This window comes from Calonectris borealis, chromosome 8 (genome assembly GCF_964195595.1).
Source record: "Calonectris borealis chromosome 8, bCalBor7.hap1.2, whole genome shotgun sequence".
NCBI classification, from domain to species: domain Eukaryota; kingdom Metazoa; phylum Chordata; class Aves; order Procellariiformes; family Procellariidae; genus Calonectris; species Calonectris borealis.
Genome location: NC_134319.1, coordinates 22,083,426 through 22,371,783, shown reverse-complemented (window position 1 = coordinate 22,371,783; position 288,358 = coordinate 22,083,426). Strand labels below are relative to the sequence as shown.

At 38.2% G+C, this 288,358-nt stretch overlaps 7 protein-coding genes and 1 long non-coding RNA gene across 30 annotated transcripts; 4 read left to right on the top strand and 4 right to left on the bottom strand.

Annotated features, from left to right (window-relative positions):
* Positions 1 to 75,784: 75,784 nt before the first annotated feature.
* On the bottom strand, positions 75,785 to 80,160 carry S1PR1 (sphingosine-1-phosphate receptor 1). Its single transcript, XM_075156447.1, has 2 exons — positions 79,877 to 80,160; positions 75,785 to 78,589 (listed from the first exon to the last, which is right to left on the bottom strand). The coding sequence occupies exon 2, from the start codon at positions 78,455 to 78,457 to the stop codon at positions 77,318 to 77,320; it is 1,140 nt and encodes a 379-aa protein (XP_075012548.1). The 5' UTR covers positions 78,458 to 78,589; positions 79,877 to 80,160; the 3' UTR covers positions 75,785 to 77,317.
* Positions 80,161 to 83,539: 3,379 nt separating this feature from the next.
* LOC142085003 (putative oxidoreductase ZK1290.5) lies at positions 83,540 to 135,594 on the bottom strand. Of its 6 annotated transcripts, XM_075156438.1 has the most exons (9): positions 135,465 to 135,589; positions 134,804 to 134,965; positions 119,311 to 119,559; positions 111,749 to 111,850; positions 98,503 to 98,594; positions 92,889 to 93,071; positions 92,297 to 92,356; positions 90,012 to 90,113; positions 83,540 to 83,836 (listed from the first exon to the last, which is right to left on the bottom strand). In XM_075156438.1, the coding sequence occupies exons 1-8, from the start codon at positions 135,547 to 135,549 to the stop codon at positions 90,018 to 90,020; spliced, it is 1,029 nt and encodes a 342-aa protein (XP_075012539.1). In that variant the 5' UTR covers positions 135,550 to 135,589; the 3' UTR covers positions 83,540 to 83,836; positions 90,012 to 90,017. The 6 variants fall into 6 exon arrangements, with proteins under 6 accessions (XP_075012539.1, XP_075012544.1, XP_075012538.1 ...); XM_075156443.1 differs by lacking the exon at positions 92,889 to 93,071 and having other exon boundaries at positions 135,465 to 135,592; XM_075156437.1 differs by lacking the exon at positions 90,012 to 90,113 and having other exon boundaries at positions 135,465 to 135,591.
* A 13-nt stretch (positions 135,595 to 135,607) lies between these two features.
* On the top strand, positions 135,608 to 158,870 carry DPH5 (diphthamide biosynthesis 5). 3 transcript variants are annotated; one of them, XM_075156444.1, is made up of 8 exons: positions 135,608 to 135,681; positions 135,829 to 136,014; positions 139,254 to 139,378; positions 142,713 to 142,821; positions 152,723 to 152,843; positions 154,795 to 154,834; positions 155,909 to 156,012; positions 156,935 to 158,870. In XM_075156444.1, the coding sequence occupies exons 2-8, from the start codon at positions 135,880 to 135,882 to the stop codon at positions 157,156 to 157,158; spliced, it is 858 nt and encodes a 285-aa protein (XP_075012545.1). In that variant the 5' UTR covers positions 135,608 to 135,681; positions 135,829 to 135,879; the 3' UTR covers positions 157,159 to 158,870. The 3 variants fall into 3 exon arrangements, with proteins under 3 accessions (XP_075012545.1, XP_075012546.1, XP_075012547.1); XM_075156445.1 differs by having other exon boundaries at positions 135,646 to 135,715; XM_075156446.1 differs by lacking the exon at positions 135,608 to 135,681 and adding an exon at positions 135,705 to 135,748.
* On the bottom strand, positions 158,027 to 192,010 carry SLC30A7 (solute carrier family 30 member 7). 5 transcript variants are annotated; one of them, XM_075156436.1, is made up of 11 exons: positions 191,812 to 192,010; positions 191,531 to 191,632; positions 185,411 to 185,524; positions 183,889 to 183,976; positions 182,114 to 182,240; positions 181,025 to 181,180; positions 179,420 to 179,470; positions 177,120 to 177,255; positions 167,071 to 167,161; positions 165,956 to 166,105; positions 158,027 to 163,122 (listed from the first exon to the last, which is right to left on the bottom strand). In XM_075156436.1, the coding sequence occupies exons 1-11, from the start codon at positions 191,889 to 191,891 to the stop codon at positions 163,075 to 163,077; spliced, it is 1,143 nt and encodes a 380-aa protein (XP_075012537.1). In that variant the 5' UTR covers positions 191,892 to 192,010; the 3' UTR covers positions 158,027 to 163,074. The 5 variants fall into 5 exon arrangements, with proteins under 5 accessions (XP_075012537.1, XP_075012533.1, XP_075012534.1 ...); XM_075156432.1 differs by having other exon boundaries at positions 185,411 to 185,519; positions 191,812 to 192,007; XM_075156433.1 differs by lacking the exon at positions 191,812 to 192,010 and adding an exon at positions 186,655 to 186,834 and having other exon boundaries at positions 185,411 to 186,545; positions 191,531 to 191,619.
* Positions 192,011 to 192,065: 55 nt separating this feature from the next.
* Positions 192,066 to 200,995, top strand: EXTL2 (exostosin like glycosyltransferase 2). 12 transcript variants are annotated; one of them, XM_075156422.1, is made up of 8 exons: positions 192,681 to 192,717; positions 193,884 to 193,939; positions 194,380 to 194,449; positions 195,328 to 195,411; positions 195,735 to 196,162; positions 196,722 to 196,823; positions 197,581 to 197,651; positions 198,253 to 200,995. In XM_075156422.1, exons 4-8 carry the CDS (start codon positions 195,347 to 195,349, stop codon positions 198,742 to 198,744), a joined length of 1,158 nt encoding a protein of 385 aa, XP_075012523.1. In that variant the 5' UTR covers positions 192,681 to 192,717; positions 193,884 to 193,939; positions 194,380 to 194,449; positions 195,328 to 195,346; the 3' UTR covers positions 198,745 to 200,995. The 12 variants fall into 12 exon arrangements, 11 of the variants coding, with proteins under 11 accessions (XP_075012524.1, XP_075012528.1, XP_075012531.1 ...); XM_075156423.1 differs by lacking the exon at positions 193,884 to 193,939 and having other exon boundaries at positions 192,066 to 192,717; XM_075156421.1 differs by lacking the exons at positions 193,884 to 193,939; positions 195,328 to 195,411 and adding an exon at positions 193,159 to 193,221 and having other exon boundaries at positions 192,699 to 192,717.
* LOC142085005 (uncharacterized) lies at positions 193,938 to 205,539 on the bottom strand. The gene is made up of 3 exons (XR_012674520.1): positions 205,167 to 205,539; positions 202,946 to 203,002; positions 193,938 to 194,403 (listed from the first exon to the last, which is right to left on the bottom strand). It is a non-coding gene; the product is annotated as an uncharacterized LOC142085005 (long non-coding RNA).
* Positions 203,385 to 272,867, top strand: CDC14A (cell division cycle 14A). Its single transcript, XM_075156419.1, is given in 17 exon segments — positions 203,385 to 205,059; positions 205,642 to 205,732; positions 216,666 to 216,741; positions 224,673 to 224,765; positions 232,711 to 232,790; positions 242,687 to 242,753; positions 244,965 to 245,027; positions 248,305 to 248,392; positions 250,240 to 250,470; positions 252,843 to 252,981; positions 255,307 to 255,463; positions 257,864 to 257,979; positions 258,555 to 258,602; positions 260,236 to 260,364; positions 261,328 to 261,588; positions 261,590 to 261,650; positions 271,057 to 272,867. Coding segments are annotated over 17 exon segments (1,836 nt in total). The 5' UTR covers positions 203,385 to 204,953; the 3' UTR covers positions 271,087 to 272,867.
* Positions 272,868 to 274,732: 1,865 nt separating this feature from the next.
* Positions 274,733 to 277,143, top strand: GPR88 (G protein-coupled receptor 88). The gene has a single exon (XM_075157062.1). It carries the CDS (start codon positions 276,058 to 276,060, stop codon positions 277,141 to 277,143), a length of 1,086 nt encoding a protein of 361 aa, XP_075013163.1. The 5' UTR covers positions 274,733 to 276,057.
* The last annotated feature ends 11,215 nt before the right edge of the window (positions 277,144 to 288,358 follow it).

Genomic DNA, 288,358 nt, shown 5'->3' with positions numbered 1-288,358 from the left:
ACATGTTTATGACCTTTGAAATCCATCTTCCCAATTTATTTCAATGCTCGCTCAATCATTCCCTGAAGCTTGTGGATGTCTTTGCATCAGCTTTAACAGGAATTCAGCTAAGTCCAAATGCAAAAAAGCTAGACAAGGCTAAGAATCTCACAGTAAAACATTCGTCTAGCAAATGGAAAGTAAAGGAATTTTTTTTTGTAATAACATATTGATGTTGGTGAAAATTCCAAGGAAAACTATTCTCTCTGATGAGAGAGATGCATTCTGTCATTGCAAAGAGCTGCAGGAGATAAAGTCCCTGATCAGCCTGAGTCAAACTGTAGATTTTACCCTGCATTCCCCCCAAATCCCAAGTGAATGTTCTTTTTCAATAGACTGTCATTATTGCAGAACACTTTTGTCCTGTGAAAGTTTTAAATTCTTGGTTCATGCAGCAGCACTGTGGTATCACGTTGATATTAGAGTTACTTCTACAAGGCTTGTTTCTGACCAGTCACAATAAAAATATTACAGAATCACAGACTTATTGGAAATGAAGTCAAGAAGCAGAGTTAAAATTTATTGCTAAAATCAAATGGGTTGTTTTATATTACTTTTCTTAAGGTGGCATAAAGAAGGTTGACATGGCAAAATCATCTACATCACCTTCAATAATACTCCACAGATCCACATACTCAGATATGAATTTTCTTCTTTTATATCTTACTTTCTAAGCATACAATCATACTAATATATTAAAATAATAATTCTTGCCTAGCCACTATCATTAAATTTATATAATCACTTATTGTTGCAGTTTCTATAACATACCAATGATATTGCCATAACTGGAAGACACTGGTAGTAAGGAGTTAGCACAGCTTTGTGCCTCTCTATGTGTGTGTATGCACGCGTGTCTTCTAGTGGATCACTTGTTTTTAGAGTGAACTCTTAGTGACCTGGGAACTGAAACGCAGGACTAGCTCGTGCTCACAAAATATCAGTTAACCACAGCCTGAGTGACATCTAAGAAAAACAGATGTTGTAACAGTGGCCCCAAAAAATACAGACAGAAAATTACAACAGGGACCTTGAAATAGCAAGCACATGATAATAACAGACCACAGAACTACCAAAACAAATCACAAAAGATGGATTTACAGTCACTATATGCAAGTTTGGGAGCTGGGTAAAACCTGTTTTAAGAGTAACAAAGAACAAATATCCAGCATATGTAAAACAACATAAATAACAGATCTTGGGTATAATGTCACATTATGAATTGATGGAGGAAAAGCAAGAGAGCAGACTGTGTTAGCAACCATACAAAAATGACCTGAAGAAGCAGCAAAACAGTGGAGGAATAAACCATCATCCTATTACCCTCAGCGAAGGGCTCAGGGTGCTGACAACTCATTGCAAAACCACCTCTCCTCTTCCTTTCAAGGAAAATTAGCTCATGAAATTTAGGAGCCAAAGCAGCATGGGAATAAAGGGTAATGCCAAAAATGAGGAGAGATGACAGAAAGTTTGCGCATATCTATTTATATTATCATCACAAGCGAGCTGTAATAACTAGTAATTTGGATATTAAGTGTTAGTATTGTGACTGGACTAATAATAATTCTTCGATTAGATGGTTAACACTGTACTTATGTTAACAATAAAGTCTTGGCTTCAAGGACATTTCTTCAGTCTGCACAAAATGGAGATGATATTTAGTCTGGTATCCTGCCTTTGAAGGCTGGCTGTTAAATCAGGATGTGACTTTATTATCCCATTACCATGGTTATATTCTTACTACAACTTAACTTTGTTAGGATTGATTTTGCTCAGTAATGAAGTGCAAACAACTGAAGCATTCCACCTCAGCAAAAGTTGCCTGCCTATTTTTCTTTCCTGCAGACTAGAACATTTCTACTTTTCTGGATGACAAAGTAGTTTCTCCTCACCCCACCCCTTGTTATTACACACACACACACAAAATGCAACTCATTTATATCAAACTTCTCACAACTACATTTTCCTTGATCATTTTCTGTCAAGTTAAAATATCTCTTTATCATCAACATGCAGATTAACATACATTTTCAAGTCTAAAAGGTTTAAAGGACAGGAAAGCTATTTTTGCATCTCATGCTACAAACATAATCAAGAAATGCCATGTTCCTCCAATGCAGTACTCCAATTAAATTGCTCTGCTGCCTCTGAGAAGAAACAACTACAGAATTAACATTTCAGCTAAGTTACACTTTATTTTTGATGCTAGACAACACTTTGTCACTTTTGATTTGTTCTGGAGCACCTCAGCTGAGCTGTTGCAACAGAGCTTCAAAGAACACAAAGAATGATTTAAAGACAATGCCTCTACTACTTTCACCTCTCACCACTGTAAGCTGACTTAAGAATGATATAGCATCTCCACTTTAAGAGAGTATTTTGAACAGAATTGAGCCCAAGCTGACCCACACTGAAACTAAACCATAAGGAAGGACTGACTCAGAGAGCAGGGGGAGGAAGGAGAATTTTGGAAAAAAATTCATTCTTCTCCTCCTCCTGTTTCTGTTAGCATTTTTAATTACACTGTCCACAAAGAAATCCCACCTCCATTTCACATCTTGTGTCTTTTTTTAATCCACAATATATAATGGGAAAAAATTAGGTCATATAAAAAACAGCCATAAGTATCCTGCGTCATCCTTCCTATGCTACTTGTGCTGCACAATACACTGAATGCATGCACTAGTAGTTCAGGAATACAAGCCCTTTTGTGGCTTATCACTTAATTGGCAATTATAATTCTATAATTAACTACAGAAAAAAAGCCTCTGGCAAAAAGCAGCTGGGCAATTCAAACATGAGATATAAAATTACTCCTAAACCCAGCCAACAGACAGCTTATCTGCACATACATAAACAAACCCCACTAGAGAGTTAGTACTGTCAATTAGTGTGCCCACTCAAGCCTCTAGCCATCAAGGGGCCACACCAGTTCAAAAGTGACAGGAAGTGGTTGCAGAGCAGCCATCAATCTGATACCGGACAGGACTGATTGTCAGCCATTCCTCAAAAAAAGGGAAAAGGCTGAAAAATCCTGACTCACCTTGTTGCTGTAAACACCCTGATATAATCTCCTAGCTGACAATCACTTATAGCAGTAGTGGTGCAATAAATGAGCTCATGAAAATGTCGCTTACGATAAGGTGTCAGCAAGCCAAAAAAGCCAAGCCTGACTGGCATCCATCCTGCTGCACTTGACTAAATCCTTCCATCACACTGCAATATTAATTATAGGAACAACATGCATCTGCACACCTATTCTTTTTAAGAGTAGCAGATGGGCCAAAACAGTGAGCGACAGAAAATAAAATCTAATGAGATTCACCTCATCTTCCTTTTCTGATGTTCAACACTTTTTCACGCTATCTCCTCACCTTCTAAACCCACCATTAAATTACCACTCTAGCTAGATGATAGCACAGTGGATCTTGCCATGTGCTACAGATATCTTCACACAACATAACTGAGCCCAATCAGACTCTTATCAGGCCATTCAAAAAGCATTTAACATGAGATTGCTTAAGTAATGAAATTCTTTCTTAGGCATTTGTTTTACAATATTTGTAATTGTACACACTGAAGAGCTAATTCAGCGGTGCCTCAGAGAGACTCCAGCTACTGCAGCTAGCTCCAGAAAGACACCAACACTTAAATACCAATTCCCACCTTCTTAAAAGATAAATTAAGTAAATCACACAGCTCCTTCTCTAGAGAGCAGTTTGTGTTATTTGTGACCTCAAGTGTTTCACTTCGTAATTTTTAAACCAAGGACTATATACAAACAAACAACTCAAAGGGTAATATATACAATTGTGAAACAGCAATAAAGATAGATTGCTACAAAGATTTTGCTTACGAGTTTTGCTTACGAGTTTTACATTCCTACTTTGCATAACATTAAACAAGAAAGGTCCAAGTTCCAGCTCAGCAAAAACATAGTATGGGTCTTATAAAATTTATTACTTTCCTGTTTTCTCAATTAAACAGAAAATAATAAACTTTGATTTTGGTCACATATCATTCATTACTGAATGAACCTTTGCTTCAGACATTTCCAAGGAAAGGAAGAGAAATGAGGAGAGGATACATGGTGGTATCAGAGCTCTGCCTTCTCCCTTCATTGACCTAAGTCAGTTTGCATCTAAAGTACAGACCTGCTCAGGGAGCAGGTCAAGCTATCCAGTGGTATGAGCTGGGAGCCCATACCTTCAAATTTTGACATCACTGCTTGATGCATAAATAACTTGTCACTGGACTGGAATCCAAGCATCTCCTAAATTAGTACCCCTGCTAAAGGCTCCAGGGTCATTCTGCCCTCTCGCGCTATTTCTCAAATACTAGAAAAAGTAGAAGCATCTCCAAAAACATTCTGGGGCTTAGAATTCTTATAATTAGCATAAACAGTCTAAAACCCTTCAAAAATTAAAGCATCTGTGTCTCCCTCATCTGGACACAGCAGCTGCCCACAGGAGTACAGTAAGACAGGCTGCAGCACCTCCAGCAGCTCTTTGGCTTCCTCCTTGAGCAGTGTGTCTAAAATTACTCATGTAATTTATCTCCACTTGCAAACAGTTTCAAGATTAAATTCACCAAAACATGCAGTTTCTGTTACCATGGCCAAAACCATATTTTGTCCAATATTATTTAAATCTTCTATGTCTTTCAAATACTAATTCTGAAGCTGCTAAAATAAGATTTCTTGTTCTCATAAATACACTGTAACATGCTGAAAATTTAGGTTTTTCATGGCTAGGAGTTTATTGATTTATACAGCTGAAATTCAGTGTTAATTTTTCTTCATCTTTTTCTTTTCAAATGCCTTTACTCTGTATGATGAACTTTTAAATATTTTGCAGGATTCTGCCTGCTCAGTTTTATATTGCTGGCACATGGATGCATGGAGTTAAGTGGAAGACACAACAGGGGTTACCAGAGACCTCAATAGAAGTAATAAGCAATGATACAAACAAAAATGTCCCACATACACAGCTTCAAAGCAGGTAAGCAACAGTAACTGGCTCCATCCAGACCAAAATTAAGTACTTTTCCTAAGACCAAGCCTGCAGAGTGAAAAATCTTGGAAAACATGGGAGATTTGGATAAGCTGAGAGAGGTTTCCGGGGTTTGTCAATGCGAAACTAATATGCTGCGAAGACTCAAAAGACAAGTGACTTAATGTAACTTGACTGTCCATTGCAGTAAGTTTCTATTAAGTCAGATATTGAATAAAGCAGACCGAACTCTATGAACTGAAGATAATGTTCAAGTTTCCATTTACTGACTATTGTGGATCAGAAACATTTAGCTGAAATTAGAGTGATGGAAGCAAGTGGACATTTTAGTCAAAACATCAAAGCATCTTAAAAAAAATCAATTTTTAAAATTAATTTCATTTTGGAAGAAAATTAAAATTGACCTTTTCAACAGTGTTAGGCACCCATTTAGAAACTACCTGTATAGCTGCTGTATAAAAATATTTCCCTAAGCTTACAAAGAAAATAATTGATTTCAAATATTCTGAAAATGCAAGCTTTGGATGCTTCTAAAAGATTTTTAAAACTTTTTAATCAGAAATTTTTAATGTGTGTTGATTTTGTTTTCTTTTAGAATGTAAAACATGTCAAAAACAATATCTACTTCCTACCCAGCTCTAAGATTTTCCCTGGATTTAGTCCTTCTCATAGCATTCATCACCTTGCAGTCTCCTCACATGCCACTCCACTGATCAGCTAGGTTAAAGAAAATGTACTCTTCCACATTCTCAAAAGCCCAAAATACCACCTGTATAATCTCACCAGCTCCCAAAAGGCAAAAGAGTTGTGTGGGACTGCCAGTAAATTCCAGGGGAAAATTCCAGCTTACTGCAGTGGGAACAACTCTTGTGTACAACTGAAGAAATCAGGTATTTCTTGTAAAGGACAGCATATCATATCTAACAACAAAATGTTGGGGTTTGTGTTTTGGTTTTGGGGGGGGTGGGGTTTGGAGGGGGGGGCAGGGGGAGGGAGATGTTTGGGGTTTTTTTTAATCCATAGCAACTTGGTAAAACCTGCCATCTCCCCAACAGCATCCAAAGATTTGCATCCCTTAAAAAATTTCCAACGCAGCTTACCTAGGTGTGTTTGAAGTTCACATAAATCGCTGTCCCTCTCTGTGTAATACAGTCCAAATTCTGTTCCGTGTTAGGTTAGCACACACACAACAATGCATTCATTTCACCAGTGCCCTGCCAGAATCACACAGGTATAACAGAGAGGAGCTTGGCTCCATCTAAATAGGTTTCTTTATTGTCCTTTTTACAGTATTCAAGTTTATGAAGAGAATATTCAGTCCTGCTTCACTGTGATGACCTTAATGGCATAACTCATCTCTTATAATTCAGTTTTACTCTTTACATTCAGACTGGCTGCTGTATTCAAAGACTGAAATGGATTCATTTGTTTTGACATGTGAAGATGCAGAGTGCACCTTTCAATCCATCGCTCAGGAGGATGCATTACTGATGGCAGGAGAGGTCGCTGAGGCAGCCGCCTCTCTGGTAACAGAAAAAGCAGCATCTGGAGTTAACTGAGCTAAGGCACTGTTATTTTCTCATCCCATAATATAAAACCAGATCGTATCAGCTCACAGTGCCAACAAACTCATTTTGTGTCCTTCTGAATACTCTGCAAAATAATGATATGTTCCTCAAAACTGGATAATTTAGTAGGTCCATCTGAGAACTTGGGCACTTACCATTTAAGCCTGCTAGCTAAACAAGGGCTAGACCACAGGAAGCCTCAAGGAGAGAAATAACATGCAAGTCTCATCCAGCTGATGCCCTCCATTTGCCATCTCTGGGAATTATCCTCAGCTGGAGTCGAGCAAGATATAAATACCAAGCACAACTGGAAGAAGAGAGTCTTACACTGAGGAAGACTCAGCTTTCTTTTCCCTATTAGGGGAATCACAGAAATGCTTGAAAATTGGGAGAGCCCTTGGTGAAGCACCATACATGCCTGTTCTCATGCTGCTTCTTAAGTACCAGGTGTGGCCATTGTCAGGGACACAACAACAGATTTGAGGAAACCTTGGTCTGACCCAGTACTGCCACACTCATGCCCCTATTTCTCACAAGAGCAATTTGAGCAAATGAGAGCAGGCATACTCCCTCATCTTGAATGTCTTCGACTTCACATATTAACAGTTTTTACTATTTGGTCACGGGGAAGTTTCAAAGAAAGGTAGGTAAGAGAGGGGATTTTATTATCTAGCTCTAGTAGTCTGGAGTAGAGAAGAGACCTGGATTTCAGTTCCCATTTCAGTGACTACTTAAAACTACTGTGAGAGAGACAGTCTTCCCTGAGCACTAACTGAGGATTTATTTGTGACATGATGCCTTAGATATTATCCAGAGTGTCAGGATATCCAGATGGGACTAGGGAAGGATGACTGTATAGAAATTAAGTGACCATTTCCTTGCGCTTTATTTCTACTTAACCCACCTCAAATGCAGGGATTCTACTGGTTAGCTGCAGAGAAAGGAAGGGTTCCCACTGCTCTCAGTGTATAATTAGACTTTTAAGAGGAGTTGAAAAGGGAGGATTTTTTTTTCCTCCAAGGCACTGGCAATCAATCATGGCAGGAAAGGTGAGTATATCTACAGAAAGACTGTAAGAACTTCTGGTACTACTAGTACATTAAATTCTCTGATACCTGCCCAACCCTGGTTACATGCTTAGGACCAATTGCTTGATTTACATTTGGAAGCAGCAAGATTGCCCTTCTCTAACATTCATAACCATCTCCTTAAGATGCCAATAAATACACTATCTATATTGTTTAATATTCTGCACAGTAATGATATCTTTCTCAATAATAAATAAATTAACCTGATTAAAACAAATGCACTGCTAAGTAATAAGTTAGGCTCTTTGGTTAGGTATTTCTTGTATTTTATGTTTATTCCTTTTCATGATAATAGCTAAGTAACAGACCCAAAGCACACTATCTTAAATTGAACTGAAGTAAGACTTCAACACTTCTTTTTGTTTAAGTATTAAAAAAAAAATAGAACTGGTTCAATTTGAAAGGTTTTGTTCAAATAAAGCCAGAATTTTTTTGTTTCATTTTAAGAGTGATTTACCACCCTTTGAACCTTCTGTCATTTTTGCATACATAAATAAAAAAAATGAGTAAGACTTGAATATCGAAAATGCTTCAAGCATGCCAAAGTGAAAGGGCTTACTTTAATTCCCCTCCTTTTTTCCAGCCAAAAGATTTTATTTTTTTTTTAACTTCTATTTAATTCATAAAAAATCACCTCAAATCACATCTCGAATTTTCTTTCTCTAGGTGAAGGACTACACTTGTAACTATAAAAATCTCTTCTAGTTTAACGTTTGGTTCTTCTTTTCATCATAGGATGCAGAACTTTTCCACCAAGCACAGGAGACCAGAAGCTACAACAAATCACTTCAAGCAGTCTGAAATATGTATTCTTGAAGTGATTTATTTGGGGGGGGGAACAAACCACACAAAAACCACACCACACAAAAAAAACACACCACCAAAAAAAAACACAAAACAACCAAAAAACCAAACCAAACCAAACCCCCAGGGGAATAAGGTTTTTTGAGAAGCAAAGTAAATATTATTACCCCCTTCACTTCAGGAAGTTTTAGACTATGCTCATGTAGAGTTCAGTCACACCATACAATGCCTTCAAAGGAACTCCACCCATGGTTGCCACCTTCTGTTGATATGATTTCCTGGACATCACTTTTCTCACAACAGCATCACTCTGCAGCAGCCTTTCCTTCACCATGTGACATATAGCAGATGCTAAACGTGTCTTATCCACATCTTATCCACCATTTCCCCCCTAAATTTGATGGGAGAAAAGGAAGCATGTTCCTTCGTCTTTTAGACCTCACCTTTAACTCTGGAAGATACTCATACTTCTTCCAGGACAAGTGTGGTTCGAACACACTTGAACTCTAGCCAAGGACAGGTGTAGGCTCATTTTATGGCATGAGCTAAATAGCACATTCACACTGACAGACACACTGATAAGACTTTTAGGAAAGCTCCAGACAAAAGGGACAGAAATCCCACCTCCTTTTTCTGAAGTCCAACTGCAATTAGGCAAGAGGGACCTTCTCAGCTCTCTGCATCTGCAAGGCAGTTTGTCTCACCTTGCAGTCTCCTTCAATTTAAGACAAAAGGAGTTTGTGCGGATACTCAAAAATTAGTGACATTGCAGGACACCTCAAACACAAAAGTCCCCTTCACTTCAATGGAAGACCAGATGCCTTAGGTAGAGAAAGGCAGAAACAGAAAATGATCCTCTACACTCACAGGTGTCAGTTTTTGTCAGTAGCATCCAAGATTTAGATTTTTGTATTTGAGCTCGTAGGTAAATTAATAACCAATTCAGTTAGTAAACCTAGGTTTTCAGGTTCTATTTTGCTTATTTCAGAAAGTATTTACTTCCTCCCTTCAGAGCAAGGTAACAGGGGACAACAGGATGCATTTAGGTCTTGATTTAACCACCAATGTCATATAACTAAACAAAGGCTCAATGTTTACCTCAGTGCACAAGGGCTTGACTCGCATATAACTTTGCTTTCTCTTCCAGCGCTTTCCTCACATCTATGGAAAAGGAAGCTCTGCTCCCATTCTGCCCAGTAACCTCTTCCTTTTTCACCACCTAGTAGTTCACAAAATGAAGTGTAATGACTACCACCTCAGCAGCAACCTGCAAGAGGCACCGAAACAAATCAAGTGCAGCAGTGCTCACTGGTTAACAGCTGTAATGAATTAAATTGCCTATCCCACTTTAATTCATTATGCCTGCCATGAAAAAAACTTAGATGTAAAATGAGCTATTCAAAAACACATTCTGCATTTCTATTAATCTAACAGAGTGAATTGTTTTCTGTACCATAAAGCTAACAGCCCTTGTCTGCACAATACTGCATCACAGCACAAAGCTATAGCACCTGCCCAGTGACAAGCTACAAAGAGGCAAAGTAGAGATCAAGAAGATGTCACCTTCTAAGGCTGACTTAGAAGCTACCAGTCTGTGAAAAATGTGTTTCATTTGTTTAGATGCCTTCATGTACCTGCCACACCTGTGTCATTTAGTTCCTAAACGAATCCAGTATCCTCTCAGTTTCAGCAATAGAAATTATTCTTCACTTTTGCAGCATTCGAATTTCACACTGTTGCTCACTGCCACCTGCTGGAGTTTGGGGAATTTTATAGTGGAAAAAAAGAAACAACAGTGGGCACTGCAGTGGGGTTTTGTGCATGCTTTTATTTACCAGATCCACCAACATTATGTCTTGCTACTGTTACAAAAGTAGAACTATTTTCAGGCATGTTTTACCATTCAACTTTTATGTAAAAGCTTTGACCTTTCTTGCCCCAAGAATATCATTACCTGCAGAAGCTGGATGAAGGTAATAGAAGGCAGAACATGGTAATTTTAACCATACTTTAGTTGTGACCAGGTGTTCATAAATATAAAGGGAGAGGCAAAAATAACAAAAGGTAATTTAACATAAGTTCCATTTTCCGAGATAAGCAGCAAAATCTAACTCTACTTTTAATATAGCTGTGTATTTAGGGAATCTAAGGAAAGCTGCTTTTTATTATTTTGTCTAAGTCTAGTTTAGAGAATGCAGTATGTAACAAGCTCAGTTCCTGAGCTTAAACTGATTTACAGAAGTTAAATGTTTAATCATGCGGCAACTGCGAAGAGAAAGATACCTAGAGATTTAACGATCAACACAAGAAACAGGACATTACTTGCCTGGTATCATCTAAATACTCCCACAAGTAGGAAAGTAAATTAGACCAGGAAAAGACCGTCCACATCTTAGAAGCAGTATAGCTACCTCAGTGTGGCATTCTGTCTAGGCTGTTTAACCCTCTTGCCAACTCTGGTATCCAAAAAACACTACTAGCAGACCCCAAGGGTCATGAAACTCCAACTATTTAGAACTGTCACAGCTTTCTTGGGAGATTTGAGGAACTGTTTCAGCTTCCCTGACTTTTCCCTTGCTGAACAGAGTGTTATTTGGAGGTACGTGTTAACATTTTCCAGTACTTCGAGCATTTTTTTTAAGATACTGTAGAAACAGTCTTACTATGCATAATAAGGGATTGTTTCAGAATCAAATTACAAATAGATGCTTAGCACTGTAAAGTTACTGCAGCAGTGAAGTGCAAGCCTTCTGCATTACCTGCTTAGTCATGTATGGTTCAGCACATGGATGTTTTCCACATTGTGGATGCTCAAAATAGCCCGAATGAGATGGGTAAGATCTGACAGCCAAAAATTCATCCAGTCAAAAAAGTCTTACCAGCTTATGAGGAAGGCCTAGGCCTCAATACTTCAAAGAGATTTGGATTGTGCACATATCTATGCTTATTGACTTTACAGCCTTATCACACTGTCAGGATGCAGCTGAGACAAGGAAAGGGCCTTTATTGCCTGGCAGCATGTCAAAACCTCAGCCACAGTCTTGCATGTCAAATCAGATTGACATACAGCTATTTTAGCAAGTAGCCCAGGAATACACTAAGAATTTAGAGCCTGGCCCCAAAACATTTGCATCCAGAGCTGCCTGTGAGTTTATGCATATTAAACTGTTGGAGGTCATGTCTTATACTTTTCCCTTTCTTAGCTTTTCATTCTTCTCTCCCTATCTTACTACACTATCTTCTCTGAAAGCTGCCAAAGCCTATAGCAGCATGGGTACAAAACTTGGCTTTCCCCCCTAGCTGTTTTGTTTCATTCCTTCAAATACCCTGACCAGCACTCACCATTGCAGAGTGCTCATTGAAACATGAGGGAGTTCAGGAGTTTCTACTAACCATTCAATAGCACTTAGCTCTAGTCCTCTTTTCCTGCTGTCTGCGAGGAGGAAAGCAGCATTTGTCCTTACTATAACAGAGAAACTGAGGTACCATGAGGTGAAGTATTTTGCTCCTGTTATAGAGCAGAGCAGCAGCAGGACAACAGCTTTCTAAACACCAGTCATTTCCACTGCAGCACACCGTTTCCAACAAAGATAATACTTCTTTAGAATAATACACATCTTATAGCAGTGTCCAGGAGCCATGACCAAACACCCATTGCTGTAGATGTTGCTACACAGATCAGAGACTGACCTATATCTGCTTCCAGGAGATTCCCACAACATACATCTATTTCTTAGAGCTAACTGCCATTCCACTGCAAGGCAGCAGACACATTACAAAGTCTGCTTTTATTCCAGTATATAGTAAATCCACAGTTTCATGGATTTCCAAAACTGTGACCTTGTGACCTCAAAAATGTTTTCTAGAACCTAAAAATCACTAGAGTAAGTGGAAACGGAAAGCTGAACCTCTCTACTGCCTGTCCCTCTAAATTGTTAGCACATGTACAGCAAAGTGACAGCAACACAACTGAAATGACAGGTGATAAATAATGAATAAAAAAGTTAATAAATGTATTTTTAAGTTAACTGTGTATTGCTGTGACAGGGCCCAGAGATCAATGGAGAATAGCCTTGTGGTGCCCAGAACTATACAAACATGAAATAAAGTGACAGCTACAGGCCTGACGAGCTCATGGGCTAAATAAAAAGCTTACAGGGTTAAAGAGATTCTTTCCATCAACTTCAGTAAGCTTTCAGCTGGGCTGTAGGGCACCTGTGATGAGACAGCCACTATAGTCTCCCTGACCATGCACTCCAGTAGCTTCCTATGCTTCCACCCTTAAAGATGGGAACAGAACAGAGCCAACTAAGCATTTTAAACCCTATTTGTAGAGGCATTCAGACACTTGAAGAAACAAAAAAATGCCTGGATCCAAGTTTGTAAAAAGTATTTGGGTGCACAAGCCCCAGTGAAAGAAATAAACCAGTCCCATAGAAGCTTCAATACCCAAATACCTTTAAAAACTGGAATCTCAGTTAAAAAAAAAACCACACAAAAAAAACACAAAAAACACACCACCAAAAAAAACCTTTCCCTGAGAGTACAGTAGTTGATGAAGCTGTCAGCATTGCCAAATAAAAGCTCTTCCTTAGCTGCTTAAGAATGGGAAGGGGTACAGTTCTCACAATAACTCACTTTCCTTTTGAAAGCATTGAGAACTAACACCTATCATCACACTACAGCTCTTCCCTTCTCTTAGCATTGAGAACTAACACCTATCATCACACTTCAGCTTCTACTGAAATGCAGAAGATCCTATGCCAAAGTTAGTGACTTTTTTCCCACACCATGAAGCCCAGTTAAAGATCTAACTTTCATCCCAGTGAATGTCTTAAAAGCATAAACAAAAAATGACAGATTTTTTTCTTTGATATTTTCAGAGAAAGCAGGAATGCTTGCTGGCTAATAAACCAAAGGACTACACACACTGTACTGAAGACTTTCACTAGTAGGATTTCAAACTATAGAAGGCAAAGTTGGTAAATCAATTTTTGTTGTACAAACTTCTTTTTGAACCCTGATTCTTTTCCCCCTGTTCAATTAATAGCATTGCTTTCAGGAGAGGATTTGGGTGTGGGGGTTTTTCCCCTCCAAAAAAAGTACAACTTGTAATTTATTCCATTTTGAAAAACAAATCAGGCATTCTGTGGGTCACATAAATGTAATCCAGCATTTCCAGGATCTATTCTTCTGCACCTTTGATGTGTGGACATACTGCTATCAATGGCAGTTATGTTTGTCTCACTCTTTAAGGGTTAGAGGTTTATACCCTGTGAAGAAACTGTAGCATTACATTCAATTTGAATAACATCAAGCATGAAGATGCAATAAGTGACGTTTTCCATGAGAAAACAATTCTTCTAGAAGATATTATGCTCATGTTATGAATATAACATGAAATTCACAAAGTCATTGTTTGCATGTGCTGCATGACTATTATAAATGCATATGTGTAGAAGGTTAACCAGAACTGGGAGCAGATATTTAAATCTACGAAGCTTGACAGCTTCTTCCACATTAGTAAGCTGCCTCTGTCTTCACAGTACACACCTCTCCCACCCTTGGAACAACATCCCACTTCCTTTAAGTAGCACTGGTGCAGGGGGGAGGTATCTGGGGAAACTGAAGGAAGAAATATCTCCCAGCTGAGATCCTCACTTTCATTCTCCCAGTTGTTTTGCTTATTTATTTTGCACATCAGAAGCCCAGCTCTCTTAAGACCCTGTTCACTGCTCTCCCCAACAATATCTCAGAACCAAAAATCCCTAGTAGACTGCAGCTTTCTCTCCTGCCACATCCCAGCCAGGTTTTCTGACAGCCCACTGCCCCGATAATTCCTCTGCAGTATCCCCAGCTGCACCAGAGCAACTGAGTGTATTGTAGGTACTGACTGGAATACAAATATCTTGTGCCATTACCACTGTAAACGCATTATAAGATGCGCCCACCCAGAATAAGGGTGACAAGAATATTTAATGAAACCCTGAAAAAAAAAATCCTTAGAGGTATTATATGATTTCTATCTTATTTTATGAACAAGAAGCTGGTACAGACCCAGGCATGCTCTTAAGTATTATTAAGTATTGACTATTATAAAACAAAAACTAAAAACCTCTCAGTAATCATAGCATGGTAGCAATCTGCTTCAGCTGTTACTCTCACTAAAAATAATTTAATGTCATGTCAGATACTGATATATCTGATTGTGTGCAAAACTGCGAATACAATTAAAACCCTAGCACTGGGTTCAGTGGGAATTCATTTTTCTAAGTGCAAATGTAAATGTACACAGGTAAGGAGAGCAAGAATACAAAAACCTCTCCCACACAGGCTAAAAGTGTGTGTAAATGAGTGCCTAAAGAGGTTTACCAGCTTTTATTTCTTTCTTATAGCTGTTAGACTTGTAGAAAGCAGTCACTCATTCTTTACTTCTTGCTGTCTGTAAGCATTTGCAGTCTGGCCAAAAAGAATAGATTGTGCAGTGACTGTGAGCATATGTTTAATAAACACCACCAAAAGCTTACATTGAGGAAACATTGAAGTTTAGAATCCATAGCAAAAGTGCAGAAACACTAAATTAAAACTATTGCTCCATTTCAACTACAAAGTCTGACTACCATTACCTGCAGGTCACACTTAATAGTCCTGGTCCTGCGACCTTCGTTTACACCGGTAACCCTTTTTCTTGGGAAATGTCCCCTTGGACTTGGTGCTGAAGTCTTTATTCAGATAAAACTCCCACTGAGCTCACCTGAATACATGGATTTTCCCACAGGAAAAGAGCATTCCTTAGCATTAGAATTATAGCATATGGTTCAATATTTGTAAAAATACCTGAAGTTTAAATTAAGGATGGGACTGAAAACATGCACTTAGACTCCTTTGCTTTACATAGCATATGTTGTATGCCCTAAACAACAGCTGAAGTACTTTACTTTCATTATAACTGCTTATATTAAACCTGAGCTTCCAGGCTCCAGTTGAAATCATGGCTAATAAAATAAGCTGTATATCTGAGAAGTTTTCAATAAACAAAGGAATGAGGAAGGAAATAATATCATGCACATTTTACAGATGAGAAACTGAAGCTTGGAATAATTACAACTCCCCAAGTGTACTGTAGAGCTCACCACTAACACCAGATCCCTTGAGCCTTCGAGCAAGGCTTTAAATCCAAAGAAATCTTTAGTTTCCCCTATTTCCCTCATTTAACAAATTTGCTTATTCACTTGTAATTAGATCTGGCAAAAAAAAAATTACTGGCTAGTGAAGTGAGAGGGTAACCCTAATACTCTCAAATTAAAATAGTGCAGGGAAGTTTCCATCTCTGTACTCCCAGAGAGGCGTAAAATGCACTTCTGCTCCGTCAGTGTACACTGATTAAGAACATAAGAATGGCCTCTGTAGGTCAGAATAGAAATTAATTTAGTCATATCTCCTCTACAACAGTAGCCAACAACACATATCCAGAAAAAGCATAAAAATGGAGTAAATGTGCAGTGATACTTCCCCTGAATACTCTCTCAACTTCCAACAATCCGTGGTTCTGGGACTTCAATGCTGACTATCTTGCAATACACAGCTTTAACTGTGTTGAGTGGTGACACCGATTATGCGACATGGAAAAATTAGACTCTAAACTCATTGCAACTTCAAAAAGACATCAATCCAACTCTGAGGCAGTAGCAGAATATTTCCATTTTTGCCTTGCATAGCTTGCTTTTTACATGTTTACTTTATATATTAGTATGGAAATCCAAAGCTAAAAGGTCCTATTAGTACTGAAAGGCATTACCACCAAGTTGTGTAGCTGTTTTGGAAAGTGTATGTTTATATACTATTAAAGATGTGGCACAAATATTTAGTATAGGGAATAGACAACTTTCTAGCTATAAATATAAATGAAAATAAATGCTGTGAGTACTCTACTAGCTCAGTAGAAATGCAAGGTATGGCTAGTGTTTACAGGGAAACTGAAGTTTGAACTGAAGTTCAAGACAGCAAGGAATGGAAAGGAGATCTAATGGCAAGAGAAAGGAGGAAGTGTGACAAGAAGGACAACAGGATGAAACCTCCAAGAATGAGTCATGGAATTTCGGCATAAAAAGACAACATGCAGTAATATGTAATTAAGCATAACTTTTGGCCATGATAACTGAATAACTAAACATTATGTGATATTCTTTAATCCCATTATATATTGACTGGGTTATTGTATATTAATTCAGAAACACAAACTTTGCATGACAGATCATAATAAGATATGACTCCATAATTCAGAAAGATAAACTCCAAACAACTGCAGGTAAGAATTGCAAATTATATTATTATATTAGAAGCATCCTCCAATCTTATCTAAATAATTGCTAGAATTGAGAGACTGATGGTTAATCCTGTAGGTCATTCCATAAAGCTCTACATCAAACCACCAGAGAGACAAGTGAGACAAATATTTTTTCTGAGGAAACCTATATTTGAATTCTGCTTTGAATTGTTAATAATATTTTTGCAGCATAAATAACATAGTAAATGATGATTCTCCAGAACAACTCTTTATGCTCTTCCAAATCTCCCCAAACAGCCATTTGCCATGATACCCATCTAAAACCTGAACAACACACAGGCAACTGTTGCGCTCTGATCCTCCCGATGCTGACCGCTCTCATCTCATTGTTCTGTTTTCCCACATCTGCTGTACCCACCTGCTGCCTGTTTATACACAGATTATAAAGTCTTTGGGACAGGGATCACATCTTTGTTCTATATTTGTACAACATCTGCCACCTAGTAACTGACTACAAACTGAATTACTTCTCACTGAAGGAAAAAAAATATGCAGACAGACATTATTGTCTAAAGAGAAGTGAGATTTGTTTCCTACTTTTTCTTTTATGGTCAGACACATTCTATAAAAACATTTTTCAAGTAGATTCATTAATTAGTTCATTTTCCCAGCCACCATGAGGCAGTTGAGAAGGCCATTGTTCCACATGCTAAGAAATAAGACTCCCCAAATTACTGTAATTATTTTCCACTGCAACTCTTAGAATTCAAAGAGCTTGTAATGAAAAATAGCATGAACTGGAGTACCATTTTAACATGAAAATGATTCTTGCAGCAAAGTGAGATGAATATTGGCTGGAGTGTCAAAATTCATCATGCATCATGAATTAGAAAAAAAACCAAAAAGACATATCTTTGCACTTGGCACTCCTGAAAATAAAACAGATTTCAAGTATTTGATATTGGACGCTCAGAAATTAAAGCGCCCAAACTGCTTTGACACTAAATTCTTATAAAATTACCTATATTTACAGGGAACATAGGATGGAATTATTTTATTGTCAGTGTATTATTCTCCATCCTATTCAAGTACATGCCATCCAGAACAAGCCGGTCAAATCTGGTATTTGGATTTGACCACAGTAATTGAAGCCAAATTATGCCTGCCTCTGTAACAATCTCCCATGCTCACAGATCCTCTACTGCTGCTCCACTTTGCATTTTTACTTTGGTATTGACAGATTTTCCAGAAAGTCCCCAATAGGATGATGAGAATATTACTTATGAGTATATTATATTACATATACCCTTACAGTCTTTGCCTTTGACAATGTGCAAGATACACTTATGTACCAAGGTAACAAATGAAGGATAGTTGCATATGTATGTCAAAGCATTTCATCTATATAATTCCAGGTTTAGGCTGCATGCTGTTTTTACTACAAGTAGATTCTTCATGTACATATATAACTTCTATTTCTGTGTAATCTCCTACTCTCTATTTACTTTATCAGTGACTATAAAATACTATACAGCACCGATGTGCCATTTTTCAAGTCTGCCTTTCAAAACTTGTTATTTTACATTAGAACATAGCGAGTGAAGGACTAGAAAAAGTCATGATACAGAAATGAAGTGAGAGTCACCTCTGTGTCCCTGCTTCAGCATATTGCTGATTTTCCCCACAGATCTCTCAGTGCTATAATACCTTTGTGCCATGTTCCTTTCTCCACTTTATTTCTAGAGAAGTTCTTCTGATATGTTTTTTGACCTGAGAAAAAACTACCTTGTCTGAGAGTGGAGATGGGGCCTGCTTAGGCTGATATAGGATTACTAGGAAAGCAGTACACAGTGACCATAAAACAAATGGTGAATCAAGATAACTTTCATTGCTTCAATTAGTGTTACATGTTTCATGAGACGCATACTCAGCTCCTTTTCTTCAGCTATATAAAATTAAAAAACTTTACTTAGAACCTCTCACCATTAACCACAGAGCATCAGTGTAAGCTTTTCACATTGTATTTAGTCTATCTTTTCTTGTTTTATTGATTATCTGCGTAAGCTGAGACAATGAAGAAAGTGAAAGAAGTTACTAAACAAACATTACGTTGTCCTCAACATGCCTGCCTTGGCAATCATACCCAAAAAGGTCATCATACTCCCAAACATCATCCTTGATGAAGTCTGAGTTAGTAGTTCCATTCTTCCAAGGCAACTATCATCAATATTTCTTAAAATACTTGCATATACCAGAAAAGAAACAGCTTAGCAAGAGATAAGCACACATTTGATATACTGCCTGTAATGAAACAGTTTTTTCCTTCACCTTTGTCTTCCTTGGTGCACCAGTAACGACTACATTTAACTTCACAAGCCCTTCTAAACAAGTGTGCCCTGAGTATCAGACCAGCTACTTCAGACTAGAAAAGATAGACATATTTCCCTATACAAAATATATTGCCAGACATTCCCTTTCTTTTATATTTCAGGGAACCCAGACTCTGGGGATCTCAGCTGAAGTAGTATGTCAGAGGAAAGGAAGAGACCATACCTTTTTGGCTTAAAGCGCCCTGGTACAGCAACAACGCATTTTCAACGTTGTTTGGATCTTCTAACAGGCACTACTAAATCAGACCTACCAAGTCCAGTCTTTATCATAAAGACTTATAAGGATGCCTTTGAAGAGGCTTATTCCTTCAGAAGGCACCAAATGGATTGAGTTCCCATTGAAAGTTCCTAAGCAATCGTACACTTTCATCACAGACTGGTATTCCCCAAACTACATCTTACCTGCCTCGCATTAAGGTATAGCTATATATTTTTTTTTTTAAAAAAAAGGTCACTCCGCAGCTAGATGCATTTCTCTTTATAGCAAAGAGCAAAGCTGAAGTGATTTCATACCCAATACAGACAGAATGACACAGTACCATGGGGGATACATTTTCCTGGGGGGGTTGGTATCAACACACATCTCCACACCCGTAAGTTTGGTAGTTAATGCCTTAACTGTGATGGATCCCAGCACTTTATGTCATACAAATTTGCAATGACCCCATAAAATTACTTTCCATCCATCTAAAGTTTCAGTGGCAAGAAATATTTCTGACATATAACCAAGGGCCTGGCAGCAAGTCTAATAATATAGTGCTAGGTTTAAAATGCTGCAGTTATCAGTCAGTCACACTACAGATCAGGTCATGCATAGCAAAGAGCTACTTTATTAGCTTGATGGAATATGCAGCATGTATGAAATGACAGAATGCAGCTACAGAGTAAAAGCCAAAGCTGATGCAAAATACGCCATCATGGCCCAGATAATGTGTGCCATTCACAATAACACTAGACACCCATTCTAACCAGTGCATGTTAGTTAACAGTAAATGCTTGAGAGTTGACAGTTAGGAAGCCATCCAGGCTCAAAACCTAATTTTGTCTTCTTTCTTGGGGTGAAAAGAGGAAATGGAACTAGGAGGAAATTAATACACTTTCCTGCAAGCTGCAAAGCATAATAGACACATAATATAAATAAAGATGAACTTTTCTAAGACTATTTTTCACACTAAATTAGTAAGCGTACTAGTGATTTGCTCCCCACTGCACTCCCTAGGTTTTCTTGTCCTTTTCCAAAACAGACTGAAGTACTCTTCCTGACATCACCAGCCAAGTAGCAGGTCTTTCATTATTCAAAAAGGCATAAAACAGTCATTAAGAAAGTGAAAGGAATGCAGCCTATTTAGGGATGTAATAGAGAATGACTAGAAGCAAGGGGCCTCCTTTACTAACAAGCAATGAACAACTGCAATTCATTGTTGTTAGGCTACTTTGTGCAAACCAGATAGCTTATTAAAATGCATTGTATACAATGATAAGCATTTATTGAGGTGCTCTGCCTCTATAGACAGTTCTGGGACTTACTATGTCTTCCTGGCACTTTGCTATAGATTTCTATTAATCCTGCTACAAAAACTGCTGAGAAGATTGTAAATGTTAGATGCCGGGAGGTTTTTGTCACAATTCCCTCTGGTTTGTTGCAAGAAAAACGAAGAAGAGTTCTCAAATAGCTGCACAAGTTCCACCAAAAAAAAAAAAAATATCAATAAAACTTGAAGTTCTGTCTCACTTGATTATACTGGATCTAACAATGCCAAGTTTGTGATTCCTTATGTGCGACCTAAATGGTGGACATCTTTGACTATCATGGTACTACCAAGATATCAAGGAAATATTAAAAAAACATGCTCTTCTGTCTTCAGGATACCCTACATTCAAAGGTATCCATACTACAAATTCATTTTCCTCTTGCTTAATTTAAAATATTATTTCAAGTTCTGATGTGATACAGAAGTTTTTTCATCAGTAGCAATACAAGATGATAATTTTTGTACCCTGCTCCTCCCTGCATCAGCACACCTGAATCACTAGGCTCAGTGTATATATAAATAAAAAGACTGCAGAGGTATGGAGATAGGAAGCAATCTTCCAAGACAAAACTGGGGTCATCACAGAAGTGATGTTAACTGTAATCAGGAAATGCATCAGTGCCAAGGGTAGAATCATATAACATTATCTGCAGCATTTGATGAATTTTTTTCTTCTTCTCTGGCAGACAAAATTATCTAAATAATAGATCTGATGCACTGTGACTCTCAATGCTTTATCATTGTATTTGGAGAAGAGACACCATTTATAATTGAGGAACACACCAGAGTGAAATAACTACAATTTGCAAGCACTAGCTGCTTCTCTAAAACCTTCAGTAAAAGAAAGTTCTACTACATTGTTGCCAGAAATTATACAGATGAATACTGGTAACAAATGATACAAATGATTATTGATATTTTAAACTAAAATTATCCGTTATATTTTCTTCACTAGAGGCACACTTTAAAATGTTCTGTGTAAAAAGTGTATTATGGGATGAGTCAACATGTTAATATAGATGTTCCGTATCATGTTAGGTCTTCTAACAAATTCGTACAAGCAACTTTATTTTTAATTTGGCTCTTTTGTGGCCAATGTGCTTGCATATCTGAAAACACAGCTGCAAATAGTAACATGGAGATCTGTGAAGATCTACAAAAGCACTATAATTACTTCCAAGCAACCCTAAGGATGGTCTTTAAATACTTGTATTTGTTGTGACATATTAATGGTGCACAGATCTCATATCACCACACATTCAGAGTGCATACAGCACACACACAACTTCAATACAATTTGTAAATGTGGAACTCAAAGTGATTCAACAGCAGGAGCTGGTTATACACAGCAATGCCACCAAGTTAGGAGCCAATTTCCAGCCTTGTTTCTTTCCACATTGCCTTGAAATTGATTGCAACTACTACTACTTTTTATATTCTTGTGAACAAGTCACTCAGCCCTCAAATTTTAATCATTTTCTGTCTGTTGGCAGTTTCATAAGCCTTCTCTTCACAGGCCCCAACTCTTCGTTTCCCTCACCACTCATTACAGCACCCTGAAATCTGTGTTGCTCAATTCTTTTCTCAGCCTCTTGCTGTCCTCTCAGAGATGCCAGCTTCAGACAGTCTCATTGAACACTCTGCTCTGACTCAATTGCACTAACCGATGATTTGTCATACAAGTGACCGCACCAGAGCTCTCAAGGGAGTACTCACTGTTGAGTACTCAACTCAACAATATCAGGACATATGAAGCTAGAAATAAATTACCACATCCTTGGCCTTAGGGTTAAATTTGATACTCATTCTGCTACAGCAGCAATTACTCTGTCTGATAACTTCAGCTCAGTCTTCTGCTTGCACAGGAAGGCTGAATCTAACAGAAGTAGGGCTGTCAAAAAGAGTAAATTAATTTACTGATTGGGGGAGGGGGAAATAAGCACAGATCCTAGAGGTAAGGACTTCTTTCTCCTGCTTTTATTTGACTGGCATATCTTTATACCACCTTTGCAGTTCACAGGCCTAGAACTGGCTCCACACACACACAGTCCCAGGGCAGCTTAGAACACTATAGACTATAGCTTGCTTTGTGCAATTGTGGAAACCAGTTCCATGGGGCTGTCAGAGCAGCTGAATGCTGTCATTATCAAGTGCTGCCTGAGCCACATACCCACCTTCTCAGGAACCAGTGCCACAAAGAAACAGCATGGAGCTCTTAGAAGATTCTTCACTGCCACGGAGACTCTTCATGCAGAAAGCTGCATTAGAAACTATGGCCTTATCTATAAATACCCAGTAGAAGAGTAAAAAAGTATTTATATTTAATAGGCAAGACCAATATTTTCAAACGCAGGCTGTAAAGCTAGGCATCTCCATTTGCACTGAGGACTTGAAACAAACAGCTTAAATTTCTGAAGTGCTGAGAACCATCTGCTCTTACTGGCCTCAGTAGTTTTTGAAAAGTAAACTGTTTAATTAGATGCTTTGGCATGAACCCGACTGGCTAACTTTTGACCCTAGAAGTTTAAAAAAAAAAAATCTCTAGAGTGGAATGATCTCACCTAAAGAAAATGTTGCTTCCACTCACAATTTGGCCTTCTCCATGTCCTTCATTCAGCCCTGGAATAACTATAAAATCTCAACTGTTCTTTTTTTCCCCTCTCATTCTAAAATATAAATAATAGAAGTTTACATATTAAAATGACAAATAAAAGTTTTTCCCTCCAGGCAGGAAGCAGCTCCAAAATATGAAATTTTACAGTGCTTCTTACTAGAACTATCTGCATCATGGACTGAAATATGTGCAACTAAAATAATACCTCAGACTATCATGTTTTGCCAGGCACATCTGTACCCCAAAATGAAGGGCAATGCAGAGATATCTAAACTAGCAGAAGCACTAGTTGGGACATATATATTGTGCGGTGAAGCATCATGAAGCCTCATACTACTCTAATGCACCCAGGCTAAGCTCTGCCATGAATCCATGTTTACTGGCTTTGATACTGTCTCATTCTGTTATAGCCACACTGATTATATTATGCTTTGTTGCAGTGAATACATGCCTTTGATTCTCCTGGAGGGAATTAGCTCAGACTTGCAAAGAAACTAGTAAAATAAGAATGAAATTTTAAATGTCAGAAAAGAGACTAGTTTTAAACACACAGTGAAGTATTGTTCTCAATGTATAATTTTGAAGAAGCTTGAGCTCTGATTTGGAGCTGCTACCTGGAAAGGTCAGAGCCTGAACTATTGGCTATATACAGCACCTTTTTAATTCTATTTACTAAACATATGAAGCCCTAATCCCCACCAACACCTCTATGAGCTGCCTCAACAGAAACAGTCAATAAGGTGACAAAGATGTCTGTAAATCTATGAGCTTAATAAAATGCATTTAAATGGTCTCATATGATAAGCTGTCTCTATACTACAAACCAGTAAGCTCTGAGGTACATCCCTCATTTCCTATCATTCTTCAGCTCAAATGCTTGGGTTCCTTTCCAAAGGAAAGGAGTGTTGACTGGGAGATGTGACACTGTCTGACAGGAGTTAGGATGTGACATGAGAAATGAGACAGAGCAGGGCACAGGACAGTGTCCAACACAGATACAGCCATTCTATTACTTGGCTGTGTATAAGTCAAAATCTCCCCCAGTTGGCAGGTTTCAGTCAAGAGATGAGATCAATACCAATGTGGATGAAGATAAAGATGCAAAAGAGTATTTTAAAGAAGTTTTGATAATGTCAATAGGTATTTATTTTAACTCAAAATAACTTTAGTCACTCATGGGTTCTTAGAAAGAAAGCATATTATAGAACGAAATAAAAATTTATTCAAGCATAAAGCTAATGTAATGAGTCATGCCAGTATACCTAGCTTTTAAATAACATTATTTACCAGTAGATCACAAAGTGATTAACAAGTGGAAAAATATCCTTTTTTATTTTTTTTTACACTTGAGAACACTGAGTCTCAAACAGGCATAATGTATCCTTACCTTTGGATACATTACAAACACACAATAGAGCTCGGAATGAGACCAGATTTCCCATGTCCACATCCAGAGCTCTTACAACAGACCTGCTCTTTAGGAAAGTAAGTATCATTAACAGGAATATTCCCTTCTAGGTGAAATATTAAAAATCTTCTAGAAGAAAATGAGTTATAGTGTTAATCCTAAATATAAAGAAAAAAACAACACACAAAAAAAAAGCATGGCTTGCAAATGCAAGGAGAGAAATTCAAAAACACTTTGAGGCTTAATTTACAGAGAAGATGGATTTTTTAAAAAGTTAATGAGGGGTGGGATTCCTCCAAAGAGTAGTCTACCAGTCTCCTAGAACTCCTCAGTTCCAAGGAAGAATCCAGGTTTAAGATTATACAATGCCCTGTCCATAGAAAATTCATGTGTCTAAATAGCTTTAAGTTCTTTGGTACCATGTGCACTCTTACTGAATTTGTGTCACCCTTGTGATCCTCAATCTATTGCTCTCAGGGATGCTTTGCTGCAGTTCTCTTCAGTAGGGAATACCAGAGAGCCCCCAGCTTAGTCTTGTTTCCATGCCCTTCCAAGCACGGCATCTCCTTAGTTTTTCCAAGGGAAAAACAGCATAAAGCAATTTTATTGCAGAGTTGGGTCTATTTCCTTTTTTGAAAGCAGGTTTTTTTGTTGGGGTGTTGTTGTTTGTTTGTTTTTTTAAACCTTTCTGGTCAGCTACTTACTCCAAAGGCTCATGTTTAGTGAAGTACAAGATTACAGACATGCAGTTTCAAGATCCGTACTCCCTAAACCTGCAGCAAGAGGTACACTCTGGACTGGAAAACACCTCACTGATATCGTTGCTATGGCAAAGCTTAATATGAGTTTAGAAGCTGGGCGTGCAGCCAAGAATAAAATCGGGAGGGCTGACACATGACTTTTTCCCCTTTGTTCTTTTCATACAATTTGCTTTCTGCAGCTCTTCTCAAGAGCACAAGAAATGTTTCAGCTTCAATTACCTCCACAGGAGCTTCATTTTTTCCCCCCCTTTTCTTTTTTTGCTCTAAGACAACAGTCAGACTGTGACTTGGATTTTTTTTTTCTTTGATTCCCAATGAATTACATTTGTGTTCACAGTAAATAATTCCTACAAAGATTGTTATCACCTCTGTGTTGATTTCCTTTTTATTAAAAGAAACTAGGTGGGAAGTTGGGAACATAAACCTAATGGCTTCCTTTCAACTCCAGTTTAACTTGATAGCCAACAAGGATGATATTTTCTGAAAAAAGCTACCAGTTTATCATAAAAAGCAGATTTTTTTTGTTCATCATTGTAAAAAGAGCTTACAAAACCCATCTCTTACTGTATTACTGCTTATGTCCCATCATCTTCAGCCAGTATTGGGCAAGGTTGGTACAATCTGATTCTATAATCGCATCCAGTTAACTTTAACATAAACTGTATCATCAAATTCAAATATCTTTTTAAATATAAGAGACCATTGCTTGTAGAAAATATTGTTGTAAACCTATACTGACGTATTTTAATATAGAATAGCATAGTGGAATACAAACCCAGTACAGGTTTATATATATACTTCAAATAGGGAAGGCAAAAGAAAATATAAAAGGACATTAAATTATCTTTGAAATTCCTTGACAAGTCTAGGAGACCTTATTTCCTACAGCTCCGCAAGCTTTGGTATTGTTGAAATTGCAGGGTTAAGCTGGTTTTATGCACTGTGTTAACAAAGCACCATGAGACCACTGCAACAAGTGTGTCACATCCTGGAAACTGTCCTAGCTACAGAAATTAAGTGTAATTAATACTATTTACTCAAGAAATTAGATGCTGAAGAGACAGTTTATCTGCACATCTATAGGAACATGACTCTGAAGGAATTAGACACAATACTATCCAAAATGACAGAAGGAAAATAATACTAAGGAGGAACTGAGTAAAATGGGAATCACAGGGTCCAGGGACAACCAGCCTCCTCCAGGTGCCAGAGGCTTTGACTCTGAAATCATGACAAGGAGATGGACACCAAGTTCTTCACTCTGTACCATACTCTCACAGGGAGGTACATCACCAACAATCTTTGAATGGGCTTGTTGAAGTATAAAGTTCAAAATACAAGGTACCAACAACCCCTACATGACCACCAGTGCAACACACTGATTTTTAGCAAATGAAGTGCTGGCCTTCCTCAGTCTGCCCAACACCCACAAGGAGACCTCAGGATGCCCGGATAAAACATGTGAGTTCAGCATCATACAGATGGGAAGACCAGGGGGGGTGCATGGAAATCTCTTCTTACGCAGGAGCCTACAGCCTCCAAGACATCTGATCCATCAGATTGTGAGCTTGGTCAAGGCCATCACTCTAAAGCTGTATTCTGGCAGGCACAAGGAGAGTACATGACCACTGCCAGCACAGTTATAGAGCAGCCCTGGTCTACAGGTAGGGACAAAAGCTGTATTCCTTCACTGCTGCTGAACACTTGACACAGTCCTGCTGTGCTGTCTGCTCTGTGTGCTACAGCTGAGGCCAGGTTCCTCTTCCACCTTGTAGCCCCAGTGCATCCCAGCAGAGGTCTAGCAGTCACTTGAGCACAGGCTGCAGAATTTTACACCTTCTGCGCATCTGAGTCCTGTTGACATTATGTCACAATTCAAGAAAGCTTCCCTACCTCAGATACCAATGATGCTCAAAGTTAAACACCTCTAAAGTCAAAGCCTCAGTCTGCTACACAAAATGCAAACTGAACTTAGTGCCTGGCAACTATAACCTGATGACACATCTTTATTATTCAAAAACAAGCAATTCCAGAAATTCCATTCTTTCAAAGATAATGAGGTTTCCATTTTGTTCAGATTCCAAAATGAAATTTAAAGCATCCTTTACAGCAATGAAATTTTGTCTCCCAATTGATTTTAAGAAATCCATTACAAAAGGAATAACTTTGTGGCAAAAAGGAGAGGTTTGAGCTGTTCCACTGTATTCTGTGCCCTCACAGTAATTAGTTGTGAGCCTAGACTTCAAAACTCTTCCATAAAAAGAAGTCTATCAGACACGCCCCTTACCAGGATTTGTAGCAAACAAGTAAACCCTTTGAGAAGCATCCTAAAACTCTGAAATACTTTAAACTCATACTCTGAACAAAATAAGATCAGGAGGAAGAAAAGTAATCAGCAGGCTAGTGGACAGTAAAACTTCTAAAGCAGTTGTAAGGTGGACAATCCTTTGAAACAATGAGAGCTATCAATGGTATAATTTAGGAGGATATGAAATAGAAACATGAGATACTTACTCATGAACTTTAGCTTATACACAGTCACTACCCTTAGTTACAAAGACAGCCATTTTCCCTGTCACATGAAAGTAACTAACCACTCACCAGCAAACGCACCTGTAAGGTTGCTATAAATGAGGCAGGCATTTCTGACTAGATCCGTAGCACTTCAAGATTTAATAATATTTTAATAGGAATGGTAACAGTGCTCTGCTGAAATGACTGAATGTGGACTGCTTTGAAAAAAGCACCATATAATCTGATGGCTTTATGAACATAATGAAAACACCACATAGCAGTACGGTTTACAATTGCTGCAATCCATTTAGCTATCTGCCCAGCAAAAGGTCAATGTAATTAACAGTGCAAAGACATGTGATGGAAAAGTACAGACACAGACTTCACAGAAAAAAGAGGATCTAAATCAAGAAAATAAATACTTTGATTCCAGAGATAGTGCCATTAATTTCTTCCTGAAAGACAGATCTATTTCCGTAATAAAATCCTGTAGCAAAAGGTTGTTATGACCCTTTAACAGTTGTTTTAGCCATATTAAAAACACCGAGGATGTCAAGCTTTAAGACCTAGTTCTGGGACATTAGACCATATTAAGAAGCTTACAGTCACACACAGAAAACTACATTTGATCAGACACTAAAACCCATTCAAGAAGCAACTCTAAAAAAATCAACTCTTCCACCCTTTCAGCCCCTTTTCTAGGTTGCCAACTCGAAAACATCACTTGTATTTTTAATATACGATTACACTGCATAGAATTAGGAAAGCACAAAGAACGTGATCACAAGAAATGCTGGAAAAATAAACAGCATTTAAATGATACATTTCTAACAAAATGGATTAGGAATGGCTAGAGGCCAAGAAAAGATAATTGTTTGGGTTAGAAACTCACATAGCCGAAACTGCAAGGAAAGGTCAGAGGTTTCCAAACTGGCAGTGGTCTATGGAGAGCTGCTCAGACTCATGGTGTCAATTCCTCAGCTTTTGCTATCTGCAGTAAATTCCTGCTCCCAAATATCTGACAGGCATTCTGCCTTGGACAGATCTTAAGTAAGGTGCATTTATAGGAAACCTGCATCTGGCCTCCTGCACATGGCTCTCAAGCACAGCACACCACATCAAGTGCAGTAGCACTTAAGGACTGCTACTGGTTTGAAAATCCCAACATTACCACTGTGTATATGCTGGAAGCATCCAAACTGTTAGGGCCCCAGACATCTAGAAACTCTAAGCAAAGCTATGCCATCTTTAAAATTTACCAAGGTAGAAAAAGCAGTCACATCCAGGAAAACCCAGGTGTACGGCAGCCCTAAGTTAAATGAAAATGCATATACTAGATTATATTTCCATATTAGCAGTTACCAAAGGGAGGTTTCCTGGGATCTGTTAAGCTTAAATCTCATGGTATTAAAACAATATGGGAGCATACAACTTGCAGCCACACAATGTTCAGCACAGGCACTACTCTCTGATTTGCACTGCTGGGCACGGCAAGAGCCCACACCCTCAGGACGAAGTGGTGTCACCAACCCAGCAAGCTGCTTAAGGCACAGCAGAGAAGGCTCAGAAGTGAAGCTTGCTCCTTTTTTGTCCTTTGGAAGGATTGCATCTCTCACAAATCCAGGAAGGCAGCAGCTTGAGTGAGAACAATTCTGAAGCTTCTGATAAGTATGTGAGGGAGCAAGTTCCAGCCAAAGAAAAAGTTCAGACTGCTGACTGATTACAAGAACTAATACCCAGTAGAGTTTTTCTTAAAAAAATACTAAAGCTATTGAAAAGATTAGGCTGTCTAAATTTAATCCTTACTTGGTAGAAATCTATATAGCTTCACTGAACTCAACGCAAGTACACTGATTTTTCTCTGGCTGAAGATCTAAATGCAACTTGGACACAAGCAGGCAAGTTCTGTGAAATTTCATAGAAATTAGGCACACAGACTTCTAGAGAAATTCATCTACAAACCCTTAAAGATGGAGAATGACTAAGAATCTCTACAGAACATTTTTGATATATCCTCAGGCAGAAACAGTCTTCTCAAATGCCCTACTGTTATGTTACAAAAGAAAAAAAAAACTATAAAGTCAGGCCTGCTTCATAAAGATGTTTTAGCAACCCCATGAGGCAAGTAGAAATAACCTATATTCCACAGGGCTGGATCTGTAAACTCTACTTTGCTACCTACATGAGAAAAATGAGAACTCAAAATGCATCTAGGTGACTAAATGCAACCTTCTCACATAAGTGTGCAGTTGGTATTTAGATCTATTTAATATGTAGCAAACAATGAAAAATTATGAATTTATGATAACGGATCCTATCCCTCTTCTGCTTCCAACTAACAGTTGTACAACTGTTGTGGTTTAACACGGCAGGCAGCTAAACACCACACAGCCGTTCGCATGCTCCCCCGCAGTGGGATAGGGGAGAGAATCAGAAAAAAGGTAAAACTCGTGGGTTGAGATAAAGACAATTTAATAGGACAGAAAAGGAAGGGAAAATAAAAATAATGATAAAAGAATATACAAAACAAGTGATGCACAGTGCAATTTCTCACCACCTGCTGACCGATGCCCAGTCAGTTCCCAAGCAGTGGCCCCACCCCCCTAGCCAACCTCCCCAATTTTTGTTCAGCATGACATCATATGGTATGGAATATCCCTTTGGCCAGTTTGGGTCAGCTGTCCTGGCTGTGCCCCCTCCCAGCTTCTCGTGCACCTTCAGCCTCCTCACTGGCAGGGCCGTATGAGAAACTGAAAACTCCTTGATTTAGTGTAAACACTGCTCATCAACAACTAAAACATCAGTGTGTTATCAACATTATTTTCATCCTAAATCCAAAACACAGTACTATACCAGCTACTGGGAAGAAAATTAATTCTATCCCAGCCAAAACCAGGACAACAACTCAGCTTTACCCCATTATTAACGAAGAAAGGCATAACAGTTCTCTTAAACTGCTCACTTTCACACCAGTGGAAAGTAATGGAAATACGTTCTTTACCCAAACAGAACCGCATAGACTGTATCAACAGGTTTTGTTTCTAAAAAACTTTATGAAATAGCATAAATTATAGTTTAGGGACTGCATGTGTCAACTAGTTATTTGAATACCTGTTACTAACAGATGCTCTATGACAAGTAAAGTTTTTAAGAGGTCTTAGGAAAGCAGAAAAAAACAGAACAAAAATTTTCTCAATGCAGAAATCACAATTTTCATTAAGCAATGGGGGAATCTTTTTCTAACACTACTTATCACGGTTTTAAAGAATATTACCACAGGAAATATATTTAAGCCTATCTAGCTTAGCATCCTAGTGTCTACCAACTACTGCTCCCTATTTCTTTATAGGACCCTACTCTACAACACTCCAATTTGCAATCCTACCACCTACTAAGAAGGTTTCCTGACTTCAGACATTGAAAACAGGATTCAGTTTTCTAAATACAGGCACATAGCATCATTTTGGACAACCAAAGTCATCTCAGACACATACAGTTATTTTTGCATAGCATGTTATACTACCCACTCAGTGCAGCATGCCCTGGAACTCAGGGCAGAGTCTCTGATAAATGTAATTTATCACTATTTTTCTGCTTTTTGGTACAAAGCTATCAATAAGTGAAAGGACTCTGAACCATGCAGAAAGCTGCCATTACCAAATGTGTAATAATCACTTTTACAATCCACTTCAGATTTCACAGGAAAGATCTACCCCATTGTCAGATCTAACCTGCCTTATCTGAGACTTTGATCTAAGCCGTGGCGAAAACTGAACTACAGCCACAGTTGAAGCACAGGTACAAAAATTTCAAGGATTCTATAGGTTAAATTCTTATTGAGTGAAAAATATATGGGTCTCCATATCCTGCAACTGTTAATGATGATGGGATATCTGCCAGCTGCCATAATCAAGGAAACAGTAACTCAACTAGTTAAAATACCACAGTAAAAGAATATGAGGAACAGAAATGGTATTCCTAAAGCATATTTAACTTCAGGTAGCATCTCTGTAGTTGACAAATAGACATCCATTTCAAAGGTAACCATCAAATTATAATTTTCTCACTTAGTGGATTTATGTGATTTAACATCGTGCAATCATTTTCTCATTAAGACTTAAATATACAGTACTCAAACAAGTGATTGCTGTGTTTAAACCATAATTGAGCATTTCTTTCCTGGTGCTCCTGGCTCAGATACCCAGAGCATGTAATGGTTTGCTTTTAAAAGTCAGCATGCTGTAGGTATCAGCCACCCTCAAATTACTTCACACATCCAGCTCTTGTAGGAAACAGCTACCCACTAGGGCCCTGGCCAAGGAGTAAGCCATTAAGCCAGTCCGCTTTTCTACAACTTCCTTAACTGCAAGCCAAGCAATCCCACTGCAGATATCCCATCTAAGCCTTTTAAAACCTTTACACCTTCTTTTTTTCTCTCAGGGTTCTGGTTTATCAGATGACCCTACAGCAGTGACAATTGCCCAGGTGTACACATCCTAAGCTGAGGACTTGGTCACTGCCAAGTCACCTTGCAGCATTCCTCAGGGCAGCTGGAAACATATGCACACACTCCCACAGCTGAAGAAAGAAACTGTGATTGTCGAAGCCTGCTGACCAGGTTAGCAACAACTGTTTTGGAATTAGCTAACACCAGACAGGTAACAAGTGACTTCATTTACTTAAAAAAAAAGATTATGAATTCCATTTTAAGAAAGAAAAATGTTTCATCTTGCAGGACACAGTAAGCATTGGAAAATTGTATTTACAAAGGTGATCGAATCCCTTTACATGGGAGATTCTGAGAGCATCTTAGGTGAACAAATATCAGAGATAGTCTAGAACAGGATTTCTTCATTTACAGCCCACAGGCCCCATGATTTGCAAAGCAATTTAGTCTGCTAGCATATCAAGCTCTAGGACTAAACAGCTCTAAACACCACCTTCCCCCTCAACCCCAAAATTGCCCTGCTCAGAAGTCACGTAATAGTGTAGCTTTCAACGAAAAGTAGCAGAAAAGTAACATCCAGATCTCTTTAATGTATTCTTATTTTTCCTTTAGTAGTAAAGCATGACAAGCACATGCTGGATCACGCCACTTGTGAAAACAGGAACACTCCCTAAATTTTACAGAGCTTTCAAGCATACAAGAGTATTTCTAGCACAACATGAACCAAGTTTGAGATATGACATAAAATGAAGATGCTTTTAGGAATACCATTTCTGTTCCTCATATTCCATGAATTCAGAGGAAATGATGACACATATATCCAGCCATAGTTTCAAATTATGACATTGCAAAATTAACTTCTGGTGTTTTGCCAAACAATAAACCTTTAATACATTTCATCAAAATGGTGGATATTCACCTATTAGAACTATCATAGGAGTTTTGAGGTGGGGGAGGACAGGACAACACAGAACCACACCACTGTGAAAAGCAGAAGTTTCAAATACTGAGGCACTGAAAACTAGTAACCACATTTAGAAGTCCAATACTATACTACTTAGCTGACCAATCACACTTAATGAAAAAACTACTGAGGCAGGCACGCTGAGTTCCTGCACAAACAGCAGTCTAAAAGTTACCTGTTAAAAAGATCTATTCAGTAGTGAGCACTGTGTTACAAGAGAATTTACACAAGCTGGGACTGATTGGCAAATGGTATATTAACTAAAAATGCTTTCTTAATTAATATTCATAAAATAATTTGAACAGCTCTATTCTCTATTAAATAACAACCCTTATAATGAAAAGCTTTTTACCCTTCATTCACAGCAAAATGAGATACAGTATTTCAGTGCTGTTCTCAATAGGTAGTTATTGCTACTGCACTGAATAGATGACATACACTTTTGCATTTAGAGAAAAGCTATTATGGACAAATTATTGAGAGACCTCTTGACATGAGTAACTAAGAATACAGACACACTCATTGGCTTCCCATTTGCTTCCCGTTTATTTTTGACCTGTTCAGTATTTGTGAAAATACCCTAAAACTTTCAATAAGACTTCCCAAATTGTTCAAGGATTTCGCATTCTGTTCTATATAATTTTATTTTACTCAATTCTTCATATCCTTTAATTAAAAGGTATGGCTTTGCAGTGCAAGAAAAGCTTATCCTTGGGGTCACAGAAACAACCTACTTAGCAAACATGTTATGGGAAGTGTTATGTTAGGTTATGAGAAATGTCAGCAAAAATGCTAAATGAGCATTGTGAACAGCATGTAATGGGTGCTGGAAACAGGAAAGTTCCATGTGGGTTTTTTTCACGAAATTATTTTAGTGACAAAAATTCTCTGTTGTTGAAAATGAACAGCTAAGAAGTCAATAGTCACACTGTCAAAGCAGCACAAATCCTCTAGCTTATGGTATTACTATGGCCTTGGAAACAGCCAACCCACAGTTGAGAGCAGCTACCCAATGACTCTGCAATACACAAATGGATAAGCTATTGTTATTCGTTCTTGTCTGAACTTACTTGAGGCACTGCTAATTTTTTTTGGAGTTTAGAAAGACAACTCTCTATACAAGGGACTTGTTTCTTCACAACTTCCCACAGAAATCAGTGTCCTACATAAAGGTTTCATAGAAGAGATTTCTTTTTTTTTTTAAATATTTCACAAGCAATGTCTCCCTACAAAATGCTTCCTTCTCCTTGTGCAAACGGTTCAAACAAGCATAATATCCTCTCTGAGAAAGAGGAAAACAGAAAACCTGCATGCCCTTCCTCCTTTACAACATATGCAAGCACCAATACAATCCCTCTTGAGTCTACTTCAATGACAGCAGCATACATCAAAGCCACATCAAAAAGACAAAATACCTCTCTCCTACGAATTGTGTAGTACACATTCTGCATGCTGTGCCCAATTGTAGAAACACATAAAAACAAGGGTCACTTTCTAGCATCACAGCTGACTTAGCTGTGATTCAAAGAGCTTACTGAGGTCAAAGGGGGAAGAGAGTTTGCATAAATCTCAATGTAATTCCACTGAATTATGCGTGAATGCGATTCTTCAGGCAGATTAGCTGCCACAATATTTTCTCTCAAACTACTCTCAGAGTATACTAAATTCTCTGCTTATAAAATTACCACAGACTATCAGCTATGGTGGTTTAGACCCACATCTACCACCACATAGTACTCCACATCCTACTACAACTAACTTCAGTATGTATGTACCTCTAGGCTGGCTGCCGCTCCATAGTCATGTTGACACAGGCAGGAGAAATCCATTTGCAATTGCTCGTACCCACAGTCATCATCACAACACTGCAGAACTCTCATGGTCAATTGGAGTCAGGCTGAAACACGGCCTTCCTTACCCTGTGGAATTAAAAAGAGAAGCCTTTCAGAAAAATATCAACACAAGGACATATACCAAGCTACTGCTAATGGAGTGGCTGAAAGGGGTCACAGAAAGGAGGTCCTGCAGATCAAAGAACTGAAGGACACTTGCAAGACAGCCAAGAACAAATCAAAACAAGACAGACTTCTGGCAGCGATGAAGGTACTTGTCAATATTACAGAGCACAGATAGAATCCTCTCCCAGCTGAGGCATGGTACATAGGTCACTGAGGACACAGACTCCCAAATTGATGGGGGGGTGGGAAGGAAGATCTCAACTACTACTCCAGTTCTCAGATGAACAGAAGAGCCAGAGGCAGTCTAAACTCTAGGAAACATTTTGTTGAGAGAGGTTCCACTGCACATTGGGGCACAGGGGGGAGCATTTCATAGCATGCATCCTACCACAGTATGGAGCACAGGCCACAGCACTTCATCCCAGCATTTTAGCAAGTTTATTTCATAGCATTTTAACACGATATTTCAGGTTGCACAACATATGAACAGGCAGGAAAGATTCTTTTGGGAGAATGTGATATAGCAGTGATTTGCATTCACATGAGAATTCACAAAAGCAGAGAGGTTATCAGCGTGGCAGGAGCAAGAGGCTGAGAACACTTATCCTCTCCTGTTCAAAGCATTTCTTGCAGAACTGTATTTTACCATATTTGCCAAAGACATAAAATGGAATTTTAAGAAATAATGTTTTATAATGGTGGTAACATTACAAGGCAGAACTGCCCTGCCATTTGCTCTAGATAACTATGATTTTCCAGACCTCGGGGGAACTAGTCTGGCAAATTATTTCATTGTATCTTTTTGTGCTCTTTTTTGACATCTAAACAAACATCCTTCCAGCTTCCTGGGCACAAAAAAAAAAGGTAATAAGTCTTTCAAAATATAGATACCTACACTATTATCAACCCTATTAACACAAACTACTGAGTCCTTCCTACCCTTGCTCTCCCACTTAACAAGCCCCCCCCCAGCCCTGCTACCCATCTCAATGCCAGACTGAACAGCCACTCACAAGCATATGCATGCACGCCATATGAAGACACAAGGGGTAAATTTTATTTCAAATACAAGTTATAAGAGAAGAGATATTAAAAAACAAACTCTCCAGTCTCAACACTGGGAAAAGTCCATGAGGATGGTAGTTCAAATAAAAGAATTTTTTTTTTTTTCCTAATTTGCAATGGAAATTGGAAAGAGTAACAACCATCTGCTACTTTCAGTTCTCTTGTGGACCCTGTATGAATGATGCAATATTTTGCCTTCCAGAGCTTCAAAAACTGTGCAGGGATCTGCAGGGGAAGCTGAGAGGCGGAGGGAAGAAATGAGACTGAAGATGGCCCCAAAGTCTGAGGGCCAGACAGCTCAGCAAGGCAGAGTCCTTGGACCTGCCAAGAAGGCAGTGAAGTGACTCAGCAGGACCCCACGCAGCCACACAGCAATCAGCCTCACTGCTCAACAGCTCACTGCAGAGCGCCTTACCCTGAGCCAGGACTCAGTGGAAAATAACAGCAAGAAGGAGCTCGTGAACAAAAAGACCACTTGGCTTGAGACCATGCTCCAGGCAGAGGGACTCTGCTTCTCCAAGAACAGCACCCTGCGGCCCCCCAGCACTGGAAGCAGCTGGCCCCAGCAAGTTTCTGCCTCCTGCAAGCCTGAGCCCATAACACTGCTCAGAGCACCTCTGGTGCCTGAAGCCACACATTGGTGCCTACTGCCACAGCTGCCCTAGATTCTCTGCAGAAGGCCAAGCTGAAAGCCAGTTACACAGTGGCAACTTCAAGACCAAATGTAAACGCATCTTTTTTTTTCCAAGCACCAGCATATTCCTGAACTGTGTAACTAAATGTGAACCTTTTACTATTTATTTCCAACTTCTATCATTTTGACTGTTGTCGACTGGACTTAAACATTTGCACTTTTATGCCAAAGCTTTCACAAAAGTTGTAATAATTCCATTCAATAAAACTAAAGAACAAATAGTAATAACTTTAGTGTATTTGTGTAGATGCATATATATATATACACACACACACATCTGTACTTGTGAAAAGGTGCAAATGTTTGATTCAAGTTCCACAAAAATCAAACTTCCCAAAATGGGGCTGGAGTAATCAAACACAAAACAAACATGGAAATTCATTAAGACATATTTACAGATCATTCCATAACATCATCCCTGACATTTCATTAACTATTTCTGATATTTGGTGGAAACATTAAAGAGGAAAAATACTCAAAGTAATATTTATTAAAACTTTATTTAAGACAACACTAAACAAATAAGCTGTTTTTACTGAAATATTTCATGAAGTTCATGAAAAAGTCCATTAAGAACTCACTAGATTACCTCCCTACTATCTTTGCAACTTTAATAATATTTTATTACAATATAAATGTAGTATAAATAAATTGAAGTCAAAAGTCTAATAAACTCACACACAAGCTTTTCACGCAGAAAATAGCTCACCAAAATTTTCACCAAACGTGAAAATATAGTTTTCATAGGTAGCAAACATTTATGGTTTCATAAGAATACTCAAGAAATATTATTCCCCAATACTTCTATGAAACATTCCTGATGTTTTCATTAAATAACTTCATAAAGCATTAAAAAATACATACCATAGCCAAAACTCCAGAAGTCAGTAAAATTGGCTCCTGTGCTCATGGCAACTGTCCTCAGTCACTATAGTTTTGACAAGGCTGTCTCAGCATCTCCTTACAGTCCCCTAGCCTCTCCGGACCTTAGTCCCCTAATTCTTGTCACAGGCCAAAACCATCCTTCCCCAAGGTCCCAACACACACTATTATGCTGCAGCGGCTCAGATACTCACACGTTTTCTTTCTATGATCGAAATCGGCAGCAAGCAATTAAGAGTAGTGATGGATTAGATGATCAGAGTCTCCCAGAATAACACAGGCCACGACCAACTCTCATACCCACGGTGGCCAGGACCATAAATAAGATTGTGCTGGACCCTGGCATCATGAGCCTTCCTTAACAAAGAAATGGGCCTTTGATCAAGGAGGACTTTCCTTTTAGTGCTCAAAAGCTGGAGCTTCGTTGACTGTCACAATGCAACAGGGAATAGCTTGCTAAATCCCAAATAGCTCCCAACATTTACAAGCCAACAACCCGCGTGAGCGGCTGGGCTCCCACATGACACTAACTATGAGTCAGCCAGCCATCGCAGCCATGGGCTGAGGCAGGTCTCAGTGTGGGGGCATTCCCCTGCTCCAAACACCTCCGGAGTGAGTTGTCAGACATCTTGTACCAAGTGTCTGTGGCAAGGTGCTGGCAGTGGCCTCTGTGAGAAGAGTCCGGGGCTGCCCCATGCCAGGCACAGCCAGTTCCACAACAGCCCCAAAGCAGGGCACAGCTGAGCCCATCAGCCAAGCTGATGGTGCCTCTGTGAAAAACATTTAAGAAAGGGCAAAACACTGCCTGGCAGCGAGGCAAGAAGTGTGAGAAAAAGCCCTGCAATCACCAAGGTCAGAGAACAAGGGAAGGAGAAGGTGCTCCAGGCACTGGAGCAGGTATTCCCTTGCAGCCCGTGGAGGATCCTATGCTGGAGCAGGTGGAAATGCCCTGAAGGAAACTGCAGTCCATAGAGATCCCACACAGGAGCAGGAAGAGTGAGAAGGAAGGAACAGCAGAGAGGAGCTGGACTGACTGACTGTAACCCCCTATCCCCCCCATCACTCAGTGTGTTGTTTTAATTTCCTGTATTTCTCACAATCTGAATCTACTTTAATTGGCAATAAATTAATATTCCCCAAATTGAATCTGTTTTTCCTAATTATGGTAATTGGTAAATGATCTGGTCTTTATCTCAACTTACAAGCTTTTTCATCCTACTTTCTCACCTTGTCCTGTTGAGAAGGAGGAGTGAGTGAGCAGCTGGGTGGGCATTTGGCTGCAGTCCAAGGTCAACCCATCACACATCTCTAGCAAACTGTCTTGATGATCTGACGTTCTGCAACCACTACCGGTGGTTCTGCAGAGCTAAACATTTGCTGAAAAATCCTCCAATGCTATGGGATGCTTGTTTAATGAATCCAGATACAATACCATGACAAGGAGGACAATTGGATAACACTGTCTCTCCCCCCACCTCAACCTCCTGTTGTAGTGGGACAACTGCCAGGGTTGCTGCAAAAATTATTGTGTGATGCTTGCAAAGGGATTGCTTTGCAAAGCCATAGCCATCTCTCAGTGGAATTTCAAGTACACATCCGCAAGCCTCTGTATTTGCCTGTATTTGCCTCAGCCAGTCTTGCATCGCATTGTTCCAGTCACGCTGAAAGCCGGACCAGTGAGTCAATGAAAAAGACAGAGCTAGTGCTCAGGGGATAACGAAGGAGGAATCGTATGAATTTATGAGATTCCAGCATATGCAAATACAACAGCTTACAGGTGGCTTTTACTGGATATGGGGGGAATAGCATAACCCACAAAGATCAGGAGAAGGGTAAGACACCATGGGATGCCAATGAAAAATACCAAGCACTTAATACAGAAAGCCTTACTATCCGAAAAGAAATACTGACTGTAGTAAGGCTGGGGTTTGTTTGTTTGTTTCTGGCCACGTGTATTCTCATCTGTCTGCACAAGCCACAAGAATGCAGTATGAAACAGGCTGCCAAGTTCCAGCAGCTTTAGAAGTCCACACTTCTCTTTCCTCATGCACAGACAATGGATAGAGCTGCACTCAAGGTGCTGAGCCAAATTTAGTGCATCACAGGGGCAGCTCTGGCTGAAATGACTTATGAAATTAGAATGTTATTTAAGCCAACAAAACAAGGATTCTTAAAAAATTAAAAATTGAATTTAAAAATGTATCCGTAGCTCTAACTTCAAACGTATCTAGAATCAGTGTGTTGGAAGTGGACCTCAAGAAATAATCAACTATATATACATCATTCCTGACAAATACCTGTCTAATCCAGTCTAAAAAAACCTTCAGGAAAGAAGCTCCACCACCTTTTCCCGGGTGATAAGTTTCCTCTCTGCTTGGAGAGAAATGGTGCTCTGGACAGAAGTCAGAGCCAATTAAAAAATGATAAAACAAGACAGACAGTGAACACATGTAAATACTCATTGTACAAATAAAGGCAGGCAGTTATTATAGAGTGATCACTGAAAAGCCCTCACACAGGGGGAATTATCCTGACACAAAGATGCTTTACTAGTCAGTGCAACTAAGCCTTGAACCCGAATTATACTTGCACTTGTTCCTGTGGTATTTATTCATAATCTGCACACTGACCCTTTCCTAAACTTTAATCTTTCCTTGAAAGTACTAGTAAGTCTTATTCAACCCACTTATCTTCACCTCAGCCATGGGCAAAGACAGCTTGCTTGCTTCACTTGATGTCATTTGCATTTATCTTTGCATTCCCACCGACCCTCAAGAGAGGCTCATGAGGCAGCCCCTGGCAAATTGCTCAATCTTTCCTCTTCCCTAATCCAACATTTTAAAGGTTCCCTTTGATTTTAGCTGCAAGTCTAGCACAACTAAACCTCACCAGACTAGCAGAAACTACAAAAATAAATCACAAGTTTTTTCATTGCTTCATTGTCCTCAAGGACCCTCGGCATTTTCTGGAGTGCATCTTCTCATAGCCACTCTTTCAGCTCTAGTTAGTTTTTAGTTCCAGCCCTGTTCAGTATAAGCCTGAATTCTGGGAGGAAGTCACATGGGTAAACATAAGTACACTTGTTAAAAAAAATTAAATATTTACACACACACAACTCACTCCATTCTTTAGTCACAAATAATATGTCTTTCCTGACTAAATTAACACATCTTTCAACATCTTTATAATAAACCAAATTAAAGCCCTGCACCCAAATATCTTCTGATTTTATAGCCAAATCATATTTCTGTTGTAGATGCTTTGCTTAGGTAAAGTTGTCTTAAATTTAGTTTGCACTACAGTTATGAAGTCATGCAGTGGTATTTTTTTCTTATGCTTCTCTACGTATTAAACAAAGGAGACTAGATAGATAAAGCTATATTTCAGCCTCTACTGATTTGATGTGTATTTGGATACATTGTTATTTTTAGCTATACAGTGTCATGAGCAATAAGTATTCTGAAAATCAAATTAGAAACAGATACTAGGTTTAGGAGAAACTAGAAGAAACTTTTTGCTCCAATATGACAAATAAAATACCCTAAATCCAACATAGCTACCAATCTGGCATAAGCTTTAAAACGATTAGATTTATAGAACTTTTTTACTGCTAAAATTTTTAGGTTTAAAATGCAGACATAGCAGAAAATTTTCTTTCTCATTGATATCCTGCAGCTGTCTTTTGCAACTTACACATGCTAAATGCTTCTTTGTGCTCCTGAATTAAAAAGAAAGCAAGAACTATTTTCCTGAGGTCTTGATTTCCAATAAATGTGTTTTTATATGCATATGAACTAGTTAAGTAGTGGGAGATACTAGGTCTACAGACATAAAGGTGTGAGCCCAAACTAGCTGGAGGGAGGAACTAGGGGTTACTGGTTACTACCTGGGTTAGCAGGGCCCATCCCACAGTACCTGACAATGAGAGCAGGGCAGCTCTGGAGACGGCAGCCAGCTTTAATCGTAACCTCCATCCATCAGGTAAATTCATGGTGATGAGGCAGGTCTGAGGCCAGGCATGGTAGTCAATCCACAGGTCAGGATCAGACACAGTCTAGAGATTGCCAGACAGACCCATAGTGACAGGACAGCTCTCTCACCAAGCCAGGAAGCCCATGTATGGGCCAGGGTCCACATCAGCAGGGTCCATAGACAGGGACAAGCATAGCTGCGGCTAAGCTGGAGACAAGCACCCCTCATGCATTGCTCAAAAAGAGACTGGTGGCCCAGAGCTGAGCTTAAATAGTGCTCCTGGCCCATGGGTGGTGCTGGAAGGCCCCAGGTGAGGCTCATCAGGGCCATTAACACCTATCAGTGCCTCAGGGCACCTGACAGGAGGTTCCTTGAAATTAGTGGGATGCTGCCTTGTGGAAGCTTACTGAAGAAGCACATCTCTCACCCTGAAAAACTACAGCCAGTGAGGAATAAATCTTAATCTGTTTCCAGTACTCCTATTCATCATGGTATCATTAAAAGAAATCAGAAAACTAATCTTTGGTGAAAATGGGGCAAATGAAGTTGCTTATATCTCTCAGTCTGCCTAAATCCTTTCTCCATGACAATTTAGTAGCTCTGTTAATATTTAGGATTTTTTTTTTCCCCTCAGTATTTGTGTGGAAAGAATTTTGCTCAAAGGACAGCACAGCTCTCAGTAAAAAGGAAAAGTAAAATGAATTGGCTCTTTCCAACAGGACGGGTTTCCATTGAACATATTCTACACCACTACTCAATATGTTGTACAAATTAGACAGGTAATTTTCTTATCTACAAGACATTCAAAATGCAGCTAAGTTTGTGCTCATGTATAAATGGAAAAAAGAAAATAAACCTGCAAGTCATCTCAACCCAAGAAGAATCAATCCCTTCCAGAATCAATTAGGTCTCTGCAAAGGCAATTGCTTTACAGCAACCAGAAAACCAATACAACTCAGAGAAAGTTCCTATTGGCAGATATCTCTAATAAACACACCTCTCATATATGTTCAGATGGCTGAGGTTGTTTATACTATCTTCCATCCAAGCAATTTCTCCATTACTGTGTTTTTCCTTGTAGTTGTTGGGTTTGGCTATCAGCAGAGTTTATCTTCAACTGGTTTAAATCTAAAAAATAAAAAAATATTAAAAAAAGACAAATGTAACATGGCCACTATTCAACACATAGTGATTCCTGACCTGTTTCTAGCAAAGCACACATTTGTAACAGCGACCCAAGCTATCTCACTGGGGCCAGAGAATAAAGGTCACCTTCTTATTAAAAGTGCTGCATGTTTTCTGAACCCTGCTGTTGGAGCCATTTGGAGAGACTACAAATGGTGAGCTACCACAGCAAAGAAGAAAGGAGGAATAATTTCAAAACGTAGTCCAAAACTCTCTTAGCACGAAAAGCCTATCCTTAATCCCTTGCATAATTTAATTCAATTTGAGCATAACATAGTCTGGCCTTTCAAAATACCTTTTAAAATTAATTTTCTTCCTGTTTCCTACTTTTTCATCTCCACAGCAGACAAACTTTGAACATTAGGAGGGAGCAGTCTAACCTATACAAGCATTACCACCACTCAATATTTTAAATCTGTAGAGTCTGGAGCAATTAACTCAGAGTAACAGTTTATTTCAGTGTTTTAGAAATGACACAGTGTGCAGACAGTTTCACAGCTCATCAGTTTCAGAACATTTTATAAACAAGTGCTTGTAATTTAAGATCAATTATGATCTAACTCATGTATGAGTTTCTAATGAAGTCAAATGATGAAATAATCATTTAAAAGATATTTTTAATTCCCAGTAGTAAATCTAAACACTATAACACGTTTCTAACAGTTCTTCTTTCTTTAGGGCTTTTGGCTTATTACTGAAGGCAGATTTTTATTTATCTGCAAAATACCGTTGTGTCTGAATGTGGTGTGTCACAAATGGAAGAAAGTTTGTTTTGGTTGGATGTTTAAATCAGTTTGTTTTCTGCAAATTTATAGTATTTGGTGAACATATTTTAAAATTCTGCATAGCCCTTTTTAATAGACAGCACACTTCTGATTTAAACCAGCATTTATTTCTTTTTTAATTTCACACATATTATTGGCCAGTTGTATTTTAGCCTGACCGTACTCATATCTTGAGTTAGCACAAAGCAACCAAATTGTCTGCATGCAAAATTCAGTGCAACGTTGTCCTAGTTTTAACACAGCTGGAGGACAGATATAACAAATGACTCAGGGATATTCTGAGCAATGGTAAACAGAAGGTAACTGCTAGTGCATGAACAATGCCATTACTTCCCTGTTCCCCTATAATTTGATTTAAAAATTAAAATTGGATAATTACTATATGACTCTTTTGTCAATGTCAGAATTAAAAGTGTTAAGACAATAGCAGGCATTTCTCCAAAACCATGCTAGGACTACTTTTTTCTTGTCAGTTTATGTTCAAAACAACTGTATGCTCCTGGAGTTTACGAATATCTTCTGGAGGCAGTCAACAGTGCTTGTTGACATGGACAAAGGGCCCACAAAAGCTATGTCTGTATCTTTTAGAGCATTCCCTGCAAAGTGGTGATCCCGTTTAACAACCACACATGAAGAGATGTTGAGCCTCTGCTACAAATGGGTTCCTCAACAATGCAGACCTGTGATATGGCTTAAACAGCCACATCTGTTGCAGGGATTAAAATCACCTTGCAGCAGCAGTTACACAACATTTTGGCTGTGAAATGCTGAGTAACGTCAAGAGAAAGCCTCTGAGATGTTGAAAAATGGAGTGGCGGTGCTTGGGAGGTAGCAGGGTTTGAGATGCTTAGTGCGTGCTAATTTAGTAACGTTGATACAAGCTTCAGAAACGAGTTCTGGCCATATCCCCTTTCCATTCCCTAAGGAAAGTTCAGTTGGAACCCTTAACTTGCACATTAGAGTAGACAAGCCAAGACTGTCGAAGATCTTTGTGTGACCTTCTAGCGTGTCAAGTAGAAGAAAAGAATAGATGTAAAGAAAATAGGAAAAGGCTAAAAATCAACTGTTAAATGACGCAATGTAAATTAAAATTAAAAAAAAACATTTGAGGGCCATGGATAAAAATGGGAGCCTTTGCCCCTTAGGCTTGTGTCTCCAGACTAACATAACAGAATTAGTGAAGAAAAGTTATAAGGAAAAGATGTGCTAATAAGCATAGCCCTACAAGAATTATGAACAATGAAATTTCACATATAATTTATCTAGTTTCAAGTTTCCCTACAAATCCCAAGTGTGGAGGATTTCCCTGGGATATTATCTAGGGTTCACAAACTTTTCAAGAAACTGGAGGAGCCATTCCAATGGACTATTACTTCAGTCCTGTGGAACGAACTAGCTACGTATACTTCTTCACCTTTTAAAAAGATGCCCTTACAAACTGGGCATTCTTTCTGCTATTTACCTCTTTGCTGCTGCCAGTGTCATAAAAAGTGAGGGTTGGCAACATGGAAGAGAACAGGAGAACAGCAGCTTTGGTTCATTTGTCTTCATCACTTTTTTCTATCTGTAGAAAGGGTTGCTATGCTAGTGTGTAAGCATAACAGATTAGATTTTTGACAAAATGCAATCTCATGGAAAGAGAAGCTTAAAATTCAATTACAGTTAAAGTTTAGCTTGCTTTCAGAACCCCTGAAGTTTACATCATTCCTAAACAATGCCTCTAAAAGCACTTGATGTCTCCATGTGTCTTTCTGTTCTCGTCAAAACTTAAACCCAAGGCAGGAAGAAAGAAGACTTTGCTCCAAAGTTCCACACAGTAAAAGAGCACCTAAAATTATGTATGAGTCTTTTGTTCTTTATGTAGCCAGTGCAAATCCAAAATGATTCTGTTTCCTAAGAATAACCGAGATTGACACTGTGCTGTGGTCAGAAAGAGACCAGCCCATCAACCAAAAGAGAAAGCAGTGGTTTACACAACCACGGAAATTTTCACTTTATTGAGTATTCTTCATCCATATTTCTAAAGAATCAGTTCTCTGTTTATCTGTATCACTGCACACTTTATAGGCCTTTACCATTGGACACCAGGCCCCCATCAGCTATTCTTGCTGTCGATGCAATTCTGTCTCAAAGGACTCATGCAAACAGGAAAACAAGGACTTTGCTATGAAGACGACCTTACCATCTGAATGATGCAGCTGAAGAGCTTTATACCTAATGACAGGATCTGCTAAGCCCTGATGAGCTCTGAGTATAGGAAGTCCTCAGGTTGCAAAACCCACTTGCCACATACTGCAAAAGAACTAGGGGAAGTTGACATATTTCACTTGCAAAATAATACTCATGCAATAGTAAGGCAAGACAGAATAAGTTTCAGAATTCATCCAATAATTTTGTTGCAGAGCTTGGGAGTAGTATTCTAAGAGTAAAATTCCTGGAGACAGGAATGAGACATGAGACAGGGACTAACAGAGACTTCTATCATAATGAAATCACAGCTTTTTTCCTGGGTGAGTGCTTTGGGGAACAGATGCTTATGGTGTTTCTAACCTGCCTGCAGACTGATGGCTGACCTCCACATGGGGCTAATGTAGAGGAGGTAATGGCTACTGCTCATTATAAAAACATGCTTTTGGTCTGGGTCATATTTACCTAAATGCCACAAACCCCACAATAACGAAAGTCACACCACCTCCTGCAGCACTGTGGGTTCAGTGCCCTCAAGGGACAGCCTTATATTTCAAACAGAGCTTTTGTCTCAAATTTAATTATGGGCACAGGACTAAATATACCATGGGGGCATATACTGAGGATGTACAGCTCAGTGACTCTCCATCAGGCTTACAGTGCAGCTAAGGCTTGCTTTAATCTGTGTCATATGACAGCAGGCTCCAAGGGACCACGTACCATTCAAGCACAGACAGACTGAATGAGTGGGCTACAGACTTCTCTGTGCCCTTCCTCATCTCTCTGATCATGAGTTGAACTGCAAACTCCAAAGGCATTCCCAGAATACAGCAGTGACTTCAATAGACTGGCTCAAATCCTAACCTGTGAGTTCAGATCTGACTGGGTCATTATTCATTTATTAAGTAAGAAAGAGTATGTCAAAAGTGTTAGTGGGTGCTGAAGCAGGTGCTGTTACTTATTAACACTACCTGTGGCAAAAACCGCAACAAGATCCACTAGCCAAATCTCAGGCAGGTGTTGCTGTGGCAGACCTCCCCACAGACACTGGCTGAATATTTAAGTGTCATGCACTGGTCACTAGCAGGAAATATTTTTTTAAAGGAAAGTTGCATTACTTTCATATAAAACAACAACTCACATTTTCTCTAGCTGCTAGTAATTTTGATTAGGAAAAAACAGACGACCCTTTTACTGCTTGCATAATTAAAGAATCACACTATTCTTCCTGTGGTTTTTCTTGCTTATGATTTTCCATTGTAATCCATTAAGTGTTACAGTATTAGCAGGGATTTAACACACCAGATTTAATCAACAGTACTTCTCAGCATTTGTGCTCTGAGAACTGTACATTAAATAGTGTTTTCAGTGAATTATCTGACCTTTCCCTCTCAAGTCTGCACTGCCTAATTCCAACTTTCCTTGTTTTGGTATAAAATATTAGCAAGGTCAAACCCTGCCACAGCACTTGCAAATTTCCTCAAGAGGCTCACAGAAATGGCTTATCTGCTTGTACGAACCATGACTGCAAATATGTTCCGATTATCTACATATTTTGTATTCATGACGTTTACAGTTCTAGCTTGCAGCCAGGAAAACTGCATTGATTTTTTGTAAGTCTCTGAGCAGAAGGCAAATAAAAAATATAATATGCTTAATACCACACACAGTTCTTTAAACTCCTGCTACGTTTCCCCGGACAATTCCTTTTCCATCAATCTTCCTGTCCTGGAATATCTCCCTGAAATTTGCTGACATGGCAGCAAAGGACATCTTCTGGTTGACATCTTTTAAAATTAATTCTATTAAAGAACATTTGTTTCTTCTCTTGTACCTAAAAGCAACTGGACTTAATTCCTGGGCCAGAGAGAAACAAAAAACATGAATAAATGGTCTTCATCTTCAACACATCATTATTTTGCAACACAATAGGTAGGTTTATCTAACTGTAACCTTAAAGTCCAAACATTGAGCCCAGCTCTCATGTCACAGTCATCGGACTAGTAGGAGCTGACCAAATGCATTGTTATTGACAAACAATACATTCCTCCACTTCAATCGATACCGGCTTGAATTGATACAGTAGAGCTTCATGGAGTGTGCATTATAGATCTATTTCCACAAAAACATAGGAAAAAATGCAGCCTAAAAAATGAGCCACAAATAGCTCAGCAGTTACAATCATAGAATCATAGAATCATTAAGGTTGGAAAAGACCTCTAAGATCTTCAAGTCCAACCGTCAACCCAACACCACCACGCCCACTAAACCATGTCCCTAAGTACCTCATCTACGACTTTTAAATACTTCCAGGGATGGTGACTCAACCACTTCCCTGGGCAGCCTGTTCCAAGGCTTGACCACTCTTTCAGTAAAGAAATTTTTCCTAATGTCCAATCTAAACCTCCCTTGGCGCAACTTGAGGCCATTTCCTCTTGTCCTAGGGCATTCAAACAAGCCATGGAATACCTCCAAGTGTCCATCCCATTCTGGAGCAATATACGTAAGGTCTGTAACATTGCCGGTTTGCTCCTGGAGTTTGAGCATGACTGAAGTCTGTGGAAACACTTCCAGTACTACCAACGGATCTGGACCAGTCTTCAAGAGTGCAACCAACCACCACTAGCATCCCCAGCACGCAAAAATGTGGTTTGTCCCCTTCTCTGAAAATTAGCTGAGAGGCAGAGATAAAAAAGCAGACTCCAGTCTCACTGGCTGGTGCTTTACTCACTGCACCTTATGTCTGTGTTCCCCTACCTCACCTGCCCTCCGCATCCCCGGCCTATGACCGCATGCTCCTCTCCAGGCCTTTCATCAGGAAACCAGCAAAATGGAATTGGAGGTTTTGAATGTTTTCCTTCTTATACTATGATTCAACTTCTCTCATCTCATTTCCAGGTAGTTCAATTTTGGCTGGGCAAAGGTTTTTCAAACATAAAGTCTACTACAGGAGCCTGTAACACTATTTTTCTTCCTAAAAAACTGCATATCCAGTTTCATCTAGGAGAATATTCATCTACTTTGATTATGAATACTGAAATCCCCATCCTTCTCCGTTATTTTGTGTCTTCATTTCATATTCTAGCTCTAAATACCTGACCTGAATTTCAGTAGGATGCTAGCATGACTCTGGGGCTCCCTGAGGAACGAGGGGGTATTTCAACCCTGGCCCATCACTACTTCTGGAATATTAATATTTTTTGCTGTGTGTATTCCAGTCCATTTGATAATTATATCCACCATTATGAGGTGCAAAATCCAGGACATAATGCAGAGTACAGTTGGCACATTTGCACTTCAGAAAATACTATATATACTAGAGTCAAACTCACACCCTGCTGGAATTTTAACAGCTTTTCCTCATTTTGTCCCTCCATGACTTACGTCAGTGAAGTAATAATGCTTTAATAAAAGAGAGTGCTTGTTTAAAAGACAGTAAAGGAAAGCTGTTTTCTTGATTTAGTTTACAATTTGGAAGGGCTTCAATAAATACAGTACACCAAGTGCTGAAGCAAAATAGATTAAAAAAGAGGCCTTCTTTCCATAAAACACGGAATGACATTTACAGATGTATGTCCACAGCACACAGTACTAACAACTGGGTAAGGACAACAGTCTGTTTAGCATCATCTTCAATACAATTTGTTCCCTTTGAAGCTTAAAATCTCAATAGACGATGCAGAAGAAATGATTGTCTCCTGCTGCCAACCATTAGTATTTCAGCCCAGTCAGGCAGCAAAAGATTTTTCTAAAGCTGTAACAACAGGTGGGTGAGAAGTGTGTTTGTCCTGGATGCAGAGTGAAAAATGAAGCTAAATGTAGCCATGTTCACTGACTGCTGCCGTTGCCACCAGAGAAGGGAAGCTGCAAGCTGCCTGTCTTTTCTCCTCTAAACAGTTACAAGGAGCCTGGCATCTAGAAAGAGTCCACAATGGGCTACCACTCTTGCAGATCCATGAACTGGATTTAGGGGAGGCACCTGAAGGGCAGCAAGCCCACACTATCAGCACACAGCAGCACTGCTGCCTATCCCCCTGCCAGCTGGTGCAAGGGACAGCCAGGAATTCCCCACAAGCTGCTGTGGGGTATTCAGAGCAGACACAGCCAGAGAAGATGCTGAGAAACAGGCTCGAGGGATAACCAAAAATGCCAAATTTTGAAAGATGAGGGAGAAAGAAATAGTGAGGATCAAGGGTAGCAAAGAAGGCATTGGAAGGATAAAACAACCTGGAACTTGACCATTACAAAAAAACAGTTGTTAAAAGCAGTGAAGTGCAAATTTGGTGAAGTGAGACTGCAAAAGAAATGTTCAGTGGAGATTCAGGAAGAACAGAGGAATGGGCTGTATAAAGCATTCCCAGAAATGTGGAAGCAAAAGCATGGGAAGACATGAGAAAAATGTGAAAATTTGTTCCTAGTCTGAAGTAATTTCTTTTAGTAAGATATGTAAGTGATAGTGATATGTAAGCCTTTTGAATGCTGATAGAAAGGACATAATCAAACAGGTTTTTTCTTTAAGAAAAACTCCCTTTTGCACTACAGCTTCCTTGCAACTCAGTGGGAAGCATTTGAACAAGACAAACCAACATACATAAGTCACTTCTGAGCAGAGCAAATGAACTCACAGTTCCTTATGCACTGGGTAGATTGCTCTTTGTACCTGAGCTACCTAACCTGAAGCTCATTCGGGCATCTCCATGCTGCACTGCAGCCAGTTTGTTACTATAGCATTAGCATAACCAAAGTCTGAGAAATATGAGCCTTTACAGGTACCTGAATACCTTCAAAACCGGAAGGGTTGCCATCTTCCCACTAATTTGTTGTACAGGCTACTGTACTTCATAGAACTGATTTGGGGGAGATGAAAAAGCTATTTGTTGTCATAGAAACAGTAGGACTGTGCTACTGTGCAGGCTGATATGTGAGGATATTATTGTTTGGCCTTTTTCCAGGCAACCAGATTGAGAAATGCTAAAAAGCTTTAAAAAAAGCCCCTGAAATTTTGCCAAACAATCCGATCTGCAATTTCCACAAACACATTCAAATATTTAACATTTGTTGTGAATAAATTTGAAAAGCCCCAGGTATGGGAAACACTGTTGAAAAAAAAAAAATTCTTGACCCCAAAAAACAAACAAGCAATGGACATCTTGTAAGGCTACAGAAAATGTCCAAAAATCCATAATCAGTTATGAAGATGCAATTAAAACAACAGCCAATTGTCTTCAGTTCCCACCACTTAGCTGAGGCTAATATTTTAAAAGCCTATAGTTAGCACAGTAATTACGGTTAATACCGCAAAAGCAGATATCCCGAGGGCTTAACAGCTGCCAAAGAGCACCACTAACTGAGAGGAAGGTAAGGTGTTTATGGCTTTTCCTTTACCTTATGTTCTTTGTAACTGGAGAATAACAGTGTCAGTAAATCATTAAACAGAATGCGTAGTAGTGACCAAACCTCCTAACACTCCAGGTAAACAGCTGTGTTCCCCTAATAGCTCCAGAGGAAGACAGGTTTACACCCGAGTTACAGTTCATAGGCCACAGAAATATAGGGCAATTGGAAATGTTTTAGGTCTCTCATTTACTTTGGACAAAAGAAGTTTTCTTTTACCAGAACACCTTTTTGTTTTTCCTCCCCTTATAATTTTTCCTAAAATATCTTCATCCTCCACTTGCAGAGCAGTATTTCTTGGTTATGACAGAGTGGAAAGATAATTCTGAAGGTATTATTAATTCATAGAAAAGGTGGATTTTTTAACTATTTGATTTGGCAAAAGAGTGAGTATGACTAGGACAGATTATGCAAAAGTTTAGCTGTATGCTGGGCACAGGTGGGGGGAAAAAAAGCACTTTAGAGTATAAAGGTGACCTCTTAATCCATCTGCATTGAAATTTCCCATTCTTATCACAACAGTCCAATTTTCTCTCCATCTGTTCCAAATAGTTCAAAACCCTGTCCCATTTAGCATAGAAATCACCCCTCCCTTGCTGGAAGCCAGACAAAATGATCCAAACAGCCTTACATGTCTTGTGTGAAGAAAAAAAAATAGCCCTGTGGCTTGCAAACAGCCTGTCTCTGTCATGCAGGCATGACAACATCTGACATCTATGAGTTAACGTCCAACTGTTCTATTGCCCCATAAAAATATTACCTGTTTTTCTTACTGAAGGAATCTGCTTCTATTACAGAATACATCTTACTCTTCTCCCGTCTCCACAGAAACAGTTAGAATGCTTTAGGAATTGTAAACATGCAATTATTCAACTTTCAGCTCTCTCAGGCTATGAAACTAGACAGACGTGACACTAAACTGAGCCATGAGGAAAGTAAAGCAAAACTGCTGGAGGAGCGGTTCGGGTGGGAATGCTTTTCTTATATTTAATGTCTAATTTCTCCTTGGACAACAGCCTAGGGCTGCAGCCAGCCAAATGGCCTCCTCCTATGCCAGATCCAGCATCCATCCTCTGTTCCAGCTTCCTTTTGCGGGTTTAGGCCCTTCATATTCAAATTAATTGCCAGCTCCAGGAGCAAGCTAATGCGATGCAGGAGGGCATAAACCTTTGGGAAAAGAATAGTATGTGAAAGACAAAATTGTCAGTAAAGGGCTAGTAATTTACACTGTAGCTGTTTTTGTATTATGTGTATAATTACATGAAACAGAACAGCAGGATGAATTAAAAAAAAAGCTGCCATTTTCTAGATTCTCCTTACTTCATTGATTATTCAGACTAATGCCACTTGTTAGAGCTCAACAAAAGGGGAACTGAGAAGCCCACGGTGATACTATTTCTGACCTAACCATACATACAATCACACAGTGATGTTTAGCCTACACTCCCCTTCAACAGCAATCCTGTGTGACCACCGGCTGTGGAAAACCCAGCCCAAGCCCTTTTCCTTTCCCTCCATATGCTGAATAAGTACTTTTTAAAGACAAAGACAAAGGGAGTTTGATTAGATATGCCACTTTTTTCCAAGAGAGGAGAAGTCATGACCTTCAAAGCCCACGAGTTTGGGCTACATACTTGATCAGCAAAATAACCCACTTGTTGTCAAAGCTTCTGATTATCCAAGCAGAGTAGCGTTGGATGCTCTGCTGCATCTATAGTTATTCATTGACTGAGTTCTTCACTGGACTGCACCTAGACAGAGATGTCTGTCACTGGAATTCGTGGACATTATGATGATAAATAGTGACATCTTCATGCAGACAAACATGGCAAAGTCCAGTTGGTTTTGGAATTATCCATCATTTACCAATATTATAACAACCGCTATTAACTGACGTGACACACTTTTACTTTGCAGAAAGTCACAGAATTATGTTAATGTGATAAAATATAGTGTGATCTGGAGTCCCTAGACAACACTTGGAGATGTGGAAAGCAGTGAAAATACAACTGTATTACATCTAGACATTTAAAGAGCTGCAGGTCAAGTATCTTTCTTCTTTTTGTGATATACTTATCTTTGTTACCTAAAATCTAACAGGAAATTCAGGTCTATTGCAAATACACAAAATAATCACATGGGCATTCTTATACTGACTTAGGTCCCAGAAATGACAGGACACATCCACTTCAGGTCATACAAAGCAAACCACAATGACAAAGTAAAAATCACAGTGCTCAGATTGTATGCATTTGTGCCACACCTGAATATGAGAAAATGGCAAACTTGCTTAGGTGAACACTTCTTCAGAATATTTTCTCAAACCTAAAAGCAAATTCTGGAAGGTTGCACGGTCTTCTCATTAGATGACAGGAAAAGGAAGGTGGTCTGTATACAAAAGACAAGGAGCCAAACTGAGACGTAAGCAGCAGGTATCACTGGGCTGAAGTGAACCTACGTAATTTCCCTGCATGACAATTGCAGGCTTGTAGCTACAAATTTTTCTTCTGTCATGTCCGGAAGAGGGTCTTTCCCTGGCTGGGGAATCAGTTTTCTGCAGGAAGCAAATTAATTTCATTGCAAGAGTGATATCCTCCCACTCTCCCAGAAGCCACAGAATCTATGTTGAAAGACACCAGGGTCTGTTTATGGTCAGTCTGGTGAGATATTGAAAAGACAGGTCAGACAAATTGCTTAAAACTAACCAAACTGAAATTATCAGATCCAGAGATTTTTAAGATTTTGCTTCAGGAAAGATGTAATGGGTGTCCAAGGGAGAAGCATATGCTGTGCCTGGGTCACGTGATGAGGGCTGCAGTACCTGCCGGAAGAAATCTTGCAAGAAACTTGCAGATAACCAGAATCTGCAGCTAAGGAAAAATAAAGAGTAAATCTTGCACAACAGAGAACACTGACAGTAGATATAATTTCTGCTTCCCCTTATGTATCATTTATATAATGCTAGAAAATTACAGTACTAACCAAAGAGGGAACAACTGGAAAGAAAACAGCTGATGTCATGGCTTAATATGTCAAGAGAGTAAGGTTAAAAAAAGGATGATGCTAAAGCATCAACTGAAGAGCTGATGTTGCAATTTTTTTGGCTCTTGTTTGACTTTGCTTTTATATGAAAAGTTTGTTTTGATTTTATTTCTTCTTCTTTTTACAGATTCATAATCTATTGCTGCAATATATAAAACTTGCTGCTCATATTTTTACAGTGGAACTTTCCTTTACAAATATTACTGAGGTTGGAAAAGGTGTATTTATCCGCCCTCTGCTGGAAACACACAGCAAAAATACAGCACAGTCAGCACGGTCTTACCTGCACAGTGCGAAAATGGTTCCCCTTCACATACAGAGGACCAACTTCATCATGGATTCAGCAGTTACACACGGGCTGGATTTTGTTTAACCTACCTAGTCAAAATAAGTTTTGTCTTATTTGTCCAGTATTGACTTCACTCTACTATATAAATGCTGGGGTCCAATCTACTACCACTTGAACTGCAGTAAATAAAAAGTATCTCTGTGGAAATCAAGGTAATTATACTATTACAAAACCATCTAAATGAAAGCTGAATTATACTGTTAGAAAAGTACCTGGTAAAATATGGATTGCCACATTCACAGATAGAGGCACTTTACATATACTATGTCTATGTTTGTGGAAATACAGTACTGATCCAAGCGGATGAAGTCCTAAGTCACCTGAACTTAAAAAAAAAAAAGAATATGTTGCCAGCAATCTGATTATTATTCATCAAAATTTTTTTAAAACCTTTCTGCAGACACTGTGTGTGTCTGAGCTCAACCAGCTTGCTCACAAGAGTTTGTCACGTACACGTTACAGGATCATTAGGAATGACTGATTAATTTAAAGATGAAGTGAAGATCACAAGAAGAGAGAGGTCTCAACAAAACCACATTCAGAAAGGAACTGACGCTACTAATCAAAACCAGGGGTAGACAGGCCTATGCTATACCAGCCACCCCTAGGACAGCGAGGAAGCAAAGGACCTGCCAAAAAACACTAAACACATCCAGCCCCATTACCACATTTACCATTCTTCTGAAGTCATTCCTCCCCACAATCAACATTACCAGAAAATGTTATTTTTCCTTAAGCATTTTCTTCTATTTTCTTCACTTCCATCAGCTGCTTTAGCTTTCTTTTTTTTCCTTCCTTTTTCTTTTTTTCTTCCTTTTTCTTTTTTCTTCTTTTTTCTTTTCTTTTTTCTTTTTTCTTTTTTCTTTTTTCTTTTTTTTTCTTCTTTCTTTTTTCTTTTTTTTCTTCTTTTTTCTTTTTTCTTCTTTTTTCTTTTTTTCTTCTTTTTTCTTTTTTTTCTTCTTTTCTTTTTTTTCCTTTTTTTTCCTTTTTTTTTTCCTTTTTTTTTGTTTTTTTTGAGGGAAGACGCATACAGGGATTCAAGCATGAGTGAAACATGCATTTTTCCAGCAGTTCTGCAACAACTTATTAGTGATGGCAGTCACAAGACAGAAGATTTTCTTGCAGTACTACTACTATATCACAGGTCCAGCTGTGATACCTGTTAGACCATCATCCTAACCCAGAATTCTAGCTAACATACAGGAAAAAGCATGGTTAGTTAAAACTGACAGAAACAACCCACTCATTAGCATGCAGATTGTATTCTAAAAATCACACTGCTTCTTTTGCCTGCTCTGCATTTAGCTCATCTCCTCCTGTAAGTTGATTCAGACCAGCCGAACCTCAAAGAGACCAGATGTTTTTCCAAAGACAACCTTTAGCATTATAAGGCATATATGCAGCATTGCTCTTTGTGCTTCACTATGTATGCACTTTACATTAATTCAGTTAGTCCATACGTGGCAGCAGATCTTCCGCATTCAGAGGTCTTATATTATCATAATGAAAGATGCAAAAATACTGCACTGGCCATCATGCAGCACCTTTTCTGGGCTTGGTTTGGCTTCACCTAGTGAAAGGCTTCACCCTTTATGTTTTTTTCTTACTGATGGTAAATGACATCATATTCAAAACTGACACAACTGTCTCCTAATTTTATTGCTTTACATGATGCTTTGATCCTGCTAGTCTCATATCTGTAAAAGAATTTCTTTTTTAAATTGCTTTCCTCAAAAAAACATTTCACCCCTCGTGGAGGCTCTGACTGAATTGCATCCTATGGGCTCCACATTCGTAATAAAATTTACACTAGAGAAACATAGGATGGTAAAGCCATTTAAATAAAACATTAGCCTGTCCTTTTCTACCTTTCATGCTGTTATTGTAAATTAATTTTTAATCAGTTCCTACCCCAGATACATTCCTCCTTTAAACATACACTTATCATGTACTGTTAAAAGCATTTCTAAAAGGGCAATTTAAATGAAGTGCCAAAGCTGCTCCTTAGAAGCCCTCTAATTCACATTTATCTCTGGTATCAGCTTCAACCACGATGCTCTTCCTTTTTACAAGTTTCTAGATGTGTATTCAAGCTGGGCTTTGGATTACAATCCATTTCTGCCTTCTGGGCTTGCTAAAGAGATTCTGTATTATACAGGAGGCTTTCAAAGCTGCAAAGAGCAGTTAGGAATCCATCTACCACATGTATTTTAGAAAGTTCCTCCTAACATTGTATTTGTTTTAACACATATAAGTATAAAAAAAAAAAAACCAGCTAGCTACACTGCTATAAAGTTTGGTCCTGTTCTGTATGACTGAAGCTTTATGTTACAGAAAAGGAGAGGATGAGGTCCACGATTCATAATACATAAATGAAAAATGACAAAATATGCAGCCAACACTGCTTAGCAATTGTCTTTTCATTGTAAACTCTCCTGTTGTTTCTCATTTGTCAAACTTTAAGCATTCTGCCTTCATTTACCACAGGGCTGTCTGCATCAGACTAAGGTTTTTTGGGGGGGAAAGAAGAAAAAAAAAAAAAAAAAGAAAAAACACAAACAAACAAATTCAAAATCACCTGTTTCTCATCACTGCAAATTTATCACTTTCACTGGGAAGTTCTAATATGTCTACATTTGAAGTGGGTCCAGCTGAGAAGTATACTTTTGTAATGCTTTGTCACGACCAAAATCTGATTAAATCCTCCCAGAATCTTAATCAATGCCAGTTCAGTAAAAATTTAATGGACTTGGGGAACTGAATTATCTGAGGAGTCTCTCCTACTAAGCACGTTCCAGCACTTCATACCAGGCAATGAAACCATAAACACACCCGCCTACAGACAAGGCTGCAACACCCAGGGTGGGAATTCCCAGGAGTCACTCGTCAAAGTCAGGGGTCCCTGTGGTGCAAGGGGTACTCTGGGCTTTCTGACTTCTTGAACGTTTGGCTTTACAACTTTAACATTACACGCAGGTAGCCTCTATTATGTAATTGCACAATACATGATAGCAGTATAAGACGCATGAAGACATACATGCATTTCGCAAAAGCATTCCATATTATCACTACTTTCACTACTAGATCAACTTCCTGTGTAAAGCTTTAAAACCTTGCCATAAAAATGAACACTAACAAAATTAAACATTTCAGATTAACAACAGTTTTAGAGCAGCAAAACCCCCTACTGAATCTTTTGATACTGCAGGCTGTATGATACACAAATCAGCAGCACACGTGCGTGTCTGTCTGCGCACGTTAATGCTACAGACACACACCAATTCTGCACAGAAGGAACACTGCACACAAGTGACACATCCTGCAGCAGATCTCCTCACCTTTGGGGAGTTTTTTCCCCCCTTTTAGTCAGTGTAAATGTATTAACCATCAGGATGCAATGCAATGCAAACCCCATCTTTTTCTCTGCAGCCAGGCAGGACATGACTGATGGGTGAGGCTCAGCAAAAGATTTGGGGTCTAGTGGGGATTTATTCCATCAGGACAGTGCTGTGAAATACTTGCTAAGACTGTTTATTATAGCAGTACATTTCTAAGCTATTGCCAAGGATGTCTGGACCAATCAAATTATATAAATAAATCGCAACAGACGTCCAACCTATGACTTGACAATTTTGGACCAAAGTGAGCATATGAGGTTTACAGGCTGATTTCGTCCAGCAGGGGAAGGAAGGAAAATTTTCTTTTAAGTAATAGTGTCTGAGGTAGAGGTCATACCCTCCCAATTCATGATCAGCTGACGAAAACTGATGGCACAGCATACCACCAAGCATCATTAATCCCAGCCAGTTACTTATCTCCAGTGTATGCCTTGTACTTTAACCGTTACTGCTATTCTAAAAGGAAAATTAAATAAAACCCAGAGGGATATGGATTTTTGTAATGGCTTATACAGCTTCAGTTGACACAAGCTCTGTGCAGGATATTTCTAGAGACTTAACATCTTACAGACAAACCCATAGATGATAGGGATGGATGATATCTGCTAAGCCATCTGTTCCATTTCATTGCCAAGGCAAAACTATTCCTACTGCATATTTATTTGACTTTTACATTAGTTTTAAATACTCCAGCGGGTGGAGCTTCCACTATTCCCCTGGGGAGGTTGGACTCACTACAGAATACTTTTCACTGGCAAGATATTTTTCCTGGTGTTCAGCTTAAACTTCCCCTTTTTAATTTCACCCTATGACCTTCATCACCCTCTATTTGTGCATGTGCAAGTTTCCATGTTTCAGCACACAGGGAAGAGAAGCTGTACACATCAAGGACTGTTATGTAAATAGGTTTTAAAAGAGTAAAGAGTGCATACACAGAGGGTCTCAGAGAAAATAGCATCCACTCTCCTCCTAGACAATGGCAGGACAGTGAAGTCTTATGTTTCTCAGGTACAGGCTATAATTATTGCAGCGTTACCTAAAATTTCTAGTAGGAGGGGACAGACAACAGTTTCAGGACACCAACTGTTTTTTTCATCCGTATGAAAGCAGCAGCAGCAGCAACTTGTTTCTAGGCCAGAAGCTCTGCAGAGGCACAGTAGGCAACGTATCTCCAGTTCTCCTCTGTGGAGGATGGAGCCAGAGAGGCTGCAGAGACAGAGGAGAGCTGGATGCAGTCTCCCCAGTCATCAGCCAACCTTGACTTAGCACAGACTAACAACTGACCCAGAATCACACTTCCCACCTGATGCTCAGACAGGTTCAGAATCACACAGCAAGCCCAGCATAACTGCTAGTCTGTGTAAAACTCTCAGGCTAGCATTTTAGTGTACCCTTTTGTTTTCAATTATTATATGTCAATATTCCTTGAATTTGGAGTGCTAGTAGAAGGATACTGTGTACATGATTTTGTACTGCTGTATATCTGCACTGACTACATTTTGCTCTCCTCAAAACTGATTAAGATCTGATGTCTTTAATGCTTTCCTTCACTGTTTGCCGTTAGCATCTTTCTCTATGCATAGGTTGTTCTCCAATGTAAAAGACTGTTCTGTAATTAGGTTAACAGCAAGGGTTTTTTGCACTTAATCAGCCTCCTACACCCTTACTAATTTGGAGATTAGGTTAATTGAAGTTAATCGAAGTTTAATCCATTACAAAATTCAATGTCTATTTTTGCCCTGGTTTTAGTAAGAGTATAAGAACCCTTCTATGTAGTTAAATCTCATTGCACTTGTATATCTAAGTAACTTGCAAATTTAAAAGCAACTTGTTCATAATTGATCACTTTTCTACATAGCTTAAGGTTGGGTTTTTTGTGGGGTTTTTTTTCCAGCAGATGAAGCTGACAAATCTAATTTCAGGCAATTTCACTACAAATTGCCGCTTTCACTACTTCTCGCTCCAATGGGAAAATTACTTGTTTTCAGGGAAGACAGTGGCCCATAGCAATACTGAGAAATATCATTAGCAGAGGTATAAAGTTGATATATATGTTTTTAACAGTTTACTACTGTATTTAGGTACCATACACAGAGTCTTCATAAAAATCCTAGGAATCTGGGACAGTTATTGTCTCCGATGAGATTCCATAAGATTCAGTGGCATATTCTGACTAATCTAGAAATAGATTTGCAGTCACAGCCCCACAGGTCATTTATAAAAACTATTGTCTCAACTTTTCTATTGCCTTTACAAACAAAAAACTGGTAACAGCATCCTCACTTCTGTTCACATCTCCCTCTTTTCCTGACTAGTTCAGAATAGTCAGAATAACAGAAATGTTAAATACTGTAAGTCCAAGAACAGAAGTCTGAAAGCTTCCCCTATAAAGAATGGCATTTTATGACCTATCAACTATTTTAAATCCTTTCACTGTATACATTTGATTTTGTATCACACTGCTTTCTTTACCAAAATATCACACGGGACCAAATCATTGCGCTACAGAATTCTTTGCCCATAGCATTAATAGTACTCGATTACATGAATCAGGAGAAGGAAAAGTTTAAAACTCCCGTGTCCAACAATTAGGTTAGCAAGTACCCACCTATGACAGTGAAATAGCGCAGTTCAAGGCCGCTCCGGGTGCTGCCGCTCCCAGCCGAGCCGCAGCCGTTAGGTGGCGGTCGCGTCCCGCCGGCGGGGAAGCCCGCGGAGCCCGGAGCGGGCGCGTCCTCAGGCTGAACTTCCACCGCTTTGTAACAGGTCTGGAAGTCTGTTTAAAGACAAAGGGATCACCGCTGTCTCGCTCATATATAGCTGGAAGCTGGCAAGGTATACTGGGAAGTATCCTGAAATACTTCTGCTCCCGCACGGTTCCCTTCACTCCAGCATCCGACTGGTCCAACAGCGCAGCGGGGCCTCTGCCCTGGCTCTGTGGGGTCAGTGATGCGCGGCTGGAAGTCAAGCTTTCTCTCTTCTCCCTGTCACTGCTGTCACAGTGAGAGTTTGTTTGAGACACTATGACCAAAGCACCTAAGATCTGTAAGTGATATTAACTTGGAAGTGAACTAATTCTCCTAGAGCAGCTGGCGGCTCACGGCCTAGACAGGTGCAGTCTTCGCTGGGTAAAAAACTGGCTGGACGGCCGGGCCCAGAGAGTTGTGGTGAACAGAGTTAAATCCAGCTGGCAGCCGGTCACGAGCGGTGTTCCCCAGGGCTCAGTACTGGGGCCGGTCCTGTTCAAGATCTTTATCAATGATCTGGACGAGGGGATCGAGTGCTCCCTCAGTAAGTTTGCAGATGACACCAAGTTGGGCGGGAGCGTTGATCTGCTTGAGGGTAGGAAGGCTCTGCAGAGGGACCTGGACAGGCTGGATCGATGGGCTGAGGTCAACTGTATGAGGTTCAACAAGGCTCAGTGCCAGGTCCTGCACTTCGCCCACAACAACCCCATGCAACGCTACAGGCTTGGGGAAGAGCGGCTGGAAAGCTGCCCAGAGGAAAAGGACCTGGGGGTGCTGGTTGACAGCCAGCTGAACATGAGCCGGCAGTGTGCCCAGGTGGCCAAGAAGGCCAATGGCATCCTGGCCTGTATCAGAAATAGTGTGGCCAGCAGGAATAGGGAGGTGATCGTGCCCCTGTACTCGGCACTGGTGAGGCTGCACCTCGAATATTGTGTTCAGTTTTGGGCCCCTCGCTACAAGAAGGACACTGAGTTGCTGGAGCATGTCCAGAGAAGGGCAACGAAGCTGGTGAAGGGCCTGGAGCACAAGTCTTATAAGGAGCGGCTGAGGGAACTGGGGCTGTTTAGTCTGGAGAAGAGGAGGCTGAGGGGAGACCTTATCGCGCTCTACAACTACCTGAAAGGAGGTTGTAGCGAGGTGGGTGTTGGTCTCTTCTCCCACGTAACTAGCGATAGGACAAGAGGAAATGGCCTCAAGTTGCGCCAAGTGAGGTTTAGACTGGATATTAGGAAAAATTTCTTTACTGAAAGAGTGGTCTGGCCTTGGAACAGGCTGCCCAGGGAAGTGGTTGAGTCACCATCCCTGGAAGTATTTAAAAGACGTGTAGATGAGGCACTTAGGGACATGGTGTAGTGGGTATGGTGGTGTTGGGTTGATGGTTGGACTCGATGATCTTAGAGGTCTTTTCCAACCTTGATGATTCTGTGATTCTATGATTCTAATTAATCCAGTAACCACTTGTTACCTGATTACATATTACCTAGTCACAGGCTCAATAATTACCTGTTCTTTTTGTCTGGGTGTATAAATTGGCCAGTTGGTATCTAAGTAAGGTCAAACTAAACACTGCATCTAGACAGAACTTGGGATGTGTGGGAGCATAAACCAGGGATGCAACAGAGATGGGACAAGGACCACTGACAACTGTTTCAGGCCCATGGAAAAATGAACTTTTGGGGTAGGACCATTTTCCCCTCTCCAGGGTGGCAATGCACTTCCCTTTTATTTTTCCCCCAAATCAATGCTGTAAGCATCCCCTCCTGGCAGCTCTCTTCTGCCATACAAAGCAAGTACTTTTTAATGGAAAATGAGAAGCAGAACAGACTAGAAGAAGTAGAGGGGTGAGCGCAGGCAGGTGGTGAAGGTGGGAGGAACAGGAAGGTCCTGAAGCAGTAGGGTTTTCCAGGGCTGTCACTATTGCTGAATCCTGGAGCCCTCTCCCTAACCTGGTCGCTGCGGGGACACTGAGATGTCAGGGAGGCTGTCACAAAGACGAGGGTAGCTGAAATGATTGCGTTGGGCAGGCACAGAGCACATCCATAGGAAAACACATTCCGTTGCCCTCAGCAGTCAGAGGAATGTGGTTTTAAATTAGACTTTGGGGCATAAAACAATGAAGACAGGAAAAGTTCCTGTTTGCTAAGTTGCCATAAGCTGAGCTGATGGAACAAATCCTCTGCTATCTTTACAGGTGACAGGCTGCAAGCAAAGTACCAAAGAGAGACGATTCACTTACACTAGCTTATACAGAATTTTCTAAGTTTTTACTAGCAAGTACCAAGAAGAACCAGACAACCCTTTAAGACAGCATCTGTATATGAATCCAAATGCAGTCAGGAACATTTCTTCTGCTTTTATTAGAAAACCATCCCCACTAAGTAATCAGTATTTCTCAGTCATCTGAACTGGCACTTATAACAGCTATTGATAAGCTGATGAAAAAGTCTGCAACATTTGGAACAATCCTGTATACTCTCATCACTATTGTTTGTTAAAAGGGGTCATACTCATTAATTTTTGAAGACAGTTCTAAAACTAGTAACATACTGTCTTCACATAGACATTGTTATTTGGTGTGCACAATGCTATCTGTTCAAAGCTGTAAGATTTTTCAGTTTATTCTTAGTTTATATGCATGCTTACATACAAATATTATCCAATTAAAGAGAGTCCAGAGGGGAAAAATAAAAATCACTGGAGGTCTAGAAAAAAATATCTTTGAGGAATGATTAATTGGGATCAGTTGGTCTAAAGACTAGGAGAATGAGGTGGCAGCCTGCCAGATTTTAAATACATAAAAATTTTCCGCAAATGCAAATGGAAGACTAACCTCTGTAGGCAGACTAGATGGAGTAAGAAGTGATGGACTTGAATTGCAGAAAGAGAATTTTAGGGATTTTAGTTGCAAGGATAGCAAAGTGCTAGGATGGATGGCCTGAAGAACTTGCAAGTCTTCAGCCACAAAGCTCTTTACAAACAAAATAAAAATGTTTCTAGGATGACCTCGCATACTCATTATGATTGAAGGTACAACAATATATTAGATTACTTTTCTGTCATCTTTTCTCTTACATGATTTTATGCAACACTAAGATTTTTATGATATTGCAAGTTTCATAAAATAGAAGTTTGTAGATCATGTTGGCTGATCCCTAATGGAATACACAGCAGGGTTTCCCCTATGTCCAGTCATGCTGGGAACCCCACGGGAACACTCATTTCTCATGGACTTTTGCCATTTCTCCTTCCACGCCTGGCAGAATCAAGAAAGGCAGAGGCAGGTTCCAAAAAATTGAAAGAAAAATAGTACCCAAGTTCCAGGATTCACCTATGTTTAAGAATGAGCAAAAACTCAACAGACTCAGAAGTGGTTCATCTTCCCCAAAAATCTGAGTTTCAAAGATGCTAGCACATTCTTGGAGATTAAAGAAAACTAAAATGTAATTAGATGGATATTCCTATCATTCACATGTGTGAAAACTTGCGACAGAAAAATTCCGTCTGGCACGGAAAGAGGGTGCAGATGCCCTTGACCCACAGGAAAGCCTTCAACTTCATCTCCTAAACTGCTATTAGGTTAAGCGTTTAATCTCTTACAAGGTGTGAGTTGTGAGCACCCTGGACTCAGGTTTATTTTTTTTTTTTAAAGTACATGGAAGGAACAGCACATCATAACACTGATCACCCAGACCTTATTGAAAACCATGACTTCATATGCAAAATACAATAATTTGTCTATTAAAAAAAAAATTCTGTAATTCTGCAGAGAAGTGCACTCTAGTTGTGCGGATAACATGGGAAGTTTACCTCAGAGCCTGTCCTGACCAAGCACCTCCCTCTTCTGATCTCCTGTAACTTTCAGCTCTCCAGCAGCGCCCCCGCCCCCCAACCCCCCATTCTTCTGGTTATGATTTTGTAAGCACAGTTGCCGGGGTTAAACCACGACACTGAGTTAGTAGAGACTGAGTTACCTCAGGACTTAATTGTTAAGTACTAGGACTTTCAGAGAAAGAAGCGCACCATTTGCAGTGCATGTTCTGTATCATAAATTAGGGAAAATGTTATTTCACAGAATACCTCTATGGCTATGACGTGAATTCCATTTCATGGAGAGAAACACCCTCACAGCCGCCATTCACTCATCTTGCACTATTCTGGATTCTCAAGAATGAGTGAACAAAACAGTTTATTTTCTGCTGATGCAGACTTTCTGGGTTTGCTCACATAAACATTCAACCGTGCCCGGCAGGGTGGGGCTGAATTTTGGTTTTTCTAAACATCTCATATTGTCATTCTGAAACTCACAGGCGTGATCAACTTTGCAGGATTTCCCTTTCATGCTGGGAGCAACAACTGAGCCTGCATGCAAGGAGCAACACAGGAAAAATTAAGAAGTGCAACAATCATTCATTTTTCACCACAGTTCCAACACCACTCCCATGCAAACTGATGGTAAATCTTTCATTGACAGCAAGAGTTCAAGGTCTGGCCCAGAGCCAGCCTCAATATATTAAGCTGTGACCACTGAGAGGGTCACATGCAGGTCTGGTATAAGTGGGCTGAACATTTAACAACTTTGATAGAATTTCCACCACCTTTTGCCAGGACAAATTTGATCTGAGCGTAGGATCTGCATTAAATGAGTATTGTCCCTGGACAACTCTTGCAGTCTCTTTTCTGCCTTTATGATGCTTTCCATTCATAGTCTCATTGCTAATTAACTGTTGTAAAACAAAAACTAAGCAAACGTACTCAGTCAGCAGGATCCTGTGACAGACCACGCAACAATAATAATGGGGAATGATTTTTTAAGCATGACCTGCTTAAAAAAACCAAACAAACCAAAACAACAAAATAAAACAAGACACTTAAGAAAAGCAAGACAACAAGCATGAATTTTCATCCTTCTCCAGAGAAGACAAGTAAACAGTGTAATTTCAGCTTCCCAGCAGTTTACATATAAAAGCTCTCTTTTGAAATACAGACAGCAACCACAAACGGAACTGTAGTAATGTGTCTGCAATCAAAACAGTTTTGGGTGCATCTGCATGCCTGGGGGCAGATAAATTAGAGTATCTAGAGCTGACAGGATGCAAGACAGATCAAGTCCAGACACCAGCTAGCCATGTTAGCCCTGCTGAAACTAGTACACCACACAAATATGGTACATTAGCTTAGGCTGCCTTGTGGTTACCCAGCTACACAGCTTTCAGGCTCCGATGACCAGGTCAAAGCACAGAGGAGATGTGTCTGCACTTGACATACCTTCCATGTGAAAGGTAAATTAAAATCAAACACAAACCTCCAGAAACATGTAGCTACAAATGGAAACAAGAAGGGCAGCCTGTTCTTCTGGTCTCCTTGCTTTTCATCTCACTTATTCTTACAAACTTAACCTTTGCGAATTCATAGGACATTGTCGCAGTGTTTTAAAGATTGCTAGGATCAAGGCAGACGCAAGTCCAAGCCTTCTTCCTAAATCTACACTCATTTAACTCAAATGCAAACGCACACACAGCCATTCAGAACGAGGAGTCAAAGGCAAATGACTGACAGTGTTTACATTCTCCTCTCATGTATCATCAGCGACAGAAACTGCTGTACCTCAACCACAACTAGTCAAACAGGCCAGACATTTCTTTGTAATGGATACAGCAGTAACATACAACCTGCGTGAGTGTGTCTTGAACCCCTGAGTATCATTCTACAACATGGGAAATCTGTTCATGAACCCCTTATGAATTCTGTTTGTGCCCACCTCTGTTAGACCAGGGCTTGTCTGAGTCCTCCACTACCTCCACCTCACCTTTATCCAAAATTCCAAGTCTAACAGCAGGGCTAACAGCAGAGTATTAACAACCTTTAAGGGCTGTCAGTTTAAACAGAGTATTTCCAGGCCAGCATGCCATGTGCGAAAGAGGGTCACAGTCACAGACCAAAGCCAGCTCAGCTGCCAACTACCCTGGGATAGAACCGAGCAGAAACTTAAGACATGTTTGTTTCTGCCTTCATGTAAGGAGTTCATCTTTTGACATCCTTTCCACTCCTACAGCACAACAAATTGTAGGGATTACAGTGCTACCTGAATCTGCAGGTTTTGCAAGCTTTTTAAATTCAATGCAAAGTATGTATCAGACATAAAATGTCATAGGCTTCATTCATTATGTCATCAAAACTCTGAACGTGCTAAAGCCATCATTGCACTACCTCCAAAACCCAGGCAGACATGGACCTGCTTAATGTATCCAGGCAATGCTCATAGGTGACAAGCTTTTTTCAGTTCCCTGGCTCTGAATAGGAGGTCTCATGCATGCAATTATATCAGTGAAAATCCTACTTCTGATTTGTGGGAACTCCTCCACTTTCAGTTTCATTAAAATATTGCCAGATTATGATCACAATGAGGAAACTCAGTTAAGGCATTGTAGTTGATTGATGGATGGGGGGAGAACTCATGCTGGTGGTTAGACTGCCATTATTTTGTGGTTAATATTGTTTCTTTTCTGACTCATTGTATTATAACAATGACATTCATTTAGAAGGGAAGGAGAAGTTTTATTAGGTTGATTTCGCATAACAGAAAAGAGTAGAGGCCACACACAAGGCTAAGGCTGCAAGTGACACATATCAAAATGCCTTTCAACACAGCTAAAAATGCTTTGCTGTTTGTTCCACTTTGCTCTGAAGACATGTGTGGTTCAGAGCCATATTAACCTCATTTCATGCAGGGACACAGTCAAACAGGACAAAAAGCATGACCTCTAGGAATACTTATGCTTTCTCCAGTGTACCTGAGAGGATTAGTTTATTTGCAGTCCCTTCTATCCCTGCAAATAAACACTTTGATGAAATGAACAAGTCCCAAGGAAACTTCTTCAAGAAGAAAGATCAAAACTCTGGTTATTTTATCAACAAAGTATCTGCATAAATGCACACAAGATCAACAAAGGCCGGTGTGAAGGCTGCTTGATAACCTGTGTGAGAAAGCTGGGTCCTCTGCCTGAATAAGCATTAATCTGCATCATAATTCCTAAGGTGTCAAGCTGGGGTGGTACCGGCCTGTTCTGTGCCTTGTGTCTTTAATAGCCTGTTCTGGAAATGCTGCCCATAGCTGGATCACAGACAATACTCAGGTAAGTTTGGAGGACTACAGTAAAGGCACGACTGAAGTAAGCACTTTGTCCATGATCTGTGCCGCAGCTTTTGCACTTATGCTCAGTGGATTTTGTAATTAAGCTCCAGCTACCAAGACTTTGTTAGTTTGGGCTTTAATTTCACATAGCATCATCTACTCTCATCGCACTTCAGCAGGGGAAGTATCTTGCAGCCACACATACTTACACAAGCACACAAACACACCACAACTACTGTAGGTCTACGCCATTCCCACACAAACACCACAGTCCCCCATACTGTGAGGGGAGAAATCAAGCTAGACCCAAGGTCCTCCTTCCTCTTGGACACGACACCCAAGGGACACTGCCCTGCCTCACCCAGCTTCCCTGTGCTGGGCCTCAGCCCTACCAGCTCCTCCTCCTCACCACCTCAGGGCCGCAGGTTTCCCCGCTGACTGCCCTGCACCTCAGGCGGGGGCTTTCTCAGTTCCCGCCTCCCTCCCGGCAGCGCGCGTGCTGAGCTACACCCAGAGCACGGCAGGCCTGGGGGCTCCTGCGGGCAGGCCCTCGGCCGTACTGCCTCGTACAGCCGGCTGCAGAGCCAGTGCTGCTTCAGCGAAGTGAAAATAAAAATCGAGATTTCAACAAAAATCCTTTCCTAAACAATGCAAGACCTGCAATGCACTTCGCGGGGGGGGGGACACCAAAAAAAAAAAAAAACCAACCAACCTTCTGGTTGCTTGCACATTGCCTCAAAAGCTCACCCAGGGTTGGTTGGTTGTACTGAGAGAAGCTGCCAGGTGGCTGGAGGTGTCCGGGGGCGGGAGGGGACACACCTTGCTGCCACCTGAGGAGCAGCGGGGTCGGTCGGGCCCGCAGCTTCTCCCGAGGACACGCCTGTCCTCTCAAGCCCGCCGGTTTCCTCACCGCGCTTTAAAGGCTGTGTCTGCTTTAAGGTGGGTGATTTGGTGCTCCTGGTGAAATAGTCAGCAGTAAATAGAAGTGTTTAAGTATTTCCCAACAAAAATACTGACTCTGTGAAGGCCTGACCTGCTTTAGAGCTGCTGCGCTTTAATTCTCACCTTTAAGGTTCAGGCTTAACACCCGTTAACCCAGCATTCATGGAGGCTGAGCGGCATTTCACGCCTTCTGAGATGCTGGTTTAACCTTTCATGAGCTGCGAACACCGGCGGGGGGCTGTGAGGCGAAGGGCAGGGGCTGCGGTGGCCCACCGCTCGGCGGGCGGGCAGGCAGGCAGCGGCACCCGCCCCCGCTTCTACTGCAGGACCTTTAAACTTCCCTCCCCGTTACAGCACACGCTTTTTATTCACTTACTTATTACCAAGAGAAAAGTATGTTTCAGTTGGGTTTGGGGTGTTTTTTTGCCTTTTTTGTTGGTTTGGGGTTCTTTTTGTTGTTGTTTCCCCGCTGCCGCGCCCGGTGAGCTCGGGGCTCCCCTCTCCGCTCGCCCGCCCCGGCTGCAGGGGCAGCCCTTCGCCCGGCCAGCTCGGCCCCGGCAGCAAACCTAGACAGAACACGGCGGGAGGGAAGCGGAGGGGAAGGGAAACGCGGCGCAGGAAGCGCCGGGCCGCGCCGGCAGGAAAACCTGGGGGAGCGCAGGGACAGCACACAGGAAGGGGGCCGGGGGCGAGGGCGACGGAGCGGTTTCAGTGGCCTAAAAAAGGGCCTGGGGAGGAAAAGAGGGTGGTTTTCCCCTCAGAATAAGCAGTTCGGAGCCACTACTGATCTTTCTGATGGCTGAGAGCCGTCGTTCCCCGAAGGAGGAGTGTCGCGGGTGAGGGGCGCCGAGAGCCCCGCTCTCCCCCGTGCCCCCCGCAGCCGGCAAACGCCCGTCCACCGCCATTTTGTTTCGAGGTGGGACTTCGGGTGCCGTAGGAAAGATCTCATGTTCAAATACATGAGTCGTGCTTCTTAAAAGAAATAAGAAGAAAAAAACACCTTAATTATATTCTAAAATACTCAGGTACTTTGAGTGTTCAAACATTAAAATTGAGGTAAATCCTAATCTGAAATACGTCACATGTTTTAACTGGTTCTGGTTTTTAGAGGCAGAGACTGCTTTTTGTCTGGAGCTTTAAAAAGATTTCTTTCTGTATCACCCAGCACACTTCCATAGCCTAGCTGCTAGGCTGCGTATTGTGTTTCCCCATTCTCGGCTCTCTGGTGGGAAAAGGCTTTGCTCACTGAGCCTTTTATGTGAGTTCATCCTATTAAAGCGCCTTGCTTTGTTGTGCTCTGAACCCTCCTCAATGCCTCTGCATTTTTGAGCAAGTTTAGTGAAAAGCAAAACTTCACCCTGTATCATTAAAGAGTCCTGACTAGAGCCACTTCCACTGATGAACCATTTCAAGTTAAAAGATTGAGTATTCCTTCACTATCACCTCAATTGTGCAGACAAGTTCCTAACACCTATGTTATTTATGAGAAAAATAAAATATAACCACTTTCACATGGGAAATGGACAGCCTCTGAGATGGAAGTTAATCTCAAAGATTTCCTCAAGCAACATTTGCAATATGACATGTAAAAACAGTAAGAGAGCTGATAGAATGCAAAATGTATTGAAATTCTAAGACCAGAAAAAAAAAAGAAAAAGTTGTTAACACTTTTTGGAACAGAGTTGTAGGCTGCTCTGAAGTAACATCTCTGTGCCAACATAAAGGATTTGTTCAAAAGATGTATTGATCAAATATCCCTGATCAGAGAGAGAAATTACACATCAGCTACAAGCAATTTCTTATCTTGCACTTAAACCAGCAGTAGAAGTGGGAGTTACGATGGAAATAAAAAACATCTAAAAGTGCCTGGTGTTTGGGAAACGGCTCACATGTATTCCTTGTGCAACAGGCATCTGAATGGTCACCAGATTAGAAGAAATCGTTAGACCATAGTTGTGTCTTCCCTGAAAGCAAGAAAGATAATAATGCAGACTTTGGTGAGTTGTTTTTCAATAATAGCACCTCTTCAGAGTGTGTTTTTCAGCCAAGATCACGATCCTTCTTCCAACCACAAGGATAGAGTTGCACATATTACTAGAATTTTTTTTTTTCTCCCACCTTACAGTAACTGTAAGCAGCATCCAGCTCATCAAAGCACAAGGAAATATTGCAAGTAGCTGGGCAATAAATGACCTGGCAGACCATCCCCCATATTCAAAATGCCACAGATACCAAGTCTTTGAATAGCACCACAAAATTCAAAATATTCACTTGTAAACATCCTTGTGTATATATTATATATATATCTTTGTGGGAAGGTGAGAATTCATGAGACCTTGCCCAGAGTTGCTCAGGAAGGAATTGCAGATCTAAGGATAGAGTTCACAAGTGAAAATCCTCAGCTATGTGTCTGTATTACCAGAGAGGATTCCTTCCCTTCATATCAAGTGGAAAATATCAGACTGTAGTCCAACCCCCTCACCAGCCCCAAATGGTCCCTGAAACCTGTTCTCCTGTACACTCTCAATCAGAATCTTGTGCCAAATCCAATTTTCACATCATGAAAATTGTTATTGCACTTTCCCTGTAACCATATAAATTCTCTCTCTATTGCTTATAGCAATTCACGTCCCCACCTTCACATTGTACAACTGTAGGTGCTCGATGTGGGCAAGAATTAGTCTGAGACAGTATTCCAGCAATTTATACTTGGCAGTATCCTGCTAAGTCAAGAAGTCTTGGCTTATGCCAAGCGTATCTCTGCTTAAGGGGGCAAAACTACCTTTAGCAGACAGCTCAGGTCAGCACCAGAAAGTGTTGGCTGTCAGCTATGATTCAAACCACAGATTTTTCCCAGGTAGTGATACAGTTTTCATCGATGATTTCATGGACCCTAGCAGATAATTTTAATCCAGTATTTATTCAGTGATTTCTCTCTAGCCTGTGTTTTCCAAATGTTCATTAGTTATCAAAAATTACGCAGTCGGTATTTTGAGCCCGCTTTTAGCTGAGAAGGGTGATTCCAAATAAACACTGCGAATGCTACATACCTATGTTAATATTTAATGTGGCTTTGGTCACAAGCATTTCCGATGAGCCGTTTTGATGTATAGTTATTGTACCATGTATTTAAAAATGGATCTTCTCCAAGCAATCATTCACATAAGCTCAAAATAAATATTGGCCTTTGTATCAGGTTTCATTATGCGACTACTAAACCAGGCTTGGTGGAAGGTTCACAGAGGGTTGACGGAGCTTTGTCAGCTCTGCTTTATTAGGTCTTTTCCATTCTGGAGCATTCCTGGGTGTGGCTGATGGGATTTCCTGCCTTTTTGTCCCATGAAGGTAGTACAGAGGGTCCGAGTGCAAGGAAATACTTCCTACTTCCTAATGGTATAAGATTTTTTGGTAGGGTAAGAGATCTGGCCATGCAGAGCTTTGCTTGGGGGGTTCTGTTTGGAAGCTGCTGCTCTCAGAATTTGTGGATGAGCAGGGGAGACACAGGGAATGCGTCACCCTGTTCCTGCAGGGGAGAGGGTCCTTAACATTGTAATTCTCTCCAGGGGATCACATAAGTCTACACTAATCATGTTCCCAACTTCCCCAAAAAACGAATTTTTTTTTTTTTAATATCTTAATTTATGTTAGATTCTTGAGTTTCAGATCTCTCTAGACACTTCTTATTTCAGCAGAAAACTTGTACTGGAACAAGTTAGCTGTACCACATGTTCTGATATCTAGCTCCTGTGTGCAGAGTGAATTTGATTACTGTTAATTATCATAGAAAATCCTGTGCATACAGTAATAATTGAACAGAGATTTCTTGACCTGATGCGATTCTTGCAGACTGTGTGAAAAGACATGAGGTTCTATCAGAATAAATTAGATGATAGAGAATGAGCAAACTCTTTCCATCTGTAAATGCAAAGATGGGATTAGAAAAGTTTGTGAAAGCAGATTATAGGAACTGAATTTAGATGGATTTTGTGTGTTTGTTTGTTTCTTAAATCCTTGAATGTTCAGTTATATTTGGATCATTTCATTTTCCAAGAAAAACAGTATGGGGAATTATTAAAATACAATAGGTGTTTTCCTGGGGAATTTTAGAACCCTATAAATGACAAAACCTGTCCTTGGGAATTTCCAGCATTTCAGAGCTGAGTAGGTTACATAGCTCTGGTCTACATATCCACATTTTTGGATGCTTTGTCAATCTGACCCTTTTTATAACATCTGATAATGCCTCAGCCCATACAAAACGCAATCGGTATTGAGATCTTCCAGGCTAAATTAGGAATCGGGAAACATTATAGTTGGGCAATCCCTATATTTCTTAGTTGACAGAGTAAAAAAAGGATGGATAACAGTATTTTTATGTTTTTATGTCCCCTAGTTTTGGACCTGGCTGCCTGCATTGTACAGCAAGCCCAAGGTTTGTTCTTGCTGAGCTGTCTGTAGGGCATTCTGGCTGCTGCCCCTCTGTTGCCCAATATATACCCTGCTATACCTGGGTCTCACACAGGCATACCTAGTCAGGGAGTTGCCAGGGGAGCAACACAGATTTTATGATCATTTTCCATCCCTGTTCTGTTCCTTAGACTGGAAGAACAGCTAGGAAAAAGAATATAAATCAAAGAGCCGGGTTACTCCGGATAATTCAGGCTATTTTTTTTCATGTAGACATTTGGTATAATGCACCTTTTCAGTTCTGAGTTCATTTTCTCTGCCCGTTTGTCACACGGCCAACAACAGGACAAAGCTGCACACCCTTTCGGTGCGTACAGAAGGCAGTCTGGGGCCTAGGAAGGATGCTTTCTACATTGCACACTTCAAAACTGTACACTACACATCTGGCCTAACCTGCTGGTGTATGGTAATGCATGCCCATGGCCAAGGAGCTGCAGAGCTCCCCCATAGGAAGTGAAGAGCAGTACAAATGGCCTATCTTTTATTTTTTCCACAGCAGGAACCCTTACTTTTATTATTGTTATTATTTTATTACAGTTATTGTTCCCTGTATGAATCTTGTCTACATGCAGATGTGGCCTGTCTATGGAGGAAACAGATTTCAGTCATCTTGATCAAGAGCATAGGAAATGCTTCCCATGGCCCAGTGCCACACTCTGATGTTTGCATTTCTTTTACTGCGTGAATTACATAGGGCTTTGAGTTCCCTACTAAAACTGGGCTCCCATCACAGAGTCACCTCCAGAGGGGGAAACAGTCATTTTCCACAAAAGCCCGCAGCGCAATTAGACGAGATAGATAAGCGAGGGATATAGAAACAAAGGCAAAGCAAAGGGAAGTGACTCACCTGTGGGCTATCAGCTATGAATACGCAAAGGCCAGTGGTAGTCAGGAGGGGCCAGTGACACAGCCATGCCATGACATAGCTTATCCCTTGTCACAGGATCTCAGACCCATGTGGGACAAACAACCTTAATGCCTGTAAGGCTTCAGGAGGGGAAGGGCCCTCGTCCTTTGAATAAAAACACCCCTACTAATTCAGACGTCCCCGCACATTGCCTTGTCCCCGTACGTTGCCTTTATGCCTCACTGGTAGCACGTTGAGGGCTTAACTTGGACTTTCACGGTTTATATACTTCTGGTGCTCTGCACAGAAGTGACTTTATCCCTGGGACAATGCAGCGCTTTCCCTCATGACTGTCAGCACCCGGCGTAAACCATCCCTGCCCAAATGAAAGCCTGAGCCAAGGGAGACTTTATCTTGTGCGCAAATACAGATTTGACATTTTTTCCAGCCCTGCTCAGGTCACTAATTAAAAGCCTAGGAAGTGAGCACACATGAAATCATTCCTTCCGTACAGGCAGACAGATGGAGAGAAATTCCAGCCTGTTTCCACTCTTTTGTCTTCAGGGCATTTTTGGAATTTCCTTCAGGAAGTGAGGTTATGACCCAGAGCCTTCCTCGGTGAGTAGGCTCTCGTTTCCCACAGTAAACCTTGCACAGCGATGACATACAGTACGAGAAGGTGAGGTTTATCTTCACACTCCAACTGCATCCTGTATGAGCTCCATGAAACTTAAAAGTAATACCGAGAGGCAATGGCCGCAAGAAAGGAAATGGAAGTCAAGCCTTTGGAAGAAGAAACACAGTACCTATTCAACTATGCTGCCATGGTCTTTGCTGGTGGACCCAATGGAGCTGCAGCAGTTACATAGCTGAGGCCACCATTCTACGTTTCATAACCTTCCTTGATGTTTGCAATAAGCTAAGAATTAAACTTACGAATTATGTTAGTGATATAAGTGAATTATTTCACTTATTCTACTCTAGGCAGTCATGGTAAAACTGGCAGGCATCTGCTTTTTCTTCCATTTGTACTTCATTAGCTGTTGGAGAAAAATCATTACTGTAGAGATTCTTTTAATGGCATTTCATCGATACAGCATGTGCTGATGAAAAATTGTATTCTAGCATTCATTTTGTATATTACATGATCCTGTAAGTGGCATTACGCATCTTATGTCCCTGCAGAACTGGCTTAATCCCAGCATGTACTGAAATCAAGGAATTCTTTCACTGACTTCCGTCAACAAGAAACCACACCTGGCATGAAACCCCCACAATAGTACAAAACTACTAGTAATCTGATAACAGAATCTTTAAAAAAATCAGTTTATTAATGTTTAGACGTCAATAAAGCTATGTGCAAATTGAACAATAAAAGTCAGAAACATTTTAAATACTATTTTTTAAACCAGAAAAAAAATATCAGTTTAATTGCACTGGAAATTTTACTACAAAGGCAATAAATTTTCTTTACAAAATACCACTTCTAGGAATTGCCAATAACTGTAAATCAGTCAATTGCTCTCAGCTATCCCAGATATACCACTTTTGTTATAGTAATACTCTAGGTGCATGAACACTCCTGCATCTCATTAACTTATTTACATTGTACACATTCAACCCCATTAGCGCAGGTTAGAAAAATAGAGGAGTAAAAATGATGCTGTAAAACAAATACATTCAATTTAATAACAGGTACTTCTTCCATGAACTGATGAAATACAGACATGTTTGCTGAAATTATAAACATTAATAAAATGTGCCAAAATGTATTGCATTTTGTTATGGAAGTGCATTTGTCTATAGTCATTTCACTTCAACTTTCCTTTATTTTTCTGAAACTCAAGGTATTTTCAGATTTTCCGACCGATCTTTACCTTTGGAAAGACTATGAACCTGACACTGAGATGCCCCTTTAGTTTTTAACTCTTCTTATTTAGGCAAAAATCCTGCTGTTGTCAATAGCATCTTATACTATTACATTTACCTTCAGTCATCTTAAAGAGAAATGACCTTTAGTTCTACCTTGCATTTGTCATGATAATGCAGTTTATTTAATGCTATAGAATAACAAGGCAATTAATGTATGGGGCCAAATGCTGCTCTGAGCTACTCCATAAAATCTGACGCAGTCAACAGAATTGTACAGGTGAAAGTAACTGCAGAGTCTGGCTCACAGTCTTCAAATGTAACATGGACTGACAGCAAAAATTCACAGCTATGATCTTGCTAAATAAAACCCCAACAGCTTTGGACTCTGCAAATAAAACCTTATGACAACTAAAAACTCTGGAAAGTGATGCCAGATTATGGTTGTATGTGGTCTAAGTTATATTTGTGTGATATCTTTCCTTGTTATATGCTAAACAAACGCTTCTGACCAACTATACCAGAGCCACCACTAAACTCAGTACAGAAAGATCTTTGTGTCAGTGGTTTGCTGCAAGTAAAGCAGAAATAACTTCACATTCTTCTCACAGGGGGGAAAAAAAAAGATTCATTCCCCCTCTCCCTCCTCCCCCTCTCTCTTTCTCTCACACACACCAGGCATCATTTCACCAAGGCATCAGTCTTTCAGAGTTACTAAGGAGATTTCAGGATATGAATACGCCCGACAATCCTGAGCTGCCTCAGTGCAAAGACAAAACATGCTCCAGGGAAAAAGATTTTCAAGCCAGAACAGTCTGTCCCATTTCTTGAACTCCAGCCTCGCAAGTGCACTGTTTGCCTCATTAGAACTAATGCTACTTGCTCACTTAGCCCAACACTGCTGCCGTGAGCAGGAGGCATCTCAGCTCCCCGATTTCAGAGGAAGGCTCTGAAATATACCCCCATGGTTACTCCTAAGAAGATGAGGTAACATTGCCCGAAGACATGATGGTTTCAGGATGATCGCCTTCCTCCTTCTGTGGGTGGGAGGAGTTGTCAGACTTACTCCGGCTGAACTCCATCCCTCCGATGATCGGCCTCTTGAATTTGGTCCCGGAATCTGCCGGGGGACACTTGCAGCAGCACAGAATCTTGATGAAAGCTCTCCGCATCTCTTTGTTTGTCAAGGTGTAGATGATAGGGTTCGTGGCTGAATTGAGCACGGCCAGTACTAAGAAATATTCTGCTTTATAGAGGATTGAGCAGGTCTTCACTTTACACCCCACATCCAGTAAAAGCAGGATGAACAAGGGAGCCCAGCAGGCAATGAAGGCACTCAGGACTATGATCACTGTCTTGAGCAAGGCTAGTGACTTTTCTGAGCTCCTACTAGCTTTGGTAACGTTTTTCCGAAATGTCAGCCTGCGGCTCCTAGTCCTCACCATGGAGTAGATCCTGCAGTAAAGGACAACAATAGATAGCAAAAGGCCAGTGAAAACGGTGGTGCAAAAGAGAATATAGTGCTTGTGGTAGAGAGGCAGCACGGTGGAGCAGTTGGACAAGAGGCTGATGCAGTTCCAGCCCATGATTGGGAGTCCACCGAGTATCACGGAGATAACCCAGCAAGCACTGATCAGCAAGAAGGAGCGGAAGCTGTTGCTGCCATTGTGGAGTTTCATCTTCAACATGGTGATGTATCTCTCGATGGCAATGGCCAACAAGCTGAACACAGAAGCTGACAAGGCAACAAACATGCTGCCTTCTCTTACAAACCACTGGGAGGGGGTGAGGCTATAGGTTTTGTGTCCAGATAGCAGGAGGTTGGCAGTGTAAGCCACACCAGCCAGCAAGTCTGAAAGAGCCAAGTTCCCAATGAAATAGTACATGGGTCTGTGAAACTTCTTGGTTTTCCAGATGGTGAGCAAGACGAAAATGTTCTCTAAGATTATAAAGCAGCAAATGATGATAAAAACCACCGACGTCACTTTTATTCCACTGTCCACATTCTCATTTAGCTTTCCCGTGTAATTATAATGCTCTTTGATGACATAGTTGACATCAGTGTTGGCGAGGTTGCTGACGACCTTCAGCGGGGTGGTGGTGCCGGAGCTCATGGTGCCCAGCTGGGCGCCGCTTCCCCAGCAGCCACCGGACGGTGACGCCGCGCGCAAACCCGGTGGCTGCCCCGCAGCTCCTTGGCCCCGCAGCCTGCCCGGCACTGCTGCACAGCCTCAGAAACAGCAGCCCTGAGAACAAGAAGCGTAATGCCCAGAGTTAAAAGAACGAAGGCAAACAATGTAACAAATGATAAACGGTTTAAGATAATCTGCTAGTTTAACTGTATATCAGAGTCACAAATGTATTCACACAGGAATCAGTTTCATTCAACTGTTAAAATACATTTAAAAGATGGTTAGGCATATTCAATAGGTAAAGCTAGTAAGACAAAAAAAGTTCTGTCATGCAGAGTTGAACAGGTAAATTGGAGTCGGCAAAGACTGTGTTACTGGACTCCTTTCAACGCGAAAGATCTCAAAGCTCCCCAGCAATAAGTTCTAGTGTATCTTTTTCTTCAGTAGGAAACACGCCTTGTAATACAACAGCAGAGATTTAGAAAGGGAAAGGGCTTGATCTGATTTAACTGCAAATGCATGAAAGCCTGCACAGGAGACCTGTATTCTCCTCCATTAATAAAGTCTGAATATGCTTTGGGAGGGGGCAGTTATGCAATTTACTGATGCCATCTCGAACAGTGGTGAATTCACTGATGTATATAAGCAAGAAATCATCTCAAAGCTATAAACAGGAAAGGGGTGCCCTTACTAAATAAGAGTAAGAACATGCTTTACAAAAACCTGGAGCAAGAAAAAGTTTAGAAAATCAAGAAAAATGTGTAAATAAGCTAGATAGCAAGCCCATTCCGTGGGTCTGAAACAAAGAATGGCAAAAAAAAATACATTACGTTTGAAAAACTAGCACTGCAAGCCTTTGAAATGGGCATGATTAAGGAATGCAGATATGGAGGAAACTCCCTTTACGTATAAACATTTTCTAGTGGACATTTAAAGAGAATTAAAGACATGAAATCACGCAAGGAAAGAAGAACAGGTGGAGTTGTTAAATTACAGCCTAAGCGGGGCAAAGCAGGAGGTGCGAGGCCAGTGGGATCCCCGCTCTGCTCCCGGGCTCCAGCCCGCACCGCTGCTGTCCCGTACTGCTCCTGCTCCGCTGCGGTCTCTAGCGCGCACCGCTCCTGTCCCGGTCTGCTGCTCGCACCGCTCCTGCACGGCTCCGGTCCCGCACCGCCTCCGCCGGACGCGGCACCAAGCCGGGCACGGGGGTCCCGGGCAGCCCCCTCGCCTCTTTTGTTTTGGGACCTGCGGGGGGACGCGCCGAGAGGCGAGCCACGGCACTGGTACTTCGCGGCGGCCCCCGGCTCCGCAGGGGCGGCCCCGCGGTGCGGTGCGTGCGCGGGGTGCGGTGCGGTGCGCGGGGTGCGGTGCGGTGCGCGGCCGCGCCTCCCCGAGCCTTACCTCGCTCAAGCGCGGCGCGGAGGCCCCATCGGCCCTGCGCATCTTGCGTGCCCGCGGAGCAACTCCAGCGGCCGGGCCGCGGGCTCGGTGGTTTTAATGTTTCTGCAGCTGCTGCTCTCCACCCCGTTTCCGATTATTCCCTCCTAACTCCTCCCTGCTGGCGGCCACGGGGCGGCTCGTGTGAGGGACCTGCACGCCCAGCCCAGCCCAGCCCGGGCGCTCGCAGCGCCCCGCCGGCGGCCGGGGCATCCTGGCCGGCCCGGCCCGCCGGGAAGGCAGCAGCCGCGGGCGCTGCTGTCCCGGGGCTTTTATAGACCCCACAGGCCTGGGGAAGAAAGAGGGGCCGAAGCGGAAAGCCCAGGAGGGCGTGAGGCGGGGAGCTCCCCCGCGGCACCCACCTCGCCCTGCCCCGCCGCGGGAGGCGGGGAGGGGGACGCCCCGGCCGGACTCCAGCCGTCTCTGCCCTGGACGCCGCCGCCTCCCACTGCCGGCACGCCGCTGGCCCCGCGGGAAGGCGGCCCTCGCCTCCCCCCAGGGAAGGAGGCCGCTCGCCCGGGGAAGCAGGTGTCGGCGGGGCCCGGCCGGCTCCGACCCTGGCCCCTGCGCCTCCGGGGGTGCTGGTGAGCATAGAATCATAGAATCATACAGGTTGGAAAAGACCTCTAAGATCATCTCCCCCCCATCTTTCTTACCCCTCTGAGTAAAGGCCAAAGGAAGCATCCTCTATGCCACCTCAGTCCTCGCTCTTGGGGGACATCATAAATAATGCTTAAGGAATACCTGGAAGAGGCTCTTCCTTTTTCCCACTTTACCAAGCTGGGGCCGTGCAGAGGTGTGTTTTTGTCCTGGCAGGCCCGGTGGCTGCCAGTGGCTGCCGGTGGCTGCCGGAGCAATGGTGCAGGCTGCCACCGCACTTGTGGCCTGTACCTCACCAGCGGCTCCCCCAGCCAGAGCATGCACCAGCCCCACGGGGCAAGGCAGAAGTCAGCACTGGCCCACGGCCAATGGGGGACTCGCTTCATGCCACTGTCAAACACAACCCTGTGCTGGTGTTTCCACATCCAAAAAAGTCTTTGAATGTTCAGAGGATGCTGTAAGATACCTACATGTTTGAAAATATGAAGAGAAGTTTTAAATTCATTTTTTAAAACAAAATTGGTAATGACAACTACTTACAATGGTAACAGCGCTATTATATAGAGACTGAGAACGAAGTGAGTTTAGGTTTTATAATTCCTTCTCTCTTTACACTTCTAAAAGAAAAACCACCTCAGCGTATGTGATCTGTTGGTAATCTACTGTTGCGCTTACTGCAGAAATTTTCCTCTTCCTTCCTTTCTCTGTTCTCTTTCACTCCACTTCAAATTGAAATGCAAAAGAATATATTAGGTCTTTTAGTTCATAGCATCACACCCATCAATTAGCAGTAGCAGTTGTTGTGGGGAAGCAGCTTTCCTCTGAAAGACAGTAAGAGTAACTCTACCCTCAGGAAGAGAGTCCCTCTCTTATTTATGCTAATAGTCATGCTTCAATTGCTCCACGCCTCTCCCAGAATGACTCAGATAAATTACACTGGCAAACAGACATTTACTCTTCCACCACAAAGCTAGAAACTTGAAAAGATGTTCGGCCTCCTGAGAGCCTGGAGGAAAATACAGCCGTTAAATTACAACTGTCAGAAAAGGCATGTAAGATAAATCACGCTTGAGGTTGACATATGCATCCCCTGCAACTGCCTGACATACCCTAGATATGTCGAGCTTTCCCCCTTATTTAGCTCATTTATAGAAAATACTAAATAAAAGTGCATTTTCCTCTAGGAAATAATTCTCACATAATTTTAAGCAGGAGGAACATATTAAGTGAACATGCTTTAATTAAAGGATAGAATGACTCAGGGTTTCAGCAGTCAGAGGTACAGGCTTTCATGTTTAGGTTATTGGTTAACCAACTGAGAGGGCTCCAACTCGGAGATGTGACATCCAACAGATTATTTGTCAGAGGCTGTGTAAAATACCTGAGCAATTTCAGTACCACTCCAAACACTTGGGTATTTGTATCACAAAAACCATCATTAAAACTAGATGACCACGCACATTTATAGCCCTCTTGACATCTCAGCAGAGAGGAAACAAATACAGCTTCATTCTTCTCAGGCAAATGAAGCCAGATCAGCTGGATTTGCACGGAAGGCTGTCTAAAACCTCAGAGATGATAGGTTACTGTGGGTCCGCTGCACAGGTTGTGGCCTGCTCACAAGGGCTGAAACACGGAGGGAAATTCAGGTTGTCCAGCCAACTCTACCAAGAGTACGCTGGTAAGTGTTTAGAGAGACAATTTACACCAGGGTTATACTCCATCCCCACCAACAGAACAAGAACTCTTTTCTTAGTACCTCCCCAGCTGCGAGGTCCAGCGTTAAGGAAGCTTGTACTTCTGTGAAATACACCACAGAAATCCAGGGCGTATATAGCTCCTTTGAGAACTCGACTCTGGAATTGCCTACAGTCAGAAAAAGGAGAAAGGACAATGCAATATTCATGCACCATTTCAGAAATAACCAGAGCGCAGGTCTCAGTCAAATGCCAGCGGGAGGGCTGCACACATCATGACACCAAACTGATACGTAACAGCCGCTTGACCTGGGTAAACTGTTTAAAAAAAATGTTTCTGCAACATGTCTACAAGCATAGAGGCAGACACTTTTGTTCACAGGGATACTGAATATGTGTATGCTCTTAGATACTTGATTTTTTAGGATGAGCACAAACTCCACAAAAAACAAAAAAAAACCAAAAAAACCCCCACAACTGCCTGTGACAACCAAAGTTCTTCTGGAATTTCCTATAAGAACTTAGTGTGATGGGGATTTCAGAAACCTGGGTAGTCACAGGGCAATTTCCTTGCAGGAAAATGCTTTGATCTTGCCAGAAAAGAAGTTGCAGGCTGGGGTACTCCCAAAGCCTGCATACTAATAGATCGGTGCTAGCACTGCTGGACAACTCACGATTGCATCAGAGGAGTGTCTGAACATTATCCATCTTGAAAAGATACAGAAAATCCCTGCAAGACAGACTAGCAAAGGATTTTTGTCCAACACATTACTCTTCTGCACCTTCAAATATCTTTATCTGTATAAACAAAAGGTACTTTTATTCATCCTGACACAACTTAGGCCACAAACCAGAGCCATTCCTCCCTGATGTGCTAGGTCAAGACAGGAGATCCTTGAAACAGTACCAACAGAACAGGTTTGCTCACCAAGAAAGTACAGGAGTGGCCTGCAGAGTCCCCCAAAATTCTCACAACTAGAAGAAATGTAAAAAACAGCGTAAAAAGTCAGATTCAGATTTCTGCTGCAATCCCGGAACAAATATTCCATATTTTGAATAATTTTTCAAGATTTACATGCATTGAGGCATGGTCCTATCTGTGCCTTTAAGCAACTAATACTTTTCAAAATCTGTAAGGGAAAAAAACCAAATTAATTTTTTCAAATGGGTTAAAATGACATCTTAAATGAAGTACATGCAGGCAGAAGAAACAATTACAATATTGTGAGATAGCTCAACCCGTACTGGAAGAATATGCCAGAAAGTTCTGAGAAAGCAGAGAGAATGCTGAAAGTAAGCATTTCTGTATCTGTAAGAAAGCAACAAAGAGTAAACTAAATTATTTTATTATTTTGTTAACGCAACAGTAAATACAAGCCATTGACATTGATTTTTGATTATTGATTAATATCTACTAGGTACTCTCAGAGTACCCAAGAGAACAATTTAGATTTATTGTTCAGTTTAAAATGAATTAATGTTCCAGTTGCGTCACTTTTGCAGTATAGAACAATCTGGTTTTAAATTATCCTTTCCACAGTGGATAGGTTAGATGAATTAATTTTCTGTTGATATTCATGGTGTTCAAAAATTCAATATCTTCTTCCCTCAGATTAAAATCAAAAACCTGGTTTGGAGGAAAAAAAAAAAGAAAAGTGATGAGAACATTGCAAAGACTAAAGCACACATATTTGTTTAGTATTAGCATTCTGTAATTTAGGTGGTCTGTTTTTATTTTAAGTTCTTGATATTGATAAATTTAATATTAACTAAATGGCCTTTTTTGTTTTAAAAGGCTATTGTAAAAAGTTTGCTATATTCATTTTTGTGAGAATTTGTACTTTATTTTTAGATCGCTAAGCTGAACATAACATTAGGAAAAGTTTAACTCCAAGTGGAAAGAATCAAAGTAGTTGACAAAGTGACATGCAATAGTTTTACTGGATATCATTGCGCCCAAAACCATAACACACTTTAATATATCTAATCATGATATATGTTTTTTTCATATGTATTAAAATACAGCAGAAGTTCTACAGTAATGAAACTGTATAATGCAGCATTAGAAAACTTTTTGAAGGTTTTTGAAGGTTTTTTATTCCAGTGATACGGATCAGTCAACTAAAGTCCTACTGTACGTTTTCTGCTAAGGTAAACTAAAGACATTAATGGACATGATAATTGAACTTAACACGCTAGTCTGAAGAAACAGAAGTCTTAGATGGAAAATCCGCAATTATTTGGCAGATTACAGATACTACTTCTCTGTAATATCGGGAGGGGGGGGAAGCAGTAAAATAACCATTTCCTGAAAAAAATACCAAAACAAAACCACCTGTGATAATTTTTCAGATTAATCAGCAATACTTGTATCTGGTTTATAAGGCATTCATGATAATCATGCAAAAATCTCACAAGTCATGGGATATAAAATAGCTGGTTGCTGTTTCATTAATATAAAGAGTCCATTAAATGTATTTTTTTCAACATCAGGAAAGTGAATTTATACCACAGTATATGTATGACCTTGACAGCTATGCTTTGGATTAATCTTCCACCACCTTTATACTGCACCTAAAGCAAGGTGATTTACTGTAAATTCATCTTGGCAACATTATACTTATGGATATTCAGTGGGATGAATCCAGGTCATGAAGAACCATTACGGAAGAATGAATTCATAGAAAAAAGAAAAACAGAACAAAACAACCCAACAATCTCTGCTCCCCTTGTTACCAGGAAACCGTGAAAGTAATTGTACACCACCACCCCCTCCCTTCAAATTCCACAGCCAAGTTATGAACTTTATATAGTTCATTATACTGGAATTTTGAGGCCTCATCTAGAAAGTCCTGGAAATCTATTTTGCTGGAGAAAAAAAATAGAGCAATCATTAATAGGATGATAATACTGCTAACATACTCTTGTATTTCCTATCAGTAGTTCAGCTACAAGGATGGTTCTTAAAGGGCACTGGCTAGCAAAGCCACTGTTAAGATCATAAATATTCCTCTTGGGCACAGTGATTGAGATCTGGTACAATGGATCTGTCCAAAGTTGCTTAGAGAAGCACATCCCATAATGTTGGCCATGCCTACAATGGTTTAGAGAGTGGTATGTGTTATATCACTGGGAAGTAGTATGGGCGTCATTGATTTCGATTCATTTCAGGCTTTGTGCTCCTCTTTTTTTTTTTTTTTTTTTTTTCTTTTTGTTTTTCCCCCTCCAATGGGTAGTGGCAAGTTTTGGAGATAGTTCTGATGCTCTGGTCCCTTAGAAATCATGACTATTCTATAATGTCCTGGCAGTTGTAATTAGTCCTATGCGGATAAGCAGCCATTCATAAAGACAAATAGTAAGGCTGCATCATTTATATCATGAATATAACACAGGCTCACTACAAGGCAGTGCAAATACTTGACGTTTTCTTTCAGAAGTGCAGACATCTTAATGGAGGTTGCAAAAAGTGCCAAAAGATTAAGTACAGAAAAAGACTCCTGGCACAGCAACATGAAAAATTGCCAGAAGGTTGGCTTATCTGGTATTTTTACCCAATGCACTATAGTCAGAGATGAGCTTCAAAGCTCTGGAAGGGATGTGGCCATGTGGAAAGAGTTAACAGCTTGGATTCAATTAGTGTCAGCAAGAGCTATTCCACCTTTGTCCCCATTTTCAAAAACATGGGGTTAACGTCAGCTTTCCTGTCAGAACAATTCAGCACTGCTATTTTAAAAAGAAAATCAGCTGGTGTTAACCAGAGTGCAAAAAGAAGGGTGAATATTATGCAGTCTGCTTGGCTTAGTGGATTTGTGAACTTAGTATTATAGTTTCTTTATTACACATGCTAGTCAGAAAAATAATGTCTTGAAAGTTATGTTGGGGGTCAGGTGTGGTAGAAACACTTCTGCAGCCTGATTAAAAAAAATTTCCTGAAGTATGCACTTTACAAAACCATTTCCATTATTTTCCAATTAAACATTCTTAGATGCCTTCATCTCCAGTAATATAAAAGATGAAATTCAGAAATAGGCAAGAAAAAGGAGAGAGGGAGCCACTCAGAGTCAGACAGGAAGCTACTTGGCTGCAGAGAAAATGGCTTCACCCTTTCCACTGCCTTTCAGTTTATTTTTTTGCTTTCCTTATTTGTTTCAGGTGAGTTCTCTTCCATTAAGTCACAGTGCTCCTGCAAAGGCAGCTGATTGCACTTAGTGAGATAACACTGATACATTGTATCTTATTTTAAATAATGGTTTATCTCAACTAGAAAGGAGTGCCCCAGTCAGTCACTACCACAAATGACCTACATAATATGGATGAAAAAGCGCCTTCAATTTTCAGGTGTATTCCCTGTTCCTATTGGCAAGATGATGGGTTACACTGATAAAATGGATGCATTGCTGTATCTTAAAAATGGTCATTGTAGAAATGTGAAAAAGTTTTCTCTCTAGAGAAAGCTTGTCTTATAGAAATACGGATGAGAAGATGAATTTCAGCCCTGAGGAAGAATATGCATATAATTCCAATAATCCTCTTGAGGGATGAATTCTGAGTTTAAAAAAAAAAAAAAAAAACACCAACATAAAAAAAGAGCACCTCCAGGCTAACTGACCAAAGAAGAAATAAAAAATGGAGGTAAACTTCCTGATTTTGTATATTCAGCACTTTTATATCCTTTTGGTCTTCTAAGATCTGCTTCTATTACAGAACATCACTTCTCACTGCTACCCCTACATCTCACTACTGTTCACTTTCCAATTTCTTATTAGTTGTCTTATTTCTTTATACTATGGCCAAAGTTGTCAGTACTTTAGAAATGTTCATTTAGATGAGGTGATGTGGACTTATTCTTCAGCAGCCTTTGCTTAAAAAGAAAACTATCTACCACATCTGTAATGTCAATTTATTTGCAGAGAGGAGCATAAAATATTAATCCACTGAGTGTGTCTTTTCCTCTGCAACCTGATCAAAAGTAAAAGAGGATTTGCTCAATGATTCTAAATTAACTAACATAGTATAAAACTTGTGAATGCCATATTCAAAGGAAGAGGCTCCAGTGATACATCCCAAGCACACAGGAGATAACAGGGTTCAAGTCTTTTGGGGCAATTACAGCTTCTAGCAGAAAACAATGGCTATTAGTGATGGCACAATGTGCACAACTGCACACCACACTGGGGAGAAAGATAGCATGAGTCAGCTGAGTCCTGGCACTTAAAAAGGTTATATTGGCTCAAATTACACTCGACTTTGTACATAGTTAAAATTAAAATCTTCCATAGTTCTAAAGCCACTACCTGGTAGCAAAGGAATTGCTAAGAAAGATTAAAAAAAAAAAACCCAACCGAAAAACAACAAACACCAGAAAAAAAGTCCTGAACCAACAATAATTAAGTCTGAAGGTAGTTAGGAAAGTAAGTTTCAGATTAAAAATGTAACTTGCCACTGTATCTGCTCCTTAAGAAGAATGCTTTTTTAGTAATACTATTTTTATCTGATTATTCCTTTCATTACTCATTGTACTGCTTAGATACCATGATCTAGATCACAGAAAATGGTGGCTTGACTTCCTAGCAAACGCAGATGCAGACACAAAAACCACTGTAAAATCTCTTTGACAGAGGGAACAATGAAATACGTGAATGAATTAGGAAGCCATACTCACTGTAGCCTAAAGTCATCTATGTGGGGGATTAGCAAGAAAATCTGGTTTAGTTCTGTTGAGCTCAGAACAGGGAGGTAATCAGTCAGAAATGAGTGCAGAAAAAACAGAGCTGTACTGACTAACATGGGACTTTTAGCCACGTAACAAGTCCTAACTGATACTGTTCTGGTAATACTGAAGCTAGAATTTGCTAGCATACATAGAGATTTGGTTCACTTTGTATGCATCATTTGTATTGGAAATAGTATGTTGGTGTGATGTCTGTTTCTTTAGAGAAAAATAGAGGTAAAACTCCAACTTCTTTTTTGTAGTTTCTGAGAAAGTTTTCACTGCCAAAAATTGAGTGAATACTAGGCACATGATTCACTTCTAGTCCTCGTTTTATGAATTCAGATACACTGTGAAGCAAAGAGTCCCTCAACAGCATAGTAACAGGTTTTTTTCATATTGCTAAGGTATTATTTTATAAAATGACTTTTCAAAAGCAGAATTAGCTGGTGACCACTGGTAGAAAGGTTTATTTCTGGGCAATCTTTCCAATTTTCACTTAATCATTGCCATCATTTTCTGCAAAAGCTAAAAAAAGCCTAAAAATTACCTTAATTTTATAAATAAGCCTTATTTTTTGGAACTATTGAACCCCTTATCACAACAAGTAAGCCAGGTACATAGCTGTTCTGAGACACCTAACGTGGCATTCCCAGATACTCAAGCACCCCAAACTGCAGGCCACACTTGAAACTCTAGAAAATAACCTTACTGTGGAGATTGTGTATCTTTCTTAGAACAGTACATTCTACAGGTATTAGTGAGCACAGCATTTCATACAATATCTTGTATTTTAAAATAATAAATAATGTATTAATGATTCCAGAGGCAAATCTAGACAAATTTTTGTGGAAATGTTTACCAGGCAAAACCAGCCAATTATTCTGAGGAGCTGTTATCAAAAAGGTAAGTTTGTCTGTATTTTAGCCAAGCTGTATAGAAGCTCTACTTTGAGGACAAACAATGCAGGCTAGAATATATGATTGCTTTAAGTCACTTCTTGATAAAAAACTAAGGAGCTTTGTTTCACGATATGACTAAAGCAGAACAGCACTGGGAAAACTGCCTCAGGAAGTCCACACACAATATAAATCATAGTCAGATTTTCCATACCTTTCTAGACACAGGAACTCCTAAAATATCAAACCAATTTGAGTAGAAGTTAAATACTCAGCCGATAAAAGAATCTGCAGACATACTTCTCAAAACAGATCTGTAAACTACATATATCTATATCTACATCTATCTCTCTATATACATACATATTTTATAAGAAAATCTGAGGAACAGTATAGTATCTTAGTGAGATTTCCTGGACAAATCCAAAATGAAAGCTAAACTAATTCTCACTAAAAGCAACACAAAACTCACCAGAATTTCCAGTAAGAGAAAAAGATCAGTAATAACAAAGATGCCTCTCAACTCTTAGCCATGCAGATAGTTTATTTGTACATGGACTTCTCTGGAAAGATTTCTACTTTGTTGTATCTACAGGCTAGTAAATAATATGCATAGAACTCTCTGGGTCAATGCCATTACTATGCAATAATATGCATAAAACTTTTTTTGGTGATGCTCAGATATTGCTTATTACAGTGAGATTATATTTCTGATGGAGATTTGCAGTATATCGTATAGTATAAATACTGTAATAATAATGGTATTAACATTTTTTTTACCTTTTTCTTCTTCATACATTGTATGCCTCTAACAAAGTACTTGAAAAATTATTTCGTACTTAACACCTGTCTTGTACACTAGTAGGTAACATTTTTTCTTACATTTTTAAAGAAGGGATATCTCCTTACGCTCTTTGATTAAATGGCCTGACGCAGGGTCAATGGCATAAACAGGAGGCTTTGCATGGGCTTCGATGAACTACGGATCAGGATTTGAGATGGAAATGCAAGATCTCTCTACAAAAGTGCTAGCCTCAAAAATATCTTTTGTCTGTTATCAATATTATGGATTTTAGATCAATTATCGTTAATAGCAGACATTAATCTTACGATTATATTCTTATTGTAACCTTCCCTAAATTTAAATTATATGGTGTGACTCACTGATCACTGACAAAGGAAAAAGCTCAAACCTTCATTCACACAATAAGGCTTGGGTCCCAGGAAACATGTCTCCCATCATGCATTCCATTCAGAATTTCAACGTCATCTTCTGCTATTGCAAAATCAAACACCTATGGGAATGCATATATAGTTAACATCATGAACGTAGAAAGAATCAGGAGTGTTTCTGTTACACAAACTGACCAAGATTCATTTAAATGTGAGGCAGAATTTTTCTATGTTTTTTCTTCTGGAAATTCTTCTTATATTTTGTCATAGACCAATATTCCATTAAGCTGACAGGGTCCACTGCATCCTTTGCTCCTTTTGTGACTCATTTGTATTTGCAGACTCTGTTGAGATGGTTTTGTAGCACTCTGGCCCCTGGCAAGGTCGAAGACAACGGTAGTATCAAAACTGTTTTTGACAGCACTCTATGTGGTCACTGCCAGAGGTATATGTATACCCTGACTGCAATCCCTCCGGAAACCTGAGCTCAGCATTTCAGTTGTATCCCAATGTTCGGTTTAGAACTTTAGCCAAAGAGAATTATCAGAAGGTATCAGGGCATTCACAAAGCTAGGAAACCAAAGGCTATATCTATCTTTTCTATGTGTACTTAGGCAAAATACTCATGGATCAGCTAATACAGAAACAGGCACAGTGCTATAGTGCCTCAGTACTAACTCAAACTTGAAAGCAGCCACCTGTCTTCATGCATAGCTACCGACTTCTTCTGTGGTGAGACCTACACCATGAACATCGGTGTCAGTGTTTTCCTAGCAGGTGTCTTATTCAGTCATTATCACTTCAGAACTGAAGTTGCTTTAAGCTGGTCTGTTGTCTTTGCCAGAGCTCCTCAATAAAAAGATCCTGTGGAGCCTGAACTGCTGCCAAATGAGCTCCTCCCATCCTGCATTATCGCGCAATCACTGTCTGCTGGAATAACCCTTGTAGTCAAACCCCAGTGCACAAGCTTTTTAAACCTAAACCAGGGATCACTCACAGAACCAGAAAAACTATATATTATATTACATACTAAGGGCTTAATGAGGTGCATGCTTTCACCAACTTGACTAGAGGTGGTAGAGATTCAGGCCAACACACTGGCATGGGGGAAAGAGAAAAAGGGAAGATGTGCTAAACAACATCCGATAACTGTGCCAGTTCTCCCCTCCTCCTCTCCATCTTAAGTGTTTTAAGTTTTGCTGCAATGCGTTCCCTCAGCTGTGTGAAATGAATTGGTGGGGCCATAGAGTAAAGTCTGTAAAAACCACAATTAATCTGGATTTAAAATATCATTGGGGAAAATAAAATAAAATAAAAACAATAAGGAAGGATTTTTAACCTGGTTTTGTTTTCTGATCTGGTTCACAATACAGTACCACAAACAGCTGTGCTTGTACCACAGAAGGCAGTGTGCATATCAGAATAAATACTCAAGGCAGGAGCTATATAAACAGGCATAGCCACCAGGAGAAATCCTCATTACATGTACGTTGATTTACACCTACACACACACACACGCAGACAGAGTGATTTAACTACCAGACAGAAGTTTTCTATCTTCTTGCAAAGTTTCTTCCTGATTTGCCAAACATTTCATACCCCTATGATATTTTTGGAAGTAACAAGGTGGTTGTAGTTTCCCCTCCCCTCCCTCAAAGAAAGCACACTTTCAGATTAGAGAAATGGAGAGAAAAATGAAGTAATGAATTAAAAACATTTGGTATGAAAAGGAAATAAAAAAAGGGTGGGGGAATCATGCTGCCAACCCTCATTCATTCCCTTCTTTTCTTTGTTCATCCCGTTAATGCTGGGACTTTCTCTGCAAGTCGAGTAGAAGGAAGAAGGTAGGGGAAGAGTCAGCTCTGGCAGGACCATGATTTCCTTAGAAGGTATCTGGGATATCCCCAAGAAAGTTCTACAGCTTTCATACAGTGTTATGCATAGCATACAAATTCCTTCCGTTTGATCTATGTGCCTATCACAAAGAGGACTTAAGCATAACCAGACTAGGATGTTCTACAGTCAGCCAGTAATAAATAAAAATATTAATAATAAAAATCAACTATGAAAGGTCTTTCTATGGATATCTTTTTTATACACAGTGATCTAGATCTCCAGTTGATTTCTGACATTTATGAATTATGGTTTTCTACTATACTGTAGTAATTTTATGGTACTATAATTTGCCAGTTTTAACTGAGTTGCCCCAATGTAAAACTGGTATAGGAAAATGGGCAGGCAAACCAAAGTATTAAAAACAGTAATTTGAATGTTAGTCAGACTTGAGTGCATAACCAAATCTTACCTTGCAGTTTTCCTGTATCCTTTCTGCTTTTGTGGACTTTGGAATAGTGACAATCCCGTTCTGAAAAACATAATGCTTCTGATCATTAAAATTTACATAGTTTCAAAGAAAATAATCTCTCTTCAAAACATTTCAAGACATTCCTCATGTGTTCTGAGGTTTTAATTTAATTTTTCAGAGGACACTGACATTTCTATATGCTATTTTTAATTGTAGTTATATACACTGCATTAAATTTCAATACAGATTACGTGGTTCAACTTAATACACTATTTCACTGCTTAGTACTTTGTGTTGAGTGAGAGAAATGGAATGATGCCCCATACTGCTTGAAACATTTAGTTTGAAAACATCTCTTTTATTGGTGGTTCTTTTTATTCTCTACAATCAGATTATTCGCACATTTAAAATACTGCCATGCTTTCTGTACTACATTCCAAATTTCCAGTACAGCACAGTTAGTTCAAGCAATATCAACATACTGAAGGCAAAAATACTTTCTGTATAAATTCTGGTTGGATGCACAAAACCTGAACTATTTGCATTTTTTTCCTGAGAGAGGAGACATGTTTTTATTACCACCTTCCATTACCTGTATACTCCAGCGTATGCAAATCTGTGCTGGAGTTCTGCCATATTTCTTTGCCAGCTGAATGACACTAGGATGAATAAGTGCTTCACCTTTGGCTAAAGGACAGTAGCCTTCAAAAACAATATCTCTGCTCCTACAATAATCGACCAGCTCCTGAGGTCTTTGGAAAGGGTGGTATTCAACCTTAGATAAATAGAGATAAATTTTTAGTAAAAACCTTGAGAGTACATTTAGTAGAAAACATCATTGATAAATGAAAATATTTTTTCTCTCTTGTTTTAAAAGTACAACACGAGTGAAATCACTGCTTCTGGGACACAGATGTAAGTTATCAGCTTTAGAAGACATGTGAAGGATATTAATCCACAAGCATTTTGCCATTAATTGGCACAATAGTTTACTATGTATTTTATGCTCCCCCCAGAAGTAAGATGCATGGAGCAGTTGTCTGCCCTACCTGCAGTTGGACTTGCACTCTTGTTCTGCTCCATGTTTGAGAAATATATGCAAATGCATAGTGGAAGTCAGTATCAGGTCATTTTTATTGGTGATTTGAGGCTACCTTCTCTTCTCCAAATCCACTTCCTCTCCTGTTTCTTTACTAATGATCTTTGAGTTGCACAGGCAAGGGGCGGGGCTGGGCAGGGACTGCGTTTGCAAGAGACCAACCAGAACAATTTGCTTAGGATGAGGGCCTGACCTCGGAAGCAAAGCCTGTTGGCATGGATTGTACATGGAAAATCCTGTATTCTGTGTGTGATGTCACCAACAGCTTATGCAGGGAAGCAATCACACTGTGGAATGAAGTGTGAAGGAGACCCTTTGTAGGAAGGAAGATCACAAATTGCCAAGAACCAGTTAAAAGAGGAAAAGTAACTAGCTACAAAGACATAGTTTTTGGAAGCAAAAGGAAACAGAAGTTATTGGAAAGTAAGGATCTCAGAAGAGCCATGTATTCTGGCATGCAGCAAAAGCCAAAAGAGAACCTCTGTAATATTCCTTACTATGTTACTGAAATAAGTATTTCAGAGTTTATACATTGTAAGAAGCATGCCTTCCTCTGCATTCAGATGAAAATGGGTAGTCTTTTCTTTTATAAAATACATAATCGTGTGATGTATTTTTGTGACTGGCCGTCACCATTGTTCCAGTGATCTAACGCTTGCGCATTTTGAAGAAAAATACTCTTCTGAACAATTACCTCAACACGTGGAATCTGGAAAATTTCTTCTGCCACAAAGAGGACAAATGAACATTTCCTGTTTCTCATCTTTAGTACATGTTGTCTTTTCAGACAACAATAGTCGGGAACAATAGGCTGGCAGTCATTCAATATGCTCTAAGAAAAAACTGCCCCTCGAAGGCTGGGCTGAGTCAGCCTAAAGCTGCTATGATCTAAATTACTAGGTGGACTCGGGAACAAGGTTCAAGCAGCAGACACATCCATGTCTTCAACCTTTGATGTTTCTTGACCTTTGAGTAGCCTTTGTATTTCATGTTTGTATGTGTAAGACCAGTGTTTAGGTCATACGGTTATTCACTTGTTTGCACCTGAGCTGACTAGAAAATATTCTCATTGTTTTTATGCAAAACTATGAGGGGAAAAAAGAAAGAGCAAGCACTCGATTATTACAATAGTAATAAGCAATTTTAGTAGATGTTCTTTACACTAAGTGTAATACATAACATAGCCTAGAAAATATTAAATAAAGAATGATGTATTTAGGATCAAATGCTGAAAAATCTGCAGTACCCCTAGGGCATCAGGTGACTTATTCAGCATTTATTACTAATATAACTGCAAGCACAATTTACCTGCTGGTCTAATAAGATTTCTAGGCAGCACAGTTCCAGGTTACACCAGAAATATTTAAAGCAAGAACAGCATGCTGAGATGTCACCTCTCTGCTTCACAAGCAGAATACACAGCAACAACTACTTCCCACCTGGGAAGATTATACTTTGTGCCTTTCACTGAATCAAGAGACTCCCAAATTTTGTGAAATGAATTTTGGCACATGCAGTTGTGTGTTGGTAGCAGCAAGTATTTTTCTTCTTAAATAGATTGCTAAAATAATCAAATGCATAAAATAAAATAAGCACTTTTGAATTTATTTTTCTTGTGAAAAATTTCTGGAAGGTTCTAGCAGCATCTAAATGCAAGGCACTAGCATCCTGAGCTAGAAGAGGCATAGGGTGAGTGGCCAGCATGTACTTCCCCTCAAAATAATAATTCCTACTTCCTGGCTTGCTCCACCCTTGCTATTTTAGTCACCAAACTTTTCTCAGGCGAGGGCTGTCCATCATATGGTGGTAGAGGAAGATCTTGATCTTTTCTGGCACTCTATCCCGAGTGATTTGTGTGTAAAAACTGGCATTTGTTTAATAGAACAGTTTGCAGTTCACATTACAGAACTCTTCACAGCTGCTACTTGGTCAGCCACAGGGGAACTCTAAGTAAGCGCTGTTTTTTATGACAGTCATAGCACAATGGGGAAAAGTTAAGCCTAATAACAAGCCTGACACATGGACCTATAAAGTCATACCTCAGATGACGGTATACAAAAGCCTTACTCTTTCCACCCCGCTATGGGTTCTTTTCACCTGCTAAAGCTTTCCTGCATCTGGACTCCAGTCAGTCTCTCAATGGGAAAGCACAGTCTTACAATTATTTCTCTTTATAAAACTGAAATATAAGCCCAGAAATGTTTTCTCTATAAATGAACAGCTCAGGTGAGTTTATGTACAAAGGGGTTGTTTCCTAATGCCTCAAAATACTAAAATACATTTCTACCTTGTACAAATTTACATAACAGAGCTCAATATTAATGGCAATATTAACGGCAATATTAACAACATTACTAAATCTGTCTGAGGTCATTACACAGTAATTTGCACTTCTGTAAAAGTAGAAAAAATATTGACAAGCATTCCCACATGCAATTAGGAGAGGAACGGTTTATATTTTGTTTCAGTGTATCACTTTATTAAATGAAACATATACATTAATTAAATTCTTATAAAATGTAATTTTTTTCCCTAATGAGTGACAGGCGTAAGAGTCTTCAAAGAGACTTCAAAGACTTCCTTGAGTGTAAATCCAAACTTACTACTGCCAAGTCAATTACACACTCTGGAATACAAACCTGTAACTTCTAGGTTGTAGGTTTCATTCTACATGATGCTAGAGTAAAATATTTATAATAATTTTACACGGTGTTTAACAGCATTTTTAATAGCAGACTGTAACTTTAAAAGGTGCTTACTTACTACTAAATACATTAACACTACTATATTCTTGAAAAGACAGGCCTTTCCTACTTCTTTAAAAGCCATGATGATATTGTTTTTTCCAGGAACCAAGAATAAAGACAATACTTACAACTTGGTTTGTAAAATAGAAGCACTGCTTACTACCTGGTTTGCAAAGGCTATAAAAGTCTAACGGAGAACCTCCTTTCTCCCGCCTTCCTACTTCTTCCTCTTCACAGAAAAAAACCTTTCAATTTTAACATCATAAGAACTGTTGGAATTGTAAGAACACTCTAAATTCTTCATGCAAATTTAACACAGCTAAGAGGGAAGTGATTTTCCTTCACTTGTTTCTTAAATATTTAGACTTTGTATACAATTATTATTTGCAAATGTTTTGTATTAGAAATAAGTTCATTGAAAGAGTATGCTATTTTATGCATAAATATAGCAAAGATCTTTTGTATTATAAGTGAAATAAGAATTCAGTATAGCACTTCCATTCCCAATTTAAATGTAGGAATTCATTAGTTATTTGATAATGCTTAAGTAATCTCACCATCAGACTCAGCAACTCTCCAACACTATGCAAGAAACAGAATAAATACTCTTTTGAGGATAACCTGAACTATGGTTTATAAGATTCCTGTAACTCTAAAAAGTGTAAATTGATGCTATAACAAAACTGTTCAAAGCGGAGCAGTTTGCAGTGGCATGGATATTTCATTGTTGGTTTTTTGTTTTCAATTTGGAAAAATGCTGTGCATCACCTTAAAGAAATTACTATCAGAATACAGCAGGGGTATTTTAATAGCAGACTGTAACTTTAAAAGGTGCTTACTTACTACTAAATACATTAACACTACTATATTCTTGAAAAGACAGGCCTTTCCTACTTCTTTAAAAGCCATGATGATATTGTTTTTTCCAGGAACCAAGAATAAAGGCAATACTTACAACTTGGTTTGTAAAATAGAAGCACTGCTTCTATTGCAGAAGCACTGCACAAAATACCCTCCCACCCCCCAATATCACTATGGTCTCAACTTTTTGTCTCCTCTTTTTCAGCCACGGAAAAGAGATGCTGTCAAATAGTATCAAGAAACAACTTTTCTCCATTAACACTACTGACACAGTAAGACTGGTAACATTTTGACATTGTGGGTAAGAGGAAATTTCAAAACAAATCCAAGATTACATTTTTTTTCCTTGCAGTGATTTAGTAGGACACTGAAAGGCTATTCTCATTTAACAGACAGTAACAACTTATGCCAAACTCCAGTAAAACTTTGAAGATGTCTATTTCTGAAAAGGAGACACAATTGAACCTTGGCAAACTCACCGATTCTTAAACAGTCATCAACCTGTCCATCTTAAGACATATTTTAATGGTTTGTTTTGAATAATTGAATTTAAATATTTTATGTGGTTTTACTTTAATTTAACATTACTTATAATTGTCCTTTAGTAACCTTTAGTCTAGTGGTCAGCAAAAATCAGAGATTTTAGGTTCTGACAGTCACATTCTCAGCTCCTTTTTGTGGCTGTTTATGACATTAAACCATAAACAGTTGCCAGAAATCCTCACCACCTGTACAAAGGGGAAAAGCATGCGCCTGCGCTTCATCCATTCCAGTTCCCAGTTTTAGCATAAGCACACTGTCACTGGCAGGAGGTGGTAGGAATGGGAGCATGAACTTCCAGCACAGCTGTGGGCAGAAAACTGCAACAAGGGAATAGTTGTCAGTGTCCTGGAAGTCTGCTGGTATGTAGGTGGCCATTTTTTTATCTGCCTAGGGCAGCAAAAAAATTTTGCCAGGGCTCTTGCAGCACCTTCCTAAATGAGAAGTTCACTGAATTTAATGTGATCTTGAAATATGAATATGAAATAAGGGGGGAGTAATGGAAACAGCACCCTTGCATGGATATGTAATCACCTAAGGCTTTTCAGTGTTGCTATAATTCAGGAATTATACATAGTATTTGAACACAGGCTCTCCAAAACCTTGTTCACTCTGGAGATGCTAAATGTTGAGGGCTCCTTGAATTTTATTTCTAAAATGTTTTATCATCAAAAACTGGCACATGGACCATTTGTTTGTGCCTTAAAACCACCCACAAACAAATAGCCTGGGAGAAACTGGGGAAAAGAAAGGAGGAAGGACTTCCCCCCCTCCCTCACTTCAGGCCATCTTCCTGAATGGTTTTCAATATGTATATAGAAATGAAAGAGAAGAAATTGGATGATGAAGGCTAGTTTGGGTGTAGTCTTTCAGGCATAGGGGTGGGGAGGAGATTATTAACAAAAAAAACCAAAGCAAAAGCCTAAACCCAGATAGTTTAAATATATTTATCCACTCACCTGATTAACATGTGGAGTAATCACACAGTCTTCCTTTAGTTGCTCAAGATGACTGATAAGAAAGTTGCTTACACCAATTGATCTACACAAACCTAATGAGAAACAGAACAAGAAAAAGTTTTGGGAAAATCCTAACTATTTAGGAGGATGATTTGAAAAACATCACTTTCAAGAAACAAAATGATTTTATGCGTCACTTCTGTATAGCAAAATACTGCAAAGAAACACAGAAAAACAGCACCAAAATCTAGTTTGACAGTATTATCTGAAAACATGGTTCCGTCACAGTCACACTAGGAAATCATTTTATAATCTAAACACACTGGAAACTCCCCAGTGTATAAAAACTCCAAGCTAAATTCTGGGAAAGGCTACTGTAGTATAAGCAAAGAACAATTGGACTCCACCAGAATGAAAAGAAGGAAATGGTGTTCTGAGTTGCTTGCCAAAACTAAAGAAAAGTGGAACATTTGCTGAAGACTAATAAGGTGTGAGCAATACAGCACAAGGACACGAAGCCCAAATGAACTATGTAGCACTGCTTATGTTTCTATTAGATCATTACGAGATGTTATGTAAAACTCAGTATAAAAACTTCAATTAAGTGACCAGTATCTAACAAGAACCAAGAACCTTAAAAATGTAGCTAGATTTCTCAGCTCCTGTTGACATGCAAATAAAGTTAAATGGCACATAGGTGATATGAAGGTTATTTTTTTAAATAAGCCTTAAGTGTGTATGCATGTGTATAAATTAAGTGCTGACAGTCCTGAAATCAGATGTCTTCCTTCAAGCCTCAGATATGATAAAGCACAACTCCCAATATTGGCCTGCCACCACACCTCAACCCTGACTCATCTTTGATAGTTTCGTCCTCATTCTGTGCTAAACACAGTTAATAGGGAAACCAACTGTGGTCAGGCTAATAGTGGTCTCCTTAGGCTGTGGATTCTGTGGACTATGAATCAGACTCTTTTCTTCAGTATGTGAACTTTGTCTTGATTGACTTCATCTGCATTTCAATCTGTAATTCTGCAGATGGAAAGTCTGTCTCATGGTGTCTGAACACAGAAATCTAATCGCTGTTGTTAATCCGGTATTTGTGCTCGCCAATTCTATATAATGTAGATGCATGTGCTTATCTATATACATGCATACAAATATCTATACCAAAAAGGAAAGGAATTAAACCAAAAGTTATACTGTTATTTTTTCAGGGGAAAAAAAAACAAGTCATTGGGCAATTTCAGCCATTTGATGTCAAAGGAATGATTTCTGGACTGAAATTGCCCTCATTCCACAGTTAGAATCGCCACTTTCTTGAGGTCAGCAGGAAACTATGTGGAGCTGCCTTGATTTGAAGTTAGAATACAGATACATAAAAAGCACTTATTAATGCAACTGAGAGATGTGAATACATTAAAAGGAAGAATTTCCTTTGAAGCAAAAGCTAACGAAAATGTTGGAGAAAAATGTACTAACCAAGTACTTATTCCTAAAATGCATGTGTTTTATGTATTAAAAAAATAACTCACAAGTAAACTATAAACTGGCATATAAAAATATGAGCTATAAGATTACAAAGTATCTTGAATTTGCAGGTTAGATTTACCTGGACAAAACAAAGTAATTAAATTTTTCTAGTCTTCTATGAAATTCTGTAAGTGAAGTTACAGTTTATTGCTAATTATTATAAACAGATTGCTAAAGCCCTGAAAAAAAAAAAATCAGTTTTGCATTAGAAAAGCCACTAACCATATAAATATACGCAATTTGACTGCTATGTTGCTGTTTTAGCAGCACAAGCAGGTAAGCTGCACAGCAGCAAAACCTGCACACATAATATCACTTTTTATTGTGGTTTCTTTTGTAGAATACAAAAAGTAGAAAAAAATACATTAGCAACTAAAATGCTAGACAGCTTTCCCTTACAGAAATTATCATTATTGAAGATGTATAACATAATTAGGTTATAACCTGCACTATAACAATTTGCATAATTTCTATGTAATCTGCCAGAAGGACCAAAACCTGAGCTTTTGACTTCTATTGACAGACAACCCTGGAGTGTCAACACTAATAAATCATTGTGCCAAAGAAGTCAGAAAAACACTTGCAGTTTTAACACAATGGTGAACCAAAATATTATACTCTATTGTTGAAAGCTAAGGAGTTACAAAAAACATGCTGTTATTGCCCTTGAAGAATAAAGCTTTCATTTCAGGCTGAAATAAACCAAAACTCAATCACAGACATGAAAGATGAAAGGGCTTATTAAACTTGTCCATTTCCACAGAAAGCTTCCAGTTTTTCTCCCCCCTACAGTATACTAAGATGTTTTGCTTCTAGCATACTTCTCATAGGAGACTTTGAAGTCTGTTCTACAGTCTCATTGCATTCACTGATAGGAAGTTTTTTGCTAGATTTCCTATCAAGAAATTTCAGGTCAGTTATGTTTTGTCTTAAAAGTCATCTGAATCGCTCCTACTAAAATCAGTATTATGGCATTCCTGTGTTTAGAGTGATGTTGCACAGAGAAAGCTATTCAAATTTGCCAAGAAAGTAAACATTTTCCCAGACATCAGAGAAACAATAATTAGAATTTCAATGTTTTTGTGGAACTACCATTTTCTTAAGGAAATACCTTAATTCCCTTAAAAAGGGAATAGAATTAAAACATTTCATTTTCATTAAATCCACATATTTAGTTTTGGTAAAGTTAGAACCCTTTGTTTCAACTCCATTGCTTTGTTTTTAGTTATAGTCTAATACCTGAAAGTTGAAGTGTTTTGACTTTTGTATTAAATTACAATATAAAGTGCCATAAATATGAAAACAATTGTACAGCCTGACTGTATTAAAAGTCTTATTTCAATGCATGGTGGAATTCAAAACACTGGAATTTCCTGAAAAATAGAGTGTTTAAATTTCAACAAACAATCGATGGATTCTACTCTAGAGAATTGCTTCCATCTGCTTGCTGGAAGATTAACACACTTGCTCCGCATTGTCCAGATCTGGGGAAGACTGCCTTAAAGCAGGAGATTATACAGAACTATTTCCAAATTTACATCTGCTGGATTAATTCCTAAGAATGAAGAGTTAGAAAATGACGGACAAGAAAATGAAGGTCTGGTTAGCTCCTGGGCCTTATCTGACAGACCAACACTTGTGACTATGTATATCAAACAAGATCCATGTAATGATCACATCAACAGTAGAAATAAAAAAATTACATATTGAGAAACTTGCGTAAAAGGGTCCTGACTCATTGCCTTGAAACAACGGGGAGGTGGGGGGGCACACTTCCTTATATTTCCTCTCTCACGGAGCTCCGACAGAGGTAGTTTGTGCCATGGGTCTCAAAACCACCAGAATGCTCTTGAAAAGGGGGGGGGGAAAGCTTTTTTTTTTTTTTTTTTTAAATTTAATACCTGTTTAGTGTGCTTAAAAATCCCATTTCAGACAATTCAGGCACAATTCATGTCTTAGCTGTTGTCATAGCAGGTGGTTTTAAAGTCTATACTTGGTTTTAGCTTAACCAATTTAACTAGTCCTCTGAAATAAAAGTTTGCAATGTGCTAGCTGCAATCCCTCTAGAAAGTACACTTTTAAAATATACACTTATACTGCCTTATTTACAAAGTCACAGAGCTTTGACTCAGGGAGAAAAAGCACCCTCCTTATCTGCTTGAGGAAATGAGTGGTTTGGCCCCTATGAAGCAGATTTTGAGAACGTGCCAGATGCAATAACCAAAGAGTTTGCAATTCCCCATTAGCTCCCAAAGCTTATTGAGGCTTTGCCCTACTCCTTGTGACTCTGAGTTCATAAGCTTGAAGAAAAACCTGGCAATGATACTTCTTTTATGGATGCTAAAAATTGACTGACCACAATGGTGGAACATAAATTTTCATCCAGCTTTGAAAAACTATCAAGAAACTCTGCAAGACACGTTAGAAAACATATTGGCAAAATAATGGTTAATCATAATGGGAAAAAAATCAGTATACTTTCTATTCTACACAAAAAAATCCCGGCCTCCACCACATCGGTAATTTCACCACACTGTATTACTCCCGGCTGCTGTGAAGCAATGCATCATGCTAATGGACTGGTTCGCAATGTAGTTGCATATTAAGCTTAAAGCATTTTTTAATGGCAACCCAGAGAGTGATTGGGTATTTTTTCTTTCGTTTATACCAAATTATACAAAGTTTGATGGGCACTGCTAGCTTTGCAACAAAAAAGCATAAATATACTGTCTTGGCACCACAACATTGTTTTAGTACAATAGTAACCCTTATCTTTCTCTAGCACTACTATAGACTTTTATCAAACTTCCAAATACTCTCTGGAATATTAAATGTACAAATTTCAGATCAAAAAAGTTTTTTAAGTGACAAAACTGGATACTGGATTTGTGGAGCCCATTTTCCTCCCCCTCCCTGCCGCTCTACATGAGTCAGAGCAAGGGAGAATTCCCACGTCCAGTGAACAGTGCCCATTCTGTTATATCTTCTATTCAAGCCACAGAATAAAAACACAAATGGATCCACTTTTCACAAGAGGTCAACTGCAGTAACTGTATCTTTATTAAAGGAGGTTACACAGGTTGGAAAGGTCCACATTCTGTGATATGCACACTAAGAACTTCTCTGTGGGTAAATGGTATTACTCATAGAAACAACACAAGATTGGATTTCAGCACAGCTTGCTAAATCAAAGCTGTAGGCTGAGTGTGCCCCACAAGCAGACTGCAAGCCAAAGCCTTAATAAATAAAACAGATGACTCTCAGCCAGAACCAATAAGGAATTAAGTTCTAAATCTATGAAGTAACACTTGTTCCCATTTCACAGTCTAAAAAACATAGACACCAAAAGGCTAAGTGTCCTGTCTAAAACACGCAAGACGACTGTGGCACAATTGAAAACACTAAAATCATGCTTTCTCCCCCGAAGGATTTCTTTTTATCCTATTACGACAGTATAAGTGCTTATCTGCCTTAAAATTACTTTCCTGCTACTACAATTCCATGATCATTACTCCTGCTACAAATCACCTATGAACCATGATAAACTGTGAGGAAAAGAGAGGAGGCATGAGTAGAAGTCAAATTGTCAACTTCTGTGACTAAAAACTCATTATAAACATTTAGTTTACACAACTGTTAAATGGCTAACTAAATAGCATAATGCAGCAATACTAGCTTAATGTATTCTGTCTCTTTGACCCTGGCTGCTCATTCTCACTACTTCAACGCAACACTATCTCAGTTATGTTGACATATTTTTTTTTCCTCGAGTTGACATTACAAACCAGATCAGATTAAAAAAAATCCACCAAAAAGACTGTTTGGTTGTTTTCAAAACTGAATCAATTCCCTTGTACTCTTATGGATTTTCCTTTCTCTTATGCCAGTTTTAAGCATGTAGAATCATATTGTGAACAGAACACAGGTTTAAAAAAAGGCTGAAAATACATTTTTATATCTAGAACATTCTGCAACTGCTCACAAACAGTTGGGCAATCAAAAGTGCAAGAGCAACATGGTACAGAATCAATCCCACTATACCTTAAGTCAATATTGCCACCACACGCTATGTTGTGAAAATGTGACCAAAATTATCAGCAACTCAGCTAAGTGCTTAAAGGCTATTAGAATATGTACCCTTAAAACTAGCACTTTGAAAGTATTATGGAGAGCACATAGTTAGATTCTAAATAGTTTGTCCCACCTGTAACTATGATGGCACAGTTTCCTGAACCAGGATACTTTTTGGACTTCTGTATCAGGGATAATGATTCCCAACTGGTTGAATAACAGCAACTTGACTGATGTCAATAAAGCAATACTGATTTACAATAGCTAAGAATCTAGGGCTTAAATTCAACATATGCAAAACAGAGAAATGATACCTTTTCCCCAAATCACGTACATTATTTATTGAGACAAAAAGTTATTTTGGACAAGGACTTTCCTTTGAAATGTATTTCAGCATTGCCTTCCTCCCAAGAGTTCTTGTGTTCACACTGGGACCTCTAGGCACTTCTGTGTGGGTACACAAATGTGTACATTTGCTTTAAGCAAGCTAAGCGAAAAGATTTATCTAAATTTTTGACAAAAAGGATTCACTTGCTAGTAGAAAAAACACAAACCATACACTGCGATAAATCATGAAACGAAGTCTGAGGGCTTATTTTTACACTTAGAATTACCCACGAAGTCCTTAAAATTTAAAAAAAAAAAAAAAGAGCAAAACATAACAAATGAGGATAGACATTCATGCAAGTTTAGATTTGTTCCCACTTTTACATCTACACCAAAATGGCTTATTCTATGACAATTTCTTACTCTTAAATAAGATACTGCACATTATAAGGACTTCTTTATAATCTTTAACATAAATATGTGTAGTAATTTTTTTTTTTGCATACGTCTTCAATTGCTGTCTTATCTGATCAACAGGGTGTGGTGCAACCAACATCCTCACCAACTGCAACCACCTTCAACCCATAAAAACACATCTCTGAACTGTGTTTCTGATCATAACAAGCCCATGAGACATCTTCATCTGTACAGAGAGAATACTATAGATGATGTGAAAAAGATGTGTTGCTAGGAAAATTCGTTACTTGGTTTTACTAATTAAAACTCAGTGCAACTTACATACACACATTCACATATGACTTCCACCAACATAAACACTCTTGAGACAAACATTTTGTGGAGCTGTAATACAAATATTTGTGAATTGTTAGCTGTTCATCATTTGACAATATAAGCATAGATTTAAAGTAATTTTTCAGTAGCATAAAAGCAGAATATGTAATCTAGGAAATGATGTACTAGAAATTTGTGCCACTTACACAGAAACTGTATTTGGTTTACTGAACCCTCACTCATACTTTTAAGAACTCATAGAAAATGGAGGAAGAAAAGATGATGATTGAACTGGTCTATGCCCAAAGATGAAAAGGAGAAGAATATTGTTAAGGTTGATTAGATTTCTTCTCTCGCTTGGAATTAGGCAAAACATAAGTTTTTTCCGAGAACATAGTGACATGGCTTCAATTACTGGGCTAAACAATTTCTGTTACTTTATGGGATTCTCTTCAAACCATACACAAAGACTGTTAAACTAACATTAACGGAATAATTGTATTTATCTTGAAGAGCATTTCTCTATGTTTAACAAAATCATATGTTAACACATTAAGGAATTTCTGATGCAAGTATGAATATTTCATGTAAGCATAAGCTGCACTGCTTACACTAAAAAGATAAGCAAAAAATTTTACTTTTAGTAAAATGGCACCGAGTCCCAGTGGGATCTGAATCCAGAATAACCACCACGTTGCTACTCTTGCCAACTTCAGGCAAAAGCTGGCTGGAGGCCCTCATTCTTCCCAGCATTTTTAGATGTAGGGACAAATAATCATGTGCATGTGTGTACGAAAAGCCTGCCAAGATGATGGGCTAGCCACAATGCCAAAATCAAGGTCATTAAAGACACTGCATATGGAAAGGGTCATTTTGCTAGGAACAGCCCAATTACCAGTGAGCATATATAATGACTATTCATGATGTCAAAGCAGCTTGCCACACTGCTTTCATCTGCCAGCAGACAAATGCCTATACAAGAATGTTGCAGCTGTCAAGGGAATATTTGACTCAATGTATGTATCTTGGAATGGGTTCTGTAGGCAGTCTGGCCTCTGTCCTGAGGTATTGGAGAGGATAATTCCACAAAATGACAATGTACGAGACCACAAAAACTCAAACCGTAGCCTTGATATTACAAGAATCCTAGTTGATTTCAGCTGTTACAACAGAAAGAACCAGTTATTATACATAAATGTCTCACTGACCAAAATTAAGAATTTTTTTCCCTTTTCCCTCAGCACTGTTTATCCCATAACTCTTTAAAAGAAAACATGTATGCAGGCTGTTGAACAAAGACACACGTCTAGAATTCTCTGCCTCTCAGCTCTGCAGTACAGACAGAGACTTCTTTACTCTGACTGCGACCTTAAGACAGATGCACATACACCAATGGAGTCACCTGGCTCCTGTGAAATAGCTCCGGTCAAACTGTAGCAGATTAACAACTCACAGAAGATAATAACAAACAAACAAAAAGCTAAACTACATTTTCAGGCATAACAGTACTTAAAGAAACTCATTCTTGAAACTGTAAGGTTGTCCTCAGCTAGTAGAAATTAGTTTAACAATAAGGTCTTTCCTGCCATGAATAAAGAGCTATCAGCTTGGTCTAACAGAAGTCACCTAGCATTTTTAAATGGGAGTTTTTAGTGCAGGTAGTGCCTTTATTCTATACTGTCAGGTACAAACCACAATTCTAAAAAGAGTAAAGAAAATAATAATTATCCTCCCCCATTCATTTGTTCCCAGTTCTCAACATAAAGAAGCTGCAATGACTGATAGCGGAAATTGCTGCAGTTCCTCAGGAGCTTTTCCACTACAAAATCTTCTGATCACTTGGGCTGACTACCAAGACCAGGTGATCCCCAAACTACCATATGAGATGGCACAATTCCCTCTGGAAGCAAGGCCGGGCCTAAATGCCTGCAAATCCCAGGGTCTGAAGACTTATGGAAGACAACAGACTCCAAGACAAAATAGAAATCTCTGCACTGAATCCTTTCTTAACTGGCATGTGAATATCTCATGAATCAAGCAGTGTTATAATTCACTAATATTACAAATAAGCATTCTAATATACTTTCTGTGCGATTTGGGGAAACGTACATACAATTTATAAGTTTTGGTTCATGTTCTGGAATGATGCAATTGCTATAGGTTTGTATACCACTGTAAATATGTATTTACCTTTGTTGACCAGGACCGTATGACATTTTTCCCTGGAAAGATATTTAGGGAAACCAAATATTTAGGGAATTTAGGGAAACCCGCAAATTTAATGACTGGACTCTGGCTATACAACAGGAATACTAAAAAAAGCAAACTAAAAGTATAACTTTGTCTTGTTTGTAGGGAAGATAGGGAAGAGAGGATAGAGGGTAAAAAGATAAAAATTTCAGGTTGAAGAGGGAAAGATGCTGGTAGGACTTTTAATGGATTTTAAGAAACATACTGAAGGATTAAGCCAGGAGAAAACGAAGGATGAGCATGTTTAGCCAAAGACTCTGTAGTTCAACAACAAACCAGAAAGACACAGGACCATGTTCCACACACAACCCAGAGGGATTAAAACGCCTGAAGTGGGAAAAATTTTCGGGGTGTGTTATTTTAACATAGATAATACATTTATTATCTCATACTGTTACAGTAAAGGACAAAAGTGGCTTCAGAATCCCTATGAGTGTTTTCGGGCATGCTCTCATATCTATCATGGTCTCCCTCATGAAAAATCTCAAGAAAAATGCCCAGGATTCTGGGAAATTGTTTTTAACCTGAAGTGAGATCTTGAGATAGCTGCTCAGTTGCATTAGCAGTTGAACAGTGGATTCAAGTACAAGGGTGAGAGTGCTAAAATATGAAACCTTCTTTCAGGTGTGTTCCTGAGACCCCAGCCTTGGGGCAGTAACCAGCTTCTGTTTAGTTTCCAAAAATATAAAGCACATTGGATCCAAGGGGTGCAGCCCAAAACTTCAGTATGGTAAGCATCAACTGGAGAGGGTAACGAGATCTCTAACAAATACTACTCAGATTCTCATTTTAAATTGTTCATGTTTCCAGTTCAAATCATATCAGGACAAGAGATTCTTTTGAAAAATGTTAAACTCAAATTCCTTTTGATGAAATACAAAACTAGTATACTGGTAAGCCACAGTGGGGATTTTTCAGTGACATCACCTGAATCTATTCTTTTCTATTTAGAAGAATATTCTGATGTTACAGCTCAACTCCAAACCTTCATTAAGAGTATATATAGGAAGCACTACTAAGCAGTCAAGAATTAAGAAACAGTAAATTTAAGGATGCCCACACATCTCCATGAATGCACATCTACCAGTTTACACACCAATTTTATTGGCACATGCTGCATTCAAATAACAATAAACCTGCTATTTCTTCTACAGCCAGAGGTACTCAGGAGTTTACTAAAATTAGACTCATTACAATCTGAGGGGTTTTGTTTAACTTTTTATGCAAGTTTTCTACTCCCTAAAATATTTATTTTAATAATTTTGACAAATAATTCAGATTATTTTTAAACCTGTCACACAGAGTTTCTATTATCTGGGGGCAGAGTCTCATAAATTAGTGCATGCTGACCTGGACAGGGGCACAGACCCAGAACCTCTGGTCTCTCCTCAGTTAGCTGGGTAAGAAGATACTTCAGGTCAGAAGCCCCGCAAGTTGTGCTACTGCAGCCCTGTGTCTCAGCTGCTATGTGCTGGCTCTCAGATGAACCTGGTTGAATCTATCTTTGTAGACATGAACTAAAAAAAATTCTCTCAAACTTATGAATGTAGACACAGTTGGGATTTTTCTTGTGTCAACTTGTGACCGATCTAAAACTTAACATAATCTTAAAAAAATCTGCATTAAAGACTTTTACAGTCTTGGGTACTAACAGTTTATTTTCCCTCCTCCTAGGTCAATCGGTAACAACAATAAAAAAGACTATTAATAATTTATATTATTTTAAAATGTTGCTTGCCCCAGGTAAGTGGAATTTTGCAGAATAAATATTAACCTGGCTTTAAATTGAAGTTGAAAGAATGAGATTTTCAAATATCTGCACTCAAACAATCTGTGAATACAGAGAAGTGATTAAAGAAAATCTTGTTAACTTCAGCCAGACCAAAGACTTAAGTCAATATTGAGATCTTTTAACCATTTCATAAGTCTCCTGCAGATAGATATGCATAATTAGTCCCATAACACAAACCAATTTTTTTTCTACAGAGAACAGCATTTATTGTCACTGCACTTTCAGACACACTTCAATGTGGACGCAGCTAGTTGCTAAATCCACTAGCAAACTGAATAATTTCAGTATTTGCTTTGTAAATTGACTGCAGAAGCATATTATTGGTTTAAATGGTCAATCCTTAACTGTGAAGCTTTTAGTTTCTACTTTTTTTTTTTTTCAGAATAAATATTTCCTAAAAAAAAAAAAAAAAAGTAACATGATTACAAACAGGAGCCAATGACTACCTGAACCAATGTCAAGTTCAAGGAGGACAAAGAACTCACCTGTTCAAGTATAGAACTTACAGTTTTTCCTCAAATAAATGAAGATTTTTTTTTTTCCCTCAAGTAAGGATTTTGAACAAATTCTATATTCAATTCATACCAAGGCTAACATGTTGCTCACATAACACATAGCAAGTCACATAAAGATATGCAGCAAGTGTTTAATCTTCAGTGGAAAGTCTAGTGGTTAACCACGCAAACAAATTATTTAACATTTTCCTCGGAAATCATTGCATTTCCATGTCCAGAGTGGTTAACATTTGCGTGTCATTTCAGTAACACATACTTATGGTCAGGACATCCAGTGTCTGTATCCCCTAAAGCAAAAATGGGGAGGTTAATGTTCTAAGGCACTTGATTCAACCAGAATAATAGATTTTCCTGCCCCTGTCGATGATCTAACTGAGGTAATTTAGACAACCAGAGCTGGAAAACTTACGCGCAGCTAAATGAATCGTGAGTCTACAGAATGCTTAAATTCAGAAAAAGACTGAGGGTAGCAACATGCAAATCGACAAAACTGTTGAAGAAATGCAATTGCAGGAAAAATAAATATAACATGAGATATCTGTAAAGAGGTATCACGCATAGGAACAGAAGTAATTTTTCCTCTGCCTATGAGGCCAGCAATGGTATTTCCAGTGTCTTACTGGAAGACCACTGAATAGCTCACAGTCTTTCCCATTAGGAAGACATATATAAAGAAAAAGTTGTATAAGACAGGAAAGATCACAAACACACATGTAAAAGCTGAAAAAAGCCAATAGGATAGCAATAATAACAGAAGGTGAAAATACAACCTGTTTGCAGTAAATTAGGATGGCATATTTAGGCACAAATGACATGCACCAACTTAAATACTCATCAGAAAAAAAACTTCTCAATGGAAGACGAACTACCTTGTCGAATAATCCATCTTTGGACTTAAAAGTCATTGATGCTTTAAAATATTACGTCGGTATAGTATTTCTTTAAAAACTGAATGTTGTAATCCCTTACATGGCAGAAAACACTTTTTGCAACTTCCCTTATGCTTAATATAAAAAGCAAGAACAAAAGATGTATCAAAGATAATTTACTTCTGTGTCTCCAGAGGCAGACCAAAAGTAACTGAAGGGTTGAATTGTAAGACAACACATTTATTTATTGCTCTGGTAGCAGCACACAGCTTGTAATTGCCTTTGTACAACTCTCCTGCTACAATCACTATTTCAGCAACTGTGGGTTAGCGGATAGAATACTTAATCCAAGAAGTTTTCTCTCTGTCCGTGGAACTTCTCTGAAGCTGTAAACAGGGTGGTCCACATTGCCCAAGAACTGCATGACAGGATCTTCTCTTACAACACTATTTCTAATAATACTGCATACTTCAGGAGCAAAATCCTCCTCTTAAATTTACATGATAAATTATGATTGGGAGAGTCTACTCTTTCTATTGCTATGAACGTAAACTGAAGTTTGCAGTGCACCAAAAATCAAATTGACAGTTATCAGAACTTGAGAGAATAGCTCCCCTCTTTGAATTTTTTTTTTCCAAAAGTTAGTACCAAAGAATCTGCAGTTGAATATTTGTTCCTCATCTAGCCATTTTGTTTTGTTGACCTTTTCTAAAACACAAATGGATCTATAAAGTACCACAAGATATGATAAATTGGAAAATGGCATCAAACAATTAAAAAAAAAAATCTAAAGGAAGTAAAATTTAGCATGATTTATACTTAAAGCAGAGGCTACTACAAAGACGTTCTATAGTGGCATATACATTTCAATGTAATCTGTAGATTTCCTCAAGAAAGTATGCACACCATCATTAATCTCACCAGCAGAATTTGGCAATGTATTATTTACAAGCAACACACAGTTCTCTTATTTAACTTACGAAAGTGCTAATGCTGCAATTTCCAAGGAGATTCACATAACACACACACACAAATCCCACTGAAATATGAGCATCCAGTTCAAATTAAGTTTTTGAACATCTCTCACTATGAATTCCCCAAATCCCAAAATGCACTATAATTCCTTCTGCCAAGATAGGTTTTCATTATTGTATCACCTTTCTCATAGAGCTCCTCCATTGCTGTCCAGGTTTCAGCTCGGACCTCTCGATTACTTTTACCCGGAACATGTGCATCAGGCCAGTGTATTAAATAAAGATCTAAAAGAAACAGAACCAGACTACTCATTAAAGTGTCCAGAAAATATATACATCAAACCATGTGAAACAGCATTTTCCCTCCATAATGGTCCCTAACATATTATCATAAAAATAGTTACAATTACTACTTCATGATCATTACTGTATACTTCCATTTAGTTTTAATAAACAAAATCTACAACATTTCATTAACAACTAAAGGTAGCAGAAGTTGCACATGTGTCACAGGTTTAGGTCACTGCAATCAGAATTTCATGGTCACATAAGCACTTAACTTTCAACACGTAACAAGCCCCATTTAAATCAAAGGGATTTTGGTCACTGGAATTAAGACTGGACTACTGCTGAAGTGCTACAAGTCTTCAAGTTTATGGAAGATAAGTATGTTTGGCAGTTCTATAGATATTTTATACAACCTCAGCAGTGGGTCTATTTTTTTCCCTTCTAAAGAATACTTCCATTTATGAATTTCTGTTTGGAAATTACAGCACATACTTTCATGCAGTTTTTTTGCCATAATTTTGTGGCAGCATTTGTGATTTTTTTTTTCAGCATTTTTAAAAATATTATTTTAAGGGAACAAAATTATGCTTTACTATATTGAAAATGTAGTAAATTTCAAACACAATTAAGATTTAGTGCTGATGAAATTATCCAAGCAGCTACTGAAACTGGCTGTCTCAGGGAAGTATTTTTTTTGTGTTGTCTCCATGCAAGAAAAGACTATCCTTCTACTGAAAAAGGAAGGATTCCAACATAAATTAAAAATGAGAAATTTACATGTATTGGACTCAGAGTTCCAAATCAGATTACCTAAATTTCAAAAGCGATAGGATCTGTAACTCCTTTATAAGTTTGTAGACACTGCTACATTCTGAAGGAGAAACTTAGGAGATACTTTGAAAACAATCACATTTCTACTTAGATCCTAACTGCAGATTAAACAAGTCTGTAGGCATCCCAGTCAAAGAGGTTGGTCTTTGCCACATACATTAGTCTCACACAAAACAGGAAAAGGAAATAAATGCATGACTGAGAGGTGCATCATTGTCTTTGTGCTTTATAATATTCCTTTTTTGGCAGTTCAAATATAGAGTTAAGAAATAAAAAACTAGACTCGTTTGCAATGAGCAGAGTTTTTTGTTCTGAATGCATCACACCATTCATTTACAGCACCTCTGTGAAAACACAGATCCTCTGCCACATTTTTTTTATTCACATTTAAGGACTGCACTAATGATTACTATGCCACTGGGCTAGTATATTAGCTTTCCACCGCTATAAATACAAATTCAACCTTGATTTAAGAGGAAAAGGTAACATGAAATTCAATATAATACACCAGTTCCCATTTGGGCACATCATTGCAACACTGTTAAAGAGAGTATTTTGCTTACACTAAGAATCTAATTAGAACAGTACAGAATTTTCTACAGTAAGATACATTACAGATGTATCGAGAAAAAAATCATTTTGGGTGTATTACAAAAATAATGAGCTAAATTTGCACTTTCTGGTATCAATAACCCATTAGACTTTTAAACACAATTGCTCAGACAAGCAATTATCACTTACATATAATGATTTTCAGCATCTGGATTATGTCACCTTTAAAGAGAAAGTTGCTTGTTCTTTGCCCTTATATACATAAAATCCACTCCCAATTTAGAGAAGAGTGAAAAAACCCACATGCAGTCTTGTTCATCACTGATCTGTGAATAATTACTTCTTCTCTAATTGCTCTGAAGAAAGAAGTTGTATTTATTAAGAATAAATACCAATTTCTGTGACATTTAAGTGAAAACTAATATTGGGATATTGATTAAAGCATTTGGTAAGGTTATGTTCAAAACTCAGGAAAACTCTAATTCTGTTGCCAATAAAGTCTCTTTTAAAATTTCCACAAATATTAGATGCAATCCCAAGGATTAGCATTAGGAATTGCTAATATCAAGTGTTCACTTTGAGCCAAAATTATACATGCCATTGGCGGTACTTACTGCATAGAGACTGCCATGTTTTAACCTAAATTTTTGTGCTTGGATAAAGCAAATGTTATATATAAGTAGGTGTAAGTTACTGGTCTCTGATGCCTACCTCATGTAAAAATGGAAGAATTACATATCTTTAATTGCTGCTTGTTATGTTCTCCAAATCAGACTAATAAGAACTGCTTAACTATGCAGAAACATGTCGTATAGCACCAACAAAAAATAATCATTAACTTCAGCAGAATTTCACCAAAAGCTACTTTTCCAAAAGTCTGAATATTCAGTTAGACATCACAGTTTGCAGATGTTCACAGAAATAGCTACACCATGGATTTCCACATACAAAGATGCTTTGTACTCAGCCCAAGAAATTGAAGCACTCTCAGAAGAATGACTTTTAACAGATTTGATAACGGAAAGATCTCTGGCCTTGGATATTTAAAAAACACAGTATATCACCATTCCCTGTATTAGCATCTAAGACCTCTTCAATGCAAACACGATTAGCTGTTGGTCCTTTATTTTAGAAAGGTGATGTTATCGGGTCTGTGATGTCCGTATCATCCTATTATGTTTATTTTAATTTAGGCTTTTGTTGAAATAAAAATTACTTCACAGTTAGAAATGTATGCATTTAGGGCTAGAAAGCATCTACTGGACCAGAAAGTGCAGTTCTCCTCACTGCAAGAAGTGCTTGCAAAAGATGTGGGGCAAAGGTACCTTATATCACAGATAGAATAGAACGGTCTTTCTGCCAGTCATGCACAAACCACCCCGTCACAGCTAGAAGCGGAAGGAATACAATGTACCTTGCAATGAGCAATAGAGCAGCCACGCTATTTAAATAAACTAAGCACAGTTTATTTTAAATTAGGATCTGCTTTCTTCTACTGCATCTGTTAGAAAACTTTCCATAATACCTGTAGGCCAATAAAAACAGTAAGTGCCTCACAAACGAAGGTCTACGATTTCATCTTCATTTGTACACATTCACACCTACACCCACACACTTTCTTTTGCTTAAAATATTTCCCCTCCTGGGGGATTACACGAACACAAACACTCTTATTTTCATTTTGGAAGCAAGAAATTAGTTTTAAATTATTTATCAAAATAGCTTAAGATTCCAGTAATCAAGAAACGTGTAACTTTATCACTGGAGGTTTTTAAGAAGAGACTACATTTTTATCTGTTGAGAATGATGTGGCTGTGCCTTGTAGTGTGGGATAGATTAATCAATACTTTGAAATGTCTTCCAACCATTATTTTTTTTTAAATAATCTTAACTCAAAATAAAAAACCCCAATGATTCACAGTATCAGGATGCACTTGAGAAAGAAGAGAAATACCCAAACGTTCATAATCAAATTTTGTATTTACCAGCTTTTTACAGCATCCTTTACAGATAATCGTGAGGGCCTGGAGTTCATTCAAATGTCAAAACACAGTACTGCAGGAAAACTAAAATTAACACGTGAACTGCTTTCACACAGACATTTAAAATAGAGTGGCTTATTACTTCTTAGTTGTTGCAGCACCTACAATCAACACAGTTCCTCTTAACTCAAAATACAGGGACATTTTACACATTCAAAAGCCAACAGCATGTTGTCATGGAAATAAAAGTTGCAATTCTATTCAAATTCCTAATACTAAAAAAAGGTCAAAACTCACTATAACAAACCTAGTTTTGAAGAACAAGCCCTGGCTCATAACAAACCTAAAAGCAAAAGTATATTTTTTCAATGTTTAGCACAGTTATCTTAATGCAATGATTGTATTTTCTCTGCTTTTCTCAATCATCACTGCATTTAGTATGTACATGATGTATTTTTCTCTCCTGCCCAATTTTTGGTTTTGTTTTTTATTGTATTGGAACAAGAATCAACGTGAAGCAACCTCCAAAGTGTTCTGAATTCATACACAATCTGAACTGGGTGTATTATCATCATTCATGCGATTCATCTACTAACTGAATATGCTGATAGAACAGTGGTCCAACTCCAGCTGGGGATTTGTGATAGGTTAAATTTGCCTGAACGTGACAGACTTGGAACAGTCAAAAGGAAAATAAAATTGTTTATAAATTCGGTAACCCACAAATCACATTCAAGTAGAAGTTACTTCGGAGGTTTGATCCAAATCCCAAGGAATGTATTGTGCTACTGCCAAACCTGTAAGATTTGCTGCCGTTTCATATTGGTTTACTGTGACTGCTAGTTGAGGACCACATTTAGAAAATGCAAGGAGCAGAATATCTGTTACAACCACAAATAATACAAATTTCCAGCTTCTCATGGATATATAATCTACTGATTCAAATAAAAATCCTGGAACACTGCTCTCCTAATACCCTTTGCCTGAAAAGCATTTATCGAAAAGGTTTCATAACAGTATTTTACATGGAACACTTTTTCTCTTAAAAAGCTGCAACTGCTTTCAGCAGTTCATCTGTTTCAACATCTGGCATTCTATATACTGCTAATGCATAGATTTATCACTTCCCGTTAGATTATTTCCCTAGTCTCTAATTGAGTCTGCATGGATGGACTGTGTAGCCCATAAGGATCCACCTTGGAACAAAGAGCTTAGCTGCACATTTAGCTGCCACAGCTCCTACAGCTTTTTCTTTTTGTAGTCTTCTGAACGACTAACTTTCCCTCCAACATAAAGGTCTAACTTCACACATATATTATTTAGGATCTTTCAATTTCCTATATGAACCCTGTATCTTACGGAAATGCTGCGATCCACCACATATTCGGTTAATGTCATATAATGAAATCAGGAAATTCTGATTTAGGTACATTTCATGTACCTTTATTTCACATTCCTATTTCACAGAAAAACTGTCAGCTTTAACACATGCTTGTAACTAAAGAATTTACTTTCTTATATAAGCTCGGACACAAATTGCCCTGTTATTACCAGATCTTTTCTTGTCATGGATTTCATGTCCTCTCTATGGTATAGACTGGGCAGCAGAAAAGGGACATAAAATGCAGGTATGAATGAAAACAGAGCTAAGATATCTAAGCGTAGTTCTACAAGCTTATAACTATATTTTCAAACCAACCTGCTGCATTCCAGTTACTTTTGTTAGACTTGTGATAATTTCCATCAAAAAGCTCTTACTCTAAGCATTCTTGAAACACTTGAAACAGTCCATGTTTCAAGACATTGCCACTTTTTGCTTAAAAATCCTTCCAATAGCACCTTCCAGCTGGGTGCTTTCAGATAGTGGGTATAAGACTCCCTAAAGCATGATGCTTTCTATGAACCCCATGAAATGCACCATGTATCATATGTCCTCTACTTCACCAGCATATATAGCACTGAACATAGAACTCAGCCTTATCTCTTTCACACGAGTGCAGATCATACCATGTTTAACAAAAATGGTCTGTGGAGTTGATCCAACAGAGATTAAACTCAAGCAGCCAAAACGGTTACTCCATTTGCCATCCCATCCTTCTTGCAGAGGTCACTATCCTCATTGACAGATCAGTGAATTGCATGTGAAGTATTTCCTAAGCCACCACCGTTTACAAATCGTCAAGTTAAAGCAAACTGAAGGCAGCATTGATTTAGGTCACTAAGTCAGACTAAGTGGTGGTTCAGGAAGAGCTTTTTCAGACATCTCCACGTCAGTGGAAGAACGGTGAGGAAGCAGGGAAGACAGGTGAGGGTATTTAAAAAAAAAAAAAAAAAGGGACACAGGCAAAATCTGATATGGAGGCAAACTGCACAGGTGGTTGTAATACTCCTTAATTTGTCTTACTAATATGAGCGAAAGAAGTCTCAGAGCTGAATGTATCTGACAAACTAAAGTTCTGTTTATGCCAATCCAAGGATTCACTCACATGGTGACAGTACTTGTGCATTTTTTGCTCTCAGATATTTTTTCCCTTGTTTCATGTATTTCTGCTTAGCAGCAATATGTAAACTGAGTATTTGTGTGAGCACCTACTTGAATCAGTCTACTACCTGAGAAAATAAAAGCAAATTACAATACTGAAAGGAATCACCGAAAATGATTTCCTGGAAGCGAGTCAAGTTTTCTTCTCATCGATATTCAGCACCAGTGCCATAGCAAGCAGAAGAAAAAAGAAAGCAAACACAAAACATAACAAGCAGAAAGCAGAGAGGAGGAAACGTTATTTCTTAAGTTAAAGGAGAAAGTCAGGGCTTGAAACTTTGTTTATGAAAGTCTCCTTGCAGTGACCTGTATTTGCATAGGATAGACAAAAAGATTTTAATTCACTTTGCATTATTCTGTACCTGTGCAGGAAGTTAAGGGATACATTTCCATAAAGAATGGAGCCAAAGATGTTCATATAAATATCTCAGTCTTTAACAGATACAGGTTTTTTTTCCCTTCATCTTGCAATGTACCCAAGCAAAAAAGCTAGTGAATACAGCACACAGCTGCCATTAATATTATATGCCATTAATTCTCTAAAATCTGTACTTCACAAAAGCTCTTCACTTCCTCAATTAAAGTTTATTTATTGGTAACAGGGGGACAGGGTGAGGAAAGAGAAGCCAAATGAGGGTTTTCAGGACACCAACAGATAATGTCTGATGGTTAGGTCAATTATTCCTTGATTATCAGCATAAACACTATCTCCACCAGTGTCATTATTTTAGATTATTACTTTAAATTCATCTTCCTCTACCTCCATTTTCTTTTCATTGCTCCACTAGGGAAGAAGAAGAAAAAGCATTTTAAAAAAAAAATCATGTTTATTTTTATCAGGTACCTCCTCTCCTATGACCTCTTGCAAAGAATTAATTGGCATCATTATTGCAGCTTTTTGCCTGTCTAATAAGGCAGTAACAATATCACATCTTTGACTACAAGATTTTTATGATCAAGGTAAGTTTGTAAGTGCAAAAATCTAATTCAGTGTTAGTTAGATTTAGTCTTAAGTCTTGTAGACACTTCTAACATTTTCCACAAAGTATATTGCATCAGACAGACCAAACCAAAGGCAGGTATTCAGAATTTTTAAAAGTTAATAGACCTACAAAATAAGTTTTAGAAAGGACTCCCATTCCTTGAGATTCAACAGACCACACAAGAAATCAGGCATTTTTGTCGCCATGTTACCAATAAATTATTGTAAAGTTTATGAATCCTTGTTTCATAGGTTTCGGGTATTTTTAGCAAAATATATAAAACTCATGTAGTGGATCCTCAAATCAATTTAACAGTGAAACGTACCTTTACAAGACATACCTTGATCTGTTTTAAAACATTTGCAACAAGGAAAAAATCTGTGCTTGCAATTATATGCATGTGAACTTCCTAGAGAACAAACAGAACAAGAAATCTGCAAATGTGTAAATAAAGGCAGAACTTGGTTTCTGTGATCCATCTGTACTACATCATTTTTTTCAGGAATTAATCTTTGCAAATACTCACATGGAAGGTGCAATGAATGAGCTATATGTAAAGATTCATACCAAGATATTCAACACCAAGTCTTTCACATGACTCTAAGCAGGCTTTTTTTGTGTTTTCATAGCCATAATCACTATGCCACAGTTTGGTAGTTATCCAGAGTTCCTCCCGCTTCACTCCACTCTCTTTGATGGCTTTCTGGAGGAGAGATTCACAGCCATATCTTTTTGCTGTGTCAATATGACGAATGCCACATTTTTGTAATGCATGGACCACAGCATCATGGGAATAGCCACCTTGATGGGAAGTACCTAAACAAACAAAATCAGAAGTGAATTGTCAGCAGTGAATTATAAGGGACATATTTTATCATTCTTTTTAATTTTTGTTTTCCTTTTTTTGTATATTGTCACAGAACCTTCTTATTCAATTTTAATTTCCTAATAGTAAAGAAATGGGAACTGATAGATCGCTAGGCTGGGAAAATACATAAAGTGCTAGAATGTTGACGCTGATCAGAAATAACTCCACCGAAATCAAATATCAACAGCATTTAACTGTAAAGAAGTGATTTCAGAAGACCATCAAAAAGAAAACACATCCTTTATGGACAATTAGTATATGGCACTTCATTTTCATATAGCAGCACAACATTTACAGATGAAAATATTAACAATAAGAAATAAAATATAACTTAAAAAGCAATTTACTTTGCAGAAAGCATATCCTGAAACCTTTACTCTGTTGAACTCCTGATAGCTTCAAGTTATTATTGCATTGTACAACCCCAGACTGGGCCATACCGCAGGTGCAATTCACATAACGTCAAGCTCAGCAGTAACCAAAACAATGGAAGCCTACACAAGAGATACAAAATGGGCATACAGGGAGTTTCAGTAACAAAGTACTGAATTCTCATTGTGTAGGTATTCACTGGATGTGTATTTTGCATGTCAAGGGGACGGAAGGAGGAGGAGACTCAGCAGGAAAAGCAACCAGCAGGAGGACTGTCAGATAAAGAACTGGTTGAGAGCAAGGAGGATGATGTTTCTACTTACCCTTTCCTGTTAGTTGTTTTTCCTGCCATGAGCCCCTCACCCATTCACCCTCACTCACACATTTCCCACAAACAGTATTTTCTACAGTTTGTTGGACGAAATGCTCAGTCAGTTCCAGTCAGCTACCAAAGCCACCTTTTAAGATGATGATTAGTACTTAAAGGCCCTAGAGCTATAAACAATAGTCAGCATGCAAATGGCTGCGTCACTAACTTCAGAAGGGCCTTGTGCAGTTGTGACAGTCGACAGCAACAGGGTCTTCAGCCACTGCTGAATCTAAATAAATAAAGGACTCCAGGTCAAAGAATAATACAAAGTGAAATTTGTATCTGCTGTTAAATTTCTCTTTCCCTCCAAACATAGTATTTATTTCTACATCAAACGCTATCTGCATGTTATGAAATTAACAAATGTATACAGCCACCCAGACTGTCAGAGAAAGGAAACAAATGAAAACACACACAGTTACCTTAGGCTCATCCTTAGAGCCTCCCATACCTGAACTGGAGAGAGAATGCCCACAGGAGTCTGCGTGACTTTCTCACACACGTCATAACAATGCATGCAAGAACGAGAAGTTACAGAAGTCCTACTTGCATGTAAGGCAAGCCAGGTTCTCCTAAATGCTTATCATTTTTGTTCATTCCCAATCTTAGAAGGAAAGCCAACGATACCTCTGTAATCTTGCTCAACACTTCAAGTAATTTGAAATAATATATAATATGGTCTGATATCACACACGCACACCTGAGGATATGACATTCTGCTGATCACAATAGGACAATCCCCACTTTATGTTCATGACCTACAAAAAGTGGAGTATTGAATTCTTGATTTATCTTCATGGATTTTAAAGTGATGAAATTATAATACTATATTCCTACAACTTTGACATGTGTATCATAACTATTTTACCTTCCAAATGTAAACAAAGTTTTAATGTCTTAAAAGACAAAACTTTAAAACTTTTTTCCTCCAGAGCCACTGATTATGATTAATAACTGGCTTAATTTCTGAGTAATCTAGAAAATGTTCCTATAACTCTTTTTTACATCAAAATAAGTCAAGCTGGACAACTTACATTTTCAAAATAGCTATTTCAAAATCTTCATGAATATTTAAGAATTTTAGATTAATGCAATGCTACTACATTGCAACTATGGGCAAAGAACATACATGTAATTATTACATTATTCAGATCCTAAAGGAATTTTATTAAAGAATTATATAAGTAACATAGAAAAATTACTATACTTTTTCATAACAATCCCTTCACTTTTAATAAGCTGGTATTGGTGCCAAATAAATGAGGTTGTAACTATTGTGTCTCTTTCTGGCTGAATGGACATTTCTAACCACAGAATGAATGGAGTTCATTTAGAGGTCTTGCAAATGGACTCAGACTCTTTTCATGCATAATGGATTTCAGTAAGAACATTTAGGGCAAACAACTTTTTTTTTTTTTAATTTAACCCTTTTAGTTAAAGGGAGAGAGTGGGAAAGAAGGAAAATTCAGAATAATTTTGTTATTGTTCACCATTGAGTGATCGCACACACGCTTGTTTCACAGGAAATAACGAGACCAAGATCAGTCTGGAGGGAATTATCTCAATTTCTATGCCTAAAAATGAACTACAACAGTCCTGAAGGACTAAATAATAATTAAAAAAAAAAAAAGCTTAATTATTTAATATTACCACTTTGTAAGCCAACTCAATCATGAACAACAGGTTTCTAATAACATAACAGCTTCTAGACTTTAGAAATCACACTTTCCTTGCATTTACTAATGTGATTAAATATGTTACAATTCATAGATGCAGAAGGGTGACAAAAGAAGGTTGAGTGACTTAAATTTCTATTTTTTTTAACATTTTAAATCCAGACTTAACATTATTTCAACACATTAACATTCTTACATGTTTGGGATTACCTTTTGTTCAGAAAGATGTAATTCACACTGTACATGTATATTTAAAGACAAAATCCTATCTCTCATTTAAGACGAACACGAACTAGGACCCATTCCATCCTCTTACTGTTTCTAAAAATATTGAATTAATATATTTTTATTCTAGATTTCTCTGACAAAAAATAGGAATTCTTTTTAATAAATGAAGTCCAATATAAATAAGTTTGGAAAAACTCCCTATTTTTTAGCTAGTATTTTAACTTGTTTTCCTAGGGGAATAGCACTGTTCTCTCACTGACTGAACTAACCCAAATTTGACGGAGCTGAAGATATCGGAGACAATTACATTCCTACAGATTTTGTGAAAACTGGTGGTTGGGAGGGTCATGGATACTGCAGTGGAAATATGGATAGGTCGAAGGAAACAAATCTATTGAAAACTAGGCTTAATTAGTTATGTTGTTCTTTTTGTCATGATTACTCATCACTTTCTTGATATCCTGAAGAACACAGCTATCAAAACTGGGATGAGAAACGTGCTCTGCCAATCCATAAAAAGTTTCAAAAATTATTAGGAAGGCAGAATCCTGTTCACAATGTGGTTGCCACAGGGAAAAACAAACAAACAAACAAACAAACAAACAAAAACAAAAAACCAAAACCAAACACCAAACCAGCAACTCCCCCCAAAAAGACAAAATCAACACCCCCCCAACTCCCCTCCCCAACAAAATGTAAAACAACTAACAAACCAAAATGCTACACACACGCCCCACACCCCCCCACTTTTATGCACCATCTCAGCTGACTCTCAGCCTCATTAAACTTCCTGTTCTCCTTCACGGAAGCTGTAGAACTACAGCTAGAGATCCAAAGCACCAACAGCTTTTCAAAAGAGAATCGGGACCTACTTTCCCTCCCTGCTTTCTCCCTCCCTTTGTGGAGGAGTGTGTCCTCATGTTCTTTGTGAAATGTGAAAGCATTATTTATCTGAATATACAAAAATGTTCTGTGATATGAATAACTTTGGCTACTTGAAATCAATGGAATCACTTACATTAGAAAAGTTCCTGTTAGTGAAACTGCAGCCAGGATATTTAGAGATCATATCACAGATTAATTATCTTCTGACAGCAGTACTCAGACTAAATTAAAACAGTTGAGAAACAAAACACCTACAAAAATGCCCATTCCTTTGCTGATTTTTTTATCTCCAAGTAATCACTTGAGAAAAGAACTCTCAAAAGCAAAATCTCAAACATCCTTTTATCAATGTTTACATACTCATTGTAGATATATGGTATTGTACACTATAATAGGCTTGAAATACCTTGTTCTATTAGTTTTATTTCTATTATTTCAACATTACGGCCATGTAATGCATCTTATGAATATATTAAAGTTTTTGGTGTCAATACAGTTTGATTTCACGAATTATCTTATGAGCAAATTTGATGATAAAACATAAAACGTTGCCTACGCATACAGCAAATGAACATATAACACATTCAAGGTTTATTGCTAATCCCTTCACAAAACCACATGCCTCTTCTATGGAATGGCTCAAGGAAAGGTAATCCTTACTTACTGTCCTTGCTTACTGTCTTACCTCCTCTTCCTCCTCCTTCACCATTCATATGATCCTCTGACAAGCTGATTCAGACAGTTAAATGGCCAAAAAAGTGTATAGTTTTAGAATTATTCATGAACCTGAATAACTTTCCAGAAGGGAAAAAACACTAAATTTTGGGCAAGGCATGGGGCAAGAAAAGTTCCTTCTTTAGTAGCAACAGTAAATAATTTGATATATTCAGTGTTTTCATTAAAATTAAAAGGGAAAAAAAAAAATCACAGTTCTGCTCAAAACAACCACCAAATGATCAGAAAGAGCTTCTCCAAGAACTTGTCTCCTGGAGCCTTTCTTTCCATTATATTCCCCAACACCATCCCTGGAGCTGCTCTCAGACAACCAGATAATGTCACACTAACTTTCTATAACCACAGCACTAGAATGCAAGCGTTCTTGCTGCTGTATTTTGGCATAGTTTTTACTTAACAGGGTCAGTTACTCTGAAAATCATGTTTAGCATCACATGACAAAGTACTCATAGCATCCTCTCTTCTTTTGTAGAGTGTAGGGCTTTCCTCTGCAGCAGGTGAGATCAAAGTCGAGCTTGTTATGAAGCTACTATACTCTACAATTTTCATATGGCGACTACAGAGTACTTCCAGTTATGGGATCCAAATTTAGTCACAATCACTTTTACAAAATAACTTGCATGTTTTACTCAGAGCTAAGAGCGGCATCTAATGTGTACATAATGGAGCAGCTGCTCTTGCAGGAATGGAACCTATAGAGTTGATGGGTTTCTAGAAGAACTGGTAGGACGACGTCAACGATAACTGAAAGGCACTGAGCAGACTTGTATTATATAACCAATGCTTTGGTCAGAACTAAAGCAGCATACAGGTTTATCGAAAACTCAGTCATTTAAGGCCATCAAAGCTGCATAAAAGTGGCAGGAATAATTGCATTTTGTGAGGCTACAACACAAAAATGCCAATGCAGTGCTGTAACTCCAATAAACAGGTGCCAATAGAGGTTGTTGTGTACAAACATGGTGCAACACGAGCTAGAGCAGGTGAAGTGTGGGCATGAATTTGCTTCTCCAAACCTCAAAGGACAGTGAGGACAACCCTGCCAGCACCACAGTAAGGCAGGTTCTTCCATACTATAACAACATACTGTTGTAAGAAGATTCACCAGGGAATTCCTGATAGAGGTCTTCGTTGCTTTACACACATTTTATGGCATTACAGCTGTACTGTATGGATGTGGTATTTTCATGTTCCTAAACAATATCACTATGCTAATGAAACATTGTTAATAGACTTGGCCTATGTAAAGTCTAGAGATCACACCACAAAGTTTCTCTTGCCTCTGTAAAAGCTATCTGGATTATGGATATTACTTTTTTATATATATATAAGTTTTACTGTAATGTTTCTCTTTTTTTTTTTTTTTGCTAAATATGATCCATTGCTTAGTGCAAAGGGGTCACTCTGGGACTGTTTTTCTCCTGTGTGACTCGGTTAGAATAAGCTTATAGAATTCAATAACATGAGGAAGAAAAGTAGGCAAGCATGATTTTTAACTCTGCAATTCTACTCAGGCAAATCTACACAGGCACCAAGGAACAGAACAGAGGAATACAGCCTTGCCGCAATGCAAAAGGGTAGGAGAGAGCCACTACATGTTTATTATGTATCCAGGGAAAGGGAAGCCAGAATTGCTAGTTTTCTCTCTTCCCGAGAGGAAGGAAGAAATGGCAATGAGCCATTGTTGACAGAAGCACTCTATTCCCTCCATCCCGGAGGCTCTGACTGTAAAAGATATTCAGATCACCTACTGTAAAATGACACTACACCTCTGATCACTGACCCACCGTTTATCTAGTCAGAACTTTAGAAAAGGAGGTATAAAAGCAACTTCTCAGAATGTGTCTCACAAGCCCAGAAAGTCTGCAAGTAGCATCTATCATAAATGGGTTGCTATGGCTCTGATATGGCACCAATTCACTAATGTATTTCTGGCAGCAAAAATACACTATCACCCAAAAAAAGCAAGTATTTTTTTCTGCAGCAGTAAAGAGGTTTCCACTGGAAAGTGCCAGGTATTTAAATTATTCAGCTGTTGTATACAAATATTTTTATCATGCAGAACTTCTCACCTAAATTTATAGGGAAGGACAACTCTGGAAAGTGACCTATACATTTGAAAGGCAATTATGAATGTGTAATCCATGTAGAAATTTCATAAGCAGAGCAGCAGCACACATTTATTTAAATGCCTTTACAGACAGACTGCCAAATCTTGAAGCCTTTTCTTTCACTGCACACTTTCCCACCGCCGTGAGAACTATTTCTCATTAACAACCCAATTGGTTTCAGATGCTCTGCTATAAGATGTTACCTTAGAAACCATTTGGTAAAAGACTGTGGCTTCCTTCCATAGAAATCTCAAGCAGTGAAAAGGCAGATTTTCTGGCATAAATCAAATCCAATTTCTAGGGTTCACTAAACCTTTTCTCCTCAAAATAATGTTTTGTGACTAGATCTTAGCAGTTAATAGTGCACGAAGAATTGCTGGTGTGAACCAGTTTTAAATGATTTTAATTCTATTCCCTTTGCTAACTCAATTGAAATTACTTCCAGTACTTATCATACCTTGATAGACCTTTTAACTTCATAACTAATAAGGATATGTACTATGTACAGCAAATAAATAGATTGAATAATGTTATTTTCCTCCCCTTTAATACATCTCCTTAAACTACTCTATCTGATAAAGATTACATTAATTGATTAACAACATTAAACATTTGGAAATACTTCACAATAAATGAGACAGACCAGTGACAATTTTTTCGTCCTCCAAACAACTTCTACAAAAAAGAACAATCAAAAGGAAATAATAAATGTTAAGCCCATACTCTGTACTTAAGTAGGACATTATCATAATCATTCCTGCTGTGAATGTTTGACTTAAAAGTTATGTAAATAATTTACTATTAAGCATAATCAGCATACAATTAAGTACAGGGATAATAATTTTTAAAGTGTAGTTGACCGTGAGATCAATAATTCAAAAACACTTAGAATATTGTAAAGATATTATAGAAAAAAATCATAAAGAGAACTGCAATTTATAGTGACTTGTAGCTTACAAGATGCAAATGTATGCACAATAACTCATCATTGTAAGATCCTAATTCAAGATGACGTTCAAGCTGATGACTCATTTTTGACATCATAACAGTGCCCTTTATATACTTGCAGAAGTGCAATTGTGAATCATGACAAGATCCACTCCTGCAATATCATGTGACACTGCAAGGTCTGAGATTTGCAGTGTCCTGCTAACTAATTGCGGTCATGAGTTCAAAGGACAGCAGCAACCCAGCTACCCATAGTGCAGACTAAAAGTGAACAATAAAGAATGTTTCTGATCAAATGTGGGGTTTTTTTCCACGTCATCTAAGAATTTAAAATGTATTTTCTCAAGGTTTCCAAGACAACAACATTTCTTGTAGCCCCTCCTCTCACATTGCACATGCAACCTTAGAATAGGATGTATTAGAATGCAAAACACTTCCATTCAGGCATTAAGCCTGGGGAGCAGAGCTTACAGTTATGAACCTGATATAAAGCCACGAAGATGGCTTTTGCCTTTCTCTCCCCTCTTAACGAGGATTTTGTATCACTCTCTGCGCTGGAGGTACTTGGCATAAACGTTACAAGAACTGAAGAATGTTAGGAGTAAGTACCTCCCTCTTCCCCATTTGGAAGCATGAGGAACTACTGCAATTCAGGTTACAGCAGCATGTGACATCACCATTCAATGCTGCCAAAACTACGCTAGGGAGCTCTGGCAAAGAAAAAAGGTATGATGACTAAAATCTGCTACATGAAGGTTGAAAGACAAAAGTCAGCTTTCTTCCCCCCCCACCCCGCCCCAAAGTTTGGTATCATTTTTCTACATTACATAGCATGGTGAAAGACAAAAGTTAAATACACTGGATCTTGCTTCTCTGTTAATTTCAAACTGGTTACAAATAATTTGCTTATCTAGTGGGCAATTAAGCTTGTAACATTTAAAAGTATTAATGGCAACAGAAAATTTAAAAGCACACACATAAAGTGCTTCTGCTTGTACTGATAAACGTTTTAATTATTCAACAGTGATAGAAACCTAAATTTGTTTTTTATTACTTAGACTTAGCGATGGACGTTGAAAATGCAGTATCACATCAGCAACACTGCGATTACCAAAAAGAATCCAGCATGAGAAAGGAAGCTATCTTTCTGCTATTAAATCACAGTTCGTATGTCAAAATATAAATAAGGTAAAATCCCCAGCAAAAATATAAAAAGCTGACCTCATAGATTTGTAGGTGTACAAAGAGAGCAGAGACAAAGCAGCAATTTCCCCCAGAAAAAGAAATTATTTCTGTACTGTGTACACTCTGATATAAGCAAAAATTGGCCCAGTATTTTGCCCCAGATGCATTTACTAGTATCCTTTAAAACAACATTTTTACAGCATTCGGTCTTTTTTAAAGAATAAAACACCACAAGACTGGAAGCAGGTGAAGTTAGAAGAAAGCAAGGAAGGTAGGAGCTCAGCAGGTTTAGTCAGGTTAGCAGAGGATACTGCTTTGTTCCACTGTCTACAAATACACAGCTGCCTGGAATATGGCCACATTTTGTACAGGAGAGAAGTTAAATATCTGCAGGCCCTCAAAGCTCAAGTACAACTTCTCAAGGTCAGATACTGAAACAGTGGATGAATTGAGACAGAAAGATTTATAGATGTGGCATTTTGTTCATCACAAGAGGCTATTAAGGAAACTTGGTAACCATGGGTGAGAAGCAAAGTCCCGACAAAGTAAAAAAAAAAAAGGTTGAGACATAAAACAAAGGGAAGAAATAAAGAGCCGATTCTTATTACAGGATAAGATTAATAGGGGGGAGTGCCATAGGTCTTGGTATCAGGACCATTGTTCCATAAATTTCCTTAAGAACTGAAGCCATGAAGAAACAAGAGCCATGAATAAAAAAAAAAAGGTAGTAACAGTGGAGAATGACAAAAAGTGAAGGCTTGATTCTGCTGCCATTGAATTGAAAAGCAAAATCTCATTTGATTCCAATCCCAACAGGACTGGGTCTTTTTTGACCACAGCTAAGTTTAAGAATGGATATGAGCAACTCTAGGATTAATAATTAAGAAGTAGGTAACTGGATTGGTAATACATAATGGAAGGAAATGTTAAAATACTTCCACTCAACATTAAGATTCAAGTTATATCTACCATTTTGACAAAAAAAAAAAACCAACTGAACCTGATGTAATGAAAGTGGAGTAATCTGATTCTATGTTTTTCTCCACAAAAATCCCACTTGTGATCAGAACTGTTGTGATCAGAACAATACAAGAAGTCTTACATGGTTGCAATGCAAATGATGCATTGTCTTAAACAATGCAATCAGTGAAATCAGTAAAAACTTACTTTTACGATTTATTTACTTAGATAAAGCTACAGCTGAATATCAGGAATCTTATCTATGGAACACCCTGAAATGAGGACAAGAGAGATTTTAATGGTTTCCCTTGAGTATGGAGGGATTCTATGTGTATGTCTGTGTGTATTATTTTACCATATTAGTGGTGCAACATATTGACAAATGCAGTAAAAATGCAATTTAAGCAAGTTAGTAGTGCTATAAGTTAACAAACATCATATTATTTATTGGGATTGATTTTTGTTCCTCCCAGGCTTTGTCTATTTGACTAGAAACTCCTCAGAGCAGTACCTGTCTGCTTTCCTAGTTAAAATGCCTAACATAATTGCACCGTCCATTCTTGAATGATCTTCCATAAAGAACATCATTACTAATAAGAAAATACTCACTGTGTGTGACATGGATAAAGCACAATGAGTATAAGGACTTGATTATTTTGTTTAGTAATTGCCTGTCCTGAAGCCCCTTCCCAAATATGCAATTAATTTTATACTTTAATAGGAGGGGATCATTAGAGAACTTTTTATCTCATCAAGTTGTTATTAACACTAGCTACCCTAAGGATAACACAGAAAGCAGCTTTACAAGAAAACATTCTATGAATTTTTGGTATCACCAGGACATCTTGTCAGGAAATCGCATGCTATTTGACCAACCCCTCCCTAGAATTTCATTATTACTGTCCCTAAAACAAACAAACAAAAAACCAAAAAACCTAAAATCAAACACAAAAAAACCCTCTTCTGATGGGAATATAACTACCATATCAAAGGGGTGAAGATAGTTTCACTAGAGAGAGACAGAGCAAGCCTTAACAGATGTCTATAATTTGTGTTTTGGGGACCTTTTGTAATAAGGCAATATTTTTTTTTTTTTAATAGAATAAAGCATTCAGAAGAGTATTGGTAAACTTTATGAACCAATCAAATACTTTTTACCACTAAGAGACTTTATCAAGTTTCCCTCATATCATGAAGTCTTCCAACAGAGAGCGATGCCATGCTGAATTTAGCCATTCAGCACACAACGTTGAAAAATCTTCCTAATATTTCAGTCACAGGAAGAAAAGCCCTTGTGCTACCGAACTATATCCAAATGCTTTAGAGGGTAGCGTTTTACTCCTCAGACTTCAAAAAGAAAAAAAAAAAAGTGACAACTTTCTAAGTGAGGGCTTCCTACTTAACAGAAGTAAGCATGAACAGTACAAACTGTATGCATTTTTCTTCCAAAGTCTGAAGAGGATGATATTGTGTGTACCACTTTGACAAGCGATCCATTTTTGAGGATGTTGTTTTAGATAAGCACCAAGTATCCTGTAGTTAAATTAAGACAATGTAAGAATATGTAATTCTCTACTTTAGTACAAGACTTACAAAGCATGCGATTCTCGGACACATGTAGCTCCTATGAAAAAGTGTAACTACACCAACTTCAAAACAGTGTCATTTTATATCAGTTATTTGCCCTGTATTTCTAAAACACTAATAAAGTAAGTCTTGCAAATATGGAAAGAAATTATAGCTATCTTATTATCAAGATAGTGAATGTATCCATTTTCTAAAGCAATCTAAAGCCATTATGATGTAACGCACTCTCTGGGGCATAGCTTGACACTTGTATCAAGTATTAGGGCCAAAATGCCAATTCATTTTAGACTTAAGCCTACTCTAGTTGAAAGCAGCCTTTGTAATGAAAATTATCATCGACCATAAACACGTCTGACCCTCTGCATATGAATAATATTGGCTAACACAACTGTTAGAATCAAACCATAAGAAATATAAAGTTATCAACAGTTTTTATAATCATACAATAAACAAGATGTAGATTATTTTTATTTGTTAATTAAAACTTTAGCTATACAGCATATTTCTAACACAAAGGTGCCCTGCCTTATAATAATCGGTAGGTGTCTCAGGAAAGTCAGCTTGTTTTACCACTGCTAGTAGACTTGTCTTTCTGCTGGACACAAGACAGATACAATGAATATGCATGTAAGTAAATACAGAATTTTGGATGTACAGAATTTGGCATGTTATTCCAAGTAACCCTTCAGACTGATCATAAATTTTGCACACTACATAGCCTTCTCTCGTGTACAAATGCACCTTTCTCACTAGAGATTTTACTGGAAATGGATCCTCCTCACCAAGAACAGTTTGTGTAAGTGAGCACAGAGTGTTAGAAAGAGAATGGTAACCTAATGAAAGGCCGCTTAACCTCCTCCCTTCCCATCTCCCCTTTGCATCAAACCTTGACCAACTTATTGAACTTCTCCTATACAAATTTGGAAGCGAAAGCAGCTGTGACATGGAAAACCACTAAAAAAAACAGAAAACCCGGTTAAAAAACCACGACCACAACACCTTTTGACAACTGAACCTTGAACAGAAAGATTAGATATTTTTGACAGAATGCTATCCCAGGCTGCTGTTGTACTCTCTCTCCAGTAACATGTTCTGGCTGAGAAACATGTTGCATGTCTACTACTCCAGCTCTTAGCTGCTACAAAAAGGGTTTCATCACTTGGAAATAACTTGCATATCTATCTGAGCTGCCTTCCAGTTGACATGACTGGACAGTTGCAACCATCTTCACACAGCATATTTCTCTCTCTCTGAAGGTTTTAGAAAGATTATCTAGCAACAGAGGCAACATACATATCTGTCCTCTCAAAGACGACTTTTCATAGATAACAATTATGTCTGCATGTTTAGAAATAACAAAGAAACAACCAAATCTTAAATCCTGCAGAAAATGGCCTTGCAGAAAATGTATCCTCATTGAAGAAAGTTCTCCTCTACTTGATAGCTGAGTAAATTTTTTGCACTGCAAACATTAGTTAATGCAGTAAGGCTGTTACAAAAACAGGCCATTAATTTGTAAAAGAGTAGTTAAGTGGGAACACCTACCATAAATAAAGATCCCATTGTGTTCGGCTGCATATCATAGTATTTATAGCTTGACCACAAGTGCAGGTGTGGTGTCTTGAGCCTCCCTCCCCACTTCTTTTCTTAAATCTGCAATGTTTTGCAGCATATATCAAGCATTTCTTAAAATTACCTGGCTGGTTCCTATCTACAACAAAAGCCTCAAAAAGCTGCAGAATGTATAAGCAGTATGTCAAGTGTTACTCTAGAAAGACAAGAATAGGTAAGTGAAGTCAAAGAACCAAATCCCGCTGTTCATGACACCACTGTAAGTCAAGAGAAGCTCCTTGAAAGCCATACCTGACAGAAGTTATTTGGGCAGAAAATTTCAAACTTAATTCTCTTGATCTTCTATGTTGCTATCCATTTGCTGTGGTTTGAGTTCAGGCTTGATAACCAACTACTCAGTACTTACTAATATAACGAAAGGACAGCAAGTAGCATGCTATTTGGTAGAGAGTACAAAGGAGTTTTTCTGCCCGTTTATTTTCTAGTCAGCTTATTCTTCCAATCACCTAAGAAACGTATTGCAATCTCCAATTAAAAAAAAAAAAAGGTGGTTCTGCAGATATTTCTGCTGAAATACAGTTCAGCATATACTGAAACAATGGATATAAGACAACTGAGTCTATTCTCTAAAAAAGACTATTTACCTTTCTTTTATTTTTGTAAAAAACCTCCAGGTGAACTAAATTGGCAAAAAGTGTTACAGGTTAAAACAAATAAACACCGCTCTCCCCCCCAGCCCCCGAAAAAAAAAAAACAAACAGCGAAAGGAAAAAAAATAGTAATTTTTAACAACATAGGCCCTTTTGCTCATTACATAGGGACTGTGTAAGGGACAGCTGCATCAAATATTCTTAAGGTTACTAGATACTAAACTAACAAATTCATACATTGGGCATACACATACCACATTTTTATGAACATGTGTATGCACATAAATACATGGTAAAAGCAGTTATCAACATTTTGCAGACTTTTAAATTCTTTTTTAAAAATCTTTTGGCTGATGATGCTGAATTACTAAGACTTTTTAACTAATATGTGCAGCTCAAATAACTTTGGGTACTCCAAAACAAGCATTACAAGCTCTATCTATTTACTTAATGTTTCTGGATGAAAAAACAGCCCTATTGAAATCAAAGGCCAAGTCCTATTAACTTAAGTGGCTTAATACGCTCTAAAATCCACAGCTCCAATTTTGCCCTCCTTTATACTAATGAAAATCCTAAATAATCGCTCTGAAGTCAGTACACACTCATAGGATAAAGATAAAAAGAGCACGAGGGTCATTTTATTTTATAGCTTGGCTTGATACTTTTGTGACTGATTAACTCCAGTGTCACAGACAAAGAACATAAGTGTCTTTGATTTGTATGTTTATGTAAAATAATGGAAAATCTGGGATATCGAATCAACCCACGATAAAATTGCATCATGAAAGACTGATTGGGAAGGGTATTCATGTTTTAGAGTATGTTATGAATGAAAGAGGCTTCTGGGAAGACTGTTAAGAAGAGACAGAAAGAGATGCTCAAATACTGTGCCAAAAGAATCTGAGGCTTTAATCACGAGACAAATTAACTCTTTACTTTTACAAGAAATAAAAACTAGTTAATGTGAATTACATACAAGGACAACTATTCAAAAAATCCCAGAAAAATCTGGTCAAGAATGCAATGGTCATTGGTATGTGTATGGTATGCGTTTGCCTGTTTGTGGCACACCTTCCAGGCACTCTTTGCTCCATCTCCTGTTTTGGGAAAGTTACAGCATGGACAGTGCTCTAACACCACAGAATTACTGGTATTAACCCTCCTCTGCTCACACGGACCTATGCTGACTTAGAAGAACGGCCTTTCATAATTTAATAGTTTAGCTCTATTGAACCAGTAGCAAATCCACCAAGTAGATGGATTTGGAATTCAGAATAGTATAAACCCGATATTCCTATGTACAACTAAAAGGAGTGTTCCGCTGCAAGCCAAGCTTGGGTTTATACCATCTACAGTTCAGTAAAAAAGGAAATATTTTTCTCCTTTTCTCAAACAGCTGAGGGAAAATAGATTTTTTGCTTGCCTTGGCGGGGGGGGCGGGGGGGGGGAGGAGAAAAAAAAAATCCTTCTTTCAAATTTCATGGATAATTACACGCCTGAGTTTTCATTGCAGGAGTGTATTCCGGTTAGCCTGCAGTCTTGTTTTGCTAGGACTGAATGCAATAGTTCTCCTGAACTATCACTAGCATTAACTCAGACAACTAACATGGTCTTATAAGGACTTCTATTTTTTTCCCCATGTTCACATTTTAGAAAACAAATTCTTTAAAAGTTTAACCAATTCTATTGCATAACTTGTCACTGCACAATTGTTAATAAAATTGAATGTAACTTAGAAAAAAGTTAATTTCCCTTTGCATTTTCATATTTTCAGGCAGATTTTTTTTCTCCTAAAAACATATTAAAAATGTCATACACATTTGTGTGAGCAACAGCCAAGAACATGTGTTTGTTAAACTTCAATGTCACCAAACCTTGGTTTTCAAAAAGAAAAAAAAAAAAAAATCACACACTAAATTCTGATGCACTGCCAGGGTTTAACAGCTTTTGGATTCTTCCAATATACACACAGGCCATGTGTTCCTGCAACCACAGGGCACAAAGTTCACACAGGCCTTCTGACTCTAACCCGAAGCTGAGATTCCAACACAGGCTTTTGACTGCAACAGGTGCTGCTGACAGAAAAAACTTCCAGTAAGATTAATTCAGGCTTGAAAGTCTGCTTTAAAGAAAAGTCTGCTCCCAAGCCTCATTAAAAAAAAAAAAACAAAAAACAAAACCACCAGACCACCGAATAACACCTTGCGGGAAATGGGAGGAGAGATTTGTACTTCCAAGCAGAAAAGCACCTGTTCTCCAGGCCGCCTCGCAGTAGGGCAGCAGGAGGAGCCCCAGAAAGTCCCATTTAACAGGACCACGAAGATTCACCCAAAAATAAATGAGCCTTCGGAGGAGCGCAAGGACTGCCTAGCTCAGCGTAGGCAGCCTCCGCAGGAGGCTCAAGCCCAGCCTCCCCTGAGGCAAGCCCGGGTGGGGGCCAACAGTAGAGCCAAACCCCGACGAGCCAGCCTGGCCTTGCGGTGAGCCCCCGCCATCTCACGACGTCTCTCAGAGGGAGGCGTCTCCGGCGCGAGTTTCGGCCAGGCCCGCTGCCGGCTCCGCCGCGGCACTTACCGAGCCCCAGCACCGGGATGCTCCGGCCGTTGGCGAGCGGCAGCGCGGGGCAGCCGCGCGCTCCGCCCCCCTCCGCCGCGGCCATGCTTAACGGCTGAGGCCCCGCGCGCTCCCCGCCGCGGGGGACTACAGCTCCCGGCAGTCCCTGCGGCCGCCGAGCGCCGCAAAGCGCGGAGGGGGCGTGGCCGCTGGCGACGGCGCGGCCGGTGGGAGACAGGTGGGAGAGGGGCTGTTGGCGGCGGCGTGAAGAGGCGGGTGACAGGAGCGGGGAGACGTGGGGCGAGGTCTCGGCGGCCGGCGGGGGTGGCGGCCGGCGGCGTGGCGTGAGGCGCCCCGGCTGATCCCCGTTTCCCTCCCGTGATAGGTGGCGGCGGCGGCGGCACCGGGCCTGGCGGCGGTAACGGCCTCCCCGAGCATGCTGTATCTGGTCGGGCTGGGCTTGGGAGATGCCAAGGACATCACAGTGAAGGGGCTGGAGGCGGTGAGGCGGTGCCGCAGGGTGTACCTGGAGGCCTACACGTCCGTCCTCACGGTGGGCAAGGAAGCGCTGGTAGGTCTGGCCGCTGCTGCCGCACAGGGCCCTCACGCCTCTGGCAGCGAGGAGGGTGCTGGGGCTGGTAGGTCAGTAACGTCAGTAGGAGAAACGAATGTTCTCGGAAAAAGTATGTACGTGACCTTCACTTACTATATTTTATAGGAGAAATCGTTTCGCTACCTTGTGAGAAGACTGGAACGAAAGTAAAATTTTCCTCCCTACAAGCATTGACGCTAGTTTTCATCTCAAATTCTAACAATGTATGGAGAACCTGAAATATTGGAGAACTTAGTTAGAAAAATGTCTGATCTGTTTAAAAAAAAAAAAAAATCAAAAGACGTTCCAGAAAAATACATGTTTTGGAGCCTTGAACCTCAGCCTGAGGTATTATGGTGTGCCTGCTGGGAATAATAATTTGACTGTCTCACATTTCCATGTTTCCTTGTGGGCCAAGCTGTCTCACCATGTTGAGACTTCCAAAACATGTACACTTCAGTCAGAGATGGGCTGTATATGAACAACATGGAGATAAGTCTTTTGTTAGTAAACACACCTCATGGAAGAAGACAATAGTAAAAATGTGCAAATTATAACCCTGATGCGTTCACAGGTCATAGAAAGATAAAGTTTAATGTTGAAATAATACCAAAAAAAGAGCTTACCTACCGACAGAATAGGGATCTCACCTCCGAATAAGCTATAGTAGTACTGTAGTACTATACAGAGATGCTATCGGGGTCTTGGATGCTATATAGCCATAACGTACTTGTATGCATACCTGTATCCATACAGCACGTGAGACTTTTAGCTTGTAGTCAGCATTATGTGGTTTCCAGATACAAGCTAGCCTAGAATATTTGGGGCCATCTCTGGTATATCTGCTGTATTTTGAAATAAAGATATAATCCATGTTTTTCTGGTTTTTTCAGTACACTGAAGCAATCTGAATTGAAATTAACCCATTCAAAACAAAATGTTGTTTGTTGTTGTTGGATAGTTGGAAAATTGCAAAATAGAAATGATTACTTGGATATTTTTACTTTGCAAAATCTGCATTTGCTATCAAAAAAATTGATGGATTCCTAGTCAGCTGAAAATAAAACATTGAAAAATAGAAAAATGCTGAATATTTTTGGCGTGGTTATTTTTGGGCATTTGTTTGTTTTTTTTTTGTTTTAAGTCTTTTGGAAACCTTGAAGTCCCAAAGAGGTGGTAATTGGGAAAAGTGATCAATAAAAACAAAGTAAACGATGCTGTCACCTGAAATTGCTTAAGAGGGAACATAGGAATTAATCACGAAGTGTTGATAATACAGCTCAGTTTACATACAAGTGACAATGCTGAATGGTTTATTTAGTAATCTGAAGGTCAGTCTCTCCCTAAGCAACATGAAAAGTTATGGGAAAGCTCTCAAGAGATAAAGAACAGATTCTTTCCTGCAGGGATTTTCTAAAAATCCTCCTGTGCTGATGCTTTTAAAATCAGATCTCAAAATTCAAACGACATTACTTGCTTAGTTTATCTTGTTGGCCTAAAACGTATATTAAAAGCTATTTGATATTGACTATCTAAATCGGCCCTCAATTTGGTGAAAGAACTGTTTGGACCCAGAGACCTCCCAGTGAGTTTACATTTTAGTTTTTGTCAGGAGAGTGCTTTTTATATATTCTCTAACTAATGTGCTTTGATTTGCATTGTGGAGCAGTCTCAAATAGATTCCATTAGATGAAAACAAACTGAATGGTGCGCTTCTGGGAGTGCTCTGTAGCCTGCATTTGCTTACAGTACTGGACTAAAGTTAGTCTGGTCCCAGACTAACATGTATGTAGCATTGTTACTGCGTTCTCAGCATCAAGTGCTTTGCTTTATAGATCAGCTCCTATTGTGCTGTACTACTTGCTAATGTGCATTTAGTGCAAGATACCTAATAAAAACAAATGGGGTGTCAAAATCTGTTGTAGTTGGTTTACTGTTGACCTCAGTAGTACTCCAGGGTGGGCATCAACCATTCTGAATCACAGATACAAGATTTGCTTATACATTTATTTGGTCCCCTTTCTGTCGAATCTGTACAGGTTGCAGTCTATTTCATGAGGAAAATAATATCCTCATTTTACAGAGGTAGAGAAACTTCTTAAAAAATGATGAGGAAGTCATCTTTAGAAAAGGGAACCAAACCCTTTTACCAGGTTCCATATCTAGTACTCCAACTATGTGATGGATTTTTTTATGGAAGCACTGCTCCGCTTCTGTACAAGTATGATGGTTCTCTTGTCAATTCACTATTCTTTGCAGGCAAAGGTGAAGCTATCACTGAAGTCACAGGAGAAGTCAGAGGAAAATCTTTCTGGACCATAACGTACAGAATAGTTTTATCAATTTGTTATATTTATAATACCACCCAAATTTTCTGAATACTATTTAGAACAAAAACACCTTTTTTGGTCTATGTCCTGGGAAAAAACCTTTATCTAATCATGTAAAGAGCATGTGAAATGTATGATGACACATGACTTAAAGAGAGATATGTTCAGGATGGTCAGACAACATGTTCTAGAACTAACTGAAGTTTTATTACACGAGGTTGATTCTGGAAATAAAGGCACTTAAAACATACAAAGAGACACGATGATTACTGAACTGCTGAAGAAAAGCGAAGGACACGATCAAATACATGTTTACCTATATACATAGTAAAGTATTTCTTACAGAGAACTGAAGATGAAGGATTAATATGAAATCATTCCTTAGATAAGGTTAGTTACAATGTATTAAGGAAAAATCTGAAAAACTAGGTTGTGGTGTAGCTAGTGTCGTATTTGTATCTGGTTTGATGTCAGTATTATAACTAACCTAAGCAGTTAGGCTCAGACGTGTGAGAGGGGATGCCTTACAGTAGGATAACCAGTTAAATTAACTGTACCTAGAGTCCACCCAGGTACCTTCAGTATGCAGGTGTGATTCAGCTACTTTTGGAGCGGCTCCTCAACTGACACAGAAGGCGTAAAAAAACAAATCAGTATCAGAAAAATGTGCTTGACTAATTTTTGTCAGCTCAGGAGCTGCTTTATGGGAAGCTCAGGTCTTGCAAAGGGAGGCAGGGTTCTCTAAGACATGGGTCAGACTGCTGAGGAGAATAATAAAGTTGGCCTTTCCGGTGTCCGTTGTCTGTGTTCCTGAGTGAGCAGCCAGAGAAATACAAAAACACTCCTAAGTGTCTTATTTTGGTGTTTCTTATTAATTTCAATTTCTAGGAAGAATTTTATGGAAGAGAATTGGTTTTGGCTGACCGAGAAACGGTGGAACAAGAAGCAGATAGCATTTTAAAAGAAGCTGATGTTTGTGATGTCGCATTTCTTGTAGTTGGTGATCCTTTTGGGTAAGACAAAGCAACATTTTAATTATTCCTGTAGCTTGATCACTCTCTTTTTTCAGTAGGAAGGAGCCATACTTCATAACTGTAATTCTTTATGAAGAAACTGATTTTCAGACCAGAAGCACTTTTTATGTCTTTGTATATTTTTTTATTGCATTAAAAATATACATGCAATTGTCTACACTTTATCTTGCTTTGGAGTTTCCTTGCTCAGATATCCCGTATAGATAGGAATGAGGACCCTCCAGGATGTATAAATCTTTCCTTCAGCAGTCACTTAGCATTTCATTCTCCTTGCTAGCTTTTATAGAGAATATTTTGTTCCAGCTTTTATCTGCTAACAGAAGAAATTCTAGGATATCGCATAATTAAGCAACATGCTATGTTTTGAGAGAGTATTCTTTTAGTTGTTATTTGTACTTATAAGCTGCAGCTTTTATGCTCAGTTGTTTTAGAATGAACACTGATTGTTGGTTGTACAGTGCTTCTGCTTTGATATATGCAAGTTTTTAAAATCACTTAGGTCGTTGTAAATGTCTTCTCATTTTGGTATTAAGCCTTTTGTTTCCACTTTTTATTCCTGCTGAAAAGTATAGTCTTTTTCTATCACCAGAAGGATCTCCTTCTGTCTTTTCAGTCAGGCATCATCAATCTGCAATGTCAAGCCATACAGAAGAGCTTTTAGTCTCCAGCTGGTGATTCAAGATTTATACCACAGTGTTAAGGGGCACAAGAAAAATCAAATCACTGAGCACCCTATTTGTGAGTGAAAAAATAGAGAGAGTTTATGAAAAAGAGGACTAGTGTGCACATCTGTCAAAAGCAGATAATTTATGTAAATACAGGTTGAAGGGAATTGGCAAGAGAATGTTATATTAAACTAGTACTTATGGGCAGATGATGCTGTATTTCAGGAATATTAATTATACTTTCAACGCATGTTAACATTAAAATTAGGATTCATGTGGAGTGTAGACCCACGTTACCTGTACCCCTGTGCTCTGATCCAGTGACTGTAAGTACACAAGATGAAAAAAAAACATGTATTGAAATGTAATTGTTACTTGTAAGCAGTACCTTGATCTGCCTCAGCTATCATTAGTTTCAGCATCAAAATACTTCAATTCTGATTAACATACTACACCATTATAGAGGACTAGCCTTTTTCTGAATGAGTTGCTTCTTTCTAAATGTTTATATTCTTAGCTCTTAATATTGCAGCTAGAACTGCTTCTGTGCCCACATAGAGCTTTGAGGATTTAGGGGTTCAAGAGGTTACTAGGAAAGAGTACTGAATGTTTCTGTCCTAAGAGAAGCCATATGGGAGGAGGATAGAAGGCGTGTGACTGCAGCTGATCATAGAGTTTCAAGTATATTTGCAGGTAAGAAGAGTACTTGGCAGCCTTAGGAAATCTTAGGTGTTGGTGGTTAATGGTTAAAGTGATAAAACAAGCTGTGCCCCTGTCGTTCTTCTCGCTGCTGTTCACTGCAAGTTTTTATCTGCATATGTGGTAACAGTTATGGATGTGCTAGTAGGAACTTGATAATTTTAGTTGGCAAGCCCACCTTCATCTAACCTGGTGCTAACATTCATATTATTACTACCCTAAAAACTTAAAATCTGTATCAGTGACAGAAAATACTAGTAAGCTCTGGGTGCAGAAGGCTAACTCCATGAAGCCTTTGGTGGTATTAGCCAAGTGCTCATGAGGGCACTTCTGCTTTTAGCTACAGTCATTACGGACAGATCTATTGGGAGAAAATACTGGCTGCAGCAAATTTCAGTGAATAAAGCCAGCTGATCCCTTGGTCAGTATTAGCATAACCACAAAATCCACCAGTGCTCCTTGTCCTATGTATGTGAAGGGAATAATACAAGGCCATAAAACAAGTCCCCTCTTCTCTTAGAAGATTCTTAAATCACCTTTGCTTATGGAAGTCAGGAGCATAGTTTGTTTACTAACCAAAGTGTTGTTTTATATCACTTTACTGCATTCTCTTAGGTCTGGGAGCCTGTTTGTATCAGGGTTTCCCAAATTCAGATTCCTCTATATTTTTTCCTCCAGTGAAATTGATTTCTTTTTTAAATGGTTGATCCTTACAGCCTTGCCAGCTGCTGCCACATTTGTGTTCCAGTCTGAAGCACCTGATCTGCTGATTGTGTTCTGATGTGAAGCACCAGACATGCAGCGTCAAAATTCATCAGACTAAAAATCAGGGGAATTCTGTTAGGGTAACTGAACCAGGCCAGGGTGAACGCAATCTTCCTATTTAATTATTCTGATCAGCATATGCTATTTCTTTCTTTGCTTTCTTCTTTGGAATGGCAACACACGAAATGTGTGGTACATCTTGGGAACGAGATGGCTAAGGCCATTGTTCAGGTTTGATAAATTTAGGCAAGGGGTAGGTGCATTTTCATATTTCACATGGAAAATGGAGGGCCTAGCATGTATGTAAGCATACATGCAAACAAGATACATATGTAAACATTGTTGCAGTTCAAAGATTTTCTGGATCTATATATACTTTATATAGATCCACTACTTTATATGGTATATTTATATATACTTTATAGAGAAGGACTCTAATCCCAATTGCATTAACTACAAGCCCAGTAATTCTTGCACCAGTTACTGCAAGGTGTTTATTGAGCATTAGACCTGGAGCCAAATTTAGCTCAGTTCTAAGCTTAACTAGAATTTTCTTAATTATTTCAGAATAAACTTGATCACTCAAACTTAGGCATTGTTAATTTGAGTAATTTGGCTTAAATATTATAAAAGTTAATTTAGTCTAAGGATCTTTTTCCTAAGTACTGCATGTGGTTTACCTCAGTCTGTTCAAAGTTCTTGTTTGAGTGTGTTGCTTTCCTGGCATGCACTGGTGCAGATGGGAGAAGGCCTGGCTTTGCAGCGAGTATTGGAGTTTTGTTGAAGTCTATGCCAAATAGAGTTGACCTTTGCAGTTCAACAGATGTCCAACAGACACCTGCAGAAGACAAAGGATAAATGGAACTTTCCTTTTCAAGTACTTGCCAAAGCTACTTTAAAAAGTAACAATTGTGTTGGTGTTACAGTTTTAATGATGCCAGAAAGCTGCAAAGAGCTGTAACATACTGAGGATGCCTATATTTTCAGCTAGAGAAGATGACATATGGAAGCCTTATTGGAGTTTTTACTTTCCTGTAACAATTAGTCAAGTTATTGTTGCCCTTTTGGCACCTCTGCATTGCCCTACTTCTGAAGGGTTTAATTTTACTTTCAAAACTATAATGCTAGTAACACTTGGTCACTTCATCTTTTCAATCTTTAATTCCTTTCTTTTCTTAACACAGGGCCACGACGCACAGTGACTTAGTACTACGTGCAGTAAAATTGGGGATTCCATACAAGGTCATTCATAATGCTTCAATAATGAATGCAGTGGGCTGCTGTGGTTTACAGGTAACATTTTTGTATATATGCTATTCCACAACTGCTAAACTTAGAATTGGTGTGCTCTTCTACTGCTGTAGCAGTGCGTGTTGCAATCTGAAGTTTGAAGATCTGTAGCAACTGTACACTTCTGTTGTCAGAATTTGTTAACACTTCCTTTTCAGCATGCTACGTGTCAGCAAAAGTCCCTTTTGATGAGCGCATGTGAAAATGAATAGTAACACTTCTATTCTTCTCTGCTCTCTTAACTTCCCTCTGCCCCAGGAGACTGTGATATTTAAGTTATTTTACAGATAGAGCTTTGCTCACATGTTGGCTTCCTTCTACTACTGATGGTCACCTGATAAGTTTATTCTTAAATTAGGTTGTTATCCTGTTGAGAAACATGCTGGTCTTGTCATAAAAGGAATACATGCACAAGCCTGTCTATGTGCCCAACTCAGATCATAACTAATTCCAAAATCTTGTATATGATGCATTCTTTCTCTCCAAGGTTGACCTGTCTTCACTTTTTGCCCATCTGCCGAGAGAGGAGGGATTTGCCTAGCCAAGGACTAGAAGAACAAGTTAGTTTTTTGTACTTCTTGAATGGCTAAAGTAGGAGAGGTCTAGTGTCCCCCAAGAAAATACTTCACTACTTCCTTTTACACATTTATAGGTCCATTATTACTTTTCCTGCGTGAAAAATGTTACGGCAGTGTATGTATCATAACTAATCACATATAAATTAATTGAAGCTTCCCCCTCTTGTTTTCACTCATTACTTTAACATAGAACCTGCCCTCTCAAGGTTCAGAATGGTTCCCTGTATATGGGATCCCCTAAACCAAGCTCCCACTTTACCAAAACCAAAAACAAGCACAGGAATGTAAGTGTACTACGGACAAGAGTTGAGACCTTGAACAATAAGTTTTCATCACTGAAGGAGGAAGCATTCCTTCCTAGCTTAACATAAAAGAACACCATTTTTTAAATTTCAACAAACAACTGACACCTTCAGATTTACACTGACAAACTCCAATAGCCTTATTTCAATGCTGCCCAGCAGCAGAAAATCTGTTGCAATAAGTTGGGTATTATCTCTGGCTTTGATCACATCTGAATGGTTTAGAAATGTGAGAGCCCTGTCCGATCTGGCAGTTCAGCAACACTGCATTGACACCTGTTCTGAGATTGAATGCTAATGCTAAAGGGAATGCAGCACAGGATTCACATTCTTTATAATTCTTCCTGTGAGCACTTTCTTACTGATACCTGCCTATTGCTCTAAGACCTGGGCAAAATTATCTTTTAGGAAGGAAATAGGCTCCTTGGTGTCTAAAATCTACATGTACAGCAGGCAGATGGCAGCTGTCGCATGACTGCACTTACTGGGGCGGGTAACACAAGAATTGAGGCTGGGGCTCACCCTTTCCCCTTTTGGCTTCATGGTGGTGCAAAGTTTGCCTCTGCTGTCAAGCTGTTGACAAGTAGTTTCTACTACCCGATGTCTTTTTACTGTTCTTTTACGTTTATTACAAAGGACGATGCAAGGCTCGTATTCCCAAAGAGAAATAGGTGACAAACCTTTCTGAAAGTTTGCTTCCCCCACAACTCCAGCTAGGCATAGGAAGGAGGAGTATAGAGCTTCTAGGTTAATTGAAAAAAAGAGCAGAAGGCTAACTGGGAATATATTGCAAACAGTCCATAAGGTTTTTCACATATGCAGAGTTTTGGAGATTAGTTCACTATATTTCCTTATCCCACGATGAAGGGAACAGACCATGAAGGAAATGTGATGTTACTCACTCTGGCATTAGTCCCCATTTCCATTCTGGCTTGGGAGGGGCTGCCTTCTCATAAGTCAACATTCCTGTTGTTGTATAAAGCATTTTAGGAAATAGTGATGATATTTTATTACCGGACAGACTATAACCAGCTGTATGTTCATTGCTCCTTACAGGCATAAACAGCAAGTGAGGGGTATCTTACAAAAAAGCAACCTGTGATTTAATTAGAGTTGTGGTGGAAGTTTATAATTTCCTTATCAGTCTTTACGTTCATGGCTGTCTCCTGCCATCAATTTAGTTTTGGAATATTTGTGTTTCAAATTGCAAAGTGGCTGTCAAGTATAGCAGGGATTCCTCTTTTGCTTCACCACAGAAAAGGCTTGGGTTTTTTTCTTGTTTTAATCTGATTGTGATACAAAACCTCTTTCTTTCTTACTAGAGAAAAACAGGAAACACCTTTGTACGCTGTTCTGAAAGCCATGTGCGTAGTGAGCTGTAACTGCTGATTAGACCCTCAGTAAAATGCAGCTACAGCCCAGTCTGTTCACAAAAGAACGTCTCTTGTCATCAGAGCAATGTTTCTGTGCAGCCAACAACATTCTGATAGTTGCGCAGTTTCCCTGTACAGTAGTGAGTTACTGAAGTCAGTAGAGCATTAGTGATGGTTTGTTACCTTCAATTCATAGATATATTTCTTGCCAAATTGTAAAGAAGGGTGAATATCTATTTTCAAATACTTTTTTCTTTTTTTTTTTTTTTTTTACTGTCATGCCTGTTTAACAGAATCGGTGCAGCTGTTTTGAAGGCTGCACAGGTGAAGATTGTATTTGTACAAAGAACAGGGTTTTTTTTAGTTTTGAAAATTAAACTTTTTGAACTTCTAGGAAGCTCTCACAGATTGATACAATGAGCTATAGCTCTTGAAAGCAGGGAATAGTGTAACTTACCAAAGTATTAGTCTGACTGGGCATAAGGCTCTATGACTTGCTGTGGCTCCCTCTTTTACACTGTTCTTGCTGTGCTTCACTGTGTCAGATTTTTTTTTCAAGGTTGAAGAACATCTTTTCCCTCAAAAACAAATGAATATGGCTGGGGGGTGGGTGGAAAAGCCAGAAGTGCCTGTGAGTGCCTCAGCACGTTCTCTGCTGGTTCACCTCTCCTGCCTGGAATCTGACGTGTAGGTATGTTGATCGCTCTGACTCCTGTTATAGTGGGAGCAGCCACCAGTGAAGGAAGTCAGGCAGTTTGGTATCTATGCACACTGCCAGGGAAGTCAGGGAGAGGGGACCGAAGTCCCCAGGGGAAGGCCGAAATTCTCAGAGAGCACTTGTAGTGGGTGGTAACTAGTGAGACAGTTCAACTTTCCTCACCAGCAGCTGCACTGTAGTTCCGTAGCTTTGGAAAGCTTAGTATTTTAGATAACAGGCTTCCCTCTGTTCTACCACTGCTCAGCTACCCTGTGAGCAAGACATTGCCTTGGCTCTATCCGACTAGGATTCAGCATTGCAAGCTGAGAACAAAGGGAGAGCCTAGCCTGACTGCCATGGCTTTATCTGTACCCGCACTCAGTTTTTCAGAATAGGGCTGATTGCTAAGACTTTTAGCCCTAGAATAAAGAGGCAGAAAACTCAGGATCTCCAATTTACACCTTTTTCCTTCCTTCCTAATCTGCATGACATCTGGGTTAGTTTGGGAAGGTCACTGGGCAGAGTGGTTCTCTAGAGACAGATTTCTCTCTGACCCCGTTCTGGTAATGTATCTTTGAGGTAGCAGGATGGATGGTCAAACACGTGAGGAAGACTCACCTGTGATGCATGTGAAAGAATGATGCAGCTTGAAATGGCGTGAGATAATGGCAATACTGTAAAAGAAGAAGATTGAGAACTAAAGTGCAAAGCTGAAGGCAAGCCATGGGATGAGACAAAAGACTAAAATGAGCCACTTATTTCTGGGAGAGTGGTGTTACTGGTTTTGAAAGCATTTATTTTATATTTTGATGGGGTAGCTAGGAAAAAAACATGTCATGGCAAAGACCTGTCTTTCTTTCGAGACTTTCCACCTGAATAGCTTCAGAACAAACATCTGCATGTCCCCTTGTTTCTTTCAGTGACTCATCTCAATTTTTTTTGTTTGCAGTCCAGTTAATTCTTGTAAGACAATTAGAGTTATAAAATAGTTTTGTCTTTTTGCTACTAGCTGGTCACTTAAATGCAAAAGCAGTGCTTACTATGTTGTTTTTGAGTCTTTACTAAACAGGTGAGTACATTTTCAGTGTCAAGTAGAAGAATATTACTTATAGATAAGGAAGCTGAAGGATGCTATCATTACTTGCTGTGCTCATAGTCAAATAGAAAGTCTGTAGTAGCTGCAGGAGCAGAACCTCTGAGTTCCACCCTCTCTCTGTGCCCTAATCTTCAAAAATACTCTTTGCTCTCATAGGAAGGGCTCTATGCAAAATGTTTTTTATTCACTGGCAGGTAAAATAAACTGTTTTCTCACTTAGTACCAGCTTCTGAGCCTTTTAGAAGTTGGCATTTGTTTCTCAAACCAATTAAAGGCTAAATCAGTGCTAGTCACACCACTTCATTACTCACAATTGCTGTTCAACTTACTGCCATTTGTCACCAGCAAACATGACCCAGAAACATCCATTTAATCAGAATAGATTTTTTTCTCCATTTAGATATTTTCATTTCAGATTAGTAACCCAAGTGACCAGGGTGAGAAGGAATCATTGTTCGATGTTGCTGGGAAAAGTCTTATGAGGTTATTAAAGATAAGGCGACATTACCTTGGAGGGAAAATCCCGTCCTGTTCAAGTTTTCTTGGAGTTTCTGAGTCTTTTTCATAGCTGAATTTTGTTCTACTTGTGGAGTGGCTATTTCCTAAGTGCTGATACAGGAGGCAGCCAAGAGAAAAAGTGTATTCTTCCCTTCAGCTGCTTTTATGTGATTTGTCTCAGCTGCCTCCTGAAGACTGCAGTCATGTGGAGTGGGCTTCCCTCAGGTAAACATCCTTTTCTTCAGAGTTCCTTTCTCTCTGGCACGTACTAAGGGGACTGGAGGTTTTTGGGACAGCTGAGCCAATCTGATGTCTTGCAGTATAAAAAGGAGTCATAGCCCTGTGTGTGTGAATGGTAAAAACTTTCTAATTTCATGTGAAGGTTCTTATGAGAGGCATTCAAAGTTGCTAAAGGTCTGTGGTACTAAATGAGATAGTGTAAAGGGCTAGAGCTAGGCTTGTGGTTGTTTCATATGATCAATTACAAGCAAAGATGAAGCTTGACTGATTCTTGCTACCTCTTTGTTGATGATTGTCCTACTTCCTAAGCTGTTCTCTAGCAAGAATATATAATATAAAGAACAGTAGGAGCCCTTTAATCTGATGTATGTGGTCTGGAGGGTTGTTAACTGGTTACGGAGGATAAGGGGAAAAATCTGACTTGTTAGGTTCCTTTTTTTGAGGATGAACATTGTATAGCATCACATCAAAACTCTTATGACAAGGGTAAACAAAACATGTCTTAGCTTTTCTGCGTATGTTCATTGGGATTTATCAAGAAGCAACCTGGGATAATGCAAGGTGCTCTACGGTCTCCAAATTCCATTGAGGAATAGTGTTAGGAGAAAAAGCTTCTTGGTGTCTGTCAGTGGGATGTGATCAGGCTGTGCAGTATCTTCATTTGCAGAACACACCTGTCCTGTGAGAACTGTCTGCAGTGTAACCTGTGGCCATCTCGACACAGAACATAGCTGAGCAGCGTTTCAGTCCTACAGCGTTTACAGACTTTTGCATGTGTATACAGATGCCAGATCTGAAAAATTTAACGATGAGACTCCTTTTTACCTTCTTCGCCTGACATGTATCCAGTTCTGAAGCTGTTTGAAATTTTAGGAAAGGAGGTAGGCTTGTAAGTGAAGAATTGCCTTGTCACCATTGCAGCTGATACAGCAATAATTCTGGGAAGGATGCTGTAAAAATAAATGTCTGCATTTTGAAATGTTTACTTCTTGGTTTCTCTGCAGCTGTTGCCCTACTGACCTTTAATATTATCTCGCATCTTCTCTCCTGCTTGCTTTAGTACTTTTTAGAGGGGATGGGGGATCTTCCTTTTTTAATTTCCCTATTTAGTCTCAGCTTGTTCCTTCTTTTTATGCCCTATATTTTTGTGGTGATTAGCCACACCAGTATTTTAAGTGAGGACTGTTGATTTGGATAGCTTCAGGTGTCTGATGTCATTCAGACTGGCCGTTAACGAAATTGCTCAGTAGTTTCATTGAAATTTCACTTGCCTTGCAGGCTTTCCAAGCTGAGATCATGGTACAGCACTTTTTCTCTCACAGTTTATTCTGGCCTCTCAATTAGCAATCAATTCTGCTTATATAAACAACAAGTAAATAAGAAATATCATTAACAGAAGGGTTAAAAATACTAACTGAAAACAGGCACCTCAGTACCAAAAGTTGTCAGACATTCTTTCATGTTATGTGTGTAAATAAAATAGGAAATTATAGCTTGTTCTGAGGTGGTGAAAGTGTGAGTTGAAGAACAGCTTTCTCCAGTATTTTGTGAGAGGCAGAAAACTCTAGCAGACAGAGCATTGCCTCGGAGTAGAGAGTTCTGGCTTCCTTTCTTGACTTCAGCTATTGCATTGCAAAATGTAAGTGCACAAAGCTTTGCTTAAGCCAATCGCTACTTGGGCGGGGGGAGGGTATTTCCAAAGGCTGAGGTCTTTCAAAATGACCTTTTGAAATCTTTCTGTGAAGTTTTTGAGCATTAGGGAGAAGGTAAGGAGGTTCATTTCCAAGCTGAGAGCACGAAATGTCTGTCCAACCATTTCACTGAGCCCCTTTGAAATTCTGGCACTTTTGTGCCTGAGCAGAATGTAGGCACTCTAACAAATCTGATGATTAGTGTAAGTGTGATGCTTGAGATGTTTAGCTTGTACAGAACAAATCTTGCCCACTCATAAACCCCAGCTGCTTAATGTAGAGTGCAGCACACAGAAGACGGCTGTGAAACTTCATTTGCTGTTGCCTCTCTTTAAAGCTGTGCCAGCAACTGTACAGCATAATCGTTTCACTGAAAATATACAGAGCTCTTCATTGTCTTATTAAACAACTTCTTAACAATCTCAAAGCTTGACATTAATCCTTAGTTGTGTTGTAATACACCTTGGTTAATGAATGTGTCACAGTTTTATTCCAATGACAAGCATGATTTCTGCAATTTTGGGGCCCTATTCAGTCTTCTATGGTTGGTGGAAAGAATCTTTTTTTAATTTCAGTGGTTTCTGGCTCTAGTGGACCTGCTGTCCTCTGTAACTGCTGAATCCTTATGATTTTTGGTATTTACTGCTCTCTCTGCAGCAAGGCTTTTCTTGAAAGTCTGATACTTCATGCTAGATTTCAAGAGGTAGAAATTAGAACACAGCACAGGAAACTATTAGGGACAAACTGAATCTGCATGAGGTACGGGGAGAGAGTTAAAAATGTAAGTTCTGATACAGTTATGTGTTGCCTCTTTAATGCAGGTTTGCTCTGGTGGAAGGGCAGTGCCTATTTTTGCATAAATGTCACACGCCTGCAGAGATCAAATGCTGGATGAGAAAGAAATACTTGTTTGTGTCTGTATAAGTGCTTGTAAGATAATTGCTTACAAGGAGTCAAGCACAATAGAGGTATCCATTTATTGCTTCAGTTCCACAGCATTCATAGATTGTCGGTGTACCAGAAAGTTTCCAAAGTAGTATTTTCCCCCCTTTAATTTAAAATAAAAATATGTATGCATTTGTGCTAGGAAATCTGTTCTTTAGAAGTTCAGTTAGTAGAGGGGTATAAGTTGCAAAGGCATTTCTAGGAGGTTAATAAAATATGCCCCGTTCCATCTTGTTGGTGTAGAAGTTACTTCTGTGCTGTCCAGGTGCTGAGAAAACAAGTGTATTTTTGTGAGACTGTAAGTACAGTTTTCATGATGTCAATACTTCGTGAAGATATTCTGAAGTTATTTCTATTGAATAAAAGGCCATTTCTGACAAAAGTGTTTTATTCTTTTTTGACATTCAGACTTCAGTTTTAATGCAAAACCTGGTAAACAAAGGACAGATTCAGTGAATCTGACTGGCAGTGCTTGCTCAAAAAGGATAACTTGCTTAACTTCTTGTTGGCAAAGATGATGGAGAATCTTTGTAATGATCAATGGAAAAGAGAAAAATAACAATCAGAACAAGTGCTGTAGAGTATGAAGTTGAATGCCCAACTTGTTTTTAGTATGTGGCAGAATGGTTTAAAAGATCTGATTCCCAACAAAATGCTTAATCAGATAGATAGTAACATTTTGCCCATTTCTGCACATCCTTTTCTTTGCTAAAAGGCAGAGGTGGAAGTTTGTCTCCTTCAGGTTATCAAAATGCCAAAGGGACTGGGATGAGATTTGAGGTTAATTGAGGCCACTTTCTGTACTGAACAAGGGCTGCTGCTTGTGGGAAATAGCTGCAGTGACTTTCAGGTGGCCGATGGTAAGCTAGTTAGTTAGGTTGGTTCCGGACATTTCAGCAATTGTAGATGACTGAAGGTATACTACCAATGAGGTTAAAGGTTAACTTGCCCCCAGATGCTCTAACAGTAAAGGGAAGAAAGAGAAACTCCTTGTTCTAATAGTTTTTCTTCAGATTTGGTACAAAATGGAAAGAGTTCTAGCTAGCCACATGAAAAATAGGCAAAACATAGCTTGGTTTTTTTTCTCTTTCTAGAACATAGCCTTGAAATAGTTAACAAGTTACATCAGGAGCAATTCATTTGGTTCAACCAATATTTAGTTTACGGGAAGAACCTTTAGGTTGTGAAATGTACTCTGGGTGTTCTTGTCCTTGTGCTAGAATGAAATATTTAAAAGAGGAAATGTTTTCAGTAATATTCCAGGAATCTTTGAATAAACACTGTTCCTATCAGCACGAATGGATAAAATTTGAGCTTTTGGTCCCTTGAAAACAAACATGTTTCTGCTTTGATTCAAATTCTGCTCTTCCAGTGTAAAGGGGTTAAAACCGCAACCTAATGCCACAGTAAAGTAAGTATGTATAGGGGAATCCCCAGAGGGTACAGGGCTGCCAGACCTGCTTCTACATGGGGTCCTCTTCTCTGCTAACAGCACACACAGTGCCTCCTGCAGTGGGCTTGGAAAAGCAGTTTTTCCTTCCAGGTTTACAGAGGAAGTGGGGAGGTTAGTCCATATAGCCCTTGTTTCTCTGATGGGCTTGAGCAGACAGAATATTGGCAAGCTGTAAAATCCATCTGGGATGGCCCCATTCCAGAGCTGAATTGACCAAAATTGATGCATGGTTTTGCCCTTTTTCAAGTTGGTTACAGAAACTTCCAAACCAAACGCTGCCTTAGGTTACATATGACTTTCGCTTTTACGTCACTGGAAATGATTGGCAAGACTATTGCTTCAAATATCTTCACCGAGATTAGGGATTTACAGTAATAAATAGTGTTAAGATTGGGAATAAAATCAGTGAGCATGTTTGACATGGAATCTGCTAGCAATATTCTTCTTACCCTATGTGCATAAAAAATGTTGCACCTCTCTGCTTCATGCACAATCTGTCTCTTTCTTCAGATCATCATATCCACTGTCTCTTTAGAATGTAACTTCTTTTGCATAATACAGCTTTCATTTGCAGGAAAGTGCTGTTTTAATACAAATACTACTATATCAGTAGAATCAAAACATTATAATTATTACAGCATTATTAGAAGTTGCCTGGCCTTAACCAAAATAAGAAATAATAAGTACTAGTTTTCATGCTAGTCTTACAAAGTTTTGCTTTTAAAAGAACTTCAGAATTAAGTAACAAAGAACAGAAGGTAGACTGAAAGTTAGTTAATATACATTGAAAAGGGGAATGCAGAGATAGATAAAAACTTTCAGGTAGTTCATTAGTCGTTCTTTAACACGCTTTACTGTTTGGAGAGTAAAAGAACAAGAGCACATCTCTATTATGACACTTCTTTATTAACTAGGCTCAGGACTTTTCGGTGTTGCCAATTGGTCATGATTTTCATAGCATTTTTGTATGCTCTAGTACTAATTTTTTTCTTATTGTGTATGTGTGTTATTGCATTTGCTTTGTTTTACAGTTGTACAATTTTGGAGAGACAGTTTCTGTAGTTTTTTGGACAGATACATGGAAGCCAGAGAGCTTTTTTGACAAGATCGAGAAGAACAGGCAGAATGGAATGCACACACTGTGCTTACTTGGTAAGCAGCAGCTACTCTGTTTCCTTAGCTACCATCTTCCACGGCGTCCAGAAACAATAGTGATAGGCATGAGATGAAGTCTGTGATTAAACAAATGTTCTTAGCTAACCTATGTCTTTGAAAATATACCAAAAATTGGAACGTTAGTGTATGTGTACTTAGAGTCAGTTCAGCCATTGTTCATTCTACAGTGGCCAGGAATTTCTTAATTCCTCTTCAGAAAATCCGTAAAAAATTATGCCTTTGTAGAAGTCAAATAGGAGCAGGAGGCCCATATTTGCTCTAAAGATCAGTGTGATTTTGAGCTAGATCAAGCTCAGGATCCAAATCAGGTTGCAGTGACTAGAAGCTATCTTTTATTGACTTAATTAGGTTAGAGCTCAACACATTTGACTTTCTGGGAAGCTAAATCATACATTTAACCACATTTCTGTTTTGTAAAGTGATATTCCCTTTCCTAAATTATCTCATCTAAGGATGTTTTGGCAAAAGGTGATTGTCACGTGAGAAGCTGCAGTGCTGTAAAAAGTCCTTGCTGATCATGGAGCTGAAACGGAATACTGCTCCCACCTGACCACTGTCCCCAGGCTCTCCCATGGTGCTGTCTGATCTTTATCCTACCCAACAATCCTCGGCTGAAAGCCACTTTCTGAGTAACTCTACTAGTCTAGGTAACTCCTTAAAGATTATGGAACTGCCTGCATATAAAGTATAAGGCACTTATATATAATGTATATATAATTATATACCTTTCTGTATCATCTTTCAGACACAGCTGGGATCTATCAGTGCTAAATAAATTAATATTTTAAGTAAAAACAAATTCTGTGGTAACTGGAGGAATACTGAGCAGGAAACAATTTAAATGTGTAAGCATCACTGCACATCAAACTTTCCAATGCCTTGAAAGTTGTTTGTTTTCAGAATTGGCTAAAAATCAGCATTGTGGTGATTTGTTTTAAAGAAGGATGACTTCACAAGTGTTTTAAACAAGGATTATTACAATATATGTTAAAGTATTCTTTAGATATTTTGTATAATCATTTCTACGATCTCCCTTTTTTTGTTTAATTTTTTTATGCGGTAGTGAGAAAGTAAAAATTTTGAAACAGTAAAATTGAATTCTAAATCTCATGTTTCAGGGACAGTTGTGGTATCTGCATCTCATTGTAGCTCACAGCTGAAAGCTACCAATTTCCAAATGAATTGTTCCCTTAATACTACTTGGTCGTTCTGGTCTATGTATTGATTGTTTATCCAACTAGACTAGATTGCCAGTTATGCAACTAGACCATTGCTTTCACTATGACAATATTTTGGGGGCATTTGAATACAGATAATGTTCGATTGCCTCTTGGAGATTGTGGTCAATTAGAGTTTCATAAAATTGCAGATGTGCAGAGTCTTACCTGACGCCTTCTCTATTTCATTTTTGCCCAAATCCTTTTTTTTTTTCCATAACAGAAGATTGTTCTAAATTTTGATTGGGACAGGAAGGAAGTGCTAACGAAAGTCAGGTTCCTGCATGGCAGTGATGTAATCACTGTCCATCAGTCATACTGTTCTACCTTTTGTGACCACAATGTACTCATAATTTAAGAGTAGTCCCAATACCCTGGTGTGCCTAAACATCCTGGCATTTAGCTATCCTAAGGTAAATATGCCTGCTATTTGTACACTTAGCAGTATTTTTATTCATCTATGTTGCTCTGAAATCTGTTAAACTTGCCCTATCTTTGGGTAAAATCACATGTATAAAATGACAATACTTTGTGATTAATTAACATATGAAACAGTAGAGTGTAATCCATATTCCTTTTTCCTGTAATAGCTAAAATGTTGTTACAAAGTTTATAGAATCTGCTAATTAAATTAAGCTTTACCTAGATAGAAAACTAAAAGTGGGAAGTTTGTAGGGAAGCTGCGTTTTAATACCTGTTTTGTTCTACAGATATTAAAGTGAAGGAGCAGTCTCTGGAGAATCTAATGAAGTGAGTCACCATTTTGAAAATATATAGACACACAAAGTGTATTTACAAAGGGTTTTTTGTACAAGGAACAAAGGTTCTTTGCCCATTGTCTAACACTGAACTTACCTGCCTTCTCCTCTTGTACTTCTCAGTGGCCACAGCCTTTTCTTACAAGGAGTGGAACTTTTTTGTTCATTACAGTAGGACCTGGCTTTATTTACAGTAATTGAATGAAGTTGCAGCACAGCATAATCTTTTTTTTAACTGTTTCTTTGAGAAGCATTAAGTCAGAATGGGGTAAGCTTTCTGCCTGGCAAATGAAGTGTTACTTTACTACTGTTCTGTCCCATCCTGACATAGATTAATAACCAAAACAGTGTTCTGAATTCATTCTTCCTTACACTGGCTAGAAACAGTGTGAAGTACTGAATACATACCACCCTTTTTAAACAGCTAAATAAGCAATATGTGAAAGTGCTCTTAAGTTCATTTAACTGTATTCAAAAAAGCTCTTGCCACATCTTAATCATCTCTCTGCAATCTGTATGTTTTGACAGTGGCAAATACAAATGGTTACTTTATACGCATGCTGTAACTCTGGTCTAAATTAACATTTGTGAAGTCTCACAGTATCATTGAGGTTTGTTTGTTCTGGAGTTTCAAAATAAAATCTGTTTGACTGAATCCAAGTTGGCAAAGAAAGCAGCATTTCATTTAAGAATATATTTCTAGTCTGTAATCATCTGTCTACAGGGCATTTAAGAGAAAAACAGTAGTTTGCCCTTGAATTTAAGTCTAACGCATCTTTCAGGAGTAGCTGCAAAACCTGTGTATTGCTTGCAGCAGCTGAATTTGCTTTTAGGACTCCAATGATCTGCCAGCTGGAGGTCCTGCTGTTTCACCGGTGTGGTGAGAGCACAAGAGACTTCTGTCTTCCTTCAAAATTGCACTCTTGTCTAAAAGGCCCAGCCTGAGAGCCTGGGCCTGTTTAAGTTCAATTTGCCGGTCTAGGGGTTTCTTGAAATAAACTGTAAGAACACTAGGGATAATGAAATGGGTTATATGTGAAATTTCTCTACTTTTCTTTCCCTGCAGAGGAAGAAAGATTTATGAGCCACCCCGCTACATGAGTGTGAATCAAGCTGCAGAACAGCTTCTTGCCATTATTCAGAACAGGCGGCTCCAAGGAGAAGAACCAGGTACTACTACTGCAATGTTTCCATCTGCTACTACCCCTCTCAAGTCACACTTATTGATGAGCCTCTGAACTCTACTCCCTTCCTCTTAATCTTAGCATTCTCTTGCTCTGCAGTGGAACCGGGCTGCCTTAAATCCTAGTCATGAGATGGATTTGGCAGAGCTTGAGCATAGTGTAGTTCAGTGAGCACAGATGAACGAGCACTAGTGGCTCCTGGAGGTTTAGTCAAAGCCTCAGTTTGGTAAGCCTGTGCTGTTTCTATCCATCTTTAACTGTGAGCTCTTTGATCCATTAGACTTGCAGGAGGCAGAAGGATTCTGAGCATTTTAGATCAGTCGAGCTTCAGAAATCTCTGCTACGTTTTATTTAGTCTGGTCACACTCTGCTCTACATGAATACCGGCATGAATCTAGGTTAACCCAACGATGCAGAACTGTGATTTTGACCTTGAATTCTTAACACTAGTCAAGAGCAAACTGTGAAAGATGTTTATTGAGACCAAGGGTGAAATCATAGCAGCTATAAAGATGACTCAGTTCTGTCACAGAAAAATCCTTTCTAATAGAAATTCATCTAGCTATATTCCTCCTTTTAAAAGTTTATTCCTTAAATACTGTTAAAATGAAAATCCTTTCATTTTATCCTTTATACAGAATGAATCAGAAGCAGCAGTTTCCTCAAAGTGAACACAATTCCTGAATGAATTTCGTATTCTACTTCTGCTGCCTTCCCATTCTTGCTTATAAACATCCCTAAGATACAGCTTTATTTTCTTTGAAGAACAAGCTTCTTTCTAGGCCATTCCAATGATTTATTAATTGGAGTTTTAAGAAAGCAGTGTTAAAGTGTAAGCATTTTGAATACTTTTTCCTTTACGATAGGACCATTAGTCAATAAATTAAGCATTTAATCTTTTCTTACAGAAATTACTGAAAACACAATTTGTGTTGGCCTCGCACGTGTGGGTGCTCCGGATCAGAAGATTGCTTCAGGCACACTATATCAGATGTCCACAGTGGAATTAGGCGGTCCACTACATTCTTTGATTGTTACAGGCACTATGCATCCTCTGGAATTAGAAATGCTTAAGCTTTTTTCTGTAGATAGTTCCAGTTTTGAAAATAGTGCATTTCAAAACACCACTTAAATAAAAGTGAGGCATTCAAATTTTTATTCCATCTTTAATTTCATGACAGCATAAAGTTATTCCTGTGAATATTTAGAGCTTGCCTAAGCACAGTTAGATTGTATATTGCTTCAAAAGACAACACTGTAGGAACATGAACCTGCTTTTACCTGAGGCTACAAACTGCAAGCTGCACCTGCTGGTATCAGCTTCTAACATGTAGACACCTCCAGAAACCTTTAAACCTTAAAAACCCTTTGTCTGATTCAATTCGTTGACAGCTACATCAGTCTTAAGTTGATGACTAGGATAAGAAGTGCAAGTAGAGAACTGAAGAAGCGTACCAGATACCTGTCTGGCATGACATTTGCTGCAGTACATTAACCAAGCCTCCTTATACATTGTTATAAGTGCAAGTTATACAACTTATACATTGTTATAAGTGCATTTTAAATGTTAAATTTTGCTTTTCAACTTTCCAAAAAGCTCGTAGTTCTCTCACCAATAGAAACCATTACTGTGCAAAACCTGTTAGGTCTGTATCCATCTTTGGGAGAGTGAATATAGACAGGTGAGAATGTTCCTTATGTTTAAACCAAGAAAAACAAGAACTCGCCCTTTGGACAGTTGGTGAAACAGAGGGAGAAGCTGCACAGAATTTCTTATTTCAGAAGGTTGCAACTTAAAATAGAACTGGATTTCTTCATATGTTAATGCTAGCATTTATGAAGTGCTGGACTCAAACTGCAGCAATAACAATTAACCTCAAGCTAATTCTCAGAAAACAGACTGCAAGAATTTTCCTTAAAATCAGCTAATGGATTATGGTGGTTGCTATTTCAACTAGCCTTCACAGTATGTATGACAACAAAGCAGACCTGTATGCATATTTCTTTTAAACTGAAGATTTATTGGAAAGACATTTGATCCCATATCTTTTCAGCAATGTAGGATATTTAACATTTTATATAGACTGTATTCAAGTAGAAAAGATTACATTAAAAATTTCTAATATTGCACTTGGGACAAGTCATGGCTAAGCTACTAACATTAGCATTCCAGAACAAAATCGTACATAGTCTTCAGAATTTTAGTGAGCTGCCTTGTGTTACCATTAGGATTTCCTTACAGGTATTTTGATATACTGTACTATTCACCTTAAGCTCACTGCTAAGAGTAATTCCTGTAATTTAAAGGTAAAGGCAAGCAATATGCTGAATGCAAGCAATATGCTGTATGCTACCAGGAATGATTTTGGCAATTTCTTCATTCACAATATTTCACACTTCAGCCAAAATGCTGTAGCGATTCATTTAACTCTTGTACAAGATCCCAGCATACACATGAAAGACTTCAATGCACATGGGAAGTGAAATACACAACTCCTTTTACACATTATTTCTGCCAAATTACCACATAGGCAGGAACCTTTTGTGGCCCACTGAAACAGACAAGGAGATTAACCAGTATTTGCACACAGTGAGACACGTAGTCAACACGTGCCAGGCACAGCAGCAGCATAACTGGCATCTTTTCACATTATAGCAGTCTCTGGCCAATGAAGTCCCAACAGGGATGGTCACCGCAACGAAGCCTGAATGGGGGAGAAATCCAAAAGGGAATCCCAGCAAGTTGCAGATACGGATTTTCATAGAAGTGTAAAGAAGGAATCAACCACTGAGTGGGTATTAGGGATCAGAGAAATGGATTATAAAAAAAAAGAAAAAAGAAAATCCCTCTATACACATTCCCCAACATGTTTAAAAGGGGTGGGATAATAAAGAATCCTAGCAAGTGGCAGTCTGATGGTTGCTGGGGAAAACAGGACAGGGCTTAATGAGTAACTGTTGCTCTGAACTGGTATTTAAAGATCTTGTTACATTAGTATTGATTAGGATTTGCATTTTATAGAAGCATAACGATTTCTGCAACTGAAATCTGCACTGTGAGAGTAAAGCCATGAACTTCACAAAATTTGATTGCACAGTAGGTAGAAAGGGTGGAAAACTGCAGTTCAGCAGCAGCTTCTCTCCCCTCTTGTATCTTGTTTACATTCCCAGAACAGGTTCACTTAAAGAGTTAAAAAGAGATACCCTTTCGTTCCTTCAGCTTTAAACCCGCCTTTTCTTCAGGAAAAAAAAAAAGAATGTTAAGAGTCACTAAGGTTCATTTTATTAGTAGCAGCAGTTTCAATTTTTATGCAAAAATAGTGTCAGCAGCTCTTCCTAATGATGCAATTAAACTTTCATTTTAGTAAGCAGTACTACATAAAAAGCAGAGTCATTTATTTGGACCAGCACTTTTTGCCTTAGTTTGGCAAATCGCACAAGTAACCTAGCTCTCTGTAGGGGCCCTGCTGATGGAAGGAACAAGTCTATTCATATGTATAAACTTACAGGATTAGCCTACGAAGGACCAGTCTGCACTGTGCATACACTTTAAGAGTAGTTTTCTTTCACTATTCTTTACCATAATAAAGATTTGGGGTATTTTAATACAGACACTTGTTTTATCTTCTTATTTTGCTGTAGGTCCTGTAAAAATCATGCAGTTTGCAGGCTTCGTCTTTGGGACAATATGGTTATAAGTTACTGTTTTCAGTCACAGAAAAAAAACCCACAAAGACAGACCAGTAACCCCACAGTAAGCTTCAGCTACGTGAAAACATGAGAAAATCATACTGTGAAAACTTGGTTCAAAATTCAGTACTGGATACCAGGAAGCTGAGTTTTAGCAGATGATCTGTAGACATTCATCCACATCTGGATGTCAGTCATTCACACAAATCTTTAAATGATGCGATGCATCTCCAACAGTGTTAAAAGCGAGTGTTATATAATAAGCTAAGTGTTAGGTAATTAGCAAAACACAAAATAATGGAGCTTTGACTCTGGATAAGAAAAGCTGCACTTTCAGTTGCATGATTTGTACTCTCCTAAAACCTGAGCAAGTATCCCCTTAGTAGGTGAAAAAGATGAATCAGACGTCACTCTGTTTACTGACATACTAGATGTGATTGTAGTTACCTCCTGGACATGTCATCTACTATCTTCTGTAGAATTTTGTGATGCTTATGCTTTTTCAGAAAGACTAAAAAGGCTTAAAGTCTACTTTGAATCTGACTTCCCTACACTATCCTCAATTATATTTAACAAACAAATGATACAGTTCTTACTATAAAAACATCAAGTTGTCCTTAAAAATAATGAAGAAAGTGCTATCTTAGTTAGAAAACTCAGACTTGCGCATATGCTTCCAACAGTCAGGTAAGCAACAAAAAGATGTCAAAAAATTATTAAAATCAATATCGTGTAATTATAACCAGCTTACACACTTTTTCACTCAATTTCCCATATTTAAAAAGTTTGTAGTTGTACATATTAAAAAAACCAACAACAAACAACAAACCAAATTGCCACTCAGGCAGATTCTCACTTGGAAACAAATTGTAGCAGTTGTCTTTTCATTAAGAAAACTAAAATAGTTGCCAAGCCCAGCATCTTGGGCAGCACTACAGTGTTTCAGCAAGTTCAGGAATGCTCAGACCGAAACATGCTAGGATAAAAACTGATATAAACCAAAGCCTGCTCTTGGATCATGATGCAATTGCAATGAAGTTGGCCGGTGCTTGCCTTTAAAGTGATATCAATTGATCTTCTCTAGCCTCAAATAGTAGTAATACTAACTATAAAAAAAATCATGCTATCAACCAACAAGAAGTAGTCTATATGCAACATACTACAAAACAATACAAGGGATCTCCGCCCTATAATCACAACCATATTTTAATTACTTTTTCTGTGAAGATACATGCAAACGGTATCTTAAACTGCAGTACGCAAATCTGCTCAACAGATTCTTGCACCCTCCCCCGCGCCATGTAGCCTTCAGATCCCACGCTCCAGTCAGGAACTCCAGACCTGGCAGAGCATCTGCAAGGTGAGGCGGGGAGGGAGCCTGACGGGGTGCCAGGCAGGAGGCCAGAAGAGAGATGTGGAAGGGTGCAGCCAGCTGAAAGGGCACTCTGCACCTGCATCCCCAGGGGAAGCGAACAGGATCAGAAACCAGCAAGAGGGATAAAGAAGGATCTGAAGACTGCAAGAGACTGTAAAGGTTAAAAGCAGTATGTATATGGCTTTTTACTGCTATTTTTCTTTACACCCAGTTTTCAGTTCCAAGCACATGAGTACGCCTCCAAGCTTTGTACAAAATCAACATTCATGTTTCAATACCTCACCTGGAAAATTCAGGAACCACCTATCAATTTAGCAACCATCGTGTTTCCACATGAAAAGAGATCAAAATTCAGGTGCTATATAGGAACGACAGAACAAAAGCAAGGAACTCTTCATCTCTATCATGAATTCAGCAACATCAATGGCAAACAAACCATTTCTGCAAATGAAACTTCGGTATTTTCATAGTGCCTAGCACTTACTACACAGACATTGTCAGCTTCAGGGAGCCTTGATTTCAGTATTACCACATATCAGGTACCAGAAGAGTACTTAAAATCCATACCAGTCAGTAGCAGCTATGATTTATCATAAAAATCGCTGTCTTGTTTTTCACTCCACAATGTTTTGTTTGTAAAATGTCCTCTTATAGAATCTTCCATTATTAAGTTAACTACTACAGCATAGTGGAATTATCATCTGCAATAGCAAGTGTAGCAGATTGTCTTTGAAAACAATGCTCAGATCTGAAAGTGTAAAATGATTATAAATGCTAGAAAAGCATGACAGACTAATGTGTCCGGAAAAAAACAACTTATTGCACTGAGAATTTTTTTTTTTCCATGGAAACACACAAGGCTACAGGAAGATAGTCAAAAATACCAGACTTGTCAACCTGGAAAAAGCATAATCTTAAACAGCATGAACCTTGGTCCTTATTTCCATTTCAGGTGTAACCACCAGGAACAATTATTTTTAGTATTCAGAAAGGCAAAAGTTATCTCACTGATCGCTTTAATAAAAATTATTACAACCTATTAAAATCAAGGAGATTTAAGCTTTCAAACACGATTTAGGGATTTAATTTTTCCCACCACATAATTTGGAGGATAAAAAACTTCAAGCATTGCTTCTATCACCAGCATCTTCGCTCAGCTGCCTGTTGTTTCAGTGACTATGAACACGAGTAGCATCATGTAATGTCTCGCTACTCTCAACAGTATGAAGAGACTAAGAATTGGCATGTAATATTTTGACTAAAATAATTTCCACAAGATATGTGCAACAAAATATCCAGCTTGTTTTGGAAGCAAGTCTCTTGACAACAGCTTTGCCTTTTACATTTAGAATTTTTCTGTTTGGTAAGATGCAAGTATAAGGGAAGTCTAACATCTACAGTTATGCAAGTACACAAACCCCCCCACATACATCACTAGGAAATAATCAGACTGCATACAAGATATTTGTAAAAGTAATAAAACCCTTTGATGCTCCATGTTTATGCTGGCAAATACCTCTCCTGATATAAAAGGCACTTTGAAAACCCAATATGGTTTGGTTCATTAAGTTTGCAAAGTACAAACAATTGTACAAACATACAATTATATTGAAGCATGTCAGCCATTGTGACATTATCTACAAAACAAGTTTCCAATTGTTGATAACACTGGTTTTATGGGAATGAGCAGTGGTTTCAGCAGCTTTACTGAAGACATGACAGGGTTTCCAGTACCACAATCTCAGTAAGTAAAAAACCCTCAAAAACTTACAGGTTTAGGGGCCACAAAAAGACAAGACCCAAAGTCCGTAACATTCATTCAATATTTACTCCTTAGAAGTGAACTCCATCCATAGCCCAAGGGCAGAAATCTATTCAGTCAATTCCAGAACAGTGGTGGAGGCAGGCTCTGTCTTGAGAAGTTGTTGTTATACCATTACAGTACAGAAAACTTTGGTCCAACAGCACAAGTTCAAAAATTCACTACATGGCTGCGACATCAATCTGTATATAAAGCTGTCTTACTCCTACCTATGGAAAAGAGAAAGAGCGTTAAAAAAAAAATCTGTAAAGCCAAAGCAATTTAACTGTCCTGAACACCAGTCCACATCAGTAAATTACCTAGCAAAAAAACTCCCTATCTTATTTTTCTGTAATTCATCTTCCGCATCTAGCACATCATTCACTGAGATACTGCCAATTTGGAAACCTACAAACTTTAAGAGCACTGTATGAATACATAGTTCTTCACACAGTCAAGTGCACGTATGTAAAATTATATATTAACATTAGCTTTGCTACATTACCTTTTCTGGTTCATCCTAACTAACTGTCACACATGAAGCTGCACAAAAGCAATTCTTATTTTCTTTTATACAAATTTAATTTCCCGAAAAGTAAGCTGCTTGAAGAGCTGGAGTTTAAAATGGAGCTAAGCACAAGAGCATAATATGGGATTTGTTGTTTGAACCAGTTCTACACTAACATTTTAGCAAGAAACAACAATGGCTACAATGAATATACATGACATCATGACACACTAAAATAACTTTTGGTAAAGGTATGTGAATTGTACGAAAGCGTTTCTCTCCTCAGAAATCCTACTAAACTAGGCTTAGATGGACTTGCTTAGTTTTATCATCATTCAGTATAAAACTGCATTAAAAAAATCAGTTAGTCATTCCTTTTAACCTCAGTGGCAGGCCAGCAACAATGTTGTGATGGTCACTGGTTATGCAACGTGATCTTGAAGCATTAGGCTGAACACTGCTAAAGATCAGATTGTCTTCAACTATCATCAACTTGCTTTTAGTTCAGTTGAGTGGCAAAACCAATTATCCATTATATCAAGATAAATGAGGGCCAGTATTACTGAGGAGAAAAATTTCTACTTGCTCCAACTGTTCCTCCACTTATTACCTTGGGTCAGATAAGAAAAATGATAGATCTTATTCTGCCAGTTCCCTTCCTGGACACATGGCTCTTGATACCTGCACAGCTACAAAGCACCTGAAGAGCTAATGACTCACTAGGAAAATGCAATCCTTTGGAGACTCGAGATGTAAAATTAGTTTAAATGTAATAGAGTGTTCTGCATAGTCCTTCCCCCCTTCGTTTCAAACTCCATAGTCTGCAGAATAAGCCATGCAGACCGATTTCTACCTACTCAATCTAGAGCTGTATGTGATGGAACATCTCAAAAAAGGACCAAACCTTATGAATAAAGTTTGATTTTAGAATATTTGTAACAACAAATCCTCCTTCTGTAAGTCTCTAACATAAAAACAAGTATGTGTGTTTATTTTTATTGGGTTCCCCATGGCTGACTACTTTAAAATTCCTTAAAATGTAAGGAGTTCAAAAGAATTCATGCACTCAGGCAGCACGTTGTAGGGTTGGCTTCAGCGCTGTTTCTTCTGAGAGTCCAGAAACTGAGTATGCAAGATGCATGAAAAAATGAAACAAAAAATCCAGTCTGGAATTTTTAATAAATGTTATAAAGCCGTTAATAAAAGGGGCAATTATCAGATGCATAAACGATTCACTAAGCCATCACATACACAAGCTGCAAATGCAGTAGACCAATAGGACATTTAGAACAAGGGAAAGAACGAGCACACAAGGACTTTCCCCACTGTAAAAAGCTTTGAAAAGCACATTTATGCAAGCACTAATTAAACTATTAACAGAAGCATTCTTTTATTTACAGATCAAATATACCTGATGAGAAGCCCCCTTTCTTCACTGTCCAACTGACTTGGAGAAGTCGATAACTTACATATCTCCAAAATATTACCCTTTAGATGATGGTATTTTGCTACCTAAAACATTGGTTATAACAGGAATATTTGTTTCCTTATCAGCGACAGAACTCTCCATTACTCAAAAACAGAGAAAGGACATTATGGAAAAATGTAATCATTTTTTTCAAATATAGTCCTCCAGCGTCAAGAATAAAACCAGGATGTTTGTCTCTGAATGGTATAAGAGAGAGAGAAAGTTTCCAGCTTTATTCTTCACTAAGTTCTCTTGCTGGAGAAGAATTTTCTGTTTTATCTTAATAGACTCTAGGTTCTACTTGTAAACCATTCATATCCAGTAGCCATACTGGAATAGGCAGCCGAACTGAATTTCATCTTTAATGGTTAAAAGTATAAGGAAGCAAGAGAAAAATCTTTTGAAATTTGTAAGATTTTAATTTTAAGGCAAGAATTATGAACTTCTAATAGTTTCTGTCATTCACAAGAATTCCAGCATTTCATATCAGCTACAAGTGCTATCAATATCTATATAAAAAAATATAACCTGTAGGGAAATAAACAGGAACACACTGTTCATATACAACATGACAACTGATGGTTACATTTTAACTAGTGATCACCATAGCACGGATATTACTAAAAGACAACAAAATATACAAAGACCGTGGGTTCTTAAGAGGGATAGAAATAAATGAGAAATACATTCTTAGAGGGATAGAAATGACTGACAAATACAGCACCAGCACAGTGAAGAACAAGTAGGTCCACCCTGTGGTCGGAAGCCCTATCTTGAGAGAAGCCTCATCTATTTTCTTGGTTCCTCATGGGTCAATATAGGGTTTCATCTTAATTTGATACACCTCAGACAACTATAGCTGTTATCTCCAGTAAGTGGCATCAAAAACTAATGCAGAGAGGTACAGCAATTCCATCTACACTGCTGAGTATTTTGAAATTGTTCTATACAGCTGGAGCAGAGAAGCTTTTCAAAACACTGATACCAAAACCAGAAACATTTAATTTTTCTTGGTAAGAATTACAATGTCACATCACATGACAGGCAATTTACACTTTGAGACGTGATTTTCACTGATGAGACATACCTGAGTAAAAATATTGTGAGTCTGGCTTAAAATCCACCTTCCATCAGCATCAGGAGCTACTAATAATTTCAAAGTCCCTATGTAAACATCAGTACACAGGGTCCAGAAATGTGGATCATGTAAACTGTAAACTCCTTGCAACTGCTGCACCTAAAAATACAAGCAAATTTTAAAAAATATATTTCAGAAAATGTTTTTCTGTACTATGTTTTTTTTACAGAAAATATTACAAAAGCCGATGCATTCTTTTACTTCTAGTTCACTATGCAATTTGTGGTATTTCACTTAAATTCCTTATTACTATCTCAGTAATTGTAAGGAAGGTGAAAACATACACATTGTATGTATGTGTCATGATTTTGTACCTTGCTGCATTTACATTCTACATATATTTTACTGAAACCATTTCTGAAAACAGTGATGTCCAAGAGAGAAAAGTCAGTTATTAAATTTGAGAGAGCATTCAATTAAAACAGCAATTTTTGCAAAGGCAGGAATTTTCCCATAAAAGAATTTGTGAGAGATTCTAACTATTAACAGAAATATATTAATATTTCTGAGGGCTTAGGTTTGTCCTTTCAAAACCCTTCTTTTTGCTCTGTGACGATTACAATCCTGTAACTTCCTGAGGAAAGATAGCACTCCTACAAGTGCTTTGTATTAACTTTGCAAAGGCGCTTCAAATGTTCAGGTCATGACACAGTAATAGGTAAGTTAAACAGGAGTACCAGGAGAGGTCAAATACAGAGTAATCTACGTACTCTTATAAATAATTTCCAATGCTACTCCACCTCACTTTACTAAGAACTAGATTTTGAGGGAGACAAAAACTGAACAAAACAGAAAAACATTACGCACTTTGTATCAGCACAAAGTACTTTGAGAGGAAAAGCTTCAGGATCTATTTTTCTAAATCAACACAGCACGTTTTAAAACACAAACTGAGTTGAAGCTACATAAAATTTAGGACTTCAGAAAGATAAGAATCAAACTGGTACCTCCATTTGTACAATCTAAGGAACCTTGGAAAAACATCACAAAATATCCTCATACACACAGTTGGGGCTCATTCAGTCAGCAGCTTGATCTGAAGCAAAAATGGCCTAAGAGCTCACCCTTTGGTAGCACTGAGGCAGGGCGTTTTCCAGGGATGGAGGAGTTCGCTGCATCAAAATTCCAATGGATTCTTTTAAAAGTGGAACAATACTGGAAAGAAAAAAACGGAAGTTAGCTACTATTACATTTTTCAAAAAATGCAGAACAAAGAGCACCATAACATTCCCTAATGCTCTTGAAGAATTTTTCTTCAGTTGTTTCACCAGAAGCTGAGAAAGATGCCATGAAAACCTGGTACAGAAAATAAAAGAATTGACGAAATTGCTATGATGTCTTACTAAAGGCAAGTAGTAAGATTTTCCACAGAGACAACTGGTGACAATCACAAAAGATTAATAGTTTAATCATGGGATTTGAGATGAAATCTCTTAGTGTCTTAAAAGTTATATGAAAAAGCAGCTGGTAAATATAGCTCAAAACCAAAGCCTACTTCAAGGGAAATCACTCACAACCAACCATAAAAATATGCAGCTGAAATGGGTTTTGCTTTTGTGTTTGGCTTAAGGCATATTTTTCTTATGAACTAAGATAATAATGGGGAGATCATAAAACAAAATTAGTATGGACCACTCCAGCTATAACAAAGTTATTTTGTCAGAAACAGACAACTTAGCATATTCTTGAAGTGTAGGGTCTCATCCAAGCTCAAGGATTAAACATTTGGAAGCAATTAGAAGTTCCCTCCTGGCCAAATGGTCTTGTTTAATCAGCAAACTAAGGTGACACTTAATACCCTTTATTATTATTATTACTTTCCTTTTTTTTTTTTTTAAATAAAACCAGGAGACCAATAAGGCCATACCCTGAAGCTACCACTAAAAATTTATACTCTCACTAAGTATGCAGTATGGCGGTTTTTTGTTTAGGAGTAGTGCATCATGTCTGACTCAGTAGAGCATCCTAAAATTTTCAAGACGACGACAAATATCTATAGCCCAATACTGAAACTTAAACAATAATCTAATTTCAAGAGCATGTAAGTCACCTAACACTCTAGACCAAAAGTGATGACATATTTCAGAAACTGTAAGCTGAATTTCAGTGTTCAGCGCTGGCATCACAGCTCGAGTATGTAGAGTGATGGGATAAAAAGCAATCAGAAAACATTTGCAAGAGATTAATTGGGCTGTCTGTTAAAGAAAACTGCAGAAGTTTTGTTTAAAATCTCATGAATCGATGCATAGGCCAGCTGTATATTTGCAGATAGTGAACAGCATGACCTAACTATTCCTTTCCATTTTTAAAGAGATGGTTCCATTTGTACATGGAAGCAGTGCTGGCTGATCAACTGCTCAGCTCGCTCCTTGGCTAATCCTTAGCCAGGGGTGGGAGGGAGTTAGAGGGAGCATGACTCTTGTCTAATGAGCCCCTGGAAAAACAGCCACCCTAAAATTAAGTCTCCTTGCAGGCACACTAGTTATTCTAGCCAAATTCACTGCCTGATGCACTCCATAACGTGGCCTCACACAGTTGCACTGCTACCAAGGAATCAGTTCAGAAATAGGAAGAAGCAATTAGGGGCAGGCAGGAGTTGCCTAAACTGGACCTGTCACCAAGACAATTAAACATTTAGCAATGCAATAACTGTCAATCTGTCTAAAGGAAGCTTAATTGGAGTGTCACATTCTACAGACAATGGATTACAGAAGTTTAGGGAAAAAGGTTCTCTTATCAATAGACCCATCTCACTAAATAATGTCCATGTCACAAGCATTACATCAAAGGGAGCTGGAGCTGCCAAAATACGCCATGGCTGAATTGATTTCAGTTTAACTCACTACTTAAAATGCAGGTTTGCTTCTTAAAAAAATCCTTGAAAGACCAATACACAAGTTCAGGATGCAAACTGAATACAAGATTTTTGAACACTGACTCCATCCCCATAAATTTAACAAGGTCCCTCTAACATACGTATCCAAAGGCTTCAAAAAACCACACATGTACAGGCTGCATATTTTTTCCCAGGGAAAGGACTAAAGGAATGGAGTATGTAGGAGCTTGCCTTTTTGTTGGAACATACCACTAAGAGTGAAAAAAATCCATGAAACAAATCTAACAAAAAAATGTCTGATTTGCACAACTTATTTACATTATTTGATAAAACTGATGTACATTATCTGATGGAATGGAAATGAACTGGTAAGTAGGAGATTTGGAGAAACAGCCTACGGAAATTTAAGACTAAGAGGTTAGGCATGTTAACCCATTCCAAAAAATGATTTGGTCAGTGAAACTGGTTGATTCATTCTGGAACAGGACGCACATTGAGAAGAGGAAGTTAAAACCCCGTTAGAGAGCTTTTCAGCTGAAGATGCATTTAAAATTAAGATCTGCTTCATTCTGAAAACCTTGCTGCCTAAGAAACTGATCTCCCAAGGTTAAGTCTATGCAATCAGCAGGGTGTGTACAAGCACCAAAGACTGTCTCTCTTTGCCAGGCAATGGGATGCAGTTTTAAGCAGCATGTATTGGAACCATTAGCTCAAAATCAACTAATATACGAAAGGGTGAATGGGGAAAGACACTCCACTCCTAGTATAGGTGGTACAGCTTAAAAGATAGGCTCCCTGCTGGCAAGATTTCACCTATTCATGTTTTTGTAATGGCTCCACACTAAAGCATTAGGAGAGAAACCTCCTGTGCAAGTTTTTGCCAATAATGCTGCACAAGTTACGCTTTTACCCAGACTTCACAAAAAAGCTAAAGCCATGGCATTTAACTTAAACAGCAGCATCTTAAAAGTCCAAATAATAGAGGTAAATCGGGATGTGGCTTGATACTGTGGGTGAAAGTTGAAGCATATCCCAGGTCACACCTCCTTCCTCCAACTTAAGACAGTGTTCAGCTACAAATTTATCTTTGTATATCTTTTTCTGCAAAGCTAAAAAGGCCAAAAGACAGCTGCGGTGATGTGATATGCCCTCACAAATGCTGTTAGAGCACAGAAGTCCATGCATGCATCTCTGCATCCAAAAAGACACTATCTTACAAGGTAGTCTTTTATTGTAAGCGAAACTAACATGACCAACTATAGAATCCAGTTTTCTGACGTCTCAGGTTTTCCGTTGTTTCATGCATACTACTGAAGAACAAAACCTTTAATTAAAAACCAAAACTCCACACAGTATGCTCTTTTCTCAAATACTAAGTAAAAACCAGTATTACTTAATCACCAGGAGGCACTAGAAATATTAGTCCCATCTCATGTGACTGAAGAAAACACTAGGAAAGATGATGATACCAAGCAGGCTGAAAATGTGGTTAGAGAATTTGACCAAGCTTTCCTTTTTTTTGGATTAGTCATTAGTGCAAAATACACGTGCAGCAACTATTGCACTGGTACTTCCCCCTTTTTTTTTTAGTTTACAAGAAGATTATTGAGGAAAATAAATAATGCTGAATTCTCACCAAGTGGAGAGTTTTTTCATGCATAAGCAGGCTGTAAGCTTTGCTGCTAAAGCAGACACTATTTTCCAATCGTCTCTGATTACCAAGCCTTGAACCTAAAATACTACACTCTTTTACAAGACAATGGAATTTGAAAGAGGCACTAACCCACAGCAAGACTCGGGACATAAACATGTCCTCTACAAAAGCTGTAATAGCAAAAGCAGCTAATGCGTGCAAAATGAGTTAGCAGCACATCACACTTTCACACACACTGTTACAGAGGAAGCAAAAGGTGTTCAAACAGATAAAAGCTATTGACATGAATCTGATAAATCCAGCCTGCCTCTACTACACATGGCTTGATTAACAATGAAGAGTGAAAGCGTCAGACTCTTAATCAACTTGCATCGCATGCAGATAATACTCATACCTATTCCAGTCCCATCCTGTTTATGCCACTGTTTTTGTAGGCATAGCTAGCAAGACTCTGGCGTTATCATGATCTTGGACAGCAAGGCTGAAAACAACTCCGGGGTAAAGAACCCTTTACACAGTCATTGTAGTCAGAGCACAGCAGGAAATTCATTTAGTGCTCTCAGCACTACAGAAAATAGAGGATATTTGTGACAGATTTTGTGGAAGGTAAAAAAACACTGCTAAGACTCAAGACCAGCTATGGTTCTTCAAATACTATAGCTGAAAATCTACAGTCAGATTTCAAAATCTTTTTTTCCAGCCACCACCCCATCTCCAATGCCAAGACTGTCAGCCTATACAGAACTTTAATAAATTTTTTCCATTAGGCAATGGCAATTTTAATCAGACTGCAGACTTTGCTCAAGACAAGGATCACAGGTTTAACATTTACTTTTCCAATTCTAAATTGCCTGTTCTCCTAATAATGCAGTACTTTGATTCTCAAGCAAGGCTGGCAGATACCACTACCCTGTAAAGGTAGTGCATGCCATTTAGCAATGATGGCTCAAAAAACCACCAGTGACAAGCATGCTGGTTTGGGGGACTTTTGCTATAGAACATTCCTTCTGAGTCTTAGCGAATGCAGCACTTCATTTAAAAAAAAGTAATTTTTTATACTGTTATGCCCCAAACATTACAGGCGTATACCCCAAACATTACAGGCATGTCCTCCCTGAAAGCTCTTTCATATAATATCATGTTCAAGCAGCTCTAGACCTTATGAAAAAATGATGTAACCCATGGAAACAACTTCACTAAATGACTGAAGTAAATTGCCTCATTTCTTTGACCACTTAATATGTAGTCTGCATGCTTTATCCAATCTTGTATCATATTTAGTCTACAGTGCCTTTCTAGAAACATGTGGCTCTAATAGTGGTTTCGGACAAACTTCTTGCTTCATACTGGAGCTGTGGCTTTTGCTTGATGACTAATTTCACATAGCTGATTGAAATACTAAAATTGCTTCAATATTTCAGAATAAGGCTTAGAATCCTAAGGCTAAAAACCTAAATGAACATGTAGTTTTAAATATTAAAAGCAGTTTAGAGACTTGAGAAATGGTTTATTGATTCACGCACATTAAATTATGAGGAAAACACCTTAGAAAAAACTTGAAGACTGTCAACCTGAACAACTATGAAATAGCGAAGCTTTTTTTTTAAAAAAAAAGACTTCAAACAAAATGCTAGTAAAACAGACTCGTCTATTTTAAGCATGCCCTATTTATGCTTTATAATTAAATGGACCCTTGCATGAGATAGTACAGAAAGTAATCAAAGAAAGATTCATCAGATATCAGTGGTAGCATCCAGGACCACTGAAGAGCTATAATCCCACACCAGCTTCACCCTTCAGAATTGGCCATAGATTTATAATGTAGAGATTTTAAAAGATTACAGGATATAGCCCTCCAGTTGAGAAACCACAAACTACCAAGTCCTCTGCTTGTCAAGACTCAACAGATGGTTGTTGCCTCAACATCAATGGAGAAAACAACTTTCTACAGCAAGTAAAAGCATAATGACATTTGCGAAATGGAAAGTATCTGACTTTATGCCTTTGCATATATCAGAACAGTAATATGTGGGCTATTTTTCTTCCTCCAAAAACATAAATTTTAAAGCATGAGATGTAATAGGTATTAACAATATTTCGTTATAATTCTACTGAAGACAGGCTTTTACTGGGATGTAGACAGTCATAGTCTACTAAAGGGAAGTGACTGATCTTACCTGTCCATACTCCAGTAAGAGCTACCCGATTTCTGCTTCCACTAAGCTTGGAGGTGTATTTATTTGTCAGTAAAAACAACCTCAGAAGCATCGCACACCGGATTTTCACTGTCCAGCCAGAATGTTCTGCGCTAACTCACGAGGAGCTAGGCAGAGAATATGTCACCTTTGAGCAGCCTTAGTGAAGGATCACAGGAGCAACACAGAGCAATAATGTCAGTAGTTGTCAGTTTGCACTAATTACAGATGTTGTCTACAAGAAAGCTCAACCATTTCAATTAAAAGCACGGCTTGACTTCTCTGAAAAGGCGTTGCTCAACCCTTCGTGCATCTGCACAAGACAAAACAGGTTAGAAATTAGAGGCTGTACAGCTTTATATTGCAACGATAAGTTCTTTAGTCATCTTATACAGATATTTTTGTGATTTCTTTTGGCAAGTGTTGCCATCATTTCAGAAAACTGAACAGAGAAGACCCACTAATAGGAGCAGACTTGAGTAAATCAGAGAGAGCTGCCCAACACTGAAGCAAGCAAACACTCAACATAAAATGAACAAAGTTATTTCATTTAGACACAAACAATCTTGGATTAAGAGCAACAATTCCCCTCTGCACTCACGTGCAACTGCTTTGATATTCTACTCACTTATGAGACATAGTTCCACAGAAGAGAATAAGGATTTGTGTTCTGCCTTTATTCCCTCTTTGGATACATAAGTATCCCAGAAAGAATACAGATTAAAAAAAAAAAAAGAAGGAACCCTGGATCAAACCTAAGCCCTGCCCATGCCCTGCGCACTCTGTAAGTCAAACACAGACCATTAAGCAGTAACTTGGAGGATACATGATTGAAGCCAAATTACTACCAGGTTAAGTGGTATATGCACATTTTATTCAGCAAAAAAAGCAAAAAATTTAAGGAAATTAAAACAAACTCTATTCTACAAAGCTTACACCTTTGCCTGATACACTTGAACTACAAAATGTTACACATTCCTAAAATGTATGCATTTTGTATTTAAAATCTAATGACCTGTATGAACACAGTATCAACAGACTTTCAACAAAAACACAGCGTACTGCAATGTCATAAATAAATTGCAAAAGCTACTTTATGACCTTAAAGTACACTAAAAAAATCTAAGTGTACTACGATACCCACATTTTGATTAAATATTTGCTTGGACATGCAAAGTGTAACATACTAATGCAGATTTACTGGTATATATTTTTAAATTAAACTATGTTTAATCATCAGTTTCAGGAAAATTATGGAATTGAATTGCAAAGTATTTATTTTTGTAAAATTTGAGACAAAATTCAGTAAGATAATTATTTTCAATTTCAAGAAAATTTCAATACATACTCAGAAAATGAAGCAGCTACCGTTGAGAACCTGAAAGTTCTTGGTAATCATTTTAGTAGTCCCCTATACTCATTTGCTTATTTCAAGAAAGTAAGAGCAAAATACCATGTGATTTCATAAATAACTATCCCACATCCAGTCATGGATACCAAATTCAACATCTGTTATTCTTCCATTTTAATCTAATTACTTTTCTAGATTACTTTGTACTACTTGCACCATAGTATCTTTACAGGATATAAAAGCTGCAAGTTGGTTATACAATGGTGCCACATTAATGCATTACTTAGATCTTCCTATGACAATGTCTCAGCAGGCCAAAAACCATGCCAATGTAATTTGTTAAAAAGACAGAATGGATTCTCACTACTCTCACACTCACATACCTAACTACTGTCACACCATTATCTTTGCTCCTCCTGCACCTATTACCACAAGAATTCCTCTTTTAAATAGATATACCTACAGCTCAGCATCAGAAAATAAACCTGGTTTTGTTAAAAATAATTCAAATGTGTTTCTGAATACATACTTTCAATAATACCCATCATACTGCAAGAATATAATCTTTCCCAAATCCCAATAGTGATAGCGTCCCAGATTGTTCAGCTGATTAAGAAAACTACCTTTTAAAGTTAGGAATCCAAAGACTTCTTTCAAGGTACCTTATTACACTGTTTACAAGAATGCTGTTTATCCTATAGAAGACTCCTGCCTCGAATTTACATCTACTAATTCATCTCTATGCAAGCTTGTTCCAGCTGGAAAGCCTACTAACTACTTAGACTAAACACACATCCAAAGTGATACTGTAATGTAGACTGGTCTGAGGATCCTTCGCTTAGAGGAGAAAGCCACCAACCAAATTGAGTAAAAATTTATTTAGCAGTTTTTATTTTATTGGAAATTTCCAGCTTTACGAAAATAATTTGCTGATTCTATACTTTATTTTCATAGACAACCAGTGGGGTTTCTAGACTGTAACATTCAGAATAGTGTATCCTCATTATCTAAAAATTAACAGAAAAGATTCAAGTCTGGACCACTCTCCCACCATGACTTTAGATTTACACTCATGTAACCATCTGCAGTATCCACCACTGCTTCCTAAGATACCTTCCTGATGACAGAAAATCACCCGTACTATGGGCAAGTCTTAATCCAACAGAGTAATTTGGCATTTGAGAACAAGTGACAGAAGGACAGCACAATAAGAGCTCAAAGATATACACATATAAAGACATTCTCCTAGGAAAGAAGTCTCCCTCCCAAATAACAAGTTGACAGCCAAGAGCAAAAGTATTTCCATACAGATTTTGACATTTCAACTGCTTTGTTTTAAAGCTTCAGAGTGCTCAAAGACATAGAAGATCATCCATGCTCAAGGTTTTGCTTTCAGTACGAGCTGTTGGTTAACATTAACAGCAATAAGGAGAGTATTGCCTGCTCTAGTTCATCAGTTAATAACTAATACATTTAATGTAGAACCAGAAGACTAAGCAGCTAATTAAAATGGAAATGGACAATTTCATATACTTAAAATGTGGAGTCATGCAAAAGAGCTTTGGAAGATGAGCAATAAAATGCACTACTATTTAGATTTAAGCCAACCAGCTAAAGTACTCTTGCGAGAAGAGACAGCATGTTGGGGCTTTTACACAACCCTATTTGAAAGAAGCAAAGCTTTACAGTCCCAACTAGGGGAAAGTCCCCAGACAGCATTAAAACTTTATCATACTGGCTTTTGTATCTCTGACTCAAAACTATGCTTGCTTTATTACAGCCACAAAGAACAGATCCTGATTTTTAAACACACGTGCATGGGTCCACTTGTTGGGGCACACATGTACTCTTATCCCACTCCACCTTGTCAAAGTCGGTTTAACTAAGTAAAAGGGACAAGAGTGGGCTACTCAGCACAAGTAAAATTAACAGATATTCCTCTGAAACAGCAGACAATTATTTAATCTAAAGCCAAATCCCCCCAAAAAGTTATTTATCAAGGTTGCAAACAGGCCCACAGAAGCGGCCAGGAGGAATCCCTGTACTAGATACTGAACATCCCCCTCCTCCCCACCTCAAACCCACACACACCCCATCAGCAAACAGACAACTTAAAAAAAACTAGACACTAGAAATTACAGGAGGTTTAAGTCAAAATATCGTGTTTATATTAAAGTGGTAATTTAATAGCACACAGATTTCTGTGGGCATTTAGTGCCTGAAGCATGTTGCCCTACTCTGATAAATAGGGAGATTCACATCAATAATTCTGTGAATGCTGCCATGCATATGGTATAAACATGCCATATATGGTATAAGCATAAGTAGCTGCAGTTAATCAGATGACATTCACCACTGCTGAAGAGACAAAGGTGTTCAGTTATTAGGCTGTAACTGGAGTTGTGGCACTCTGCCCTATGCCAGCATTGAAACTGCTGCCAGAAAAGGCTCAATAACAGCATCATTGAATTAAATGTTTGCTTGTCCAGTCTAATCCAAATAGCTTCACTTTTACAGTGATCTTGGTAAGCAACAACCAGGAAATCCTAGAACTACTTGAAGCATTTCCATCAGATCTCAAAAGGTATAAGGATGTCTCAGAATACAAATACAAAGGAAAAGACAGTTCTCGCCAGGGGAGAAAAAAAAAAAAAATTACCAGCCTTGATTTATCAAGGACAAGGGCACATCCTGTGCCAGCAGGCTCAACTCTGCTGCCCTGAAGCCCTTCTGCTCCATTTACTGGAGTACATTGGTTTATATAAGCGTGTACTAAATACAGAGAGGAAGCTTTCTACAGTATGAACCTGAAAGACATTCCTGTAGTATTATGCAAACAGGGGTAAAATATGCAGATTTAAGAGAAAAAGCTGTAGCTGTAGAAAAGGAAAAGAAAGAGAGCTCATGTAAGAGCACACCAGAACAGCTGTACAGAACAGAAGTAACATACCACTCTTGGAAGAAAAGCGAACATCGTAAGTCATTTGCATAACAGACAAACCTTTTCTTCTGAGCTGTAATTTGTGCTGTAACTAGCATCAAAAATACTACCAAGTATCAGTGATAGCAACGCTTACCTTACACCTATAAGTAGTGCTATCAACATTGAACAAATAGGATCTGCTATCATTAGACCATAGTTCTGCATCAATATAGCAGATATGATTACACCAATACTTCCAAGCGTGTCTGCAACAATGTGTAGAAATACACCTGTAAGAGATTAATTGATATCATTACAATTTGGTATTCTTAAAGCTAATGGAGTACTTCAAAGACAGTTTACAGAGAAGAGTTGCAAGAACTAGATGACATGATTTCTGCTTCTTAAATTTGTGGTCAATTTTTGGCCAAACACACACAAAGTGATCACAGGATTTCAACATATTTGTAGAATACAGAGCATTTGAAGAATTTACATTATTTTCTGCACTTAGCAGTAAGGGGTATTTCATGGCATGGCTATCAACTTAAGCAGTGATTAACAGATGTAGCTAAATTTTTTTCATTCAATACCACCCCATATTACACTAAAGAAACTCATATTCCCTGATGTCGCTACAGACAATAAGTACTGTATAAGATGGAAAGACTGTTAACAGAAACAGCTCTGTAAAGCTTTGAAAGATGCTAATGTTTCACTGACAAGACCTTGTAGAAGTTATTTGGCAAAGAAATCCAAGGCAAATGATTTTGAGACTTAAACAATACTGCAGACATGAACAACTTCACTCTTATTTTGAAGAATAACATGCTACCTTAAAAGACAAAGAAACAAGCACTTTCCAGCTAGCTAAAATTTAGCCTTTGGAGCTCTCTGCTGGCAATGACAGGAACATTCATTCAGAAACAGCTTTTTGAATACAATTCTCCAGACTCAGATAATCCCTCCTCACAAAAACAACACACAACTGTAAATCAGCTCTTTAGTGATTTTTCTAAGTCTACATTTGTACTGGGTCTGGCTGGGATGGAGTTCAGTTTTCTCTATTGCAGCCTGCATGATGCTGTGTTTTAGATTTGTAACTATAATGGTGTTGATAACACACCAATGTTTTAGCTATTGCCAAACAGCGCTTGCACGGCAGCAAGGCCTTCCATTTCTCACTCTGCCCCCATAGCAAGTAGGCAGGGGTGGGCAAAATGCTGGGAGGGGACACAGCCAGGACAACTGACCCAAAGGGCCCAGGGGGATATTCTATACCATATAAATTCACACTCAGCAATAAAACTGGGGTGTTGTCTTTCCAAAATAGCTGTTGCTCAGAGACTTCCTGGGCATTGATTTGCTGGTGGGAGGTGGTGAGCGATTGCCTTTGCATCACTTGGGGTCGCCTTTTTTTTTTGTTTTATTTTGTTTTTTTCCCTTCACTTACTAAACTGTCTTTATCTCAAGCCAAGAGTAGTTCTCGCTTTTACTCTTCTAATTCTCTTCCTTGTGCCACTGCAGAAGTGAGCAAGCAGCTGCTAGGTGCTTAGTTGCTGGCCAGAGCCTACCCACCACAGTATTGAAAAACTAAAATAAAATTATGTAAAATTAAGTCTTTTTAATATACTTCAATTAAAATGTGCCTTTCATGAAAAGACTGGCTTTCAAATACCTTCTACTGAAGTATACATGTACGTAATACAGTATACTATAAATTCTGGAAGAGGTTGAAAATGTTCCTTTTCAAGGACTACAAACAAGCCAGAAAATCATGCAATAAGAGAAAACAGAATGTACATTTGGGTATGCCAAATGATCACTACCTCTTACATTACATAATCTTCTCCCTCTAACTTTTAATCAAAGCTCAAAACTGACATCTAAATTATCAGTAGCTTATTTACACTAATGCTCAGGAGATCATGGACTCCAATACTCCTTCAAGCAACTTAGAGTGAATTACCATCTTGTCTAAACCAACTGTAACAGCTTGATGAAATGCAAGTTTTAAGCTCAGGTACCCTTTAATAATTACAATCTGCATTCTACAAATACATTCTATCTTAAGAATACAGTTTTTCACTTTCCAGAGCATACATTGCAATTAGGCTCCTTGGGTTTCTGCTTTTAACCACTCTTTCCTAGATTTTTATTATTTGATTTTTCAGCATCAGTAACAGAAGCTGAATCCCAGTTTTTGGGATCTCCCTTTTAAACTATGTTGACACTGCATTACATTTAGACTTCAGTGAATGTCTCAATGCCTAGCCATGCACAGGGTATGGCACTGCTCTGTTCACATGTGGAAGGGGACTTCATAAAATAGCTCCTCTAAGAAAAATGTAGCATTTACCCAGAGGCACCCTCTAAAACAGATGTGTGACAAACAGTCACAGGCAGGCAGACCATGATAAAACTAATAAACCACTATACTTATTCTCATCATACCTTGTAAAATCTGTTTGCTGGATCCAACCATCCCTTCAAGAGAATGGTCATCTGTGAAGACAATTATTAGCATGTTAATCTACACGAAGGCTCTCTCCAGTGGTATATTCTGCTATGGTCTTCCTTTCTGAAATCTCTTGAACAGACAAGCTGCTCATAATGACTAGCTTTTACTCTAGCTATTGTTTTTTAATGCAGCAATTAAGTTAAAAGTCTTAACACACTTCTTTTTTTAAAGAAAATACCTCTGTACACAATAGATTTTGTTTGTTTGTCTGTTTTTTAATGAAAACAAACTGAGAAATAAGACCTTTCTAGTATTTAGCAAAATAAGGCCCCTTCAAGAATACAAGCCATACACACAAGCAAGAAGAGTAAGGTCAAATAAATATGTTAACCAGAAATCTTTCACTTAGCAAGCATTTATACCTAATGTAAAACAAAAAGGAGAAGACTTGGAGAAGGTAGAACTAAGTCAAAAAATCCTCTCATCCAGGCAGATTAATGCCCTCTGTGGAACACGCCAGAAAGATGTTTTAAGAAAAACTTGCTAAAGGATAGCAAATGACTTCTAGTGAAGATATATAATAATTTATGCAAAAGTTTACTTGAATATCAAATTGCACAAAACAGACAGCCACTGAGGTGGGGGGCATGGGGAGAGCAAGGAAGAGGCAGGAGCGGGGAGCTCCTGCTTTCCAACCAAACTCCAGGAGAACACTTGGAAAACAAGCACCAATTTTCTACTAAAAATAGCAAGGAAGGGACAAGTAAATATTTTTATGCTCTTTGTCACCTCCTGTCTGCAAGTTCCCACACTATTCCCCACTCTGAATGTGCACATTTTCAGTCACATCAGATTCTAGTTTATGGCTTAGGCAGGAAGGATTGACTAGCCTGCATTACAATATGGCTTTCATTTGCATTGTTTCAAACAGGTAGTAATCACACTGTCTCTTCTCCCATAGTGAAGGCTACTGATCATATTTTGCATGGATGTCTTTTCACAGATTGTTTGCCTTTACAGAAAAGATTTAAGCGTAGCTAAGATACCAAGTACCTTTTTCATAACCAGCTTTAAAACAGATTACAATTACACAAGCCAGGGAAAATCTTATATTTGAAATCATAAACCAAGTACGACATACCAATCCCTAAGCACCCAACGTGAAATTGCTTGTTCATCTTTCCTAATATCTTGATCTGTAAAATTATTCAAATGGAGAACACTAGCAAAGCAGCTTAACTTTGTCTATTGATTTTAATGAAAAATTGAAACAGAGCACTTGATGACTAATTTCATTATATTGCTATAGCACGCATCTGTTTTATCTTTTGCCAATACATAACATTATGGTGAACATTCAAAAAATGTAGGTAAAGTAAAACCTTTAAAAACTAACACTGAACTTACTGCAAGTGAAACAGCATTTACCAAAATGAGCCACAAAACATGTCGGTGGCATAGCATACCACACATTTAGTGAAACTACTTCTATGTATGCTCGCAACAAGCTGCCAGCACCCTCTCTTTTTTTTCAGTAAATCATTAATAGCAAATTTAAATTGAGACAAGATGGTCTATGACATTAACTAAGTACTTACCATGACAATAATCCTGACCGTGAGAGTGTCCGTGGCTATGGCCATGATCATGAGTGTGTCCATGGGCATGTTTATGTTCATGGCTGTGACCATGACCTCCGTGACTGTGTCCGTGGCTGAGACCACCATTAAATAGAGAATGGCTGTGTTCATGCCCTATAAACCAATATCACCGTCAGAGTATAAATTTAAGTGTTGAATAAAAGCATGCTTACATTTGTTTCTAAGCTACTCGAAACCTATTCATCTTTCAGGTCATCTTAAGGTATGGCTTTAAATAAATTAAGAAAATTAACACAAGCTGTTTGTCATCTAAATCTATCCTGTGCTGCTGTACAAAATATGTACCTGATTTGAGAAGTCAAGTGCTTTTATACATTCTCACTTCTGAGACAAGTTGTGCTACACTTTTAGTACAATTTGAAAAATGTACACATAATTAGATAAAAGCACATTAAAAATAGCTGTTTTAAGAAACCAGAAATTGGCTATCATTCACACATTAAAAATTCAAGCTTAAATTGCTGCTTAAAGACCAAAGACTATTTTCCTCCACCAGTCTATATCAGTTTATATGTTAAGCTGAAAGAGATACCAATTAGCTTTGCAGAAAAAAAACAAACCCCGAAGTGTTTACCATATATATTTAGTCAAATAAATCCTGCATTTAAATTCAAAAGACACTAAGTTGAGAAGCACCTGAAGCTGACTCATCCCATACTTAAAATTTGGTTCAGGCACTGGTTTGTAAATTTTCCAGCCAAGACCTCATTTAACTCCAACTTAATTTTGTCCAAAAGACACTCTGCAAATCTCTTCCAATAAGGTGCAGAAGAGTGCATGTTCCAGAAAGCAGATTCTGGAGTTCTAGGTTCATGGATATTAACATGAGAAGTATGGTAGTGACATACTAGGGCTAGTGATAGAACATAAAAGTCAACGCTGCAACAACTCACATACACATTTGGCTAAGATTGCCCCTAAAAAGACATTAAAATTTAATCCTGAGGTTCTCATTGGAGGATTATAAGGTCCTGGAACGGAGGGTGCCAAGAAAGGAAACAGTATTGAAAATTATAGACATCCTACCAGAGCCATGTGAATGCCCATGACCTCCATGTTGAAAAACAAATATTCCTATAAGATTTACAATAAATCCTAGTATAGAAACAGGAAGAAGTCTCTCATGATGCACGTCAGGAGGCTCAAGTGCTCTCTAAAAAAACCAAAACAAAAAACAACAAACCAAGAAGCAAAGGTAGAGTTTTACAATCTCTTTACATTATTAAAAGGCACTGAAAAAACTGCTTAGATACAGGAGCATTCTCATACAAACAGGCATATATAAAGACATAATTAGAAATTACTCAGGACTTTCAGGTTTTGGGATGGTACACAGACTAATTCTTACCGTCTGAAGTTGAAGGTTTTTTATTAAAGCTGTGAATGTATAGTAGAAAATTCTGATAGTCTAACTAACTTTTATCATAAGATTTCATTATGCTGTGGGATGTGGCTCAACACCATATGAAAACATTCAAGTTTTTTGTAATACATGGATTGCCCGAGTCATCCAAACAACTTCCAGCAGTCTAGAATGCCATTTATTCCTTTCTCCTTAGAAGGGTGAAAGGATGAGGGAATGAAATGAAGACTAAGAACAAATTGTGGCATTTTTCAAAACTTCTAAAATCTAGATTGTTTTTTTTTTAAATTCTTTTTTACCCTACTTTCTTTGGAAGTTTTTTTTCCAATGACACATTATAGGCCTAACACAATTTGCATCTGAAGCTAAGTGTTGAAGAGTGTAAATTACTATTGACAGGGGAGAGAAACATTCACCATCTGTCCACAGGGATGAAAGGTACAGGCAATAGCAAGACAACAAAACTTTAGCAGATGTAAAATTTTGAAGTGACAGAGAGAAAAGAAGTCACCATCACAACCAAAGGGAATACTTAGCATGGGAGCTAAGACCAGCAGGAAAAGAATGATGTTTCAACATTATCCTTGACCCTTCCAGCAGTTTTTAATTTTTCTATTAAGTTTTGTTGCTGTTTCTAGATTTGAAGTGAAGTTTTCCCAAGCTTTTAGCCAATTTCAGCCCAGTTTGTACTGATTTTGAAGTATTTACAGGTTTATCTACGTAGAAGATATGTTCCTGAAAGCTCTTCCCAGTTCTCTATTAAAAAACCCATTGGAATGTACTCTGAACTAGAAGTCTAAACAAATTTAGAGTGCATCTCCCATTAAAAAGTAAAAGCATTAATGCAAGCTGATCAGAATCAGTTATCAATTTTACATCACCCTAAATGTCTAAATTTTCATCTTGAAAATATCACCTGAGCCATCTTGTAAAAAAAATTCAAGAAAAGCGCCCTTGTAAATGTTAAAGCTATTACTACTTGCCATTTACATCAGATGTCAAGATTTGGAAGATAATGCTCTTTCTTTAATGAGTTAGTCCAACTTCTTCACAGAATGTATTTCCATTTCTTATGACTAACTTCTCCCCTCTGAATGACTAGTTTTGGCCTTTCTTTCTTGGCCTCATTTGTCCTTTAACAATGAGAAGTAAAGATCTTTCTATGACATACTTAACTGGCTGAAAAAAGGACAGGGTAAATCTCACAGAATCTTTACACACAATCAAAATACACTATTTAAGAAGCCAGTACAGATAGATTGAAAAAGCTGGGTTTCTGTGTCACAAACCAGCAATTTCAGATGGCCCTACTCTCTGTTCCAATCACAGATTTTTAACCAATTATTAACATAATAAATTTCAATAATTTTATCCCCATTAAATATGCTCTACAAATAGAAATGTGACAATTGATAGTGTAATTGAGTTCATAACATACCTCAACACCTTCAGAAAAAATGAAGAATGCTGTAAAGATGAGGAATAAACCATTTACAAAACCAGCAAGTACTTCTGCTCGAACATACCTGCAAGAAACAAAAAAGCAACAGCAGATATTACCACCTCCATTTAAATGCTGAAAGTTAAAAGTGGAACTTGGACAATCTTCTAGTTCTCAAACTAGTTGTATTACACAGGGATTTGCTAGATGGAAGATGCAGTATCTAAACTACAGATAAGTATATGAAATTCACTATATTGTATTATCTGATCTAGATGAAAGAAAACATTCAATATGTCAAAGTTCTTCCCACTTAAGATCATCTCTACTGGAAGTTATGGTATAAACATATATTTGGAAGCCACAAAGTAAGATAAGCATGCGAGATGTAATCGAAGTCTGCTGATGTAAAGTTCTGTTTAATATCAAACAGCCATACATTAATTTGCTCCCCCTCTAGTAGGGGTTTTTTTAGTAAAAGTTTTAAGTAGAAATTAATTATTTCAGCTACTAAATTTTTCCAATAAAAACCAGCCAGGTTAGAATAATATGTAATTCCAATCTAGCAAACATCAGACTTAATAAATTGTGGCTGTTCTCTAATAAATGGAACACCAGCTGTTTAAATGCAGAGCAGTAATTAACATAGAACCCGCTTTCACTGCAATTAGTTCATGGTACAATCAATTCTTCCAAAATTGATTTCTAGGCACACTGGAGTTTCCACCTTAATTAAACAGTGCTTTAAGTTTCAAACTACGTGATCCATGCTTAGGCAAGACAGCTGAAGCTAAATGCTGACATTCAGCTCAGTAATGCTATGGGGAATGCAGCAACCCATGTTACAGCTCATTTGCTGTTAATTAATCAGTATCACCTATTAATAATATAGTATCACCAATATTGTTTTATAGGGCACAACTGCAACATGCAACAGAACCAAGTGCCCTCCAAACAGAACCAGCTGCAGCAGCTATATCCATGAAGGGCAGTATGGGTACCTCAGCCTTGAGGGTCTGGGTTAATGGTAGCCACAGCTGTTGAATCCTGCTGGTTCTGAGAAGCATGGCTTAATCTCAGGTGCAGCATCACCAAGACTTAGCTCATTTCAGTTGTAACTTTCTGTTCCAAAGGTGGCATGGGGCACCAGCAATCCGAGATTCCCTGTCACACACCTCACTGCGCTGTGAGGACAAACCCATGATGCAGCTGCTGTTACTTCACTGGTGCCATGAACACACGACAATGCAGGGCAACTTTCTGCTGTGTAACTTGTTTCCACTAGTATGATCACAGAGATCTTAGAAGTGATAAACCTGCACCCTAAAAGCAATGCCTTCACATTTTTACTATTTCTAGGGGGATATTAGCTTAAAGGTTTACATAACTCACCTTAAAAACCCACACTTTCAACATAGCTTTTCCATGTTCTGTAAAAAAAGGTTTTGTTCATACAGTGAAAAATTACCACCTAGACATTTACTAAAATACATTAAGGTAACAGACTGAAGTTTCTTACCCATATGAGAAAGCATCGTTTGACCTCCATTTTGAAATAACTGAAGCTGCTAATCCAGCCAACAGAGCAGTACAGTCAAAAAACATATGAAAAGAATCTGATATTAGACCTAGACTGGAAAAGAACAGAAGAAAACTTATGTTCCATATGCTACATGTTGAGTATGAAAAAACAGCATTTAATCTTTTACCCACTAGCAGAATACACTGTGTGTCTAAGCTTCAGACATGGTTTTGCTAGCACCGAGGAGAAACCCACACTGGATCACCAATACAAATATGATGATAAAACTGCTTTTGTCAGCTTAGGGAAGGCATTTTGGAACAGCACTTGGCAAAAAATCCTCCTAGCATATGATTTTGGTGGTAGTGGGGGATGGTTTCCACTGACACAAACCAAAGCCCCTGGAGTAGATATACCCACAGCCAACATAGTTCTAGTGGCAGGTATTTGTTCTTATATTTCGATTTGTAGTTTGACCATATGAGCAAATTTGGCTAGAAAAGTGGATACACACAAGTTTCATCTAAATACTGACCCCACGTAAGTAAAAGTAGTATTTCACATCTAGTTAAAAAAGAAAATTGAGTTTAAAGATACTGCTTTTGAGTATCTGTTATACACAGCATATATATAGGTTAACTAGTGCAATAATACTAAAACTGTTCTGCTGAAGATTACCAATACCACCACAGTGATGGCACTAAGCATTTACGAAAGCAATTTTCTCAAATCCATTTTCAAACTTGATACTTTGGAAGAGTTTTCACACACGGAAAATTGGTCAAAAATTCTCTAATGCCTGCAGTAAAAAACCCCAATGAATCAATCAAAATAAAGTTTCATAAAATTTTGACAAACGTATGCCTGTGACAAAATATTTTAGGCCTGTAAAGACTGAAGTCTTCCACTTATAATTTTAGTTCATTATGTCAAACATTCCAAGACTGTAAAGTCTACTTCAGCACAGCAGTTTTCCTCTCAAGCATCTTATCTCAGATTTAAGGCATCATCAGATGAGAATTTGTCTTTGATGTTCATTCACACTGCAGCAACTTGACACTTTTTGAGTAGGGCAGGCTGAAAAAATGGAGTTTCAGTACACAGGGAATTCTAAGATCATATTCCCTTTTGTCTGAAACAAAAGCAGGACAGCAAACAATATACTTGTTAAGTACTTTTGACTACTACATACCTTTCCTAAAGAGCCATCTTTTATGTTTACATCTGTTTTTACATTTTACCTGAGCAGAGAAGCCAGTCCCTGATGGCATTGCCAAAATACCAGACCTGTATTCTTTTTAATTGATTGCTGCTCAGTCTCCAAATTTCCAATCACAAACCTTCAGGCAGTGTTTTAGCCTGAATCATAAACAGGTACAGAATTTATCCAAGATGTATCTAGTTCTTCTTGCTGTAACAGACTATGATGAGAGAGGGATAAGTAACTACATTACTTCACAGCAAGAAGCAAGGTTTCCATCATCCTGATCTCTACTGGGATCACACAAATCCTAGGTTAACACACTGTGGTGAAGCTACACTAAATCAAAGGAAGCAACAGCAGTACTCCTGAGAGCACAGAGCTCTATCAAGGATTTCGAAAAACAAAAATGCAGACAAGAGTGCTAAGTTGCTATGGATTGCTGCTGCTTCATTTTGCTAAGTGTAAAGATAGCAATCATTTGCTCCTTTCGCTGGTGATCACCATTACTCTTCTAGTTTGACTGGAATATGTCCATGCAGAAATAAAAGCAAACAAATACTTGCTCCATCTGTGCTTTCAGCTGAATGAATCCAAGCTAATTCCAGTTCAAAAATGATAGAGTGGTATTAAAACAATGATGAGCCACTGCTTGTAAACCTTATCAGTCCTCAAATCTTTGCCTTATCAGCTGCAAGGCATTGACTAGAAGACACATACTCCCCTTTAATCTAGAAGCTGAAGAAGTAGAGGCTGAAAGACCACTTCTTAAATGGTTTATTTCAATGACCAATGCACGACTACAGTCTTGACTGACAAACACAGAAAAAGTTTAGCATGCTGTTTTACCCTACGAAGTTCAAAGCAACTTAACTTAGTTCACAAGTTACCCAGTCAGTAGAACTCGTATCAGTTTGTAGGCTGTATGTAAATTGGATTTAACCCCGCACACAACAGTTGCCAAATTTTACTTAATTACTAATCATAAACAGGTTCTGTAAGTCTGCAAGGAAGTAACTGCATTGAAACACAAAAAATGCTTCATATTTGAAAAGACATTTCAAATATGTCAAATAGGTACTGATGAGCATTTGTTATTACAATTGTCCCAAAAGTTCCATTTTCTCAATCCTTTGGTTGTCTAAGAACAATTACATACACAACTCAATTCCTGGAAACTGAAGAACAAAAAGCAATTACTGGAAGTAACAAGTTCTAGGGGACAGCCACATTTTCACACTGAAGTCAAATACAAAGTTTCATTAGCCAAAGTTCAAACTACTTTACATTAAGACATCAAACCATTTCAGCCTGACTGAAATAAATTTCAAGATTAATCTGAAGTGTTTCAGATGAAACACTCAACGGTGGAAGAAGTGGGTTTGGAGGAGAGGAGAGAGAACAAAAGTCTCGCTCTCTCTATATATTTACGTATATACTTTATGGGCACATACAGAGGTACATATACATACAACTGTAACACATTTAAGGCAGAGGATGATGTCATGATAAATTGTCCTTAGGTGCTCTAGCCACCAAAGCAGGAAACAGATGAAGTTGTTCAGAACAAACTTTAAAGGAAAACCAAAGGTTTTAGCTGGATGCCTATGAAGCAGCAGAATGGAATTCCCTATCAAATTCTTGAAGGGTGTAGGTGACAACTTCCCTCTCCCCAAAACCAGGTGACATCCCTAGGGAAACAGCTCATTTTAGGTTTGGTTCTGAGCAGTAAGGAAGATCCAGTGGGGAAAAAACCCACAAAACACACCAAACATTCAGGTAGAAGGTAATTAGGGTGACAGTAACCGTAAGTTTGTAATTATTATGAAATGGAAGGAATAAGCATGGCTAAACAGAAATAGCTAGTGGTTTCTGAGGGTTTTTTTTGTATAGAGTCTCCTGGGAAAGAGACGAGTATATAAGGACTGTTATGGAAACAAAATACCATATCAGCACTAGAACCAGAAATCATACAGCAAGTTATCATGGCACTGTGCTCACACCTGCAAATCTCAGAGAGGCAACTTATCATAGGTGCAACACCAACACAGCTGTGCTGCTTTCAAGACGAAGCTAACATCTCCAAGTAGCCAGAAGCATGTGGATTTACCAACAGGGGTCAGTACAGACTGCGTCTGCAACGCAACTCACCACACGGCATAATCATGCTCTGTATTACAGGTACAGCTATAAGAGATTCAACTGCACAAACGATAGGAAGCCTAGTAAAAGGCCCGACTGATTTAATCTGAGGCTTTTTTTTAAGTGACCTGTAAATTAACGAGACCTTAAAAAACTGGGTGCAAAGTGATTACTAAAGTAAACAAGTGATCCAGTCAGCCACTAGCAACATGGGATGTATGCAAGAACTTCCATTAGAACTAGAACGCATCATCCAGAGCATAATCTAGTAGAAACCCTGTACCAAACACATTGTATCTAAATGAGGATGCTTCCACAGTTGATTTAATAACACAAGTTTAATACCAAATTACACAAGTATGCATGTAATAGTTTTTTAAAACAGAACAGCCCAAGTTGCAGATTTCGACTTTAAACAAGCTCTCAGCTAGCAAAATACCACATCTAGTTCTGTTGTCTGTGCTTCAAGAACATCAACATAACAGAGTATTTGTAAGAGGATCATATAAATGACAAAACAGCTATGTGAGTTCAGGAAACAACTTATTTGGCAAACAAAAGATAAGGAGAATGTAAGTAAGAATTAAAAAAAAAGAAAGAAATTAAAATTGAAGACTTTTAGAACTTGCTGATAAAAATTTTGGGGGCTGAAATAATAGATTTAATTTTGAAATAAGAATATTCCAGTCAAAGAACTCACAGCAATCTGCTTAAATTTAAATGGATGAAAGTGTAGTTTTCAGAATCACAATTAAAAAGAAATTCCTTAGTCTGTGGAAGCCAAGGGAAGAATCACCTGAATAAACATGGCAGCCTGGCTATCTTACGCTCATGGACATCACCAAGGACACTAGAGAGAACAGAATTCAAGATCACGCTTCTAATACTTGCAGCATCAGGCACTGGCCATATCCAAGGCAGGCCACAGTGGAATAAAGAAGTGCTCCAAGATGATACAGAAAATCCCCTTTACAAACGTTCTGTTTCTGCATCTCTCATGTGGAGAGCAAAGCAGCTGTGTTTTTCAAACTCAAGAAATAATTTTCCCTATAGGGCTCCTTGTTTGTTTGTTATGTGTTTGTTCTTCCAAGGCATGAACTGTCTGCTTTGACTGAAGGCATTCCTCATTATATTCTCTGCTACTCCTCTCTACTAAAGAGATATTTGGTAAGATACTGTTTTGTTCTAGCCCAAAATCTACGCTTAATGTAAAGATACCTGAAATTAATGACTTGAGACATAAATAAGAGGTCCAACTAATAACTATCCAGCAAATCCCAATTCTTAATCTCTATGATGAACAAAAATAAGTAAGCGACTTCTCAATTCCAGTAAGCCCAATTCTTCAGTGACAAATTTCTGGCAAGTGTCACTTCAGTTTCTCAGTTTAATTATCTCATATATAGGACTTTTTCTGCCATAGATTTAATTTCTGGTCACACTACCAAAAAAATTATTATGCTTAAAAGACAGACATCAGAACAAACTCACATGAACATAAAGCTCTTTACAGCTGAACCATTGAGAAAAATATTTGCATCTTCTGAGCTATTAAAAAAAAATCCATGCTTGAATAAACAGGCTATGCATACAATAATCCTCACGCAATTGCAAAGTGAATCAACATCAAAGTCAAAACCAAGTACATCCAACATGGTCTGCACATTGCCAAGATAATCTGTGCCCAAGATAGCACTGTGTTCTCACTAGTGCTACAGTAGCAATTACTGTAATCAAGGTTAAGGATTTTATAGTACAGCTTGAGAGATTCAGAGAAAAATGATAAATAGTAGGATGCAACTGTTTCCAAATCCGCATTGCTGCTTTGACTTAAGACTCTTGATTAAGAGTCCCAGTAATCTGTGTCCATACTACAGCTTTTGATAAAGACTACTTTAAGTTCCATGTGGAAGGACACACTGTTGGGCTTACATGACATTTCTGTGCCTGTCCACTTAGAACTGAAGTACTGACTTAGAGACTGAAATACCGCCATAAAACAACTTTATCAAGAATGAAGCATGATGGAGATACTACTACCATTGTCTGTTCTCTACCTGTACACCATACATCAGTACTGAAGTTATTTTGCATTCCTGCTTATATTTTACTACATGTTTTTAGTAGCAATTTTGTCAAGTCCCTCCTGTTTTTTCCCCCTTTGTGAGTTTGTATGCTACATAAAGTACCACTTAGCTATACCAGGATGTGTTCATTCCTGTTTCTCACTCAGAGACAAAGTTGTTCGGTGCAGCGCTGGGTTTTGCAAATGAATTACAAATGAAGTCACATTCCCAGACAGAGGATCTCTGTGGCAAGCAGCAGGCAAGAAACAGTTACGACCCCTGGGTCCTGTAACTCGCACCAAGGCCAGCCCTCCTCCTCAGCAAAGAGCCGAGCAGCACGGCCGGCAAGACACCAGTTTCAAACAGCATTCCTCCATAACGCGCCGAGTCGCGCCCCCAGGCAGGAGCGCCTCCCCCCCGCCCCGCTGGGATCTGGCTGAGGGCATGGCGGAGCCGGTCGCTACCCACGAGCGCGCTCCCGGTCGCGGGAGGCTCTCCAACAGCCCCCAACGCTCTGCCGACCGGCCCCTCCGGACGGCGGGCCAGGAGGCCAGGCCCGGCCGCACGGCCCCGGCCCGCGGCGCCCCAACCCGGCCCCGCCGACAGGGAGACGTGGCACTGGCCGCGGCGGGAGGCGCCGCTTCCTGCGCGCGGGCAGCCGCTCCCACCCCGCCGGCCGCCTCGCGCCGCGCCCCCCCGCCCCGGTACCTGTTGCTCCAGATGCCGTAGAGCAGCTCCACGAAGGCGAAGGAGAGATTGAGGCAGAGGAAGAAGAAGAGGTTGCGGGAGGTCTTGTCCGCCAGGATGGACCTGCGCACGGAGCACACAGCGGGTCACCCGCCGCCGGTACGGCAGGAGGCAGCGGCGGAAGGCCGGACCCGCTCGCCGGGCGGCCCAGGCACCCTCGGCACCAGCCTTCCCCAGCCCCTCCGCGGGAGCTCGGCCGCGGCCCCCGCTGCGCCCGGCCCGGCCCGCCTTGGGCCGCTCACCTGAACCAGCCCGACACCTTCCTGAGCAGGTTGAGTTTGGGCGGCTTGTACTCATCGTCCTTGATGGAGAGGGGCAACATCTTCCCGGCGCCGGGGCCGCGGTTCTCCCGGCTGGCAGACGGGGCGGGAGCGCTTCCCCCGCGGCCGGCCCACACGCCAGTCACACTTCCGGTCTGCCACTGCGCGCCTGCGCGCCGCGATGGCACACGTGGCTGCGGGGGCGTGGCGGCGGGGGCGTGTCGCCACCGCCCGTTCGCGCGCAGGGGACGGGGCGCGGCTTGGCGGCGGGTGCTGCCCGGCCCGGCTGCCGTCTGGCTCCGGGGTGCTGGTCGCGCAGAGCAGAGCGCGCGCTACCCGAGCCGCCGCGGCCAACTGAAAAAGCAAACCATCCGCCTGTGCCAGCTGCGCGCCCGCGCTCTGCCTACGATGCCCCGTGCCCCCGGAGCAGCGGCCGCGGCAGCCCTCGGTACCGGGCTGGGGTGGCGGCCCGGCCCCCCGCGGCCGGACCCGGGCTGCGGCGTAACGCCGCGTTCTGGGAAGCTGCGTGACAGCCAGAGCGGCCAGAGCCGGGCGGGCGGGGGGAAACTCCCCGCCCGCGGCAGGACCCCGAACTACAAACCGGGGCCTGCCGGGAGGAAGCGGAGAGACGCCCCACAGGAAGCGGGGTACGGCGGCGCTGCCGTAGCGCTGCGGCGGTCCCGCCCGGGCCGCCCCTGAGTCAGCGGAGCGGCCTGCGCGGGCGGGCGGAGCCGCGGGGGTGCCGGGCCGGCACTCCTCTCCTCTGCCCTCCCGTGCGGCCTGCCGCCGCGGTCGCTGCTGCTGGTGACGCCCCGGAAGCGCAGCCCAGCTGCTGGCAGCGCCTCACCGCCGGGGAAGCAGGCGGCGACACCGGCGCTCCTCCTGAACGTGAGCGAAACCGCGCGTCAGGGGGCGGCCGGGCTGGGCGGTGTGTGGCGGCCGGCGTGCTCTGCCCGGGCGGGGAAGCTGTTCGCTTCTACTGCCCGACTGCGTGTCACTGTTATGAAATGGTGTTGTGAGGTGCTGCCCACGAAGAGAGGGGAGCCTATTCAAGAAGTCTTTTTCTTGGAATGAGGATTAAAATACTGTATTTTGACATAAGGTTTTTATTTCCGTCAATTTTGTTTTGAAGAAGAGTTCTCTACAAGGGGTATTGTAAGAATTTTTTAAAGAGGTCAACCTTGCATTGCAATTTCATAACTCAATTGGCAAAACTGATCAGCAGTTTCTTACTGGAAAGTGCCATGATGATAATTTTTAAAGATTTTATATAGACGTTTATTTTAATTAGAGAATATATAATAATATCATCCTTACTTATCATTACAGCCTACTGTATGCAGTTGAGTAAACACAAGAATGTATGGCAAGCCAGGAAGTCTCATTACCACAGTAAACAACATTTATACTTTCATCTTAAGTATGCTTTTAAATTTTAACTAATTAATCATTACAGTAGTATCGGTAACTATTGTGTCTAGGTTGCAATTGAGGAAAGAGAGTCTAAAGTTCACCTTTTTAAAAGCACATATGACCAAGATATGGTGGTCCTAAAAAATGCTGAGTAGTTACTGCTGCCAGTCAGTTTTGGAAGTGAGGCATCGTTGTTTACACCTATAAAATGAAGCAACCAAAACAAGCGATTAACTTCTGGAAATAGTTTCAGTGACCTCTCCAGCCTCACAAAATAAGTCAGTGGTAAAATTGGAACCCAAATTTGGGAAGACCTGTGGACATATTCAGATTGGTATCCACACAAATTGGCAATTCTGTACTTTTAAGAAGTAAGTTTATATAACCTAAACAAATTACTCTTACAAAATTTCACATAGATTCAATTATTAAATACAAGTTCTTGCTCTCTAAACCTTTATAGTACCATTCTATATCAAAAATAAAAACTCCCTTTCTTCTCCCTCTTGTTTTAAAAGAACAAAAATCCCTCCAACAACCTAGGAGCCTTAGCAGACACAGGTTTCGTAGGTTGCAGTCCTGCGTCTTGTGCATCCTTCCTTTTTGTGCTTACACTTATATTTGCTTTCCCTTCTGCCAAGCTGCCAAACCAGATGGGAAGAACAAAATGCTGTGTCTTAAACCTCTAACACAACTGGTAAGCTTAGTGGAAGGGCAGTGTGAAGGGGATGAGATAGAAAAGAAAATAATTTTATTGGGACTACTTACTTGACTGTGGTAGCCAAATATATATTTTAGTGGTGCCTGGTGAAAAAGCAACAGACTGAGGTTCTGGAGACCTATTTGTATCTCTGTAGTTGACCCTAACACATAGACATTGCATTGGAACAACGCAACAATTTTACAAGCAGAGACATATGCTGTGCTATTCTTTCTAACCAACTGGTATAATAACTTCTTTCTGTTGAAAGGCAGAGACAACTATTTAACTGAGCAATAGGAAAAGGGATTGGATAATTGCCAAGAATGCGTACATCAATCAGTAATTGAGAGGAACGTTTACTTGTAAAAGAATGCTGAGTAGCATGTGGCATAACTGTTGATCTTCAGTTATAGAGTCCCTTTAATTTCCAACAGATTCGAAGATCACAAACAACTGTCCTGTAAAAACAAGCGGGGGAAAACAATCCTACTTGGCAACAATGAGGTAAGTTGAGAGGTCTTTCAGACGAAAATAATTTACATTCATATTTTCAAGCATGGTATATGTACTGTGGAAAAAAATGATCAAAACTTCTGTGAAAAAACACACAGATACTCTCAAAAATTGTAATTGATGGGGCTGTCCTAGACCACTTAGTTTGATCAGAATTCCCTGCTGAAAGCCTAGAAATTACTAGTGGAGTAACATAAGTAACATGTATATATGAGTAACTGTTTAGTAATAAGCTTAGAATATTCATCTTGTATTCAGTTCATACTAATCTTGCGAGTAAAGGAGGAAGAACAGATGTGGATGACACATTTGAGGTGCAAACTATGGAATGCGGTGGCTGCTGGATTCTGCTGAGATTACCATTTATGAATGTCTGGAGGACTGGGAGTACTACCTAAGAGGCATGAATGTTGGGGCTACCTTTGTAGGAGCCGCTTTTTAATAGCTCTTGTTTAGTTCCAAAACCAGGACGATCCAGAAACCCCTCCCTTATACTAAGGCTGCTCCCCCAGTTAGCTGATACACAGCACCAGATCTGACACTTCCAGTTTCCGCTGAGTTCTAGATTTAGCAGACCAGCTGTTACTGATGTTGTTGCATTCCTACATTACTCCATTTAGCATGTTTCTTTTGCTCCACTTGTGTTAATAGCCTCAGTTAGTATGATCAAAATCATATTTTCCACATTAATAACCATTATCAAGTAGATATACAAATTACAAAATGTCCAGCAAATCAGTATAAAGACTGTTCCTTCTGTGTATGGTGCCTAAGTAACGGAAAAAGAAAGACCGTTTACCTTCCTCCTTTCTGCCAGAGTCTTGAGGAGGCAGAGTCTGCCAGAGTCTTCTTTCCCTTTTGTTTCCCAGCTAAGGCAGAGCTCCTGCAATGCTGAAAATACTGAATCTCTGTACAAATTTGCTTTCTAAATTCAGATGGATGGGTTTGGTGAGGTATGTAAATGTTCAATCAAAAATGCAGTACTGAGAAAATAAGAGATGGTGAACAATCTAGAGCTAAAGAATTACTCTAGATTCAATTTCACATAACAGTGAAATTCAAAGTTAACCAAAAAAGTGAAAAGCAAGTAAACACAGAAACTGAGTACCAGAAGTATCTGTCTTGATAGTTGAAAGTAATTGGCACAAGTCCTAAAATCCTCCTGATTTATTTACTTAAACAAAAGTCTATTTAATATTGTGGGAGTTTTCCTCAAGTAAGGGAGATACTGTACATGCGATTAATGACTTTTCCTTTCCTGTTACTTGTTTTAAAGGTGTTTTCACTTCTGTAAGTTTCCAGGAAGAGTTATGGGAATCCGCCTACTACGCTTCACTGCTGTGGTGATCATTGTCTTACTTCTTGTGGCAGGTGCTTTAACAGCTTTGCTTCCCAACATCAAAGATGACAAAATGCCCAATTTGAGAAGGGAAGCAAAAACCCAGAGTCAGTCTGCTTTGGATTCATTTACTCTTATTATGCAGACATATAATAGAACTGACTTACTGCTAAAGCTTTTAAATCATTATCAAGCCATCCCTCACCTACATAAAGTAATTGTTGTGTGGAACAACGTTGGTGAGAAGATACCAGAGGAAATGTGGAATTCCTTGGGTCCTCATCCTGTCCCTGTTGTCTTTAAAGTTCAAACTGTAAATCGTATGAGGAACAGACTCCAGAATTTCCCTGAGCTGGAAACAAAAGGTAATCAGCAGTTCATATCGCTACTACTAATACTATTTTCACACTTAAAATCTGAATGCTAAGAGAGAGATGGTTTGAGTTATGCTATGTAATAAATCCATGGATTTGTTGGGCCACTTGATAGAATGTGGGCAATATCAAAGAAACCTATGTTATGATATCAGATGCACACCACCACCACAACCACCAGCAGGCTAGAGGCTGTGAATAAAGAGTAAGGAAAAAAAGAGGGATGTCAAATGCATTTCATGGGCTTTTGCAACTGTGTCTGTTCTCCATTTCCTTTGTCAGGCAAACATAGGTAGTTCAGCCTCTCTTTATAGTGTAAACTGAAATTCATAGCGCATGTATTTGTTGAGTCTCTGCATTAATTTGGACTTAAGTCATCTGGTAAAGACTTGATTTAATCCATTCAATTTAAGACTAAATTCTCAAGCATGTGCTGCTCTTCAGAGAAGCTTCCCTCCCGAGCTGTCTGGCTTTCTATCTCCAATTATGCATCCTTTTTAAGAGTGTTTTCCCTAGTCTTTTGGCTATTCATCTAAATATTCTTCCTAAGCTCTTTCCAGGAGAAGCACAACAATAAGCCCTCTTTATTTCAAGTGGAAAAAAACCCCAAAATGTTGCATTACAGACCTGATCTTACTCATGATTAGTAAAGGTAATTCTATTTACTGTCCCCTTCCTAACATGCCTTGCTACTCAAAACCCATGACTTCTAGGAAGACACTAGAAACTTCAATTTCCCAAGTGTTTTATTTACTGTAATAGGATTTATTCTGACTATAAACTTCAAAGCTTTCATGCATCTGGAGTTCTGATCTAAGAATATCTTTCCTTTTCCACTTCCTGATAGTCTTTTGCCTAAAATTTAAGGCAAAGATTCTTCCTTCTGTAATTAATCATATTGAATGTTGCCTGTGCAATTTATTAAGCTTCTATACTTAGAACTTGCAAGTAGTTAGGACACGGGTAAATTTTTATACTAAGAATCCCTATAAATCTCACACACTAAAGAATGGTATCTAACTCTTTATTTTAGTTGTATTTTTATACAAGATTAGTAGAATTTTAAGTTGATTAGCCAAACACTCCCAAGTTTTCCAACACGTATCTATCCATTTGTGCAACACATACTACAGATGATCAAAGGTTGCTGAGGTTTGTTACAGCCTGGCAAATAATCTAGAACTTAGGTTTGCTTCCAGTTACCACAAAGCTGCAACCTTGCTTTAGCTTTGAAATCTAAACATGTTTTCTCAATCTACTTTCAAGGAGTTACAATTCAGTTCTGCAATTCAGCTTAATGGTTATAGAAGTTTCACAGGTAACTTGTCAAATACTCTGCTGCATACTGTGCTCATGTATTTAATCTTTTGAGAAGTTAAAAGTTTTTCTTTTTTTTTTCCTCCCTTCAGCTGTTTTAATGATGGATGATGATACACTAGTCAGTGCTCATGACCTTGCTTTTGCCTTTTCTGTTTGGCAGGTAATGTTTTGCACCTTGACAGGCAGTATTTGTGAGTTACAATTGAGATTAATGGTTTTAATTAGAGTAATACTATATCATAATGTTTTACCATTGATTTTCTAGCTATAAAGTTAAATTTTAGAAGGACTGAAGCATTGAATAGTAGAAATTGCAAAAATATTCTTCAATAGTAGCTATACCTGTAATCTATAACTTTCAAATTTTTAACTCTTCATGTACATGAACACTGAAGTTGCTGACTGCTGAATTTATTTAACTTGATAGTAGGCTGCAAAACAAAATTGTGAGTTTTTTCTCTCTAAGACAGATTGTCTGTAAACTTATTTTGAGTGCCAAATATACAGCTGCAAATTGTGGATAGATGTTTCTTGGCACTACATGATGTGGAATGAGGCATATTGTGTCAGTTTTGCAAAACTGTATTTAATTGCAACGGTTATGCAGATCAAAGGACCATATGCCAACAATTTCATCTTTTCCTGGCAATAATCTTGTGCTCCTCTCACTTAAAAAAAGCATAAATCTCTTATGAAAATACTTAACACACATTTCACAGTCTGTGCTTCATTTTGACTTTTAAATTTCTTTCTTCTTTCAGCAATTTCCAAAGCATATAGTGGGATTTGTTCCTAGAAAGCACATTTCTACTCCTTCAGGTGTATACAGTTATGGCAGCTTCGAATTGCAGAACCCTGGATTTGGAAACGGAGATCAGTATTCTATGGTTCTTATTGGTGCAGCATTTTTTCATAGTGGGTATTTAGAAGACTTTCAAAGACAGCCAGAAGCTGTTTACGCCTTAATAGATGAAACTCAAAATTGTGATGATATTGCCATGAATTTTCTGATAGCCAAGAATACTGGAAAGCCTTCAGGAGTGTTTGTGAAGCCTGTTGATATAAGAAATTTAGAAAAAGACACTAACAGTGGCTATTCTGGAATGTGGCACCGAGCAGAGCATCTGTTACAGAGATCTTACTGTGTAAATAAACTGGTTAATATTTATGATGGCATGCCTTTAAAATACTCTAATATCATGATTTCTCAGTTTGGTTTTCCTAATTATGCCAATCACAAAAATAAAATGTAAGCCAATGAATTTAAGGATTAGATGTTAAACAATACTCAGTGAATTATACTGAGTTCAAGGAGAGAAAAGGTGTAATTACTGCATCTTGGCCATCCTTACTTGTAGCCTCCGAATTTTTTCCATTTGGCTTTTTACATATTTTTTTTTTCTTTCTTACTAATTCTTCAAGGTAAGTTTTGAGAAAACTTAAATAATATATGGTAATGTTTAGCTGTGATAAAATCATGCTCTTTCCTTAAAACCTGAAAAGATATTACAATTAATTAAGCCAGTTCTTCAGAAACATACAGACAAAAATGCACTCCTACCCTTCAGTGCTTAAGTTTTGATTTTTTTTTTAAATATATGTATTTAGTCAAATGAGGTCTAGGCATATTTTTGATAGTTATATGTTGAGATGCTTCCTTGCCTTCCCCCTCCTCTCCTCACTTCCTACTACCCAGTTCCCAGTGAAACTATAGAAGAGCTACAATAAACCGTTGGCCAGCCTTCTAGATTCCTGTACAAAACCCCTTTGAAGTTGGTATATAAGCTATTCTGTATTCTGAGATGTTCCTGAAGCTGCTATGAAAGCAAGCCAGAAAAGAGTACCTCACCTTAATCTCAGATAGTCCTAAAACCATTGCCTACAATATCTACCACTGCTGAGATTGTGGAAAATGATCTCTGATGTGGCTTTTTTTCCTATTCTTAATTTGCCTAGAGTTGCTGAAACGCTGCAAGCAGCTGAAAGGTAAAACCTAGCAGTTGGAAATCTAAGAAACATGAATACATGAAATATGAAACCTAGATAAGCAGCCAGAAGAAATGGATGGGATATTACTTACTAGTACTCTCTTTAGTACTCTGTTTTATTTTGGTATTTTGCATGTACATTGTTACAAAAATGCGCCCAAGAAAATCCTCACTTTTAAAAAATGTCTTATTTACAATTCCTAATAAGAGCAAGCTGTTCTACATTTATTAGAGTATACATTTTGTAATATTACAGGTTTACTGGTTTTTTAACTACTCTTTCAAATGAGTATTTACTTTACTTTCTGGTTCCTTTCATCTCTGTTTTTGGTGGCTATGACAACAATTAAAATGTGCAATGAATGGGTAAAGCATTATAAAAAAAAAAAAGTATTTTAAGGTTCAGTGATGTTTGACAGGGCTGGACTGTTACCAGTCTGAATTCCCTGGCTTCACCTACAGCAAGAAACAGAACTATTATTAACAGCTTTTGTTAGATTGGGACTTTCTAGTTCTGGAAATGATGTGTTAACATAGACAGGACAAAGCTTTTCCATTGCAGTTACAGAACTTTTTTGTGGTACGGAGGAAAGAACAAAAAATAGTGATTTTCCTGGATCACAGAGAGGAATAAAATCTGGCATCCAAAGTAGATTTAGTTTCACCTGCATGAGCTTTTAATTGATTCTTAGTATCAGTTCAAAGGTATCTATGGGCAATCAATAACAGCTAATTACCTAGTACACAAATGGTGTATAATTTTATCATTTTTTGTAATAATGAACAAAAAGTGGTTGGAAAATGTGACAAGTTCTTTACAGCATGGCTGATTCTGGCTTGAGTCTTTGGGTTTCTTTGGGGGAATGGAGGATTCTTTTGCCTTGTTCTGTCAGCGTCAAAGGATTTGGTTTCTGTTCAGTGAAGTCTTCCTAGTATTTTGCAAGATTTAAAGGGCAAAATCGTAAAATGGCAATGTAAAGTCTGCTTAATTTTGTTGTAATAGTGAAAAGTAGCTTTTAATTATTGTGCTGTAGTGATAAGTAGTACACAAACAGGTCTGTGATCTTTTCAGAAATGCAACTTTGCTAGTAGTAGTTTACTGCATTTCATTTACTTACTGGTTTTCTGTAATTTCTGTTCTGTGCAGTATTGTCATGGTTTAACCCCAGCTGGCCACTAAGCACCACCCAGCTGCTCGCTCCCTCCCTCCCAGTGGAATGGGGGAGAGAATCGGAAGGGTAAAAGTGAGAAAACTCATGGGTTGAGATAAAGATAGTTTAATAGGTAAAGCAAAAGCTGCGCACACAAGCAAAGCAAAACAAGGAATTCATTCGCCACTTCCCATCAGCAGGCAGGGGTTCAGCCATCTCCAGGAAAGCAGGGCTCCATCACACCTAACGGTTACTTGGGAAGACAAACGCCATCACTCCAAATGTCCCCCCCTTCCTTATTCCCCCATCCCACTGGGGGTGGGGAGTGAGCGAGCGGCTGTGTGGGGCTTAGTGGTCAGCTGGGGCTAAACCATGACAATACTGCACAGAACAGAAATTACAGAAGACCAGTAAGTAAATGAAATGCAGTAAACTACCACTAAGAAAGTTGCATTTCTGGAAGGATCATAGACTTGTTTGTATACTACTATATATCCCAGTCAAAACCAGCACAAGTATCAACTAGAATTGTGAAGACTCACGGATATTGTTTACCTTACTTTTAAAATATGAAATGAGCTGTCAACTCAGCCAAATCTTAGTATTGGGTTCTGTGTTGGGGGGAAGGAGTTGTTTTGGGTTGGTTTTTTTTTTTTTTTTTGTTCTTCTGTATCAGCGAAAGAATTAATAGAACAAGCTTTTATCATACTGGTAAATTTGTACCATTGTCAAATAAAATACATTAAACAGATTTGCAATGTATTTATTTTCAGATTATTGACCAAGTTTTTCAGTGTTAGATGTCTAAAGTAAGCTCACAGTTTGCATACAGATGAGCAGCACCAAGATTTCATTTTTTAAAAACGTGTACTTGTTGGCACATACATTCACTTAATTTAGGTAAGGCCCACTCATGAGGAAAAAAAAGCCATCAAAAAACACAGCAGTTAGGCTTAGATAGCAAAAAAAATTTAAAGATAAGACTTCAGCTCCAGCCATAATTCATTGTGTTTAGGAACCAAAAGGGTTTTGTTTATTTTTTAAAGGCTGGTAACTTTTTATCCCTTTATGGTTATAAAAGTGTCTTAAGATTCTTTAATTAAATATATTACTGAGAATTTATATTTCTAACAAAATAATATGCATGTGATGATTTCTTCCAAGAGATTATCTAGATGTAATTTGGAAATATTTTGGAACCTAAACAGATTCATCACCACCTCTGAATGTTCTGTAGAAATTAATGTTTATGCAACACAGGATTTCAAAAATGGTATCTAAAAGATATATTTAAAAAAAATCCTTGTTGAAAAAATCAGGATATAGTCTTAAAATGATGCAACAGGACTACAAGAAAATTGCTTCTTTACCTACAGTTAAAAAAATGCCACAAGATGTCACTATAGCCTTGATATTTGCTATCAAATGTTAAAAAAAGTAATTGGAATTGATTATAATAACAAAATCGTATGAGGTGAAAACATTCTTAACGCTAGCATTTTACAAGGTAAAATTCATTAGATAATCATACTAAAAGCTATGAGACATAATACTAGAACTGAAAAAACACAGAGGTTATTTTGTACATTTTTTTTACAGGAAAGAAGAGAAAGATTATTTAAAGTATTTTCTATGCTTTCAAAGGCTCTAGCTAATTGCCACAAATTCTCATTGTGGCAATTCTCATTTGTTTTCTCATGCAACCAAAACAGAATTTGTAATTTTGCAAAAGGTATATAAGCACTATACAAACAACATTCAACAGTGGGGCTTCAGTTTCTAATGATGTTTGCCTCCTAGATTCACCAGCCTAGCTAGATGGATTTACAAATAATAGGCTTTAACACAAACTACGTATCTAGGGATTCTAGATGCTGGACAGCTAGCCTGTTACACTGCTCCGTATTTGCTTCTGTTGCCCAAGATACCTTAGTTAAAGCTAATTTGAGTATGCTTATAGAAGTTCCCCTCAAGTAGAGTGCAGCACAGACTTAGAAATGTTACATTGAACTGCAGTGAAAGTTTGAGTAAAAAAGGGTGTTAAAAAACTATGGTTCCGGAGAAAATACATTGATACCTCTTTTCTTACACAGGAAAATTACTTGTAAATAAAAAATGAAATATTTGATTTAATTAAAGGTTAAATACAAGTGAAAGTCATATAGAACAATATAGGAAAAGATAAACACATTGATTTCCATGAAAAGCAAGTACCCTCTAACAACCTTTAATTTGCTGTTACAGAAGACCATGGTCTCAGTCTTGCAAGCATCTTGTATGGAATAGTACTTACTACTGATAATGAGGTTTCTTACCTATGTTCACAGGACCAGGCCCAAAAAAAGTCATATTCAGGAATATTAGTTCTGGAGCTATGAAAAAAAGGAAGAAAGAGGAATGTGAAGACACAGGTACAAGTTATTAGAACCAATACCAAAAATAAATAAGCAACTACAAAACAATTGCACGAGAAGTATTTTCTGTAGTACTTCAGCGTATTTGTAAGGCTTTAAAGGTTATCCAGTGCTTATGACACTTGATTAAAAATTGAAGAGTCAAAAGTGTTTCACACTCATGTTTAGCCTCATCTGCAGACACACTAGAATTAATTATATGAACTGGTATTTACAGTAGGTTATTTATAGTGTTAGGAAAAACATGGTGATGATAATGTGAACCTCAAGGCTGCGTATTGCTTTGTATTACAATGTCTTTTTAAAGGCGTTTCAAGGGTGGGTTTTTTTGTTTTGGGGAAGAATAGCATCCTCTTTTTTTCTCCTCAAGGTACCTCTCCTTTGCAACCTTTTGCTTGTGTAGTTGTAAAAATGAGATGGACCGTCTGCTCTGTTTGTCACTTACTAATTCTTTCTGAAGGAGAGGGTGGTAGAAGAAAGGCATTTCTAACACCTATAATGCTTCTATTTCTTTGGCAGTAAGTTAATTGCAGACTACAAGCTAATTCAGCTTTTGCAGATGAACCACCAAAAAGTCAATCTTTCACTTTTTAAAACATCCAGCTGCCAAGTAATTTTGTGCAGTTTTACGACAGCCTTAGAAGCATATGTGAAACTCTTCATCGCTGGATGACTTCTCAGGAAGAGCCAGCCCATAGCTCGAACCAGTGCGTTAAGAGCGCTTCATGCGGTAGGGGTGCGAGCCGTCCCTTTCTGTTGGCAAGCGGCTTCCCCGACATCTTGGCGCCCCCCAGTTCTCCCCAACGACGACGCTGCCCGGCAGATAAAACTCCTCGTCGGACGAAGGGAGGGAGGGAGGGTCCCGCAGGTGACAGAAACCCCGGCGGGCGGGAAAGGAGGCGCGTGCCTGTAACCGTTGGTCGGGGGGCGCCGCAGCCGGGGCTCAGAGGAGAGCCCCCGCTCGAGGGGTGCGCCTAGCAGCGGCTCTCTCTTCACCAGGCACTGCTTGCTCATTGGCTGCAGACGTAGCAAGGCAGCTTTTGATTGGTGGGTCGGTTTGTCTATCAGGTGGTGCAGCCCCAGCCGGGCCGGACCTCGCGCGAAAAAGTGTCCCAGGTAGGGGAGAGAGAATTCTGCCGACGCAGGGCAGCGCTTTCCCTCCTCCGTGAGGCGGCCTCCCGCCCAGCCTGCGCGGCTCGCTCACCTCCATCCTGAGCTGGACCTGCACTGCTGAGGTACTAGCTCCAGCTCAGGTCTGCTTCCCGCTGCCTCAGGCCCTGCGAGCTGTACCTCAAGACCCCCTCTGTGTCCGTGGAGCGTTTTGCTACGGGCCGCCCTCGGACGGGTGGGAGAGGAGAAAAAAAGAACCGCAGAGCGCGGAAGTGCTGCCCGGGCGCCGAGAGGGCCGTGCTCCACCGGGAGGTGGGCGTGAGAGCAAGGCTGAGGCGGAGGTGTGCCGGGTGCAAAGCCGCTGCCTGGCGGATCAGGGGCGCTGCCGGGCTGCCTGCCCGATGGTTGGGCGCTGTGAGGCGGAGGGCGGGGCTGCCGGACCGGGGGGACTGAGGGAGGGCCGGTCACTCGCACGCCTCGGCCCCGGGCCGGGCGAAACAAAGACTCGGTAACGCGGTTGCTTGAGCGCCGCCGGTCGCCTGGTAACCGCCCGCTGCCTCTTTATCCGGGGGCGTCTCCTGGCTGGGGGCGGGGTGGAGCCGAAGTCCCTGCGGGCGTCCGTCTGCTCGCTCGGCGGCTCGCCGTGTCCTGCAGCTAGTTCTCGTCTCCGCTCCCGGTCCTATGCGGGCTGCGGCAGCGGCGCTCCCAGCAGCGTGGCCCCTGGCGGGCGGCCCCTCTGGGCAACGGGTCGCTTGCCAGCGAGCGCGCCCCGGCCCCGCCGGGACTGCCCCGGAGCGCCATGAGTTCGGAGCCGCCCCGCGCCTCGCTGCTCCGCGCCCTGTTTAAGATGGAGCCGGCGGCAGCCGCCTCCGAAGTGCTGGGGGGAGCCTCGGAGTTCGTGAAAGGTGAGAACGGGCCGGGGAGCCCTCCCCATCCCCTGGCTGCGGGGGTCCCGCTCGCCGGAGCCTCCCTCAAAAACGAAACCCGCTGGCTTCTTTCCCGTCCTCCTCACCTCCCTCCCCCGGCTCCGTGGGCTTTGCTGCGTGCCTGGCTCGGCTTCGGCCCCCTTTGCCTTGCGGTTTTCGCGAGCTGCCTGCCCCTCGGCTGCTGCGGGGCACGCCTAAGCGGTTCCTTCCTCCTCTCTTTTCCGGTGAGAAGCGGGGCCGGCACCTGTTGCTGTGTGTGGCTGTGTTTTGGGTCAGAAATTTCCCCCGCCCTCCTGAAGCGGCTGCCGAGGGGTGCCCGGCCGGTCAGAGCGGGGCGGGGGGCGCGCGTGGGCAGGCCCCGCGGGCGGAGCGGGTACTCGCGCCCCCGCCGCCGCTCACGCAGGAGAAAAAGGATCAGCGGTGCCTCTTCCGCTCCCGGGCCGCAGCGGGGCAGGACGGGGCCGCGGGGTGCGGCGCCCACCGGCGGGGCGACAGGCGTGCCGTGGGGAAGTGGCGATCTGCTTTGCCCGCCCTACACTGCTGCCCTAATCTGTCTTTCAGATCGGTTGTACTTTGCCACTTTACGAAACAAACCGAAAAGTACCGTAAATACCCACTACTTCTGTACCGATGAGGAACTGGTCTATGAAAAGTAAGTGTTGTCATCTGTTGTGTTTTGCATATTCAAAGTGATCACCTGAGATTCTTCCCAACACACTTTAACACTATATAGAATATTTTTGCCCCATTTAGCTACTTGCTCAAAGCATGAGTATAAAGTTAGCCTGAATATATTTATGCATTAGCTGAAACTAGCTTAACAAGATTGCTATTTTAAAAAAAGACAGAAACAGCTACAAGACCAGTTAAATGGCTTAAATTGTGGTTGAGCTAGAGGAAGAATATCTGAGCTTTGTAAGATTTGTTTATAAGGTGGAGAAGATCTCTTAAGACTAATTACATCTTATTAAATGGTGTCTTAAATAGAAGACTCTTGTTTGGTATGAATAGATGAAACAATAGTTTGCTTTATATGTATTTTCCTGTATAGGGAGTATGACATGATCACCTTTTATACAGACTCATATGACTGCAAAGCTTAAATGTGCTTTTGAAGAATATCTGCAACTTTTTTTATAAGTCTATGGAAGGTTTTGAGATTAGCACTTCCTGTTGGCTTTTGTAGCTTTAGAACAGCAGAAAGTAGAAGTAAAAGCTTCATGTGTTTGGAAGACACTGACAGCACATAGAAGGTCAACAGTAAAAGTGATTGTAGTGTGAATACTATTAAAGGACATAAAATACACTAAACAAAGTTATAGCTCTATGCTGTGATTAAAAAGTAGTTGCTCTACACAGGGTTCCCAAATCAACTGTTTCATATGTGATGATATATCTAGCCACTTGACAAGGGGTTTGCTGCAGCACAAGTGAAACAAAAAACGTCGTCTTATTTTAAATATAACTTTCTTTCCATATGAGTTGAAGAACTTATGAGCATCAGCCATTCTTCCTTCCCTTCTCCAGTGACTTCAGTACTGCTTCTGTGAAGGTGTAAACCAATCTTCCTTGGTTTCTAGCTTACTTTCTATGCACAGCTTACAGTTTTAGGGTTTCTTCTCCACACACATTCCTGAGTCTTCATTATCTTAAGCTGTGTGTCTTCTACTGGAGTTCCCAAAGTTGACTCCTGTAATTAACTGCTTGGGTTGGGAGTAGGTTCTGTAATGATCATTAACTAATTTAGGTTGGAAGGGACCTCAGGAGTACCTTGAGGCAAGGCTGACCTAATATTAAAAGCAGAATTCAACTGGAGAAGATCCTGAGCAATTTGTGTTATATGAATATGTTCCGCTTTCTTTAATGAAAGAAAAATTCAATCTTGTGTCTCTTCTAGGACTTATATGTTATGCTTGACCTGAGGTATTTTGTTTCTAATTCTTAATATGCTTCTAGGAGGGGTGAAGGAATCTTATGTGGGGTTTGATCTTGAGGATGGAAAGGGGGAGCAGTTCTGTAATCTGTTAGTTACAGATGATTGTACTAACCAAGGACTGTAACTGGGGTATTTTATGTGAGGACAGTATCATATTTAATAAAAAAAAATACTGAGAAATTTGAAGGGAAATAAAAAAGTAATTTTCTTTAACATGTATAAAAGAAATTCAGTAAGTATACTCCTTAACCCAATTACCTGGTAACCACATACCAGGGTGTAAATTGATACCAGCTGTAATTAGAAGATAATGGAAGGAAGCAAAGTTTCCTTTATCTTCTAAGGCACATCTAAAGATTTTGGACATGTAACTCATAGTGTATTTTCTGAATTGATAGTTCCTAATCTATTTGGTCTTTTTTAAAGGTATCATCCGATATTTGATACTGTAATAGCACTATCCCTTTTGTGCTCTCAAATTAAAATACTAAAACATAGTATGAGGTAGAAATTAAGTGACACTTAACTTTCCCCTGATATTTGTATTGCAGCACCCATCACTATCAGTGTATGCAATATTTGGTAGTGAAACCATGCATGATTTTTTTTTTTCTTCTTTTTCCCTCTCTTTTCTTTATCATCCCCAAGGAAGTTTTTACTGTCTCAGGGAAGTAAAAGCAGGTGTCAGTAGGGTTACCATTTTATGTTTTTTTTTTCAATATCTTTCTGAAATTGGAAAGCTAGAGGCAAAATGAGGAATAGAATGCAAGTCTCTTGGTTCTTGGGGAAATACTGATTTTTCTATAGCTTCCCTTTTCCTTAAGCTCATCACTGAGCTTGATATCAGTCTGCTATGTTTCACAGGCCGCACAGCAAAGCGAGGGGCCTGAGGTCAGGGGTTGTCTGTAAGTAGTAGTGGAGTGTAACTTTAATACACTAGATTGGATCTTCTGCTCATTTTCTCAAAAATGCAGTCTTCTTTCTGAGAAAGTGATCAGAAATATTTGTTACATGATAACAAAATAAACATTTGGAAGTGAGTTTTGAAGTGTAATAGCTCAGAACAGTGGTTTCCAGAGTCTTCATCAAAAATGGCCTGCCTGTGCTGTTCTTGCTGATCAGAATTTCATGGCCACTTCTGCTTTTTAATCAAATGAGTTGTTCAGACAAGGAGGAGAATAGGAGATGCCTACTCAAGCACAAAATCCTATGCACCTGTGAGGTATGTAAGTAAATTTGTTAACGCAACTGTTTATTGACTTAATTTGGTTTCGATGCATCTTTCTAGTGACAAGACAAAGATACTTCATTGTGCGTGGAAGTAAACTGCTTTTCTTTGGGCTGTTACTCTGTTAACTTTAGTGATAACTCTTAAGTATGAAGTGTTACAGAAATTTATTTAGCTGACTTCACTGAGGTGTCAGTTTGCTTTCACTGAAGCAATATATGATCTGAAAACCTCATGAATATGTAGGTTTGGCTTTGTCTGATTACAGAGAGCATGTTATTGGATCACATAGTACTTAAAATCTCACTGCCTCACTTCACTTTTTCCCCCCAGCCTTGAAGAGACATAAGGAAGTAATAGTGTACATTAATAGCATACCCCATTTATTAAACAAAACAGCTGTATTGCTAGATCTAATGGTTTTGGAAGTTTTGGTCTGATAAATGCTGACTTGCAGTTTGTCACGTGATTTATCACTAAATTGTACACAAAGTATGGTTATGTAATCTTGAGTACTTTAGCCTTCAGTTTTCACTTGAAGTTGTCAACTGTTCTAACGAATTCATAATACTGCCTTCACTTATTTAAACATTCACACTTTTAAAAACAATAAAGATAAGCTTAAATGCTTTTAAGAACATCTCAAATGCTAGCTGACTAGGAACTCGATCCTAGAACTGTCACTATTTTAGTTAAATGCACTGCAATTTAACCTTGAACCTATTATGCTAGGGAAATGGTATGTAAATTCCTCAGCTGAGGGAACAAGAAACCTGAATGAATTTATCCAATACTGAATTCTCTCTTTGATTGTTCTGTTTCTGTAAGATTTTGTCAGTCTCTTTCTGAAACTCTCTGAGGTCCCTCCTGAAAAAGTCTGCACTGCAACTTGTAAGGAAATACAATCTTTCAGCGTAATGTAGTGCAGGTAACTTACTTCAGGAAAATGGAGTTAATGAGAAATAATTCAGCTTGATGAAGACTGTCATTTGGCAAATAGACAAGCCTTGCCTTGGCAAGACCTCAGTTAATGAGTTAGGCACTAGTAAGAAGCTTTTTATTCTCTAAGAATAGTGTCTTTCATGTTTTATCTTTCAGTAAACAGATCTGGGTTGAGAATACTACACTTGACTGGTTAACTTGGCTTTCACATATTTTTATCAAAGCAACTTTTTATGTCCTTTTTATTGTTGTTTTCTCAAAGAAAATTTAAATTTAGATAATGAGAAACTGGAATCTCTTACTGATAAATTATAATGGCAGCTTTCATAAATCATAATGTTTTTATTCAGTCATTTGTTCTGACTTTGGATCTCTTGTATAAACAGCTTTTGCAGATCTAGTCTCTGACATCTTGTGAGCAGCTGTAAAAGTAATTAATATGATATTCTCTGTACATCTTATGTTTTACACTAGAACTTTCTTTCCAGCCATGGTATATTACTTGCTCAATTCACAGCATTCTTAATGTTAGCTACTTTGAGTTCAAGCAGCAGTAGAATAAGACTCTGAAATGCTTAACTACAACAATATTAAATGAGTACTCTTTGGACTTTGACTTGTACGACTCATTTCCTTCACTGCATGTGTATATGCAAAGAAGCAGTTTCTCTTTCCTGTGAGGAGAGTAAGGGTTAACTTGTTTATTTTTACTTTGGCTAAATGCTTCTTTTCTGTGGCTATTCAGTAACAGTACTTGCATAGGAAACCTGAACTTCTCCATCGTTCTGTGGCTTGTATCATTTGAAAGGAAAAAGAAAACTTAAACTTAGCCTTGTTAAAACAAACAGAGCTGTCTCTTTACACAGAGAACAGGGAGTTCCTTGTTTGCATCAGCAGCTTTTGAAGACTTGAACTTGACTATCAGATGACCAAGATAACTTACTAAGTTAAAGTCCACAAAAAAAAATTAGGAAATTTCCCAACTTCTAACTTCTATCAATGTGAATGTAAATACAGAGCAGAAAAACTTCATATACTAATACCAGCTTTTGTATGTCTAATTCTTACAGATGAGTATTAAGGCTTTATTTTGTTTTCCGTCTTAAAATAGAGATTTTAAATTCACTGCAAACAAGAAAACCAGAATATCTAAGAACCGTGAGTGTCAACTTTTACTTCAGACACGAACTACTGACATAATTTTATATTTGAAGCTTGTAAAGTGCTATCCCTTAACACCTGCAGTGTTCTTTCCAGTCCAACAGTTTCATCAATTTTATACCTACACATTGCTTTACTGTATCTGTCTTCACTTCTTCATGTGGAAAAGAGAAAAGCAATTGCCAAGAGTATTGAGGAATTTTTTTTTTGTTTGCAGTAAGTGAGTACCAGGATAAAACAATTTTCTAGGCTCCAATTTTATATTGGACAGGAGTGTAGCTTGGTATAGGAAACCCCTTATGAGAAACTTGGCCTCTGTTAAGATGACTTTTTTTCCCCATAGAGAGTAGGTTTTTAACATGACCTGAAGATTCTCCCATAAAAAGTTTCCCTACGGAAGAACCTCTTCACTGATACTTTGTTCTTGACGTCAAGGAGCATTGTATCAAAAATGCATATATATGGAATAGCTATTTAATTATCTATAATTCAGATCTATGAGTTCTCGTTGGTTTTGAAGAATCAGCATCTTGAGGAAGATTTGGAACGTTCAAGGGGAAATGGAGTGAGTATCTGGTGTTTTGCATAATCCAGAGCCTCTGCATTATTCCTACCTTCAGATGCAGTGATGTGATATATCATTTCTAGGGTTAATTTGCTGTATCATCCTTCGTCTATTCAGAAGTGTGCAATCCCTAAGTAGTATTAAGTGTTAGGGATTGTGTTGCAGCCCAGATAAGAAAGCTCCTAGCAATGCACGTGTTACTGGAATTGGTGGAGCTAGAGCAGGGAGACAGTGCCATTGAGCCTCCCACCTTTGTTTATGTGCTTGAGAAGTAGGAAGGAGGAACACACTCTAGGAAACAGGATTTGGAGAAAGAAGACTGAATAGGTAAGATTTCCTGACCAGCAGTTAGGTTGTAGTGAATGTGTGGACTGATCTTCTTGGCTTTCCTCCTTCGTTGCATGTAAGATGTGTTCAGCTTATGATTTGAAGCATTTATCTGTAGTAGCCAGTTGGCCACTTCTGCAGTAGCTGGTTCTTGTACTGCTTAATGGCTAGATTTGGAGCACATGCAGCAAGGGTCTTACAGTGCAGTGACCTGAATGTTCCAGTAATCCAGCCTAGGAAAGGGGGAGAGAAAAGCAAGTGGAGAATGTTTTTCTTATTCTAATTCAGTCTCCTTGCTTAATTTTAATAGTAAACTGGATCTTTGTAAAATGCTGGAAAATTAGTGTAGTTTTGCAGTTAAGAAGCTGTATTTCTGCTAATTCCTGAATTTCGTGTGGTTAATATTTTGGTTTGAGGAATTGCAAGCTTGGGGTGCTCCTGTTTTGGCAGAAAAATGACTTCATATGGTTGCTAGTCTCCAAGAAGGCAAGCTTCCTATGTAAAGGAGTAGTTGTACTCCAATTCTGGTGTACATACTCCAGAAAATGATTGCAATTGTTAAATTGTGCCTCTGTTTTCAAGTTACTAAACCAATAATTAAGCTGCCATGCAAGTAACATCATCCCCTCTGAGCATTATTGCATTGTTAGAACTGTCTTGGTGGATCTGTCCTACCCCCCCCCATATGGTAATTAGGCTTTGGGCCATATTCAAACTATTAGAAATGCCTACAGCCTGGTAAGAATGCGTGCATACCCTCGTGTTCAGTGTAGCAGTAACACTGAACTTACACTGGTCTGTCATGAAGAAAAGAATCCTGAAATAGCTTTTCAGATAGGAATCTCCTATCCTTTCATCCATACCTCTGTTGCTGTATCACAAAATTGTAAGTGAATGGCTGTATAAAACTACTGCTCTGGTATATTAATCTGTGGGGAAAAAATATGAGGCTTCTGGGATAAAGTATAAGTAGTACAGTTTATCTTTGAAAGATAACTTGATACTTTGGCCATAAATAGATTGACTCTGACGTTAATATGGAGGTTATCAATTCATTTCAAAGTCTGCCAGGCTATAGTATTCCTTCATTGACCATAACCAGGCTCCATCCAATAGTTCAAGATATGGAAGCTGTTTATCATTCTTCTGCTGTCCTAGGGTCAGTGGTATTCAAATGCTTAGTAAAAAGCGACTTTAGCATTCAGAAGAGGTGCCCAAGGTTTGAGCTGACTCATGGCACTTTCACCTGGCATCCCATGGAATTGCAGTCAGAAACAACTTGAGTTGCTGTCCTAAAGAGTTGTGGACTACATTTCTTCCAGGGAATTTAATAGTGAAAGAACATACAGTAACTGCTTGCACGACAGAGTAGACCAACGAGCTCTTTATGGGCTGGCCTTTCTAGGTGGATGACCACTCCTATGATACAATACAGCAAATACCTCAGATCTTATGCTATAAGAACAGATAGGAAGGAGTGGTTCTAAGAGACTATTCTAGGGAGAATACAGATACAAGAAACCTATGCTACTGCTTCCAGGTAGCATTATGATAGTATTTTTGAAGTAGAGTATTTAAATATTCATCTAGTATATTCTGGGGTTTTGCTACTTCTTAGTTTGAGAAGCATAAGGATAGCAAGTTTCCATGGGATGAGGGGGAAGAGTAATTTAAGCTATCATCTAAGTACTTGATTAAAACAAAATATAATTAAATGTAGATTAATACCATACTTGCCTTCTGTTCCTCATATCTGGTTTCCACCTCCATTGTAAATGACTGTCTCTTATCTGGCTTAAGCTTCAGAGGCATCCTGATTTCTTATTATGTATAAATGCTTATTAAAACATCTAGATACGAAGAAAGTCTATTAAGAGATGGAAGTAAAATAACATTGGGTAGGTTGTTATCAGTGACTATCATATAATAAGATTTTATTTCCTTTATCTTTTTTATCTTCAACTTTCGCCAAATAAAATTCTTTATTCAGATCATGACTTGGTGTGTCATTTCTTCCTCATTCCCCATAGCTCCCATTTCCCATCTTCCACTTATATTTAACTCTATGTCAAAATTCTGTTCTTAAGAAGAAAATCCTCTGGGTGAGTCAGGATCAAGTGTCTCTAATTCAAGTACAAAAATGGCCTGTTATACTGGAAGTAATGAAGGTGCATAAGATTAAACCCTTCTGTTTAAACATGTCAGAAACCATATTTAGTTCTAAGGAGATAAATTGAAGAAGGGTTTTCTAGATCAGAGTTCATTGACTTCAGTACAGAGCCTTGTATTATCTTTCAGAGAACTCTGATTTAGCTGTTTGTAAAGCACTTGTTTCACTTACCCCATTAAAAAAAGGACATTCAAGCTTATTCCAATTTAGAGATATTAAGTGGAGAAAGCTAAAATTATACATGTAACAAGTAACCTTTCTCCCTCTCATAGCTTACCACAATGTTCTATCAATGAAGCCAATGGCTGGTTTATACTGCCTACATGGTGTTATGTAAAAACTTGGGAATTGCCAGTGTTTGGTGTATGGCTAATAATGCTGGTGCAACAGTGACCAAAAGTGCCTTTCCTTTATGATTGTGTTTGGATTCTGAGAAATATCTTGTTTCTGCAGCATAGACAAACCGTGGCAGTCCCAGAGTCTTAAACACTTTTTTTTGTCCCCCTGTGTTAAGAGAAGCACAGCACACTTAATGGTAATAAGTGATGGAGAAATAGTCAGTCCAAGATTGTGACATCTTTAGCTTGGCAGCTGAGAGAATCTGAATAGCTTTATTTTGTAGAAATATAATTACTTCATGGATAGACTCAATAAATATATTTTATCCTTATTCCCACCAAAATAGTAATTTGTCTATTGTGGATAAATTGATTTGTAAATTCATTTTAATGTGCTTTTCCTACACTTCTGTTTGAAGTGAATCATGTGGAAACGTAGAAGTGGATATATGACTTAATATTGATGTACTTCTAGCAAATGAATAGTAATAAAAACTTAGTATCCTAAAGCATGGCTGTAGTTCTTCAGTGCTTTAGATGAACTGTGTATTCAGTTATATCTTTGAGCTGATCAAAGCTACTTTGCTCACACTGGTTTAAAAAAAAGTATTTTGTATTCTAGTAACTATCATATTCCACACTCTTTCACAATACTTTTAAAAGTATTTTTCACAAAATAATCTTAAAATCCTAAATTCTACTCTTCCATCATATACTTAAGTGAAAGAATACTCTAAAGTTAATGGAACAAGATAGGGTTGTTTTTCTGATTTAGAGAAGGTGTTAGAGCAGCAGAATGGGAAGAGATGTTAGTAAGCCTCCTATATAGCTTTTCTAGAAGCTATATTCACCCTACTGTTGTTAGAGCTCCAGTTTTAACTTATTTGTTGTAACTCATACTTGTCCTTCTTAGAACAATTTTTTTATTTTATCTGCAGTAAAAACTGTATGGAAGGTTTTGTTTTAAAAATAACTATGATTGTTGACTGTATCTGGCAGACTTATCTAAGAAAAGATGAGGAATTCTAAAATTAAACCCTGCTTTACTGCCACTGCAATTTTCCCTTGAGCTAGTTAACTTCTGTGCAACCTACAGATAAAGTCCTAAGAGTTGGACAGCTTAGTCTTTGACCCAGCTAATGAGCTTCTGTAATTAAGCATTATGTCATAATATTTTGTACTGAAGGGCTGAACTGAATCTTTACAATATCAAATAACAACATAAGTGTTTGTTAAGTAGATGATAGTGAAATAGTATTGGTGTGGCAGGTAGGCTACTCGTTCTAGACAGTGATCAGACTAATATAATTGTCTCTTTTTACACTGGGCTTGACTTTTTTGTTTGAGAGAATGGGGAGAGGAGGATATTAATAAAGTTATAAGCACCAAAAAGATAGGGCACTCCTACTTTGTTGTTGTGTCCACTTAGAATAGCAGAAAGGCTGAAGCTGGAAGGCACCTCTGGAGATTGTCTAATCCAACCCCTGGGCTCAAAGCAAGGTCAACAAGAGCAGGTTGCTCAGAGCCTTGTACAATTGGGTTGTGACTCCACAGCTTCTCTGAGCAACCTCTTCCCAATATTTGACTGCCCTCAAAGTAAAAGTTTTCTTCTTATGTTTAACTGGAAAGTGATTAATTTTCCTGAAAAATAAACCCTCTGCCATGGGGAAGAAAGCTTGAAAGGTAGTACCATCTATTCTATCATCTGATTTCAGTAAGTTTTCACTCCTTCAAAGCCCAGAAGTTGTAGAACATAGTTACCTTTTTCTTTCATCATTCCCCGAATAACACACATTCAGGTTCTGATGGCCTGTTTTGTCAATAGGCAGGAAGTGTCCTGTCTCTTTTATCAAAAGACTTAAGACAGAGCAGATTAAAACACCATGCTCACTGTAGTTATAACGTGTACATCAACAGATTTTCATAGACCACAAGAGAAAAACTTCTGTATGCAAAAAAAAGGAAAAATATTGGAGAAAGCTTGCAACTTAAAGTTTGAGCAATTTTGCACAATGGGTGGGGAGGGAGAAAGCTCTAGAAGGTGTCATTAAAAGTTGCTTGCATAAAGGCTGCTATTACTTGTAAAGGTGTCTGTATGAAGGGTTAGCTAGGAAGAGCCCTGTGAATCCCTACCAGGAACTTACTTTTATTGTGCAATAATTTTGCTGTACAGACTACTGCTACTAGTTCTTATACTAAGGACAGTGATTGCTGCTTCAAAGGTAATATGAATGTTTAAGAAGAATCTAGAAGAGAGAAACAAGAACAATCAGAAGACATGAAATAAATAATGAATTAGAATAACAGCCTGAAGACAAGAGGATTGGGGGGACAAAGGGAAACATAATTATATGTAAAGTGTGTATGTAATATGTAATCTCTGGAATAGTGGAGGATGGGATGAAAAGAAATAAGCTTAAGTTTCAGACAGAGATCAAGACCGGACATTATTAAATAAATTTTACTACCGAGAAGAAATTCTATTTAGCTTATTCTTCGTAGTATCTAATGATATATTCTCATCTTAAGCAGTCGTAAACCTTCATCTAGCGTGACATCAGCATGGCTTAAAGGGCAGTAGATCATGTCCTGAAGTTCTTCACTCTGTAGTTTTGGCCAAAACCAGACTGGATATTGTGGGATGAAGAAAAAATTCTGTAGTTAGTGTGTGTGTGTAAAATGGAAAAGGTAATTACTGGAGCATCTTAAACTGAAGCCACAAATGCTTTCAAATTAATTGTTACTATTGTCCTCTTAAATGAATCAATAAAGGGCTTACTTGTTGCACCATATATATTGGCTGCTCGGTATCCCCCAAAAGTTACTGATTTGCAGCTTTAACTATCAACAACATGCATGTTAAAATTTGCTTAGCTCTTTTGTATCGATAACACATCTTTTTGTTCTCTTTCTCCCAGTTTCTACGGAGATTTTGGACCTCTAAATTTGGCAATGTTATACAGATACTGCTGTAAACTAAGTAAGAAATTAAAGGTAAGCTTTGTTTAAAAACAATGTTCCTATATTTTTTGTGTTTTGAAATTCAACTAAAATGTATTATCCAGTGGTTGTTAGGTGCTCACTATCTAGATGGTTACTACTAAGCTTTAAAGTTGTTCTTTGTTCTGAATACTTTTCCCTCTGAAGAATGGAAAAAATGAATATGCTTTTGTTGCTTAGCAGGTGAGGCACTGAAAGGATGTGTTCACCTTTTTTCATAACCTTACAGTTTCAACACAATAGTAACAAAAACCATTCTGGATATTTCATGAGTGTGCAGCTAATGAAGTGGGTGTGCTAGTATGAGTTACTGAAAAAACAGATATTAAAAAAACAGCCAAACAAAAAACTCCACACCCATGAACAAGAACAAAACATGGGCCCCAAAATCACAATATTTAAACTAAATCTCACTCAGTGGAAAAGTTAAAACTTCTAAATCTCATTCAATTTAATAAAATGTTGCTTCTAATAAGTGTTATGAAAATGTGTTTTTATACATATAAAAATGGTTCCTTTTTCTAACTTGTAGAAGTGTCACTCCCTATCAATTAATCAATTGATTAATTAATCAATTAAATAATAAATGATTGTTGATTCAAGGCAATTTTGAGTTGCTCTTTACTAGAGAGAGAAAATGTTGGTATCTTCTTTAGATATCTCAGTAGCTTTTTCTTTTGACTGCAAAGTGTTGGTCCTTTCTTTATAAAGTTGTCTAGAATCTGTAAATGCAGCAATTAATTCTGAAGATCACCATGACTGAGTTTTAACAACACTGTCCTGTCATAAAACCACAAGCCTGATGTGGGTTGACCCTGTCCAGAAACTACCACCTGGCAGCTACTCACTCACTCCCACCCCAACACCAGTGTGAGACAGGGGAAATAATCAGAAGAGCAAAACCAAGAAAAACTTGTGGGTTGGGATGAACGCAGTTTAAGTGGAGGAATAAGAAGTTTGAAGAGATGGTGGGGGCAACAAAACAAGTGGTGCAAAGGCAATTGCTCACCATCTCCCACCGGCAGACCAATGCCTGGCCCGTCTCCGAGCAACTACTAATTTAGAAAGACTGCTCCTCAGTTTTATTGCTGAGCGTGATGTTGTATAGTGGAATATCCCTCTGGGCCGTTTGGGTCAGTTGTCCTGGCTGTGTCCCCTCCCAGCATCTTGCCCTCCCCCGCCTACTTGCTGCAGGGGCAGGGTGAGAAACAAGGCCTTGATGCTGTGCAAGCACTGTTTGGCAATAGCTAAAACATTGGTGTGTTATCAACACAGTTTTAGTCACAAATCTAAAACACAGCATCATGCAGACTGCTATGGAGAAAACTGAACTCCATGCCAGCCAGACCCAATACGCTGAGCACATAGCTGTAGATTTAACTTGGCCCCCAAATGCCTGTGGAAAATTGATTTGCAGTGTGTATTGAAAATTTATCAACTGCAAGAAATGAAACAGGTGTTTTAATTCCAAAGTACTAATTAATACCACTTGTGTGCAAATAGCAAGGGGACCCTTCACTAAATATTACAGATTTAAAATCTTTATAATATAAAATACTAGACTTGTTACTGATAGAAGGGGAAAATGGGGCAACAGATGTGGCAACATTGGCCACTGCTAAGAGGATTCCTGTATCAAAAATGACACTACGTTTTGGGGCTAATGTTTGCTGCACAAATTAAATCATTATGCAAGTTGATTCACGCTCTCTGGTGCTTCTGAGGGCATGCTGACTTAAAAGTCAGGCAGTCTCAAGAGGAGGTTCTGCAAATTGAGGAGTTTGTAGAGTTGCTATAACCTTTTTGCAAAAAAGTGCTTCTACTGAAAATTTATGTTGCTTCTTAATGCAGAAAGTTAGTTATAAATAAAAAAATTAAACTCTAGTATTTCTAATTTTGAATACCTACGTTCATATTGGGAAAACATTGGATTTGCTATTTCTGTGTTAACACTAAATAGAGCTTATAAATACATCATCTTATTACCCTATTTTCCAGTGCCACTCTACCATTCAAACACATGACCAATGATGCTCACTCACTAGTAATCTTTTTTTTTTAACCTTAATTCTGCTGTTTGCAACCTTATATTTGAGTTATTAAAGACTGTGGAGAATGTTTGCTCTATGAAGCAGTTACTCCAGAGAAGAACCAATAATAAACGTACTATTCTAACTTTCACTGTGCCTATGAGAATGAGAGAGATTAGTTCTGTTTTTTCCAGATTCAAATTGAGACTGCGATCAGTTTGGGACCTGAATACAGTCTTGTGTATCGCTGTTGAAGTGTACCTTCATACATTTATAGTTGAACTAGAACACCTTCAAACTGGACCCTAGGTACCAAGAGTTTCACCCAGAAAATAAGAACATGACTAATAAATATCTCAGGACTTGTGGTGGTTTGGTTTTTTTTTTTTTAAATGATTCAGTATTAAACAGGAATGTCTCTACAGTCTTTATTCTTGTTATAAGACCATCATCTGCATTGAATGAGGCAAGCTGCTTGTCATACGTGGCTTGTAATCATGATGATATAAAGATCATGTATTATAATGGAAAAAATACACAAGGGAGTCAAACTGAAACTGAATTAGTAACTCTGACATTTGCAGGGTTGATTTAGCAAATTGTGATGTCATTTTAATGTAACTTTTATATTTTTTGAAAAAAGCAAACACACTCACACTACTAGGTGAAGAGTACAGATGGTCAGGAACAGGACAGAGAAATCTCATGCAGATCAGCTGTAGTCTCAGCTGGGAGGAGGTGCTGTTTGTTGCTGCTACCTTACCAGAGGCTAATTCCAAATAGGTTAATTTAAACTACTAGTGCATAACAGAGAAGGGTATCCTGATAGTGCAACCAGTTGAAAGTAATACCTGAAATCAAACAGCTAAAGCTTGGGATACCACCAGAGCGGTATAGAAACTTGCACATGAATAGATTCCAGTCTGGCTGATTGGTGCTACCCCTGAGGTGGGCCAGTACCTGCTAATGTAAGCTTTGTTCTTCTAATAGTTAAAATATATGCCACACTCTGTCCTAATCTAAATACTATCTGCAGTGGGTAAGTAGGCTTGTAAGACCAAATCCCAGGGCTGAAGCATGCATCTGATGTGTACTGTAGGCCTAGCTACAAAAGACTACTGCTCAGCTTCACTAGTCAAGAGTTATGGATTCACAGTTTCTACCCTTTTACCCCTCACCTTCTCATGTCTGTCTTTCACAAGTGTCCCTGGGACGATTCCTGAGGCCTGAACTAGCGTGTATAAGACAGAAGTTCATGACCTGTGACTTACCTGCCAGCAAGGCATTGATGCAGTGAGCAACTGCAGCAGCTAAAAGCATGGTAATTCTCACGTGGCACCAGGAGGACACGTGGGCAGCCTGTGATCAGTGTTTCAGAGGTGGGAAGTGCTGATTGGACTAACGACATGGAGAGAGTCCTGTTGGGCAACCTGCTGCTTGCATATCCTTGCATTAAGGGTAACTGTGCCCCGTGACCAACAGCAGGAGTTGGCTGATCATAGGAAGTAAAAGGCACTGCAGATTATCATTCTATGGAAATCCAACCTCTGCTGTGGGATGGTTACTCTTGCCATACCGCAACACTTTTGGGACCCTGAGGCAATCAGAGTGCTTAAGTCCGGATGACTCCTGCCGTGATTCGGTACATACCTGGTTGGGTATGCACTCCATGTACTTTTCTTACGAAAAGAGTCTTTAAAAGAAGCATGGCACAAAAAATTATTCACAAAACGTGATAGCTTTTATGTGGATATGGTGTCTCAAAAGGAATTTGACTTAGACTTTTATTAAGTTTAAAACTTTAAAATAGGAACAGGAGAAATGAGAGTATAAAATCTCATTAAAACAAACAAACCCCACAAACTTTCTCTCCAAGTCTTTCAGCTCTATCTACTTCTGTTTTGGGAGAGGAATTAGTCATGGAGACAGTTTTCTGCTTTCCCCTCTCCTTTCTTGGGGGACAGGTGAGGAAGGAGAAGGATACCAGTCTAAAATGTGCTCATGGCAGACCAACATTTTAAAGTAAACTGTTGTAACTTTATGCTGACTGATTTTAAAAACAGTAAATAGTTCTGTTCTGAAGAGCTGAAGAATTTATTCAGATACCCATTTGCTGAGGAAGTTTAAGGTAAAGTCCTTGTTATGCTTTACAGGAAAACCTTTCTGACATGTTTGTAATGTTTTGATTGCTGATTGCTATGGAGATGATCTTCACTAGCCAAGTCAACAGCAAGAAAAAATGCTTGGCTGTGCTATCTTCCTACTTGCTCTTTGAATTCTGTTTGGGGAGAAAATGCTTGACTAAGCAACTGTGATTCATTTATGAAAGAAATATTTTTTTCTTCTGTTTAAATAAATCCAATTTCATAAAAACTGCTTTAAAAACCTGCTGTGTTTTATGTGTCTATAGCCTTACACAATCTCAATAAATTCAGAAGCAGGGGTAATCAGAGAGGGAGTGTTGCTGGGATAAATGATACAAGTTCGGAAGATCAAAGGCAGGAGAGGGAAGGTTCTAGCAGGCTTATGAACTATGGGGTTAACATTTCTTGTATGCTAAATGTATTGCTGCTGAATCACGAAGGGGTTTGGTTTGGTTTTAATACAAATAAACTGCTGGGCAAACATCTGGAACTATCGTAATTGCAAGCATCTCCTTTAGGACAGCATAGATTTTGAGACAGGTTGCACGTACATGTTTTAATACATCATTTTCTATGAACAGTTTGCCAGCCTTGTATTCACTGCTATTTATATGTACATATTACATATATACATATGTGTATATATATATATATAAAAATAGTATTTGCATTGATCCAGGCTTATTAAACACATTGCAGTAATTTCTTGCTTGAACAATGCAAGTATATTAAACCATATCCATTAAATAAAATTCTGTCAGATAATCTGGTGATTCTAAACAGATATCAATCTAGTATTTGTTCACAATGGCACCTTCTAAGCCTGTCATCAATTTATGTGCAAGTAAATGTCTCTTGAGGTCTTCAAGAAAGAATGGATCTATTATTAAGGAAAAAAAAAAGTAATCCTACAGTGAAAATAACGTGTTCTGGAACCCTCTCATACACCCAATCAATTACTTTTATCACCTAAAACAAAACCTGCAACACTTTCCATGTGACCTCTCCTTTTAGTTCAAAAGATTGTCTTTGAGTATATACCTCTGGGATATATCTTGACAGATACTGTTCTGTTATATTGTTACATTTTGTCTTCTAATGATGTGTGAAACTGCTAAAATTTTCTTACTGGTAAAAAAAATATCTTTAGTGCTTCATAGTGCATGTGTTAGTTTTGTTTTAGAAAAAAGATTATTTGCAACTATTTTATTTCTAATTATAGCTGTGCTGTAGACAACCTGTATTGAAAAATCCTTTGTTGAAACATTTTTGGTTCTTCTGAGTTGCACAGCATCTAAGGGAACTAAAGCCCTAATCCATTCAGGTGGAGCTCTGGAGCTGTAAAAACAGTCACCTTAAAGAACTGTCTTTAACACTTGTTATCATTGAACGTAGCCAAAGGAATAGACTTAGCTTATTAAACATGGTCAGAAAATCAATATTTTTTAAAATAAATCATATAGCTTAGTGTTGGTATTGAAAATGTACTGGGTTGAGAATTTGTGTGATAATGTTAAAGAGGCATTGCATTGACACTTCAGCAAACACTTACTGTAAAACTCGATTTTCTGCAACTCGTGCAAATAAACACAGTGGTTTCTTTTATAGGCTTCTGAAAAGTAAAATTCTGATGCAGTTTTCCTCTGCTTGCTATGCTATAAACTGTTAATTAATGTTGGTTTTCAATTTTGTGTCAAAGCTTTAGTCAGGATTCAAAAAACATTTAAATATTTCATATAGCAATATGGCTCATATTAACATTAAACCCTCACATTTTGAAAATGAAGCAATGAAAATGATATATTGCTTTCACTTAAATCTTCTGCGAACTTTTAAGGTGAGCTGTCACTTTTTGGCTACTTCAAGTACAAAAGCGTCTCAAAATTGGAATGACTTGACATACATGATTAAAAAAAATCCATTCTGTAAAATAAAACAAGAAATATTGCATAGAACTTCTGGCTAGCTAGCAGTAATTTAAAATAGTATTTCAGATGAACTGTAAACTGTTGCAAAGGACTTCGTTTTAAAATAAGTAGTAGTCAACAAGTTATAATTGAAGTTCTGTCACTGTTGCGTAACTACTGTAATCTTATCCCACCTACACATCATGGGTGGAATTGCAGTTAGAGAACACTAAAATTAAAAAATTGAGGAGGGGGAAGAAAGAAGGGATCTTAAAATACTGGGATTAATTTTGTCAAGTTTTAATAATAATTGAATGCTTCACTAATTAAATAACTACTTGTGCTTTGTATGTTTGCATATACGCTGAGGGAGATGTTGCTGTTGGTCTCAAGATACAACCTCTTCCAATCAACAGCAACCAGCTATCTCAGGAATTACAGTCCTATTTAGATATACTCAGTTGCATTAACTCTCACCCCTTCCACCTTTGGAAGTTATGGGTAATAAGACCAGACTGGAATGTACAGTTAGAACTGCTATTAAAGGTGCTATTTCTGTGGGGCACGGGAGTAAGAAGCTCGCTGTGATACATACATCGATTTTCTCCTGAGTTTATCAGCTATTTGGGTTTTTTTGCAAAATTTGATTCAGTGGTTAAAGCTGTCCTAAAATTTGCAACAAGATTTAAGATGAGAGTCAACGTTTACAGATTTCTGGAAGTGAAATACAGTTGGCACTACTTAAATAAATAAAACACAATTCTGCAGCAGTTACCTTATCTCCCACCCCCAAGTGTCATCAGTGCCCATAAATTAAAATTGTCAAATTGGGAGTTAAAAACCTGAAGTTGGGTAACAGCAGCACTGTATAAAGGCAGTTTATAAAATGTGCAACTTTTAAAAATAGAAATGCACTTCAAATACTTAGAAGCAGAATCCAATAAGTCTGTTGATTACTTCCTCAAAACTGTAGTGGTACTGTAGAAATCTGTCAGGAACAACGTGAGTGATATATATGAGAATATAATGAAAGTGTAGCAATTCATGAAGCTAAAAAAAAAATAATGCAATAAACTGTCCAACTTGCTATTTTTAAGTGACAATTTTATCTCTCTCTGGCTTTAAATAGTTTTTCTGCAGTTTGTCATTGTTCTTTTCTGGTGCTTGTTAGTCCTGTTTTCAATGGGAGTTTTGTCCACAGGATTCTGACAGAGGCTTCTTTTCTTCCTAAAGAAAGAAGAATTGCAAATGTTACTAGTTTTGTCTCTGCTTAGCCTTTTTTTCAGGCTTTTCACTTGTGCAAGCTTTTTTTTTATAAATTCAAGCTTTCTAAAAATGTCTGTCACCCCGTTTTTAGGTAGTATAGATGGAAGAGTGGTGTTTAATTTATAAAATGCCTGTAAGATTGATTGCTTCAGTTTTTCTCTTGTCTTCTCCACAGAATTATGAGCTAAAGAGATTTAACATACAGGAGGGTGTTTTAGTCTGAAAATTTCAATGTCTTTAATCAACGTTCATAAGCTATTATTCAAATATTTAAACTTGGAAAAAAAAATCCAGTATTTTATATTGAACATTTTGGTTCAACTGCATTTTATAGGATATTTTCACACAGCAAGCTAAGAGAGCTGCCCTGATACAGTGGCTGTTTCCTTGCACTCTTATCGATAACGTAAGAAGATTGTTCATGGTACCAGTAATTTTTTTCTCCTTTAATTTTAAGAATCTCTCTATAAGAATTTTTCCTGAGTTATTTTTCAGTTTTGGAAAAGTGACTTTTAAAAGTATTTTTAAAATGTATTCTTCTCTCAGTAAATATGCTGTCTGTTTTTTTTTTTAAACAGTATTTCAGTCTATCGAGAAAGAAGATAGTGTACTATACCAGTTTTGACCAGCGGAAACGAGCAAATGCGGCGTTTTTAATAGGTGCATACGCTGTAAGTATTATTTATCACATGGATACTTCTAACTTTCCTTAGGAGACATCTGCTCTGTGGAAAATAGCATGTCAAGGGATGGTCCTTTAGGGAGGTAGGCAGATTGTCATTTGATTCTTCTCTAAGCTGTCTTTGAAAATTCTGCTATATGAGTTTTAGGGAAGTCATGTCTTTGGCACTTAATTCCATTTACTTTATTACACAGGGATTGGCTTTGACGGATCATGTGCATGTTTCCCATAGGATACCATTTTCTTGACTGTCAAAAATGCAAACCACAAACTTACCGCTAAACTTGGCTGTCTTAGGATCAGTTGCTGCTCATGGCAGTAGTGAGTTTCATACTGGGGAGGAGAAAGCGTTTTCTCACAGCCTTTCTTAAAGTTACTAGACCAGAGGCATAGTGATTATTGGGTGGATTTCTTTTCTCAGTTAATTTTCATAGCCTACCCAGAATAATGGAAAAATTGAGGTATTTCAGCCTTCTAATATTACAGATAACATGCAATACACAGGGCTGTCTTAGTGACACAAGCCTAATTTATTATGATATCACTTAACTTTTGATAGTCCTAAGCTGACCCTTGCACAGCCGTTTGTGTGTCTTCATAGCAGTGTAGCTCAAACTTCAATTTCGCTTTCCTGCTCTACTGTCCAGAATTGCAGCACACTTTTAGAAGAGTCTTTGCGATAGCATGTTTTATGCTGATAAAGGATTGAAACTAAGAAGCTGCTGGTCCTGAGCTGACATCCACATGGTCAGCTGAGTTCTGGAAGTCTCTGTTAAGTCAGGCTTTATACTGTGTGAAAGCTGGTATATTTTTTTTCAGGCCTGAGATCATGTTGAAAGCAAAGCTCAATAAATGCAGATGATAATACTGAAAGAATTTAGGTTGCAGATTCTTGTAATTAAACAAAATGTTTTACTACAAGTGTGGGGATAGTGTGTAAATGCTCTTGAGAAAGAAGATCTATTTAAATTTTAAAATGGAAAAAAAATGGGGGATAAGTTCAAATTTTAAAAATCTTTGGGTTAGATTTTTAACCCTTGGGAGTAGACCTGATGGAACAACTCTGCGAAAGGAATAGTAAGAACAAATGAGTTAGAATATTCTAAGTTTGTTAATGTTTTTGACTGTACAAGGCTATATTTAATTATGCTGGAATTAATTTCCAATTCGGTGTTTTATATTCTGTTTAAGGAGCCTCCAAATTTGATAGTATATCTTTATAAGCTTTATTGTCCATTCAGGTCCAAAATCTGTCTGAATTGTAGCATCTTCAGTAATGATTCACACACTATAGTTTGTAAAGAAACTTCAGTCATTCCATTCAGACTGCTTTTTGTTTTCTGTTTGCATCATTGTGTCTCCAGTTCTGTATTTAGAAAGATTCACTTCATGTTTTAAAGCTGGTCTAATTAAGCCTATAGCTAGAGAACACTCATCTAGCACATATGTAGATTACAGCATCTAATTGCCTTCACTGGATTGCCCTTGTCTGATCCTGCCATCACCTGCTAATGCATCTTAGGAACCTTGGACACTGCCAGGACACTAGCATTTTGAAGGGGATGAGATTATCTTTTTATTCCCCTTGTTCAGTCCTTTGTTATATGACTATCTCAACTAAGTAGCTGTTCTCTGTGGATAACGGGTTAAAAGGTCCTTATCAGTATTAGGTAGATCCAAGGAGAGAGCGCTGCTGTCCATGAAGAGAATTTCTTGCAAAGCCAGGTTGTAGGAACAGAAAGGTAAGGAGGTACGTAAGGTGCAAAACACAACGCCAACCAGAGGACTGATCAGCTAAGTAAGACTATGCCATATTTACAGTATTTAAGACTTAAACATGGTAACAGTCTGGTATATTTGGTAGTCCTTGTTTGAAGGAGCTGCTCAGCAGCTAAAGCTAGGGATAAGTGCACACAATGGAGGGGCCAGGCAGCAGAAATACCTCTAAAGACAGTCAAGAGGGGGAACGTGTAGTATGTGTAGCATGGCGTGACTGTGTATGTACTCCATAATGGATATTAGGTGGCACATCACGTAAAGAGTTGGTCGCTTATGTGTACAATAAGGTAAATTAGTGTGCCACAAATGCGTGCACGTTTAACCCTTGCCTAGCCTGTTTTAAGCTGCTTATAGCTCTTACTTGCTAGCATACACATGATCCACATCAGTATTTGATGTTGTTATTCTCCTGTCAGACTAGTAAATGTTTTAAGTATCTTCTGATTATTGAAGATATTATATACCAAGAATAATTCTTTACGAATACAGTGTTACCAGTACAAAAAAGTATTCGTTCTCTTGTTGAAAACACCTTATAGTTGCTTTCCAATTCATCTCAATTTAGTATAACATTGGAAAACAGTTTGCACAAAGGTATCCAATATGTTACATAAGTATGTCATCCCAGAATTATTTCTATAGATGTGTATTCCTAAACTTGCAAGTATTATGGGAGTTCATTCACCTTCTATAATGACTGATACTAATGCCAATAAATTAATAAAATGAATATTTATTTATTCTAAAAAGTTATTTACAATCTACCTAATAATCTGATTTTTGTTTTTTAACTGCAGAAGCTTAGCTTTTATAATCCAGGCATATTCATTTCACACTCAAGAAATAATATTTGGATTTTTTTGAGTGTTTTATCTGTAAATACTATGTTCATGTTCAGTCAGATGCAGTAGATGTACACTCTTGGGTTACATGATAGCATGGTTCCTGACCTGAAGGAATCTAATAATATTCTTCAGTAAAGAACTGTGTGTAATTGGCAATTTGATCTATTACAATTTGAATATCCAAATTGTGACAGAAATATATGTACTCTTTGATTTAAGGTCTTCTTAATTTTATGTCTTTTCTTTGGTTATATATGAAGCTTTTTGAGACCAGAAAATCTTACAGCTATGAACTCTACCAATGTGTGAAAGTTAATTGAGAAGGCTTGTTTTATTTGTCCTGCTGTTAAAATATTTGTAATATTTCATTTTACAAATGAAACGTGGAAAACAGTGGATCGGGTTCTAGGAATGGGTTTCTGGTGGTGATTATGCAACTTAGATTGTTCCATTAAACAACTTCTTAGACATGTTGAACTGAAATACCCTATACCTATTAAAACATTTTAGTAAGTGTGTCATAAGTTTAAGCCAAAGTTAAGTCTTAAAACTTTATTGGCAATAGGTTGCCTGTTTGTAAATTGCATCTCAGGAAGATGCATTTGCTACCTTTCAGTTTTTACAGTGGACTTCTAATACATTTGGGTTAATCATGTCCAATTGCTAAATTATTGTCCTTGCTCTTAAGAATTCTGCAAAGATTACTTCTGTCATAAAATTCAGATTAAGAAGAATACATTCAAAGTGTTACAAGAACAGAAGAACATGCAGACTTCTGATCTTACGGAGAAGTTCAGGGTTCCTCCTAAATGGCTAAGACTACAACATAGACTGTTCAGTGATGCTAGAAATAGGGTGCTACCAGTCGCCACGGAGAATATAGTATTGCTTTGCTTTTCCCTTCATCTGTTTGGAGACTTATTTTAGTTGTTAGGGGTTTTTATGTAGGCTTCCACAGTAGTTAATTGAAAAGGAAAAAAAAAAAGTCTTTAAAAATAGTTTAAAGATAGTATTACAAGTACTTTCATGCATACCAAAACTAAAGTAGCCTGGTTTGACTCAATTTGTCCCTAGTAATTTCTGTCTGGGGGGGAGAGGGGCGAGAGAGAATAGGTTTAACTGAATTATACTGAAGTGATTACCTGAACTCCCTGCTTGGATTTCAAAGAATTATTTCTCGGAGAAATCATGAAGGAGAGTGTATTTTCTCCCGTCCGATAACATATGGATGAATTGGGAGCTAGGTCCCTCTTTCCATGTTCTTAAGGTAATTGCTATGTTTCTTTTCTGGTTGGAAACCATGGAACCCCTACCTGGTTGTGTGCTCTGCTGTCTAGTAAGGTTTGAATTTCCTGAGGAAGAAGAGCAGGAGGAATACTGGTCTGTTTGTACCAGTGACTGCTCTTTTACTTCTAGAGAAATGAGGCAGGGGGAAGAGAGAACATATATGTATGGCATTTGCTCCTCTTGGAAAACCTAGAGCTTTAATTCTACCCTTGTAGCAGACAAGTAGTAGTTATCTCTTGCAATTCTTCAAAGATCAAAACTTGATTAGTGGAACAAAATCTGACTTGAGCAGTCCTGGTGAAACGTAATGCTTTCATACTGTGACAAACTCTGAAAAGAGATCCAGCGAGCTCTTTTTCCTTTTCCTTGTAGATAGCAGATGGGTTGGTCGTATTTCTTTCTCACAATTACTTTGTGGATTTTGGTAGTTATAGCTTCTATTAGACTTCTGTAATGCCAATAAGGGGGGAAAAGCTGTTGAGTTCTTAAGTTTGTAATTTTATCACAGCAAATGACTGGGTAATAGCGAACTACTATGGCATGTTCAGTCATTTGCTTGCAGGAGTGTTTTTCCCTATTTTAAAAATATAAATTGGACTTCTCAGCCCTACCTGAAGCTTTAAGGGTTTGTTCTCTTGTAATCTAAGCATATCACACTACTGCTCAAATCTGTAATCCCTCGCTTGGAGGGTCAGCAAGTACAAAGGCTTTTCAGTTACTGCAATGTGTACTCTTTGCTATTTCAAGCAACACCTTTCTTCAGATTGCATTAGATTGGCTTTACAGAATTCTTGTGATATCTTAGCAGCTCTAAAGTGGATCTGTTCCATATACTTCTAATTTGAAAATGGCAGGTACGGGTGGGAACAAGATGAATCCAAGCTGTATTTGAAATATTGTGGATGATTGTTAAGGTGGACTTGCAAAATACTAATTCCCTTTTTGTTCTGTAAACTTTTTAGGACATGTGGTATGAATTTTCTTGGCAGTGTGTATGTGGCCAGTGTTGCTACATGTCATGTGCCTGCATAATGTCCCAACTGTGGAGAGCTTTATCTTTCAACCACATAATTATTCAGGAAGTTGAGAACATAAGAATGGAAATGTCAGAGAAAAAAAAAATTGAAAATTTTCAATATTTGCTTCATCTGTTTTTTACAGGTAGTAGTGCCACATGATATGAGTTAGAGTAGTGACAGCGGGGAAGAGGAGGAGAACCTTGTCCCTTGTAAAACAGCTCTTGTAAGAGAATAGTTACTACTTGGAAAGTGACCTTTTTTTTTTAAAGGCTTTTACTCACATTATTTCTTAGATACAGGTTCAATTTATAGAAACTATTCACTACAGGTTCTTTGTGGTTTTTGTTTGAGTTTTGTTATTTTTTTACTTGTATATGTTGCAGAATGAAAGCAATCTGAAGAGTCGTCATATTAGATTAAAAAATGAAGCTAAGTTTCAGTTGCTGAGTTTTCATTGATAAAGATGGGTCAGAAAACGGTCTCCTGGGTTTTCTTAACGGATATCAGTAGTTTTTAAATACTAAGTACATGTAATGTAGCGTTTCCTTCTCCATTTCGTTATCCTTCCTCCTTTGGTTATTGTGTTGACATCTGCGATTCTTTTGTTTTTTCAGGAGCTTTGTTCAGTGTTTCTTTCCCTCTCCTCCTTCCTTTTGTGTTCTTAATATCTTTTTCCTCTTTCCATCATGGTGTCTTTATTATGAGATTTGTAGATGGACAACTAGGAGTGTTTGGTTCAAAATGTCATGTAATACATGTCTTTGAGCAGAGACAGCTTTGAAGTACCATAACTTCCATGAAATAAAAACTGCAGCATTGGGAAAACATTCATATAGTACAAATTTGCCCCTACTTCAGATTTCTGACTCCCTACTGTGTAAGATGGAAACTCATCTTTCCCTGAAGTCCTCTGAACTACCCTCTAAGGATCTTTTGACTATAAGTAGGAATTTAGGCTTTAAAGGTAAGCTAATTGATGTGATTGTTGACATTAATTGACATGAATAAAATCAGTATTTTTCTCTGAAATACACTGCCCCACCGAAATCTATTGCACAGGATGCATTGTTCTTAAATGCAAAACCGTTGTGATGAGGGGGACTATAGAGGAAATGGAAACTTCTTTCACAGACTAAAAGAATCTTTTACAAAGTCTGTGAAAACAGAATAGCATTGCTATGCTGCAGGGGTTGAAAGCATGAAGTTGGTGCCATTTGTTAGCAATCATTGCTGTTAAAAATAAAAAGAAATGGGTCCCTCCATTTTTTTAATTAAGTAAATACATATATCCATTAAGTAAATCTCTGAATCTGTTTCAATATTAGTAGTTACTGGTTTGACCCCAGCAACAAAGAATCCAATAATTGAGTTAGAAACGATTGTTCTGATAATACAGAATAAATGGAATGGTTTTCATATAGAAATTGTAGTCTGTTTTGATGGTGGAAGGTTTCAGGAAACCTTTGCTTTCATAGGTTATGGAGGGGGGGAATATGGAAGTTCAGGCAAATACAGGGACATTAATTTTGAGAAACGTGTAATTTGGGCACTTGCTAAATGAAACAGTAATGTTGACTCTGCCACAGTATTGAGATTTAACATTTGAAGATAAGTGGGGTTTGTTCGTCTTTTTGGGTACTGATTATACTGATCCATGCTATCGGTGTGACTGTGATGAGTGGAGCAGCAACACTGGAGTCTGAGACTGAAATACAGCTCCATGTCAGGGAACTGATCTTTTGAAGGCAAATCAGTTTGTGTAGATGGTTTTTGTCCAAAATTAGACCAGTTCAAAGCAATGAAATAGGTGGTAGTTGAAAAACAGAGATAATTCTGGACCCTCTTTTCATTGCGTCATGGCAAAGAGTTTTTCAGACTGTTTTGCTTGAATCAATTTTTTTGTTTGTTTTATCCTTATCTTGTCTTTTCTGTTTGCCTTGTCCATGCTTGAGGAAGAAATGCAAGAAAATCTACCTACCATGTTGACATCTTATAGAATACTAAGTATCCCATTAACTTGATATATGACTCTAGACATAAAGCGAATTGCAAATATTCTGGGAGTGACCACCACTTACCTATATTCTAATGTGTTCAAGGTCAAAAGTTGAATAAAACTTTTAGATCAGGAATTAGCCTATGTCTTGGTTAAGAAAATAATTATTAGAATACTTTATATTCAACAGTTAAATGTGCGTAGAGCTAAAAAGTAGCCATGTAGATGCTCGTTGTAAAGTGAGTTTGGGGGAAATGGCTAGTAAAATTGTGTGGCTTTGTTTACAAAACATGTCTGTGCACGTGAAATACGCCACTCCAAACTGGATGAAATCTTTTTTTGTAAATAATGCACTTTCATAATATGTATTCCAAGTTAAATTTATTTTAGGACCAGTTTTACTGTACAAATAGGAGTTGAAACGCAACAAGATGTGGTTGTATTCTAATTTCTTACTTAAGTAAGTAAGCTTCAGCAATAGCAGAATGAGCCTTGGCTTAGGTTGGTCTCATAGTAACAGGTTCAGCTTGTTGAATTGGATATTTTTGTTAATTAGTAGTTTGACATTGAAAATCAAAAAATATTTGTGTTGGAAAATCTTCCATTGAGCTGTAGTGAAGAAATGTTTCCTTTGTCAGCTGCTGTGATAATATTTTGACTCATCTGAAGTTGGACAGAGAACTCCTAGCATAGATGCCTATTTTTCATCTTAGTACGATGTTGAATCTGTCTTAAAGTCTCTCAGTTGCAGCAATATGTGATTTTTTTTTTTTTTTTTTTAAAGGGGGGGAATGACACAAAACAGAAATCCCAGTTTCTATTGATTTCTGAATCTTTTACTTTATGTAGGTATGTCTTTTCTGACCTATAAATGTCATAGGAGTTGGTCATAAAGCAGCATAGTATACATTCTTAAAAGAGTTTAGTGGGCTGGGAGAAGCGTACATGTGGTTCATGACTTTTCAGGCTCAGGGCTTATTTTTTTTCCTCTCCCCCCACCCCCTTTAGGTAATACACTTGAAGAAAACACCAGAAGAAGCTTACAGAACACTTTTGTCTGGATCTAATCCACCATATCTTCCATTTAGGTATGTGAACATGAGAAATGAGCCTAACTTCTGTGTTTTGGAATTTGCAAAATATAAATTTTTCAGATTACCTTCCCAGAAAAGGGTTTCATGTCTGATACAGAAGTCGTATCAAAATGACTGATCTCCAGGAAAAATATTTTTTACTTCTGGTGGAATTACTTGCTCTGTGTTGGAATAATAAAGCTGTTTCGATTGATTTAAGTTTTAAGTAACAATCCCAGTCTTGCAAACTGTCAGGTTTAGAAAATAGCTCTTAGCATGTTTGTGATTTGGGAATTAAATTTTTTCTTTATGATGTATCGTGTTTTACTATTTGGAAGTCATTCAAATCTTTTAAATTACCTAGTACCTAACCACCTAGACTTACATGAATGAAGGGGGTTTTATGCTGTTATTTTTTCTCTATTTTACAGAACAAGTACTGATGTTCCAGTTATTAAATTGCTTTGCCTCTCTGTTTTCAATGAATCATAGATAATTTCTATCAATCTGTCTTTATTCTCTGTACTAAGGTCATATTGAGACTTGAATCTGAGGAGTTTTAGCTATCATGCCTATCTAATAGAGACTTCCAGATTTTTTCATGGTGTGGACCATGAAATGCCCTTATACTGTATGAATGAAAATACTTCACACTATTCTTGTGCAAACAATGGCAATAAAAGGCAACTGCAAGAAGATCAATGTCCTCTTTTTTTAGGGGAGTCAGTGTTTTACAAGTAGTGTTCACTGTCAGCCCATGCATTTGTAAATGTAGACCTACCTTGTCTATATCAAATTCATCTGATTCTACAGCCATTTGGCAAAGGAAGATCAGATTGTCTCTCTTCTCATAGCTTGTACAGGAGCCAGATACAGTATAAACTATTGGGATGGTAGATTTGTATGTGAAGACCAGGTTGACTTTGAAATCTTAAACCATCGAACACATTCTTAAAAAAGGTATCAAATCAGTGACAGCTTTTATAGGCTTTTATATAGAGAGTTTATAGATTCACCTGGTTGTCAATAGCTCTCCAAAGCCCAAGAAGTTTACTGAGCTGTTGATGTCCATATTTTTTTCAGCTAATTATAAAAGATACTTGGTACAATGCATTAAAAAATCAGTTATTTTAAACATATCAGTGTTTTTTAACATCTCTAAATTCTATATAAAATACAGGATTGATGATCAAAGTTAAACAAATAATAATGTATAGTTTTCTCCACCTTTTAGATTCTTTGGTTCCTGATCTTCTCCCAGTTTGAAATAATTACATTAGTCCTTTCCATTTACAGACAGTTCAGCTATTGGAAGATTGCTACAAGAAGTTCTTTTAAGCAAACTCTATTCTTCTGAGCACAGAAACAGTGTCAGTACATTCTTCTGTCTCCTTATCATTTTGGGGAAGCAACAAGTGAAATATTTCCCTGCAATATTTCCCTTCGTTCTGGGGATTACTATGTAGCATTTTAGTGGAGTCTAAAAAAACCCAATTCTCCCTTTCATATCAAATTCTCAGTGGTGCAAATTCGGCAGGAGTATTTCTTTCATATAAGAGCTTTTAATACTAAAGTGACTTAAATTTTTCAGAATCTTAAGCTTAGTTTATTCAAAACTTACTTAAAAAGCAAAACTCTCTTAGTAGTGGGGGATGTATGTTACCTGAGAATAGCTGTATCTTGTTCACCAATTAAAAAAATTTAGTTTGGAATTATAGTATTTGCTATGTCTTTAGGTTCCTTTCTCCCCCACCAAAGTAAAGATTAAAGTGTGTGGAAAAGACATTCTGACAAAGTGAAGAACCGTAGTTGTCAGATCCCAAAATTGTAAGACAGAAAACTTGGGAGGAATAGTGTGTTTGCAGAACAGTCTTATATGACCCTATTTGTTCAAACCAAAGGCTACAGACCTTTGCCTTGCAACCAATTCCTTATGATGATCATGATGACAATAGTAGTAATAATAATAAAAAATGCTATTTCTGCTTGACTGGTAGGGAGTAGTGAAAGTAATTGGCTCTGTGATTTATTGTGAGGCTGATAAGAACCACAGTAACAAATTTAATGACATGAAACAATTTCATTTTAATTTTTAAATAATTATTCAAAGCAAATCCTCGTGAGTTTGAGTTCATAAAATTCTATTCCAAAATAGAATAGTTAGCTACTCTGGGATCAGCTGGGTCAAAAATAGTTAGCTACTCTGGATCAGAAGGGGTCAAAAAATACAAGAAACAGCAAGATTTTCTGAAGATAGCTTTATATTATATACAAAGAGTATTTCATGTTTCCCAGGGGAGAGAATACTAACTGAAAACATTGAAGAAGGCAATGTCCAGCAAAGGGACTACTCAGTTTTTGCAGTCTGAGTTGTCAAAATGATTACAAAAGTATAATCGCTTCATTCCATTTGTCAGTTTCAGGAGAAGAGGGCAATAAATGTATAGAGTAGGCAGTCTTCTGATATGTAACTCCTCTGCAGTCTTTGTGTGTTTCAAGCCCTGGGTTGCCAGGAGATAAGTGATTGGCTAAAACTAAAGCTTTTTTGGGAGGCTGTGTTTTTTTTGTGGTGGGTTTTCTGTGGTGTGGCTGTGTTTTTAGGTTTTGGTTTTGGTTTTTTTTTTTTTTAAATGCAAAGCTTTGGCTATTTTAGAGGATGGGAGGGAGGTAATCTTGAGCGGAGCCTTGCTGTTTCTAGAAGGAATACAGTGTTATGAGCTTTTGCTAGAAGAATTAAACATCTTGATTTCTTGAGCATTCTTTCTTATATGGCATAGGGCTGTGTCGCGAGAGAGTGGTTTAGAGGCCGCTTAAAGAATCACCGTCAAAGAAATTAGCAGAAAGTGATTTTAATAGAGATTTATAAAGGTGCAACCTAATAGAATTCGATGGCAAGGTTCACTCTATTACTTATTACATGGGTGAAACATACAAGGGAAAATCATCTAAGGGTTTATATTTCAGGGACAGTCTAGGTTTCATTCACAATTTAGCAACACTTAGTTATCAACTAATCATTAACAAACTTTAGTAACGCCTAATCATTAACTATTCAATATTTGCAAAATAGGTTAGTAAGTCTACTACAATCACAACTTAGTTACAGATTATGCTTACTATTAGTTCACACACACAGAGAAACATATATATATATAAAAATATACAGAAGGTATACCTGTTAAAAATTCCCCTTGATTTCAGTGAAGAAATATTCACGTCGAATGTCTAGGCATTCCCTCTCAACGGGCGAAGGGTTGAGCTTCGAAAGGGACTCACCCAGGACCCAGTGGTCCTCCGAATATCGCAGGCCTGAAAGATCGCAAGCTCTGAGAGGTGTCCCACTCAGAGGGAGATGCTGGGTGCAGCTGCTGCGGTCCAGGAGAGCTCAAAGGGCCTCACTCAGGACCACCGTTTATAGGTTCGCAAGATGGTTGGCTTTAGTCATCCGTAAATTTCCATCCTGGCCACAGTCCCAGGTGGTAATTACTAAAGAATTCTCAAGGTTTCGGTGTTGTTCTGCTGGACACCCGGGCCAGACAGTAGGAGGATGTTCCCAGCCTCAGCTGTGCAGAGTTTCTGATACAGTCAAGGAGCGCTCAACTGCCAGACTCAATACACCAAGGCCGAGGTTTCATGGAAATTTCTGAGATCAACAGGCGGCCCAGATCAACAAGTGGCCCAGGGAAGAAGCGGGGTATGAATGCACCACCACAGGCTGGAAAGCACTTAAGTTTCTTTTGGAGCTGCTTTGGACTATGTCAGGTCTTGGCACTGGATTAGAGCCTAAACAGATTCTGTTACCCGCGGTATAGTTTGTCGTGCTGGGAAAAAAGGCTTGTGTAATCTAGCTGCACGGGAGGTGAGATGAAAAGGAGTGAGGAAATAAACTGAAGGATTCTGATAAGATAGGAGGCTAGGTAAGAAATGGGGAGTCTGATAGGGAGGGGATATTTGGGATTTGAATTCATAGGAAGAGGCTAGAATAGATACATAAGGAGCTTAAGAATTACTGGGGCTGAGAGAAGGGCAAGTAGATCTGATGAGGGCCTGCAGTGGGACAATCTAGATTAGCTGGGAATGGGGAAGAAATAATTTATTCCTCCTTCCCTGGTTTTCCAAGGCCTTTGAGATTATTTTCTCCCCCTGTCCATTCCAAAACATTTGAGACATCTCTGGTGCAAAATATAGGATGATACAGAGGCTCAAGCAAATGAACCTGTGCTGGAAGCAGTAGCACTGCCTTAGGTAGTATATCTGCTTAGCATCAAGCTATACTGTGAAGAAACAAGTTGGTGCTATGAGAAAGTTTGCACCCCTTCCACATCTTTAGTGTCTTGAAAAGGACTAAAACGACTCTTACGTAGAATGAAAAACATAGCCCAAATGTCTTACCTCTTCCCTCCTATTCTAAGGTCTAGGAAAGAAATAATTTGAGATATTAATCATTGGTATTCAGTACTTATTGACTTGAATTTATTCTTGGAGTCCGGAACTTAGTTATTATATAACTTCTGTAGTATAGGTCATCTCCATTTGAATAGTTTCAAGTGCAAGAGTTTATCAGTGAGCAATGATCAGTTAAGTGTTACAGCTGGACTATTTAACAAGTTTGTTAATTTGATATCTGAAGTGTCTTCTATTTGGAAAAAAAAATAAGACAACTTTCAATAGGTAGAAGCTGTGGGATTGTCAGATTCTTTACGGAGTACTGAGGTATGTTTACATGAAGTGATCACTGGGAAACTGATCTACCTTCATCTAGCTCAGTGACCTCAAAAAGCCTTAATCGGCTTAGATCTTCAGCTGGTATTTCATTTAAAGCAAATATTGTTCAGGGGTGGAAGGAAATTGGAATATCTCTCTTACAAGACACATGGAAATATTTTGGTTTTGTTTTTAGAGTAGAAAAACTAAAGACAAAGCAGGAGGATAAGGCACTACTGTCTTTGAGACACTTTCATCTTATTTTTGGCTGATTCACTGTCGCTTGGTGACACTCTAGGCTCTTGAAAATCTTGTACTGTATCTTCTCAATTCCATTTAAAAAAAAGGTGCTAACACCATTTTGAATCATCGTAAATACCAGTTTCCTATTGTGAAACCAAGTTTTAGATTTTTGCCTCAAACTACTCTGTATTGACTTTACATTAAGGAGAAATAAATACATTTTAGTACTATTGTGTTCAGTCTCTAGATATGACATGAATTTCAGAGCTAGATTTTAGTTTGTAGCTTTTGGGGTTTGTTTCTTTATTGGCAAGTCCTGGGGAAACAAATTCTTTTGTTATTGACAGTGTTTAGAGGTTTGGTGGAAGGGAAAGCAAAGCGTTATGCAGTATTGAGGTCAGCTACAATAACTGTGAAATCAGATGTGGGATTTGCAGCTCTGTAATGCCGGCTCAGATTCATACCACATCTGTATCTCAGAAATATGCACATTTTTCTCATTTTGAAAGCAGATACGGTACTATCAGGTAATAGTTGGTAAAACACTGTTTGAAAATCAAGGTGGTTATGCATTTGGCCATAAAAGACTGGAAGAATACTATAATGAAACATGATCAGCAACAGAAATCGGAGCACCCACACTGTAAAAGTGTGCAGGAGATGCTGTATGTGCTCTGTTCTATTATTCTGAGATGAAATTATGTCTTCTTTCTCTTCAGTGCTTTTTTAAATACTTCTGAGTTGAACAAAAGGGTATAACATTTGAAATCCAAATAGCTTGGTTTCCACCAGTAAAAACACTTAAATGTTTTTGTATATGCATAAGTAGTCCTGGTAAGTTAAATTACTACTGTCTTAAATGTAAGCACATGCATTAGTTCTCTGTAAGATAGGATGCTGAGTGTGTACAGTGGACAAAGGAGAAGAATAAGTTTAAATAGGAAGAATGTCTGGAATTAATTTTAATTTAATCTAAAATTATATGTTTCTTCAAGGTTAGTAAAGGTATTTTTTCTTTACAGTGCTCTTCCTCATAACTGTTAGTGTTTGCATTTGGTTTTACTGTGGTACAAAGTGTGGCCCATTCAGAATCTATTGCATTTTATGCAAGCTAAAATTAGTATTATTAATTATTGCTCTAAACCATTGAAATATATCTGTCATTGGTAGAAAGAAAATGCATGCTGGTGGATCTAGCGCTATTTAATTGACTTCTCAAGTCAATGTGGTATGAGAATAGCTGTATTTCTGACAGGATTTTTGTAAAGGTTAGTACTAGTTCTATCAGTATCCAATATTTTTATCCATAGTCTGGAAATCTATACATCAGTAGGAAGGAAGACGGGTTGACACAAAGAATGGTGAAATTGAACTAGCTGTTCTGCATTAGTTTTTACTTATTTAGTTTTCTCCAGTAAATGCATTAATTCAGGAGGATTCAGAAAATAAGATCAAATTTGTTTTTTAAATATTTACAAAGCTTCTTAATGACTTGACATGACTTCTGACTGATTTCTCTGGGCTAGAAAAAGAACTTGATAACTCAGCCTCAGCCTGGAGGAAGTCTCCTAGGTGACTGGGGGAAAGACTTGTTTTGGTTTTGCTTTTAACAAAGAAAGAACCAAAATAATTAGTGACTTAAAATACCATAGACAACTCCCTCTAAACATAGATATTTGACTCGAGTAATTTATTAAAACATGCAGGAAATCAGGTCACAATCAGCTCTTAATCTTTGCCTTTTGAGTATTTCAAGGCCTTTCTAGACATGTAGTTGGCAGTAAGATTGGCATTAAGCATCTATCCTCTAATACGTCTGCAAAATGCTCTTTGACTAAACTCTAAAGGAATACTAACACTTCTCTGGAATAATACGAAATTATCTATTTGATAGGAAGATTGAATTTAAAAAAAGTCACTTCATAAGTACAGTTTGACTTTGCTTCATAAATAAACTAGTTTTTTATATTGTTTTAATATTTAAAACAGCTCTGTAAAGTGCATTTTGTTGCTTGCTGTGTGTTCGGGTAACTTGGGTTTCATCTTCTACTAGTGAGTCCACAAGCACTTGCCTTACCTGTACTTCAGAGATCTCTCTACTATATCAATGGATCCAGCATGCAGAGTCCTCATGGATTATATGTAAAACTTCTGCCAGATGAATTTCTTTGTTTTTACACCTAAAATTTAATACCTGTAGATAGCTTAGCTTAAAATTCTGGAGCATAAACCAGTAAAGTTTCAGAAAGGGGGTTGCATATGGAATTGATTTAATCAGGCAGTTGTGCTTTTGGAAACTAGAAAAGAAAAATATATATATTCCTGGATTTACCCTGAAAAGGACTGGGAGTGCTAAAATGAAAATGGCTGTGGCTTTAAGGAAAAAAAAGTGCATAGATTTCGTTCCATTTTCTTGTTTTCCAAATTATGATAGAAGGAACTTTTATGATTTGCTTGTGTTTTCTTACCAGAAGATACTTGAGGGGCAGAGAGAGAGAGAGAGATATTATGGCAAGGTCTGATATAATACGCTGCCATGGTTCATCAAACATCATGCTTTCCCTTGAAGCATTAGGTGATATTAAGCCACCACTTCCAGGTGTTATTTCACTACCATGCTGTACTGTCATTCATATCTAGTGTTTGTTTATGGTTTCATTACATTATCGCATTCTGCCCCAAAAGATAGATGGGGTGTGACTTTTTCAGATGTTAACTCAGTGTGTTGCATTTCTTCAAAAAAACATTAGAATGCTGCTATTCTTTGAGTTTCTGGGAATTTGGGGTTAGCGTTTTATTTGTTATTTATTTTATTTATTTTAATTTTTTTATTATTATTATTTATTTTATTATTATTATTTTATTATTTATTGTTATTTATTTATTTTTTCTATTTTATTTGTTATTTATTTGTTATTTATTCCAAAACTTTGCCTATTCGGAATTTCCTGGCTTTCAGTCTTTCTATTATTTCACTGTGTGTGGATGGTAAGTGTCAGCAGAGCTGTTTTCTCCAGTCAGAGTACACCTACTTTCACGGTTAGGTGCACAACAACAGAAATGAGACATTTGAGACGCGGATGATGTAGGCAATACATGTTAGCTGCCAGCATCCATGTGCACTCCACTGGTAATAGCTGTCTGTGGGAACCGTAGCTAAGAATACTGTACGTCTGGAATTGTGATAGGCTTATCTTGTACATCTAGGTCAAGTTCAATGTCCTTCCTCCCTCTTTCCTCTCCCTTCTCTGTCTCGCTTTCATAGTGCTTATTAATGGATTACGTGGCTTTTTTCCCAGTATTTTTTTCATGTACTGCAGTATCAGATGCCTTATCAATTGAAGTAGTAGTTACAGACATATAGATAAAGTAAAAATTATATTCTTGTTATAGCAAAATAACATGTAATATAGAACATGTCTGCTACAATCAATCTTCCACTCGTTTTTCTCTAAATACTTAATCTTGTGGTTTGCATTATTTTAGGTTTTGTTGTTTCTGTCAGCCCCTTCAGAAAACTGTTACAGCTTTTAGAGATTTTCTGCTATGTATGTGTTCCCGTTAGGGCCTTAAGATTTTTTGCTTGGAAGACCTTTTTGTTTGCTAAAATGCTTTTGTGCTAAAATGATGTGTTATCCAACTTTCCCCTGTCAAAAATGTATAGTCTGTAAAGTTTATATTTTACAGCTTTGGTATGTTCTACATATCTAATGTAATGAAAATACTTCACGGCTTTTCATTTTGAAAAACTTCTTTTTTGGGTTTGGATATTGAAGGTTTATTCACACTTTAAAGTTTCCATTCTAAAACATCGTGGCTAAGTATTTTTTAATAATCTAATAACTTGAAAGCTTTTCCAGAGTAACCTGCCTGTAATATGACACTACCAAAATTGTAGCTTTTAATTTTCTTAAATACATTTTTTATGAACACTGCTTGCTCAAAACTGCTATACTTACTGTGCTCTTAAAGAATGGGTGAGAATATTCTACTCTTAAAGTACTTGGGATTGAAGGAGCATATCAATATAACAAAATTCATACTACTTCTAGCAAGTAGACTATCAAAAAAGGAAAGTTTTCAATGAAAGTTTGAAATTTTGAATCAATTGTAGATTAAAGATGTATCTGGCTGAAACCTAAAATTTTACTATTCTGATAAATTGCAGCTCTTAGCATTCTGGATAAGATAGCTTAGAGTAAAACTATAAAAGATTTCTTTAATGAGTGATTAGGAAATAATCTGCCCAGGCAGAATTTTGTTAAAATGCAAACTGGTCTGAAGCAGACTTTGAAAAGTACTTTTTCTTTTTTCCACAATACATTTGTTGCTGTTATTTTTTCGGTGGTGTTATTTATTTTTATGTTGATGTCTCTTACTACTTGAATATGTATTGCTTTAGGGTATCCTGTCATCTTTTAAAGAGAAATTGTTATTTTCATAGTGGCAGAACTGAGGTCAAGTAATTTTAAATTTAATTATATCTGGATAATTTTTAATCACATTTGTAATCAGGCATCAAAATGAGAGCCTGTAAATGAAATCCAAACTAGTAGTCTATTTGCCTTTCCTTGTTAGGTAGGATAACTCAACTAAGGCTTGAATAATGGTTAAAGCAAGTTTTGCTTTATTTGCTACTATCCTTACACAATTGAGAGAGGATGCAGAGCTTCCTTCCTGTTCCAGGACAGCACAAATAATTTGGTAAAGGGCATATAGTTAGATGACGTAAAATATGCACTTAAAATAATTTGCAGTATCTAACTGCATTTGCACTGAGCTACATCTTTGGTAGGCGAGTGCTTTAGCATGAACAAGCTTCTAAAAAGATATCGTCTTTGAACTTAAATTCAGATTTCCCAGGGGGGATTGAATAACTTGAATATACTCTGTTGTGTGCAGCCTTTCCCCAAGTTCTTAAAATAATTCTGTGTATATTAAATTCATTTTTTTTAAATCTATAGGGATGCTTCATTTGGGAACTGCACGTACAATCTTACGATTTTGGACTGTTTACAGGGAATAAATAAGGTAATAACACTTTTCCTTAGCAAAACAGATTTAAATTGACTTTTAAAACGTGAAGGAAAATACTGTTAAAATTAGAAAATCTGTTTTCAAAGCAAAATGCGTGTGAATGAGTAGTATGCTGTCATGAAGCCTAAGTTACTGCGGACTGTGTTTGAGTAGTGACAATGGAAGAAGGTTACACTTTTACCTGGCTGGCCTGGCCTTTGACAGCTTTCTGAACTTCACCTTATGAATTGGAACGTGCAAACGCACCAGGCCTGGCTGGGGGCAGTTCTTAACTCAACAGTGGAAGGCAGTGCACTAGATCTGCTAACAGATCATTTATAACCATTGGTAAAAGGGAATAACATAGGTTGATAAAGTCAAGCGAGACAGACACCTAGGTATACTGTGATTTAATCTGAGCAGTTTTTGCACGTACTTGGCCCCAAATTTCCCCCAAAAAACTTAGTTCAGTGTTTGACACTAATTCTTTTCAGAATTGTTTAAAAAGAATTAAAATTTATGTATCTTACTAGTGTTTTGATGTGTCACTTTCAACAGTCCTGGTCCTGGGGAATATTAAGCTCCAATATTGCTTTTTTTAAAAATGTTATGTCACATCTTAATTAGCAACCTTGTGTTATAGTATATACTTCATACTATAAGCAAAGATTAAATTTCGTTTGTCATTTCCCAGTGATCTTGATGAAGGGAGCAGGCTATATGAACAGTTCTGTACAGATACTTTGTAGACTATTTGTAGTTCTTAAAAGTATGGCAAAACAAGTGTTTCTTAAAAATTGAAAAAAGAGAGCTCAAGCTTAATATTTTTAGTTCTGTGGGGGTGGGAAAGGAGCTGTCAGTTAACAGCAAGACTCCAATTTGTGTGGCATTCTACAGATCCTGAAGCTCTGTGAAGCAGTCGGTGCAGTCACTGTAATTTATCTGCAACAAACATGTTAAAAGGACTTTGAGGATCAGTTTTTCCTCCTTTGTTCCCATAAAATTTATTATTGAATTTTTGTCCAGTGCACCTACAGAGGTAAAAATACTTTAAGCAGAAACTATATGCCTTAATCTAAAGTAAAATCTTAGTCTACCTGGGTAAATTTGGTGTTTGCGTGCACATATATCATATACATGTAATTCAGGGGGCCTACAAATTCTGGAGTGCAGCCAGCCAACCATGCTTAAATGAAATACATTTTTTCAAAATCAGCTGTTCGGACAAATGTCTTGGTATCTTAGGTTTCATGACAGGTCCAGTCATTGAGCCTATGTTGTCTATGACAAAGCTGTTTTTGTTTTGTCTTAAAAAAGCTGCTCTATATGTAGCAAATAATGGCAGACTGATGATTATTATTTTTTAAATCATAGATCTGTGGTGTGTTTTTTATCACACCTTAATCAGAAAATGTTGTGTAGTATCTATACTTCGCAGAATGCAGTAGATTCAGTATGAATATATGCTGCAGAACTGTCTCCTACCTATTCCTTGGAATAAATTTGGGCTATGAATTCCTTATTCGTAGGATTGTTTTTAATATGGTATTATACACAAATCTTTAGTACAAAATTGGCATATTTAATAATAGTACAGTAATAAAATACAAAACTTGACTTCTTTCAATCCTGTAATAAATACTGTCTAACGTAGTGAACTTCATTCTATTAGTGGAATATATATTAAAAACCAATAATAAAATACAGGTTATACACAGTACTGTATTCTGTATATGTCATTTTCCTGGGTATTATGGTGATAAAATCGGAGCATCATATAAAGTATAGAAAATCAATAAACTCTTAATGTTCTATACTTTGTTATGTCCAACTGCATGAAAATGTATTCAGCATAGAAATCATTGAATGAGTGTATGACAAAAAGGGAATTGCTTTTTAATTTGTCATCTGCCTTACAGAAAAAAACATACATAGTGGGCTGGGGAGAATCAATTTTACGATTTAAGTGGTATACAACAACTTTATGTCCCATCGTAATGTCTTTGAAGGGGAAGTAATGAGCCTGACTTGCTTTAGTGACATTGTTGGAGTTTTTGTTGTCTGTGTTGTTAATCTGTGCAAAATGTAACGTTGTCTTAACATAGAGGCTTCAATAAGCTAAAAGCACAAATATTTAGTGATTTAATTTTGATTCTCAAAAACAGCATTATAAAATGAGATTATATATCATATTCCAGAATAAACTGACACCTTGTTGCCTTTTAGGCCTTGCAGCATGGATTTTTTGACTTTAAGACATTTGATGTGGATGAATATGAACACTATGAGGTTTGTACATTTAATAATGAGTTGAATGTGTTTGGTTCACCTAAAATAAGTTAGAATATACAGTATCCCACAACTTAAAACATAGTGGAAACACATTTTAATTCAAGTAAAACCCAGTGTTCATATGTAAGGTATGTACATCCAAACCTGTACGCTGTATGTGAAAAACATGCAGGATGAATATCCTTGCAATTTCAGTGCATTACATAAGTCTATTGTTTTCTTGTAGCCTTTCTGGCTTCTTGGACCTCTTTCATGCTTTCCCAGCCTTCCCCCAGGATACGATCCAAGGTCTTTCAGCTGACCCACAGAATCTGTGTTTTCTTTCAACACTTGTTGAGCTGCTTCTTGAGGTGCTATTAGTCCCAAATATATAATATTTTTTTTATAGCCACATAGATTAAGCACATTTTGAGCTCTTTTAATAAGGATGCATTATATGGGGATTCCAGTAATGAAAATACATCCAAAATATTTCCCTAATGATGTCACAGAAAGCTAACAGATGTCATTCATTGTTCTGCCAGCCTTCTTACAACTTAAGAATAGATACTCTGCATGACTCTAGATGCTTTTAGGACTTTGTTTTGTAACATACACACCTTTATCTGCTGGTAGTAGACAGTTATCTCAAGCTATATTGCTGCAGAGAACCTTTAAAATATGCCCATGTTGCACCTGTGAACTGGGCTGTGTACAGAGGAAATCGCAGGCACAGAAGGTGTGTATACATCTGGTCCAGAATAGTTGCATGATCTTTGTCTGCCATTTCCCACACTCAAAGGAAGGGAAAGGGTTTTTACTGAAGTCAGTGACAACCATGTAGTTGTTTTGGACCTTGTCTTTGGAACTCCCTGAAGTTCCTGCAGTTACATTGGTTAAGGAGAAAAATATATAAACTAGAGGTGTACTAAACATTTGAATATATATTAAACTCTTTTTAGAGTTGTGTTACTTTATTGTAGCCAGTATTCTTCCCCCCAGCCCCTCTATTGCAATTTTCAGAAAACTTGGAAATCGTGAGAATAAATTTGCTTAGTCTGAAAATGTCCATTTAAAAATTTATTATCCTAAGCTGAATATTTCTAATATCAAACAAGTTTTAGGGATAATTGCTTTTCTTAAATCTCTGTAATTCATGATGAATAACTGTTTTGTTTTACAAGCAAGAAGATATGGGTGACTCGGTACATATCTGAAATTCATACAGCTATAGGAAATGCTTCATAAATGTTCAAGAAAGAGGGTGACGTCAGGAGAGGAATAAACTGTGGAGAAACTTAATTTACAACACAAATCTATAGAGTAGATGTTGGCTGCAATAGGCACACTATAACGTATAGCTATTCACAAAACTTAAAAGCATTTGTAGGATTTCTGTATACTGTAATGTTCCATAATGATTAGATTGAGAAATGGGTATAGCCTTTGCTGAATTACTGAAATTAAATTAACAGTAACTAAAATTTAAAGTATGAAATTGCTGCTTTTTTGCTTACTCTACACACAAAAGGAAAATGTTTGTTCCAAAAACAAATGATGGTTGGGAATTCTTTGGAATCTGTGTATATAGTAGGCATTAATCTGCCTGAAAAAAGTATTGAAATAATTGACTAAAGCTATCCCATTATCATGTTTAATGCTTCACATTATTTTAGTTTGTGAAAAGTATGTATGTTTGAGTGATATTTAAAGTATGCTGCCTGCTGTCTGAGTTTAAGAAGCAAGAACTTGGAATCATCTTTAATTTTTTGTCCATTTTTTGGTTTGTCGTCTATTGTTTTACGCATCGTGGTCAGCTTTGTATGTTTAGATATGTCCTGTATTATATTTCTAAAACTTTAAGTGTTCCAAGTTTTTGTTATGTTAGGTCTTCAAATGTGTAGTTATGTGGAGAAAAGTTGCATAAGACTTAAAAGGAGCAGGCTAAAGGAAATTCTGTTTCACGTTCATAGTTCTTTCATCTTACTTCATTATCAAGGCACCTAATTCCCCTTTTGTTGGACTAGATGTAAAATGCTCAAGTTTTCTTTTTTTTTTTTAATAATAATGTTGTTTGCATGTAGTGTTGAGTATATATACATATATATCTGTAGTTCAGATTGGTTAAAATGTAAATTATTCGTAATAACCCATGTGTCTATAAAGAACTACTTAATTCACAAATAAAACTGGTAATACAAATATAAAAATACTTCTAACTTATTGAACAGGACTTCCTCCTTAAAGGGGGGAGAGGTTCTACAATGTTGAGATTGCAGTCTGTGATGCAAATCTGGGGGGGCGAGGGGTCCTGACTTGGCAGTACAATCAGTTCACTAGTCCTTATGCAACCTTGTTAACTTACAGGAGTTTTCACTGTGTGAGGACATTTGGAGCAAGCCTAATGGGCTTAGCTAAGCAAACAGTTGGTAAATTGATTACAGTAACGTCCATTATCAGAATCTTTCCCTCATTAGGATGTTTTGATTTGCTGAGAGCTAAAAACACAAGCTTAATAATGCAGTTGAACTGAGTGCCATGTCCTTAAAAGTCATGCTGAGAATAACTGCATTGCCAAATGAGGAATGACCGCTCTTCAATTAAAAAAAAAAAAGAAAGCAGTTTTGAACTTTAGTTATGTATTTCCAAAGCAGCTTCCAGTTTTGGCACTGACAGAATTTGCAGAGCCTTTTTGAAGTTTTCATTTAAAAGTGAGCAAGAAATGCAAAATGTCACAGTTTGAAAGTTTTTTTTTAATTTAGTCTTTTTATTTGATTTATACTTTGCTTCTATGATTACTGGCTCATCAGAGCTTATGCCAATCTGTAAATTTCAGTTTCTACAGGGAAAGGATAATTGTTTTTGAAGGCTAATTGGGTTTTAATTTGTTTTCTGTGAATTGGGTTTTTTAGCCAGTGCCTTACAGGGAAGCATTTTTCCATATTCTTTGATTAAACCATACAAGAATATTGGTTTTGTCAGTGTTGTTGTAAGTAGGTGTCTTAAAATGCTGAACCCTCTAAGAGAGAAATATCTTAGATATAGGAACTTTCTGCTTTTATTGGAAAACTTCAGCACGTTTTTTTGCATTTCATTTTATTAACAGATTTCTGAAAAGCAGCTTATGGTTAGTTAGTTTGTCCCATATAGGTAACCTAGCTAATTACATTTGAAGTGTTTTGTTTTAATGCAGCAAGAACATAGTGAAAAGTAAAATAAAATCTTGAGTAATTTTTTTAACCTTGTATGTACAGATACAAAATGTTTTTCTCTTTCTCTTCTGAAATTTTTATAGCGAGTGGAAAACGGTGACTTCAACTGGATTGTTCCAGGAAAATTTTTGGCATTTAGTGGACCACACCCAAAAAGCAAACTTGAAAATGGTATGGTGTATATTTTATTGCTATTCTATGATCTTATTTTTTCCAGCATGTTAAATGGTCACAGCAAATGAGCAGAAGATAATAGAGGTTTATAGATTAATTTTCATCTTCAGGAATAATTATACAGTGAACATTTTATATACGATCATAGAACTTAATTCCAAAGGTTTTGGAATTCTTCTTTGCTAGAAGAATTCTAATTCTTCTAACAGTCAGTGACTTTCATTCAGTGACAAAGTGCCTGAGAAATTCATTACATTTCTCCTGGAATCTGATACCTGATACAGTAAGTATCCAGAATTAAAGGTGAGTTGCATAAACCAAAAGAAACTGTATTAAGTGTTTTGTAACAAAGGCCAGGAAAGACTTTAAAAAGAAGCTTACTTTACTACTGAAGATTCTTGGGATGATGGGAAGAACCTATGTGATTCTAACGGAATAAAAAAGAGAAACTTGACTGACAGAGAGAAGGTAGAGATTTGGTCCAGCTGAAATGAAAATCAGTCATTTAAAAACTACAATCAGATTTTTGCAGAATTTCACCTTATTCTTTAGGCCATGTCACTTTGTTTATGTGAGCATGTTTTCTGAATATCTACCTCTTTTTTTTTTTCTTTCCCCTCCCACTTCTGCTTTCTCATGTTTCCTTTATGACTGGAATGCTGCTAATTGCATAGAGTCCACTGAAGATCCAGGGAGAAAATATTTAGGTTGGTTTGGGTTTCTTCCCTAATCACTGTTACAGTCCCTTCTTGCAGAATTTTTTCAAATTACTTAAATTTTTCCATGGAATTTGGAAAACCGGTGTTTTATTTTAAACATGTATATAACTGAAAATTACTAAATTAACACTAATGCTGAAAATCCAGTTATGAGGCTGAAAAAAAGCCTCACCCAGGTCAGCGTAAGTACACATTACAAAGCTACATTTTTCTCATTATGTTGTGAATCTAATTGCATTTACTAATGCATATATGACTTTTGGAAATGACCCATGTTTTGTGAGGAAGCTTTTGGACTTTATTTGAACAGAAATAAAAATTCTGGAGATAGACCAGTGAATTTAGAACGTGACAGACCTTCTGGTTTTTGTGGTAGCTATGTTGTTCCTGTGTTTTGTTTATAAGACTTAATTGTTAATGGGAAAGAATAAACTACATTTTACATACATACATCCTATAGACATGTGTGCATGTGCACCCACTCCCTCAAACCCTCATTGACAGACAACATCTATTTGGTGAAAGTGTCCTAAACACTTGTGGTGTGGTTGGTCTTTGACCTCCCTCCCCGCCCCCCATCTTCATTTAGAGGATCCTTTTGTCTCTCAACTGAATCAAGGCACTAAAGGTTTTTTACTTCACAGTGGAGCAAGAATATTTCTGATACTACAGTTTATCCTTTGACTGTTCCTCTTATCTATAGTATAGATCACCAATCTAGTTTCCTCGTAAACACAGTGTTTCCTCTTAAAGCATGTTTTTATTCTTTGATCTGCAGCTTGACTATAGATAAACAGCTGTTCTGAAATGCTGAATTCATATATGTGCCTACTTTTATGTATAAAACCCTACTTGTAGAGAGGAATGGGCTAAACAGGAGACAGTACAGTGTTTCACATATACTGTGCTTTCATTTTTTTTAATCCTTTTTTCAATTATAGTGGTATTCATGACCATTTTGTGGACAATTTTTATCACTTAACATGTTTATTCTGAATAAAATATTAAAGCATTTTCAGTATTAGCATGTTTATAATTCAAAAAAGATTTTGGGGGCAATTTCGATTAGTAGGACTTTGAACTTCATCTATGACATTAAATGATTGTTGCTTTACTTTTTTATAGGTTATCCTCTTCATGCACCTGAAGCCTACTTTCCCTATTTCAAGAAACATAATGTCACATCAATCATAAGACTAAACAAAAAAATTTATGAGGCAAAACGCTTTACTGATGCTGGTTTTGAGCATTATGACCTGTTCTTCATAGATGGAAGCACACCAAGCGACAGTATAGTTCAGAGGTTCCTGAACATCTGTGAAAATGCTGATGGTGCTATTGCTGTACATTGTAAAGGTATATGCACTTACTTATTTCTCAGATTGAAGTTCAAAATCAAAAAAAGTATAAATCCATAGAGTTTATTCCAGAAATAAAGCATTTAAAAAATAACACTTTCTGGTTGTGAAAGTAATATTGCTTTATGACATTTGACTAAGTATGTGACAAATATTTGTTATTTTCCTGTGCATATTAAGTTATTTCATCCTACACTACTACTTACAGTAACTGACAATCTGTTGTTCGTTGTTCTGTTTTTTCTTAATATCACTTGAAGGCGTGAGTTTTAGTTGATGGAGATTTCTCTTTTGCATTATGCTTTCCCAGCATTATGATAATTGGCTAGGAAATGCAAAAGACTGAAAGGTTTTCTTTGTGCTTTTGGACTGTTCTACATTTTTCTGTGGAGCATGACTTCCACATTTCAAGTTAATGTGAGTTATTGTGATGCCAGCATTTCAAACCAGCCTATTTCAGCAAATCAGCCAGAAAATACACAAAACATGCTTAGTCAAGAATGATTAACAAAGGCTTTGAAGGGTTCGGCTTGATTTATGTTTAGAGTTGTGTAAGGACATTGTGGAGACGAATGTCTTGCTGATCTGAAACAAGAACAGTGCTATTCATTCATAATTTTTCCATGAAAAATAAACATGCATATCAAAGATAAATAAGTTTATTTGCTAACAAGTTGTTACTGTGGCTAGAACCCAGAAATTCTGGCATTAATAAGCTGGACATCTGCTAATTGACTAAATGAGAGTATAAATTATTGATTAGCAGGAGTAGATTGTTATTTTCCAGGCTTAGCTGATAAAGGAATACAATATACTTTTCTAGTGACTTAGATATGCACGTGCTAAACTGAAGTATTTTTGGCCTTTTGTCTGACCATTTAATAAGCAAACCAACAATCTCACCCTTTTTACGTTTTTTACACCCTTCTAAATAAGCCTATACAAAGTTAAATCAACAGTTAACTCAGAGTTAATGTATTGTCTGTAGTTTCCTTGTACTCTTATTGCAGAAGTATTCCAAGCACAGCTTCCACACTAGAAATTGCTTGTCCCAGAAGTTATAGAATGGTTTAATACAAAGGGTTGCTATGGAAACTTTGTACATTAGCAGGAACTTAGAGAGAACTGAAGTCTTAGTGATATATGCAGTTAGTAGATGTTACCTGCAATTTTCAGAGACCATTTTGTTATTCAGGTGTATCTTTAGTATGGTATAGCTCTTGGTTATCTGTTTGCATGTCGTATTCCTTTTTGCATTTTAAAAAAAAAAAAAAACAAACCAAAACCAAAAACCCAAGCCCAAAACTCTTTCTCTAACAATACTTCTCCTTTTTAAGTGATTCTTCAGAGCTAGTCTTCCCATATACAGTTATGGAATCTCACTATTTGTGAACTTTTACTTTCATCCTTTTACCTCAATCATCTTAACTTTCCAAAAATCACAACAAGCTTTAGTTATTGTTTAAATGTAAAGAGCTTGTAGTTGTGTATAGAATTGTCAGCAAGGATGTCTGGCTGCTTAGAGAGTTTCCATTTAGATAGTTGTTGGTGCGTAAACAATAGCTGGCCTCCATGAGACTGTAAATCGCAAATACTGTATTTTGCGGGAAAATAAGGTTTAAATGGGGAGACACTTTACTAGTAGATAAAACATAGGGCTAGAAAGAGATTCATTCTTACTCTATAGTTAGAGATTTGTCTGATAATAAAAGCTAATTTTTCTGTCTCTCTATTCTCCCCTTAAAACCAGGATTAGTTTGTGATTTGGGGGGCAATGGGTTAAATTATTTTAAGCTATTGATATATTAAATTATATGCTGCTCAACATTCATTGCTGTTTATACAGATAGCAATGAATAGTTTTATAGGTTGGTTTCACAACAAAACTGATTCAAAAAGAAAAAGCCACTAGCTGAGAAGACACGTGCTGCTATCTGTTGTGTTGTATTTGCATGTATTTGAACCTTGATTTGTAAAATATGTGTGTTGGCCTCCCAAAGGTACTTGTGATTTTGTTTTTTACTCGTTTTATAAATACGAAGTTTGTATCCAGCTTGGTCACGGCATTTTTTAAAATATCAGCCTTTTAAAAAAAAAAAAAAAGTTTGAGGTAGAATTGTATAAGTGCCAAGAGTGATTGCGTTGTTAAATGCTGTTAACTTTTTATAAGTATGATATATTTGTTCTTGTATCTACAGCATTGAAATCCAATTATGTGATAAATGGGATACTGAATCAGAAATTCTTTCTTCAAATATTAAGGTGGTGAATAATATTGCAAAGAAGTCTTCTCATATCCCATACTTTAATTTGATAATTATGAAATGCTCATGATTTCTTATGTGAACGTTGATATTTGTGTTTCTGTAGCTGGCCTGGGGAGAACAGGAACACTGATTGCCTGTTATATAATGAAACACTACAAGTTCACACATGCTGAAGCCATTGCTTGGATAAGAATATGTCGACCAGGCTCTATTATAGGACCCCAGCAACACTTCTTGGAAGAGTACGTATACCTTCTTTGCTACTAAGAATCAACTGCTTCTCTACATCCTTATCTATCTTGCACTATTTATAGGATCTACTTTCTGTCTACTGACGTCTTATATTAATGCCTGTTGCAATATGTTTAAGGTTAGTTAATCTGAGATTGAAATCAAACTTACTTAGTAGCAATCATCTTTTCTGGAGTGCTATGCATTTTGTCACCTTAAGGGGCAGAGGGTCTCAAGACTCTGCATGTTTGTGTTCTGGGGGAATTTAGGAGTTAAAGACAAATGTGTTGAAAGTGATGTCCAGATGTGGACAAAACATTAAATCAACAATAAGGATTTATTAAAATATTAACATAGAAAGGATAGACTTTATATACTCTAATATATAGCCTATGATGACACTTAAAATGAATCTTACAATAGTATAATTAATATGTTTTTTTCTTTCTTGTAACTAAAGATTAAATAAGTACGTGGTGGACAGCTTATGATCTCTGTCAGATTCCTAGCATAATGTATGAAGCGTTTCTGATTTGGAGCTAATAATCGTTAGCAAAACAAATGTAAGGTTTTAATACAGCCCCTTCTCAAAATTGACTGTATACTTTCGGTTGAAAACATTTCATGTACAGATAATTTGAATGGGTGATTCAAGGTTTGATCCTGACTGGAAATGAAGGATCGAATTGCACTGGCTTCAGTGATGTAGACATTAAGTTTAATTTTGTAGTGGTTTCTACATTGTGCATTTACTATTGTAGTGGTTATGCTGATATTTTTGAGTTGATACCATGATAATATTTAGTTGGAGGCATTTTCACTGTTATGAGAAAAAACGTTTTGAGAAAATCCACCACAAATTTGTCTCTTTTTGGAAAAAAGAGAATGCAATAGCTCTGCTAGATACTGTGTAAATACAGTAAAACTTTGCATCTTAAAATCCATAGGATATCAGAGAGAAAGCAGGAGTATTACTGTAATTCGTAAGAGAAATTGAGAACGAATGAGGATTCCTATTTATTTTCCAGTGCAACTGAATGGGCACTCCTTTATTTGAGAGGTCGCCCACCATTATTCAAAGTACTGTGAATCACAAACTTTCACAAACCACAAGTGCTCACTGAAGGCCGATTAAACTTCTCCACACCATGTTGATGCTGGGATGATGCACTCTTAAAAATAACTTCCACAACAGAGTAAAATTGAGAAAGGTAGTAGGTAGCGTGATTAGTAAGTGCTGTTTACTTGAAAGATGGGAAACTCAGGGCCCATGTCTTTTCTGCAGTGGAGTATAAATACTTGGTTTGATTTTATGGATAGGCAAAGATCCTTCAGAGTTTTTTTTCATTCATACCTACATTATTCATAGCTAAGAGCTGTAGTATTGTTCAGTAAGAATTTTCTATTGTCCTAATGGCAATAGATACCTGTTTTGACAATCAGACAAAATCCAAGCAATGTCACCAGTAGTGTCAAAACGGGATTGAGAAAGAAGAAGCTAACATAAGTTGCATCATTCTAAAAATGAATGCAACTTCTAAAATTCATTTTATGAATGAAAAAAATTAATTCATTCATTTTTTCTCTCTTCAGTATAGGAATTTAATTTTTTTACAATAATATGTAATACGGTCTCAGTTCTTGGATGGAACTACCGTGACAGGTATCTACCCAACAAACTTTCTTATCGAGGAATAATGCAGTCTCATCAACAAAAGCCTGTTTAGCGCATGCACATTGTAGCAATTAAATTATTATTTTTTTACCACCTGTCTGAAGGATACAATCTTTCATTTTCTGAAAATTGATACTAGAGTCCTGTTCAACTTTACGTGACTATGACCACTTCCACTGTGCAGGTCAGCTGTAGTTTTACTGCACAATACCTGTATACACAAAACTCATGCTAATAAGAAGTTGGAAGTGCTGTATCATCATTTATTCTACACATTACATATATAAAAGCATTATTTTATATTAATTTTTAAGTTGCATTGTAAAAGCCTTTAAAATACTATTGCAAATTCCTGTTTAGTTAATCTCTTTTCCCAGTAGGATTTTGTAAAATGAATTTTTAGTACCTGCAATATTGCTGTGATGGATACAGACTTGGTTGGTAATTCTGGGGGGGTTTTTTGTTGTTGTTTTTAACCATTGAAAATTATTATTTCCTTTTTTTTTTTTTTTTTGTGATAGACATTCGAATTTTTTTTTCCAGATGAAGGTGAACAGAAGATTCAAATGTTGGCAATCTGTAAGAGTAGCATGTTTTCATATTGTTTTTTATGTGTATGCAAATTTGTTGATATGAATTGATTTGTTTTTGTATCCTAAAGGAAGCAAGCAATGTTATGGCTGGAGGGAGATCTCATCCGATCAAAGCAGAAACAACGAGTAGTTGATGGGAACATTAACAGAGTTCTTTGTGGCTTGAATGACATTTCAATCAGTGAGAGCTTGAATAAAGTACAAGACTTGGATCAATATAGGGAGGTAAGAGATCACAGGAAAAATTTCAAAGCAGCAGAGATGGAGCTGATCTTTTAATAACTAGCTATAGATGATTTTTAGATTTTTTTTTTAGACTTGTATTAGTACTAGATTGCTTTTTCATAGCTAAACTTTTTTTTTAATAGCTCATAATTAGAACAAATCTTCACTTTTTCAAAACAAAAAAGAAAAAAGCTTAGGTTATATTTAAAACTGTTATAGGTAACTTTGCAACTTCAAAAGCTTTGCATTATTTCAAGTCATTCTTTGAGGGTTTTCAGTTGTTTATTGGAGAATGGAGGGAAAAAAGTAATCAGTTTTCCTCCTGGAAATCTATTTATTCCAAGTTTATAGCTAGTAATGCATGAGTGTATAGATGTCCATCCCTTTATCACAGTGTTATGGATTACTGATGTGATGTGTACATTTAGGGTAGGGACCTCACAATTATTTATTGGAAGCATAGGCATGAAGTGTGAACTAAAGTGAACATACTTCTGCTTCTGGGCTAGTAAAAATCTTAAACTGTAGTTTCCTACAGTATCTGTAAGAAGCAGTTTAGAGGAACTATGCATTTGATTAATCCTGTCTTAACTCTGTAATAACTAAAGAGTTTTTACGTTGCTGACGGAATCCTTTACTTGATGTAGAAGACCAGGAATGTAGTGGGCACCTTATTCAGATAGTTATTAGTATAAATTAAAATAATCATCTATCATGTGATCTATCATAATTTGGAAGAGCACCTTGAATGCATTTCTGTAAAGGTACTATTTCCCTTTTGGAAGTTCAATTTGTGGCTTGGAATATGTAAAGTTAAATATCTAGATTACTAACTGGAGAATATAACACTGTGTAGAGATGATCTTGTATGCCTCATGAAAACAGCTGCACATAGCCATATCGTAAAAGTAATGTTTTTGAATCTGAGCTGCTACTACAACTTTACTGCTTCTGGTATTCAAGGCAACTTACTTGCAGGCAACTCAACTACCTGTACACTGTGTAGCAGTTTATGTACAGATTCACAGTATAAATTCACAGTGCTGCTTTTTTTCTACTGTAACACTCTCTGTAATATGTATATTTCAGTTTTTTACAGATGTCATATTAAAGCTGTTTAACATTCAATTTTCAAAGCATTTAGCTTATCTCTTTATCTCTTTGGGTATTTGGTTATATTTCAAGACCTCATTATTGTAGGCTCTCTAGAAGCTCAAAACAAAGTAATGTTCCCAGTCCCAAAAATGCATGAGGTCTAAGAATCAGGACAGAACAGCTACATGCAATAACTGTTGTGCAGGTAAAGACAGTGAAACAAAATTTATCAGCACTGAGGCTGAATGATAGGTAACAATGGCCTAGCATATAATCTTCAATGAAGTCTAGCTAAAATATTTATATTTTCCTATAATTAATACAACACTTGGAACATCACATCATTTGATTAACTTCTATCATATTACTACTTCTGTCAATCTTTCATCTTGGTTAATGGTAGAGACTATTGTTCTGTTTTATGCAGAGCAGTGAGGTCACTTAGGCACAATGGTAACTGCAGTAATACAAACAAATACGTGATCTGAGGTCAAATGAAGCATAATTGGTATATGGTTTTTTCATTTGGCAATTTGAAAAAAAATAATCACAGTTCTCTTCTTGCTTTGTGTAACTTTCATTTCTCTGCTACTTAAGACACTGTCTCTACTTAATACTTGGGTCTTAGAAAAGTCTGTTTTGAGGTCAGAAATTATAAATAGGCATTTAAACAGTGTTGGCCTACACGTTTAATATTTCTTAGAGTTTATAATACTTTCTAAAGCTAGAAGAAGTAGGATAAAACTCTGAAATCTGTTCATCCTATATTCCTTGTTAAGTTCTCATAGGGAAATTTTTTCAAATCTGTATTTTTCTAGAGGTCATGAGAACTTTTTATTTTTAAAAAAAAATTTAGTAATTTAGGAAAGTTCATTTTTAGCTCCTCTTGCAGGACACACAACTTTATCTAAATTTCTTCCTCATCTTGTGTATATCACAAAATTGTGTGTTACTGCTTCCCTTCCACATTGATGATAACTTTAAAAATAGTTATGGAGGAAGGAGTTGGAGTTTAAGTACTATAAAAACAGACTTCTTCAAAGTAAATAAATACTGGTGTTAGACTCAAGCATCCCAAACTGACTTTGAGGTCAGATTCTGCAAAAAGCCTCTGTGAATGTGCGTTTGTACAGTGACACATTTAATTTACTGGAATGCAAAGGGAGTAGTGCCCCATGTATGCAGAAGACTGTAGATTAGCCTTTTAAATTATAATCTTTGTGAAGGAGATGTTCAATACTTTGAAACTACACTGCTCCTAAGGAATTGATATATTTCCTTCCTTGCATACTTTGTGTTTCCCAGAATGATTTTGAAGACAAAACAGGTGTGGAAACTCAGAATGGCATGACACAAGGGGATAAGCTTAATGCCTTAAAAAGTCGGAGACGGCCATGTTCTGCTACAACTGGAGCTCTAAGGTAATTAATTAATCCTGAGGTAATTTGCAATTTTGAATTCAGTCTATGCTATCAGATCTTTATGGCAAGTACATGGCCTTGTTTAAGGCAGTGGTACTAGTTGTACCACCTTCTGTGGTGGAAATTTCTCTAGGTATATATCTGTTGCAGATTTGGTTTATTAATTTCTTCTTCCCCTCCCTCCCCCGTCTCCCTGTTCAGGATACCTACTTATTCTGTAGCACTAGAAGACAAAGTAAAAAAAATATTTCAAAACCTTCAAATTTATATCTATCTAGGATTTTAAAACTTACGTCTCAAACAAAATATTCTTCAATGAACTTAGTTATCTTTCTATAATTACTTTTCTGTACTCCTTATATAAACTTTGAATTTTTCAGAACCAGTAAAAATGTGAAGTTTGAAAATAAACCTGATGTACCTCTCTGTTGTTTAACTGTAAATTAAAATAATGATTGTCAATTCTTAACTCTTGTTAGTCTTGTACTTTAAAGCGAGTATGAGACATGCAAATATGCTTTGGGGGAGGGGAAAGGCTTTTATCCTTTGACAAATTGCTGCTTTGGTTTCTTTAGGCTGCAAGACATGAAACTGCACACCCGATCAATATCACAACCTTTCAGGTATTAACTTTAAAATTATAGTTCTAAACGTATGCCACTCAGGTCTTAAATTTTCAGTGTTTTGAATTATACTTATCACATCAATTGATTAGCAATTTCAGACTTCTGAGAGTGGCAGGTAACAAACTTTTCTAAACACTTGCAAATGCAGGGGGAAACAAATCTAATGGACAGAGGGGTACAGCTTTACTTCAGGGATACCTTGAATTCTTCTTAATAAATGATTAGCACATACAAGTAATTTCCTCAGTCACATTTTCTAATATCTATGCTGTTATGCAATGAAGGATAACTAGTTAACTCATAACCACTTAATACTTGTCTCAAAAGCCTAAATTGGCTACATATTGCCAGCGTATCACAGTTTTTGTCCAGTGTATTTTAGTGGATGAACTAGAGGTATTGCTTAGTGGATACGATCACTACTTTTTTTTTTTAGAAGATGTAACAGATAAATATTGAGTTTTAGCACCTTTTCATATTTTAATACACAGTCGTCATTGAACACTTTACTACGTGCTTTGTTCAGAACTGTCTGTGGAGCCAATAAAGCCAATAGTTTCTTCTCATTTTCTAAATGTTTATTTCATTTATGACCTGTACTAATCTCAAATCAGTACTGACAGTGCCCCCCCAAAAGAAAATAAAACATAGAGTGAAAATTGACTTAATTTTAAGAGTTGGAGGAATGGCAGAATTGAGTCTTTTGTTTTTGTGACCATTGCATCCTTTACCCCATTGCTTCTAAAATACAACATATAAGACAAAATATCTGTCATCAAAAAGTATAAAGAACACATTATCTTCATTTTTGTGACAACCTGGATTTTTGAGATGGATTACTCCAGATGTCTGACCTTGGAGATGTCTGTTTGTCCTTTCTTGGTGTGGAATTAAAGCTATTTCTGCTCTATGTTATTCCTTCTGTGCTTATAGCTTGTACCCAAGGTCTTTCATCCTTTAAGAGCTGATCATGATAATATCCCCTGGTCTACAGATGGAGAGAATTTCATACTACTGTGAGGCTATTCGTTTATTAGTTTTTAATAAACTAATATGGACAGCTATAATGCTAACACTTTTGAGTAGTCCAGTGTACCATACTTACAGCTCATTATCAAAATATGAAGAATTTGGTCATTAGGAGTCCCGCCCTAGAAAGAGCTGTATGTTCTGTGCAACTTTGTAAATATGTTCTGGCTGTCATTTGGAAATGATGATATTCTTCTCATGAAAGCTACAGTATTGTTTTTTTCTACTCGTACTTGCTTTATAAGCACAAAAAGTATTCTTTCCTAAATTTATAATATTTAAAATTTATAATCAAATTTACAACAAATTTGATACAAAATGAACACTTCACAAATTATTAAGGTGAAAAGTAGCCTATAGCTGTATAATATGGTACAGCAGGGGAAGAACTTGCGAGTGGGATATTTGAAAAGTTTTGTGAAAAGATATTTGAAAACAGGCAAACTGTTGAGTTTTTGCTGTTCAGTTCTCCGGACTCAGACTTGAGAATTCCCACTTTCTAAAATACCAGTCTATGTATTGAAAGACTGTATGTGTTTCTCAGATGTATATTTCTATTAGAAAAATCTTGCTTCTCACTAAAACTCTGCACTCCTTTTAGACTGAATACTGCAGGTAGCACAGAAGGATCCATGTCTCCTCTGAAGGCCTCCAAAGTGATGGCAATTAATTCACCATCTGCAGAAAGAATAAGCAGAATTCCCACATCCTCAGGCTCTAACCTTAAAAGGTTTTTTTCTTATTCTTATTTTGGTACAAATACTTCCTGTATACAACAATGGTTTTCAGCTCATATGCAGTCTATGAAGCACTTGCTGTTCTTGGGTGTAAGAAGGCTTAAATTTACTTACAAAGTGATTTGCTGTTCCACTAGCCAAACTTCAGTTGCCTGCAGATTTAAAAAACAATCAAAAACCAAAACCTATACTACTGGTATGAGAGTTTTGGTGGGATTATATCAAGTCAGAAACAGTATTACATTGCTCAGGTTTTTTTTTTTTACTCATCTGAGTTTACAGAAGTTCTGCAAGTATTCCCACAAGTCTATATACTGTTAATCTCAGAAGAATACTGAGTGGTAATTAATATGATTTTTATGAACCCTTGATTTATTGCTATTTAATTCCATTATTACTATTGTACTAAGTAATTAGGGATGTTAAATGAAATTTAGAATTATTTTTAATAACTTCTGGGCATTTTTAATAACTTCTGGGCACAAATATTTACTTGAAGAAAATAACTAACTTAGGGAGATATTTCAGGACACCCTATTTTTATTCTCAAATTTTATCATATTACTTCTTGGTTACTTGAAGACTTGTATCACGTTACTGATTTCAAGAAACAGAAGAGGAGTTCTTAAACTGTTAACATGTACACAAAGCACTTCAGTGTAGATCAGCCACTGCCTGAACCTTTTAACACAATCTCCTGCATGTGCATATGGTTTGACAGAGGTGAAAGCTGGCTGTGGTAGTGCTTGAATAAACAAAGTTTGGGAACTCCTGATAAAGAATTCTGGTTTTCATTATTTGAGAGCTAGAAGATGAACCTGTGTGCAGACACAAATTATTTCAGAATGGTCTGTGTTATTCACCTAATGTCTTCTGAGTTGTATGTTACGTTTTTTTTTATGTATCTATATATACCTTGTATGTATTTTTTTCCCCCCCATGTGTTTTCCATTCAGCGTTTCCATAAACTCCAGACTAGCCAGTTCTCTAGGGAACCTGTATGCTGCTTCAGATGATGATGAGAGCAAAATGACATCATTGTCCTCTAGGACAGGTTTTTCTGTAAGCCAAATCTCCAGCCACTTGAATGGCAGCTTGCAGCTGCCTCACAGAAATAACCATGAACTGAACAACAACTTATACAACAGAAACAGCAGTAGTGGCAACAACCTGAGCAGCCAAACCAGTTTTCACAGCGTCGTGACAGATGACTATGCATCAACCTTCCTTTATGGGCCTTACAACTCCTCCAGCACGATACCAGAGTCAATCAATTCCTGTAAGTTCATAGTCACAATAGCACTTTCAAGCATCTGACCGATGCTGATCTTCCTTACTTCTGCAAGCAAAGCTGTTGCAAAAAAATCTTAACTGAGCATAATTCTCTGCCTTCCTTTAATGTTTCTGAACAGCACCTTTGTCTGTTACCTTTTTAAGTAATTATCATTTCAGCTGCTTTTTTTCCATCTCTTTCAAGCATCTAGATCACGGAGGGTTCATGAAAATAAATCATTCCTGAACTTAAATGAACACCTTTTCTGATATCTTTTTTATGGATGTTCTTACCCTTTAGATTTTTTTTTTATTTCAAATTATCCATAACATGGTTTATAAGTTTATTACGTATCTTAATCTTCATGCAGTAACAGATTTAAGGAAGCCTTTGTATGTATCATACTAAATGGAAGATACAACATTCTTAAAGATAGGGCTCATTTGAAAGATGAGTCCACTTGACTTGAAACCTAGTCCTTTCCTAACACCAAATGTGAAAAGTATTTTAGAGCAAGATATTTCTGATGGTCTCACCAGTGTAGCTTTCATTCCTCAACAACTTTGCTACGTTAGGCTTATTTTGTGCCCTTTTTCTGTGTGAAAGAGTCTGTATAAAGAGGATGCACGGATAAATTAATGCAACTTGAAAGTGATTCTATACAAAATGCAGAGAAGAGAGACCAGAGAAACTTCCATTATTAAAATAGGAATTTAGGGAAAAAAACATTTATTACTATAAAAACAATTTAAAATATCTGGTTTCCAAAGATTTGATATCCTACTAATTATAAAAATTAGTGCAGTCTTTTTAATGGACTATATTGCCTACAATTAATTGAACCTGTCAGTCTCTGTTTAGTAGTACTGACACTTCAGATTTTTATTTTTTTAGCTGCTGGAAATAAAATTACCTTCGTATAAAATTAACTTCAGAATATTACACCTTCTTTTCTGCTTCCTTACCACTGATAAATTGTTTCAGTATAACGAAAGTTTTAGTGTTATACCTGCTACTGTTTTTGAGTGTGGTGAGTCCTCTGTCTTAAAACAGCTAATACACAGATTGCATGTAACTAGGATGTCAGCCAAAAAGATCATTCATAGGTTGATGTTCTCTTTTTTCTGAAGAAGTGGGCGATCTACCCTCTCGTTAACAGCTAGTATGTGGCACCACTTACAGTTCTGAAGCCACATGTTTATAGCTTGGGAGTATGAATTACGCTTTCTGAGGATAGGCGACAGTAGGAAATAAATTCTCATTGTTCCACTGTGGAATTAAATTGCAGTGACTGAAACCTAACTAGCATACAAAGTACATTGAAAATGAAGTTAGTTGAGGGAACTTGATTCTGTATTCTCATAAATTCAATGGGTACTTCCACTGGAAAAGGAGTAGAGTTACTGTGCTAGGATGTGTTTGACCTAAAGCAACTCTTTAAAATACTTGATGCTTTCAGACTCCTTGTTTGAAAGTACATTTAGCTTCTTATCCACTACAACTTATCTGGAAATAAATGTTAATATTCCGTGATCTTAGGATCACTGAGTGTTCTGCATTGAGTTTAAATTTGAGTTTAAACTTTACTTTAAACATCAGCAGTAACTTATTTGCAAGGGCCTTCTTGAATATTACCACATCCTCTCAGTTTTTTGAAGTTGTTTTACCTCTTTAATTTGGCTGTGTTTTCACCTGCTACATGGGATTGAGGAAAACTATATATAATGGAAATTTTTCTCAAGTTGGCTATAGAAACCATCCCAGTTTTCTTGTGATGAAATCAGTTCTAGAACAAGAGAACTGTTTTAGTTTAAGTAACTGATTTGGTTTAATTCCTCCAGGCGTAGAGATGAGGAGAGAGGTGAAAAGCTGTATAGCAAGCTGAGGATGTTTGATTTGAGACACATCCAGGAGTCTTCCATTTGTTCATGAATTCTGATGATTCTGGAAAGTCAGCCTTTTTAGGTGTTCCTAGTCTTTTATCCAATATGCTTACAGAAGTTCAGTCCTCAGGACGACTGACAGAGGCTCCAGTTGAGTATACTGGAACCAAAGTCAATACACCAGCAATGGTAGAGAGCAATCACTCATCTGAATAACTAGGTGGTAAAGTGTCTGATTCTTTTTTTTCTTTATTTCTCACCTTCAATATTGTCTCATATTTAATGTACTTGAACAATAATTCTATGGAAGGTCAATCCATTCCCATTCTTTTCTATTGTATCTTCTGTAAATTGTAGAATCATAGAATAGAATCATAGAATCATTAAGGTTGGAAAAGACCTCTAAGATCATCGAGTCCAACCGTCAACATAACACCACCATGCCCACTAAACCATGTCCCTAAGCGCCTCATTTACACGTCTTTTAAATACCTCCAGGAATGGTGACTCCACCACTTCCCCGGGCAGCCTGTTCCAAGGCCTGACCACTCTTTCAGTAAAGAAATTTTTCCTAATGTTCAATCTAAACCTCCCCTGGCGCAGCTTGAGGCCATTTCCTCTCGTCCTATTGCTAGTTACTTGGGAGAAGAGACCAACACCCACCTCGCTACAACCTCCCTTCAGGTAGTTGTAGAGTGCGATGAGGTCTCCCCTCAGCCTCCTCTTCTCCAGGCTAAACAACCCCAGTTCCCTCAGCCGCTCCTCATAAGACTTGTGCTCCAGGCCCTTCACCAGCTTTGTTGCCCTTCTCTGGACACGCTCCAGCACCTCCATGTCCTTCCTGTAGTGAGGGGCCCAAAACTGAACACAGGATTCGAGGTGCGGCCTCACCAGTGCCGAGTACAGGGGCACGATCACCTCCCTACTCCTGCTGGCCACACTATTCCTGATACAGGCCAGGATGCCATTGGCCTTCTTGGCCACCTGGGCACACTGCTGGCTCATGTTCAGCCGGCTGTCAACCAGCACCCCCAGGATATGCTGTCAGCAGCAATTCTTAGAGTTTTTTTCCATATTCTAATTACAGCTGCATATTATGCATAAATATGTAAACCTACATGCAGAGAAACGCCTTATAACTCTGATGTGACTGAGTCATGAAAATAAGCTGACATTGTTCACAATAGGCCAGAAGTCACAAGAGTACCATGTGATAACATAAACCATTACAGAAACAATCAGCACATTTCCTCAAACATATTAAAAGGTTGAATGAAAATGTAACATATTAAAAACTACGAACTGTCTGCTTCTTTGGAAAGGCAGTTGCCATACCTTTATGCTACAAATAATATTTAACAACAAAATCAAAGTTAGTGGGCTTGTTCCATAAGCGTAGGCTAAGAAATTAAGTAATGCTTGTCACTTTGTTTCTTATTTATGTCTGGATATTTACAGAATTCTAGGTTAGCACTATGTTTCTATTTCATCTCATAAACCCTTACGGTTCAACATAATGGAATTGATACAAAAATTCCCCAAATGTATGTAGGGAGAGGGGCTGGGTTTACAATGTAACTGTCTCTTCTAGTATTGTAGCACGTTTCCTTCTTAGATAAGGATGACTAAAATACTTAGGAAAAGGGAAAAAAGCAAAGAATGTTGATTACTGCTTAATTTAAGGAAGAGGAAAAGAGCAGTTCATGAACAGGTGAACAGCCATCTTGACATCAGAGAGGGACTATAGCTATGCGCATCTTGGTAAAGAGCGAAATGAACTGTTGTTCCCTTGCAATAAAACTATGAAGTGACTTAAAACAGTGATTTAAATTAAATATTTTAGGCATAGTATAAAGTTTTGGGTTGAATGGGAAACATTTTTGCAGGAAAAGTAACTTTCTAGAATGCACGTTTCTCCTGTTTTAAGAACATTTTTAATCTTCCTACCTATCTTAATGACTTAGTAATGCATGGAAGGATGTAAGGCTGTAACCTTTGAACAATTCTTGGCTTTATATCATTTGCTGATTAGGAGTAGAGGTTATACACAGTCAAATATAGCGATGAGATGCTATATCCAGTCTTATCCGGAAGAGTGAGGTGAGAGAAAAAGGATTTTATGTATTGTGATGTGAGAACCAGCATTTCTTAGAAAGAATCATGCCATGCAAAGTCTATGTAGCAAAATACAAGTTTCTGACTTACCTGTAATCTTATTTCAATATAATAATGGTTAAACTGCTTTCCTGCTTGCAAGATGTTTTTCAAACATGTTCTGAATGTTGCATGTGCTTCTTAATATACCATATGGCCCTGTGCATCTATAACAATCACAGTGGAGTGCATTAAATTGTTACCCATTTTATGCACAATTGACTGAGTTGACCAATTCAGTTGACCAAAAGGGACCAATTAACCAACGAAGGAAGATTGTTTTGTCTTACCACTTCAACCACTGACATCCAGCTATTTTGCTTTTGGTGATATTCATCAGTGGTCTTAAGCTCATGAGCAAAATATGGAGTAGCATCAAGCCTTAATACAAGTTCTGGCAGAATTCTGTTATTTCCACTTCACTGCTTTAGATGCTGAAATTACTTGGAAGTCTTGTCAGCCAAATCTTAGTCTTGTTGCAATAGTGTTTGTATTACATTGCACTTTTTTCTAATTGGAACACATCAGATAATGTACCTGCCAGAAGTCTATTATATATACTGGTGGTTATGTTTATTCATTTAACTTATCTCATCAAAGAACTCTTGAATGATGTGAATTATATTCCTCCTCTTTTTATTAGCAGAATCTCACTTACCCAAGTTAGATATCAAGCTAATCATGTAGGTACTCTATTTTAGAAAATCACCTTATCACTTTTATTTCTCTTTCTAAGTTTAACTGTCAACACGACTGGTGCAGGAGCATTTTAAGATGGTTAGGAAAGTAAATTTTCAGTTCTAATTAATATTCTTTAATCTCATTAGTGAGAAAATTGGGAACTTCATTTTTATGAAATGCAAGTATATAATTTTTTTTTCACAGTATGGAAGAAAAAGTTATTCAATACTCTTTTTTTTCCCCCGTTTTGTAACGAAACATTGAAAAACATTTATTAATACTATTGTTCCACATTCCATTTAAAACAAACAAAAAATAACCATGACTATGACTTCCTGTTGTTGTCAGCCATGCATTTTTCCCTCATGGTTTTTGTCCTTCATCAGTGTAAGCTTATAATCCACTTCCTTTTTATTGTGTTTATGCTGTTGTATGCTGATGATCTAGAAGAAAAGCTTGATTTTCGTAGAATAGACAACTTGCCGTTCTAGCCAAATAGAATACTTTATGTGCAAATTTTACAAATTGGATGTTTTGATTAACCAGAATCTCTCACAATTATAATTTGCAGAAATAATCTTATCGCGTATAGTCACATTTTAAGGTGCCACAATAAGATTTTTACTTTGTTCTTACAATAGTTATAAATCTAAATATCTCTCTTTAAAATGTATTTTTATGGAAGAGTATGTAACTGAGTAGTCTTAAGATGAGTCACCTTTTGCTTCTATAGCTGTCATGGAAACTGGCAAGATAGAAAAATTTTAAAAAATTGAGAAGTGTAGCAGTATTTTAAAATTCATATATGTGATCTTTATACTTGTAGAATAGGGTTTTTTTAATAAGAACTTACCATTAATGAATATAGGACAGCCTTTGCAAAAAGGGAGACAAACACTAGTGCATCTTATGCATCTTACTGATCTGTAAATTTAGCAGATTCAAAGGATAGCTTCAAGTGCGTATGCATTTTCTATAATATATCCTGATTTATTTTAGTGGATCTTGTGTATTCATGGTAATTCTTGCCTGTTGCAACACTCCTGTTGCAACAATGTTTTGGGAGAGTTGATGGACAATTCAAAAAACTTAAATTACTTTTTGCAATTATCTGGAAAAAGTGCATGTTCAAATCCTAACAGATAGCTCTAAGTGCTATAGAGTTGTTCCCTCTTAAAAATTAACCCGCAGCTGACTTGGTCCTGACGTTGAATGCATGCAAGTATGGTTCTAGTGCCTAGATGCATCTGTGGCTTATTTTCTCTTCCAGGAGGCTTTCTGTGCCTCCTACGGAATAAGAAAAATGATAGTGATCTAAGCAGTTGCTTCAGCGTGAACTTCATTAGATATCTTTAATTGTAGCAAAGCTAACTAATTCTTAGTTCTTTGTTTAAATGTCTGATACTTGGGTATAAAATGCCAAGCTTGACACTGCATGGGACCACTGTAGGAGTACACATTGAGAATTCTACTCAATTAACTGATTTTACACTCTCATCATTGCAATTCAGCAGTCAATTTTGTTTGGTTTTTTCCGTCTATTTTTACCTCTATTTTAAATAAGATTTTGTTAAATACCAGCATATGATTTGCAAAGGTGTATTGGGGCTTTTTGGTTTTAATAAAGCTTTCAGAATCACAGGCCATACTTTGAGTCACTGCAAACAGGAGGTAGGAATGTAAATTTTAAAATAGAAAACTCCTCAAAAGATTTAAAAAAAAAGGAAAAAAAGTCACAATTGAAGGCTTTGAAATATTACAGTCAATTTCTTGGGACAATGTGAAGAGATTTAAGAGCACAAATTACTTAACTGCAAAAGCAAAAAAAACACCCAACCGTCTCCAGCTATAATTTCATTTTTCAAACTCAAAAATTAGTCTGTATACTTCACAACAGCTCAGTTGTTATGGCTATCACCATGTTTTTAGTAATATGAACTTTATGGGAAATCACATCAATTAATCTTAATCTGGAAAAATGCTGCTTAGATTTAATTCTTCCCTAAATTCAGAAAAGGCTTTGAAACATTAGGAAGAAATCATTGCTATGTGAAGTAGAGCTATTGTGAGGGTGGGAACACACTGAAAAACATATTTCTTAATTTGAAAATAAATAAAATAAACCCTGCCTACCCATCTGTAATGAAAATCAACAAAACATAGAATCATAGAATCATAGAATCATACAGGTTGGAAAAGACCTCTAAGATCATCGTGTCCAACCGTCAACCCAACACACCATGTCCACTAAACCATGTCCCTAAGGGCCTCATCTACACGTCTTTTAAATACCTCCAGGGATGGTGACTCCACCACTTCCCTGGGCAGCCTGTTCCAAGGCCTGACCACTCTTTCAGTAAAGAAATTTTTTCTAATGTTCAATCTAAACCTCCCTTGGCGCAACTTGAGGCCATTTCCTCTTGTCCTATCGCTAGTTACTTCGGAGAAGAGACCAACACCCACCTCGCTACAACCTCCTTTCAGGTAGTTGTAGGGCGCGATGAGGTCTCCCCTCAGCCTCCTCTTCTCCAGACTAAACAACCCCAGTTCCCTCAGCCGCTCCTCATAAGACTTGTGCTCCAGGCCCTTCACCAGCTCCGTTGCCCTCCTCTGGACACGCTCCAGCACCTCCATGTCCTTCCTGTAGTGAGGGGCCCAAAACTGAACACAGGATTCGAGGTGCGGCCTCACCAGTGCCGAGTACAGGGGCACGATCACCTCCCTGCTCCTGCTGGCCACACTGTTTCTGATACAGGCCAGGATGCTATCTTGTTTCTAAGCAATCTGTTCTGCGTGGATATTTGTTCTTTTTTGTATGTTGCCATTAATTTTTTTCTGTATTTTTGTAACTTGGGTTCCTAACAATTTCAAGATTTTTAGTGTAAACTTCACAATCTTTAATTTATGGTTCATTTATTTAAACTATGATGTAGAATTCCTGGTTACTACTGTCTGCTAAGTAAAGGGCTGCTGTTCATAGTTCTTTGTCAACTAATGCTAGCTACCAAAAGTGTACAGTGCTTTCTGGTCACTTTTCATCTGTCCAAGTGTCAAATAATCTATTACTGTACAACATATGAGTGTATTAATTAAATTTCATGCATTTTTTTATGTTTGTTAATCAACTTTACTTGGAATTTAGTTTTGAAGGATCCATTTCAAATAATACTCTAATTAAGTGTAACCAGCTTTCTGATTGTAAAAATACACTTCTGAAAACAAGAAAGCTTTGAGGATCATTAAGAGAGCAGAAGTTTCAAGTGCTCATTAATGAAGGGCTATTCCTTTTGCCTCACTCTTACATATGTAATAAATAGCTTGACAAATGCTCTCACCAAAGCTAATAATCCAGAATAATTATTAGAGAATGGAGTGAGGAAAAACAAGTTTCTGTGATTGTGTATTCCATGGTGATTCTGAGCCTATAATGAAAAAATACTTGTTACATCTGTTTAGTTTTACGGTAAAGTATTTTCTATTAAATGATACCCTTCATGTTGAATCCATTCAGTACTAGAAACAGACCCTTTTTAGTCAGTGGTATTCAAATCTTTATATGCTGAACAGCACTTCTTTTTCAACCTAGGAAAGACTGTCCAGATGGTCTCAGATCTTCAAGATGTGAAAATGCATTTAAAAGACAACTTTGGAAATATATACTGAGACTTAAGATATAGAAAAAAAAGTAGTTTTGTTATATTAGTTAAAGCTCTAAAGATTTATATATCTATTATGCACTTCTACTAATAGATTTCATTATGGATGCCAAAGAGCATTTCTGTAGTGGCTAGTTAGGAATAGTGGAAAGAGAATTCTCCAAGGTTCTGAGCTTTCTTGGGATTCATGTTGTTCTCCAGTAGTTCTCTCTAATTCTGATGAATTGATGCAGTTTTAAAATATGGTTTGGTTTTTTTATTTGCTATTTGTTTATAACCATACTAGTACAGTGAACAGCGCGCTCAGATAAGACTTTTTATTCATTAGAATGACTTCCTGAACACATCTGTATAGGAGGTAATAAAATATTTGGATGCTGTCTAAACTGATTAATTACTTTATAATAAAACCTTAGATTTCAGTAGAACCAGAAATGCAAATAAATAGAGTAGACCAGGTTATGCTTTCCTGTTAATTATATTGACTGCTAATCCAGATGAACCATTTGCAGTGCTTCATTTTCATCTGGTTTTAGTAATCGTATATAAATTTATTCATGTGCATAATTGTACTGCTGTAACTTTTTTCTCGGTGATTAGCTACACCATATACGTTTCCTATGTCATTACCTGAATCGGCATCTAAAGTATGCTGTATTTTTTACAGTAGCACTTTGAGTCTCATTCAGGATAAATGGAAACAATTCAATTATAGTAACTGCAATCATGTTTTTCCAACACATTTTTAAGGTATTCTTTTAAGGTGGTGTTTTAAAGGATTTGTAACACTTTCTTCAAGAATCTCTAGAATTTGGTTTGGAAAAGTAAGTGTAGATACAGGAAAGTTGATGGACTTTATCCAGTGTTTGAGTTCCTTCTATTTTATTCATTTTTACCTATGCAGAAATTCAGATCCCTCTCCAACTCTGTTTATTTTCCTTCTTCCTGTCCTTCCCCTACTCTTTAAGTGCAAAATGCATATCATATACAAGTATAACCTCCCCAGTGAGTTTTAATCAGTTTTTCTTCTCTGCACAGTCCCTTCAGTCTGAGTATGTTCAGTACTAAAGCCTTCCTGCTTTGGTGAAACCTGTTGAGCTCTTAAAATCGAAGTCCTTCATGAAGGAGAAGAACTTAAGGAAGGAAGCTCACTCTGAGGAGGAATCTTCAATACAAGACATATTAAAACCTTAACACCAAGAGGAGACTTCTTAACAGGCAGAAATTTCTTGTTAATGACTACTGCAGATGCACTGATGTTGAATTTACGGAAATTATTTTACCCCATGTTATATACAGATTTAAATTTTTAATGTTGAGACAGCTTGAATATATTTCTAATGAGTTTCACTAAGGCATTTATTAACGTGTACAGTGTTAAAATATGTATTAAGAGAATATTTTGGTAAGCAATATATATAAAATTATGTAAAAATTCGAATATATTTTAATTTAGTGTTGTTCACTACTTTGCTACAAAAATGTGTATTTTAAAGAATTTTTATGTTTTATCAAAGATGAAATTTTTTTTATGAACAAGATGGTTTTTCTTGTTTTATGGGTCCATCATTATTGCTAAAAGCCTAGTGTAATTACTTTTTCACTAATTGGTCTTCTGGTAACTTAATGGAAGTCTAACTAGTGAGAGACAGAGTTATCACACTGTCAACTGAAAGCACTTGATACATAGTCTGCTTTCCACTTTCAGCTGCTAATGTTTCATAAGGAAACACTATGAAAGAAAAATAAAGGGAAAATACTTGTTGAGATGTAATGTAACTTACATCTTCCATTGCAAAGAGAAAGTAATTTACCTGATTATTCCATTGTACAATTAACACTTTCTTTCAATTTGTCTTAAAGGAGTGTTTTAACTTCTTTCTTTTCAAGGTAGAACGTTAAATTTTGCTATGCAATATATACTGCAAAAATGAAGGCAAACCAAACTTAAGTTGGTAAGAATGTGTATGTACAATTTGGCAGTGCTGCATACTTACATGTTTTTAACCTACATTTGGCAGTATGTGTACAGTTTCATTAGCAAAGCATACTAAAGTAAATGTTGGAAGTATATTAAATTTTCATTTATAAATTGGATGCTTCATAAACTTTTTAATTATTGTTAAACATACAGCTAATGTAACATCCTGTATCACAGAATGTTTTTGTCAGTAGAAAAGATGCTCTTTAACGTATAGTTTAATCAGGTGTAACGAGGAATGAGACTTAGAATGAAGTGGTATTACAGTGAAGTACTAGAGATCACGTGTAAAATTTTCAGAACTCCAAAATGCGTAGTAAGCAAAAAAATGTAAACAGCTGTGAGGACTTGATTTGCCACTAATTTAGCAGACAAAACCAAAACAGATCTGTTACCTATAAGTTTTTCCGATATCTACGGAAACTTGAAAATAAAACTTGGCTGAATTGTCAGTCTTTGTTCCTGAAGACTTGTGAATGCCCTGCAACTGAAGTTAAGATAAAGTGCCACATTATTTTTTAAAAAGATCAGACCACAAATTGCTATGGAAAGTTGTACTGAAAGTGTTAATAAGCAATACTGAGAGCAGCTATATAAATCACTGAATAAAATTTACATGCAATACTGTACTTGTTTCACAACTGTGTGTATGTAACATACACACACAAAGTAGCATGTGTGTGCATATATATACAATATACTGTATATGAATTATAGATTAATAGTAAGGTAATTCTACCTCTTATAAAGAATTTTTTCATGTACTTTGTTATAAACAGTTTTTCTTAATAAAATATAGTTTAATTTTGAAATGTAGAGAGAGAGAGAGAGATACAGCTAATTGATAATAAAATGCCTATATCAGCCAGCTTCCTTGTTTCTTGGCTTTTCTTATTTAGATCTTTTGATGTAAACTGATATGATTAGATCTTTAATTGAAAATAAGCTCTTCAAAATCATCTTCTTTCTGCTAAAGCATGTAATATATTTATAAATAAGATGACGTTGCAAAAAGACATTAGTATGACAGGTATCTTTTATAACTGATCACTCTAGCTAACCTTCTTGTATTTGCTTTGTATAACATCAAGTATTTAATCAACATGTTGATATTATGATGTAAAGATTATATTTCAAAATACTGTAATTTAAAAGCTGTGTCTGAATTAAGAAACTTTTTTTTTCCTGGACAAGGACCCTTGTTAAAGGTGTAATATACCTTGTCTTTTTTGCATGGGCAACAGGTTTCTTGGTTTCACTAACAGCAGGGTCTTTGTCCATAAGAACCTAAAAGATCAGGCTTTCATTTAGCTCTTTATCCTTCCTTCAGTTAAAAACTAGTCACAAATGGTTCTGACATTGTTTAACTCTGCTGCTGATTTTCAGCAAATTTGTTGTGTTGCATGATTATTTATCCACGGTGCTTAATATTGTGGTCAGATGAGTCTGTACTGCAATAGATGATGTGGACAGTATGTAACTGTTAACAGCCACTCTAAAGGAATGGGAAAGCCAGGAATAGAGTGGATGCTTTAGAAGTTGCCCAAATTCTAGTGACAGTCTAGTCTAAAAACACAATAAAAGGCTTCTGTCACTACACTCAGACAATTAATGGATGTTGATTTGGATGTGTAGAGTAAATATAAAAGAAGAACAGCTAATTAAAAAGTTTCTCATACGTAGGCATCAACCTCTCCCTTAGCCTTTTTCTAGACTTAACTTCTATTGAATTCTATTTATTATATGAAATATAGTAAATGCCAGCTAATGTACAACATTTTTTGTTCTTAAAAATGAATGATAAATATAGCCAGTATTCTGTAACTATCAGCTTCTTAACAATAACAACAAATTTGGCGACAGTGAAAGTTCAGGAAGGTCTTTAGAACCTTTTAGCTTTTAAGAAATACCCTGAAATTTGTTTCGTATCCTCTGTTCACTTATCCTTGAACTTTACCATTTCTGTTGCTTCATGTATAAATGTATCTCCTTGTCTGGGAGAAGAAGCTGTAGCACATGAAATCTTTAAAAAGAAGTTTGATAAACATGTAAGGATGGATTAAATAAATCTAGAGGTCTATACTGGGCCTATGATTCTGTGGCTAATGCCTTATGAAACTGTTAATCATCTCTTTAAAGTATGCTTTATGAAGCTTTTGGTTAGGGAGATATTTCTTGTTACAGATTTAGAGAATATTTTTCAATTACAATACTGCAGAAAGAGGAGGATTTTAGTTTCTATAATAACTGTTCTCCACTGACAGCTAAACAATGAAAGGCCTCAAAAGGTTTGACACTTGATTAGATCTACACTGTAAAGTGCAGCAGGCAAAAAATATGGTAATTAAGGGCCTGATCAAGTAAATCACTCAGGTTATGTCTTTAACTTTAAGCACATGAGCAATCTAATTAGTTAAAAAAGAACATAGATATTCATGTTTGTAACATCCACATTTGGATCAATAGTCCTGTCAATCACAAACATAAGCCTTTCTGTCACACAAAAGATGTGCTATGTTGCAACAAAATAATCCATTGACCCACACAAATTAACTTCATTATCTTAAGGAATTTATATTGTAACTATAATTACATCCTAAAATATTATTTTGGTATTGTCATTTGTTAGCATCGTGAGTCAACAATATCTAAAAACACCTTATAAAGATATCTTTGGTCAATATGCAGGTCATACCTTATGAGCTGAGATTGCTTACTTCTGTAGCCCACATATAACCCACCTGTAAAAGCAACTTTTCTCCTACACTCACTACAAAATTAATCAGCATTCCTTTTCTGGAAAGCTTTTGAGAGGAAATGTAAGTTCTTTTACTCAGTTTCTTATTAAATCTTGTCCAGGGTAAGGACAGTTAACATTTTGTCCCTGTTTGAGTAAAGCACTGTAGAGTTCCTGGGAGAATCCCACTACCAACTCTTATTCATTCGAGAAGGGACTGTTGAGCCCTACTCTTCAACCAGCTTTTAGTCCACCTAAGAACCTGTCATTCAACTCTGCACCTTGTGCTCTGAATTAATTTTGGTGGAGACCGTTTCATACACTACGCTGATTCTGTTTTATTGGTGTACTTACTGACACCAGCATTCACCTCTGGCAGGTTGGTGATGCAGGATTTCCTGTGGGCTGAGACAGGCTGAGTTTTATGAAGAAATGTAGAATATGTAAATTGAGGACCAGCTTCCTCAAATAAGAAGTACTATCTTACCAAGGATCTGTGCATCTATCTGCGTATGAAAGATTTAATTTGGAAAGTATATTGTTATTACATACCAGTTCTAAAGTTAACTTTAAGCTTGCAGAAGCATAGTGTGCTTTTTCTTAACAAAAATAAGATCAGAAAAAAATCAGTTTGAGTATCTAGCAGAGGAGTTTCTACAGTAAATGGATTGTATTTCAGACAGAAGTGACTGATACTGGTTTGAAAGCCTGCTGCAAATGAAAGTTGTGTTAAATGAGTTAGAACCAGGAAACTGGTAAGGCAAAGAGAAAAAAAGAGTCAGACTGTAGTTGCAGTATTTCTGGAGCATGATAGGGTTTGGTTTTTTTTTTTTTTCTTCTTGATTTAACAAGTTGAAAATCTGCTGAATAATTCATGAAGAGTGGAAGGGCTGAATCTTCCTGGAATGATATACAGTGTACGTACTGTGGCACAGGAGAAACTGCAAAGCTTTGTATCAGTTGCTGTCATTTCTGCTGCTGATTGCAAGGTGCTGCTGCTTTTGGCATTTTCACAGCTACAGAATCCTCAGTCGTGCTCTGGTCTGCTGACAGCTATCTGCTCCCTATGGACCCACCTTCGCTAGCTACAATCTGTGGGATCTCCTGCTACCTGCCTGCCTTGGACACTGCTGTTCTTTGGATCGTTCCTGCGAACTGCGTTTTCTGGACCTTGCAGTTTGTATGACTGAAACCTGCCTTAGAGTCCCTCAGCTGCACATCCTCCCTTGTGCTTGGTGGGGGACTCCTGCAGCAGGTTCTTCTGACCCAGACAAAGATGGGATTTACAGGGAGAAGTCAAAACTGAGCTGCATTCACCGAGATGCCCAACGCCTCTTCCTGGAGTGCTAGCTCGCCTCTGCTGCTGCTCTGGGAGGATTCCTCTGGGACCCGCATCTTCCTGTCGCTGCTCTATGCAGTCTTAGCTATCTCAGGGACTTTATCCAATGTAATGGTCATCTATTTAGTCTTCTCCTTCAAGAAGCTGCAGACAACCAGCAATGCCTTCATTGTGAACGGCTGTGCGGCAGACCTAAGCGTGTGCGCCCTGTGGATGCCCCAGGAGGCTGTGCTGGGGCTGCTGCCTCCCAACTCCTCCTCCCTCCGCTCGGCGGAGTACCGGCTGCTCCGAGGGGGGCTCCTCGGCCTCGGCCTCACCGTCTCTCTGGCCTCTCACCTGCTGGTGGCCTTCAACAGGTACGTGCTCATCACCAAGCTGCCCAGCGTGTACCAGGCCCTCTACCAGCGAAGGCACACGGGCTGCATGATCGGGCTCTCCTGGGCCCTCGCCCTGCTCCTGGTCCCGCTGCTGCCCGGGCTCTGGACCCCGGGCTCTGCCCAGCAGCCGCCCCCGCGGCAGACGGACGGCAGCTCTCGCTACACCGCCCTGCTCCTCGCCCTGGCCGTGCTGGGCCAGACCGCGCTGCTGCTCCACTGCTACCTCGGCATCGTGCGGCGGGTGCGGGGCAGCGCCAAGCGGGTCAGCGTCCTCAACTTCCACCTCCTCCACCAGCTGCCCTTCCCCGCCGCCCCGCCGCCGCCCCGCCGCGCCCAGCGCCGCCTCAGCAGCGTCTCCGTCCTGCTGCTCTGCTGCGTCTTCCTCCTGGGCACCCAGCCCCTGGTGTGGGTGAGCCTCCTGGGCTTCTTCCTGCGGCCGCCGCCGCCGGCGCTGCAGGCCGCCAGCTGGCTGCTGCTCTGCTCCCTCTCGGCCCTCAACCCCCTGCTCTACACGTGGCGCAGCGAGGAGTTCCGCCGGGCGGCCCGCTCCGTTCTGCCCCGCGGCGAGGGCGCCGCCGCCGCCCCACGCCCCGCCGCTGCCGCCGACCCCGCCGCCGCCCCGCCCTGCCCGCAGCTGCCGCGGCGCCGGGGGACGGTGAGCAGCGGCAGCGCTGCCGCCGCGCCGCGCTGAGGGACCGCGGGTGAGGGCCCCCGGGGAGCCCGCGGCCCCCCGCCCCGCCGCCTGGCGGCGCCCGCGGGTCCGCGCCGGGCGGGCGGGAACAGCCGCGTCCCCTCAGTCGGCTCCCCGCCCCTCCCGCCCGCGGTCACCTCACGACGGGGAGCCGAGCCGCCCGCCCGCCGCGCCCCCTCGCCAGGCCCGGTCCCCTTGCTGCTGCCGCCCCGGCCCCCTCCCCGGTAGCGCTCCTCCCTTGATACATGCTCCTGTTGCTCCTTTCTGAGTCCACGCACCTCTGTCCCGCTCGCTCTTTCGCCGCACCGACAGGCAGCCCGAGGCTCCGGCTCCTTTTCCGGGACACCGGGACGGGCGCTGGGGTGGGGGCCTCCTGCCCGCCCGCCCGCAGCGCGGCCCTCGCCGCCCCCTCAGCTCCACTCCAGCTCCCGGGAGCCGGCCAGGACTCCAGCAAAAGCGGTGGATTTAGGAATCTGGGATAATTGGTAAATATGGCAACGTACATAACTGTTGTTATGCTTTAAAGATTTCAGTATGAGACAAGCACCTAGATAGCTCTTTCTGAGACTTACTGCAAGTTTGTTTTTATAAAATCTATGTAATTCTTTCAGCATTTGAAGTAATTCTTTGAAGTAAGCTCCCTGAACACAAGGCGCTCTTGTGAAGAACTGGCAAGTGTCTCATTACACACACGTGCACAAATCCACCAGGAACTGCTTCCTTTCCCCCAGGTTACCTAATCTCTGTGCTCTGTGCAACACCCTCCTTCAGCTTTCCCCTCGCAAACTTCCGGGTGATGCTGTCCGTGGAAACTGTTAAATAGAAAAACAGATACACCTTTGTGGTGATCTGGTTTGGATATTTTGTTTTGAAAGCTCTTTATATAAGGCCTGTTTTGACAAAGGCCTCTGCCTATGGTAATGCACCTGATAAAATGCAATGCAATATGGAGACCAGGGTTGTCCATCTAACCTTATCACCTGTTCAGTTACCAGTTTATTGTGTTTCTATTAAATACATTATTGCTGAAGTGCGATTTCACAGCCTCTGCTAAATATAAAATGACAGATTCTGTGCGGCATTTGGAAAGGCGACAGCTCCTTGCGCTGAGGGTGGCGAGGGAAACAAACTGCGGTGGTGAGTGCTGCAGCCTCATTCCTCCCAGAATGGACCTAAAATCCTTGTGTTTCCTTCTCTGCTGCTTGACCACCTCCTTCCTCTTTTCCAACACAGTTGCTGTTGTTCTTGTAGTGATGATACTTAGCGCTCTGTTTGCCTTTTGGCACAAAAGGCTGGAAGAAGGTAGTTGTTTTCTGAATCCATGGGCATTGCTCATTCAAACAGAGCAGTATCACCTAAATGTGCTATCTTGAAAGAAGAATGGACACATCAGAACATAGGAAAGTTCTTCACAACACGAGTTTGTTGCTTTGGGTGACAGGTATAAATACGGGCTTGGCAGCTCTCATGAGGATATTTGAATGATGGGACAATAACAAGGAAAAGACAAGCACGATGGGTATAACACAAAAGGCCCTATGGCCATATTTTATGATGCTCCACACTTTGCTTGCCTTACCTGATGGGGTTTGAGTTTCAACAGAACTTGCTTTGAGAGGAAGAGAAGAATTTCATTTTTTCTCAAGTCTAAGACCTGTTAGGCATCTATGATACAATGATGTATCTAAAATCCCCATACCAATATTTTATTCTTCTAAATAAAAAAAGTCACCATCATCACAGAAAAGATTCTTCTTGAGCTCAGGATTTTACAAAGACAAGGAACCAAGGTCTCAAAAGGAAAAAAAAAATACTATCTTGACATCCTGAAAATGTATCAACATCTTGAAAACAGTGTTAGCCTTAGTGTTACAAGGACCTGTGGAAAAGTAAGAGAAGTTTTCCTAGAGTCTGAGGCTTACAGAGAGCTTCCTCCGTTTTGGAGACACTGTGAGAGACAGTGTGCCACTGAGGGACAGCATCAGAAAGATGGGGATGGCTAGCAAGGAAACGTGAACATGCAAGATATGCAAGATTTACTTTTTTCAACACTGTGCACATATTTTGGAGAGTGGAGGAGCCACGATATCCTTGTTGTAATCTCTCATCCTAATCACATTAACTGTGCTTTTCCTAGCTTTTGCAGCAAATGGAGAAGGAAAACTGTTCCAACCACACCTATACCAATTCTGGAAAATATTCTGCATTACTGCCAAAATAAAGCTACATCAAGGACCACCCAGGGGTAAGACCCTGTTCTACTATAAAGTAATCCTTAGGCTGGAACCCACAAAAGGATGCACATTGCCACTTCCCACCATGGCTAAAGGAACTGAAGACACTTGGTAAAGCTCAGTACCTGGCCCATAAGCAAAAGAACAAACTTTAAAATAAAAAATTAGACAACGTACCCCCCTGGTTTTGGATATGGAACATGTTAGTCTGGAATTAAAGCAATAACCTGTTTCAGAATTCAATGTCCAAACATCAGATAACTGGAACTTCTGGGCTTCTTCCCTTGTAAAATAGCATGCAAGTTAAATCTGAAATGCCTGTATTTTATATAGACTATGTTTTAAATGCAAACATGTATAAAAAATGCTATCGTGTACAAAACTCCAGTCAGCTATCCTTATGCTATGCATTAATTCCAGAGAACAGCTGGAAATCCCTTGGAAAGTTTGATGTAATTACATCTGACTGTAAATCTTTGACTGTTTTAATATACTCAGGTGACCTAAATAGCATTACACAGAAAAGAATTTTAATTTAAATTAATTAAGAAAGAGTAATTGTCTCAACTTAAGATCAGTTTCTCTGAGAAATTACTGCTCAGAAAAGTCCTGTATGCCTTGTTCTACAGCCATATTCTTTGTGTCTCCACATTGTATATACTCCATGGTAAATTGCAATGGAAGCTTGGCTTAGCTCAACTTCTCCTGGCTCTGTGGTACTGCTTCTTGGTTGAGAAAATTGACCTGACTCTCAGTTTTTGGCATCTATGCTTTACTTTTACAGCTGATTCAAATGTGTCTGCTGCTAGTTTAATGGTGACTTTTCTTCAATATGAATCTCTGTCATGCTCAAACAACTAATTTACAGATGCAAGGGATATGTTGCCAGTTGTCCTTTAAAATGTCTCAACCAAACAATCTTTCAAGAGGTGTAAATTAAGATGGTGGGAAATGCTGTCAGCAATTCAAGCTAGGTTCTCCTTTGCTCTGGTGTTGTGCCAAGCAACTTGTCTGACCACGGCCTAAAGCTGCCCTTCCTAGAATGGCTGGTCAGCTGGTTTCACATATATTAGATGAGGGGTGTGATCTCATTAAAGCATTGGATTTATTATACAGTAACGCAGATCAGCCACGTTGTTCATGTGCAATAGGTGCCTATTCCTTTGCTATTTTCTCAGGGCTTCTGGAAGCAGGTGGAAGTAATAGGCTGGATGAATTGTGGCCAGTTATACTGATATGGCTTGAAAGCAGCCATTTGCTGTATTATGGCCTAGGTAAATCTGCCACTCAGTTTGTGGTTTGCCCATGCAGAAATATGTGTGGGACCTGCTTTTTGAAGGTAAAATTGTGATGCCTCAGAATAACACCCTAAGGCAGAAATATGGTTATTTGTGAAAATTGCTTGCAGAGGGTGTTCATGAAGTTATAGTTTGGATTAAATCTTTTGAAGTTACCCTTAATTTAAGATAGTTGTATAAAGCCATTGAGCTCTTTGTGGAGTCAGGTAGCTACAATAATATGGGCCTCTACCAAAAACTGGACAATCATTGCCCTAAACAAAGGTGCATAAAAAAGTACAGGCAGCAAAGTCCCAGAAGCTGGGAAAATACGACAAGATGAGATAAAGATAGCAGGACAGGGGCACTAACAGTGTGATCGTGAGAAACGACATGGAGAAAAGTCTGAAAGCCAAAAGAGGCCTGGGAGTATGATGAAATAAACCATCTCAAATTACTTGATTCTTTATATATGTGAAGAAACAGAATCTATGCTTTTATTAATAAATAAAACCATGCAATTGTATTCTCAACTACTTCTTTTAACGAAGCATTCCATACGGCAGCAAATTTTCTTTAACCTCTGGAATCAAAAAAGACTAAAGGTATGAATTAATCAGCATTCTTATGGAGACTGCATTCAACAGCATTGTTGGACTTACAAGCAGTGATGACATCTTAGCTAACCTCCAGATTCAGTCAGCCATGAGCACACTGTGAACCTTTTTTTTCTAACTACCAAATTGATGCTATTTTTAAAAAAACCCACATACAGATTATTTTCAAATGAAGACATTTAAGTGTAGCATTTCATTAAAGAAAAAAGTGACAACATATACTTTAGCTTTCTATTTCATCTTAAATCACATAACTAGATTATTGCAGTATTCTTTAAATTCAGAAGTCCCTTTCCCAAATGGCAGCGAAAATAGCTTTTCTCGTGACTGTTTAACTTCTAAGAAAGCTACCTTTTTTTGCTCTTTTATGTCAATCCTTCCCATGCACTGTCATCATTTTACCAGGGTAATAGTCTATTTTCTTTCTTTCTTTTTCCCTTTCTTCAGTATTTTCTATAATTTCCTTCATTAAGGGAAAAGTACTTGATCCTGCTGATCAGGCCATGACTCCCTGAGCAGTGTAAGTTTTGGGAGACAAACGTAAACTAAGACTAAAGAACTGAGGGACAAATCCCACATACTTAAATTTCCACTTAAGATTGAGTAGGTTTTGAAGATGGGTTTTTTCCTGTGTAGAGTAGTGGACAAATGCTGTGTCTATATTTACAGATACTTGCATTTGATTAAGGCTATGTAAAAAACAGGGGTAATATAGAAAAAAGTCACAAATAGTCTGAAGGCTGGAGAAAAAAACTTTGTAGCTGAAGAGCTCATTATGATTAACTTATCAAAAGCGACCTTATTACAAAATACACACCCTTATGCAAGTATTCAAACCAATCTGTTACCATACAAGGTGATCTCTTCTGGCTTGGAAAACATGACGTTAAAGGAAAATATCTCTGCTTTAAAAGTGTGGGCCACCCTGTTTGTTTATTGGCAATGAGTTCAATATGGCAAGACTTCCTGTGCAGTCTTTGCCCTACACCTAGTCCAGGCAGGTATTCATGAAATTAAAGAACTGGAAACAAAACAATCCTGAAGAAAAACCACTTTCTGGCTGCTTTCTGGCCTGAAGATTTGGGTTTCTGAAGAAACATAATAACCACTCTGGGAAGGTTAACTGTTTGGTGTTTAGGGCAAACTATAGGATATCTGACCTGCAACCCCACACCAAGCTTATCGTAAGTATAGAGCCAAGCTGTTGAGAGTTATTTGGAAGGAAAGCAAACTGCCTGTTGGAGGGGGAGCTCAAGCCAAACAAGGGAGCTGTGTAGCACCATAGGCTTCACCATGCTGAACTATGCCTTTGTGGGACAACGGGTTGAAATAATGAATAACAAAGATATGCCTCTGCCAAAATTTTTCAGCATTCTTTAAATGCCTTTTTTTTCTGTACTTCTATAAGATCATCCTCTGCTTGAAAAGTTTTCCTGCTGCTTTAGAAGTGACAGCAGATTAAATCCATATTTAGTATTAATTATTAAAGAAATACAAAAGACGAAAGAGTAATTCTTATTCTCACTGAACAGAACCAGCTCCTGTGGTTCAAAGACCAAGGTACAAGGAACAAAGACGGAGCTGCTATTATTGAAAAGCTTCACTTAAGACCAAAGACGCCTTGTGTTCAGGAGCAACTCTACAAAGTGAAACAGCTGCTGGTGAAAAATGCTATCATAGAGCCATCCCCTAGGTGGTTGTCACATTTGCTGTTTTCTGAATGGACATGCTGGTGGTGTTTGCCTGTGATATTGCTGTTAGAGAAGGTATTAATATTTGCAGAAAATAGCTGTGCAGCTTGAGCTTCTCAGTAAGGCCAGATTTGGATTGCTGGAGCAGGACTTGGCCTTTCTGTTCCCTCTCTTCCTGAGGGTTCAGAGAGCAGCTGAGTGAGGAAAGTGGAAGTGCAGTCCTGGGGGGAGAAACAGCAGGAATTACCATACCTGGAAGAGATATCTTTAATATCTTGCTATTTTATTCATAGCTTCATGAATCTGCCATCTCACATGGAAATTTCTTAATAGCTGTCTTCAGGCTGTCTGGAGACTTCACCTGTCCTGTGGCAGTCTCAGGGCAGAATTAAAACGCAGATATGCTTCAGAGCTGCATCCATCCTGATCTGTTCTGAAGCTGAAGATGTGATGGAGGTACAATGTCAGTCTGAAAGCAACGAAGTGAGAATTAGCAACAGAAGAAAACTATGGAAGAGAGAGCTTGAGAGAAAAAGTTGATGAGTTGAACAATAGCCAGAGTTTTGCAAAGCATTACACAAACTTTGCTTCATGTTTGCCCCACTGAGGTGTCCCAGTGAAATGTCCGCCTTGTTTTCTTCTGCCCTCTTTTTCTGCCTTGCCTCAGTGTACCGCAGTGCTGGGATAGCCACTTTCTTCTCACCTTGGAGCCTCTGACACTGACTTTGATGTCATTTTATAAAATGCTGTTTCTGTGATTCTTTATAAACTTTGCATCTTTCATTCTAAGGCTTGGTGAAATGGCTGTAGCAGTGTTGTAGTTGTGGAGACAGGAGCAGCAAGGTTTGAACAGAGGTAATAACCGGAAATATTGTGAAGATATATAAGTAGGACTTCTTCATATCTACGTTTGAGTATTACTCCTTTGTCTTCTGTTGCATTTCATCCGTTGCTATCTACAAATATTGGAATAGCTTCATTGCAGGAGTGTCCTTTTCCATAAAAATTTCTCTTTCAATTAATCCTTTTTTTATTATGGTAGTGGTAAAATCTTGCAGGATTTGAAATGTGCAGCCATGTTAGCTCCTCCAGTGAGCATAATTGTCCCTCTTTCATTCAATAGAGCATCTTCCTTTACTCGAGATTAGTTTTTTTCAGTTTGTGGCATTATTTCTCTCAGGCTGATTAAATGGGAGAGTTGGTAGACTGCAACATGGGAAAACAAAAGAACAACGTTACTACTGCTTCAGCTTGATTTCAAGGCAAAGGCATTTTTCGTAGCCCTCTCTGTGGCTATCAGCTTTTTTTGTATGTAAAACAAGACAGTAGAACTATCTATCATGTTAAAGAAAAAAGAGATAAATAGGAACACAAAAATTATTCATTGTATGTGATGAGTAAATGTAAGGTCTCTGGATTCCCCAGTAGATGTCTGGCTTGGCTCTTTGCTGTTTATTGTAACTGTTATGTACATGCTAAGAGGATTAGGAAAGTCACACACAAATATAACAAATGATGGCTCTCAGCTGAATTAAAGGCATGAATTTATTTTTTTTCTATCTCATGCATCATTAAATATTGCTATTGTACTGTCTACCAATTATCTATATTATACCTGTCACCTGATAGCAACCACGGTCGTTATGGTAATGTCAGGATTATAATTATAGTCCCTTCTGCAATGTAGTCATACTATGCTAAAAAATGTATTTTTGAGATGGTAGTGTCCCATGCTTGGTCTCAGCCCAAACATGAATACATTTTGAGATTTTTGAGGGGAAAAATATTTTGTTCCTGAGTTATTAACATTCAAGGAAAATTATATACTTATATGTACATATATGTGTATATATTAAAATATATATAGCCTTTTATTAACATTCAAGGAAAATTATATACTTATATGTACATATCTGTGTGTATAATTAAAAAAATATATAGTCTTTTGAACTATGGTTTTACTTCATTTGAGATAAACAAAACTTGCCAGAACTTCTTATCCCTTGCAGAACATCCCTTCGGCTGAGTTTGGGAATTTAAGAATATTAAAAAATGCAGTTATTACTCAGAGATGAAAGAAATCATGTGGAAGCTTGTTTGGCAGCATGTGTCGATGTGGTAGATAAGCCCATACCCTTTTGCGGTACAACGCGTGGTGCCCTGGGCGTTCCGGCTCTGTACCTCCCAAGGTCTCTCTCGTGGCAGAGGCTGGTGACCTCTAATGCCCAGAAGCTGATCTGCCAACCAGAGCCAGGACTCCTGGGAGACACATGTTTACAAGACTGCAGATTGTGGGTGGCAGGTAGAGGGTGACTTCCCAGAGAATGAAATACGTGCTTTTAGAGAGTGATCTGATTTCTGTAAAATGTAAGGGCAGAACTCTGAGAACAAATTTTAAGTCATTTTCTGGTATCTTCTTCAGATTTTATTACTATCATAGGTCCATTTTCTTTTACATTTGGGAGACAACTATTCATGTAATTCTAAATAAAAAAATATTGTCTTATAAGTATACAAATGTGTAAAACAATTCTCTTCCCAAATGTAAAAAGGTTCTAGGGAAACCATATTGAGGAATCTGTGTGAAATCACTCAGGGAGTAAATAGTTCAAAATAAAAACCCACTACATGTAAAACTAAGGGTCTTGTAACCATTATCTCATTTAGTAACATCTAACACTATAAATATTATGTTAACTTAATGAATAAAATAGCTGATTATATGTTAATCTTATCTGTAGTTTGAAAATAATTATGATCACCATAATCACGATAGAATGGCACATAGAAGTTTTTACCTTTAAATGAGATGTCTGCAGAAATACTGTTTTGTTTCCTATTCTCATCACTTATATGGTACTATATTGAAATACTGCTTTTTATTAATTGATTGTGAGAACAAAGTTGGTGAGTTGTTGTACCATATTTTTGGTAATATTCTATGAACAAACTATTGCCAAGAATGTCCATTAAAACATTCAGTGATTGCAAGGTTGTCTGTAGATGTTAAGCAAGGGTGTCTGATGCTAGTGGATGCAGTCAGCTCTGAGGATAGCTGTGTCTGTACGCTCTTCAGGAACGAGAAGGCTGTTAGCCTGCCGCCTACTCTTTTACAATGGCCAGTGCTCAGTAGCACATTTATCCTCGTATCTTCACAGACTTCAAGTGGTTTATGTGAAAAGGAATAAGGGCAGTGGAATCTCAATTAGTTTGTTAATTATTTAGCAATTAAGGCCTTCTTATAGGATAATCATTTAAGAAGTTTGGTTGATTAGTAGAATTTAATGGAAAATCTTTATCTTGGCCGTTGATTCTGAAGTGAGAGTTTGAAGACTTGGCTGTTTTACTACTAGGTATTAGTAGCGAGAAGTTGGTGTAATGATGCCAGTTGATAGAAGCGAACCATGCTCATGAGACACAACAGGAAATATCCCTCCTAGCAGTAAAGAGCATATCAGTGAATTAGAAAGAAAGATTAAGAAAACTAAGTTGGATCTTGTATGGTCCTGGCTCACCAGAAGCTGCCAAGGACACGAGCCAGACCCAGATGTAGAAGAGACTTTATCTGCTCTTCTACTGCAGCCTTTGTTATGAGGTTACACCTTTGTAAGGGGACTGGGTTGGTTGTATGCTTGCATATAAGTAGGTCCTGCATATATTTCAAAAGCAAATGAAATCCAGGCATCTTTGAGTGGGTCTCAGATTCCAGGTGTATACAAGGAAATCCATTACCCAAAAAGGGTTCCCATTTCACACAGCCTGTCACAAGGAGTTATGGTGGACCATTTCATGTCTGCTCTGCTATTCTGATAAAAAAGCCTTTGTTACTAAAGGAAGAGACACAACCCCTCCCATCATGTGAATGAAAAGTATCTTTCTCTAGCTTTTTTCCTTTTTTGGCACTTCAGGGAATCTTCCAAGTCTTTTCAAATATCACTCCTCTGAGAGCAAGGATTTTTCTTTAAGAAACAAATGCCTTCAGCAATGTGAGAGGGTTTAGCCATGTTGCCCTTGATGTCCTGTGAAGTGTGTATTAGTATTGGTATGGTGCCAGAGCTTTCGCAAGGGCACAGGTAGCTTGCCTAGAGCATCGGTATGGATCTTGATTTTCCATTTTGGAGGGAAGCAATAAGACCTATTCCAAAGGAAAATACATACTTTTGTCTCCCATTTTTGAATGGATGATCAAAGAGGAGTTTATTGAGAGGCTCGGTGAGTAATTTCTTCCCCTTATTCAGCCATATATCTAGATAAATAGTCAAGACTAGGTTGACAATTATATTAACAATAGCTCCCTGGGCCTCCTTTTGCTACGTCACACAATTGTGTTCAGCACACAGCATTACTGAGGTCAGGAAAAGAAGCTAGATGGCACTATGGTCCAAAGAGATCATGTGCTGCTGGTGAACAAGATGAAGCTGTGCAAGTCATCTGATCTAAAAAGCTTCTAAAACTTAATAGACATCAGCAAAAACAGGTTCAGAATTCCTGAAGTGGAATTACAGAGAGAACACGCTTCCCACTGATAAAATTATTTAGCTTTTGTTTTTTTAACACTAACAGGCTGAAACTTAAGCGTATAGACGTGAAAGAGATTACAGATATGAAATGGCTTTAAGATTGCCTACACACATAACACTGTAAGAAATAGGTTGTGCATCATTGCCTCAACATAACTTAAACATATTTGTGTTTTTTAAACATACACTCAGGTACTTCTGCTCAAATATGATAATATGTATGGAAGTAGATAAGCAATGCACCACATCTGTGCAGTTAAAGAAAACCAATACATTCATCTTATTCGGTCCAGGAAGCTAGAGGGGAAAAAATTCCACCCTGATTCACTCATGAAACTTTTCTTTGCTGATTTTTTAAGGATGGAGGTAAAGGGACATGCACTGCCGAAGTATAAATTTTGTACAAGCAAATATCTGGGGTAGTTATTGTATGACACTCATTAAGTTATCTTTGTATACATATATTTCAACTTTCATATGTCAATTTTCCTAATCTCTGTTTTTAGAACAAAATTTTTTTTACTCAGCTATACTAGTTTTTAGTTAACTAATATATGTTATTAATCCATTTTTATTTTTATCAGAAATAAAAGTCAGACAAGAATATATTGATAGTTTTTCTTAAAATTATAAAGCCAACCAAAACCTTTTACCCCACCTATAATTAGTATTTAAGAGTACAAGTAGAAGAATGTCAAAGTTATTCAAACATAAAACAAATAAACAAAAATATCCCTAAGCTTTGGAAGTCTGGGGAGGTCTTATTTAATAATGAGTTTAAAGAAGGTCTCAGCATTTGAAAGTAAAATCCAGGCAGCCAAACAACTTGGTGTCTGTAGTGAAGCCAGCCTCTAGGCTTGTTCATTAGTGTACCTT

Excerpts from the sequence above, each read along its gene's own strand:
- LOC142085003 (XM_075156437.1), bottom strand. The coding sequence starts at position 135,549 with ATGGCCGCGGCGGAGGGGGGCGGAGCGCGCGGCTGCCCCGCGCTGCCG. Across the intron at positions 119,560-134,803 it reads TGGCAGTGCATCAGAATTTA|GTACTTCCCATCAAGGTGGC; the intron begins GTGTGTGATTTT and ends TTGTTTGTTTAG. Across the intron at positions 93,072-98,502 it reads TTACTCCACATGTTAATCAG|GTTGAATACCACCCTTTCCA; the intron begins GTGAGTGGATAA and ends TATTTATCTAAG.
- GPR88 (XM_075157062.1), top strand. The coding sequence starts at position 276,058 with ATGCCCAACGCCTCTTCCTGGAGTGCTAGCTCGCCTCTGCTGCTGCTC.
- DPH5 (XM_075156444.1), top strand. The coding sequence starts at position 135,880 with ATGCTGTATCTGGTCGGGCTGGGCTTGGGAGATGCCAAGGACATCACA. Across the intron at positions 139,379-142,712 it reads GTAGTTGGTGATCCTTTTGG|GGCCACGACGCACAGTGACT; the intron begins GTAAGACAAAGC and ends TTCTTAACACAG. Across the intron at positions 154,835-155,908 it reads TCTCTGGAGAATCTAATGAA|AGGAAGAAAGATTTATGAGC; the intron begins GTGAGTCACCAT and ends CTTTCCCTGCAG.
- S1PR1 (XM_075156447.1), bottom strand. The coding sequence starts at position 78,457 with ATGAGCTCCGGCACCACCACCCCGCTGAAGGTCGTCAGCAACCTCGCC.
- SLC30A7 (XM_075156436.1), bottom strand. The coding sequence starts at position 191,891 with ATGTTGCCCCTCTCCATCAAGGACGATGAGTACAAGCCGCCCAAACTC. Across the intron at positions 185,525-191,530 it reads TACGGCATCTGGAGCAACAG|TCTAGGTCTAATATCAGATT; the intron begins GTACCGGGGCGG and ends GTTCTTTTCCAG. Across the intron at positions 182,241-183,888 it reads TTTTTTCTGAAGGTGTTGAG|AGAGCACTTGAGCCTCCTGA; the intron begins GTATGTTATGAA and ends TGGTTTTTTTAG.
- EXTL2 (XM_075156420.1), top strand. The coding sequence starts at position 193,189 with ATGTATGGCAAGCCAGGAAGTCTCATTACCACAGTAAACAACATTTAT. Across the intron at positions 193,250-194,379 it reads CATTTATACTTTCATCTTAA|ATTCGAAGATCACAAACAAC; the intron begins GTATGCTTTTAA and ends AATTTCCAACAG. Across the intron at positions 194,450-195,734 it reads TCCTACTTGGCAACAATGAG|GTGTTTTCACTTCTGTAAGT; the intron begins GTAAGTTGAGAG and ends CTTGTTTTAAAG.